Genomic DNA, 288,358 nt, shown 5'->3' on the forward strand with positions numbered 1-288,358 from the left:
CTTTGATAACAAACACTGTGTGGTTGGTGAGATATTGCGGAAAATATGAATACACTTTTCATAAATACGTAACACAACAAAATAAGCACTAATACATACTAACAAAATAAAATTACCTACGATCACCTTTTTTGATTTAAGCTAGAACACCAGTAACTGCACTCTTTTTCAGTCAATTGTTATTCAGCAACCAGCAGAAATTGTCCTCGCGGTGTTAAGCCAAAGTCGCAAATCAATAGACTAGTAAATATCTGAAATTGAAAATTAAAAAAAACTCAGTTCATTCATTTTTCTTGACTGACTTTCGCAAATTCTAATAAAAATTGCCTTCATATGATTGCGCATCGCCGGCAGAAAAGCAAAAATTATGCTTTTACTGTGACTCATACACATTTTTTCTTGGTGTGCGTCATATATACATCGCAATCTACCGGCAAGCCTTTTGGTACAGCCAGTAAACAAATTCGTCAAAATAAATCTACCTCGTGCATAAAATCCGGCTGAACAAAACTGGAATTTAATAAATGACACTTGTGGCGGTAAACTTGGATTAACTTTTAATACCGACCCTGTTATGCCAAATTTTAGCTTAGAGTCGTTTTTATTAACTCGGATGTTGACATTCAACCAGTCGAGTTCAGCCACTCACTTTGAAATGTAGTATTCCTTTCGTAATTCCTATTCCTCAAAAACCGATCAATCGGTAACACAGGAACACAAGAAATAACTTTCGAAATGTCACTTTTAACCACGAGTTAAATTTAACTCGGCAAATGGTTCACAGCCTTATAGCGAATTCGTTTATTATCGGGGTTGGAACCAGTTCCAACCCAGTGCGAAACCGAACTTTTTGTCAGTGCGAACCTCAACCTGAGCTAGGTTTTAAAAACAAACGAGCAAACTGACGTTTGTCAGAAAACAAGCAGACCCAATCCTGATACCCGATCCAGGTTGGAACTGAATAATAAACGAATTCGCTATTAGTATCGCCCGGCATTTCAGGGTTCCATACTTACGCATTACGCATGTCCACACGTCTTACCTCGAGGTCAGTCAGCAATCGAAAGTTGACCATTTAACGCAATGAGTACAGAAACAGGTGAAGCAGATCGTGCAATATTATTGTATTAGTAAACCAAAAAATTAACGTAAACGCAATTTGTGACGTCACAAATTGCTTGTATCGTACAGAGGTTTCACTCACACAACTTAACTGATTGCTTCACCTCGATAATCCAGCTCATTGTAGCAACACAACTTCGTGGCTGTGGCTACACGAAACGAAAATCAATTGGGAGATTGCCGTAAAAGCTCAACGCAGATGTCACCACTGCATGATGATGATAATGTTGACAGACTGCATATAAAATTCGTGAAAATTAGCGTTAAATCATAATTTTCATCAAGCCTGTGTAAAATCCTTCCAATATAACATTCGAATTGAAGAAGAAAACGTTTTTACGATCAGACTGATGTGCATCTTTGACTTTTCCAGATGAAATTTCATAAGATATATTCATTTCATTTCGCGGCTCCATCAATGCTGCATCGTAAATATGATGTAAACAGTAGTAAATTGCTCAATTACTCAAAATAAAGATGATTTGTCATCTTGTTATCACTTTGAAAACCATCTAGCACCATATTATAGTATGGTGCGTGTTGAGTAAATCAAGTTCCGTTGCGTTTTCCGTCGAAAATTGTGAGTACACACAAAAAACAAAAATTATGTTATTAAAAATTATGTGTTTTCAAATTAAAAGTTCTCAAAATTTGGTTACAACAAATAATTTCAAAATGAAATTTAATTTTTTAGCTTGAAAGTGATTCTTTCACTATCAACTCGTAATTTTAAAAGTGCATACTCTTAAAACAGAAAAATCTATGGAAAAATCCATAAGCAAACGTCAGACTGTGCGTGAAACATGGCGGACTTTGTACTATCCTTTCACTCCACCGAAAATTCTCATAAGAAACTGTCTAAATTTGCTGGAAGTGCAAATTTTTCGACGGTGCCGTCAACGCCAATAGGGCATATAGTCTTAACCACTAAGACAAAATTCCTCAAAAAAACATACAGTGCCTGCAACGGTAACCGATTCCGATATCTCCCTTCGGGTGTTCTTTAAGTAAAATTTAGTTTCATTTGGTGACTCCGCACGCAATAGGTAAGATTGAAGGAATTGTGACATGACTGTGAATAATTGATTTTTTTTTTAAGTGCTAACCGTTTTCGACTTTCCGTGTTGATCTTGGTGCAACGGCTGGAAAAGTATCACATGCAGGGATTGGATTTCTTCAACATCTACCGGGTGGAAGAGAGGATGGCGGCCAAAACTAACGATGCTGTTGGCATAACAGTTTCACAGGAAGAAAAAGATCGTACCGGACGATGGGACCAGAATGCGAGTCAAGATGTTAAATTGAATACGGACGGGAGATCTTTGGACAAGGTGAAGCGTTGGGTACATCAATGGCAACGGTTCCACTAAGCTCGTGTGAACAAACGGTATGGAAGCATTGAAATTTTTTTATCAGTTGAAGGGATGTTATGACAGAGCAGCAGAATCTGCAGAACAGAATAAAAAAATATAATAATTTGAAAAATTAATAACGGTTATAAAGTAAATAATGAGAGGACTTTAAAATGAAAATGCTTGTCTTTAAATTAAAATTTATTGTTCTTTTAAATTCAAAATGACACCTGTCATTTCAACTGTACAACAATTTCAAACCAAAAGTTTGCTTTGAAGCAAAATTAATCCGTTTTTAATTTTAACATTGTCATGGTTTTCATTTGACAGTAGTACAATTCAATTCGAAAGTTTCAACTTTTAAAAGTAGTGAGGGAGCAACTTTTGATTTGACAGATAACTGACTTTCGGTTTGAAAGCTAACGACTTTCTACCAAAAAGAACCAACGCAAACTTTTAATTATATCAATGGATTTTTTAATTTTAGCAACGAGTTTTCTTTGTGTGTATCAATATGTTTGCTTAGAAAAGGCCAAAATGAACATTTATTGAATATTGGCGTCCTATACAACCAATTCTCCATTACCACCAGCATGATACAACCACAGACAAACAGACATAACACATTGAATATTTCTCACTGTAAAACATCGTCGCTAAAACATAACCGCCATCTGTTGAGTACACTCTGGTAGTGCCCACCTGAACAGATAGCGGCAGTGTGTAAACGTCAAACGCAAGGGAATTGACTATGCGCGCCACAGGTGGCGGTACTACCTACTGCTATACTTTTAAATTGTCCGTTAAATGCTTGTTCGACGAACAACTTGCAAGTGTTATGTCTGTTTGTCTGTGATACAACCTTTCCTAAGTAAATTCACTTAATTTCCAACTTCATCTTAGTGGAAATCGCACATATTCACCATTTTCCGAAAAATACAGCTGCGTAGGAGGTAACGTCCGAGGTAAAGTCTTGCCACAGACAAGCAGACATAACACTCGCAAGTTCTTCATCGAACAAGCATTTAACGGTCAATTTAAAAGTATCGTAGTTGGTAGTACCGTCACCTGTGGCGCGCATAGTCAATTCCCTTGCGTTTGACGTTTACACACTACCGCCATCTGTTCAGCGTACTACCCACCACAGTGTACTCAACAGATGGCGGTAATGTTTTAGCGACGATGTTTTACAGTGAAAAATATTCAACGTGTTATGTCTGTTTGTCTGTGGTCTTGCTGTGGGTGCAAACTTGTTATGTATTATTTTCCATGAAAACATCTCCGATCCATACCGAAATAATAACAAATAGTTTTCAAACACGTTTTTCTTACACGATTCAAGCAAAAATTTCCACGGGAAATTATTACACAGCAAAAAAAGTTGTTGAATATTACATCGAAACTGCTGCAACCAGGTCAATCCATTGGTTGTGTAATATCACATTGCACGATGTACATCGATTTTGCGAACAAAATTACATCCATTGATGTAATATTGTATCTGCTTTTTGCTATTACATCATTATTTCATACATTAGCTTGAATTACGTTGATCGATATTACATTTTTTTTGCTGTGTAGTTTTTCTTTATGGACCGATTTGCCCCAAAAATCGTCTGTTTTACTTGGAAAATTTGGAAACTATCCTCCTTCTAGTAGTTCTCACTTCAAAATGTAGGAGACGAAAGCTTGGAAATGTTTCACTGCAAGACGCCAATTAACCACTTTATAAGAGCTGTCAAAATGACGCTTACTACCACTCAAACTTTGAAATAAAACATTATTTTGAGATTTTTTCTTCTAGGACCTCGAGAAAAGTAGCCAACATTTGTGCGTTTCATGAAAAAATAGAAATTAGTTGGTCCAGTTTTGTGAAATCGCTGGTAGAAAGTCACGCCAAAACTGCTTGACAAAGTGGTCAATTATTTTATCCATGTGTTTCACTTATACATTTTTGCCAAAACATCAGCCTTAAGGCCCACACTCAATGTGGGCGGAAGCGGAACGGAAACGGAAAGTTTGACAGTTGTCACAAATGACATCAAGATGCCTAACCGATGTCGATTTGGTTCTAACCTGAGGGCATCTTTAGCGGTGGTCTGATCTAGATCCAAATGTATGTCACATTTGAAACAGCTAAAATTAAAAAAAAAATCAAGCCAAAATAGATCAAACTGTGTGCGTACGCACCGGTTGATCTATTTTTAGCCGTTCTATTTCAAACGTCAAAACCCGAGTCAACACCAACTCACACCCTGATTTCGTGGTCAGCCATTTTTTATTCTCGTGCGCTTTCGTACACGGTTTTTATCCGGAAATTACCGTGAAATTTACCTCCGATGGCTGTCTCCGGGATTGATGTGCAAAAAACCTTGAACTGCTTGTTATCCTGCTCCTCATGGTTCCCAGTGAAATAATAATAAAAACCTGTATTTATTGAAAGTTGTCTGGCATGTTGTTGCGTGTTGCCCAAGTCAGAAACTGGACAATTTCTTGGGGGGTACCCGGAACATACCAGAATGTGGCCAATGTGGATCTGGACACTATATTTGACTTAAACTGATCTCGTTTATCAATTTCTGTGAAATTGTATTGTCGAATCACAGGGTTTGGACCATATCAGAAACTACTCACTTCCCTAGGGGTTCCTGAAAGATGCCTGGAAGTAAGAAAGGAGGTCCTGGGCACATTATTTGACTTCCATTGATCTTGGTTTTGAAATCTAATGTGATTTGCTATGTGACGCATGATGGGTTTTGGATTAAATCAGAAACTGGCCATTTCCTTGGAGGTGCCCAGAACATATCCGATTGGGGTCAACATGATTCTGTGCACTATATTGATATTGCTACATTGCTACTACAATTGATATTGCTTTTGAAATTTTATGTGATTTGATGTGTCACATGATGAGTTTTGGACCAAGTCAGAAACTGGCCACTTCCCTGGGAGTTTCCAGAACAAGCCCGGAAAATCCTGCAGAACAGAAGCGTCCGGATGTTTCCCTTGTGATCCTTTCGCAGCTGCGACGACAGGCCGGCAGCAACAGCAGCACCGATAGTGCGATAGAGCTGGAACTACACCAATGTCAACAGCAGTCGATTGTTCCGCCCACGTTTCTTAGAAAATCGAGGAACTAAATCGGTTTGTTTTGCAGAAAAAAACCCAACAACGAAACTAAACATAACAAAATCTCGAGTGCGACAGCTGTCAAACTAGTTTAGAACAGTGCTTGCCTTGATCCAAATTCAGTTCAAAATAGATCGAGAATTATACTGGTTTAAAAAAATTACATTTTGGAACTAATCTAAAACCAAATATAGACCACCAGTGCAAGGGCTCGGTCTGGGTCTGTTCCTAAATTTTAGACCAAACCAACCAATTGTATCGCCGCTAAAGATGCCCTGAGTACTGCGGAGTAAATCAATTTCATTTTGCAAGCCAATGGAAAACTGCTTGAAAATTTGTTCAAGTTTAAAATTGTTTTTTTTTTTTCTTCCTCAGTTGATTCCCGCCAAAAGCTCTGAGCCAGGAGTGCTTGAGCCCCCATGACTCTATCAAAGTTTGTTTACATACATGTTTCGCCAAACTACACAGCAAAAAAAAATGTAATATCGATCAATGTATTTCAAGCTGATGTATGAAATAATGATGTAATAGCCAAAAGCAAATACAATATTACATCAATGGATGTAATTTTGTTTGCAAAATCGATGTACATCGTACAACGTTATATTACACAACCGATGGGTTGACCAGGTTGCAGCAGTTTGGATGTAATTTTCAACAACTTTTTTTTCTGTGTATGTTTTACTGCAATTGAAAACTCAGCTGAGTCATAAAAACTATGCTAGTTTTTATACTTTCATCATTGAGCCTGTTGGTTTTTGTTTTTGAGCTTACAATTAAGAATGTGTTATGAAAAAGTATGAATCATATTTATGAGATTGCAATGCTTGACGAGAGGTAAGAACAGTTACTGCGTTTTTTGCTTCTGAATGTTTGGCTTCCGTTTGACAGTTCTGACTGGCTCCCAAAAACAAGCACATTGAGTGAGTCCGCAGCACCCAGGTTCTAACTAGTTTTCAATCCGACAAGTAGGCTTACTCAGATCAGATTACATTCCATAAGACAAATCACATAGGTTCTATAATAATGCATAAAAGGTATATGTGACCGCTTATACATTTCATTTGACACATGATCTTCATTAACTTTTTGCAAGGCGTCTGATGACTTATAAATTTTATGAATAATCAGCAATAGAAATTTGCCAAAAGGTATAAGGAGATTTCTATCCGTGTAGTGTTGATAATTGAGTAACTTTGTAATAATAATAAAAATAATAGAAGTAATTAATTTCCCATGCAGTGTGTTGTTTCAGGCGCAAGCTAACATCATCTTCTGTCGAACTGTGCTGAGAGCTTAGCGAGAAATTCGTTTATGTTGCCGTGGTAAATCAAAGAAAAAGTCGATGAAGAGAATCACGGAACCAAATTTTATTCATTTAGATCAAAAATATATATTTTCATTATATAAAAATATAAATAGTTCAAAGTAAATTGAAAACACATTTTCAACAAAAATATGTATGTTTGAATTAAATTCAAAAGCATGTTTATTTCAACAATACATAATCTGGGTAAACAATTTTCAGCGTGTCCGTTTTTCCTTGTTGTTTACATTCGGCAAACTCAACCGAAAACGGGCTGCAAGCGGTGAAACCGAAGGTCCGGAAACCCACGCAAGTAATGGAACACTTACTCGACAAAACCGGTGGAACCCCACAATATCACCGTCACTCCATCGTTTCGGTTGCCGATCCCCATATCATCCTCACCCCCAACCGACGTCGAAAGAAAAACAGATAATCCCCCAACACCAAACGTAGAAAGAGACCGGTATGAGGATCAGCATCAGAAACGACAAAACAACGCTAATATTTCAAATTTTCACCGGTTTTACTGAACTGGAACCCCCGGACACCCACTCACATGCCCACTCCCCCAGATCCCAACACATAGACCACCCTTAATCACACCGAAAATAGATGCCCTGTTTGCCGATTTCCATTTATGTGCTATCTATTTTAAATATTTTGTCCCGCATTCAAATGCAAAAATAATTTCAAAATCTTTTTTTTTTTATTTTAAACATGAAAAGCATGTTTAAAATAAACATAAAAAACATGTTGAAAATAAACATATTTATTTTTGATCACATATAGTTGTCGAATCAGCCAAAAATATTCACGTTTATTTTCAACACGGATATTTATAAAATAAAATATAAAATAAAAATATTTTTGTTTTAAACATTATTAACAATGGCTTCAAACATGGAATACGTTTGAAATCAACCTAGCTTATGTTTGTGGCCAGAACAAATTGAGTTTACGTTTAAGTTTACCTCAAATATGTTTGTTTCAACGGTAAATTTTTCTGCGTGATCGATCAACGAGAATAGGCCCTTTTCAAATTTTACGCGATAGTTCTCCAAGCCGGATCTCACATGAGAATCAAACGGATCAAACTCAATGAGTACACAGCAAAAAAAAAAGTAATATCGATCAACGTAATTCAAGCTGATGTATGAAATAATGATGTAATAGCAAAACGCAGATACAATATTACATCAATGGATGTAATTTTGTTCGCAAAATCGATGTATACAGAATCATAAGGGCCAAACTGCGATGATCGATTTTCTAATCGATTTTCTCTTTGATCAATAAATAGGCTGGAGTAACATTTCTCGGTGCGTTTTATGTTGCTTTTGCTTGCTAATACATCTCTTCACTTCACTGTATTATAATAATTTCGTAAAAATTGTTCACTTAACTGTGGTAATGCGAAGAGAAAATCGATGAAGAGAATCGATCATCGCAGTTAGGCCCTTATAATTCTAAACGCTAGAAATGATCCATGCAATCTTCGTTTATCGATTCTTCGACTTTCTTCTTGGTTTACCAGTTTCACCTAAGGCCCTCTAGTTAAAGTATGGACGACTGTCAAAAGTTGTTCCAATCGAACCGTCAAAATGCACTGCTTTGCTCGATTGGAACAACTTTTTTTCAGTTTTGTGGTGACAGTCGTCCACACTTTTACTAGAGTGCTTTAGTTTTACCTAAAGTCGTCTAGTAGAGTGCTTTAAGGTTTTACCACGTCCCACTTCGAGCTCCAGGTCAACGTGGTTCTTCTTTGTGTTAGTAACGAAAACAATGAAAACATTGCTAAGTAGCCTCTAGACGAACATTTCAAAAGGTCCTATCTGATTTTGTAAACAAACCGATGTCAGAACAAATTTTGTAGTAGCGTTATTCGTGAAAGAAAAAATCGATGAAGAAAATCTATCAACACTGACAGGCCATTTTCGCGTGTTCCGCGTGATTTGTTTTCTGAAAGCAACACTGAAATTACACAGTACTCATAAATGTGTATCATGTCATCCAAATTGAAATATTGAAGCGTATAAACAGTCGTCCGAATTAATTTAAAATTAAGCAGAAATTATCTCGTTTTTGTTAAAAGACTACTCAAAAATGTGTACACGGTGCACAACATTGGGTACTTATGATGTTTTTGAATCAAGCACACCCAATTTTCGAGTAAAATTAAAATTCATTTTTGAAAATCTCCATTATTGTTGGAAAAATAAATGAAATTTTACTCAATTTTTAATTGATCTCCATGAACGTGAGCAAATGAAAGACGTCAAAAATTATATTGTTTATATTATAAAATGAAAGTTTTCAAAATCAGTTCTTCATACGTTTCGTTATTTTCCTAGGAAATTGATATTAACATTATTTTGGAGAGGTCAGCCGAAGGAAGAGCTTTGATGCAAATTCTCCAAGAGAACAAAAAACCCAATGACAAAACAATAAAACGAATAACACACCTACTTTGCGGATTTTTGAAGTCTAACTACGGAGTGTAAGTACATCATAATAACAATTCTAGACAAACATTTCAAAAGGTCCTATCTGCATTTATCGATTCTCTTCATCGACTTTCTCTTTCGTTAATGACTCAGCTTTAACCTTTCTCTGTTGTATTTGACGTTTTGGGCGCAAGCTAAGATCTTCCTTTATCAAACCATGTGGTAAAAAGAGCGCAAAACCTGTTTGCATAGCAGTGGTTATCAAAAGAGAAAGTCGATGAAGAGAATCGATCAAAGCAGATAGGACCTTTTGAATTGTTCATCGAGAATTATCATCGCATGGAACATTTCAATCGATTTTTAATTTTCGTTCTAGGCGTGCCTCTACATTTTACAAGAATATTGTTGCAAAGTCATTGGTTCAATCGTATCCCATTTTGGCTTCGTCAGTTTCGGACGTACCACATGTAATTTTTAAGAGTTACTATAATTTTGAAGAGGCAACTAAAACCGTTGAATACTATTTTAGGCATTGTGGTTTTATATTAACGGACGTGGTGATGGAAAACATGCTGGTAAAATTCACTACCATTTGGAGTACCTAGCGAAGCGAGCTGAAGCGCGGGTGTTCCGCAGAAGGTTAACCAAAGTCGACGAAGGGATGCATGTCAATCTTCCAGTTGTTCAAGTGCCAGAAATTGATCTTTTTGCTATGGTAAGTGATTTATTTTATTGATAAGTTTTATCAACGATAAGTTCTAGATAGACCTGGAAGAAGGGCGTAGCTGGCTTTGTAAACTATGACTTCTTTCAAAGATTTCTGGGAATTCATAACACATCCACGGACACCAACACAACCATTGTGTAGGAAAAGTCGTCCCTACCTGATCTGCGTGGCTGAGTTTTGAATTCTCAGAAATTTTCGTGAGAAGCTATTACATATTTACAAAAACATTTACGCCCTTATTTCAGCTAAATTGAGGACTTTGATTAGATAGTAAAATCTAGATTGAGCTAGAAATAGGGTCTAATTCAGAGAAATATATGAAAAGAGGAAAGTTTCCCATCCATTGATGTTGATGGTATGCGTGGGCGATCTTCGGTTGGCGAGAAAAGGACCTGTAAAGGTTTGTTTACAAAAAGCTTGTATTAAAGAACAACATGTGAAAATGGCATACAAGCTTTTTGTAAACAATTCTTCTTATGCCCTATTCTCGTCACCCACATGAAACCCACGCAAACCATCAACATCAACGGGTAGAGAAAATTTTCCCCGAACCGATGATGTTGGTTTACGTGGGCAACCTTCGGTTGGTGAGAAAAAGGCCTACAAAGGTTTGTGTACAAAAAGCTTGTATGCTCCTTTCACTTTCGAACTTGTAGATTTGATTACTGTATTACACTGCTCGAAAATAAAAAATATTAGAATATTAACCATTAAAATTCGGTAATTTTGATTGTTTCAGGTGGAAGAACTTAAATTTATTGTCCCGATTTCCGAAAACAGAAGCAGGATTAACCAGTTATGGACATCTACATTCGAGTATCGGTCACAGTATCGTGAAAATCATGACTTCCACTCTTTTCTCGAAGAATTTCCCGTTAGTTCGGCATTCGAGGGTGAATTAGTAAGTATGACCACTTAATGCACTAAAACGTCAGTATAAATAGTAGCAATATTTGTTATAGGTTGAATATGATTTCAAAAGAATGCGAAACCAAACCGTGGATTTTGCAGAACAATGGAATGTCTGGCAAGCAAAAGTGCTTAAAACCTACCAACACTTGTTCAGGGAAATATCTAACGGTAATGTCGAGGGTAATATTGTACCAATTTTCATAAAATCTTATTTAACATAATTTTGTACTACAGATTTCTTGAGAGCACTAGCTATTATCCGAGCTAAAAACCCTACTCGAGGCTCAAAACGTGTGCGCGACGAAGATTCTGCCAAGGACAACCCATTGAAGGGACTACTCAATTGGATTAAGGTAAATAGCAATAGACAATTAAAAGAAACTGCCTTTCTATTCATCCCGCCTACTTTTTTTCACAATAGACGCACTTTTTCTTTTATGCATCTGTAGACCTGAACAATTCCCCTGATTAAAATAAGTTGGTTTCTCAATTATAATGTTTATTTTTTGTATTTCAGTTGGATGACCCACTACCCATCGACTACAATGTTCCTGTTATAATTGTAAGAGGAAGTCCCATGACCGAGGGAGAATGCTTTATTTCATGGAAAAGTATCAATATACCGCTAGGTGGTAACATCGTCCATGCATTCAGCGTGTTTTGCAAGGCTTTCGACGTATTCGGGACGGCATGTGCACCGAGTGATAAACAGTTTTTTATATTTTTCAGAGCAATTATTTTCTCTGTAGACAATATTTCTACGACTGGTGAAAAATTTGTTAGATCACTCGAAGAGTGAGTAATAATGTGTTGTTGCGCGAATAAATGGAATAAAAACTTGTTTACAGAATTTCCACTAATTTGGTATTATTATTAATGCTATTCTGAATAATCAAATTAATTTAAGTTGAAATTTCGACGATAGTCGGCAAACGCAAAATCATTCCTGGAACGGTTTGCCGAAGGATTGGTAAAAGATTTATTCTTGTTTTAAGGTATTTCGGTAAAATAAAAGCTGAACGCTCGGTATACAAATACCGATGTTCTCGGTAAAATTTGACAGTCGAATAAAACTGATAATTACCAAGCGTTCGGTATTCTATACTTTTACCGAAATTTTTAACGAAATTTCGGCTGTTGGATTCTCGGCAATTTATTTTGCCGGCCTCGGTGAAATAAACTAAGTGTGTACATCGTACAATGTGATATTACACAACTGATGGATTGACCTGGTTGCAGCAGTTTCGATGTAATATTCTACAACTTTTTTTGCTGTGTACAGAAAGAGGTGAAGCAGATCGTGAAATATGGTTGGATTAGTAATCCAAAAAATTAACGTAAACGCAAGTAGTGACGTCACTACTTGCTTGTATCGTACAGGGATTTTACTCACACAACTTAACCGATTACTTTACCTCGGTAATCCAACTCATTGGATCAAACTCACAATATTGACGTTTTGTTTGACAAATACACAGCACACGCTAACTTGAAAATACCCACTGATGAGTAGAAAAAAAGAATCTTTACTCATAAACTCATTAGGGGCTGTCCCGGCTGTCCATTACCTACGTATACAGAGCGCGTTACCAAATTTAGCAGCGCGGGAGAAAGGTTGCTATTTGTAGAAATGTCAAAAAGCTCACTACCGGTACGGACTACGGCGAGTAAATTGATAACCGCGATAGCAGCGGCCGGTGTGGAGAAGAGTGACTAAACTAAAATGAGACCGTTGTGCGCTGTTAAAATTGTCGCGCAAATGACAACGACCGTTACGGTTGCTCTTATGAAAACTTAGAACAGGTATACCTCGATATACATATACATTATTATTACCAATAGATTGGAGATTATCTCATCTGTCCGATGTTGTTATTACTTTTCTTGTTTGAATGATCGTATGCTAGAAATCGGCGGTGGAAGTCAATAGTGACAGTTACGTTATATCGAGGTATACCTGTATAGAGATCTGCTTCGAAATTGGTTTCGAATGCTAATCAGCATGCCAAAATCGACACCACTCACATCTCACTGGTTAGAATAAAAATTTGACAGCTGCATCAGCTGTCGTCGGGAAAAATGTCAAAAACCCATTTTGTTTCCGGCCTCTGCTCGGTCGTTCTCTTTTCACTTGTAATCGTCGTGAAGTGCGGTCGCACAACGCAGCATTATGGCGTGAGTGAATTCAATTTTCTACCTAATTTTAGTGGCTCAAACTAAAGATTTTCTCGGTTAATTACAAGCCCTCAAATGCTATAGCGCTGTGATTTGATAATTTGTGTTAAATTTGCTGGTTTCCGTGAAAGTTTTCGCTATTTTGATTCGCCACATACAGCGATCTAAATTGTGAGGTTATGTTCTAATGTGTTTTTTATTTCGTCTTCCAGTACCAAAGTGTCGAAGGAAATCCTGTACGAATGCGTCAACGAGGTGCTGAAGGGCTCCAAGAAGAAGCACCGTCGCTTCCTGGAGACGGTCGAGTTGCAGATTGGTCTGAAGAATTACGATCCCCAAAAGGACAAGCGTTTCTCGGGCACTGTCAAGTACGTGTTGACCTGATTTTCCCCTTCGCTGTGGAAGGAGATTCGAATTTTGAACCAAGCTGGAAGGCAATTTCCGGCTAGTTCAGACGAATCCGATCCTACAATGGTTGAGGAATCAGGAAGTCTTCCAAAGGGGAGACGGACCTGCACTCAGGGTCTTAAATAAAGTGAGGAGGCATGGTTCCGAATGAACAGTTCGGAACATGCCGAACCCCCTTATTTGCCTTAGATAAACGTAAAAGCTCTCTTCCGTCACCGGTGGTGAGTTAGATTCGAATAGATTACCCTATCCCCCATCTCGCTTACGCTTTGTGTCCAATTAACACGATTTTTAACACCGATTCCTTTTCCTCCACTCAACAGGCTGAAGTACATTCCGCGTCCGAAGATGCAGGTGTGCGTGCTTGGTGACCAGCAGCATTGCGATGAGGCCAAGGCCAACGACATTCCGTTCATGGACGCCGAAGCGCTGAAGAAGCTTAACAAGAACAAGAAGCTGGTCAAAAAGCTAGCCAAGAAGTACGACGCTTTCCTGGCTTCCGAGTCGCTGATCAAGCAGATTCCCCGTCTGTTGGGTCCCGGTTTGAACAAGGCCGGTAAGTTCCCTGGTCTGCTCGCCCACAGCGAATCGATGACGGCCAAGATCGACGAAGTCAAGGCCACCATCAAGTTCCAGATGAAGAAGGTCCTGTGCCTGTCGGTTGCCGTCGGACACGTCAAGATGAACCCCGATGAGCTGGCCCAGAATGTGCATTTGTCGATTAACTTCCTGGTGTCACTGTTGAAGAAGCACTGGCAGAACGTCCGCTCGCTGCACATCAAGTCCTCGATGGGAAACGCCCAGCGTCTGTACTAAGAACCGGAGTCGCTTCGCGGGGGATTCGGGCGTACCAGTTTTTCGGTACCGCCTGTATCTCGCATTTTGTACACGTATGTTACAAACTGGATAACTAGAATTGTAAGGTTCTTTTTGTGATGTGAATACAGCTCGATCATCGCAGAAAGAAATCAAACGTTGCCTGGTGGATTTGCCTATCGAAAGAAAGCCTTTATTTGAAAAAAAAAACATTTTTCCATTTCAATCAGGATGGAAAACCTGTTTCGATTGAAATAGGGATATGCCTAAGTCGCCTAAGTTGTTATACTTCCAAATAGGCTTAAGTCTAATTCTCGAAAAATGATCCTATGCAAAACTTGGGGTTGCCGGCGCCGGTGGTGTAGTGGTAAGCGTGACTGCTTTCTAACACCCCGATGGGTCTGGGTTCAATCCCAGCCCTGGTCGGTGGGATTTTTCTAAGGCATAAAAATCTCTGGTCACGTCTTCCTTCGGAAGGGAAGTAAAGCCGTTTGAATCCATAGAAATTTGCCTCAGAATTTCCTTGATATGCTTCTCAAAATGCCCTAGTATTCCCTTGAAAAATTTCTTCAGAATCTCCTGGAACACTGTTTAGAAATTCTTTGGAAATATGCTCAACATTTCCAGCTTAATCATCCTCTCATACTTTTTCTTCATTCTTTTATTTAACGTCGGTCTCTGTTCCGCAATCTAGTGCCAATCACCGACGGATATCGATTGACGGCAATCGAATGTGCAGGAAGGCAGCTTCCACACCTGCGTAGGATATCGCACCCATTCAAACCACACATGGGCCGGGACCAACGGCTTTACTTCCCTTCCGAAGGAAGACGTGACCAGAGATTTTTATGCCTCAGAAAAATCCCACCGACCTCGACTGGGATTGAACCCAGACCCATTGGGGTGTTAAAAAGCAGTCACGCTTACCACTACACAACCGGCGCCGGCTCCTCATACTTTTTGATATTGCTTAAAAATTCTCATAAAGCCCTTTAGAAGTATTCTTGAAACTATCTTAAAACTCGCTTAATCTTCTACAATGACTTTTTTAGTCTATATTAATAATTAGATTTCATTAGAATTATTATCCATGTTTCGTTGCAGCTCTCTTCAGAATTTCTCTTTGATTAATCGATCGATCAACATTTAAAAGATTTTCAGGCGTAGTTTCAGGATTGTAGTCATATCACCGACAAACCGACATGACTCTTAATTCTGGCTTATGTCCGAAAATCGTAAACGGCCGATTTAAATGTGCAGTGATCCGAACTCAAAACCATAGGATTTTTTGATCTAGATAAACATAATTTGTCCAGAATAGATCAGACACGAACCAATTCATAACTTTTGCATGCGGGTTCATGCTTAGCTAAATATTTCCCGCGAACACGGAGCCAGATGTCAGTAGTGGGCTTTGGTCAGAAATTTTTATTGTTTTTGCTATGGGCTTTCATGTCGGTTTGTCGGAGGTCATATCATCAATGAGTTTGCTTCTTTCACTTTGAATTCCCTTTGAATGGTCCTTTAACTTATTTCCTATTTGCTTTTGAGCTCCCTTGAATACAACTTGTAATCTCCATATAGTAGTTTCTTCAGATCTACCTTAGAAATCACCTGTCGTTCACCTTACAATTTGCTTGAATACTTTCTATTTCCATATTTCTATTCAAATTCCATTGAAAGTCTACTTTTATAATTCCTTTATAATCATCTCTACAATTCTCTTCAAAACTCATTTGGCATTCTTATCATAATTCTCTATCCAAATGCTTCGGAGTGTCCGAATCTTAACGTTTTGGTCCTTATTACCGATGTTGTTTCACGGTGAAGTGATTCCCATTTGATTTACACGGTAAAGGTCCACCCACATTAGATCCGTTTGCGTTGCGTTGACGTAAATTTGACAGTTAGACAATAAGTTTAGCTGTCACTTTGCCGCAACGCGTCCGATCCGGATCTAATGTGCGTGGGCCTTAATCGTTTCACCGTGAGTGACTTCGTTTTCACCGTGAAGTAACACTCGTAAAAAAGGTAAGAAGGTCCGTTGTCCAAGTTCATGAGCCTTGTTTTTTTTTAAATCTGAAATCCTTAAAATACACCATCTTTGAAGTCTGAAATCTCCCAAAGAACAAGAATGGGAAAAACTGGCCTAGTCTCAAATTATTGAAAATTTTCCCGTGTAATTTTCAAAAAACTTTCTTAGTTCGAGAATTCAAATGTTATTCCACGGATCTCATTGTTTTATAACAAACAAACATAACAATCGCAAGTTGTTCATCGAACACGCATTAAACGGTAAATTAAAGTTTCACAGTTGGTAGCGAGGTTGGTAGTACAAGAGAGCCTGAATTTATAAAGAGGCGACATCTTATCCATTTGACAGGTCTTCTGCTCGATTGGAATCCCTAAGAGCAACCGTAACGGTACGCTGCTAAACTTATTTTAGCAGCCCTCATACCATACGAGTAACTAAAATAGCAGTTGGCTTCTCGGTGAGATGCGCGTTACCAAATTAAGCAGCGCGATAGCAGCGCTGCAGAAAGGTTGCTATTCGTAGAAATGTAAAAATGTTCACTACCGGTACGGACTACGGTTAGTAAATTGATAACCGCGATAGTAGCGACCGGTGTAGGGAAGAGTGACTAAACTAAAATGAGAGCGCTGTGCGCTGTTAAAATAGTCGCGCAAATAACAACGACCGTTACGGTTGCTCTAATAAAAATTGTATGGTTAATTTGCTTAACGACGTGTTCTGGGTATCATCCAAACCATTTGTGGAATAGTTCAATGATTTGGGTTATCGTTCGTTTATGGTTATTTTTTATTAGGGATGGCTTTTCCTATGCCCTTGCCAGATAATCGATTGTTCCAATTTTAAATTCAGGCTCTTTAGGTAGCACCATAGAGGTAACTCTAAGACCAGAAAGTCCCGAAGAAACGTGCTCAACTTTGTATCCGCCAGACTATAAAATATATAGTTAATATAGTTCTAAAGTGGACCCTACACGATTGCTTTTATTGACAATAACCGTATTGTCAATAGATTCTTTATTGACGTCAATACATCGGTATTGACAATATTTATGTAATCACATCATCTATATTATTGTCAATAGTTCCCCTTCGCGTCAATATATTTATGCGTGTGGGGTTTGCTTAAGAGCAACCGTACCAATGAGTAAATAAGGCACATTTAACAACCTCTACACGCTATTCTGAATCTACCCAGTGACTGGATAGATGGCATCCATTCTTGTATCCAGTAAGGAGTTGTCAAAATCTGAGTAAACTAATTTTGTTCTGACGAGTAGAATCTACCCAGATTCTGGGTAAATAGTTCTAATCGAAATATTCCTTAAGCTAAAAATGGCGCAGGTATGAAAGGGAGATTGTTGCGCTGCCAGTAAAAGTTAAGATCCTCAAAATTTATAAATCGGATGCTAAACAATGTACAGATATGTGTAACTGTTTCATGGTGAATGCTACCAGCAGCTTAAGTTAGTAAGTACACGGCGAATGAGAACGACTCAAATTTGAGTTTAGTTCACTCATAATCGCCAAAAGTGCAGGAACTCAGCGATGAGTAAATTTGCCTCATGTTTTCCCAGGTTTTTCCAGGGAAAAATTCCCGAATTTGAGAAAAATAAATATTGGATTCACTCAGTCTATTGGTATACTCCGAAACTGAATAAAATTTTCGTCAATTTCCTCATTTTTCGGCAGATTATTTAGGTTTTCCACAGGAAACCATGAGACAAATTTTACTCATCGCTGAGTTCCTGCACTTTTGGCGATTATGAGTGAACTAAACTCAAATTTGAGTCGTTCTCATTCGCCGTGTATATTGTTAGTTTCTGGACTTTGAACATTTTCCTAAAGCTAGGTTATCGAGATATTCTGTGACGCTTTTCTCGATCCAAATAAACGAACTACTTATAAAATCCCCAAAAACGATACCGTTACAAATGCTAACCATTTATTGAGATTCGATTTTAATAGAGATCTATAAATTAGGAACTACAACAAACATTTCAGTGCTAACATTTGAAAACGGCGCAAAAGCCATTTGTAAACAAATGGTTTGTGGGCCCTTTACTCGCTACCCGAAGAACGCCCACGCAAACCAACAGCATCGTCAGGAAGGGGAAAATTTCCCCTACCCGATGTTGCTGTTGTGTCGCGTGGGTGTACTTCAAGTAGTGAGTAAAGGGCCCACAAACCATTTGTTTACAAATGGCTTTTGTGCCGTTTTCAAATGTTAGCACTGATTTGGCATCGAGAAAAGCGTCACAGAATATCTCGACTTAGCTAGGTTTAGGAAAATGTTCAAAGTCCAGAAACTAACAATATACTTACTAACTTAAGCTGCTGGTAGCATTCGCCATGAAACAGTTACACATATCTGTACATTGTTTAGCATCAGATTTATAAATTTTGAGAATCTTAACTTTTACTGGCAGCGCAACAATCTCCCTTTCATACCTGCGCCATTTTTAACTTAAGGGGAGGTTTACTTGGATTTGGCTGAAAAACAGTTGAACTTTGGAATTTTTTTCAGGAGAATGAAAAGACATACGAACTTCCGGTTTCGATAATTATATTTTTCCACTATTCCTGAATACTTGGAAATTTTTTGAAGGTTAAAAAACAAAATGGCGGCTCGCGTGGAGGAGTGTCAGTCAGGTTTTGCTGCAGAACTTCGAGTGCACACCCTCTGGTGGTGAACTGAAATGAAATTTTTTTATTGTTAAAGTTGATAATATTCCCTATGGCTTATACCTAACTAGAACGAAATCCGACAAAAATTGACCAAATTATGGACATTTGAAAATTTAGTGCTTTTTTTACCCCTTTTTTTCTCACTTTGACCTTGCTTAAAAAATAGTAACTAACAATTTTTTTTTCATTTTAGGTATAAGCCATACAAAAAATAGTATCCTTCAAAGCGCAATTTTCCGATTGTAAATCGGATCATTTGTTCAAGCCCTATGCTCTAAGTTGTTATAAAAAATATGGTTTCGAGAAAAACGCGTTTAAAGTTTTTGTTGCGTCCCTCAGCGCGCATGACAAAGGTTCACTCAAAGCGCCATAAATCGCTAAATATGTTTCGGATCGTAAAATCCTTTTGGCCACATATTCTACACACTTGTAGCTTTCATTTTATGCAAAAAAAATCAATTTTTTTGAAAAAATCCAAGTAAACCTCCCCTTAAGGAAAATTTCGATTAGAACTATTTACCCAGAATCTGGGTAGATTCTACTCGTCAGAACAAAATTAGTTTACCCAGATTTTGACAACTCCTTACTGGATACAAGAATGGGTGCCATCTACCCATTCACTGGGTAGATTCAGAATAGCGTGAGTTCATAAAATTAGCAAACGTAAGTGAGTAAGCTGAAGTTAGCGTGTAAAGGGCCACCCACAGCTGAAGTTAGCGTGTAATACCATTGACAGACATACAAAGCAGTACCATTGTACTCCTTTAATCCAGTACCTCAAAACGTACAATTTGAGGTACTAGCTTAAAGAAGTACAACGGTAGTACAACAGTGTACTTTGTATGTCTGTACAAGGTATAAAGGGCCACCCACATTAGATCCGTTTGCGTTGCGTTGACGTAAATTTGACAGTTAGACAATAGATTTAGCTGTCACTTTGCCGCAACGCGTCCGATCCGGATCTAATGTGTACACGTTTATTCTGGTCAACTCAAAATTGAGTCGAATGTACTCATCTCAGCGGCAAGTAGGGCTACTCAAAATTGAGTAGCCTTATGTTGACTCACTTTTGAGTAAACGACGTTCTCACGTATAGACTGAGTCAAATCCACTCGCCGGTATTTTCAGTTGCGGGGAGGGTTTTTGTTTTGATTTTTATTCAAGGAAATGGAAATTGCCTGCTCCGGATTCATTCTACCGGAGCAGAAAATGGTTCAACACCGTTTCCCTAAACAATTCGTACTTACCTGAAGGCATATTTCAGTCGGTTTTAAGTAACATTTTCTATGAGGCTACCTCCGAAATGACTGGCATTTTTTCCAAGTCCAGGATTTTGCTGACTGAGTGGCTTTTACTCAGTTTGACATTTCTCGTTAACTCAATTTTTGACAACTCGATACATCGGACGAAAGTGAGTACGATTGACTCACCTGGTGAGTAAGTAGAAGTTAGCGTGTATGGGTCTATACACATTTCTAGACTAACATTTTAAAGGGACGGAAGAGCCAAAATGTAAACAAACCATATTTTGGCACATATAGAGAGAACAGTTCACAAACTACTCGATAAACACGAAAAAGTAGAAAAAATATCACTTCATATAATTAAAAACGTTTCTTCTTACATGGCGTATTTCCAACTTTCAACTCGATGATGCAACTGGTTGTTACGCCTTGCACCAGAACAACGAATTCAAGAGCAAAGTTTCATTACGTCGAATGTAACAAAGGTAAACAAAGTCGAGCTATCAGTGTCAATCGATTCTCCTGCTATTACACTATATACTGTCCGAATATAGGATCAAATCCCATTTTTAAATTTATTTACCAGTCAAATTGCTTTTTGACGTAATCACCTTCCGATCAAAATAGTTTTCGATGTTACTTAAGTCACCCAATTTCTATGGAGATGCCGTTTGACTTAAGTAACAGCGCTGAGAAACCCGTGAAAAGTGTACGTTCGTCGTATCGCTTTCTCATTATTAAAGTGAATAAATCGAACTGTTTGTTGCTAAGATGATTTCGGTGGTCCTAAAATGATGAATGGGCTGCACGTAAGGAGACGTAATTGATAATTCTCCCGAATATCCTGGTAAATACACTTTGACTTAAGTAACAATAGGGGCCACCAAACGACGTATAATAACTTTTGACTCAAAAACCAGTATTTTTTAGCATGAAAGCTAGCGATTTGCATTTGTATGATTAAAACCCTGCTAAATACATAGCAAAAAAAGTTGTTGAATATTACATCGAAACTGATGCAACCAGGTCAATCCATCGGTTGTGTAATATCACATTGTACGATGTACATCAATTTTGCGAACAAAATTACATGCATTGATGTAATATTGTATCTGCTTTTTGCTATTACATCATTATTTCATACATCAGCTTGAGTTACGTTGATCGATATTACATTTTTTTTTGCTGTGTATGTTAAACATTGCTATCACTATCATGGTGGGTATATAAATGGTGATACAGCTTTGTCACTATATAGGCGAGGAGGTCGCGGGGGGGGGGGGGGGGGGAAATGCGGTTTTAGTGCAAATTGTAAACAAACTCGGTCGCTGTCCCATACAAAATTCCAACATGGCTGAATCACGAATTTGACACATTAGAACACCTATATGTAGCCACCTTGATCACTATGAGATTATATGTGTTTACTTGGAAATAGGAATAACTTTTCGGTCATCAAAACAAAACTTTATTTTTCTCGGATTGGTGCGAATGTTACTTACGACATAATGAAAATTTGCTCTTGAATTATATTGTTTTAATATGCTAAACGTATTGATTCTGTAGTATCTAGTCACGCCCGATTCATTTGAAACGCATCCGATTGATGTTTCACGTGTAAACAACGAACAAAAAGAAGACCAAAAAAATCTCCGGGCGTAATTCCCGAGGTAATTCCACTCTCACAAAATTTGCGAACGAAGAACCAAGGCGGAACAGCAAACAAAAAATCCCGATGGTGTACTTCCACGGCGTATCACCAGTGTTGGCAGTTCAAAGGATGGAAGATCTGGGGGGTAACAACATGTAAGAAATTATCAGGGCGTATGATGTTTTCTTCTCAATTTCACGACAAAGAAACCTTTTTTTGAGTTTTTAGTGATGCATGATGATAGATTACACTATTAACTATATGTCAAGCTTATAAAATCATCCAGAAAATGGAAAGTCGCGAAATAGGATTAATTTTTAGGTCATCAAAATTCGGAAGCGATTTTCTCGATATGGTTATTTTGGAGTTCCGCCCTTTTCAAATGTTAGTCTAGATTTGTGCACAAAACTTGTTAAGTATTTTCAGCACACAGATCGACAAAAGAAGCTTTTATCTAGCATCTAATATTACAAACACTTCAAAAAACGGTTCTGTGCTCAAGTTATTCACGAAAGAGAAAGTTCGAACATCCCTCTCTTGTTGATCGGCCGATTTTCGAGAGAGCGTCTGTCAAATTTGATTCCTTGTCTGGCAGAAATAAGTCTGCTGGATAGCAAGTTTATTTTAAAATTTTCCATCTGTCAAATTTAAGAGAAAATTCACCAACCCTAATAAAAAATAACCATAAATGAACGATAACCCAAATAATAGAACTATACAACAAATGGTTTGGATGATATCCGGAACACGTCGTTAAGCAAAATAACCATAACAATTTTAATAGGGAAATGGAACACAGCCTCAATTTTGAGTTGGTCTGAACGACCGTGTAAGTTTTACTTTTTTGTCCCGTTTTGTCCCCTCGAGCCGCCTTTGTTCGCATTCCTTCCCCTGCCAGTAGGTCTATGACAGTTCCCGTTGACAGCTGCGCAGCTGTCAAAATTTTTCCTTTGTTTTTGTTTGATATGGCGAGATGGTCCGAGTTTTATATGGATGGAAGGAGCAAATTTTTGACGGCTCTGTGGATTCTCGCGAGTATCTGCGACGTTCGCGGGACCTGAAGGCAGTGCATACAGAAGACGGACGGGGTGCGCCGTGTGTGTTATAAGCTATACTGAGAAAGAGAGTGCACAAGCTGATGAAAAATAATAAGTGATTTACTACATTTCCTTGATGGTGGATTCGGTCGACTCCTGGCAGTAGGAAACAAAAAATCAAAATCCCCTGCGTGCGTGCCATTTACTGCTTGACTTGACTTCGGAGACCGTGTTTTCCCGAAAGTAAAAGTGCGACAAGCTGCCGCGGGCCAAGTGAAAAGAGTTTTCGCGATAATAGTTTTCCCCTGCTTGTAACAAAGTGTGTGTGATTCGGGAAAAAGATTTGCGTCTCTTGGCGAAAAACAAAACTGCGTTTTCTTCTGCGGGCCATTTCCCCACCCAGGTTCCAGTAGCTGGTATTTGTGGGGAGTATTCGGAGGGACACTCTGGAGGAGTCCCGTGCAAGACATCCTAAGGGAATCGCCTTCATTTTGGGGAAACCGCGAGCAAGAGGGATGAGTAAGGTTTATTGATTTGCCCTGGCCGTGCAAAGTGCAGAGCAAGAAAAAAGTGTATATTTTGTTTCGCTTCGCCTCGTCGCCACCACCGCCAGCACCACCGTAGAAGGAAAAGAGAATCGTTTTTCCTGAGTTGGGTCGGAAAATCTGGAACAGAAATGTCAACCTGGAGAAAAGCCTGATTCAGATTGATTCGAGACCAAAGGTGCAAATTTCTGCGAGTAGATCGAAACAAACGTAGCTGGCTCGAGTTTTAAGCTTTCGAGCGAGCATTGTCTGTGTAGAGCAGGAAAAGTGAAAATTTTCCCGGAGGAGAAGAAAATTGCATCGAGTGGAAGGAAAGGAAATTGCTGCCTAGAAGAAAATAAAATCCGATGCACGAATAATGTTGAATCATTGAAGATTGCGAAAAATTATTAGTGTTTTTATGTGCAATTGTTGCAATATTTAATGTAATTTAGTGTAAAATAAGCTTAAAGTGTCTCACTAGAAATAAAAGTGTGTTCAGTGTTGCAAAAGTGAAACGTAGAAAAAAGGAAGTGCTGGTTCCACACCCCCGAGAGGAAACCATCGTCTCACCATGGAACTGGTTGGGAACTTTGAGTACAACAGCAAGGACCTGATAGGGCATGGAGCGTTCGCCGTGGTCTTCAAGGGCCGCCACCGGGAGGTAAGTCCCGTTTTACTTCCTACACTGTTTACACCAACAAACGTAGCGCTTCGATTGGGCAAACAAAAACAACGCACAATCGCCATCAGCGCGTTTCGTTTGACCAGCCAGGCCAGCGCAAAGCGATTAGCGAATGATAAATAATGGAACGAGAACGGCTCGGGGGGAAAGACCTTGAGCGGTTGTTGGTCGAGCGAAGAAACCGACACAACCTAATGGCGAAAAAAAAAATGCGATTTTGTACTGTTAGGAGTTGGTAATTGTAGAATCGGTTCGGGGTTCAGGCTTCACGTGTATATCATCATTTGGGCGATCTTGAAATTATTCAAATGAGATTGCCTATTTTTTCGGGTGGGTTTTAGCTGGTTTTAGTGGTGCGTGTTTGCAAGTGACCGAACAACCAACATTGATTATTCCGGGCAGGGAGAGAAGTTGGGAAAATAAAGTTCAACTTCGCAGCGAACAAGTCACGATGATGGTGGTGGTGGCGGCTATTTCGGGATTGATTGGCGATTTATTCGGTAGGAAGTTTGGTGGGGGGAAATTCTGAGCTTTGTGATTATATAACAGACTTCTTAATGATGGGCTGGAAGATTCCTTTCAGTCCACTTAAAAGCCGTTTGATGTAGGGATGGGAAATATTCGAATCTTATAATGTTTTCGCACACCTTCACTTAGTTTTCCACAAACTGGTAATTACAGGCCTTCGAAATCTGTACCATTTTTGCATTCGTGTATTCTATTAGCACGTTCAAACTACAGAGTTATAATTATCGATAAGAAAAATTTCATCAAGATAGGCTTAGAAGCATGATTTAACTGCTCAGTCTGGTCAGTGTTTCCGCAAAGTCGAAACAATTTCGAACCCTGTCCTAGTTTCGGTTGGACGGTTGGGCTACATAACTGCGAATGTCACTTCCTCGAACGCCATTACTCCGAATGGCAACTTCCAAGAATTAGATTCTGTCTTCTTTTGATTGCTGCTAGTTCTTTTCACATTCGGGGTGACGGTGCTCGCGGAAGTGGCATTTGGGGAAACGGCATTCGGGGTAATGGAGCTTGTCCAGGATCTAAAACGTTGGACTGCGGCCACAATACGGAGCTGCTGAACTGTGGAATGCAGTGAATTGCAGTCAATAAATCTCTTCATCCGGAGGAAGATGGAAACACCCACCGGAGCGCCGCTCTCAGATCGTCCTGTCTCGACTAGGAACTGGATACACCAAAGCCTCTCACAACGTGGTCCATTCAGTAAACTGTGCGAGGTGTGTGACACTCGACATGCGGTGGAGCATTTATTCTAGTAACTGCCCCCAGTAGCATGGGGCACGTTCTCTCTACGTGATTGCCCTTCAGAACAGCTGCTCTTTTCGGTTTCCTGCGTACTGCTACCAATGCTACCGACGCCAGAAAAACAGCTACCACACCTGGAGCCTACCTATCGACCCATCAAGGAGTGATCAGAGATTATATGTCTCAGAAAATCCCGACGGCGCCCACTGGGATTTACCCCACGCCCTTTGAAGTGAGAGTGCAGGGTTGCTAAACCAAATTTGATTGACCCTAATACAACGTAAAACTTCTGCACTGTTTTAACACTGGACGAATCTTAATGCATAACACCCGGTAACGACCACGGATATGGTAAAGGACAAACTATGATAACGACCCAAGCTAAACACGATTGTAAACGAATAGACGAAGGCACTCAAACTACGCACACCGACAACAAAGGAGTCCTACGACAAGAAAGAATGAATGAATCGAAATTTTGACGAGGAACTGATCTTGAAACAACCACAGCACCCGACTTAAGAACTACGCGACAATACACGCCCTCCAGAAGGGTCAACTTTGTTGGCAAAATTAAAACTTGCAATGAATTTTATAGATGTTGCCTCGTCCTATATCAGTCCCATATAGCTTTTCGTTAATTTTAAGATAACAACGTTATCCACTATCAATTGATATCTATTTTCATATTACGTGATACAACTGCAGGCTTTGATCATGAAAAATGTGAAAACAACATCAAGTCAGTTTGTCCTATTAAGTTATCGCATATCATCCTGAATGTCATTGTTGTGTTTTTCAGAGCGCCATATTTTCACTATTGTAGCAAAACATGCAAGCTTCATTGTAACTGATTTCGACTTGAAAAATATCAATTAATTTACTATGATTTTTCAAATATTCACATGGGAATTGCTTCAACTGTCATTTTTTCCTTGATTTGTTTTCCGTCAATCTTGTTTTCCGTGCTGAGCACCAATGCTACCGACGGCAGGGAAGCAGCTCCCACACCTGGAGTCTACCTATCCACCCATCAACTCATGAACCGGGGCAACGGCTTTACTTTCCTTCCAAAGGAAGGCGTGATCAGAGATGTTATGCCTCAGAACATCCCGGCAACGCCGACTGGGATTGAACCCAGGCCTGCTGGGATGAGAGGTACACCACGCTTACCACCGGCGTCGCGGACTGTAGTTTTCTGAATGCCTACTTTGTACATATGGGACTGATTTGGGATTACAGAGTGGGCAGTAGAAACATTGGAATAAGAGACCAGCGGAGACACTGTTATGATTCCAATCGAACTGTCAAAAGTGGTTCCAATCTGCAATGTTTACAAATGGTTTACTTCAATTAGGGAGGAGTATTAAAATCGTTTAACAATCACTCATGAACTCGCTCGTCGGTGCATTGGCGAAGTCACTAGCAAGCAGTTACAAATGCAAGTGATGCCAGGATTGCTTTGATGTTTATCTTGTTGCCAAATTCGTGTTTTTTTTTTCTCCGCTGGTCTCTTATTCCAGTGTTTCTAGTGGGCAGTACAGTTTTTGAGAAAAATGGGTTTAAATTATAGTCGCTATATTTATAGTCTGGCGGATACAAAATCCCACAAACTGGCAACTTTGATTTCTTCAATCATAATCTGGAAAATGCTCAAGCTTTTGCAGAACGTTTTACAGGACCATTTTTTGTCGTGTTTGCCGTATTGCGAATATTCTAGATAGAGCTGGAATTAGGGCGTAACAGCCTTTGTAAACAATGACTTCTTTCGTTGATTTCTAGGAATTAAAGGCACGCCTACACAAAACAACATATCCATCGGGTAGGAGAAGTCTTCCTCTATTTGATGGTGATGTCGATTTGCAAGGGAGGGCGATGACTTTCGAGAAATCATCGAGGGAACCCATTGTTAACAAAAGCTGTTACGCCCTAATTCCAGCTCTATCTAGATATATTCTAAAAAATTTCTTTCATCGGATTAGTTGCGCGCCTAGCAGTTACGCGTAGCCCTGTTCAGGTTGTGCGCAGCCAATAAGAAAAGAAAACCAACGTCAAAATATTCATCAGCTGATCGTACTGGTTGTTTATTTTGGAAGCAGCAAAAATAAATTCTCCTAAAGTTTTTCATCTTTTTTTTTGTTTTTTGATTAGCGGTAAGTTTTAGTAAACATACACTGATTTTACATGCACCAGATTCAGCAAGCTGTGTTTAAGCGGCATGCTTCTGCCAACACAAAATATCACGCCCTGTACGGATTCTTTTTTATGGGTTTATACAAACCTCAACTAGCGAAAATTTATGGGAAGACTCCAGTTACCATTGGCAACTGGATCCGGCAGTATCAGGCCAGCGGCCTAATGACTCAAAAGTGTAATATCCTTCATTTTAATAAAAGACTCAACTAGTCCGGTCCCGGTCAACAGTAGCAACAGAAGAGAGCTCATTTATTTCCTCTTCACGGCAAATGAGAACGACTCAAATTTGAGTTTAGTTCACTCATAATCGCCAAAAGTGCAGGAACTCAGCGATGAGTAAATTTGCCTCATGTTTTCCCAGGTTTTTCCAGGAGTTTCCAGGGAAAAATTCCCGAATTTGAGAAAAGTAAAGATTGGATTCACTCAGTCTATTGGTACTACTCCGAGACTGAATAAAATTTTCGTCGATTTCCTCATTTTCCGGCAGATTTTTTAGGTTTTCCACAGGAAACCATGAGACAAATTTTACTCATCGCTGAGTTCCTGCTCTTTTGACGATTATGAGTGAACTAAACTCAAATTTGAGTCGTTCTCATTCGCCGTGTTGGTATCAGCAAACCTCCAGATCCCTGGCAAGACTAGTACCACATCTATGACGCAAATGTCATTCCCATATACTTTGTGTGAAGCCGAAAAATCCTGGTTCTCTGGTTCGATTTTACGTCAACATTTGACAGCTGCTGCAAATATTCGCAAGCAAGCTCTGTTCATGCGTAATGCGCTGTTAGGAAAGTTTGTCGCGAGCGGCGGGAAGTTTTTTTTTCATCTTTGTTGTGCCATAGGTGCTGTGTTCTGTGTTTAACAGGAATTATCATTGCCTAAAAATGAAGTGCATTATAATTGGATGTGATAGCTGCATTACTACACCAGTATTGCAAGGAGGAGTCTCCAGTCATCGGTAAGTGTAAACAATGTAAACAAAGTAAATTCACGAAGTGTTGATTGAATGCTCATCCTAACTTAACATTTGCATGTTTCGGTGGTTTTCCATCCTCCGAAACGGAATTGCAGCAGTGGGTAACGTCAATCAGGATTTTCACAGGCCAAGAAATACAATCGGTGGATAACCAGAGAATATGTGGAAAACATTTTATGTCTGATCAATTTCACGTGATTGGATCAAAACTATGTTTGAAAAAAGGAACAGTACCATCGGTGTTTACAAAAATTCATCCTTGCGAAACGTAAATTGTTACTTAACTAGCTGTAGTTGTAGATATTATAATAATGATAATAATGTAAGGTCATTTACAGCGAACATCTCGAGTTTCTGCTTGACGACCATGATTCAAACCACTATGTTCCAGTTCCTAAGAAGTAAGATTTTTATTTGTTATAGATTTTTGGGATAATGTATGAACGGTGTATGGCAGTAATAATATTACACATATACCAGGGTTTTTCAAGTTTATTCATATGTTTATTGCAAGTGGGTTCATCATATTCTCATGTATTTTTTCCCTCAAGGTCAAGAGTTGTAAGAATAGATAATATCGAGAAACCAAACGTATCGACATTAAAATCACGATCTGAGGCAACAGCGGTGGTCCGCGTTAACCGAATTAAACAAAAATACAAACATAAAGTTCGTATGTTGCAACAAAAGTGCCGGAGACTTCAACACCACTTAACGAGCATGGAGGACATAATTGCGCAGGCTCGTGATAAAAATATGCTGTCACAGACTGCTGCTGATCATCTTAGGGCTGTAAGTATCATATGCAATCTGAGGTTTTCTATTTTTCAATTAATTTTTGTTACTTACGCGTTTTTGTTATTTGAAAAGACATAAGAAAGAAAGTGTTTAATTTCAGTCTACGATAATGAGGAAATTGGGGTAACACTGCAGATATTTGCGTTTCTAGAAAATCAGTTAAAGGAACTTTTGGCGGATTATTACGATTATTCCTACAGTGGATTCATCGGTGCAAATGGGATTAAATGTTTAAAAAAACTTTTGTTCTAGTTTTCAACAATGATAAATTTTCAGATTTCTGCATCTTGTTTCTAATCCTATTGACTAACTTTTGATGAAAAAAGATCTTAGATTCTTAAATTCAATTATATTCGTGTTCCAATACGCCATGTGCCTATGTCATAACTGGAACACTCATTTTCATTTTCAAAACCAACATTTTTATGTTATAGAAAGGATATTTTACTAACATACTTCATAAATCTATTTGGTCTGCAGGCATTCAGTGAGAGTGATTCATTGATCCGTACGCTGCAGACATACCGACAGGGACAGCCTTATAATGAAATGTTGAGGAGCTTCGCCACTACCTTGCATTTTTATTCACCCCGAGCATATCAGTTCGTACGCCAGGCATTCCAAAACCGCTTGCCTCATCCCAGGACAATCATACGTTGGTATAGATCTGTCGATGGGGAACCCGGATTGACCGCAGAGACAATGGCAGCTCTAGAAATTAAGGCAAACGAGTGCAAAGCGACTGGTAAACGGTTGCTCGTAGTGCTAATGATGGATGAAGTGGCAATTCGGAGACACACAGAATGGAATGACATAAAAAAATGTTTTGAAGGAGTAGTTCAGTATTCAGGATTTATACCAGATAACTCAGAAAAGTTGCCCGTGGCGAAAGAAGCCCTTGTTTTCATGGTCACCGGAATATCGGAAAATTGGAAAAATTCCAATTGGATACTTCTTATCCGACTCCCTGGATACGGAACAAAAAGTCTCTCTTATCGAAAACATTTTGATGTATTTGCATAGCATCAGCGTAACCGTGATTTCGTTCACATTTGATGGAACCAGCACGAATTTCAGCACCGCGAACAGGTTGGGTGCATGCCTTAAGAACGGTCCAAATTTGAAAACCTTCTTTCCGCATCCTTCTAGCAATGACCCGGTTTTCATTATGTTAGATCCGTGCCATATGCTAAAGCTTGTTAGAAATACTTTAGCAGCCAAAGCGGTTTTTAACACGAACACAGGGCATATAAAATGGAAATTTATCGAGGAGTTGAATAAAACCCAAAATCTCTGTGGCATAAGATATGCTGGTCGACTGTCGGACAGACATATAAATTTTGCTAACGAGAAAATGCGCGTTGATCTTGCTGCTCAGACGCTCAGTCGAAGCGTTGCTGAAGGCATTCGACAACTGAGTGAGACCTGCGATGAATTTACCGGTTGTGAAGAAACAGTTGATTTTATAACAACTATAAATGATGTGTTCGACATTATGAATAGTAAGCACCATGACAGCGTTGGCTATAAGAAACCCATGTCAGCAGATAACATTGAGCAGTATGCTGCGTTGTTCCGTAAAGCAGAACAACTTTTTAACTCCTTGAAGATTCAGTACAAAAAGTCGGAAGCTATGGTGTGGTCCCCGGTGTTGACATCCATCAACAAAACTGGATTTCTGGGGTTCGTTATTGACATGCGCAGTTTTTTGGAATTGTATGAAAGGTACGTGGTGCAACTAGGAGAACTTGATATGATCTACGGATACAGAGTCAGCCAGGATCACCTTGAAACGTTTTTTTCGGCTATTCGATCTCGAGGAGGGTTCAACAATAACCCTACTGCTGTGCAGTTTAAGGCTGCGTACAAACGACTGCTAGTAAATAATGCAGTACGTTCATCTGCTGCAGGTAATTGCACTGACTTCGATGAAATAAAAATGCTGCATGTTAGCGACAAAGCCCAGTACTATTTAGATGCGATAAATAGTCGAAATCAGGCCAAGGTGTCTGTTCTAATTGAAATGGATCTTCCTGTTAATGAAATATGCAACTCGACAAACTTGGATAACGCTATCTTCTCTTGTGCAATTACGAATTTGGCACATACTGTACATAAGAACTTGATAAAGAAGATCAAATGTGACGAATGCTTGGAGGAATTGACCAAGATGGATGGATCCGCACAGAATGATATTTTTATCATCTGTAAGTCTGCGGAGAAGGCGTTCAAATCGTTGGTTGGAGATTATAATAATTTCAATGTTCCCAAGTATTATTCAAAGTTGGTAAATAATGTCCTTCGGCAAATACTGGATTATCCGAAAGTGTTTCAAAAACTGTCGCAGCATATCCTGGAGCAAGATGCTTTAAGAAATCATCGTAATCTCCTGATAAAACTGACAATTGAACTGTACTTAAAACTTTGTTTGGAAAACTATTCTAAAAGTTTTTCAGGTTTTCGAGCAACGCTGCGCAAAAAGCTCACTAAACTGATTTTGTTTCAGGGTGATTGATTGTTAAGCATTAACTTGGTTTTTAATATGTCAATGTATTCGTTAAAAATTTATGATTGTTATGCAATAAAAACAAAGCTACAAGTTCCAAAATACTGACTTTAAGTTTCTTTTCAATTGTTCTAACCACACATGACTGTTATTTCCATAAAGAAAAGTGGTAAAGGATTTTCATCTAGAAGCTTGCTGTGGTAACCAAAACCCAAAACCATTCCAAGTTCAAAAAATCGTTGGTGGAACAAGTTGCATATCACTGTGTTTCCGTTTCATGTATAACTACCTTTTATTCCCCTCCCGCTTGTAACGTATTTTGCTACATGGTTGGTCCCCCTAAAATGCTACGTCATTTATACATCTTCCCTAAATCGATTTACTCGCATCGGGATCCATCTTTTTGCAAGAAAAATACATCATCAATGTTTTATCTTTCTACTCATCGCGTGCGCAAAATCTTCTCTGTATTTTAGATAGAGTCGCCCCCCCCCCTGGTCACGTCGTTGATAGTGGTGGGGATGGGAAGGATAATAACCAAAACTCAAAACCAGGAATTGGACCTTTTGTCGTTTGGTGTTGAGAATGTTTAGTTACCTTACATAACGCCGGAACAATTTATTTTAATCTGGACTGGAGAGCTTCAAACTTTTCTGGCACAACACTAGTATTGTAAAAAAATAATCAATTTCAATGTATCAATTTATCTTAAAATAATCTTTTTTTTTTTCATTAAAAACTTTTAACGCGATATAACCATGCGGCACACATGAATGTAGCTTAAAAACGTGTTGTCAACACTAACACCACCACCATCGGTGGCGGCTTCAGCGAGTACTAGTCCAAACCTCGTACACGCAAAGTATCTTCTTCTTTGTTTTCTTCTTAGACAATTCTTATCGAAACTTGACAGCTAGCACGCTAAGATCAGATAACCCAAATGTAGGTTTACTTTACCCAAATCAGGCGTAAACTGCACAAACTCAGATATGGGTAAATTTTTTTACCCAAATATAGGTAAATTTAAGTCAAATTTGCATAAAAATAAATCATTTATGGATCATAAGAACCCATATTTGGGTTAAAAAAAATTACCCATATGTGAGTTTGTGCAATTTACGGTCAATCTCGGTAATCTCTTTGTACCGTCTGGGTAAACTGATCTTAGCGTGAGCATTGATGATAAGAGGGGTAGGATTTTCTACACGTTAAATCAAATTCAGTGCAAACTGAGTATATTACAATTCCTTCCCTTTCTAGTAGTTACTAGCATTTACCAATAATTCTATCTAATCAATTTCGAAATGTTGATGTAACAATTTTAAACTTATCCTAAATATTCATTCTCTATTCTTATAAAAATTCTCGATTGTATTGATTAATTATGCTTACGTATTTCTCCTAGTAGTATATAAATTCACCATGCTTTGATTTTTGTTTCTTCCTGTTCGAACGCCTTATTTAATCTAGAGGCTTCGAACTCGTTGATGGAAAACTTTTCGTACCATCTTGTAATGCTCTTGGATGCAACTCACTTCCGGTGGGCGGTGGCTCAACAGGTCCGTTAATACCATAAAACGGCTCTTCATCTTCGGAATCGACAAATTTCCTCTTTTGTGCACGTTCAACTGTCCTTTCTTCGCCATGATAGTATTGTGAACGCCTATCGTCGAATCGGTTCCTCTCTCGCCCTCTTTTTTCACTTTCTCTCTCCGCGTAAACCTTTCTATCTTCCCCGTAATCTTTTCAACCTAATCTTTGCTTCACTGAATTAACACCACCATTTCTATTAATCGCCTGAGAACAATTTGCTGTTACCTCCTTCTTATTCGGTGATCAAAAATTCCGTTCTGGATTTTGTTCAAAAGCACTTCCTGAATTTCGACAAAATCTCAACCAGGGAATAACTCTACCTGGGACTCGACCTAGGAGCCGGATAAGGAAACGTCTCCACTTGCGAAACAATCCAGCTATAGCGTCGCTTCCGACCGGCTATAAGCACAAAAGAAAAGTAAACAATAACGTTTTAAATCAAGCTCACAAAGCTAGCTTTCTTTTACGAACACAAATTCGCAACGACAATTGAATTCTTTCAATTGCTATTCAATTGCAATCAAAATTCACACTAGCTACTCAAATAAAATACCTTCAATCCAGTAGAAATTCGGAATCAACCAATTCCTTTGCCACTGTCCAGAACCAATTTTCCCACTTTGACAGATACTTCCAACTCCAACACTTTTCAGTTAAAGCACACGCGAATCACTTTTTTTTTACCTCGTCGTCCACTGTAATATCGTAGTCTACCTATAGTTTAATGAAGAGAAACGCCACTGGATCATCATGCTATTCCGAAACGAACCAACACTGTTTTTGGACGAAGCGAAAAACAAGTTTCAGATCACTTTTCAGTGTCCAATAAGTACATCCAGATTTTCCAGAATTCTGCATGCCGAGGGTTATACGTGGAAAGTAATTGAACGGAGAGCGATTCAAGTGAAAGAAGCCCAAATATACTTTTTTGCGAATGAATTGTGTTCATTCAATTGGAACCTCCAAAACTTGTTTTTTTTTTGGATGAGGTTTCAATTGATAATCGGGGTATGCTGAGGAATCGTGGATATGCCAAAGTAGGAGAAAATTGATCTTCCGGGGGAATTTAACCGAAAAACACGTGTATCATTACTGTGTTTTCTTGGGTAAACTGGGATATTAGAAACGTTCCAAACTGACGGAACGTTCTCGAGAGCGCGTTTCTCGGATTGCTGTAGAAAATTTGCAAACAGTGGATACTAGACGGTACTACTAGATACTAGACCAGGGCTACAAAATGGTGAGTTGACAACCTGGAAGGAGCGGAATACCTAGCCCTGGTCCTCACAAGTTCCTACTTCACGCCTCCTCGAGTCATATGATAACAAAAGACTACCAGCTGAAACATGGACACAGCTGGTTGGCGTAGCCTGGGCAATGTTGCCAGTCCGGCAATAGCAAAGTGAAGAGGTGCGACGCGAACACTGGCGCGGTAACCATAGTACGGTGATAGAGGAAATGCTTCACCAAACCTGAGCGTCTGCTCACCATGGAGGTGCGGCTCAAAACGGCGTCTGTTCTCCATGTTAGGAGCGGCTGATCACCGTCCTAGTGCCAGCGTGGGACTCTAAACAGAGCTGTGCACGATGGTCCCCCGGCGAGACAGGGGGTTGGGGCAGGCCCAACAAGCCGCCCTGGAAAAAAAAACAAAGTTGCAAATACCGAAGAAAGAAATACGGATCGGAACAATCGGCACAGACCTACGCGACGAAATAAGGACTACGATTGGAAACTCGGAACATGGAACTGCAAATCGCTCGGCTTCCCGGGTTGCGATAGGTTAATCTATGACGAACTTCAACCACGCAACTTCGAAGTCGTAGCACTGCAGGAACTTTGCTGGACGGGACAAAAGGTATGGAAAAGCGGGCATCGAGCGGCTACTTTCTACCAGAGCTGTGGCACCACCAACGAGCTGGGAACCGGCTTTGTAGTGCTGGGTAAGATGCGCCAACGCGTGATTGGTTGGCAGCCGATCAACGCGAGGATGTGCAAGTTGAGGATTAAGGGCCGTTTCTTCAACTACAGCATCATCAACGTGCACTGCCCACACGAAGGGAGACCCGACGACGAGAAAGAAGCGTTCTATGCGCAGCTGGAGCAGGTGTACGACGGCTGTTCGCAACGGGACGTCAAAATCGTCATCGGCGACATGAACGCTCAGGTAGGACGGGAGGCAATGTATAGACCGGCAATCGGGCCAAACAGCCTGCATGCCGTATCGAACGACAACGGCCAACGATGCGTGAACTTTGCAGCCTCCCGGGGTATGGTAGTTCGAAGTACCTTTTTCCCCCGCAAGGATATCCACAAAGCCACCTGGAGATCACCTGACCAACACACAGAAAACCAAATCGATCACGTTCTAATCGACGGGAAATTCTTCTCCGACATTATCAACGTCCGCACGTACCGCAGTGCGAACATAGATTCGGACCACTACCTAGTTGCAGTATGCATGCGCTCAAAACTCTCGACGGTGCATAACACACGTCGAAGTCGAACGCCACGACCCAACATTGAGCAACTACGGGACACCGGAGTTGCCCAGGACTACGCGCAGCAGCTGGAAGTTGCACTACCCACGGAAGAGCAGCTTGGCGCAGCTTCTCTTGAAGATGGCTGGAGGGACATCCGTTCAGCCATAGGTAGTACTGCTGTAGCGGCACTAGGTACTGCAATCCCGGACCGAAGAAATGACTGGTTTGACGGCGAATGCAAACTGTTAGTAGAGGAGAAGAATGCAGCACGGGCGAGAATGCTGCAACACCGCACGAGATTGAATGTGGAGCGATACAGACAAGCGCGGAACAGACAAAACTCGGTTTTCCGAAGGAAGAAGCGTCAGCAGGAAGATCGAGATCGCGAGGCGATGGAAAATCTGTACCGCGTAAACGACACACGGAAGTTCTACGAGAAGCTAAATAGTTCGCGCAAAGGCTACGTGCCGCAAGCCGATATGTGCAAGGACTTGGACGGTAACCTTCTCACGAACGAGTGTGAGGTGATTGAGAGGTGGAAGCAGTACTATGACGAGCACCTCAACGGTGAAGCAGCAGAAAACGAAGGTGGCACGGCAACAGACCTTGGAGCACGCGCAGAAGACGACAGGCTACCGGCCCCTGATCTTCAAGAAGTTGAGGAGGAGATCGGTCGGCTGAAGAACAACAAAGCAACTGGTGTAGATCAACTACCAAGTGAGCTATTGAAATACGGTGGTGAAGCACTGGCTAGAGCGCTGCACTGGGTAATTGCCAAGATTTGGGAGGAGGAGATATTACCGGAGGAGTGGATGGAAGGTGTCGTATGCCCAATCTACAAAAAGGGCGACAAGTTGGATTGCTGCAACTACCGCGCGATCACACTGCTGAGCGCCGCCTACAAGGTACTCTCCCAAATTCTATGCCGCCGTCTGTCACCATATGCAAGAGAGTTCGTGGGGCAATACCAGGCGGGATTCATGGGTGCCCGCGCTACCACGGACCAAATTTTCGCGATTCGGTAGGTTCTGCAGAAATGCCGCGAATACAACGTGCCCACACATCATTTGTTCATCGATTTCAAATCCGCATACGACACAATCGATCGAGATCAGCTATGGCAGATTATGCACGAGTACGGATTTCCGGATAAACTGACGCGATTGGTCAAGGCGACGATGGATCGAGTGACGTGCGTTGTTCGAGTATCGGGGACACTCTCGAGTCTGTTTGAATCTGGAAGGGGGTTACGGCAGGGTGATGGACTTTCGTGTCTGCTGTTCAACATCGCGTTAGAAGGTGTGATCAGAAGAGCTGGGATAGACACGAGTGGCACGATATTCAGGAAGTCCATCCAGCTCCTTGGTTTCGCCGATGACATTGACATTATGGCACGGAACTTTGAGATGATGGCGGAAACGTACATCAGACTGAAGGCTGAAGCTAGACGGATTGGACTTGCCATCAACGCATCAAAGACAAAATATATGAAAGCAAGAGGTTCTAGGGAAGACAATGTTAGCCTCCCACCCCGAGTTCAGATTGACGGTGACGAAATCGAGGTGGTCGATGAGTTCGTGTATTTGGGCTCACTGGTGACCGCCGAAAATGATACCAGCAGAGAAATTCAAAGACGCATTATGGCAGGGAATCGTGCCTACTTTGGACTCCGGAGGACGCTCCGGTCGAATAAAATTCGCCGCCGCACGAAGTTGACTGTCTACAAGACGCTGATTAGACCGGTGGTCCTTTACGGCCACGAGACCTGGACTATGCTCGTGGAGGACCAACGCGCCCTTGGTGTTTTCGAACGGAAGGTGTTGCGTACCATCTACGGTGGAGTGCAGATGGATGACGGAACGTGGAGGAGGCGAATGAACCACGAATTGCACCAGCTGCTGGGAGAACCATCCATCGTCCACATTGCAAAAATTGGGTGTATACGGTGGGCTGGGCACGTCGTAAGAATGCCGCACGACGACCCAGTGAAAATGGTTCTAGAAAGCGACCCAACAGGAACAAGAAGAAGAGGCGCGCAGCGGGCAAGGTGGATCGACCAAGTAGAAGGTGACCTGCGGACCCTTCGCAGACTACGAGGCTGGCGAACTGTGGCCATGGATCGAGTAGAGTGGAGACGACTTCTTCGGACAGCAGAGGACAACAAGGCCTTAGCCTGATTGGTAAGGTAAGGTAAGTAAGGATACTAGACGGTGCACGAATCCATTGCGACCGTCGCATAATCGAATATCTACGATCACTTGGCATTAGCGTCGTATTCCTCCCCCCGAAATAACGTAGAATACCGTTACGTAGTTAATACCGTTTTAATTGATCCAGCACATATACTCACTCGTTAAAAGAAAATTAGCAGTTACGGTTACAGTTAAAAAGAACGAAGGCTTCCTATAGGCGGTCCACGTCCAAGCAATCAGTTACTTGATTGGCCAGTTCCTCTCCGAAGACCTTCTCGCTTGTTTCCATGCTTCCAAAGACATCGAATAGAATGGAATCATTGGTACCTTGCATCGTGCGCAGTGCAGTTAAGCGAAGTTTCATTGCATTAACAAGAACGCAAACCTGGTCCAACTCCTTCCACAACGTATCCAATTCCTCCTTAAATCCAGTATTCACGTTTGAGCGATCCTAATGTCATTTCGCGTACTTGACAAAACTTGCTGACTTGCAGAAGGTACCGTTTTGAAAAGATGGATCAAGTGATGAGGAGGGCCTTGAAGTTTCAATCCATCCCGTTCCAGTGCATCCTTGGTAAAAAGGAACGAAGCCCACACTGCCCAGTTCACGTCTTGAGAGACATAGGATCCCTTGTGCAAGTTTTTCAGCTCTGCAACCAGCACAGACACTGCTTGATTTGAAGCAGCGCCAGCTCTGTCCCTTTCCTCTGGCTGCAAGAGTTGATTCCTGAGGGTGTCGCATCTTTTCCGGCTTTTCGATAAACTGTGATGGCTTATATGTCCTTTTGAAATTTCATTAGTTGGAGCCGTTGTCTCGGCCCAACGTGGTCATCACCAACACCAGCAGCTGCATCAAAGATCACTTCCCTGCTTATGTGGTCTTCGCTAGAGTTCCATAGAAGCTCCATAACTTCTTGCACTGAGTCACAGTTAATGTTTATTCTGCCCACCGATGGACCTTTCTTGTGCCCTTTGAAGTTCCTCTTCAAAATTTGAACGGTGAAATGGAACAGTTCTTTATCTTCCTTTTCCTCATCCTTGGAAACATCGAGAAATTCCCCCTCCTCATCGGCGGTATCGTGGTTCTCATGTTCATCCATATCATAATCGATGGTCAACGAAACAAGCTTCGGTGATCCTGACGGTTCCCCGTCGTCCATCGTAGAAAGCTGAATATTTTGATACGTGATGTTATCGTGCTATAAATCGCAATATGAAAAGTTAATTTAAATACCTGATCAGCAAAACAGCAGAAAAACAGAACAGAACACTTCAAAAGACCAACTAAACACAATTCTTTACGCTTTTCCTCACCCTAAACGAAAACAAGAATCAATATTTACGTTTTTCCGTTGAAAGCGCTGACCCCAATGTCATATAAAACAGGTCCGTCAATGCAAATCAGTCACCTCTTCCATTCTTCCATTGATGTGTGTGTGACAAGTGTGACGTTACACTTGTCGTTGTCATTGCATTGCTGGACCTGTTTCCTATGGCACTAAAGTTGACATTTGCGCACAAGTGAATGACAGATTCCTGAAAAAGAGAAACGACATATTTTCTCGGGAAGTACAATATTATAAGCTAAAGACTGTACTCGAAACAGACAAGTGAGACACATTGATTAGTTTGTAACTTTTTAGCGTGTGGGTAAAACATAATGAAATTTTGACTGAAACTAGCTAAGAGTGTAATGTTTATGCTGGCAGAATTGCATCCCAATGTGTCAAGTGGTTATCGAGATGGCATCGGAGCAAGAGCAGATGGATCGGAAAAACCTGGGAATCCATCATTCGACGATTTACCGGGTGGCGAAGTCACCCAAGAAGACCCAGCGGTGGGCGGGTAGGCTGCGGCAGAAAACCGAAGACAGCTGACGACCCGGTGAAGGTCAGGAAGGTGTTGATCTGTTCAAGCGTCGGCCTAATCTTTTGATCTGCGATGCGGCGAAGAAGGTGGATGTTTCCATCTGGAACGACAAACAAGCTGTACCGGGAGTGGCTGACGAAACCGAGGTGCGTCGTAATAGACGACAAGACTTACATCAAGGCGGCCACAAAGCAGTTGCCGGGGTAGCCGTTCCTGAGGAGGTAAGGAAGAAGAAGGTGGACAAATTCGCCAAAATGCTCTTTGTTTGGTTGGCCATCTGTGGGTGCGGCAAGATGAGCCAGCCTTACGTCACGACGGGTACATCTACCGGGACGAGTGCCTCCAGAACCGCCTCCTACCCTTCCTGCGGTCTCACGGAAGCGAGACGCTGTTTTGACCGGCTTTGGCATACTGCCACTACGTGCGGCCGACTGGTACAGAGAAAACAATGTTGTTTTTGTACCAAGAGACGTCAACCCACCGAACTCGCCGGAACATCGCCCGATTGAGAAGTTTTGGGCCATCATGAAGGCTAGACTTCGTAGAACACCTAAGGTGTTGGAGAATGAGTTAAGGGGGTAAAAGTCGGCACCACCATTGCCCAAAACCTTATGAGTGGTGTCAAGGGCAAGGTGCGGGTATTTGGTTATGGAGCAGCTATCCATAATGTGAAGCAATGAAGCAGAAACCTAACCATAATGTTGTAGTGTATTAACTGAAAGTTTGAAGAAAATCCGACTTAAAATTTTAGCGATCATTTTTGTGTGTCTCACTTTTTTCGAGTACAGTCTTTAGATAAAAGTTTCTTTCATCGATCTGTGCAAGGTTGCTTCCACTCACTTGCTATAAAGAATATTGTTAGGAATCATTAGACGTTATTACGATATTGTGTACTTGTAAGTTAAAAGAAGAGGTTGTAAAGTATGTGTTTGATACATGAAAGCTGTCAATTTCGCTTTCAGAGTATAACAATCAGCGATTTTATGATTCGTGAGCGATCACTCAGAGTGAGCGCTTGCGAGTCGTTAAATCGTTGATTGTGACTATCTCAAGGCACACATGGGCACGCTAATTGACACAGTTTGGCACCCATGGTAGGAACATTCATGATCTTTGAAGTTACTGGCCTCACTGTACTTTCTCTGCGCCTGCTCAGCGTATGTGTCAAATCATTGTTGTAGAATGTTCGCTTAGTTCCCCAAAACCGTGTTGGATTCCCAACTAGAATCCCCAACAGTGCACAGGCATAGGCATTAGCTTGTCCGAAAAGTAATTCATTCCACGCAATACAAACTAAAATCAGGGTAATCGCTAATGATCAAAATCGCATGTATAATTACACTCCACGCAATCAATCCCACATTCCACAAAGCACCGGATATGGTATGAAAAAATGTCATAATTATGTTCGTTTCACTGTAGCTTTCTGAGGCAGATGAGAAATGGCCAAGGAAGGAATAAGGAAGATAAACGGCTCGTCACAACTAGCTACTCTGTCTTATTTCGGATATGCTAGTTTTATCTTAGTTTTGCCGACTGTCGCTCCACGGGCACATGCAACCACTGACGAAGTCAGTTTTCAGCAGAGGAACACTTTCGTCGCATTCTTGGCCTCCTCAAATCGTGTATCCACGTTGTACCGGTTCGATGCCAGTTAGCCTTCTAATCTCCACAGCCGATTTCGATCCTCGAAAGAGTTCCAGCGATTTCAACACTCGCAGCAGCTTTCCCCGGCGGCTGTAAATTCCGAATGTCATCAGATGCGTTTCGATGCTGTCTTTGCTTTGGAACTCCATCACCTTTTCGAGGGGATTCTCCAATCGGGTCAGTTTGTCCAGCCTCTGGAGCATCGCCTTGATTCGGATTCCACTGCTTATTGTGTTCGAACTGCCAAGCATGTTCGGGTTGCCAAGCATGCCATTATTCACAAGCAAACAAAAGTCAGTACGATGACTGGCACTCTCGGAACTGCTGGAACAGCTGCGGCACACGTGAGACACACTGAGAAAAATTTGATACAAAATAAGTGTGTAGAGTGCCAACCCCTTGGACTACCTGAAAGCGAATTTTACTGGTTTTATGTGTCAAACACTTGCCTTTCAACCTCTTGTTGTATCTAACAAGTATCATCATAACATCTAATGATTCCAAAATAGCAAGTTGAGCGGAAGCAAGTCTGGATCTGTGTGCTGAAAATAGATGAGAATGTCTTAACAAGGCAGTGAGGATGCAAAAAAAAGTCTACGAAGAGAATCTGTCAATGTTAGTTAGGACTTTAAGCATTGCTCAGTTTGGAATGTGTTAAAAGAATATCGATCAACTTACACTTTTCAACGTATAGAATGTAAGAATTCCATAAGAACCACTTATGAAATTTAGCCACAAGAAATCGGTATGAATTTCATAGATTTAACATTTTAATTTCATAATAATAACACGGAGCAGACTGGAACCGAACCATGAACGTTGAGATTACGGGGCCCGTGTGTTGACAGAATTTAATGATCATCGTTCTAAGCGTTCGAAGATGTTTGTTATGATGTAGGGAGCTCAGTGGTCTAGTAGCGATCGTTTTTGCCTTTCTGATATCGCACGCACAAAAATCTTTCTAACGTTGGGTTTTTTTAAATAAAAGGCGATGAATACGAACTATTGCTTTATTGGTAATGTAAACAGAACAGAATCAACGGGAAACCAATCAAGGAAAAAAAGGAATCTACACTACATTTTCTGAAGACCGCGATTTTTTTGTATTTTATCCAGAATTTTCAAGAGACATTGGACAGAAAAGCGTAGTATATTTTGCAGGCTTCATAAATGTAGACGCCTCAAAAGGTTGCTGGACCTGACGGAATTCCTCCAGTATTTATGAAATGTCTAGCAATGGAACTCACTGCTCCACTGTTTTGGCTTTTTAATATATCCCAGAAATCCGGAACCTTCCAAAAAATTGGAAATGCTCATTTCTAGTGCCAATCTTTAAATCTGGCCGAAAATCTGACGTACGTAATTATCGTGGAATAGCCATCATCTCTTGCATTCCTAAACTTTGCGAGGCAATTGTCAAAGGAAAATTATTTCTCCAAATCAGAAATAGAATTATTGACATGCAACACGGCTTCGACCTCGTCAAATTTACTTGAATGTATGGACTATTCATTGAACGCAATGGATAATGGAAACCACGTAGAAGCCCTCTACTCAGACTTTAGCAAGGCAGCTGTATTGACATACCAATGCTTCTTTTTGAAGTTCTAAAAACCTGGAATTGATTCAGGACTCCTGAGATGGCTTGAATCATATTTAATTAACCGACAAGCCCCGTAACTTGGGTAGATCACCTTTTCGTGGTACGTTACGTGATGTAAGATCTACCACCGATTCCTAGTCCTGACTACTTCAAACTAGGGGAACAGGATTTTTCAGTAATCCAAGGAACACATCTTAGTCCTTGTTACTTTTTATGCCTTGTTGATAGTGACAAGACTCGGCTTTGTCTACCGAAGATGATCTTGAAAAACGCATATTTAACCACCGGGAAGGTGATTAGAACCTTTTTTGACATTATTCCTAGATTGAAGACTCAGTGCATGCGATGTTTTTGTTTTGATTCGATAAATCTAGTTCATGAAATTACGAGCTACAAGTCAATTAAACATGACTAATTCCAGGGAATACATATTTGTTTTCATGCTTCTTCAAGATTTACATACCTGTCAGGATCGCCAATGTGATATCCTGCTTACTTCTAAGAGGAGCAATCTCCATCGCGTTCTTCTTCTCTTCTTAATACACATACAACTGAACACCAAATCCGCATACGACACAATGGATCGCGATCAGCTATGGCAGATTATGCACTAGTACGGATTTCCGGATAAGCTGACGTGATAGGTCAAGGCGACGATGGATCGAGTGATGTGCATTGTTCGAGTATCAGGGTCCCTTTGAATCTCGAAGGGGATTACGGCAAAGTGATGAAATTTCGTGTCTGCTTTAAAATCGCGCTAGAAGGTGTGATAAAAAGAGCTGGGATAGACACGAGTGGCACGATCTTCAGGAAATTCATCTTTCTTCTTGGCTTCGCCGATGACATCATGGAACGGAACTTTGAAACGATGGCGGAAACGTACATCAGACTGAAGACTGAAGCTAGGTGGATTGGACTTGCCATCAATGCATCGAAGACGAAATACATGAGAGGAAGAGGCTCTAGGGAAGACCATGTTAGCCTCCCAAGTAACAATTCAAGCTGAACAGTAAGAACAAAAGCTGATTATTGGTTGATTTAAGGTGTACAAAGCTGATTAACAGCAAGCTGAATATATAGTTGATTAGTAGTGTATGAAGCTAATTGTATCCTCATAATTCAATCTCAATAAGTTAGCTGATCTAAAAATTGAACAAGCCTTAATTTAGCTTAACACTACTCCACTGCAAATATTTTGATAGCTCGTTGCACTTCCGGCATTTTAGCTCTTCTAAATTCACTGCCTACCTTTCTAATCCCAAGCAATGGCTGAAGTAGATACAAGGTAGATGAGCTTTTTAGGAATAGCTGCTGGTAGAAGTGGGCTGCGACGACGTAGAAAGTATTAACATTTGTATTTCTTGCTATATTGCACTGAATTTTCAAACAGCATTCTAAATATATAACTCAATTATGGCACTTAAATAGCTTCCACATGAACATCGAAATAAATCGGGCACTTGTGTCCACATTGTGTTCACTACACTTGAAAATAAGAGGAATATTATACTGTCGCCAATTGTTGTTTACAATTCTGCATTGCTGTATAATACTCTTCCGGTTGCTGTAATTCAACTTAAATTTGACGTGTTTTAAGTTAATGGTCATACCTTATGCCACACATATGCTTGAGTTGTCCAGTAGGTATGATTGATGCCTGTGAATCAACGACTGCCGGTTCGAATCCCGAAATGCAAAGTTAATTTTTAGACTTATAATAACAATACAAATATGTACATCCATTAAATCAGCACCTTGCTGCAGTCCCTTTAAAATATATAAGATATGAAGCGGTCTTCCATTATTATTTTTTTTGTTCAGCCTGCTAGAACAAGGGTTGGAAAAGACTGTTATTTAATGCCGTAAAAAGCTTATAATTTATATAACTGTTAAGCTTTCGGCTGATTAAAATCACCAGATTTAGATGTTTAAAAGCTGAACAAAGGTTAACGTGGTCTATGTACAACAATTATTCAAACTAAGGCTGAACTAAAATCGATTGAACAACACTTGTTAAGCATCAAATTGTTACTTGGGCTCCCATCTCTAGTTTAGGTTGACGGTGTCGAAATTGAGGTGGTCAAGTTCGTGTGAGTTCGTGTATGTTGGCTCACTGGTGATAGTCAAAAATGATACCGGCAGAGAAATCTAAAGATGCATTACGGCAGGGAATCGTGCCTACATTGCACTCATTGTTTTCGAACGGAAGGTGTTGCGTACCAACTGAGTACGGTGAAGTGTAGATGGATGATGGAACGTGAGAAGGCGAATCTACCAAGAATTGCATCAGCTTCTAGGAGAGTCATCCATCGTTCACACTGCAAAAATTGGGCGACTACGGTGGGCTGGCACGTCGTAAGTGAAAATGGTTCTCGAAAGCAACAGGAAAAAAAGAAGAGGCGCGCAGCGGGCAAGGTGGATCGACCAAGTTGAAGGTGACCTGCGGACCCTTCGAAGACTACAAAGCTGGCGACATGTGGCCATGGATCGAGTAAAGTGGAGACATGAAGGCCTTAGTCTGGTTGGTAAGGCAAGTGTCCCTGTAGCCATGTATAGACGTTCCAGCTATTTGAATCGAAGATGTTATGCCTCAGAACATCCCGGCGGCGCCGACTGGGATTGGACCCAGGCCTGCCGGGGTGAGAGGTAATCACGCCTACCACTACACCACCGGCGTCGCTGAACAAGCTAATGTCTCATTAGTTTTGTTCGTGTATTTCCAGTTCTGATAGCGATTGTAAGAACGAAGATGATGTATAGACCAAGATTCAAAGCGCTAGTTACACTTATCAATATATTCATACAAAAATTAGGGAAATGTTAAAAATATTGATGGCATAAAGTTAAACTGTCATTAATTTTGTCAATCTTGAAATATTGAAGAAATTGAACTTGAATACGATTATTGTGAATATCCAGCCATGTGTAACGTCCGCTTTAGATGCTTAGCGAGGATATGCGAATTGTTCAGTTTATGCACGGGTGCAAGCTATTTCGAAACAACCCAAATTAGAGTAGGATCTACTCATATCCAACAAAATTCAAATATTCAATTTGATTCTACGATGTCGTAATCAAATTTTCGAGCCAGATCGAGCCGAGTTCTATCGGTTGGGAATGTTTTATACAGGTGAGATAGCTTGTGTGGATGGCTATCGGTCACAGACGGCAAGACGTGTGAAAATCGATTCTAATACCAATGTTACGGTAACAAGGAAAAAAATGAGTTAGTTAGTCATTGTAATTCCTAATCTTCTATTCGTTGTTCCCTAGTTTGAAGAGGTTAACCTTTAGGGTTCTGATGCATGGTCATTATCGGTGTCATTCCTTCATTTTGTTGCTAAGGAATCCAAATTTGACTGACAAAGGGGAGTGCCTTTGAAGGGTGTTTCAACACCCCGAAGGGTATAAATAGCGGAACCTTTCAATAAGAGTCGGATCCTTGCGATAAATGCAAGAATGACAACTGTAAAAAAATCGACTACTTCATCATTTCTAAATAGTGATGGAGTAATACGAAATACACTAAACTAAGGACACGAGATATACTACAATAGATCAAATTACTGGTCGCAGTGGTGTTAGGTCCCGAACAGAGGAAAAAAACCGACAGTAAATAATTAAATTCAACGGAAAAAACTCGAGCTCAATTCAAGTCACTTCAGGCGTCCCCTAAGGCTCTCATTTGAGACCTCTTCTTATTATTCTATACGTAAACAACATGTCTTTCATTCTCAAAAAACTAAAAGTTCTAATCTATGTCGACGACATGAAGCTCTTTTTAGAAATAAGAAATGAAGAAGACATCAATATATTCCGGAATGATACATACATATTTTACGTATGGTGTAAAAAGAAGTCTACTAGAATAGAATGTAAAAAAAAATGCATCTTAATATAATTTAGCACGAAAAGAACAACATCAAACATTTCAATAGCTTTAAGATTCAAAATGTAGAAAAAATAGAAAGAGTTAGATTATCTTAGACTTGGAGTCTAACTTTCATAGATCATTACAACACAATTATTCACAGAGCAACTGACATGCTAGGCTTTATAAAGCTCTTTTTCTATAACTTTCAGGACCCACACACAATTAAAACACTATATATTGCCTATGAGAGGTCAATACGGGAATATTGCAGCATTGTATGGTCTCTTTTTTCAATCACGCGCGAAGGAAGATTAGAATCAGTACAAAACTCAATTTCTATTATACGCTCATCTCAATTTCTATTATTCCCTCTTCCATCATATGAAGCTTACTGCATGCTTATACAAACATTAAAAGAGCGTCATGAATATGCATTGGTTTCGTTTGTAAACGATATCGTTTCGCAGAGCATTGCCTCATCAGAACTTTTATAAAAATTAAATTTCTATGCACCTACTCGGCAATTCCGAAATCGAAATTTATGTGCCATAAACAATCATCGCACAAATAATGCAAAATATGGGCTTAATCCGCGTTCGAAAACATAGATGACGTCATTTCCTTTGAATAGCTTCATGTGGCCAGCCTTGCGCGATCATGGGTCGCAGTGGTTTATTTGTAATTACGGGGCTCGGTAGCCTATTGGTGACCGTTTTTGCTTACTGAGCAGAAGATCGTATTACCTGCCCTCGTCAACCCTTCTTGTGATGTTCATGGAAGCACAGAGGACTTCTCGGCTTCCAATAAAGCAAGTATCGCGCCGACAAATGTTCTTCTTCTTCTTCTTCTTCTTCTTCTTCTTCTTTTTCGCATTTCAAGCTTATTGCTTATCTCATATTAGCTTATTGCTTGCTCTCAACTTAGTGTTCTAGATGCACTTCCACAGTTATTAATTGAGAGCTTTCGATGCCTATTCCATTTTTGCATTGGTATAACTGTGTGGCAAGTCCAATCATACTTCTATATGCCCAGGGAAGTCGAAAAATTTTCCAACCCGAAAAATTCCTAGACTGGACCGGGGATCGAACCGAGCCACCTCCAGCATGGTCTTGCATTGTAGCTGCGCCTTTACCGACTGAGCTAAGGGAGGCCCGCCAACAAATGTTGAACTCATTAAAATAATTAATCGTAAGTGGTAAAGGAAAACAACAACCTATCCGAATTTAAGAAGCTTTATAACGTTCCTCTTCTATATCCGTGATTTTATGAATTTGTTTGTGCGAGTAGACTCGGTTCTTTCTACATCAGCTGCGATAAAATGTTATGCCGGTAAACAGCAAATCGATAGCCTTTCCATCATCCTTCCCACTTGGTGCACCTTGGTACCAACCTACCTACGATTGAATCAAAGTCGAAATCATCATCGTCATCCAGGTGACGCTGTTCTGCTTCTGGTGGGGGGAATGTCATTTCCTCGAACCTTCCTGAACCGCCCTCTGGTGGTGTGTTGTGTGTTGAGAGTGGTTTGATTCCGTGCAAAAGCTTATCAGTTTGCAAAATGTGTTTACCCAATTTCGATGCCGTCGTATTCTTGCCTGCAACGTAAACAGGAGAACAGTTACGTGCAAAAGAGAAAAAGAGAGTTTGAAACGTAATAACGTAATGGGGTGCATCAAGGTGAATCATGCATACTGCACACGTTGGTACAGGTTTGCACGGGTTGTGGCTTGGATGGAGCCCTGAATGAGGTGATTTGCCTGTGAATCCTGGCAAAATCTGGGTCAATCCAAGTTGGCTTCCGTTGCAGATTGTTATCGCCAGTAGGTCAGTGTTGTTGTGAGGCTTGTCTGTGTTAAGAGCTTTTGGGTTTAAATATTTGAATGATAAGGTTTGTAATGTAATTTTGTGATACAAAATAATATAGCGCATTTCACGCCAAAGTAGAATAGTCTATAAAAAAATGTCGGTCATACTGGAGAAAATAAAAATTAATAATTTCCAAAGGTGGCACCACTAGTTTGCCAATATGATATTCTTTTGTAAAATGTAGCACTTGGTTACATTCAAGGTGATCAATTTTCAATTTTGCTGGGCTGAGCGAAACAATTTCTGAGGATTTATTTTTTAGAGCAGGTGTCTACTTTGGCGATAAATGCGCAATTCTTCGTTACACACAGCGTATCGTTTTTTTACAAACTTCAGGTAATCATAACACATCCTGACGCAGTAGGTCTCTTTCTTTCATTCGTGTTGTTTTCAGAAATCAAAATCGATCGACTTGCTATTCGAAAACACGGCGTACACGGCGAATGAGAACGACCCGAATTTGAGTTTAGCTTACTCATAAATCACATAAAGTGCATGAACTCAGAGATGAGTAAGGTCTGTATCCACGATAATCCGGACACATCAAAACTTAAGAAAACCGAAGACAACATATCAAGAAGACTGGCAACTTTGCCTGAATCCAAGTGACAGACACAGTAGCGCTGCAATCAACCGAAGGTGGAAGCAACGCATAGAAAAATGAGCAAATACACAAACCTTTCTTCTGAGGATGGAACCTTTGCTATTCAAATCTATATGGAGCATTTACTTTTGAGCGGCAGATGACGCGAGTGTACCTGTCTCATACCGGTTGTATGAGGAAATTGAAAAGTTGCCTGTCTTCTTGATGTGTTGTCTTCGGTAAAACATAAATTTCGCTTTATGTTTCAATCGTAGTTTTCTATTTCAAATTCATGGGATATGATTTAATAATTCAAGAAGTCAAAACATTGTTATTCGGTATTTGCATACAATTTTCGAATTTTGCGCCTAACTCCATTTATTAGATTTGACGTAACTCTGGACAATTTGTCGGTTTTGCGGTTTTTGGTACAATATTCACTTGATTTGCTTCGTACCACTCCATCACAGTTTTAGCATAATGGCATGATGCCAAATCGGGCCAGACCGAAGGGTTTTCTTAGTGGCTTTTGATAAAGGGTAGCAACCGCTTCTGCAGGCACTCTTTCTGGTAAAACTCTTTGTTGATTGTGCCTGTAGTGATGAAAGATTTCATCTTTCGGCCACACGTACAAAATGGTTGCCAAATATGGTATTTTTTTGGGAAATTTCGCTGCCTTCTTCGATCTGAAATACTCAGCTGTAGCATTTTTGGCCATAGTAGAATAGAAAGCCAGCTGCTTGAAATCCTCCAGGACATAAGTTTCGTTAAATAATTGCAGTACAAACGTTCTAGCCTCTTCACAGCAACATGCAGAGCTGTGCACTTCTCCATCTAAATAGCACCGCAGCTGATCTGCGAGTGCACTGAAATAGTAGTAGTAAAATTAACGTTTATTTGCTGGTTTTTTTTTATGTTTCCACATTTGGTTTAACATTTCAATTGGTTAGCCTTTGGCTCTTCATCTTTGTTCTATCCATATGTTCCGTCGAGCGGTTACCAGGCCCTACGTTGTGTTTTAATGTTTTTCCGAATCCACGCACCTTTTAAAAGAAAAACAACCGAATTTTTGATTTCTTCCCTAACTGAGAAACATTTCATGTTCCATGCAACGCTTTTATTTCATGCAACGTGACGATCAAAACTGCGACTAATTGGGTTCTTTAATTTTGAAAAATATATCGGTTTTTATGTATCATCTGAAAGAGCTTTGTTTTCTGAGCACAGCGATATTTTTTTCGAACCCACACACTTTCATCTCGATTTTTAAATCAATATTTAAAACAAAATAATAACATCACTGTTTGACACTAAACTGACAGCTCGCTCCCATACAAAGTGACACCGAGGGGCGCTAATAAGTTGATTTTTGCAAATGTAATCATTCTTATTTAAAATAGTTCCAGTGTACCAAAATTGATGACATTTTGGGTTTGGATTCCATTTCTAATGCAGATTACGAATATGCATTTACCTCAATACCCTTAAAGAACCCAATTGGTTATTCTAATGTGATGATTGCGTTTAGCGCTAATTTTCAGTATTCTCTGTTTAAGGGCTTGTATTCGTTTGAATTTAAAAAAAAAATTGATAACCTACCTACTTGAGCACAGGAACCTACCTAACTACTTAAACTAGGTTGCCAAATCACGAATGATCTGGTGGTTTAATCGTAGACAGGCTACTCTGAACCTTTCCAGCGTGGGCGTCTTTCGCCCCTCGAGTGCTTGAAGACCGGGCAGGTGGTGAATCTCAGAATTACGAGTTCGCGGTGGACTGTTAAGGATCGTTCTGATGATCTTGTTTTGGATCCTCTGAAGCTTTAGGTGGTGGCACTTAGCACAACTCTGCCAGATTGGCATACCATACTCAATAACCGGCAGAATGATCTGCTTGTGGACAGCAAGCTTGTTTTTGAGGGACAGTGGACTTCATGTTTATCAGAGGGTAGAGCGACCTGATCAAGATGTTACACTTGGTGGATGTCTTGTCCACATGGGATCGGAATAGCAATTTGCTATCGAGGGCGCAGACCAAGGTAGACTACTTCTCTCGACCATTCAATGGGACTGCTATCAAGATGGACCTTGACGTTAGTAGGTGGACCAAGCCGAGGTGAATTCGAGTGTGGAAACAGAATGATTGTAGTTTACTCGCCAGAGCACAGATCACTCGACCCTTATAGATGATGGAGGTGTCATATGCGAACATTGACAGGATACCACCACCCGGCAGGGAAGGAACGTCTGACGTGAAAATGTTGAATAGGATAGGCCCAAGCAGGCTATCTTTAGGGACCCCTGCATCAACGTTGAACGTATTAGAGAGGACATTGTTCAAGTAGACCTGGAATGATCTGCCCGACAAGTAGTTTTTGATGATCTTCACGAGGTAGATCGGAAAGTTGTATCTATGCAGCTTGTAAACTAGGCCATCACGTCTTCTCAACATCCAACAATGCCATAGCAGATGTTTTTGAAACGGACTTGTTCCGCCTGATGATGTTAATAACTCTACTAAGTTGGTGGATCGTTGAATGACCTTTCCTAAACCCGAATTGCTCCTTGAGTAAGATGTTATTTTCGTTGGAGCAACCGGCTGAGTATCAACTTTTCGAATAGCTTTGAGATGAAGGACAAGAGGCTGATGGTAATGGTCGGATCTTTTCCAGGTTTGCGTATTGGAATCACTTTGGCTAACTTCCAGCAGGCAGGGAAGTAGCCAAGCTCCAAACATTTGTTGAATATAACGGTAAGATGGTTGAAGAAGTCAATACTCAAGTTTTTCAACTCGAGGTTGACTACACCATCCATACCCGCGGCCTTCATGTTTTTAGTGCTTCTAATAGCTGCTATCACCTCATCAGCCGATATTCTACTATCATCATGCACTACTACGGGGGTGTCAGTGACTCTAGGTATTGCCTCCAGTACGGCAGACTCACCATGGTTTGGCCAAGATTATGTGAAATCACAAAATGTTGGCCAAGAGCATTGGCCTTTTCAACTGGGGTTAATTTTGCCGCCGTCGTGTTAGCTTGATGATGTCTCTTCGGAGGTCTGTGGCCGAGCCGTCCCTAATGTTGGTTTGCTTGGGGTAGTAGACCGCGATGATGGTGAGTGGACCAAGCGATGTGCTCACCTCAACTCCGATGGCTTCGATAGTTTTCAGCTGGAAGCTTGGTAGTAGCCGGCAGCTGATGTGGTGTCTAGCAGCGATGGCCACTCCCTCTCCTCCGGTCATGCCTCGAGCTTAAAGTCGGGAAGGAAGACGTTCAGCTCGGGTTTCAAGTGAGTCTCGATGATGACGGCTATGTCGATGTGCCGTTCGTTGAGAAAGTCAACAAACTCGATGTTTTTGCTCTTCAAGGAGCAAGCATTCCAATTTACGATCTTGATGGCTTCTCGGACCATATTAGTGACAAGGGACGAGGCAGAATGTAGCTGGTCAAATCGAGTCTTTTAGGTGTGCATGATGATGATGACCTAGGCCACGAGCGTCTCAAGTTCCTCCGAGGTAAACGAAGAATTGTCGACAGGCTCACCTGAGACAGCACTAGCGTATGATAAACCAGAGGCGGTGGAGGAACCTGGAATTGGCTGGGCCGCAGCAGCAACGAGACAATGTTGAACTGTCCGACTGTTGGGAACCATTTGTATACTCGCAGGATTAGTTTGTTGGGTGTTGAGCGAAAGCGGGGATAGGTTCGGAACATGTCGATGGGGCTGGAGAGCTGGGTACAGGACTTCCGTGAGTGCAGGAGGCGAACGATGATTACGAAGGCGACCGGGCTGATTGTTGATTGTAACCTTCCAACGGATATTCATGAACTTCACTCGCTTGGGACATCCGCGATTAGAGGCTTGGCGGTTTCGCAGTTGACACACGTTGGCTCGATGTCATCATCTTGCTCACAGGACGCAGTTGAGTGAGTTCCAGCACACTTGCCGCAGTTTGTCTTCATATGGCAGTTTTTGGTGCCATGACCGTAGGAGAGGCAGTTCATACACTGCGTAACATCACGATGTTGGGGTTTGTAATGCGCCCAACTGATGATGACCTGAAACAGGTCCCGGATTTTGGATCTGAGAGCCGCAAGACAGATGGATCCCTTCGTGAAGTGCACTAAGAACAACTGTTCACGGAAGCTGGAGTTGTGGTTGGAACGTCGGTTCATCGCACCATTTGTTTCGTGTTTGCAAGTTCAAGTAAACTTGCCAGAACGCGAGGGTTGCGACACATCCACGGCGCAACGCGACTGTACAAAACGAATCAAAATCGAAACGAGAACTCGAGCGAAAATACGGACTGAACAGCTCAACAGTCGAGCAAAGAGTGATGATGTGTGCGCTGAAATAAAAGAGATATCGACTTATAACCACCAGGGCGTCACAATATCAGCTTTAATCGACCAAATCGATGCGACGAAGAGACTGCTGGCTTTCTTTTTCTGTTAAAGTCGAACAGCTTCGCAGCGTTCTAGAACCTCAGTCGGCGTGCACAAACAAATCAGTGTCAACATTTCAAAGGGGCGTAATTGTATTTGTAAACAATGACTTTAGCCGTCGATTTCTCGTGAATTAAAACTTACTCATGAATATTAAATGACACAAGCAGGTAGATGAATGTTTCCTTTACCAGCTAGCATTGTTAATTTGGAGGGATGGACTTTTATTTGCGAGAAATCGATAACTAAAGCCATTGTTTACAAAAGCAATTACGCCCCTTTGAAATGTTGGCACTGAAATGTTAAATCGCTTGTCTCTCTTTCTCCCGTCGCTCCATTGGTCTTCCTTTCAAGCTTCGGTGAAACGGATGAGCGAAAGAGCGCTCGACTTTGATAGTTTTCTCTTTCATGAAACACATCAACACACACACATCATGACGTATATGACGGAAAATGAAATTACATATTTAAAGCATTTCTCACGTGAAAACACTTGAAGATTACACGTAATATGTTTAATTTATCTTCCATCCACATATTTATCTAAAAAAAATTAACGAAAACGGGACATAACGCATTTTAAACAAATTGAAAGAGCGGTGATTGAGTGTTCGTGAAAGGGGATTGAAAGCCATAATGAGGTTTCGTTTAACTAGAAAATCGACGTTAGTTACGTTGAAAGTGATGAGCAAAGCAACGACGAGAAGTTCCACAGCCAGCCTTTTCTTCTAAGCGTCCTGCTTTTTTATTTTTGTTTCTTGCTGATAGTCTAGCTAGGCGTTATAGAAATGCAGCGTCTCTTTTACTGTCATGGCAAAAATTGAGGTTAGGTTTTGCGTGCAGTGCTCTATAATCAATACCGTGAAACATTTCCGCACTGATATTTTCTTTCGGCGCAGATGATGTCCGGTAATTGAAAGTTAAGATTGTATCACAACATTTACACTAATATTCTAGCCAATTTCCGTGCGCGTATTGGACTGCAACAGCCTTTTAAGAAAACGTCGCAAGTTTTCATGTGTGTTTTGAATCAATAATTACGAAGAAACCATAAAACCTACAAGATTATTACCAAAGACACAAAGTGCATGGGAACTGCATGGAGCATGCTTTGTAGAACAAATAAATAAACAGTAATGACAGTTTGCAACTTAAAAACACCAAAATGTACGCAATTTGACCAGTTTTTTTTTTATACTTTCAACATACTTTTCAATTTTGATGTATCAGAACTAACTTTAATCGAGTTCCTCTCAAAGGAGCTTTGATGTATAAGACTTCAATCTTTCATTAGGTAGGGGAAATAGATGTAATGTCAGCCTAAATGCCCCTAATTTGGGTTCATACATAAATTCAGCAATCGACTAATCTAGATAAAATTGATAAGTAGCAGATTTTTAGCGATGGGCCCAATCTTAGATCTATAGAGCAACATTAGAGCCATTTCCCCAATGTTAATCAGAAAACACATTGAAATTGAAAGCTAACCAAAGTTGACTATGAGTCAAAACATAGAATGTTGAATAACTTACTTAGCAGTCATTTTCAACCCTATGTTTCATGGGTTCATCAAATACCCTGTATATGAAAAAACATGAATGTTCCGGGAACAATAGGGCTCTCAACCATTTTAATTAGCAGCTCGCAAACTCGATTTTATGGGTGCGAATACAGCTTTAACTGCAATATTTATTAGCTTAGGTTAGCATTTAATTCATTTAGTTATAATACTACTTCCAATTATTCGGTTTGAGCGTATGGGATATTAATGCCTAACCGAAATCCTCGTATGTGAAGCAATCTGCGATAAATTTCAGGTTATACATAGTTTCTAATAGTATTTCATATAAACTTACGGCTGGGATCTTCTAACTGTGATAACTATCTGTTATAGTTTAGGGTAAGATAGTTTAAGTACAACTTTAGCTGTAAGAACTGAAAAAACATAGTTTTAAGGCCTAATTTAATGATAATTACAATCACTTTACTTTACTTCTAACTTTCTTTTCACCTCTAGGATTTTCTACAGACAACCTCTCATCGGCCACGTCATTGTCCGTCAACTTTTACGTTTGACGGTTTAAGTCTTGGTAACACCGTTCGCCAGTTGAAGCGGTGATGTCGTTCGGTTGCGGTTACACCGCGAGGCAGTGCTGGCAGCAACAATGAAGATAGAGCCGTCGTATGACTTGTTGAAAATCTTCAATTGTCTCCTGTCATTCTTGTTAAACCGCGTTGAATTTTGTATTAGCGAAGTGGAAAAATGACTTGGAGTGTAAAGATACGATTGTTGCTGTTTTTTTTTTGGATCTTAAACGCGCTTTCGAAACAATTTCTAGGCCCTTATTGTTAAGATCAATCAAGCGCTTTGAAATTACGAGTAGGGAAGAGCGCTACTTCGTCGTAATCGCCCATTTCCGTTCTATCGAGCAGAAATCATCAATAATATCAATGATTTCACCATGCACAAAACAATAATACGTTTGTTCCGATGCTTTAGTTCATTAGCTACGACATAAATCCTATTAGAGCGCATTGTATGCATATTTACGCTCATTGTTCTCAAAACAAAAGAAGCGCTCCTAGCGCATCCCCTTTTTCTCCATTTATCCGTAGGACGAAGAAAATCTAATGGCGTTTCAATGCGTTTGGACGGAATTGAAACGCGTAGGACGAATTTAGAAGCAAGAAGCAGTGTTAGATTTTTAATAATATCTCAACATTGTTTGACTCTTTATCAAATCCAACGGTACCTATGGAAAGGTGGATAAATATAAAAGTTATCTTTGATGAAAACATTCCATGTTTTGTTCAAACGCTTTCCAAAACGCGTGGTAAAGTGCGGGATGTCCTTAGTAGGACGGAGATTAGATCAAAAACCCTGCTGCATATAAATGGTTTGAAAGCTATTTGTCTGACAGAACTCAACGGACTGTTTTTAATGATTCTGTTTCCAGTCCCGTGGGGAATAACCTTGGAGTGCCCCAGGAAAGTGTATTAGGGCCCCTGTTATTTATTATGTATATTAATGGCTTGCGACGTGTCCAACATACGCTAGTCCTTCTGCTGTATTGTCAAAGATAGAAGCAAAATTTATTCAAATGGGTCAAGTCTTGAAAACTAAGCTTTCACGCAGCTCCAGCTTGATACCCAATAAAAAAAATCCTGGGTTTCTTGAAATTCTACTCAAAACTATCAGGCTTCACATGAAATCTAAAATCCCTCAGAACTACTATCTGAAAGATTTTTTTCTCCAGAACTCCCTTGGAATGAGGTCCATAGAAATTATTATAATATTTCACGAGCCCTTAAAGCTGTGCATGGAATTTGACTGCAAATTCATGAAAATGTCTTGAAGTATTATAGCTTTTAAGTCCAGAACTAGCTAAAATTTACAAAGGTGTTTATGAGATACTAATTGAATAAGGCTAAAACATCAAACATTGATTTGGTGTGAAAAAATGAGGCATTCAAATAAGATCCATCTACAGTTTCATGATTAGTGATTTTGATTAACCATTTAAAGCTCTGGCTTGAATTCGCTCAAATCGCTAGCTCGAAATAATCAATTAGTTCGATTAATCGAATAATAATCGCACATATGTACCATGTTTAACTTGTGATCAACCTACTTATAACCTCTTATAACAGCTTACACTCAAAAAAGTCCACACGTCTGATCGAAGTGTTTAAATACTTGATTTTTCATATGCACAATCACATTTATTTTAAGTGTATTTCACCATGGTTCAATGTGTTCTACACGTTGATTTCTAGTGTTTGAAACTTTGAAATATTGATAATCTTCTCTATCAATTTAATTGTATTGCACATTTAATCACACTATTGTTCAAAACAGATGGATTTGAAGTGTTTTGCATTTCAATGCGATGTGAATTACTTGTTCTGCAAGGTAAACATCGAAATCATGAGTTGTGACTTCATCCTTATCAACCAGCCTCATATATGAGAACAACCGTGGCCCAGTGAGATCGAACGGAGACTTCGGCAGCAGCACACCCCAACAGTCCAGGATCAATATTCCCAAATCAGACCCATTAAAAAAGGCATGTCCTCTAGCAGCTTTGTTTATATATTTGTCGATTCAATTTTGGAGTCGGTAAAGTAGAATATTGTACGACACTGAACTATGATGTGCAAAGCTATTGATATCACCATGTGAGGCACATGGACTCCAAGTGACAATTCGAACCAATAGTGTTGAGGCATAGTTCACAGCATAAGTTTCACACATGAAATGGATGTGTATCACAATAAGTGCTTAATTAAGTGTGAGACACATGATGAAGACGTGTGTAATTTTTTGAGTGTACACATCGACCCATATGGGCGAAGCAGCCGATGCACAGAGGAGTAACTGGAACAAAAACCTGGCCAAAATTATATTCACTGGTTTTGAGCAATTTTCTGCTAATATATATTAAAATATTTAATAATAATAGGTTTTTGGACTTCTGTTAACTTTAAATTTTAAAAACCATCTACTTAGAAGTGCATATCTGGCCTTTCATCATCCATACGAATAAAATAAGTAATGGGTTTTGAAAGTAGGATTTTTTTATTCTTCTGCTTAATATAAGGATTATTTAACAAAAAAAAGTAAAGAAATTAGCCAAGAATCATTGCCCTGAAATAAAAAAATAATAAAAATAACGAAAGTTTTAATTGCGATTTCTTACGTTCGATTAGTTAGAATCTTTGTATTGAATATTGAGTAGTTTGCGGTTACCGTGCACAGATTCTGCTTTATTTTCATTCGTTATCGCCAGCTATAGAGATTAGTGACGTTTAACGCACGCACACTAGCGGGAGCAACGCCGTGTAAAGTTGTTTATTATTTTCCTCTGGCTAACCTAAAAAATGTATGAAAGTAGATCGGTCAAAATGAGTTTGACATCGATTTGTTATGTATTTTCCTCGGATATTCACTAACATACTCTCACATATCGCACCAATACAACCGGACATGAAAATCTCTATGACGCTCTGCTAGTTTAGCTTGAACGGACCTATTTGTATGTAAAATCGAATGGGTAAATGTGTGTGTGTGTGTGTGTGTGTATGAGAGAGTATTACAACCAAATGGCACTCGCTAATTTTCAAAATTTACAGTTTCTACATGAAAAGTGAAATACTTTATGGGGTAAACGGTCTGTGATAAACATTGAATTACAAGGCAAAGAAACCTTACTCTAACCTTAAATTATAAAAAATTAACATGGTTTTTCTAACGTTACACTCCTTTAAGCTAGTACATCAATTGAGGTACTAGATTTAAAAACTTAGCAACATTAGTAAAATGATGCTGGCCATGGGTATCAAACCGGGAGTAGTTTACTGAAGTGTAATTTTAATCTAGTACCACAATTGATGTAATAGATTAAAGAAGGACAGAAGTATAACTCGGTAAGTTTGTCATAGGTATCTGCAGAAAACCGTTGTGCTACGGAAGTTTTCTAGAAGTATGACCTTATTTTTTTTTTTTTTATAATTACTTTATTTGTACAGGCTCAATCGAATAAACTTTACAGAGCCGAGTTATTCTTTGCGTTATACATTATTACTGTCTTAAATTTAAAGTTAAAGGAACTGGACCGAGTACTCGCGGTTGTCTCGAGGTTAGTGGAGATTTACAATTTTTTGGATGGGAAAAGGGAAGAAGGAGGTTTGAAATGTGGTTTACGATACAACTATTTAATTAATCCTAAAGCATGAAATTATTTCTATTCACCTTGAAAACAAACATTGAAAAAAAAACCCACACGTACAAAATACAAACTAAACACAAGGTTAATCAAACTTACAATCTAAGGTTAATATCCTTAAAGTAAACATATATGAGTTTCATAAACTCCAGATCGCGTCTAGCCAAAATATCCCGAACTGGAACATTAGGTTGTCTACCTCGAGCCCGAAGGGAATCATAAAAATGTGATCTGACTCCACGATAATCCGCACAAGACCAAAGGATGTGATCAGCGTCCTGGTAACCTTGTCCACATTCACAGAGATTGCTGTCTCCCAACCCCACACGGAACAAGTGAGCGTTTAGACAATAGTGATTGGACATGAGACGAGACATCACGCGTATGAAGTCTCGACTCAAGTCCAACCCTTTGAACCATGCAAACTTCGACACCTTAGGGATAATTGAATGTAGCCATCGTCCCAAGCTCCCTTCACTCCATTGATGTTGCCAGCTAACGAGCGACTGCTGACGATAAATAGAGAAAAATTCACTATAGGCGATTTGTCGATCATAAATGTCGCCTTCCATAGCGCCCACCTTCGCAAGTGAATCCGCCTTCTCATTGCCCAAAATTGAGCAATGCGAAGGGACCCACGCGAAGGTGATGATGAAAGAGCGCACGGATAAAGTACTAAGCAGTTCTCGTATTTTCAAGAGAAAATACGAGAAGTGCTTTACCGGCCTAATGGAACGGATAGCCTCGACAGAACTGAGACTATCCGTAAAAATAAAGTAGTGGTCTGAAAGAAGTGAAGCAATAGTTTCCAAAGTGTAGTGAATTGCTGCCAGTTCAGCCACATACACAGAACAAGGAGCTTCAAGTTTTCGAGAGGCGCTATGAAATTCATTAAATACACCAAAACCAGCGGACTCCTCTATTAGAGATCCATCTGTGAAAAACGTTCTTGCAGAATCAACATGGCCAAACTTTGCAGCGTATAATGACGGAGCAATCATAGAACGATGATGCTCTGGAATTCCGCGGATCTCCTGCGTCATAGATAAATCAAAATTCACTGAATTGCCGAAATCGGAGAATATTACACGATTGGGAATATTTCTTGAAGGGCTGACATCCTGTGTTAAATATAGGTAGTACAAAGTCATAAAACATGTTTGAGGATTTAGCTCCAGAAGCTTCTCAAAATTTTCGATCACCAGTGGGTTCATTACTTCGCAAAGGGTGAGGAGCCTCAGAGATAACTCTGAAAAACGGACGGATAGTGGCAACATGCCCGCCAGCACTTCTAGACTCATCGTATGAGTCGAGTGCATGCATCCTAACGCGATACGAAGACAACGATACTGGATCCGTTCCAGCTTGATGATGTGCGTTTTAGCTGCCGACTGGAAGCAAAAACTACCGTACTCTAAAACCGATAAAATCGTTGTCCGGTACAACGTCAGAAGATCTTGTGGATGGGCTCCCCACCACGTTCCGGTAATTGATCGAAGGAAATTGATCCTTAGTTGGCATTTTCGTCTCAGATACTCAATGTGGGATCTCCAGGTGCATTTGGAATCGAACCAGACCCCAAGATATTTAAAGGACATGGAATGAGTGATCGGTTTACCCAAAAGTTGAAGCTTCGGTTGTGCTGGGCTATGCTTCCTAGAAAAAACGACCAACTCAGTTTTCTCCGTGGAGAATTCGATACCTAGCTGAATAGCCCAAGTAGACAAATTGTCCAAGGTATCCTGTAAGGGTCCTTGCAGGTCAACCTCTTTTGGCCCTGTGATAGACACTACGCCGTCATCTGCAAGTTGTCTCAACGTGCAATTGTCACTAAGACAGACATCAATTTCTCTAACGTAGAAATTGTACAAAAGGGGGCTTAAACATGAGCCTTGGGGGAGACCCATGTAGCTAAATCGAAAAGCTGTAGAGTTTCCATGAGACAGCAAATTGTACAAAAAATTATTCATTAATGGAGACAATCCACAAGCGTGGAGTTTCTCTGAAAGAACTTCAACGGATACTGAATCAAAAGCCCCCTTGATATCCAAGAACACAGAAGCCATTTGCTCTTTCTTAGCAAAAGCTAACTGAATTTCCGAGGAAAGCAACGCGAGACAGTCGTTCGTTCCCTTACCCCTACGGAAACCAAATTGAGTATCTGAAAGAAGGTGGTTCGTCTCAACCCATTTGTCGAGGCGAAAAAGGATCATTTTCTCCATCAATTTCCGAATACACGACAGCATCGCGATGGGCCGATACGAATTGTGATCCGACGCGGGTTTATCAGGCTTTTTAATGGCTATCACCCTTACTCGTCTCCAATCGTCGGGAACAATATTGAGCTCCAAAAACTGATTGTACAAGTTCAACATGCGCCTCTTAGCGACGTCTGGGAGGTTTTTCAGCAAGTTGAACTTGATTCTATCAGATCCCGGGGCAGAATTGCCACACGAAAGGAGAGCGAGTGAAAGTTCGACCATTGAAAAAGGCTGACTGATTTCGTCTACCGAATTCGCGGTTTCGCGAGGAGTCAACTGCGACGGCACGGAATCCGGACACACTTTTCGCGCGAATTTAAGAATCCATTGATCCGAGCATTCCTCGCTTTCGTTGTTAGTAGACCGGTTACGCATTCTTCGCGCCGTACTCCAAAGCGTATTCATAGACGTTTCGCGCGACAATCCGTCTACAAACTGCCGCCAGTAACCCCGTTTTTTGGCCTTGATGAGGCTCTTGAGTTCGCGTTCAAGAGATGTGTATGCGTCGAAATGCTCGCGTGTTCCGCGTTTCCGAAAAAGTTTAAACGCGTCGGACTTTTTACGGTAAACCTCCGTGCATTGTTGATCCCACCAGAGCGATGGTGTTTTCTTACGAATAGACGATCGCGGCACCGGTCGTGTTTGAGCTTGAAGTGCGCTGTCGACGATGAGATTAGAGAGGAAATTATATTCCTCCAACGACGGAAGCTCTTCCACTGACGATACTGTATCGTCTATCGCGGATTGGAACTTAGTCCAATCAATGTTACGGGTTAGATCATACGCGACGTTAACGGATTCTGACGAGTTGAACCCACTGGCAATCGAAATTTTGATCGGCAGATGATCACTACCGTGCGGATCCTGGATTACATGCCAAGTGCAATCCAACGATAGTGAATTAGAGCAAAAGGTGAGGTCTAATCTGCTACCATTCGAGGATGGACCAGCCAAACGTGTTACTTCTCCATTGTTAAGTATTGTCATGTTGAAGTTGTCGCAGAGATCATAAATCAAAGTAGAACGGTTATCATCGTACAGCTCCCCCCAGCCTGTACCGTGGGAGTTAAAATCTCCCATGATCAACCATGGAGCGGGAAGTACCGCACATATGTCGAAAAGTTGTTTGCGATTAACAGAGACTCTAGGAGCAATATATACAGAAGCAATACAAAGGCTCTTACCTTTAATGGTAGCCTGACATGCGACAACTTCAATACCGGGGAATTCGGGAAGATTCATTTTATAGAAGGAATGGCACTTTTTGATCCCCAAAAGTACCCCTCCTCCACGTGAATCCTCACGATCCAATCGAATAATGTTAAAATCATAAAAAGGGAGATCAATTTCTGAAGAGAGCCATGTTTCACAGAGGGCAAATGCATCGCAATTATTGTTATGGACTAAATACTTGAACGAATCTAATTTCGGAATAAGACTTCGACAATTCCACTGTAGAACAGTGATCAAATCCCCGACCTCGTTTGGAAAATTATCCATCGAAGGAGATGATAGCTGCAAGAAGGGGCCATTTTGAAGTCAATTGCTTCAAGAAGGATTTCACAGTCGGAAGCAATGTGAGGACAATGCTTTTCAGAGGATCAGAAATGTTGAGGTATTTGAGAATACCGTCCAAAATGTCATCAAATGAGAACAGCCCAGATGAAGAAGGGGTTTCTGTTCTTAAAATTGGGGCATCAGGGGTTTTGGATGTCCCCGGAAGAGGTGGAAAATCCTGGGTATAATCAGTTCTGCGGAATCCAGGAGGAGTAGAAGTCTCCTTTTTTCCACCACTCCTTGATTTGGGCAAGCTGATTTGGAGTTCTTGATCTGCAACTTTCCGCGAACGGATGCGTTTTCGTTTCCGGGCAGAACCTTCCGGAAAACTGAAAGAAACTCCCTCCTCAGCCAAGTCAGAGCCAGACTCGTCATCTGACAAAAGAGCGAAGGGATTTGTCTCGTTGGTCGATGGCTTGGCTGTCTTAAGCATTTCTGCAAAAGACCGCCTGGAACGTTCCTTAAGGGAGCGTTTCATTTTGTCCCCGAGCTGTTTGTACGCCGGGCACGACGAGAGAGCATGAGGAGGAGTTCCATTGCAGTACACGCATTTTGGTGCAGTAGCTGCGCAAGCGCCATCCTCATGCTTCTCCCCGCATGTGGAGCAGCGTGCCTTGTTGCCGCAGTGGGAGGCCGTATGTCCCAACCGCTTACAATTCTGGCAGTTCATGACCCGAGGTACAAACAACCGCACAGGAAGACGAAGTTTTCCCAGCTCGATGTATTGAGGAAGGGCAGATCCAGAAAAGGTCACCCGAAACGAGTCTGTGGGGGTAAAACTCTTTTTACCCTCGCTGAGCGATACTGACTTCATTCTATGAACGGCCAGTATCTTTACCGGAGGAAGCAAGGGGTTCTTGAATCGGCCAACCGCTTGCTTCTCCAGTATCTCGGGGTTCAGGCTCGCCTCAGTGACCACGCCTTCGATCTCCACATCAGAGGCTGGAATGTACACCCTATATTCCAGTGTGAAAAACTGGGAAACAGCAATTTCATTGGCCTGTTTCAGGTTAGCGACGGTCACACGAAGTTTGTTGTGCCTAACCTTCGTTATTTCGGTCACGGCAGAGAATCGCTTTGTCAGATCATCAGATATCTGAACAACATTCAAGGGTTTGTTTTTGGGCTGAAAATAGACAACCCATGGGCCAGTCGAGTCATTCGGGTAGGCCCGCAATCTGGAGCTTTTCTCAGCCTGCCCATTGTCAGACTGAGACGACGAACCATGGATGACATCATCATTTTTCTGAGATGAATGGTCATCCATGTCGTCTTCTGACAAAACATCCATTTTGTTCAACTAGTGGGAGCGCAAAACGCTCTCCCACTGAACGCACAGACGCAATACACAGAAAACACTACAAACACAGAAATACAAAATGAAAAATTAACTAATGGAGGAGGAAAAGAAACAAAAAAAAAACAAAAACTTATCTGATAATTCTATACTACTACCACCGAGCGTTATATGTGTAGGCGTTTACGCAGATGGCTGGAAGAGACGCGCTGCGTGGATGACCTTCGTTGTGGTGCACTTGATCGAGGCTCGGTACTCAGCGCACACAGGCGCACGATGATTGATGAACGATGTAGATGTAGAAACGGGTGCTCACACTCGATGATGATGATACGTGCGCGGGTATGCGTAAGCGCGTATGCGTGACCACGCAACGATGATGCCCAAATTGGTTCGCGAATTTCCAATAGCACGGATTACTCTTTCCGAAAATGACACTTTCTACTAAAAAAAACTCACTTTTCGATCAATTTACCGGGAACTATGCCAGGATTCACTTAGTGAGAAAAAAACTGATAATTTATATCAAGCGAATACCGAGAAAACTTCCAAAACAACGGAGCGCAAAACAAGTCGACCGTACTTCTTGCTAGGACGCAGTGAGATGAAGTATGACCTTATAAAGGGATAAAATTTTGCCACGAAATGATGCAAAACATGCCATTTTCAAATGGCTCGCAATCGCCAATCCGGACGACTCCGGACGAGATTCTAATGCCAATGTGTTCATAATAGCGTGAACTTTCATTCGTCCATAGATTATATGATCTGATCGCGCAAGATTCTACAACTTTTTCAAGTCTGAAACAGCACAAAAAAGCATATAAAATACATTTTTTTCATATTGTTGAAAAAATAAGACATTATTTAAATTTAAAGGTTTTTATCTCATAACTTGTTAGAAAATATCCCAAAGTACCCATTTTATTATAACACTTAACTCTTGTTCAAATTGTTTATATCTGGTAGGCGTAATTATTACATGGTTACTTTTTGGAAAACAAGAAGCTTCGAATTTCTTCAGTTTTTGAACACGTCTCAAAATTTGTAAACAAAATGTAACATTTTTATTCCGTTGCCACTTTATGCTGCATATATTGAAATATATAAAAAAAATATAGAAGCATGAAAAATCAAGAAAATCTTGTTTTCTTATTTTGGCCAGGTTTTTGTTCCAGTTACTCCTCTGTGCGATGGCTGAAAGCCTTGTAAATAAAGAAACCCATGTTGGTTCTGCTGTACTCAGGCAATCGTCCATTTTTCATATTTATTGAGTAAACATTTCGGTAAATTTTCAGCAAATAAAATAAAGGAAACCTTAAATTCGCTCCAATAACCTTTTAACTGTATTTTTTTTATAAATAGCGGGGTGCTTTGCAGTCACAGCACCATTCCAAGACCGGATCCCTGACCGTTGTTCAACCTTTGACATTTTCCAAACGATTTGCTCTCGAGGTGGAAAAGCACTGCAAAGAAGAAAAAAAATAATATGTTTTCCACGACAACTTTAGCATGCAAGGCAGGCAGGAACTGGGGAAATGAACTATAACCGTCCGGAAGTGAACGCCGCGCTAGTGTGTCACAAAAAATAATAACAAATGACATTCGCGTCCCATGGGTATCGATTTTTTTTTCTTTCCACCGCTCGTCTTCTTTAGCAGAAAGAAAGAAGGACATTTTCCTTGATCAAAAGAAGAGTAACACGAACTCCGTATTATACGGAAATACAAAGCCGTTTTGAATGAACAGAACCTGCTACGAGTGTGAGTTTATTATATACTCATCCTTTTCCTCCCGTTTTTTTTTCTCTTTTCCAGAAACTTTTCCCCGTTGCGATTAAAAGTATCACGAAGAAAAGCCTCGCCAAATCTCAGAGTCTGCTCGGCAAGGAAATCAAGATTCTGCGAGAGCTGAGTGCGCTGCATCACGAAAACGTCGTCACACTGCTGGCCTGCACCGAGAAGGACCACAACGTTTACCTGGTGATGGAGGTGAGTAGTGCCACTTCCATATTCGTACACAAGTGCTCATATATATGAAGGGGAGAGACAGAGGTTTTTGTCCTATTGCTGACTCCCCGTGTGCTCTATCGTTGATGGTGTTGTTGTTGTTGTTGCTGAGATGAACGAGATTATAAATGACGGGATGCCAGGAAAAGTGGGCAGTCAGCTTCCCTGCCAGCCTCTCTCCGTTGGCTGGCATTCGGTGCTTTACTTTCATCAGCATCATCCGCCAGGATTATTATGTTCAACTGACAGACAGGCGGCATTTCTGCATGCCAAGAATGGAAAGTGAAATAATAAGGGGGAATCAAATAGTCCGCCGGAAGGTAATTTTTCTGATCGTTTTGTCTGGGTCCCAGTCCTACACGGAGAACCAAAACTACCCAACGGGTGAGTTCTTTAAACTTACTTTTAAGTTGATGCCTCTCACTTGCTCTCTTGTTGTTGTCAAAAATGAAAAGAGCGAAACCACCCAACATTGAGTTTTATTCACCCAACTCGACAGTTCCGTGCGCCAAGTTAAAATTGAGTACATCGTGTAAAACTCAATTTTGAGTAGTTTGAACTTGACGTTGAGTGAAAACAACTTAAAAGTAAGCAATCCTGTTTACATGCGAGTGAATGACAACTCAATGTTGAGTAGGCGCTAGAACTCTAAATTGAGTTGACGCTCTGAACTGCCAACCTGGGTGAAAAGAACTCAAAATTAGGTACTTTTTTTCTTTCCGTGTACTAAGTGCTCCCAGTTTACTGACGCCATTGAAAATGTGTAACCCATCCCACTTCTCTTTCAACAAACTTTAAGGTGAAAGGTGATAGAATTCACAAATGGTCGCTATTTTGGTTATTTTGCCTTGCCATGTCGAGATTTTGATGTCACGAATCTCAGAAAATATAAAGATTACGTGAGCGATGCACTGCAGCATACATGTGATTACAATTCCCTGCACGAAACCTTTATAGTTTCTGAGATTTGTGCCATCAAAATTCGAAGTGGCAAGGCAAAATAACCATAATAGCGTCTATTTGTGTTACAGGGTGCCTGTTATCTGGAAAAACCTAGAATCTTCAAGGAATTGTATTTTTCTTGAAAAACCTGGAATTCTTAGGTAATTTTTATATTCCTTTATTCAGCACAGGTTTAGGAATAGAATATATTGAAGTATGCCAGAAAACCGTCTAAGGAATTTTAAAATATTTTATTACACAACCAACTTTTTCTTCCTCGTTAGTTAAGGTACTTTTACTATTTGAAAATAATGATTCTTAATGGGATTTATCTTCAGTAACAACACAAATTCTTATGCTTGAATTTTGTTTTTAAAGGTTCTGGGACATGGATAATTTCTTCTAATCTAATCTAACACCAACACAGCCAGTTCTTGAAAGCATCCTGGAAAATGATATATATACCTACATCATTTTTCTTGTCTATTTGATATATGTTTCACATCGAAGATGCGTCACACATATCAAAACGGCCAGGCCTACTGTGCAGCATTTAAGGAGCAAGATGATTCAGAAAACATCGGGCCTGTTTAAATCGAAATCCAATAAATGGACGAAACGTGGACATCTCGTACCGTACGTTCCGCTTTTGGTACTTATGTATATGATTGGTTGGTCGTTGGAAGCATCAAAGATAGAAAGGTTAAGTGATGCTCCATTTTCTTCTGACGGTTGGGGCATGAGCACTAACTCTTGTCCTAACCTTTTATGACTTATAACTATAGCGCTATTCCTCGTTTCTGAAAAGAGAAGAGGGAAAGGAATAGGACAAGGACAAAGGGAAAAGGATTTTGTAAAATCTATGAACGTAAACAATATTTTGATTTGAAATATACAATATGGGTCATTCCATTCGGTCAAGTGACCGCCAAAAACTGAAGAATTGCATCGACCCTCTCCGATTTGAACCAAACTTGGTGGAACGACTTATTTTAGGCCAATAATAAAAAATCCAACGTTTTGTACCCGAGTCGATGGGTCCCCCGGTTCTGGAGACTGCCCCCACTTTTTTCCGATCTTCAAGAAACACAATTTTTCTTTTGAACATATCTCTGGACCAAATTATGCTACAGACAGGATTGGGCACTCATTTTAAAGGATTTTTAACGTAGAATAAAATGGCGTTCTCAGAATTTTTATGCAGTTTTGTGAACTTGCCCCCTCTTTTTTCTAATTTTGATAGCACCAAAATGTTTGACATTTTTACATACCACCAAAAACAACTTTTTTCGTTTGGGAGATATGGATGTTTAATGTTTTTTAAAAGTTCCATTACTGTACAACCCTTCAATATGAAACGTTGGACAATCCTGAAAGTTGATAGAAACGATGAAACCTGTAAGTTAGATGAGGATCTAATCCTTCTTTCATTTTATACAATCAAATGCTCAGATAATATTAAACCAGATTTGTTTCGACAGTGTTGCCAGCGTTGTAAACTTAAATTTAGATTGATAATTTTTCTTATTTCCAACACTTTATTTTTTTGCGTTCGGAAATGTATTTCGTATTACATGGTATTTTAGGCAGATCCATTCGTTATGTGTTTCTTTATTTACTGATTATTTTAAATAAGCTTTTGAAATATTCAAAAACTAAATTTTATTCTAAGTTAAAGCATCCGTGTTTCTATCCTACTTATTGCTATCATTTATTGAACAAATATCATCTAATACATTGAGTAGCATGAGTAATTACTTCTTCCGTTTTGCCTTAGATTTGGGTAGTGAATTTGAACGCTTTTTTGAAATTACTTTGAAACATGAACCCGTTTCTGAACAAGAAATCGTTTTCATAAGAACAGTATCTTCGCCGGTAGGGGTGGCACAATGCATTCCTCGAATTCCAGGAATGGGTCGTGCTAGAGCAAATCGGGCTTCTAAATCCTGCTTATTCGTATTGCATTGCTCCGATGTCACAAATTGTACATTCAAATTGCAATTTGACAGTGCCCATTCGTATAACTCTTTTGGCGTTTGTATCGTTGTACCCTGTAGACTGGCTCCCGTTGCCAATCTTTTCAAGGTACCTCCTAAACCGTCAATAGGGCCTTTGCCGTGTGCCGTGGCAAAGTAATGCCACTCAGCCGGAACTCCGAAGTAGTTCTCGATGGTAGAGCAAGTTGATGACGTTGAATCGGTTTTTATATTGCGAACCAGCACCATCAGAAAAGTATATAATTTTAGTCAAATGTGAGAGCCGATATTTCAGGAATGCCATAAACTGCCTCTGGAAACCGTGGAAGATAGCTGTGGAATGCTCAAAAACGTCGGAGATAATGATACAGTTTAATGGAACAACCTTTTCTTGCTCTAAGAAATAGGTGGCGAATGGATGGACGGTGGCTTGCAGGTTATTATAGTGAACCCCTTGTACGCTGTCTTGGAACACAAACGAATAATTTTCGGAAAAGTCCGCAAAAACAAGAACTTCTCCTTCCTGCAGATTGTCCCTAGTATTTTTATAGAAGTCTGCCTGTTTTGCAGCAATATAATCGTGTTTTCAAACCTCTGGGATAGCTTCAAGAAATGTATCAATGAAAGCTTCTGCATCACTGACTTTCGTTTCCAAACTGCACCGATCTTGCTGAGTCCATTGCTTGCACGTTATTTCCTCGATAGAGTTATCGTCCAAATATGACCAAATCGTTTTTCTAATCGAATCCAAATCGCCACAAACTGTATTGGCACACTTATTCAAAATGCATGGCTTCGATGGTGGATCATAGAGGTTCTGCTTCAGTACGTCTCTGTACGAAGAGAATGCTTTCGTACCTTCTACTTGCCCCTGAATTTCGTTGAACTTAGCACTCAAAAATTTGAGTTTAAAATTTTCCTGAACCACGCATACGCAAACTGTGTGTGTTCCTGCAGCTCCAGCCAGCACACACTCAGGTGACCGTAGCTCAGCAAATTTTGAAAACCCAATGTCGATTTTGGGAAACTTCTCTTTAAAGAAAGAGAAAGTTTCCCTGAGATTTGCCAGCACCAACCGCTTTTGCTTCAGAACACGATCGTTTCCTTCTCGAACACTCTTGAATTCCTTCTTTCCGGCTAACTGTTTGCTTACATCAGCTTCACGGTAAAATGATAAAACCGTATGCACGACGTCTTCTGAAATAGGGTGACCTTTTCTTGGATTAGGTGAACAGAGAACACCTTTCTGTTCAACGCACTTCTTCATATTTCGAACTAATCTTTCGGAACACTCGAACTCGCCTGTAGATCACCAAAGGCAATCAATCAGTTCTAAACTCTGTTCTAAATTAATTAAGATTACTCTGAATTTTGCGCACAGTCCAGGATTTGGGCAAAACTGACAAGACTTGGATTTTATCGCTATCTTTCGTACAAATCCGAAACTTTTCTTTCAGCTGCTTGATTATCTCCTCTCCATCTGCCTCATATTGTCCAGTCTGTGATTTTTTTTCTTCCATAAAGCAATCTTCGCCGAGAGCTGCGGCAAATGCAGTTTCCAACGCTTTTGAAGCATTGGAGTACTTTCCTGTGGGATATTTCATCGATCGGTTCACCTTATGTCTACGAATCGGTGATTGACCAAGCGACTCCAGCGTGGTGTTCAAACTTGAAAATGTCAATTCATTTCTAGCGGGATCTTCGACATCACCTTCAACCTCTGTGTTAAATAAGTAACAGCGTGAAAAACAAAGTATACAATTTAAGACCCACAACCCCCCAAATGGAATTTTTCTTACCCGGTATGTCTACATCCTCCTACGCATCGGCTGGACAAGTAATCCCAGCTCCATCTGCCAAAAAATAGTCTTTTGTAATTTAATGTAATTTTTTGCACAGGAAACGTATTATTTCACTACCATTCGCAAACTTACCATTTTCAGCATGAGGTCCCTTATACGATTCCTCTTGCAAAGCCTTTTCCCTTACTGCCTTATCGCATTGAACGCAGATTTTGCGACCCTCAAGCACATCCTTTACGTGATGATTAAAATCGTCGTGAAATTGTTTGGAAATTGTTTTCAAATTTCTTCGGCGAATATTTGAATGCACTTTTAACGGGTTACAGCATTGCTTCTGCTTAGCTGCATAAAACCGTCCGAACTGATTCGTGTGGCTTTCACACACAGTTTTCAAACTGAGAACACCGGATCGAAGTTTGAAAAGATTCCATTCCCGAGATAAGAACTGACGGGAGGACTAATGCTGTTTTGCGATAGTACATTTTCTTTTTAAGTACAATCCAATCGAACACGCCATTTTTAACCAGATAGTAACGACTGCAAGTGAACCACAATTCCAACTGACACTTCTCAGACACTATCCGTAAACTGGGACGGGACACGACAATCGAGAATATTGTTGTTATTGATATTTTTTATGCATACCTCATTGCAAATTTTTCATGAAGATTGACGGTGTCGTTTCGTGTTGCCAAGATTGCAGAAAGTTATTTAAATTGTTATGAATATTTATGTTTTGGATCAACAAATTAATATATGTAGCCGAAACCAGTTCTTATTTGATTGTAACAATTCCACTAAATTTTAAAACACAAAATGCAATGTTAACTAATAATTTTTTAAATATTAAAACCAGATAACAACTTTACAGCAACCAATATCCGGGATCAACATCAATACATTTAACACTTCGTTGATTTCGGCATCACTGGTAATCATATTGGTGTGTTCCCTTTTATTCACTGGCTGCTACGGTTGCTACTGCCTGATCGACCAATCAGCAACTGGCTCCAGTTTGACAGCAAATTGGCTCCAAATCACCACCTGAGTCCCGTCCCAGTCCGTAAATACAGTTTCTTTTTAGTATCAAGTAGGCATTGACAAACTTGTTGATATTTGAAAATTAAAGCGGTCGCTCATGCACATTTGTAAAAAGTGATACTATACTGTGCTATTTTCTAGATGGCAACACTGTCGAAAAAAATCTGGTTTAATATTATCTGAGCATTTGATTGTATAAAATGAAAGAAGGATTAGATCCTCATCTAACTTACAGGTTTCATCGTTTCTATCAACTTTCAGGATTGTCCAACGTTTCATATTGAAGGGTTGTATAGTAATGGAACTTTTAAAAAAACATTAAAGATCCATATCTCCCAAACGAAAAAAGTTGTTTTTGGTGGTTAGGTGATTCTTATGTAAAAATGTCTGCCGAACATTTTGGTGCTATTAAAATTAGAAAAAAAAGTGGGAGCATCTTGAGATATTTGCATTTTAAGTTTTAAATTGCAAAAATCGACAAGTTGACAACACTGCATAAAAATTCTGAGTACGCCATACCACGTTAAAAATCCTTTAAAATGAATGCCGAATCCTGTCTGTAGCATAATTTGGTCCAGAGATATGTTCAAAAGAAAAATGGTGTTTCTTGAAGATCGGAAAATAGTGGGGGCAGTCTCCAGAACCCGGGGTGGGTGAGTCGATGGGTACAAAACGTTGGATTTTTTTTTGTTGGCATAAAATAAGTCGTTCCACCAAGTTTGGTTCAAATCGGAGAGGGTCGATGCAACTGACTCGGTCACTTGAGATGGAATGACCCATATAGAAATGCAGAACTATACTACCCGTGGTCACTACCCAAGTCTTGTCACTATTATCAAGTCATAAAAAGTAACAAGGACTAAAATGTGGTCTTTCGATTACTGAAAAATCCTGATTCCCTAGTTTGAAGTTGTCACGACTAGGGTTCGGTGGTAGATCTTATACCAGTAACGCACCACAAAAAGGTGATCTCCCAACGTTACTGGTTTGAAAAGATAAAAATTTACAAAATGGAACGAACTCACCAAGTTTAGCCAATTGAACCTGAAGACTGCCTGACATGTGTTGATATAGAAGTCCAAATTGTAGGCGAAGCTTGACAAAGATCAACATGAACAAGTCCGATTTATAGTAGTTGCGCGGAATGTCTTCCTTCGATTTGAGATAAACAAATGTTCGGATGTATGTAGTCGATTTTTGATGTGCATTGGCAAGCCTTTTCGTGGCCAATAGTCAGGTTCAACGCTGCGACTCAACGAATGATGGAACTAATAATGGGACGTCTTGTGGAGGTTCTACTTGGCTTCGGAACAGCTTCACAGCGGCAAATAATACGGACCTAGAATGAGGAACTAGACATTGTCTCCTGGGCCTGGTTATGGTCAGATCAGCAACCGATTATAGATATGAAAAAAATTCCACGGAAAAAAACAAACGTCAGGTTCGAACACTCTGGAACATGGATAATATCTTCTGATTTTAAACTAGGACTATTTTTTGGACCTAATGAAATCAAACTTAGAGAAGTATCAAGAATCTGGAACTATTTATTCAAGACTGCAGACATATAATAAGTTTCAAGTACCCAGATTCAAAAAATAAAATAAAGGGCCTTGCAAAACCTACCTAAGGATTCCTTTTAAATTAGTTCTGATGAACTCCAGAATCCAGGTGCAACCTAAAGGAATTTTAAGGTAGTTCCGAGTAGAAGTTCAAGGGAATCCTGAGTAGATTGATTGCAACATAAAATAAAGTGACTTTATAACAAAACAAAATATGTTAAGTGATTACCGTGTAGCTTCGTCTCGAAGAGATAAAAATAGGTCATCCAAAATATCTAGAAAAGGGGTAAAAAACAAGCATGCAAACCCAAACGAAAAGTATGGGTACATGTGGTTTCTATAGGTTTTGTCAGGTATTATGATACAAAAACGATCAGTTTTGTAAATTGAAAAAAATGTCAATGTTTTGTAATGTAATGTAATTTTTTTTTGAATTATGGAATCATTAGATGTTATGGTATGTTTTCCATGAAAATTACAAGACCAAATTGGAAAGTATGTTTTTTTGACCCATAAAACTTGTCATTTTCGCTTTCAGAGAGTCACAATCTGAAAATATTGACGGAAGTATTAACGAAACTTCTGTCGTGTGAGAAACACTATTCCAGAACTTTAAAATAAAATTGACAGTCTCTCCCGTCCATCCATCCGCGTTACGAGAAGTTGCAACAAAAGCGAACGACTAAAAATAAAACCACTTCCCATCGGCCGAAGAACATACTCAACTCGACTGACCGAAGCACGTTTTCTTCCCACACGAGCTCTGTTGAAAGTGAACTAAAGCAAACTCAAATAAACCTACCTTCCTACTACTGCTCAAGCTGTCTGATCGAAGGATTTGCTTGCTAACACTTTGTGACTTACCGTCGTCGCTCGGATCATTCATTCCAACAAAGCGAGAATCGAAACAAAAAACAACTAGGGTTCGTGCACCAATTTTGGTCATACCCCAGAAAAAAAAACGATTAAATCCAAATCTTCGTACGTTTTGTGGGCGATGTGTACCGGATGTATAATATTTGAATCAACCATCTTAAGATCTCAAACATGTGAAAAACGTGAAATATCATCAAAACATGGCCAAAATAGGTGCGTGTCCCCTATACAAAAAAAAACCTAAACCACAATAAAAACACACGATACCGCAGCATCGAAGTAGCGAAACTTGTTTAGCTTCACCGCTTAGCATCAATATCATTCACGTTACTCGCTGTTACGGCGGCATTGTGTCACCCCTACACCTGATGAATTGCCAGTAGTGGTGGTGGTAGAGCGACAGTGACAGACGCGTAATGAATATGATATATAATTTTCCCAAGTTCAAACGTGCCTTCCGCAAGGAACTTCGATATGACGACAACGACGACGACGAGCTTCCTTTAATCCGCATGTACAACATTACTGAATGACGTGCAAATCTTGCGGTACCTGCAATTGAACTTGCTTGGTAAGGACTGTATCGAAAATAAGTTGTAAACATATTATTTTTTTCACTTGGAGATGCTTAATGTCTAATATCACCGGCCCAAAAATAAAAAAATATTTTCGGTACGTTTTTATTTTTCTAAAAATATTGGGAAAAATTATCAAAAATCCAAGAAAATCAGTTCCTTCCTTAGATTTTTGTCAAAAATTACATGCAAAATTTTTTTTCTATCCCATCATGAAAAAAAATTGGACTCTCAGAAAAACCGAAAAGTTGATGTTTTGCGGTTTTTTGAGTCCAACTTTATGCCATAATGACTTATAAAACATGTTTTTGCACGTGAATTATCTTTAAAAAATATATAATGGATATCTTAATGTGGTATGATACCAGATTTCGGTATGCTTGTGGTATAAAACCTTTTTTTGGTATTATTCAGTTATCGAAATATTTTGTAAAATATCAAATTAATACCAAAATAACAAAATATGATCTTTCAGTTTTTAGACAATAACACCTAAAAGAGTTATTGAATTGGTATTAGAAGCAGGGTTGGAAAAGTTCGCGATATTTCACGAAGTTCACCAAGGGAAAAGTTCGTGAGTCATAGTGATTTTTCGCGAACTTTTCCATCACTGATTAGAAGACCTTCAAAATAACAAACTTTGGTATTCCAGTGCTGGTAGCGAGTCACTTTTTAGTGACCTGGTCACTTTTTTCAAGCCAGTCACTAAAAACTCTCTTTTTTAAGGCCAAGTCACTAAAGTCACTTTTTCTTGTAATAAGCCACTATTTCAAACTTTTTTAAACGTGAATTTATCTCTTGATTGATCATTCTTCTGGAAAGGTCTATATTTTGTTCTATTTTTTGAACAATTCGACCTTGTTTTTTTTTTACGTTTAATCATTCTTCTCTATCTACAAGGTGTCCACTCATTTGGCTAAATAAAGTTCCCTGAGTTTTTCAGGTTTATCCATAACGTTGGCGGATCTAGGTTTATAATAATAATGCTATTTATGAAATGTGTTAACAATATGTTTTTAACGCAAGCGTTTTTAAGACATGACAATCAGTTTAAAAGAAAAACACTTACTTCATTTTAGTAAGTCTAAGATCACAACATTTTTAATGTCTTGACGTTTCGTACTATCAAAAATGTGGAAACTTTAATGAAGTTCTATTGATCTCAGAAAAACTAGATCTAGAGATCTTTGGGGAAATCCAGAAATCTTAAGGGGAAGTCCCCGAAACTTTAGCCCAGACTATTGAATTGGATTAAAAATCGATAACCGTGAGTTTGGACAAATTCTGTCAAATTCCATGAGGTGCTGAAATAAAATCGAGAACCCTTAAGATGTTCCGAGAGATTCAGTATAGACCCTTAAGAAAATTTATGAAAACTTCAGAAATATTTCAAGAACTTCACAGAAATCCAGAGAATTCCAGGGAAGTTTAAAGGTGTTTACGAGAATTCAATTTATTTTAAAACAGAACTGAGATCTTCATTAGATTTGAGAGTTTTAGGGAAGCTCTGAGAACATGAAGACAGATCAGAGAATTAAAGGGCAGTTCAAAATATGTCAAGGAAATTGCAGAATCCGGAATTTTCGTAAACTTCGGTTTGTTCAGAGAAAATTTCTGGAACGCAATAAAAATTATATGAAAATCCGGAAAATGTGAGAGTATTTCAAGGGGGTTATAGGGTTACGGTATGTAATGTGGGTCTAGTCCTTTCATTCGGCCTATCACGCAAATAAATAATTAATTAAGGAATATTACACAAAAAATAAGGAAAATATTGATCACTGATGATTGATAAATGTGTACCACACACAAATCAATTTATATCACAACATTTCAATACATTTTCAGCTCTCGTAAGTAATAAAACTGGTTGAGAATATCACTCTGTTCGGAGTTTTTAGCCGCCATGACTTCTAAGGTTAAGATGGGAAGGTTGCACTGACGATCATCAAATGGCCTGATTATGGCATTTATTGAATGGAATTACCTGATAATACACACTAGACGTAAAACTCACAGTTACTGTTTGAATATTTTATGTTTATTTTAATTGTTTAACAACGTTTTCACAAGTAAATCATGGACCCAACTTTAGGGACACATTTCTTTTCTATGTTCCTAACTTTGGCCCATGAAGTTCATTTGACAGCATATAGCAATAAGAGTAACGTCAACAATGTGGTTTGCATTTGGATGATAAGGAACGAACAGGAAGGGAGATTTTTTCTGCCAAATCTGTATAATGAACATCACAATGTTTTGATTTAGATATTCTGCGGTCGAAAGACGATAAGCGAAATTTTTAATTTTTAATTTTTAACTTGAGTGATTTAATGTAGTTTTCGTAAAATTTTCTCTAAGAAATGTTTTGAGGAATGAAGAGTATTAAGTTAACAGTGATAGTGATAAAAAAAAATACATAAGAAAACGTTACCAAGAGCGTTTTTTTTGAGAATCAAACAGGATAGGACGAAGTTGCATCCATAAATAGACCCAATTTGGGGACAATAGACCGATATTACATACATTTCCCTGGTGAGTTTTTGTCTTAAAAAAAGTAAGTTTTTCAACTTTTTGCGGTTCCTGATAGCAAACGACATGATAAGCATATCTAAGCATACCATTTAGCAGTAGAATATCGTTTGCAGGTAAATTAATTGATGAGTTATGATTAAAAACGTAATCTATGGCTGCATATTAGACCGAGGTTAGGGACGTATACCCTATCATGGGAATTTGAAGATCTATAGAAAATTCGAAAGTTTAGCTAAGTTAATTAGATATCATCAACGAAGTTCCATTAATTAAAAAAAAAACGAGAACTTCTAGCAAGCACCGATATTTTCAAGAAATTCCAGAAAACTTCTAAGAAATTTAGTTATTTTTGATTGTTTCATTATATTCAGTGAAATTCTGTGTACTTCGAAGACGATTAGATAACATGAGGAAAATCCCATTAACTTAAGGAAATTTGCAGCGACTTACAAGGAGTTCCTTGGAATTATAGGATATTCCAAGAATGCTATGATTGATCCGAAAACTTTAGAAGCTTCAGGGAATTATAAATATATATCAGAAAATTTACCGGAACATTTGATCAATTTAGAGAAATTAAGGTAAGCATAGAAAACTTCTTACAGGGAAAATAAGTGATTCAAGGCAAAGTTTCGTGAGCGTTTATAAACTTTATAAAACTTAAGGAAAATTGTATAACTTAAAGGCAATTTAATCAATTACAGTAAAATGGTGGGTTCTTTAAAAAAAAATACTAAGGCAGGTCACTCTAGAGAATTTTAAGGAAATTGAGAAATATTTTGGGCAGTTTTAAAAACATTAGGAAACTCTAGACTATTGAAGAAGTTATGAATTAGTTTCGATGATTTGAACTTCACACAAATCTTGAGAACTTCAGTGAAAATCATAGAACTATATTTTATTAATTCGCTGCGGAGCGGAAGCCTAAAGAAGTTCCTGAAATTTCAGAATAACTTCAAAAATTACACAGAAGTACAGAGATCTTCAGAAACATTTCGAGAACTTCATAAAAGTCTATGGAACCTAAGGGAAGATCCGAGAACTTCAGGAACTTTTATGAACATTTCGGGAGCATCTCAAATAAGTTTGATAAAGCTCCAAAAACAAAGGGAATTTCAGGGGAGTTCAGTTCAATTACTTTCACTAAATTAGCGGGAAATTTCAAGAAGTTCCCAGATTTTCAGAGAACTTTAGAGATGTTAAGAAAATTATTGAGTTTTTAACATAAGCCCAAAAGTTCATGCAAGCTGAAACATTTTTAGAACAGTTCAATTGCATTCATGGTAATACAACAAGGTTCATAAGAACTGTAAACACTTCAGAGAAGTTTCGAGAACTGCGAAAAAGATATTGATCTCGCTAATAAAGCTCTAAACAAAAAAAAAACTTCAAGAAAGAACAGATATCCTCACAGCAGAGATATTCCAGAGCAAGTAAATTACATACATTTTAAAAAAGTTTCTAGAAATTCAGTGAATTGTTAACACTTTAGAGAAGATTCATGATCGTTTGGAAAATTGTGGAAACTTTAGGAAGTCCGAAAAAGTTTAGAGAAGTTAAAAGAAATTATGAGATGTATTGCTAGCTTAAGGTTATTTTCTCAAACTACAAAAGAACTTCCAGGCAGTTTAATTAAATTCAGGAACTCCCGTGGAATGAGGTCGTTAGAAATTATAATAAAATCCCATGAGCCTTAAACACTGTGCAAGGGATTTGACTCCAGATTCTTGAAAATTTCTTGAAGTATTATAACTTTTCAGGTCAGAATTTATAAATTTGTGTATTTGTTTCTGAAGATTAATCCATTCTGGATCTATAAAGTTCAATATGTGAATGAAAATAACTAGGAATATTAAATGTTTTTGTTTAAAATGCATTCTTAGTAAGAAAATTATTAAATTTCATAGGAAAGAGCGCCAAGGTTGCAAATACTCATTTCAGCTAAAATAATGTTTTTCGGAATAATAAAATCAAAAGATGGTATGATGGCATGTTTTACTTGTAACTTATAAGAAGAGGTTACAAAGTATGCGTTTGAAACATAAAACCTGTAAATTTTGCTTTCTATGAGTCACAATCAGCGATTTTCTTATCGCTGAGTGAGTGAGTGAGTGAGTGAGTGAGTTTGTGAAAAATCGCTGATTGTGACTCTCATGAAGTGAAATAAACAGGTTTAATATGTCACACACATTCTTTGCAACCTATTCTTGTATCCTACCAATTCAAAATTTGATCATGGCATCTAATTATTTCATAATTTAGAAAAACATTGTTTAAGCTGAAATGAGTATTTGCAACCTTGAAGAGCGCTACTTCGTCGTAATCGCCTATTTCCGTTCTATCGATCAGAAAAGATCAATAATATCAATGATTTCACCATGCACAAAATAATAATAGGTTTGTTCTGATGCGTTAGTTCATTAGCTACAACATAAATCCTATTAGAGCGCATTGTATGAATATTTACGCTCATTGTTCTCAAAACAAAAGAAGCGCTCCTAGCGAATCTCCTTTTTCTACGTTTGTCCGTAGGACGAAGAAAATCTAATGGCGTTTCAATGCGTTAGGACGGAATTGAAACTCGTAGAACGAATTAAGAATCAAGAAGCAGTATTAGATTTTAAACAATATCTCAACAATTTGTGACTCTTTATCAAATCCAACGGTACGTATGGAAAGGTGAATAAATTTAGAAGTCATCTTTGACAGAAATAACCCATTTTTTGTTCAAACTCGTTCAGGAAAGAGAGGTTAAGCGCGGGTTGTGCTTAGTAGGACGGAAATTAGATCAAAAGCCCTAAGTAATGATAAGATTCCCTGAGCATTCCCGGTTTTTTAGTTTTTTTTCAGGCAGTAGACACTTGAAGGTTTAGTCATAAACTTTCTATTGAATCTTTTGCTTTAAAGGTTCCTATCGTACATATTTAAGTGTTTTTGAGATTCTAATTGAATAAGTCTAAAACATCAAACATTCATTTGGTATGCCAATCAGAACGACTAATTTTCTTCCCTTAGGTAACTTTTTAGTCACTTTTTTACAACTATAAGTCATTATTTGGTCACTTATTTCTTCAATATGATCACTAAAATCACTATTTGTGACAGCATTCATCGCTACCAGCCCTGGTTTTCTGGCATCAAAAAAGCCTGTTAAGTTATCCGTTTGTTACTGTAATAAATAAATTATTTAGTAGTTCGTTATTCGTAGAACATTTATGAAATATTATTTTTGGTATTTTACCTCTTATGTCAGTCTCACTAATACCATATTTAGGTTGCCAGTTATGCTATTTTCATACCTGAATTTGGTATTCATAAGTTATTTTTTCCTGCTCGGGTCAGGCTCATCCATATCAAGAAGTATCGAGATATTCGTTCCTGCTCGAGATTAAGTTGATTTATTTAAACAACTTACTAATAGCTTGATGAAATGTAATAGCAAAATATGATATTAATTTGCTATGATTTTTGATATTCTTTAGATATGGCAACAACTGACTTGGCTATAAATCGGTTATTTTCTAATAGATGTTTAAATATTATTTGTGATTTACCTCTTATATCAATCAATCTAAAAGCTAATGGTTTATATTCTGTTCTCCAATTTTAATAGTTAAACTAGCTATTGATTTGATATTCTCGTCTACTCGGGTTCAGTGTGTCATTCTTGCTGGAAAATGGGAAAATATAGAAATTTAAATTTTCGCCGTGAACGACCCAATTCAACTACAACAATTTGCAACTACAATCTATACTAAATGGTTATTGTAAAGAGCATTTTCAAAACGATATTAAGATCTCTAAAATAGTCAAGTATATGCTGGAATAAAATACACGAAAATACACTGTCTGAAATCTCATAAGAGGAACTGCATTGAAGATGATACCAGTCCCTCATAGAACATTTTTTTTTGATTGTTTTTCTTTGTTAACTTTTAAAGAACGACATGACATAAGTACCTAATCGATGAACTTTTTTTGACGTAGGATTACGTCTTTCGGCAACATATTGGGGGTGCAATTTAAAAAAAAACCAAAATCGACTGCGCTACGAAAAGTGGTCAGATTTTGACCACTAATAACTCTGTCAATAGCGGATGGATTTTAATTCTTAACAAGCCAATCGATTGGAGATTTTTCTACGAAGCTGCTAAAATGAATACTTTATCAATTTTCAATAGGTCACTATTCCCTCTCCTTGGCTAGTTTTTGACCTGGACGTTGGTGGGCGTGCCTAATCTTATGCTGAATAGTGGAGCGTTGGAGACGGTTGGCTTAGGTCCGGTATCCTTGGCTCATGCCGTGACAGAATAGCGTCATGAGCATGCCATGAGGATTACTGAGCTTCCCCTCTCTGATGAACCATTGTATGAGAGAACCAAAGTTCTAGCCTGAAGTGATAGTATCACACTTGTTACTCCTTTGTTTGAAAGCCGCGTTGTAGTACGCTTACGTATAGGCACTGACGTTGGGTGCGATACTGGCGGGTTTTTCCGCAAATCACTCTGATTTTATTTATCTTTACGCAGGTGGATTTATTTGGGCTTGCAAGGGAATTATACTATTGAAATATTTCAGAAAGTGCCCAACAGTGCTCCTTCTATTTGCGTGACAAGCTTTCATTGTTGTTTTCATTGAAGCATTACTCAGGGAACAATGTTAAACACCATTTTTGTACGTGGTATTGTAACTAATCTTATATGTGCTTCATTTTGATTTGGGATAAGTGTTTGAACTATGGCTCGGGATTTCCACTGTGGCGTGCTTCTATTGTGACATATCCTTACGTAATTTTGTGGGACGACATAGTGGAAACGTGTGAGTGTAGTTGGAGCATATACCCTGTATAATTTAAGAATCAGCTAGGAAACTAATTTCAAAGTGAAGCATTTTAGTTACTTGAAGGTGTCACCAGGGTCGATCTAAGATATAATAAATATAGATCAAAGTCAAAATTACTTGAAACACGTTAAATTTTAGATTACATGGCAGTTTAGGTACTTAATAAAGCATGAGTTATGATTGATTAGGTAAATTAGAGATTTCAATTATGTGTGTGATGATTTATTAGCTAGAGAATGATCTTAGGAGAGAGTAGGTAGATGGTTCCGTTAGAGTACGGCAGTATGAAAATTGAATAGTACTCCGCCGTAACTATCTTCACCGTACTCTAACGGAACTATCTACCTACTCTCTTCTAAGATCATTGTCTAGCTAATAAATTATCACACTAAAGCTTCATGTTAGATAGCATTTCCAACCAACTCTGAAAATCGCATACTTCGCGTATGAAGTAACATAAAAACACTTTGAATGCAAAAAGAGGTTTCCCTAACAAAGTCGCCAAATATTGATACCAAGCACGTAATCCTACTTCAAATCTACGGTCGAGTCTTGGATACAACCTCCTACATTTCATTACAAAAAAAAAATGTTTTTTTTTTTACGGATTTAGATGGAAAAACAATGTTTACAATTTATTTCCGAGACAGCCCTTAGTCGATGCAGAGCACGCGTCCTTGAGAGTAGCACACCAGCAGTCTACTAACGCGTCACCATGCGTGCGCGTGGCTGAGAACGATTTACAACAGCTTGGTTTGCTGTTAGTATCGATTATACAAGGAAGTTTAGGCCAGCTGCTGTCGTTATAGACGGCTGTTGAATTATTCAAAGGATGTGAAGTTACTATGCTTAGACTTGTGTATAGACGATCTACCTGTTCGCCGGTTATTTAATTTTTGCTGCTCAAACGAGGAGGGCTATAATTAAAAGTAAATTGAAACAAGTCCGGTGTTTGAGCTAGAATAGCTGCTAGTTTGAACGGAAAGTGTAAGTAAGAAAGGCACGGAAATGTTGCACGATTAATTCCTGTACTATCTTCGGTGGATCTAGGTAGGAATTTAGACATTGATGCTTTGTGATAAGTGATTTAGTTCATTGTAGAAATCACTATTTCTGCGCGATAATAGAGTAATTATGCCAGTTTTTGGCCCTAGTGGTCCTCTAATTGGCCCTATCTTCCCTGCCCTTTTGTTTAGTTATTGTTAGGGCGCTTTCTGCCCACTTAAAAAGGTGCGTTTCATATTTCATCACATGTAGTTCCAAAGAGCCTGAACAAAATGTGGCGCTTGCGAAGATCACTCTATGATTCTATATGACGGAACGTTGATACTAATGATATAAAACGCAAGTAAATTCTTCCAGAAATTAGTAAGGATTGTTAATTTAAATATTGAAAAATGTGTTAATTGTTAGTGAACAAATGTAATGTGAAATTGTCAACTCCCTGTTGTTAACATCTAGTGGAAAAAGAGCTCTTCTCCACACTTATTGGTGTATCCTTCTGTCGGACGGCTCGTTTTTTGACCAATTGTATGATTATGTGGCTGGAAGGAGATTCTCTACCATCCTTATAACTTATTTCTAAACCTCGACTAATTTTGTTCTCAGTTGATATCATGAAAGAATATGAAATGATGCAAGGTTAGTTCAAAACTTCAAATATTATCCACATGGTGAGAAAAAAACACTGCCAATCATATTTCAGTTATCAGCGTAAGGCTTTAATACCAAATCAATAAAATAATTTGGAATTTTGTTTAAAAAATTAACATGGATCACAGGATTTGTTATCAAGTTGTTTTCAATGATAACTAAATCAGTTATTCTTGTGATATCCCAGAAGTATTATTTTGTTATAATTTTTGTTATGTTGGCTATTTATTCAACCACAAAGATAACATGTTTAGTTATCAAATCTTGATAACCGGGTATCAGAACTTGTTATCAATTTGGTATAATCCTTTGCTCGGGCCAACTTTCAAATTAATACTCTTTTAATTTACTCGATATCTATCCATTGCAAGCAGAGATGCCATTCTCCCCAGTGTAAGCAGGGTGGTGAGTTGAAAAGACACCTCGCACTATGACAAAAGCAAACTCACCCGAGAGATCTTTATTTTGTTTTCAGTTTCTATCGCTTCTCCCACTTCGCAAACAAATACAGTTTCTGACCTCGCACCTCCACCAGTCCGACACACCGGAGCGTTTGAGTGATCACTAGGGAGCACCGTAGAGAGTTCGTTTGCTTCACCGGGGAGAGTCACCCCGGTGAAGACTTTGGTTGTTAGTTTGTTGCTAAGTGGAAGAGGAGACAACTGACTTCTTACTCTTTTATCTCTATTTCTATCTCTATCTCCATCTTACGCATTTCAAATCGGCCAATCACGAGCTAGTTCGTGTTTGACAGAAAAGTGATTCATTTTCGCCCCCGTATTGTCTTCTCTTCCTCTAAGGTTTATTGCATACAAAGATTTTTTAAAAGTTACTATACACATTTTGGAAATGATTCCACTGCGTCCTAGCAAGAAGCACGGTCGACTTAGTTCGCGCTCCGCTATTTTGGAAGTTTTCTCACTATTCGCTTGATTTAAATTGTCAGTTTTTTCTCGCTTAGAGTTCCCAGCTAAATAATTAACTAAAAGTGAGTTTTTTTCTGAGAAGAAAGTGTGTTTTCGGCATCATCGGAAGGAAAATTGTTTTTACGATTGCCAATTCGCCAACCATTTTGCGCACCATCGGTGCGTGGTAACGCATACCTACACGCGGATCATCGTCATCGAGTGTCAGCATCTGCCTCCGCATTTACACCGCTCATCTATCATCGTGTGTTCAGCTGAGTGCCGACCCTCACATAAGCACACACCATCGAAGACCGCCCGCACACGCTGATCGAAGATCATCCACGCTGCGCGTCGCTCCGCTGCTGCCGTTTAAACGCTCGGTGGTAGTAGTATAGGATTATCAGATAAGTTTTTGTTCTTGTTTCTCTCTTTCGCCCACAGTTAAATTTTAAGTTTGTGTTCTGTGTTTGTAGTTTTTTTTTTTGTGTATTGTGTCCGAGTGATTATCGTTTCAGTGGTAGAGCGTTTTTCGCTCCCACTAGTACGGCAAAATGGACATTTTGTCGCAAGACGAAATGGACGTTTTGTCGGAAGATGACACCACTTTGCCACGCGATGGCAAGAAGGGTCGAAAACGTACGTCATCTCAGAAGAAAGATGATGTCATCCCTGGTTCATCGTCTCAGTCTGGCAAAGGACAGGCTCAGATAAACCCCCGATCGCGAGCCTATCCAGATGACTCGACTGGCCCATGGGTTGTCTACTTTCAGCCCAGAAACAAACCTTTGAATGTAATGCAAATTACTAATGATCTGACGAAGCGATACTCGGCCGTGACTGAAATCACGAAGGTAAGGCACAATAAACTTCGTGTCTCCGTCTCTAACCTGAAGCAGGCTAACGAGATTGCTGCCTCCCAGCTCTTCACGCTCGAGTACAGAGTTTACATCCCAGCTCGTGATGTGGAGATCGAAGGTGTGGTCACCGAAGCGAGTCTGACCCCCGAGATCTTGGAGAAGCAGGCGGTTGGCCGTTTCAAGAACCGTTTGCTTCCCCCGGTGAAGATACTGGATGTCCAAAAACTGGGCTCAGTATCTGTCAGCGAGGGTAAAAAGAGTTTTACCCCCACAGACTCGTTCCGTGTGACCTTTTCTGGTTCAGCCCTTCCTCACTACATCGAGCTGGGAAAACTTCGACTACCTGTGCGTTTGTTCGTTCCCCGGGTCATGAACTGCCAAAACTGTAAGCAGTTGGGACATACGGCCTCCCACTGTGGCAGCAAGGCACGCTGTTCCAAATGCGGAGAGAAGCATGGGGATGACACCTGTGCAGCTACCGCACCAAAATGCGTGTACTGTAAGGGAACTCCTCATGGTATCTCGTCATGCCCGGTGTACAAACAACGCGGGGAGAAATTACAACGCTCACTTAAGGAACGTTCCCGGCAGTCTTTTGCAGAAATGCTTAAGACGGCCACGCCATCGACCATCGACAAAAATCCCTTTTCTCTTTTGTCAGATGACGAGACTGACTCTGACTTGGCTGAGGAGGGAACTTCTTTCTGTCTTTCAGCACGGAAACGAAAACGCATCCGTTCGCGGAAAGTTGAGAATGAAGAACCCCAAATCAGCTTGCCCAAATCAAGGAGTGGTGGAAAAAAGGAAGTTTCTACTCCTCCTGGATTCAGAAGAACTGACTATACCCAGGATTTTCCACCTCTCCCGGGGACATCCAAAACCCCTGATGTCCCATTTTTAGGAACAGAAGCCCCTTCTTCATCTGGGTTGTTCTCATTTGATAAAATTGTGGACGATATTCTCAAGTACCTGAATATTTCTGATCCTCTCAAAAGCATTGTTCTGGCAATGCTTCCTACTGTGAAGACCCTCTTGAAGCAATTGACATTGAAGTGGCCCCTCATTGCAGCAATCATTTCCTTCGATGGATAATTTTCCAAACGAGGTCGGGGATTTGATCACTATTCTACAGTGGAATTGTCGAAGTCTTATTCCTTAATTAGACTCTTTTAAGTTTTTAGTTCACAATAATGATTGTGATGCATTTGCTCTTTGTGAAACTTGGCTCTCTTCAGATATAGATCTTCCTTTTTATGATTTTAACATTATTCGACTGGATCGTGAGGATTCGCGTGGAGGAGGGGTACTTTTGGGGATCAAAAAGTGCCATTCTTTCTATAGAGTGAATCTTCCACAATTTACAGGTATTGAAGTTGTTGCATGTCAGGCTATTATTAAAGGTAAGAGCCTTTGTATTGCTTCTGTTTATATTCCTCCTAGAGCCGTTGTTAATCGAAAACAACTTTCAGATATATGTTCAGTACTTCCTGCTCCACGGTTGATTATGGGAGATTTTAATTCCCACGGTACAGGCTGGGGGGAACTGTATGATGACAACCGTTCTACTTTTATATATGACCTCTGTGATAACTTCAATATGACAATTCTTAACAATGGAGAAGTAACACGTTTGGCTGGACCATCTTCGAATGGAAGTAAATTAGACCTCACACTTTGCTCTAACTCATTATCGTTGGATTGCACGTGGAATGTGATCCAGGATCCCCACGGTAGTGATCACTTGCCGATCAAAATTTCGATTGCCAGTGGGTTCAATCCGTCGGAATCCGTTAACGTCGCGTACGACCTCACCCGTAATATCGATTGGACAACGTTCAAGACCGCGATAGAGGAAGCCGTGTCGTCGGTAGAAGGGCTTCCACCGTTGGAGGAATATAACTTCCTCTCCAATCTGATCTTGGACAGCGCGCTTCGAGCTCAAACTCGGCCGGTTCCTGGAACGTCTTTGCGTAGGAAACCTCCTTCCCCTTGGTGGGACCACCAATGCACTGAGGTTTATCGTAAAAAGTCCGACGCGTTTAAGCTTTTCCGGAAACGTGGAACACCCGTGTATTTCGAAGCGTACTCGGCTCTTGAACGCGAACTCAAGAGCCTCATCAAAGCCAAGAAACGCGGATACTGGTGGCAATTCGTGGACGGATTGTCGCGCGAAACGTCGATGAATACGCTTTGGAACGCGGCGCGAAGGATGCGTAACCGGTCTTCGAACAACGAGAGCGAGGAGTACTCAGATCGTTGGATTCTCAAGTTTGCGCGAAAAGTATGTCCTGATTCCGTGCCGGCACAGATGATTCCTCGCGAAACGACGAATTCTGTAGACGAGATCAGCCAGCCTTTTTCAATGCTGGAGCTCTCACTCGCGCTCCTTTCGTGTGGCAATTCGGCTCCGGGGGCTGATAGAATCAAGTTCAACTTGTTGAAGAACCTCCCAGACGTCGCTAAGAGGCGCATGTTGAACTTGTTTTGTCAGTTCCTAGAGCTCAATATTGTTCCGGATGATTGGAGGCAAGTGAGAGTTATAGCCATTAAAAAGCCTGGAAACCCCGCTTCAGATCATAACTCGTATCGTCCAATCGCGATGTTATCGTGCATTCGAAAATTGTTGGAGAAAATGATCCTTTTTCGCTTGGACAAATGGGTTGAGACGAACCACCTACTCTCAGATACTCAATTTGGATTCCGTAGGGGCAAGGGAACGAACGACTGTCTCGCGTTGCTTTCCACAGAAATTCAGTTGGCTTTTGCTAAAAAAGAGCAAATGGCTTCTGTATTCTTGGATATCAAGGGGGCTTTTGATTCAGTATCCGTTGAAGTCCTTTCAGACAAACTCCACGCTTGTGGCCTTTCTCCATTAATAAATAACTTTTTGTACAATTTGCTGTCAGAGAAACATATGAGCTTTTCTCATGGAAACTCTACAGCTTCTCGATTTAGTTACATGGGTCTCCCCCAGGGCTCATGTTTAAGCCCCCTTTTGTATAATTTCTACGTCAGAGAAATTGACAATTGTCTAAGTGACAACTGCACGTTGAGACAACTTGCAGATGACGGCGTAGTGTCTATGACAGGGCCCAAAGGGGTCGACCTGCAAGGACCCTTACAGGATACCTTAGACAATTTGTCTACTTGGGCTATTCAGCTAGGTATCGAATTCTCCACGGAGAAAACTGAGTTGGTCGTTTTTTCTAGGAAGCATAGCCCAGCACAACCAAAGCTTCAACTTTTGGGTAAACCGATCACTCATTCTATGTCCTTCAAATATCTTGGGGTCTGGTTCGATTCAAAATGCACCTGGAGATCCCACATTGAGTATCTGAGACGAAAATGCCAACAAAGGATCAATTTTCTCCGAACAATTACCGGAACGTGGTGGGGAGCCCATCCGCAAGATCTTCTAACGTTGTACCGGACAACGATTTTATCGGTTTTAGAATACGGTAGTTTTTGTTTCCAGCCGGCGGCTAAAACTCACATCATCAAACTGGAACGTATCCAGTATCGTTGTCTTCGTATCGCGTTAGGATGCATGCACTCGACTCATACGATGAGTCTAGAAGTGTTGGCGGGCATGTTGCCACTATCGGATCGGTTCTCGGAATTGTCCCTCAGGCTCCTCACCCGTTGCGAAGTTATGAACCCACTGGTAATCGAAAACTTTGAAAAGCTTCTTGAGCTGAACCCTCAAACTCGTTTTATGTCATTGTACTACGTGTACATAACACAGGATGTCAGCCCTTCACAGCATAATCCCCATCGTGTATGCTTCTCCGACTTCGGCAATTCAGTTAGTTTTGATTTATCAATGACGCAAGAGATTCGCGGAATCCCAGAGCATCATCGTTCCATGATTGCTCCGTCAATTTTCGCTGCAAAGTTTGGCCAAGTTGATTCCGCAAGATCGTTCTTCACAGATGGATCACTAATAGAGGCGTCCGCTGGTTTTGGTATTTATAACGAATTTCATAGCGCCTCTCGAATGCTTCATGCACCTTGTTCCGTATATGTTGCGGAGCTGGCGGCAATACATTATACGCTAGAAACGATCGCCTCACTTGCACCAGATCATTATTTTATTTTTACGGATAGTCTCAGTTCTGTCGAGGCTATTCGCTCTATGAGGCCGGTAAAGCACTCCTCGTATTTTCTCATGAAAATACGAGAGCTTCTAAGTGCTTTATCTTTAAGATCTTTTGTCATCACCTTTGCATGGGTCCCATCTCATTGCTCGATTCCGGGCAATGAGATGGCTGACTCACTTGCTAAGGTGGGCGCTATGGAAGGCGATATTTACGATCGACAAATCGCCTACAATGAATTTTTCTTCATTTATCGTCAACAGTCACTCGTCAGCTGGCAGAATAAGTGGAGTGAAGGGAGTTTGGGACGATGGCTATATTCGATCATCCCTAAGGTGTCGAAGAGTTCTTGGTTCAAGGGGTTGGATGTGGGTCGAGACTTCATTCGTATGATGTCTCGGCTCATGTCCAATCACTATTCGTTAAACGCTCACTTGTTCCGTGTTGGGCTGAAGGACAGCAATCTCTGTGAATGTGGACAAGGTTACCAGGACGCAGATCACATTATTTGGTCTTGTGCTGAGCATCGCGGAGTCAGATCTGAACTGTACGATTCCCTTCGGGCTCGAGGTAGACAACCTAATGTTCCAGTTCGGGATATTTTGGCTAGAAGCGATCTGGAGTTTATGAAACTCATATATGTTTACTTTAAGAATATTAACATTAGATTGTAAGTTTTATTAACCTTGTGTTTAGTTTGTATTTTGTACGTGTGGGTTTTTTTTTATGTTTGTTTTCAAGATGAATAGAAATTAGTTCATGTTTCAGGATTAATTAAACATTTGTATCGTAAACCACATTTCAAACCTCCCTCTCCCTTTTCCCATCCAAAAAAATTGTAAATCATCACTAACCTCGAGACAACCGCGAGTATCCGGTCCAGCTCCTTTAACTTTAAATATAAGAAATCAATAATGTATAACAAAAATGATAACTCGGCTCTGTAAAGTTTATTCGATTGAGCCTGTAAAAATAAAGTAATTATTAAAAAAAAAAAAAAAAACATTTTGGAAATGCGAATACTGGAAGTGCATCAGCGCACCATTATTGAAATTTGCTTCAGTTTAGTCGACAGACAGACATGGGACAGAGATCGATTAGGATCACAGCGGGAGTTTCACTAGGCTCCATCCTTGGTCCAACGCTCTGGACCGGGATGTACAACGGCGTGCTAACGCTGAATCTGCCCAAAGGAGTTGAGATCGTTGGCTTTGCGGGCGACATTGTCTTGACGGTAACAGGCGAGACGCTGGAAGAGGTGGAAGTGCTGGCAACCGAGGCGATCGACATGATTGGTAATTGGATGTAAGGAGCGAAGCTGCAGAAAGTCCATCATAAAACGGAAGTTCTATTGGACAGTAACTGTAAAGCGGTACAGCGGGAAGATATCACCGTCGGGGGCATGTCATAACCTCAAAGTGGAAGACATCGAGTACTACAGGCGGAGGAAAGCCGGAAGAGTACGGAAAGTTGTGAGAGCGGAGTCGTTGGTTAAGTGGCAACAGGAGTGGAACACGGCAGAGAACGGTAGATGGACACGTAGACTAATAAAGAGATGAACCAGCCTCTGTCTGAAAGTCTCTCTATAAAACCTAACCACGTAGACTAATACAGATTTTTTTCCGACGTGGGTGAACAGAAATCACGGAGACGTCAAATTCCACCTAACGCAGTTCTTGTCTGGCCGCGGCTGCTTCAGGAAGTATCTGCATCGGTTCGGACACGCAGTGTCACCCCTCTGTTCGGAGTGTGGCAACGTGGATGAAACGTCGGAGCATGTGGTCTTCGATTGTCCAAGGTTCGAGGCAGTTTTGTGAAGGGAGATGCCCGTCCTAACGTGGAGAATGTCGTCGATGAAATGTGTCGAGAGGAAGGCACTTGGAATGCCGTCAGCAGCTGCAGCGAAAATGGAGAGAGGAGCAGAGATCTAGCCACACCAGAACACCCGATGAATATTGACGAGATGCCGCTTCAAGTTGAATACCGGGACCACTTTTAATGTTTTTTTTTTCATTTGCCCTGCAAAGCACAACTTTCACAACCACCTTTTCGGTACCGTCCTCAAACCGCACTAAACTCAGCAACACAGAGGCTTTCGGTAAAATGGCATTGGGCTATATTTTCAATAGTAATTTTTTTTTTCGCCCCTCCCTAGCTCAAAATCTGGCTATGCCCTTGTCTTTGTATACGTTTTCAGCAATTTTATTGATGTTTTCACTCACTCACGTCAAGCTCTGCCGGAATCTTTGGAGAAACAAAAACGCATTTGCGCTGCCATCTTTCTCACGGAAGTGAGTGTATAAACAGACAAAAAGTGAACTGTCAACATTCTCACTCTCTCGTGCTGTGAGAGACAAGCAGAGATTCACCCCAGAGAATGATATCTCTTGCACCCGGGTGATTCTCCCCAGATAATTTTCAACTCTGATTGCAAGCAATATTTTAATAATTGTTTATGTTTTGAGAGTTGTTGCACCGGTAGATTGAGGTTAATATAACGCCACGGATAATAACTAAAAATTGTTCAAAGTTTATAACTAAATTAGTAATGTGATAACAACTGTAAACAAAATGATTTATGGAATAACAAGACTTGTTCTCTAGATGGTATGACCAGCTCATATAGAAGCTGCATTCGGCCCTGTTCATAGATTTTTTTTAAAGATTTTGTTGATCTTCGATGAAGTTCTTCAAACTTTCGTGGTTTTCTTTGAACTTCTATGAAGTCCATAGAACGTCTCTGTTTTCCTGATATTTCTTAAATTTCAAAGTAAGGTTAGACGGGGCTAGATCGCCAACCGGGGCCAGATGGCCATTCTTTATGCAGGGTGTCGACTACCCGAAAAACCAGGAAAATCAAGGAATATCAAGAAATTTCATTCAAATTAGTTCGGCTGAAAGTCTCCTTGATAAAGATAACTAACTAACTAACTCATTCAAATTCAGGGAAATATTTCTTTATAACAGAAACTTATTAATAATTATGACTGACCTCGCTAGTTTCAAACAACTTAATTACTCGGTGTAGTTTGATGATGGGTTGAAATTGTAAATAGAGTTGCCTTGTGTGCTTATCAGAAATATGGATCATTGCATAATTAGTGCATTGCAATAACTCAGGATTTACTTGGAATTCTATTCAGAACTACCTTGGTATTCAGCTTTCACATAGAATCTCGAGTTCCTCAGGACTACCTTGAAAGCAGATTGCACTTGATGTTTTCGTCACAGTTATTCCCAAAACTCCTTTGGAATGAGTTCCTTGGATCGTTCAATTTCATAAACCTTAACAATTATGCAAGGTCCTTAATCTTGATGTTTTTTTTCAAATTTGCGATCTTGGACAATACCTAGGGTATGTAGGGTTTTGTAAATTTCTTCAAGCTTAATTATTTTTACTATCCATATTCCGATCCTAAAAAATCAAGCCACTGATTTTTAAAAATTTATTTTGGTACCGTAAAACGGGGTATCTTTGATAATGCGGGTAACTTTGATAGTATAATATAAAGATTAAATTTACTCACTGCGCAAATTTTCCGTTGATATCGTATATAGTTTTCATATAGTATGTGTTAGATATTTTACAAACATATTAAAAACAATTTTCGTGTTTTTCGCCTTTTTGAAAAGCACTCAAGCCATCACTTATGAAATGTATTTTCGATACAGCCATCACAAATTCAATGTTGTATTCTTATTTTTTATGAAGTTTTCTGATTATATACTCATTCAAAGTTTCATATTTAAAGAACTAAATTGTTCATTTTTTTCTACATTCATCGAGCATTATTAAAGTAACCCCAAATCAAAATACTGAAGTTCGGTCACAAACCTAAACCAATAGTGCAAATGATCTAATTTCCGTTAAACCTATTACTTACTAATTAACTCTTGGATCACCAGTACTTGTTTTAAAAATATAAAATTGGAAAAAAACATTCTTTGTTGTAAAAAATATTTAGAATATACTTTAAAAAACCATCAATGTTACCCCGTTTTACGGTACTGGAAATAAATCCGCTCAGGATCTATTAAGTTCAATGAGGGAAAGAAAATATCGAGAAAAATTAAATGTTTCCATAATAAAATGTATTATATACTTTAAAAAATCCTTAGGAAGAGACTTTGAAAATTTGCTGCGAGTTCCAGGTTTTTCCTGGAGAAATAAAATTCCCTGTGGATTCCCGATTTTCTAGATTTTTTCAGGTAGTAAACACCCTGAATTTCTATACAGTGCTTTCCCGATGTTGTCAGCCTGAAGATTTCGCTAAACTTTTTGGTTTTTAAGCATGAATTCGCAAGTATTTCGCGAAATACTTGATGACACTTAATTGTTTGGTTGCAACAATAACAGAGGTAACTCAAATAATCCTCAATTATTGCGACACTGCACAGCTGTATCGAGTCCCTCCCGATAAAGATAACTAAAGCTGGAATGGCTGCAGTACAAGTTATGGGCAGATACCCCATTCAAGAAGAAGGTTTCGTGATCGCCAATATTAACGGAGCTTTCATATGCAGTTGCTACGCACCCGATGGATGATGGAGACGAAGACCGGTAGTCATCGGAGGAGACTTCAATGCTTAGGCAGTAGAGTGGAGAAACAGATGTATCAACGCAAGAGGGCACATTCTGCTGGAAGCTCTGGCGAAGCTGGAAATTAGGCTGTTCAATAAAGGCACCACCAGCACTTTTCGCAGATATAGCCGGGAATCCATTATCGACGTCACTTTATGCGGACTGCAGTCCGTCGCTGGTGAAAAACATGAATTGGAGAGTGTGTGAAGGATATACCCATAGTAACCTTCAGGCAATCCGATATGGTATCGGCAAACGGAATCCTGTGGCAGTACAGAGGACGAAAACTTGTGACCTGAAGTGGAAGACGAGTTGACAGAATCGTTAGCGAGAGCATGTGACACGACCATTCCGAAGAAACTGGAGCTAAATAACAGACGGCCTCCAGCTTACTGCTGCAGCGAGGCAATTAGCACCCTCCGCGCTAGTTGTCTCAGAGCCAAAATACGTGTTCAGAGAGCAAGAACAGAAGCAGACAGAGAGGAACGTAGAAGAATGTCCCGAGCACATAAATGAGAGATAAACCAGTCATGTCGTGATGACGAAGATCAGATGTCAAGTCATGCCCGCTGAAATGTGCTTAGAGAACCTGAAAGTCATCGTGGAAGGACTTTTCTTGAAGCACGATCTAACGACCTGGCCACCTACATTGTACGTAGACGGAGAGGGAGATAACGACGAACTCGTAGCAGTGCCTGCTGGATACACTCGGAAAACTCTTGGTGAGGATCACGAAATGCACGGAGAGTGAGCAAGGATAGTCAGAGAGGCAGTTCGGATTTCGAAAAGGAAGAGCAAAAGTGAATGCAATTCGGACAGTTGTCGAGAGAGTCGAGAAGGCGTCGAAACAGAAGTGGAGAGGAGATCGATATTACGCCGTGATAAAGATCGACGTTAAGAATGCGCTCAACAGCTCCAGCTGGGAGGCCGACGCTACTTCCAGAACCGGGCTCTGATCTACGAGTCAAATAGGGACAGAGATCAATTAGGATCACAGTGGAAATTCCGCAAGGGTCTATCCTTCCATCCAACGCTCTGGAACGTGATTTAAAACGGCGGTCTAACGCTGAAGCTACCAAAACTAGTTGAGATCGTTGGCTTTGCGAACGACGTCGTCTTACGGTAACAGGCAAGATGCTGGAATAGATGGAAATGTTGGCGACCGAGGCTGCAGATAGCCCACAACAAAAGCGAGGTGGTATTGATCAGTAATTTTAAAGCGCTGCAGCGGTTGGAAATTACCGTTGGGGAGCACGCAATAAACTAGAAGTGCGTGTTGAAATGCCTGAGAGTGATGGTCGACGACAGTTTGGCTTCAATAGCCACGTTGAATACGCCTACGAGAATGCAGCGAAGGTCATCAACGCGGTAGCCAGAATCATACCGAACATCTCGGGACCAAGCAGTAGCAAGAGACGGCTTCGGGCTAGTATATTTACGTTGATACTGAGATATGGAGGTTCAGCCTTTGTTGCAGCGCTGAAAACCAAGTGGAATTTAAGGAAACCGAACAGTACGAACCGGCTCAACAAACCGTACGCAAACTTTTCGATACGTTTGGTTTACCCTTTGTTGTAAGAATAGAAAACAGATATCAGTTATTCCATTAATAGTGGATAAATAATTGATGGTTAAAATATTGAAAAAGAAAATTTCCCGATTTTGTCAACTTCCCGTTTTGTCAGCTTAAAATTTCAGATGGGGCTGACAAAAACGGGAAAGTACTGTAGTAGTTTTATCTTCTTTTTCCTGACATGAGACGGAATAATTGTTGGTTCTGGAGGCGAACCAGCCTAAGGCTGAAAGCCTCATAAATAAAGCTAAATAATAATAATAATAATTGTTGGCCAAAATACTTATAAGGCAAGTCGTGCCATAGCATAATTCTTCATGTAGGAGGGACTTACAATGCTAATCTAAAAGCATAATTAGAGGTACCGTCAGTGTTTGGTACTGAAATCTGTAATCTGTGATAGGGAAATCACTTTTTCACCAAGAAAAATGCACGAGAAGTTAACCAAACAGCTTAACGTAGTGTACAGAACCCCACCATTTTTGTTTCAATTGATACAAACGATACTCCCTTAGCTCAATCAGGTAATGGTGCAGATACGAAGCAAGTCCATGTTGGAGGCGGCTGGGTTCGATTCCCGTCCGGTCTATTCATTTATCGGGTTTGAAATATTTTTAGACTGCCTTGGGCATAGGATGGTACAAGCATAGAAAGCTCTCAGCGAAAATGTGGAAGTGCCTCAAAGAACACAAAGTTGAGAGCAGGTAAGAAGCTATTATGCTATAAGCAATAAGCTTGATATGTCATGTAGTAGTCGTACACATGGTATTTTTAAGCAATAGCTTTTTATTTGACGCGGATTAGTATTTGATGGGGTTGTTAGGGGGTGACATCCAAACCATTCGCCCTTGGTGTCATCGTGTCACGCTACGTACCAAACGCCATTTTCGCCACCTGCTGAGTACGGTGCTGATCAGGCGTAAATTAGCAATAAATGAACGTTGAAATATTTCTGATAAATCCTGATGAAGTCTTAGTGGAATACCTGTCTAATGAGAGAGTGAAGGATTAGTAATTTCCATTTAATTCCACTACCTTATTTGCTTATATACGCGTATCTGTCAAGGATAAGCAAATAAGGTAGTCGAATTAAACGGAAATTACTAATCCTTCTCTCTCTCATTATATTTCTGATATATTTTTAAACGAGTCCTTCAACTACTCTGCAGACTTCAGTATCAGTAACAAGAATCAAAACTGGTTTCAGCAACAACAAAATCCTTCATCTTCCTCTCACGATTGATCCACACGATTTCCGAATCGCGCAAATCATAGAACCATGCGGTAAGCTAAAATTTAAACAAAGCCAGAAGTCACTTGAAAATTTCACGCCGCCCGTTGTTTACCAAACTACCTCGCTCACAGCCATTTGTTTTTGTTTACATTATTAGCCACTCGGACTGAGACTTAACGTTCGTCGTCTGGCTCCGCGATTTGAACCTATACAAACCATAAGGAAAGTGAGACTCACTTTTAGCACTAGACAGGCAGGCTACACACTTAGAAAAATTCATGTAAATTTAGGTGCTCTGAGAGACATAAATTTGAGTCATAACAGACGTGAAATATAGCTTAATAAAACGTACTTTTCGTCGAGCAACGAACTTTTCAGTCTCGAAGCACTTAAGCACTTTTATGTCAAAGATAGATTCCGTCACGTGTAAAATTAGTTATTTCTAAGTGTGTAGGGTAGGGTGTCGCTTTTGTTTACCAAACACATGGAGCGCGTGCGAGGAAAAAGTCAGCCGTCATCGCGATCTTCACGTGGAATATGAAGCGGGCGGCTGCGCCATAACGTGATCGATCGGTGCGCGATTTCTCCGTCTGGGCAGGGTGTCCATGAGATCGGTCACTTATCCCCATTAGCAGATGGTTTGTGTTTGCTGAAACCGGATTCATTTGTTGTTGATTTCTAGCGTTGCTAGTTAGAGAACGTCGTCGTTCGGAAAATCATTATCGGTTGATAATTATATTAGGAAGAGGGTTCTGACCTTGACATCGTTAAATCGGCAGATTTTGAACTCAACGCCTGATGGGTATGCAATCAAAGGTCTTCGAAGCAATATTGATTGCAAACTGCAAGCCTAACTACTTGCATGCAAGTTTTTAAATCTCGCTAATCATTCAGTGAAATGAAACAACCTTTCCCGCACAATCTACTTCAATGGCTAGTATTTATTTGTTGCCTTAAATCAGTTTCCATAAAGTGGTAAAATTGACAGTTGCCTACTAATTATTACTTACTACCGTGATGAAGCTGACTCGATGCACCTTTTTAGCACGCCAAAGAGAACTTGCAAGTGTTACAAAATGTGTAATCTAACTTCGAACCGACTGGAGAACACTTCCGTTGTCCATTGGTGCATTGACTACCTTAAAGGCTACGGTTTCTAGGTAAATTGCCTACATGGGATGGTCTACTGCTTCTGTGTATCAATATTTGATCTAACGCGTATACAAAAGGTGTGTTTATCGGTTTCAATACAATAGCGTTCTGTGTAGAACGAAGTGCTATATTAAAGGTAAAATTTTTGGTTCTCTTTACTCACAATCGTAATTAGCTTACACACAAAAGAGTTATTTCCACGTGCTACCTCACCCTCTATCTCTTATCAGAATTGCTACGAAATCGTTTTTATCTTCTTCGAAAAAAAGGAATGTTCCACCTACCCTAGAGCCGTGTGAGTGTGGATGTCTACTTAACCTAGTTACAATCTAAAGAACTTCTCATTCATTCATTCGTCACCGCAACCTTCAACTATCAGGCGATGTGTCACACCGATTCACACCTCACGTTACTCGTCCGCTACTACAAACTATATTTACAAAAAAAAGCACTCGCTTTCTGTCGTGTGGTGTACTTGTTCCCTCAGATATTTTTTTCCCCACACAAAGAGGGGTTGGGGATTACTTTTTACCTGTCCGCAATTATTCACGTACGACTGTCGCAATTCCCGGCTGAAATTACGCCATCGTTGTTGCTCTATGGTTTCGACTGTCCCGTACTAAATGCGTTTTCTATTTCTTTGTATGTTTGTGTGTGTGTATATTTGTATTTGTTTTATGCACGAAAAATATTGTTGGTCCGCGTGCAGAGAGTATTTGCTTGGCAAATCTCTACGAATATTCATACCGCATTGTGCTGAGTAAGGTTTCAGCCTTGGGTGTCATAAGCACCGGACAAGGGACACACTCGTCGTCGTAATCTAATACTTTTTAAGTAATATCACACACGGAGCGGTTGATGGAATTCAAAGACTCCAAACTAGACTTTGTTCAGCGGTACCTCCTCGGCCGGTCGCACCTGATCCGTCGGGGCCGGTCTTCGCTTGGAGCCGCACAGTTTGTTCTTGATGCCCGTTTGCCGGCATATGATACCGATCAGCAGGACCAGGAGCGCGACTCCGATGATTCCCATCAGCAGTTGTTTCATGGTATCGGAACTGATGGAAGCTAGCAGGGATTGGTTGTCCTGTTCCGGAGTGGTTTCCTTCTTGACGTCATCTTTGGAGCTGGGATCGTCCGCAGAGTGAGTGATGGAAGCTGACGATGGACCGCTGGCTGTCGGAGCAGCGTTTGTCGTCGTGGTGGTGATGTCGCTTGTGCTGGTTGATTTTCTTACTGGCAGTATGGATTTCGGAGGAGGAGCAGGTGTGCTCTTGGATTGTTCCTGATCCGAATCGATTTCATTCTCCTTTTGGATCACTTTCTTTGCCGGTTTGGTCGGTTTGCTCTGTATGCTGTCGTCAGAGTCTGAAAGAATTGACACGAGAAAATGAAATTCCTGGAAGGATCTAAATCAAGCTTGAAAGAAGTTTCTCACCTTCGGTGGGTTCCCTTTTCGGTTCGGGAGTGATCGGAGGATGCGTGATGATGCTTTCCTCATAGGAAGTTTCCGACGCTAGGTAGAAGCAGCTGATGTTGTGGGTTGTGATGTCCACAACGTCGATAGATTTCACCACATCGCATAGTTCCCGCACGGCGTCCTCCGAAAGCGGTGGCAAGTTTAACCGTTGTAGATTTTCCAACGGTTCGAACACGTCGGTACTGATATCCTGAATTGAAAAAAAAATAACATATTTCAAATCGACGCGTTAATGTCACTTGTTGTACTAGTCTTTTCGGACTCTAATGGCTAAGGTATCTTACAAATGTGCAAAACTGCTTAACTGAACGTTACATAGCGCGTGGAAGCGCTGAAAATGTGATGCACGACCACAAAATTTCAACTCACCTCATCGAACTCATTCCCGGCCAAATTCAGCCACTTGAGTCCACCCATCCCGGTAAATGCATCCCGTGTCAACTCGGTCAGGTTACACCGTGCCAGTTCCAGTTCCTCCAAATCTTCCTGCTCCAAGAATGGCCCCTCGTCCGAAATCACCAACGGATTCTCACTGAGCACCAACCTCCTCAGCGATTGTGCTTCCACAAAGGTGTCCGTCGCCAGATGACTCAGCTGATTACCCGCCAACCCCAGTACGTCCAAATGTGCCATGTTCATGAAAACCTCCTTGTCAATCTCCTCGATCACGTTCCGATCCAACAGGATCTCTCGTACGTCGGTACAATTCTGGAACGCTTCCACCGGAATGCGTTTTATGTTGTTCCCGCTCAAATCCAACCGGATCACATTCTTCGGCAAATCCGTTGGAATCTCTAGCAGTGACCGCTGGGAACAGTTGAGGAACTTCGTTCCATCTTCACAGGAGCAATCCCGTGGACAGGGGTAGTCCTCGCGAACTGGAAAACCGATAGAAAAAAAAAACCCTATAATGCATCGTATCATTAATAACCTCTCTGGGAAGCCACCTACCATCATCTTCGTCGCTCCAGAGCGGTGCTGCCGTTGTCCGACCAGTCGTAGTGATGGTGCTAGTCGTAGTTGTCGCAGGACTCCGGGTACTTGCCGGCATCGATTTGTCACTGTCAAGCGAACCCTGGTCGCCATCGTCGTAGTTGTCGTCATACTCTTCGTCGTACTCGTCGTCGTAGTGGTAATCGCTGTCATCGTCACTACTGGCGGCCAAGGCAGCCGGTAAACAGATGCTATAACAAATACGGGTCGGTGGTTGGGGGTGGTAAATAGAAAATTGATTAATTCATGTCTGACACGCCGAGCTGATGGTTCCTTTCGGGTTCAGTTGAGATTTTGGAAGTGAGACTGCCCTGCGCTGCTAGTTGGATGAATGGATGGGTGTGCGTTGATGGAAACAGTAATTACCGAATACAGTCGCGCTAGGGGACGGAACTTTGAACCTTCGTCGAACAAAAATGATAAGTTCAATTTGATTGGTGCCAATAACGCCGTGCACCGGTTGACGTCAGATTCGATTGTTACTTGGAAATGCAAGCCTGTAATCAATTCTACTCGTGCTTGATAGATTGTATGTTACGTATCGTACGATACTGAACAAGGAATTTCACTTCCAGTTTCAAGTCATCTTTTTGATAAGATCCTTCGATTGTCAGTTACAACATCGAGGCCGTTCCGTTTCTCAAAGTGCCATTCCGCCTGTTCTAATACTTAAGGCACTTAGAAGGCACCCCAAACTGAATACCTAAGCACATTTCGACCAGTTCGACGGTAAAATTGCACTCCATGACCTCAAAATTGGTATAACTCGGCTGATATGTTCCCACTGGCTTCATTATTCAAACCGTTTTGCCTATTTACTCGATGGGTTCAAAGATGAAACCGCTTTCGTCAGCACCTAATTTATATCCCCTTCATCAATTCCCCCTCGAGCTGTAATCGCCCTGTTTATTTTTATCGTCGATTTCGACGACGCTACACGGGACCGATATTGCGGTTTGGCTCTTTATTTATTATCGTGGCCCGTGATTATGTGACGTGACGTCACGTGTTTACTCCTTGGACGTTGTTTGCTCGATCCGCCATGTAAATAAAGCGACTCCTAGAGATTCAAGGTTCGCCGTGCGAATCGCACAATACCCGCCACGGTGCGTATGACCGACCAATCAAAGAAGAAGCGGTAAATCTCCACAATTGAATTACGTTCCCGTGGCTGGCTACCTTAACCGTCGTCGTCGTGGATCGTGACAGGCTCGCGACAACTCGAGCGCGGCTTGTTTTGAATTTGAATTTGTATGCTTTGATTGAACGGGCCACACCAGCACCGACCGGCTTGGGAAAGTTTGGCCCCAACGCGCGCGGTCGGCGCTCTTCCAAGTAGCTGGTTCTATTTTTTCGAATAATTGAATTAAGTAGCTGCCGGAGCGTGTTTGTGTGTTCTTTATGTATGTACCTAAGCTGGCCTTTATGCGTTGATTTCTTTTTTTTCCCAAGTAAAACGAATAACGACTAGGTCAGCGGTGTTATCAGTACGCTGCGAGGTAGCTGAGGATTGTTTTGTTGTTTCTATATTGATGTAACAAGCGTAGTAGAAATTCCCACCGAACGATTCGGGAAGCAATATTGGTGCTTGAAGGTTCTTTAATTTGCGGAACCTACGTAGCCAGCTCCAAAGGGGATTAAACTTTGTCAGAATCTTCGGAAATACAGTGAAATCTCTACAACTCGATATTGAAGGGACCATCGAGTTATAGAACAAGGTCTTTCAAAGGTTAACACATTTTATAACGTTTCAAACTTGAATTGACATTTCACCAATTTTATCAAAACATCAAATCAGTGTAGCTCGGCGTGCTCCATCACATGCTGTTAAATTGTGGTCAATATTTTGATCCAACAACAAGTTCGTGCTAGATTACCAACCTATCCATTGGCCAAATCAACTAAATCGATGATTTACCGTAAATTGACCAAATCTCGGATTGATCGGACAGCCCGTCATTGGAACAGAACTATATTTTTCTAGAAAGCGAAGATGGCATGTCAAGAAGACTAGCTACTCTGTCGTCTCCATTTGACCATCAACTGATGAAGATCCAAATTTAGATTCAAAGATGTGCTCATTTCGCTATGCACATAGTCTTTATAAAATGTTAAGAAGCCTAATTTTGAATAAAATCAAATCAATGATTGTACATATGTCGATACGATTATATTTGCTATGACGAATGATCAGTATTCTTTGATGCATTGCTCACGAGGCATACGCTAAAATGCTGTCAATTAGCACTTTGGTTTAGGTGTCCATTTTTTTACATCGGTATCCCAATTCCTGATACGGGCGAACAGTTCGCAACAAGCCATAATAGCATGACAATTCAAAAATTATTTTAATAATTAGGTCAAATTACCAGTTTCCTAATTATTGAATAAATGTATCCATAGCCAAAAAGTAATTGGGCGCTTAAGTAATTTGACAAATATCAAATCGAGTACCTACACTAACTTTTCTGAAAGTGAATTCGCCTAAAAATCCATTGAGCTATGTGTTAGCCTTCTATTTTTCGGTTGTCTATAACAATATCGAGGCCGTGGTGTTAATTAAAGCACCATTCTGCTGGTTTTAATACTTCTAGTACCTAAAAGAAGCCCCAAACTGAATACCTAATCGAATTTTGGACCATTTGGACGCTAAAATTTCACTCCCTGACCTCCGAGTTTGTATACCTCGACTTCATAGTTCAAACCGCTTCGCCTATTAACTCGATGGGTTCTACGATGATTGTTAAGCTGGCTGGTTGCACTCTCAGAAATAAGAGTTAGTTTTCTGATCGTGCAGTTCTTCTGTTTTCTTTAAGGTTGTTTACGGAAAATGGCATAAACTTGATTTATGATGGTCCGTACAATCTGTAATGCATCTCAGTGATTATTCCAAAGAAAGATATCATACGAATAGGACATATGTTCTAGCACAAATACCAGTCTGCATCTCATGTACACTTTCGTCAATCACATACGGTCAATCCATTTGACAGTTTTATCCCCACTGTTCAACCGTTGTTTCACCAGATCTCACTTAAATCAGTATTCCTTTATTTAACGTCGGTCTCTGTTCCGCAATCTAGTGCCAATCACCGATGGACATCAATTGCCATCCATTGACGGCAATCGAATGTGCAGGAAGGCAGCTTCCACACCTGCGTAGGATATCGCACCCATTCAAACACACATGGGCCGGGACCAACGGCTTTACTTCCCTTCCGAAGGAAGACGTAACCCGAGATTTGTATGCTTCAGACAAATTCCACCGACCTCGGCTGGGATTGAACCTAGACCCATTGGGGTGAGAAAGCAGTCAGTGCTGTTTTGCTAGCCATGTTTCTCCTCTTGGGTAAAAATCGTGTTAATTTTGGCTTCAGTTTTCGCTTAAGTTTGAAGATTTTTAATACATAATTGCTAACGAAAGACGACGAACAGATGACTACTGTATGAATTCCGGTGTTACTCTTTCCGAAGGAAAGGTGTTTTCAAACTATTTTAGCAAATTTAGGCTGTTTCTGAGCTGATTCACAGTTTTAAGGTTATTGTAGGTTGACCAGTGAACCCTAAAATCGGGAAAACCGAGAAAAACAAATCTACGTCATCTATTCTTCAGAAAAAAAAATTAGGTTTTGGACCTTTGAAAAATTTTAAGACTAGATTTTTTTTCGAAGAAATTTTGAGAATATTTTAGGATTAATTTCAGGGATAACACCAAGGTATTTCAGAGAAGATTAAAGGGAGTTTTGGAAATATAGATATTTTAGACTTTAACTACAAGTCACTTGTGTGAATACAATTTTTAAGTAGCTCAGTAAAAAATTCGATTGTGCAGAAGATTCCAGAATCCGTAAAAAATACCAAGGGAAAAAAAATTGAGACTACAATCCCATAGGAATTCTGGGCTTAACTTTGATGGGCTTCCGAAGATAGTTCCAAGGGCATCGAATTTGTAAGTAAATTTCTATGCAAAATTTCAGAAGAATTTAGAGGAGAACTCCAAGATAATTCGGATCAAAATTCCAAGACAATTCTGAAGTTAATTGCTTGATAATTCGAAGTGGGGTTTAAGTAGAATTATGAAAGGAAGCTTCGATGATGAGTTTCATGCTCATGCTCAATGCTCAAAGCATTTCTAGAGTGTTATAAATACATATTTTAGGGACTTCCAGAAAGATTTTCAAACTTATTTTAAAAGAATTCTGAAATAAACTCTATGAAGAGAAATGATCAAAAGGAAATGCTTGAGAATTATATAAGAAAATCCTGTAAACAGTTTTGAGGAAATTGTCAAAGCAGTTAAAAAAATGAAGAATTCGTACGCAGAATCAAATTCGACCCAAGAAAATGCTGCTGTCTTAGTAATGACCCATTAACTTAACTTAGTAATGACTATGAACTGTCTGGTCATAATGTTACTGTAGCGTGTTCTAACGTTATTTTGATCTTACAATATCTTATGAAATTTCCCAAAGTGGGTTACAATCAGCTATACTTTTAGATCCGCTTGTCCAATTCAGTCAGGCTATTGTTATGTCGTACAAAGGCCTTAGTCATCGAGTATTTGTCTCATATCTGCAATTTTACAACTACGAGGTCCTGTATCCAATGGGTCACTGCTATCGTCATACCCATAGTCAGTTGTCTTTCGTGGAACTCATTTCGACAAACCTAAGTTGTCTATCAAACATGCTGTTTCACCAGGTACACCACACATTTGCTTTCTGAATCATGCACCCTTATCAGCTGTTTACTCCAATCGTCAAAGTCTGATTCAAGTCCATTCACAAACCACACAGATTTCGAAACACCTTTCGGGTCAGTTTCTATCGCTCTTTTCAAACAACCGAAAACATCGCGATCACCTGCAAAGGCCCAGAAAAAAAAACATTCAACAGCTCCTCCATCCGCCCTGGTTTCTCGCTCGCAAGTACCTCTTCGAACCGGGTGGGTTTTTGCTCTTTAGCCGATGCTTGTTTATTATAACATACCATTTTTTTTACACACAATCTGGCATCCAAATGGCCGGTCGCGGTAGGACTTCATGAACGTCCCAATGCCCGGAGTTGAAAGTCAGTGAAATTGAATTGCAAACAGACGCTAGTCGCGCTGCCGCCGGCTGCGTCCGCCACCAGCAGCACCACCTTCTGAGCCCAGCAAAACCGAAAGTATATTTTTATAGCATTACACATCGTTTTCTCGACTTCTTGTAACTTCGTCGGCACGTACGTAGACGTATGTGTAGTGCAAAACTAGCCGCACTGGTATCCAAACCAATCCAGATGGGCTCTTTTTGCTTGGGCAGACGTCTACTAATCCGATCCAAAGGAAAGGAAAGGCCGGTACGCATATGTGCTCTCTCTCCCGCCGCGGTGCAGATCTTTAATTAGAGTCAGACAGAATCTGCACTCTTTTCCCCATTACCGGCGAACACAAACCAATCATAAATGTCAATGACTGTTGTACTTTGGGATTACCTACATATCTAGTCCAAATGGGGAGGTCGACGATCTTTGATGACATTTTAGTGGTACTAATTTGGAGGAACTTTCTCTGAGCAGTGCTTAATTATCGCACCAGACTTGTATTGTGTGTGGACTACCTTTTCAAAATCCTTCAAAACTTCCGCCAGCTCTATGCTACGTGCTACTACTACAACTACGGTCAAGGTCGTTCGACCCGGTTAGCCGCGCTGTCCGCACGCTATTCATTAGTAGTATCGCCCCCCCCCCCCCCTCCCCTTGATATCGGAACTCTCAATTGCGTAACTGAACAATCCAGTTCAATACCGGTAGCTCTGGTGTCCATCAACGCACAAGCCAGTCACGTGTCGTAATTGATGACCCGTAGCCGTGAAACACCCCGGACCATTATTCATTATCAGTATGCGCCAGCAAACGAATCTTTGTACCGTTGAGTTCATTAACACCACCACCTCGTTCCGCATTCATGCTGCTTATCCTCATCCAATAATCGAGCTGGCAGGCTCACTTCCAAATCCGATTAGTGACTTCCAGATTCTCACCTCAGTGCCAGTATCAACGCTAATCCACATGCCACTAATCTAGGCTTCATTGTAACTCCCAACTTTGCTTAATTTCACTCTCAACTGATATCTTCCCGAATCCCTTTCACTTTTCTTCTCTTCTTCCAACACGGACAGCAACCAACCGGGTCAGAGTTTTGTCCGCTTATCACACTCCCCCGAGTTTGGAATCAATAATAATTGATTTATACCCAACACACTTCTTATCATGCACTTTCAGAACAATTCCCTCGTAGTACACACACACCACCCGCTTTCGATCAACCGCCGTCGTTCAGCGTGTCGTCGCCGTAAGCTCCGCTCTGCTGCACTACTGGCTCTACACTGAGGCCGTTTTCCTCGGCTACACGCGACGATAGGCCTCCTCAGCCGTGGCAGCTCTCGCTACTACTGCTGCTCACTCTCGCTCTCAAGCACGGCGACGTCGCTTTTGTCCGTCGATTTTCCACAGTGTCGTCGTCGTTGCTCTTTGGTGGTGTGCAACTCATTGCACTCCTATACAACTGCTTCCCTTTTTCCCAACCACGAAAAATAGTCAAATGGCACTTTTATAGCTTTAAAGGTTTTTCCGCCCTCAAATGCTTCTTCTGGAAAGAAAACCAATTCAGTGGTGTCCTATTAGCACCACACCGCCGCCACTGGGTGGGTACCTATATTTTTGTTCATTAACGATTATTATTATTATACGAGCGGCAGGGCGATTCCAATCCGATCATAAATTATTTTGCTGGTTTGACTTGGCAGCCGCAGAGAACTGTTTTTCTTTTCTCTAGGTCTTTGGTCGTTTTGGGTTGAAGTCATGCGATTCAATTTCGGGAAACTCGTGCAGTCGTTCTCATCTCAAGTGCAACACACCGGTCGCTGCGATTGTGGTGTACACTGATGCGGTCTGAAATGATAGCAAAATGTGCAAGTGAATTAGCCGTTTGGATTTGTTAGGGTAGTAATGGGAATTTTCGCCGACACCTATTCTCAGCATGCGGTTGATTGTTTTTGTCACGTATTTTCCTATTCATATGGGTGTATCCTATTATCAGGGTGTATACTACCTGGATAAAACTGGAGAACCTGGATTCATTAAGGAATTTGAATTTTCCCGGAGAAACCTGGAATTCCTCGTAATTCACTCATTGATAATTTTGGAGTGGATTCATAATCATTATCAAGATAAATCCTGAAACTTGAATTGATTTTTTGGGAGTTCTGAGCCACGCAAAATAAATTTCTCGTACATCCATTGTAATGTTGGATTAATTACTTCTATGCATATGTTTCATACAACAAGTGTAATGGCAGTTCTGCAGCGTACAAGCAAGTCTTTCCAGAATGCATATTTTTGTTTAAAAAATTCACGAGATTATTTTCTAGACGCATTGCATTTGGGGAAGCAAGCTTTGTTCGAAAAAAAAAATAGCTAACATAAAAATTGCAGAATTATTTAAAAAACCTGACGGCGACCACGTTACAGAATCTGTTCGTGTCGCGAAACATGGCAAATTCTGCATACTTTTCATGCAAATCTATAATAGAATGTTACATTTCCCGGATGGGTGTAATTTATACAGATTTTAAACTTTGAAAACTTTTTGAAAACGTTCTTCTTCTTCTTCTTATTCTTCGCATTTCAAGCTTATTGCATATTGCATATAGCTTATTGCGTGCTCTCAACTTAGTGTTCTAGATGCACTTCCACAGTTATTAATTGAGAGCTTTCGATGCTTGTACCATTTTTGCATTGGTATAATTGTGTGGCAAGTCCAATCATACTCCTATGCCCAGGGAAGTCGAGAAATTTTCCAATCCGAAAAATTCCTAGACCGGACCGGGAATCGAACCCAGCCACCTCCAGCATGGTCATGCTTTGTAGCTGCGCCTTTACCGACTGAGCTAAGGGAAAACGTTGGCTTAATCAAATCAGGCTTGGTTAAATTTTCAATAATCAGGAACGTAATTAAATATGTAAGACGTCGGTCATTGAATATGTTTCCAGAATCCAGATAAAAATAAGGGTCTTGTGAAACTTTTGAAGCTTATGTGCTTTACTGAATGAATTTGATGTGAATTTCCAAGGAACTTGTGAAAACTCTAAGGTACTCGTATGTAGGAAATTCTAGCACGAATTCCAGGGCTGGTAGAAGGTCACTTTTTAGTTACTAGCCCAAGTAACAATATTAAATTTACTATCTTCTTGAAGAAAGCTTAAAGTTCAATCAATTAAAACCAGGTTTAAAGCTTAACTATCTCATATACCGTAATAAAACCTTCCAACCTAAGTGTTGTATTATAAATTCATTTTGGCCCACCCTACAAGATGTTGTCAAAACTTATATTAAAACTTTCTTAAAACTGTATAGTAATTAACGTGTATTTTTATGGTTCTCAAGACAACTTCAAAGCAGGCATAAGAGTACATGAAGAATATATAGATTTATTCGATGCTTCTTTTTTCTACAGCATAATCTTTCGAAATTTTATTGTAAAACCAAACCCCTTGGAGTATTTCAAAGAATTCCTTTCTTATTATTTGCAATTTTTTGCAATAAATTTTGTTGGAGCTCTGTGATGAATCTTTCGCACTAGGGTTGAATTTACCGCCAGAATTTTGTGTCTTATTGAATTCTCATCATAATTCTCACATAATTCATCACATTCTTCTTAACATTCATCTGAAATTTTCCTCACGATCCTCATACAAATCTCCTCAGAATCACATAAGAATTTTCCTTACAGTTTTTTTTTCACAACTCCCTTTGAAATCTTTAAAAATTACCTAATAATTTAATTTAAAACTTGCATTCTACTCGACAGAAATCCCTCCAAATTTATCTAACAATCTCCAAGGACTTCATGTCAGAATAATTCTGGAATTCTGCTCAGAACTTATCCTTTAAAAATGTTGTGGCAATCCTCCTCAATATTTGTTTGAAATCAACACTTTGCATACTTTTAAATTTTATTAAAAATCCCAGGGTTTGTCCGCAAGATTCTATCAATTGTTCTATAATTTCTCATAACCCTTAAAATGCTTCGAAGTCTCAGAGCCTTGACAATTATGACTCCACGACTCATAAGTATGATTTTTTTTTTTGCAAATTTGATTATATGATTTTAATTATGTTTTCTCCAAATCTTGCCTCACGAAGATTGTTATTAATAACAAATTTTGAATAAAAGTTCTATTGATAGACTCTACAAAAATTCAAAGCCCCAGAATCTTGGGAATCTTCTTAAATCATTTTTTTTTAATCCTTTCAGTAAATAACCTTTTAATAATGTTTTTCAAGTATTGGTCTATTGGACGTGAGTATTAAATTTCATGAACCATGTTTAGTTTCATGTTGAGCGAGTTCCAACTTCAGTACATTTTACATATTTTTTCGTATTTAACTTTGTACATCATCACAAGTAATGAAAGGTTAATATTTATGTTACAACAACGGAGTGAAGACACATTTTCTTTATCCGATATCCCTATCAATCCTCTAATTCTCATTTGTATCAAGTTTATTTTTTAGAAATTGATTTTTCAAAGTATCCCGAATGATCAATGATTTGTTTTGAATACATTAAGTGACATTCATAGAGTTGAATTTATACTTTCAGGTTTAAAAAATACTGTCTGTAATTTTGCTTTTATTTTTCCCGCAAATTACAGTTGGTCACGTTTTTAAAAATGCGTACAGTTTAATTTTTGTTGAATATTAACAAACGGGAAATTTTAAGATTTGAGCCGGGAAAACCGAGAATTTATGAAAATTCACTGGCCACCCTGATAAGTGCAAAGTGAGGAAATACTGCAAAAAAGGGTTATCTTCCATTTAATTCCACTTAAATAATGTTGGTATCCATGACAGATACGTATTTCGACTACAATGTGCAGTATTCATCAGTGTCATTCCCACTAAATACTTATCAAAAACCTAACCCCCTTAAGTACTCATCCCCTAGGTAAAAATGTCAAGATCACAGGTATAAAAATAAAACTACAATGTGTAGAATCGGAACCTACCTAACTAATAATAACCAAAGGTTTTAGTAAAGTAAAGGAGCAAAATCTATTCAAATCTAATGAAAGAAATGAAATTGGGTTGTTAGCGGAATGCTTAAATAAAGCAGGAAAAAAGGCAACCTAATTTCATTACTTCATTATGATGGCTACCAAGCCTTTGGGATTCTTTCCTTAGAGATATGAATAGATTTTTCTCCTTTACTTCACTAAAGCCTTTGGTTATTATTAGTTAGGTAGGTTCCGATTTTAAGAAAAAAATGAATGGATTCCTTACATCAATTGTTTCATTTTAAAGTATCATGAAACATGTTTATGACAACTTTTTACATGCATAGCACATCCTTGCTATGAAGCTTCATGAATTCGAGGGACATATTCTCAATTACTATATTAATCACTACCTAACGTAACATTTGAAGGGCCTATAATCTTTCGACTGAAGTGTAATGAAGAATATCCGTCAAACACTTCCGAAAACATTTTTTGATACAAAACAGTGTCAAAATCTAGAGAAAATTCATGACCTCCTCTGGGTAGCAAACTTGAATTAATCAACTCTTTATTTATCAGAACAACACTATCAGAATGAACCAGGGGAAACTCATAAGTTTTCACAGGCGCAACGGCGCAACAATCGGTAATTGAGAGATTTACAACTAACAAGAGAGTAAAAGCGAGCTTTTGCGCTCTCTTTCTCCATTAGTCTCTTTGCCTGCAATCAGATATCCAAGTGCACAGCGAGAAATGCACACTTTGGGCACCCATACATCACAAATGTTCTTCTAATTTAAACTCACACATTCAAACTGGTCTGCAAGTATGATAACATCCAAAGCGTACCAGACTGCTGTTTCCGTGTTGCTCCCGTTTGACGCGTGACTGCTGAAAGTTTCAATTACAACTAGTGGTGCAAACCGCCATGTATTGTGGAAAATTTCAGGTATGTTTCAAGAGGTGATTGAAGGTCTGCTTGGCTTACATCAGGCATTGTCCATTCACAAACTTGCCACCCGCCACCCAAAAAAGCTCTCTTTTAGGTGCACTATTTAATGAGTTTTGTCATGGTATTGTTACCGATATGCTTAGAAATCAATGCATTAGGGATTAGGCAGACCATCCGAACCTTTTTGAAGCAAACCAAGGTCGAAGATTTAATTGAGCCACACTATAAAATAGTTATTCATGGTCACTTGTAATCTGGAGTAAAGTAGTTCAGCTATAATGTGACCAAAAAATCTATAAAAAAATCTACACGCATTTTTTTAATTATTCACACCTGTGTCGTGCACAGGTTGCACATGTGGACGCGACGCCACTGTCCCATTTGCTTCGCACACATTTTTTCAACTTATCTTCGAGAAAGCAATGCGCACAAAAAGGCGGTGGGAAAAATCACACTCCGTGCGGTGCAGAAAGCGAATCAATTATAAAAGACAACTGATGTCTTCTTTGTCGTCTTTGCTTACCACGATAGCATGCGTAGGAGGAGATGAAGAAGTAGAGAACCAAGAGAACTTTGACTTTCTACAGGGTTTCTCATTTACAAACCTACACTTAGTGCGCTCGTTGTGCCGATGCGATGGCTGCACTTTGTGCGTTTTCGCTATTTCTGGGTGAGTGTGTGTGTCTTTCTTCTCTTCTCCGCTGCTACGCACTTACGCAGTGAGAAAGGCTAGCAAACTTCGTGTTTGACTGTTTTAAACATTGTGGATTCCAGAAAAGCAGCTCACTGCAATCAACGAAAGTTTGAAACCATATGTTTCCGATCAATAAATGTCACTGTTGGTCATTTTTTTATTGTTTTATGGTCATTATTTGGTCACTTTTTTTTGTTATTATAGTCACTAAAATCACTACTATTATATCGCATACCCACTAGCAGCCCTGGAATTCAATAAAAAATCTGAGGTTGATTCCATAGGAATTCTTAGGAATACGGTGTTTTGAGGTAAAGTTTAAAGCAATAGCTAGGAGAATTTCAAGGCTATTCGTGTAATCATTTTCAAAGAAGAGTTCATAGGGAATTCTGAGGAATTTATAAAAAAAATCTTAGCATGGACATTTCAGGAAAATAATTAGTGAATACTGAAGATAGTTTATTTCTGGAGAGTTCTTTGAAGTGTTCGTAGGTAATACCGTAGAGGTAACTCTAAGACTAGTAGATCCCGAAGAAACGTGCTCAACTTTTTGGCTCAGCTCTGATACTATCTTCGGCCCCAAGCTAATCGATGCACCCCTCGAAACATAGGAAAATCCACGAGCCCCTCATTTTATCTGTCAAACTTTCAAAACGAATCAAAACAAACATTGTGTAGTACTAGAATTTTGACTAGAATGGGGTACGTTAATCGATTTGCTTGGGACCAATAGGCTAGTCAAGTAGTGAGCTAATTTAAAATCGTTAATTTCCACCGGTTGGTAATACAGCGAACCCTATTAAGAATTTTATGAGATATGCAGAGTGAATCAAAGGGCATTCTATAGAAAATATGTTGTGCATTAAGGATCAAATTGTAAGGGAATGCCAGAGAGTTCAATGACGCACTCTGAGGAAATGTTGAGATGATTCTAAAGAAATTCTTGAAAAAAATCTAAAGATATCCTATGAAGAGTTCCAAGGGTACACTGAAAATATTTTTTCGTTAATTGTCTCACGCTCGTTTCGTATAAATGGGTTTCGTAGATAGAACCATTTTTTCCTTAATTAAGGGAAACATTCGTATTGCACGTCATTAGTTATAATGCCAATATTGCGCAAAGTTCGCACAATATAAGAACCGTCTTTCGTACGAATGTATACACTGCTAACGCAAATTATTCGGCATTCGTGAACAATACGAAATCATTCGTACATACTAGCTATTGTACGCGCGATATTCGTAAACATTACGAATGCACTCGTTGTTGTTAGAATTGGATTCGTTTGTGGCACGAAGGCACAAGTAATCAAAATATTAGTGGCTAGTGAGTAGGATCGTCTAATTGATGGTTGATATCAGAAATCCCTCGACTCGAGGATTATCTCCAAAACTAGTGGTTCGCTGTCCTAGATGGGGTAAGTAATTTATAAACGTATAGTATTCATCTGTGATCTATTATTATCTTTCTATCATATTGAACAGCATGACGATCGTTTCTCAAACGAAAAGGCGGCAGACTTCCATCGGAAGATGACTGGTAAACTTAATGGTGATCAAGTGCTACCTGATCAACAACCTGGACTTCCTCCATTCTATGCACTATCGAATACTTCATTCCCCCATCGAGGATCGAGATTCTGGACCCTGCTACCGGTCGGGAAGGCCCTCACATACTTTCTGTTGGAGCAGTTTCAAGTGTGTCAACCGAAGCGGGTTTCGATCATCGGTGACATGCTGCCACAGGAAGAGCTTTTTTACAGCTTCGGGAATGGTTCTATAGTAAAACTAAATGTTTTATGTGAGTTAGTGTAAAAAAATTAATAAAGTTTTTATTTTGCCTACTAAAAACAAAATTCTATTTTTGAACGCAATTTAACCCTACGTAACCCTACGTACTGTTATTCGTACATTGTACGCATGTTGTGTTGTGTGTATATGGATGTTTCGTACTATTTTCAATCAATAGGTTTTTAGACACGAATAATTCGTATTAATTTCATGGAACATTCGTAGTGAGTGTGGAAACGTTTCGTAAAATACAAGAATGTTACGAGCTATATAATTTTGCGAATTTTAACGAATCTAGCTTCTTATATGGTACAAATTTATTTCGTTGCAGAAAACAACGAATGGTTTCGTGGGGTAAACGAACGCATACATAGTATAAACGAAATTTTATTTTCAGTGTAACAAGATGATGCCAACATAGATTTTTTTTTGAGGACACAAGAAACGTTAAACTATAAGATTTAAAAAAAAATCAAAATTAAGGTACTTGTTTTTTTTTTTTTTAATTTGATATAATGCCTGGAAAATTTCTCTAGGAATCTGATAGATTAAAATAAATCTTCAATTAAGACCATGAAAAGCATTCCAGATTAAAAACTCACAGAAGTGTTTGACTCCTGGAACTAGACTTCTCTTCGTTTGAAATATTAGCAATTCATTACACGTGTTTGTTATTAACATAAAATGTTGCCATAGCAAATGAATTACACATGGAAATAATACATGAATGAATCTTTTGTTGCAAATGGATACCACTGAAATTAGCAGTGTTTCTGTTAAAAAATAAAGCATTTAAAATGTAGAAAATTAATTAATTTTAATTCAAATTATGATTATTCGTAATTTCTTTCTTCTCTCTATAAATAAAAATGAAACAGTGTTCGTATGTCACGCTATAACTCGGGAACGGATGGACGGATTTGCAAGATTCTTTTTTGTTTTTGTTGGGCCCCGACGGTTATATAAAAAACGTCGTTTGCCGTGTAAGCTAGTACTATATATAAAAAGGTTTCGATAAATGTCTGGTAATTTTCCGTTAAAGTCCTGGAAAATCATGGAAAACTCAGGTATTTTTATTCAAAATATGAGCAGACACCCTGGTTGTGCTTTTAAGGGCAGTACATTTTGAAATCAGTCTACTACAAAAAATGTACAATGTTTTAAATTTAATTTGTACGTGATTTTCAATACACCACAGCGCCGTTAGTGGTTGCAGCCGTAAACTATTGACAGCTTTTGTTATGATTGCGCTTCGATGAGTAACTTGTGAAATTTTCATCGTGTTAAGATCATGGCCATGGCAGTTGATATCTGAAACTAGATCTTGCACAAGTACGTACCAGGAGAATTCCAGTCAGTGATCTGGTTCGAAGATAGTCAGTGAAGTAATATTAAAAAAAAAACAACATTATCCATGTAACAGAAAGACACACCCATCCTGAATAAAACACCCTTTTTCAAACAGAATCTCCCACACACTATCATCATTGATAACAGTTCTAATAATTGTCTCTTTTCTTTTTCTTTCAGGTTTGTATTGCACATCTTTGATTGAACGATAGAGCCTTATCAAACGCGATGAAGTAATTTCGTATGGCAAGCAATTAACTAGAAAGCTGGGTCGTTTGATGTACGATAGAGCTGTCACCTTCCATCTCCAGGGCTAAAAATATTTGCACATTCGACATACAGAAAATGCAGATAAGTTTCTTCCATAAAAACTCTGCCGGTACAGATGGCGATGGATTGTACTCACACACACACAGCAAGCAATTAACTAGAAAGCTGATTAAGACTGAACATAAACCTGATTAGAAGTGCATATAGCCAATTTTCCAATTTACAATAAGTTTGACGATAGCAGCGCTGGTGATGTAGTGGTAAGCGTGATTGCCTATCACCCCAAAAGGCCTGGGCTCAGTCCCAGTCGGCGCCGCCGGGATTTTCTGATTTTGATCACGCCTTCCTTCGGAAGGGAAGTAAAGCCGTTGGTCCCCGGTCCACGAGATGATGGGTCGATAGGTAAGGTCCAGGTGGAAGAGCTGCCTCCCTGGCGTCGGTAGCATTTGGTACAAAGTGCGGAAAACAAGATGAACGGAAAACAAATCAAGGAAAAAAAAATAGTTTGACGTGCCATTCTAAAACAAACCATCAGACGGGAATTTTAACTCTTTCCTTCCCAGAAGGATTTTCGTTGTTTTGAGATGCAAAAATGTAAATAATCGAATGGCATACTTTAAAAAATCAAAATTGTTGGTGTAAATACAAATATTTTCCAAATATGCCTATATGGACCATGCTATAATTACGATTGGCATCAAAATCATTTTTTTTATAGTTAAGCATGTGAAAAATCAAAATCTTGGTAGGTTTGCTTTACACGGCACATAGGGGTAAGAGGGGCATAGTGAACAGGTGGGGCATAGTGAGCATTCCGCACTTTGGCTCTGGATCTCCAGCTGCATCATTATGATATTGATCCTACCACCAACCAATTTGTTCCGAACGGCCGGAAGTCCAAGCCGGTGCACGGGATGCTCACTATGCCCCACCTGTTCACTATGCCCCTCTTACCCCTATCCCCCATGTAAAAAAAGACCTGAGTGTGTATGCATAAATAAAATTCTGAAATCCATGCAACTATGTTTATGTGTTACTTGGTGTGGAACTGGTCAACAAGGCATTCTCCGATGCCTCGACTGAATGTTAAAACCTTCGTGGAGTCCCATAATATCATGTTTTGTTTATTAGGTTCTCCAAAATGTTTGGAGTTCAGAACTTGATGTACTACAGACTGAACAAGGTACTCTAAGCTGTCCCAACTAATCTTGTGAACCCGGTTAGCACAAAGTGCAGGCATTAATTCTTTAATTCATCTTGGAACCATTCATCTCATGTAATTTTTTAGTTCGTTGATTGTGTCCGGTCTTGGGTACTTTCTTGATACTGGAGCTACTTCAATTGAAAAACTGTAGCAAAAGAACTCACACTTCTTCCAAATAAAAATCTAGAAAATAGCTCTTCGTGTTATTAACCCTCCTTTACTCGCGCCAACTTTTGTAACACGAGTAGTCGCGCGTTGTACTTTGTACAACAGTGTGAGTTTTCCATTGCCATTTTGCAGCCGAGCTACCAATCGATATAGAATCAACGGGTATTTCTTAAAAAAAACTTGTTTTTAACTAAACAAGTTAAACTTTTATCACAGTTAGCGCCCAAAAAATGCGGATAATAGAGAAAATGTGAATGGAAACCGTGTAAACGGTGGGATTTGACTTAATTGGTTACAACATGGAAAATCTTGAGATCATGACCAGCTGGAATGTTACTGTATTCGGCAAAGTTGTTCTAGAGATCATAACCTTTTTGCTGGTGGAGAGTAGTTCAGAATTTTCTCACTACGTAGCGCTAGAATACATGTGAAATTATCGCATGTGATATATTTATCTCGCGATCATGACCAGATAGAAAGTTACTGTCATCGACAAAGTTTTTGATGAGTTAAAAGCCTATTTCTTGGTGCACAATAGTTCAAAATTTTCTCAATACGCGGCGCTAGTATACACGTGAAATTATCATATAAAATATCTCGAGATCCTGACCAGATAGAAAGTTACTGTCTTCGGCAAAGTTGTTCAGAAGGTCAAGGTCTTTTCGTTGGTGGAGTAGTTCAGAAAATTACCACTACGTGGCTCTAGTATATACGTGCAATTTTCGCATATACAATAGCTCGAGATCCTGAGCAGATAGAAAGTTACTGTCTTCGGCAAAGTTTTTCAGGGGGTCAAGTATTTTTGGCTGGTGGAGAGTAGAATTTTCTTACTAAGCGGCGCTAGTATACACGTGAAATTCTCATATAAAGTATCTCGAGATCCTGACCAGATAGAAAGTTACTGTCTTAGGCAAAGCTGTTCAGGAGAGCATAGCCTTTTTGCTGGTTAACAGTAGTTCAAAAACTTCTCACTAGGTAGTGCTCGTATACATGTTAAGTTTCCGCATGTGCTACATCACTAGATCCTGACCAGATAGAGAGAAAATGTTGTTCAGGAAGTCAAGATCTTTTCGTTGGTGGACAGTTGTTCAGAATTTTCTCACTACTTGGTGCTTGTATACACATGCAATTTTCGCATATACAATAGCTCGAGATCCTGAGCAGATAAAAAGTTACTGTTTTCGGCAAACTTGTTCAGGGGGTCAAGACTTTTTGACTGGTGGACAGCAGCCCAGAATTTTTTCACCACGTGGCACTAGTAAACGTGCAAGATTCTCGCGTATGCTAAACTCGAGATTCTGAACAGGTAGAAATTTACTATCTTCGAAAAAGTTGTTCATGAGATCAATGCCTATTGCTTGGAGCACAATAGTTCAGAATTTTCACACTACGTGGCGTTAGTATACACGCAAAATTCTCGCTTGTAAAATATCTCGAAATTCTTATCAGATAGATTCCGCTAGTGGACAGTAGTTCAAAATTTTCTCACTACGTAGCGCTAGAATACACGTGAAATTCTCGCATGTGGCTTGTTTCGAGATCCTGACCAGATAGAAAGTTACTGTCTTCGACAAAGTTGTTTAGGAGGTCAAAGCCTTTTTGGCTGGTAAACAGTAGAATTTTCTCACCACGTGGCGTTAGTATACATGTACACTTCTCGCATATGCTATATCTCGAGATCCTGATGAAAGTTACTGTCTACGACAAAGTTGTTCAGGAGGTCAAGGTATTTTGGCTGGTGAACAGTAGTTCAGAATTTTCCGAACAAATCAAGGAAAAAGAAGAAGACATTTTAAATATCTGTGAAATCACCAATCTTTATAATTTGGTATGAATTTCCGTATCTGTCACCTACGATTCTCAACTCCACCCTAATCATCCAAGCGCCCACATACACCCCACCTTGCACCGAACCTCCTTTCGCGCTAGGTCCTGTTCAGAAAACCAAACCAACAGCCCAGCTTTTTCGGTGGAGAGATGATTCGCATGCATGACAGTATATGCCTACACTGACTGCTGCGACTTTCCCCTGACCTGACACACCGTACACGACTGTCCTCCTCCCAAATACGCTGGGTGTGTTGTCTACTGTCATACATATAGCATCGTTCTGTGTTGTGTTGTGTAGCATATTAGTTGGTTGGTAATTAAATTATTTAGAAAAACCACCACCGACCGCACCAACAAACGGGGCCAGTTCACTGTCTCATATGGCGAAATTGGAGATGTTCTACCACGTCGCGTCGCATCGTCGTCGGTCGTCGCCCGTATGAACCGTATGAACGCAAAACACCGTTCTAAGACTTTTTCGCGAACAACTGTTAGTTGTTCGCATGCAGGGAGCGGGAGATTATGATTTTTTGTATGCTCCGTCCCGACCACGACAAATATGCTGCAGTTTGCGAAGCATGCAGAACTCGGTTTTAGGGATACAGGACAGGATGAAGTTAGCGATATTCGGCTTAGTTGCAACAGCGTCAGCAGCGGTATGAGGGCTTCCTGGAAATGATTGCCTCCGCCCTGACTTTATTTCGGCTCTTAATTTCGTGTCGTCCGACCGTCGGACGGAAAGTTGTTGGAGATGATGGAAAGTTGGTTTAATTGAGTTATGAGATTGTCTTTGTTAATTGTTTCTGGTTGCTGCTTGAAGCAGTCGAGTAGTAGTGCTGGTTCGAGTGGTGCAATCCCGCTTGCAGCACATGTTCATTGGTTGATTTGCACCAGATGGTTCGTTCCGTGGATCCATGAAGGCAATAAAAACAATGAAAACAAAACTAAGATAGGATTCCTGAAAGTACGCCGGCCAGAGCGAGGAGGATCGTAAATTTGTATTGGACCTGCAAACCGGTTTTCCATACATGCATTGTATGCAGCTATGTAGTACAGGATCCCAGTTTGTTCGGGCTGCGGTGATGTTTTGACGGCCACGTCTGGAAACGACCGCATGTTGCTTTTTATTTTCTTATCCAAAGAGCACATTTCGATGATGATAATGACAACAGGTTCATCGTACCGCAAGGAAGCAGCAGTGAGCCCACGGTTCGGTGTATCATTGTGTTGTTCTGTTCCCTTGAGTCTAAAAATTACCCTGCCAACTGGCAAGGACCAAATCCACCGAAAGCGCTGCTACATTTAGGTCGATCAAATCCATATCCGTGGAGCACGCAACGGCAACAACGGTTGAGAGCAGGGGAAAGCGTTTCGTTTATGCTGTCCATCAATGTTGCCGGATTTGTTATTATTGTTGTTCATGAAAAAGGAAACGAATTGAATCCGGCAACGATGCGATTGAATTTCGGTCCGAAAATAAAGCATTTTTAACTCTGCCGCTGTAGGGATGTCTTTCGACGCCAGAGCGAAACGTACAAATTGTTCGTTCGGCAATCGGGCCATCCCCGAAAGTGATACCGATTTCAGGACGTGGGAAACCGGTAATCACAGCAACGGTGAAACCTTGACACAGATAGGCGATCATCACCGCATTCGTTGATGAGTTTTCCCCAGCATGTGCTCCTTGTTCTTCCTCCGAGTCCAAAGGCAAATGAATAATCAAAACTCATTGACAAGATTTCTTCCTCGTGACCACGCGATGTCTGACCGTCGTCGTCGGATGGATGGATCGGAAAGCAGTTTGTTTCTCTGATTGCCGGTGTCATTGTCTGGTGGCTCGCTTCGGTTTGGACTTGCAAAGTTGTTTAGTTTCATAAATGACATGGCCGCTTGATTGGGCTTAATTGATGGGTAAAGGGCAGGATGATGAGGGAGGGTACGGTACGTACGAAAGGGACAAACCGACAAGTGCACTGATTTGTGCGGCTTCAGTGTCCGATTTAGTTGGAGCAATTAAGGAATGGTTTAGCATATCGCAAGTGCCTAACCGAGTCGAGAGAGAATGAAATATTTCATGTTTCTGTTTCGATTAATACGTCCAGTTGTCAATCATGTTGGCTGCTGAGGATATGAATTGCAAGGACAGGAGATCGTGAGTGATGTACCAAGGTTGCTTTTTTCGTTGTGAGGTTGTCTGTAGTTAGTTTAAAAACAAATATATAGTATTTATTTCAAGAGTTTATTAAAAAAAAAATTACAAACACGAATGTGCCTGGAAATTCTGAAAAACCCAGAACAAGTTAGTTTTTATTTAATTTTCGTCAGGAAAAATCGACACAAAAGGCATAGCTAATGGTGGTGCCTGATCGCTCCAGATATTTTTGGTGATTCTAATACCGACAATTTAAATTATATTAATCTTCTAAAAAAAAATTCAAACCCAATCTCGGAAAAGCAATTGTTTGTTCAAGATCCTCCGAATTTGTTTGAGGCTGTCTCAAAAACCAGTTAAAAGTATTTCCCCGGTTTCCGATTTTCTTTAGAGCTTCTTCAGACATATACCGGAAGTTTCTTTTGACGTCTTCTAAAAGTGTCTTCTGAGTATTTCCGGAAGTTTTTTTTTAAGCTTTTACCAGGAAGGCTCTTCCGCCCAACTAACAATTTTAGCAGTAGATTAGCTTATACATGCAAAAAATAGTTGTATAAGCCAATGTTTGGCTGTATAAGCGGTTCTGCAGCCAAACTTGTTAGTTGGGCTATTTCAACCGCAAGATTCCGCTGTCGTCTTCTGGTGGTTTGTTGCGAAGGGCTTCTGGTTTTCTCCGGAATCTTCTTCCGACATGATCTGTGATTTTTCTGTCTAGAATTTCTCCGGATGATTCTTACGAAGCTGCTTATCACTTGCCCCAAGCGTCCTGCTGATTTGACCCGAAAGTGTCTGTCTCTGAAAGTTTCTTCCGAATAGCTCCGAAAGCACTTTGTTGAATGTTTATTCCCCAACAAATGTTGTCAGTTTCCCCAGAAAATTCGTAAACACGCAACACTATGTATGTTACTCATACAAAATCGAGAAGTTGTGTACACAGTCTATACTAATAGACTGAGTAAAATAACCGGGAATTTTAAAATAAGCCGGTAATTTGATGGGAAAACCAAGAAAAATCATTAAACCTTAACTAATTCCTACAAAAATAAAAGTTGAATAACAGTTTGAGCTCAATCAACCAAACATATGTTTCTTCAGCTCAAAAATGTTTTATTCAGTTCTTAATTATCTTGAACCTTTGAAATTATTTCACCTTTCGCAAAACTCTCCTCAGAAATCCGTGGGAATTCTCCTCAGAATACCTTGGAATTCTGTGCTGAATTTTCGTTAAACTTTCTTTAGAATATAATTTATATTTTTCAGCATTTTTCACGATTCCTTTGGCATTTTTCTCGGATCTTGCTTAAAGTTGTCTTGTGAATCTTTCTCAGTATTCCTTTGAAACTATTATCAGAAAACCATTTAAATTCTCTTTAAACTTCTTTTTAAATACTCCTTAAAATTAACGTGCTATTCTTCTCACGATCCGCATACAATTCTCTTCAAAATCACCGAGGAATTATCCTTGAAGTTCTTCAAACAACTCTCTTGTAATTCTTCTAAGAGTTGGTCAGGACTTAATACAAGAATTTATTTAGGATTCTTATCAGAGCTCCGTTGAATTTTCTCGGAATTATCCCTAAAACTCACTTGCTATCTTCATCACGATCCCCATAAAGTTCTCCTCAGAATCCCCGAGGAAGTTCTTTGCACAACTCTTATGGAATTGTTCTATGAATTACCGAGAAATTCAGTTCTTCTTGGAAACTGTTTGGAATTCATCTAAGAATTCCTTAGGACTTTATCTCAGAATTAAATTGGAATCCTGGTCTGAACTCCCTTAGAATTCTTACCAGAATTGTGCAGTAATTCATTAAGGCTTTTCTTTTGAATTGACATTTTAATTCCTATTGAATTATTCTTATAAAAATTACTCAGGGGATCTTACGTATTCCCGTCATCTTCTCAGCGTCACACACGCATATGACGTGTTTGTTTATTTACATTTATCTGCTGCTTTCTTCTCCATCCATTCCAGTCGATAGAATTGGTCAAAACTGTTTGAAAGCGTTTTACACCGCTCCTAACTGCCCAAGTGAGTGTGACTATTGTCGGCAGCCTATTTTTCTTCGGCATCGGCAACCTCGAAATCAGCCGTATTTTGTAGTGCGTATATTTCATTTAAAGAAAAATCTGGCATAACAGGATTACTCACTCGTAAAAATGCAACCAGATTGAAGCTGAAAGACTAAGGAATCGTTCTGATATATTCAGCGAATCGTTTTAATGGGAAAATACAGTGAAATTAATTATGCTATGCTGAACGCCATGAAGCTGAACAAAGTCGAATTTAGGAAAGCGAAAGATTGTAGTAAACAAATTGTTTTGGAGACCATGAGCTTGAACAAAAGTTAATTTATTTAATTCAATTTATTTAATTTGTTTTTCTTCATCGGACTTAACGTGTCTAAATGAAGCCTGTTGGGGAAAAGCCTAGAAAAGGCGTGAAACCCATATCTTTTCGAAATACATGAATCACAATAATAAAATACAATTACAACGAACATTAATCAAGTCTATAGCATTAAAAAAAATATCCTCCTATGGCATAGAGTTTTCCGTGAATCAGGTAGAAGTCCTCGTCATGCAGTCGAACCGGAAACAAAAAATAAACAGGTAGCACAATCCTTCACGTGTACATTAAATAGACAGCTACTCATCTTCTCAGGAGTCTGCATTGAATACGGTGACGAAAGGCTTCCGCTGCACAGTTAAAGTCGAAAAACTCGTAAAACTCGTTGAAACGCCCATACATGAACCGTATTGGGTCATGCAAGCTGTAGTTCACCGCACGAGGTCCAAGATGCAGGAAACTTCTCGACCGAAGAACTCGTTCGGGTGCGTAGATTTCGAATTCAGCCAAGATTCCTGGAGAGTCGATATCACCAATAAGTACTTTCGCTGCGAATACGGCCTGACTAATCGTTCGCCTATGTTCTAGTGTTTCAAGACCCAGAAGTTGACAACGATCTTCGTACGGCGGAAGGTTCACAGGGTCATCCCAAGGAAGGTGACGAAAGGCATACCGAACAAATTTCCTTAGAACAGATTCAATCCTCGCTATCCAAACTGCTTGATACGGGCACCATACTACCGAGCTGAATTCCAAGATCGATCGCACTAGAGAGCAGTATAGAGCTTTTAGACAGGCAGGATCGCGAAACTCGTCAGCGATCTTGAAAATGAACCCGAGTTGCCTGTTAGCTTTCGCAACGATGTCCGAGTAATGAAGCTTGAATGTTAAGGCGCAGTCCAGCGTGATTCCTAGGTCACGAACATTGTCCACACGTTGCAGAAGTTGGTGATTTATCGTATAGTTGAATGCCACTGGTTTCAGCTTGCAATGACATGAGATAATATTACATTTTTGTACATTCAACGTGAGATAGTTTCTTGAGCACCACTGTTCGAAAGTATCGATTAGGTGCTGAAGCCGCAAGCAATCGGCGAAGCTACGAACAATCACATAGATCTTCACATCATCCACGTAGAACGAACGGCAACCAGTTGGGAGGATCATTCACAAAAATCGAGAATAGCAATGGTCCCAAGTTGCTACCTTGAGGAACACCGGAGCTGTTTGTAAAATAGTCCGATTGCTCTGATCCGATTCTAACACAAAGTTCCCGATTGGTCAGATAGGACTTGAACCAACGAGTTAAACCCGAGGATACACCGAGTTTTTCAAGTTTAGCTAGCAGTATGGAGTGGTCAACCCGGTTAAATGCAGCCTTAAGAGCTGTATATACAACGCCCACCTGCGCTCCAGCTTCCATACTCCGAAGACATAAGGAAATGAACGGAGCTAGATTTGTTGAAACTGATCTCTTGGGATAAAAACCGTGTTGGTCAGGAGAAATGTAATTTCTGCAGCTAGAGAATAATGCGTCGTTGATGATGATTTCGAAAACTTTAGAGCAGGCACTGAGTGATGTGATCCCTCGGTAATTTTCGACGTTTCTCTTGTCTCCTTTCTTGTAGATCGGGAACATGAATGACGATTTCTAACGCGTACGGAACTCCCCCTGCTGTAATGAAATATTAAACAGCTTCGAAAGCGGTGTTGTAAGCTTTGAACAGCATCACTTCAGGATGCATGAGAGGATCCCGTCAGGGCCAGCAGCATTAGAAAATTTCAGCTGCTTGATGGCGGATTCGACGAAGTCTACTGTAATCGAAAAATTGAAAGCATCACTGGGAGTATCCCTCATCGCTTCAGCAACTTGGGACAACGAAGCCGTAGTGTCATTGAAAATGCTTTTGAAATGTTCTGCCAGAAGATTACATTTCTCAAGGGAATTGCTGGCGATTCTATCACCCAGGTGAATTTCGATTGGTAGCCCCTCCTCTTTTCGTTTGGTATTCACGAATGACCAGAACTGCTTTGTATTAAGCCATAAATTAGCCTGCACACGCCTTGTGTAGCTCTTGTAAAGAATGCGGTTATATGTGCGATATTCGTTGCTCGCTGTTGAAAATAATCGTTTGGTGAATAGTTTACGAGTACGACAGTATTTACGGAGGGCCTTCGATCTCAGACGCTTCATTCTCCGTAGTCGAGCATTCGACCATGCGGGTTTGGGAGAGGGTCTCCTCAATGGGACAGAATCAGTTATTGCCCGGCCAACGACCTCAGCGAAGTAGTTGACGGCTTCATCAATAGATGAACACGGGTCAAGGAACTGCCAATCTGTCTGGGCAAGCGAGTGACTCAGCGCGACGAAATCTGCTCTACGAAAGTCATGTACATCAACAGGGGGTTATCGTAGCGAACAGGAACAGATAGGTTGATGGAAACTTCCAACGCAGGATGATTGGTGTCGATGCCAATCAAAGGCTCTGGGGCTTCTATGATAGAACATTCCAGTCCTGCAGCTTCGTTCGCCAGAACGAGATCAAGCAACCGAGAGTTGCTATTCAGTATCGAGTTGATTTGCGTTAAGCCATGCAGGTTGAAACCATCAAGGAGAGCACAGCAGGATGCAGGCATGGTCGAGCGAAGAACATCAATGCTAGGAAGATCGTTTTCAGGAACGTTCCATAAGAGCCCAGACTGATTGTAGTCACCAAATACCAGAGCTATGTCGTTTTGTTCTAGTCGAGAATACACGGTACCAATCGAATTGATGTGGTTTGCAATGCTGCTCGAATCAGATTTCCGGTCTGGAGGTAGATACATAGCGCCAATACTTATTGATCTACGAAGCGTCTGAGATCTGAGCTTGAAACAAAATTGGGATCTGTCTTGAACCTGAATGTACTTACAGGATAAACATATAATTCAAAGGGTAGTCCGAAGAGAACTCCTATGGAATTCATGAAAGCATTCTTAGGGAATTCCATGGAGATAAGAACGTCATTATGAAAAGAATTCTAAAGGCTTTGTTAGGAAAGGTTTAGGTAAATTCTTTGGATAATTTAAAGTTAGTTATCAAATTGTAATTCTGAAAAAAATTCCAAAGGGATTGTGATGAAATGTCCAATGAATCTATGAGAAGAACTCAAAGAGCATTCCCAAAAATATCCAAAACTTCATAATTCCAAGTAAATTCTGACAAGAGTTTCAAAGCAATGCTGACAACTTTTTTTTAAAGAAATCTGTTATAAATTTCAAGTGAATTGTGACAAGAATTCGAAAGGAATCTGAATTTGAAGTTGATTCGATTCCAATGGAGTTCTAGGAATTTAATATTTTCGATATCGTCAAAGTGAGGTTAATTAGCTGTAGTTTTAAGATGAATTTCATGGATCTGTGGATGGTGTCTAGGATTGGGCGATCTTCAGAGAAAGATCGATCTTATATTTGGCTCTAGAATCGATCCACTGATTAAATCTGTGTTTTGATTCTCGAGAAATTTGTGTTTAAAGCCATTGTTTACGTTTGGTTGTTCCGCCTATTTCAATTGTTGGTCTAGAATTATCGTTATTTCTAAATAAATTGTTCTAGCCCTATTTGATTTAAACCTACCTGATAAATATCCAAGTGATTGTTCAATTCCGATATGCGATTCAAGATAAAAGTCATATTTCTCGCTTCCATCACCCGCCCTACGACCCTGACGCGCTGCTGATTGATCGATTTCCGATCGAGTACCGACAAACGACGTCAATGCGGGACTGCAAACAACGTGATTCACCCGTCGAACGCCGTCGCCATACTCTAGGCAGTCATGTAGGTGCCTACAGCAGGCAGATTAATTGTTGGGAGATTTCAACACGCACGCGACCTTTTATAGCCCCTCTGTGATGCGATATATGGATTGGAAATTCCTCATTGACTACCCAGCAGCACCTTTCCACGTAGATTCCAAGGTTCATTTCTCAACGACAAAAGCAAACCCGAACCCCGCCGGTGTAGCTTATCTGATACAACAACAGATCTGAGCCGCATTTGTCCACTTCGGGCTACTGCTGATAAGAGAGGGCGTACAGAATTCCCATCTAGCCCATCCATCATTGACTAGCACGTAACGTTCACTTTTCCTAGCCTGCTCTCATTTGGCCATGATGGCACACATTTTCTTCTATACTAGCAGGTTGGATTGCACATAAGCTGCGTGCGATGCCTGTTGCATAAAACCGGTTCTAAGAGCACATTCTTCCTCCCTGAAGTAACGTCAATTTCTTCCGGGTGAAGGAAATCATTCGATAAAAACCACCAGAAATCATACGACTCACGCACCATTGAACTTCGCTAACGGCCAGCTACACTGCCTACTTCTCGAGGCAAATCGGAAGATAATTACGAAAAATCACACCACCACCTCTCCGTTGTGGCAAAATTTACGGGAATAGATACCTGTCTGCTGTTGCCGGTGATGACCCCACGAGGGAGAGCGAGAGCAATTTTATACTCGTAAAACAAACACGGAGGAAGAGGCACAACGTGATACCGATGATGTCCACGTTTAACATACTACTGACGTAGCGGTTTGTTGTTGGTGTTGTGGGCCTCTATCGCGAGGTTTGAGGCCAAAACAGCAACTCTCACAGTCTCTCACGATTCTCTTACTACTGGCAATACAAAAAATACCTACAAATCGAACAACTGCCACATAGGGTTAAGATCACATTTCCGTCATACTAAGCACAACCCGCACTTTAACTCTCTTTTTCGAACAGGTTTGAACAAAAAATTTCAAAGATGACTTCTAAATTTATTTACCTTTCCATACGAACGATTTCTTGGATTTGATAAAGAATCACTTATTGTTGAGATATTGTTAGGAATTGATTCCAATTCCGTCATACTTCATATTTCATTGGATTCACTTCGGCATTCGGATGAAGGCAGAAAAAATGGATTCGCTAGGCGCGCATCTTTTGTTTTTCAGTATCTGCTTTTGTAAACAATTTTTTACAATAGCAGATACGTCCCTTTGAAAAAGTAATCGAGAATGGATGTAAAAAGTAATATCAAGTGTTCTCATAGATTTTGTGTTGAAGTTTTTGGGCTAAACTATCGTACCAAACGTACGGTTTATTCGTTCACATCGAAATCATTGATAAATGTGATGCTTCTGCTCGATATGACGGAAACACGCACTTTTGCAGAAGTAGTTCACTCCACCCTGCAACACCACCGTCTCATTGTATAGTGATCGAACTCGAAACAACTCACCGGGGATCACAAATACACGTGCTTGCTTTGATGTGTGCAAGAGAAATTCGAAAACAACAGTTTGAATTTTTTCTCCGTCCGTTTCAGCATAGACCGAATGGACTGTAAGACTCACAAGTCGCGTTTGAAGTTACATCTCTCGTACAGGTAGGGTAAAGTGGGGTAATATGACCAACAGTGCTTATTGACGTGTTTTCCTAAACAATCTTTGAAGATTTTCACTCACAATCGCTAGAAGAGCTGTTGAACTATTAATAATATCACCCCGTAGCGCGTATTACCCTACTTTACCCTACAGAAATGCATCGCACGATGATGCTACTATAAAATCGCTTGAATGCAGTTCAAGTAGGTTAGTTAGTTAGTTCATTCGGTGTGCACCGTGCGCACGCTGGATCTGCGAAGATAATAGCTTTTTCTACGAGTTAAACACTAGGTGAATCAATTTCATGCCACTTCCTTCCTGCGATGGAGCACTATGTACGTTACGTTGTTAAAGACTCTAGCGGGTGCTTCCAACCAGGTAGCATGTTAATTGTTAGTACCTACCGTGTGATAATTTTGTATTCGCGATGAGGGACTACTTTACTTTATTTACTTACGTATTAACCCCTGGATAAATAGGAGTCACATAAATAACTGTACCGTGATTAAGGGTAAAGTTCATTTGTGTTCATTTTTATCAATGCATGGAAAATCACCTGCTACGAGAGCTAGATACTGTTCAGGTTAGATCACACCACTCGACGTATAGTAAAAATTCCTAGAATTTTTAGTAAAAATGTTATGCAATATCTGAACATGTTTAATTTTGAAATTTCAAAAAATTTATATGGAAAATGGCTGGCCTGGGGATCTAAAATTGGTGGCCTATGGATCTAAGATTGGGAACATCGCTAAAAATTTGCTATTTATAAATTTTATGTAGATGAACGCGTCATTGGGACGGTACTAATGGACATCTTTGGTCGCTATTGAAAATTTAGTCGATTGCTGAATTTATGTATGAGCCCAAATTAGGGGCATTTAGGCCGACATTACATCCATTTCCCCTATGTTAAGAATCGAGAAAAAAGTTGAAAATTAAAATGATTTCTCTCTTTTCTCTTCGATTTATCTTTTTTTCATAGTATTTTTGGTTGAGTTTACATGCAGGATTTCCCTCAATAATCTTATAATTCTGTCCATTATTCCTTAGATTTTAAAAATTTGCTCCCTAAAAGTCTCGGAATGCAGAGCAGAAATCTTGAGGAATTTCCTCCAAAAAACTCTTGAAATTCACTTCAGATTTACATACACATTCTTAATAACTCACGCAATAATTTACTTTAGAGTGTTCACTCGGTTGTCGACAAAAGCAGACCATTCTCGATGTGTGCCACGCGATCGACTGTTTTCTCGGCAGCAACCATTGTGTGGTCCTCCTCATTGTTCTTCATGAGCAGTTCTTTCAGTCGATGCGTCGTCGACTTTGGAAAGCAACCGCTTAGTGATGAGTATGTGAGTGCTGACCACGTTTTGCGTCCATTGCTGCAATGGAAGCGCTCTGACCCCTATTGGCGTAACTGCCATACAATGAAACCACTGGAAGCGGCTCCAGTCGAGGAGGCTTTTTGGATAACGGAAGATAAAGTGTTTATTGTGTTGTACCTTTTGACTATAGTTTTAAGATGTATTGTATAGTGACTAAGAATCCTCGGCTCTGTAAAGTTAATTCGTTTGAGCCTTATCAAATATATTAATAAACAACAATTTACTTTAGTTTCTCCATAATTGTCTTTTTTTTTCAAGGGATTTAAACTGTTTGTGCAGTCATTCATCGCTGGTTATTTCCTTTAAAATTGCTATTAATAGTTCAGAAAAGTATTCTCCACCAGTTCCTTGGATTTCACCTCTGAAATTTCTTGAAATTCTTCTGAAAATCCCCTTGAGAAGATCTCTTAGAATTATCTTGAAACTGTCCTTTGAGTTCCCACGCAGATTTCAATAGAATCTTCTTGAACCCTACTCAGAAAACGTTGTTAAGAAATACGCTCAAAATTTCCTGCCAAACATCCCGGAGACTCCTTAAAAATCCTTCAAAATTTTTATGAATTCTCTGAGGAATCCTCCCTTTCCGCTATCGGTCTACTGCAGCCATTGCTAAGAAAGCCGCTGTCCTCGCTGCTAAGACATCTGGGAACTAAAAAGTCTTTCTCCTCAACGAGAATAGATAAGTGGATTAAGAGTGGATTCCAAGCCGGAGATAACTCTGTAGCTTTGAGAATTTCTGTTGCAGAGCTTCTCGAGTCGGTTTATCCGGGGCACGTTCATCGCTTTACGGACGGATCGCGGTCGCGGGCTGGAGTTGGACTCGGAGTGGCAGAACCGAACAATGCAACGAGTCAAAGTCTACCGGAGGAGTGTTCCGTCTTTTCCGCTGTAGCCGCAGCTATTCTAGACGCAGCCATCACTCCGGCAGATCAACCGATCCTTGTGTTAACTGACTCACACAGTGTCATCCATGCGCTGGAAGCCGAAGCCCCAAGCCACCCTGGATACAAGCCATTATACGGTACGCCCCACCTTCAACCGTCTTTACGTGGATCCCCGGACACTGCGGTGTTCCGGGAAGCGAGGCTGCGGACAGACTGGCGGGATCTGGTGCATCCCGTTCCCGCTACACTAGGAACGTACTCCTCCTACACGTCAGGCGTTGGATTGTGAATACTATTATGGAAGCCTGGCAGCAGGAATGGTTCCAGTCGCGGACCACTTTCCTGAGGAAGATCACCGTACAGGAGCGCTGGACAGCCAAAAGTACAAGGACCAGCGGATCATCTCAAGACTCCGGACCGGCTATGCGAGGATTTCCTGTAATTTTGGTTGGACTCTTTTCCGCAAGGTTTGTTTAATTTTCAGCATCCCCGCCTCGGTGGAACACGTGCCGTGTGTCTGCCCGGAGTTCCAGAAGCTACGCGAACAACATGGACTCCCAGAAAACGTCAGTAATCTGCTTGGTTACGACCCCTCAACGTTGGCTGCGCTGATCGCCTTTCTGAAGGACGTGTATAATCAAATCTAGCCCCGCCCGTCGGTCGTGTTTTCCTCACCTTTTAATTTTTTCAGCCGGCGGGGTTTCTCCGCCGGACGGGGCACTGTCTCCTACGGTGGAGCTCTACCTTGTTCGCGCACCCAGTCCTCACCACAGCCCCGATGTAATCCTCACTTTACATTAAGTTTTTAAAATGTTATCTGTCTCATTCGTTGGGTAATCAAAGCCAGCTATACGTCACGTTAATGACAAATTGAAACCTATTTTTTTAGGCAGGATCTAGCCTGACCATCTGCTATATAACGTGATAAACTGCCTATCTTCAAACTAGCTTAAAATTTTGCAAAGAATTTTTTAAACTTGCAGGTCTTCTCGGAATTTCATTTTGACTAATTGATTGATCGGCATCATTAAGCGCAGTTTCAGGATTGTAGTCATATTATCATTAATTTGGCCATATGGTTAACTCTCTTTCATTCCTCCACAGAATTCTATTAGAATCCTCCCTGAAATTCCTTCTGCTTTTCTTTACAGCTCCATGGAATTCTACTCACAATCCCCATAGTAGTCTCTTCAGAACTAGCTTTGGATTCACCTTTAGTTTTCCTTAAAATTTTCCTGAAATACTTCTCAAAATGACCGGAAATTTCTATTGGTTATCCTCCCCAGAATTTCTTTAGAATCATCCCTAGAATTCTGCAACAATTCAGTGTCCTAAAATTTTGTTAAAGTTCAAGACCCTTGATTTGATTAAATCTGATCCCTTTTTAAAATGTGGGGGCGATCCCGGCGTAGTGGTGAGAATCCATACCTCTCACACCAAAGTCACGAGTTCAAATCTCACCCCCAGACAAGTCTCGAATGACCCAAGAGCGGTAAAGTGACTTTAATAATTAAAAAAAAACTTTTTAAAACGCCGCATTAAGGTCAGAAATCTTGCTAAGTTGCATAATGCATAAATCTGGCCAGCTTTAAAATCATCATCATAATAGATCAAATTATTTTCTAAAATAATTTATATGCTCAATCTATCAATTAGTGTAGTGGTAAGCGTGATTACCTCTCACCCCAGCAGGCCTGGGTTCAATCCCAGTCGGCATCGCCGGGATGTTCTGAGGCATAACATCTCTGATCACGCCTTCCTTCGGATGGGAAGTAAAGCCGTTGGTCCCCGGTTCATGAGTTGATGGGTCGATAGGTAGGGTCCAGGTGTGGGAGCTGCCTTCCTGGCACGTCGGTAGCATTGGTGCTCAGCACGGAAAACAAGATCGACGGAAAAAACAAACCAAAGGAAAAAAAAAAAAAAAAATCTATCAATTAGGCCTAGCGTCCTTCGAAAAATTTACATGTAACATAGATGAATTTCAAAATTCTGAATCTTTTAAAAAAAATTAAGATTTCTTTAAACTTTGAATAATTTTCTAAATTATGTAACACAAACCGATATTTTTTTAGATCTTGAAACCTAAAATTTTTTTAAAAATCTTCTATTTTTGAATTTAAAATAAAATGCCATAGCTTTTTTCCAGTCACATCAATTGCTTAAGTTAATTATGCCGGTATTTCGTTTCTTATCATAGTAAGCTGTCTATATGAAATCGGGAAAATATGCTGGGCACCCGGGGACAACAGATTTGTCGTAGGACTACGAATTGTAGCTTTGATGTCACAGCAAAAGTATGGTAAATATTAAATTGATTTCTTAACTCGTTATCAGTGAAAAGGTTCAATAGGTTGAAATTCGGTAGCAGTTTGAGAGTTCTGTTTTTGAGGTGCTCTGTCGGTGTCCATGTAGCCAATCCTGGACGATGTGTCTTGAATACAAGCTCTTACCAAAGTGACGAGTTATTAACGAAAGAGAGAGTTGATGAAGAGATTCGATCAATGTAGATCGGTCTATTTGAAAGGTAACGCGAGAAGTGTCCAGAAAAAAACAAAATTTATTGTGGTTCTGAAAAAGACCGTTATGTCGTGATGGTTGAGTAATGCTGAGCTATTAAGCTGTTCAACACAGATAAGGCTGGCGAGCATTATGTTATTTGAAACAGTGACGCATTTGGCATCGATGGCCCACAGTGGCTTACGACGGGCAACTGAAATCCGATCAGTAGGGGTGCAACTTCTTCCTCCTTTTTCGGCGAATGGACCGCTCAGTGGCTGCAGCTCGCGCTTGCGAGCAGTCTTCCGTCGTGTACTGGAGAACGCGCCGAAACCACTGCGGTGGCTGCTGATGATGACCACCACTCAGCACACGCGGTGATTGAATAAACACCGTTCGGTGAGACCGGAGTGAATTCGATTTTTAAATCTGTGTAAGGGAAAGCGCTTATCGCAGTCAATCGGTGATAATTTTCATTATTATAGCAACAGTTGCACATTCGTGCAATTTTCAATAGTGACGTTTTGAAAATTGATAAAGTGTTCATTTTAGCAGATTCGTAGATGACATTCCAATCGATTGGCTTGTTTAGAATTAATATCCATCCGCTATTGACAGAGTTATATGTGGTCAAACCCTAACCACTTTTCGTAACGCGGTTGACTTTGGTTTTTTTTTAATTGCACCCCCAATATGTTGCCGAAAGACGTAATCCTACGTCAAAAAATTAAATTGGTTTGCAGAAACTAGATTTTAGGAATCTTTTAATAATTTATGCAGAAATCTGTGTAAATAAATGTGTACAAAAGCATCAACATTTAACGGGGCTCACTGCAGTGATAGTCCAATAAATAGCGTAAACTTAAAATCTGTTGAAAAACTTATCAGATTTTAAAATTTTGTTGGAATTTAAATTGTGCAAAATCCTTTTTGTAAGTTAAATCGGTTTAAATTTATAATCATGAAAAATTTACGGAAATTCATGTTAATTTCCAATAAAAAAAAAATTTTTTTTTAAACAATTGTTGACTTCAAACATGATTTGTAAAACCACGACATGTTTGAGCTAATTACCAGGAAAACCCGGAAAATCTGAAATATTAAAATTGAAATTCAGTTGCTACCGTGTTTTTATTTCGTATAAGATCGTTTTCCCAGTCAACCAACGACAATTTTCGAGTAAGGTTGTTGAAGCTGTAGTGCCTTAAATCCAAATTCGTGACATTTGACTACGATTCAACTTGATAAAATATGTGTTAGCTATGTGCATTTTCATTGATTTTTCAGCAAAAAAAAATCAATAATTTTCAAAATACCTACTTCAAAAGATTCTTTCAGAAGTTTTTTTTAAAGCTGCCAAACATACTAAATTTAAATGTGACTAAAACTCATCATTTCCTGTTATGTTTCTCAAACATTCTCAGAAACTTATTGAAATGTAAATCGTTCGACATAGCATTGTCTGAATTTACTTCTATCACAATCGACCACATAGAAACTTGACACGACATCAAAAAGCTGATTCCTATGCAGATTCCCTGGAAGTTCCGTAGTGCATGTAAAATCATTTCACTAATTGAAGCATGTCGTCATAATGCATCAAAAAATTCCCCTCTTTAACGAGTGTATAGCTAAAAAAAAGGAAAACAAGGATAACCCTCGCGACCGAGTTCAAATATCCCTCGAACATTGTTTTGTTGTCATGCTTTACTACCGGATAACTCAGGACCACTCCACTGAATATCATTGTAAAGATATGGGCACAAATCGCAATAAAACTGACTGCGATGTACCGTTGTAATAGAGCAGCACAATACAGCAGCATATTTTGTTATGGCACTCCTTGTTGATTACGTCATTTTTGTCATGTGATAAAGTGGCACTCTCCCTACGATGTCACTTTTAGGAAAATGCACTCCAAATATTTGCTCCAAATTACTGTGGCGACGAATTGGATTAATTAAATTCATCAACATTTGATGATCCAATTCACCCTACCGGGATAATAATAGGATTATGAACCTAACATAACGATCATAACTATAATTGAGTTTAAGTTCTTCGGTGTCATCTCAAACAATAACATAAAAACAAATTCACCCTACCATCCGCCGACGACGGACGACAATAATAAATATCGAATTCACTATAGAAAAAAAAAATGCCACCAATAATTCATTGATCCATTCGGAAGACTGGTTTCCTTTTATTGTGATTTAAAGAAGCGTAAAGGAACAAACAAATCTTACACCAAAGCAGTCCTCGCGTCGAACAGAGTCAGCACCAAGGAGACGAGGGCGAGGAAACGAATCACATCGTGCTTCCTGCAAAATGTATGCCCAGCAGCAATCTGGGGAATCGTGTGACAATATCGTAAAAGAGCAGAATAACATTTCTAGCGCAAGGACTCGACACTTCTTCCAAGCTGCCACCATAAAATTCGGTCGTTTCTATAGTGAGTGCTCAATCCTTGCAATCCCCACCACCCTTTGGTTGGTCCCTAGAGAGAAAAAATATACAGTTACTTGGCTCATCCCTTCCCCCTCAAATTGCTGTTTGCAAACTACGGCTCTAAGGGTAATCGCGAAATCACATCTAGTTTTGATATTGAACTCTTTCGAATAGGGTATAGGGTTTGTGCGATTGTGTCTGGTCGAACCTAAATCCATGCTGTGGGAAGGTTTGAATCAATGCCAAAAAATGTCCTCCCAGCCCCGACGACCGGATAAACGTGACGTCTGCATGCAGGATGATATCGGGCAAAATCGAAATCGAAATTGATTCTGCAATCTGCAATCTCTTCCACCTCTGAATCGGGTTTTGAATTTTCCTGAATCAAGCCAACCTTATAAATGTTGAATAAATTTGTTCGACAAATTTATCCCGTCGCAGTGGCGTCGCGTCGAGGTGATGCAGATGATTTGTCGGTACTACGTAGTCATTCCTTTTTCACCAGCACCTTTAAAGTGGCTATGATGAATAATTGAACGCAGCAGAATTCGTCTGAATCGGCGTAATGGTGATGTATTCAACGGGAATGCAAATCATATAATCTATATTGAAGTTTGAGCTTCGTTCCACACTTAACGATTTAACAAGAAATCCGATATTTCGACATCAAGACTTCCGATCGACGATTTGGAAATATCCATGAATGAGTTTTGGTGGGTGTTGGTCGTGCCAAAATCCCAACAATTATTTTTGGACATCGTAGCGAAGATCATCAAATAATTCTAGTCCCAGAACATAGTTTTTTTTTAACCTTGACATCACACAAGTGTTTCAATAATAATATGTGTTACAGAATCAAAGAGCGCTACACCTACTACGCTACTGGGCCGAGGTTTGGAAATCATAAATAGATTGAACGTGGCATTTATTTAAAAAAAAACTAATGCTTTAAAACGCAAACGTTATAGACGGTTATCGATTAACAACTCTGATTTACATTTTTTTTTACTTGTTAAACTTGGAAACCTTCTCAAGATTTAACATTGCAAATTTGGAGAAATTTCCAAGATGCTGGAATGTTCATAAATTCAAATTTTGGTGTATAGAAAATAAAAGATCCCAGCTTTAAATAAAAACAATAATGATTCTGACACTGATAAATTTTTAAGCAAATTTTGAGAAGGATAGCAAAGAAGTTTTAATGAAATTTAAAAAAGAATTCAATAGATAGCATTTCCAGGTCAAATAGCGAAATCAATTAATTTAAGACTCGACCTTCTCCGATTTCCATGAAACAATGCATAATTGTTTGTTATGGTCAATCATTCTCATTTTTGCTAAAATTCAAATCATAACTAGAAAACGTCACTTTCAATCATAATGAATTGTAGGAAAAAATAATTCGTTTCAGGAAAAATATACACGGTAGAAAATGTCAAGTAAAATTTGTAAAAACTCAAAAACAGTGTTCAAAACATAAATAACTTAAAATGACCCTCTTCAATGTTGTTTTTCAATATTTCTCATTGAAAAGCGTATGAAACAAGCTACCTTTCGTGAAAATTTCAATTTGGTTACTTAAAAATTAACAAAAAATCCATAAACAACAACTTATGGACAAGTTTTTAAACTTTTTATTAAAAAAATCTTTTTTTGTGAAATTTTGCACAGAAAACGATTTTAAATGTCTAGAAAAAGGCTTTCTGTTCAAAATTTTTTAGCTCTTCTGGGCTTTTTTGTAGCTTTTGAACTGTAGCAGCTAAGCAATCGTTCTATTGATTTGTGCACGATGAAATCATTGATACTATTGTTCTGTTCAATTCGATAGAACGAAAATAGGCGATTACGACGAACAAGAACCCCGTCCTATATAATTTCAAGTTTATTATGAAAAACATTCCAAGAAAATTGTAACATTGACATTGAGACAATATGTTTTAATTTACCTAGAAAACTGTGAGGAGAATTCCAAGAATTCGAACAGTGGCACAACATTATTCTGAGGAGCTGATTTCCAGCGAATTCCGAAGAGAAGATTTCCAACGAATCCTTAGAAGAATTTGTTTGTATTTGTTTGAGCAGGAAGTGCAAAGAAGAATTCAAAGATAATAATTTACCCATCGTCAAACTTAATTATATTTATCTATAGTAATTCTCTATGTCAGCAACTTTTTAACCTTGTAAAGCGTTGTCCTCAACTACGCAGACAGCTTTGGGAGATAAAATAAACCATCCACAACTCTTACCAAATTTGCATAAATTGTCTACGTGGTTTATAAACAGGCGTGTGACGAAATAAAAAAAAATATTTCGGCATAATTAATATCAAATTAACAGTTCCGGCCCAAATACAAAATAAAAAAAAAATAAAAATTTGAATTGACCTGCTTCGATTTGCTTAAAACGTTGCACATGGGCACACATTTTTGCAAAAGTTCGGCCATTTTAGATATTGTATTTTCTTTTCAAAATGGCGTCTTTGGCATTTTTCAATCAATTGTGACATAAAAACTTCTCTTCATATCTTAATGACTTCTTAAACAAAGTTGTTGAGTAAATTAGAGAAGTATTTCTGGGAAAATATACACGGTAATTTTGTTTAGTAATTTTTAGAACAAATTCAAAAAAAGTTTAAAGAACTCAAATATTTCAGAAATTACTGTCAACTCTCACAACGCGCTATTCTACACACTAAAATTATTTCACAGATTTATGTGGAATTTTTACGAAATTCCGACAGCCGAACTTAAATAGTTCGGTGATCTTTCCCTTTTTTCATGTAATTTTTCACAGTAAAAAATTACAGGAAAACAGTGAAAAATATCCGAACTGTTTACCGAACGTTTAAGTACTGAGATTCCAGTATAATTTCACAGAAATCTGTGAAATAATCTTAGTGTGCTTAACTAGATATTTTCTATAACTCGCAGTCGCAGTTCTGCAGTCTCTTCATTTTCCCATGTATCGTACTCTCCATAAGTCGATATTTCTTCAAGTCGACGCCTCCTTTGGTCGATGATCTATGTAGTGTTATTTTGATTCTTTAACTCAATATGTCAAAGGTAGAGCTTCTGAATTATGTGATATTGATGTTAAAATCAAAGGAACTTTTAAAACATGGTAACATTGAATACGGCGGACCCGTTGACCACATCAGAAAATGTTCCTGGTGCTTCGGGGAAATGGTCCGTATCTTTAATTTATACCAGGAACTATCATGAGATGGGGGAAATGGATGTAATGTCGGCCTAAATGCCCTTAATTTGGTTCCATAAATAAATTCAGCAATAGACTAAATTTTCAATAGCGACCAAAAATATCCATTAGTACCGTCCCAATGACGCATTCATCTAGATAAAATTGATAATTTCCCCCATTTCCCCTATATCAAACAGGTTATATTGAATGCTCAGGGTGGATGGTAAAGTAGGCCGAATGGTGACCAGACCGAATTCCGGAAAATTATTTCTAAACACTTGCGAAGAAAATTTGCTGGTTTAAAAAGAGAGTAACCAGAAAATTATAGAAGCATAAATAAGCCAACTCCATATTGGACTCATATCGCCAACAACTATTCCGTCTCATATCAGGAAGAAGAAGAAGACGAAGAAGAAGAAGATAACTTATATAAAAATTCAGCGTGTCTACTACCTGAAAAAAATCCTGGAAAACCGGGAATCCTTAGGGAATTTAGTCAGTCCTCAGGAAATTTACAAAGGATTTTTTAAAGAATATTAAATATTTTATTATGCAGACATTTAATTTTACTTTTTTTTTCTTTGACTAATTAAACTTCGATCCTGAGTGGATTTATATTCAGAAGCAAAAAAAAGCGGTAGCTTAAATTGTTTTTGGTTTAATTTTTGTTTTCAAATTCTGGACTCAAAAATAATTATGTTTGTCCAAGAACCTTGTGACCTTGTTTGTCCAATAATTATGTGAAATGTCCAAGAACCTTGAACGAAGACATTCGTTATGTCGGACATCGAGTATTTGCGAAACATCAATATTAAGGACCTTGCGTAATTTTCAAGGCTCATGAAATTTAATGATAATTTCTAAGGAATTCTTTCCAAGGGAGTTCTGGGAGGAACCGTGAGTAAAATATCAAGTGCAATCTGGTTTCAAGGTAGTCCTGTGGAACACCAGATTCTATGTGAAAACTGAATACCAAGATTGTACTGAGTAGAGTAAGTAAACCCTGAATAGGAATCGAAAGAAATTTTAATTTAAATTCATATGAATTGCTGAAGTTAATTCCAAAGGAATTCTGAAGAAGACAATGAAATTCAAAGAAGAATTCCAAAAGAATTATGATGATAAGTTCAACAAGTTTCAGGGATGAAAATATTCCATAGCATACTTCCATGGGAATTTTCGGGGAATACTTCGGGAGTATACTAAAAGGAGGATTACATTTAAATTTGAAAATTATTCTCGGAGAGCTTCGAAGGAACTCGAAAAAGAATTCCGGGAGAATTCTGCAGCCAAATAATGAGAAACTTATGGGATCTGTTACTTCATTGAATTCTTAGGAAACTTTCAAAGTGAGTCAACTTCCAAGTAACCAGGGAAGCAGTAAAAGAGCATTCTGAAATGAATTCACTGAAAATTTTAAAAATAATTTCAAAGGATTTCTTTTTTTTTTTTTTCTTTGGTTTGTTTTTTCCGTCGATCTTGTTTTCCGTGCTGAGCACCAATGCTACCGACGTGCCAGGAAGGCAGCTCCCACACCTGGACCCTACCTATCGACCCATCAACTCATGAACCGGGGACCAACGGCTTTACTTCCCATCCGAAGGAAGGCGTGATCAGAGATGTTATGCCTCAGAACATCCCGGCGGCGCCGACTGGTATTGAACCCAGGCCTGCTGGGGTGAGAGGCAATCACGTTTACCACTACACCACTCAAAGGATTTCTTACTGAGGAGTATTTTAAGTGATTCCGGGGAAAATTACATGGGAATTTGATTCCGAGGATGATTCGAGCGAAATTTCAACGATCATTTCAAGAGGATTGCAAGCAGTGTTTGGGGAATTTAAAAATCTCACCAATGCCCAAGATCACGCTTGATTTTCGTAGCCAAAAAAATCAACAAGCAAACCACTTGCTGTTGATTTTGCAAGCTCTGATATCGTAGCTCGGAATATCAAGCTAACAAAACTCACCAGCTCTAAATCTCTGCAAACTGTGGTGAGATTGAGTTTCATGATTTTTGCTTTACACCCGAACGCAACCGAAACTTCCATAACGGTTAACAGCAGTCGCTTCGTGTCTACCATCGGTGAACAGTAAAAAAAGATAGCAAACTATACTTTCTCTTTCTAAGAAAACGATGTGCCAAGTCAACTCTCAGCTTGAATTTTGCACGTTGTGAATAGTCTTGCAATATCAAAGGAGCTTGTAAAATCAATATCAAGCATGATATTTTGTTCCAATGTCACACGTGGTATTGAGCGCGTATGAGAGCGGCAAAATATCATTTGATTGATGATTTTCCCAACACTGATTGCAAGCATGTTCCGTGTTCAATTTCTGGAGAATGCAAAGTGATTGCTGCATGAATTATTAGTTATTTGGAGAGCAATACATATTTAATGCAACGAGTGTTTTGCAGATGATTTTCAATTTATTATGGAGCAAATTATAATAAAATACCAGAAAGAGATCTAAGATGAACTTTGAGATTATTCCGAGATGATTCAACAAAATTTGCCTGAAATACTGAAGAAATCCTGTTAAGATACCCAATTGTATCAGGAAGATTCCAAAACAGATTTTTTTTTCGATATTTTTTTTTTTAAATCTTAGACTTACCAAAATTAAGTAAATGTTAAACTTAAACTTTTAATGGTTTTGATTGTAAAGCTGGTCTACTAAAACTGATGGTCATGTCTTCAAAACGTTTGCGGCAGTCAACTTGTTGTTTTACCAAAAATAACATATTTAACGACTTTGAAAATCAGCTTTCTTAGGAATTTTCCGTAAAAGTTCTGGAAAAAACCTGGAAAACTGAGGGATTTTTTTTACAAATGAGTAGTAGACAACCTTAAATTCTTAGCCAAAGTTAACTATTATTCAGTCAAATAGATTGGTGTGAGAAAAGAATGATCAGCTTTTAAAAGAAGGAAAACAATGTAATTTAATATTTTGTTCATGTTGCCAAAAATCACAAAACCAGTAAAACTCAGAACAACTGCTGATGTTTGAAAGAAGAAAAAATACTTGAATACATTTGTCGCCAAACTTGAATCTTTCAAATTTCAGGGGACGTATGAAATTTCTTTTATTCTGAAAAAAAAAACAAAAATTGCAGCCTGAAATCTCTTGAAAAGTTTTGCAGGTCCGAATAGTCTGAACAAATATCTAAGTTTTTAAAATCTTAAAACATAACTGTGTTTCACACTAAACTCGTCAACATTTATTTAAGTCTGGGCTAATTGCATGACATTCGACATAATTACTTTCGGCCTAATGGCCGGATACCCTCTGGGTGATTGTGCCAGATCCAAAAATGACGAAACGTTTTGATATCTTTATAAATTTAGGTACCTGGTTAGGTAAATTTTGACATGGCAGTGGATACCTGCTGATTTTTAGTACCTATTGATTAGTATATAACTCGTAGATAAAAGATGGATTCTTCAGTGGTGTTGAGTACTTGGCACTGATGAAGTCTGCAAGTAGTAGACGAAATACGCGTATCTGTCAAAAGATAAGCAATTATAACGGAATTTAAAGGAAATAAACCAACCCACTCAATGCTCTTCATAAAGGGATTCCATTAAGAGGTTCGACAAATTTAAAGGAACTTTATAAAATTTAATCGTGCATATTGGCTCAATATTATAAATTAACTGCTCAGAACTTCCTGGGACCATTTTTCCAAAATGGTTCCTTGAACCATTTTTCCAAAATGGTTCCTTGAACCATTTTTCCAAAATGGTTCCTTGAACCATTTTTCCAAAATGGTTCCTTGAACCATTTTTCCATAATTATTTCTTGAACCATTTTTCGAATTCATATGAGTAACTAAGGCAAGGGGTGAGTCACCCACCTCATTGTGCCGATATTAGATTCGGCACAGCTTGGGCACATCCATCGGCACAATCTCGTAGGCATTGGATTGTTGTAAATAAAATGGGAGCACTGCTGAACAACTGTCATTGAAGTTGTTCACAACTCAGACCAGCAGTTCACTTATAGATCTAAATACGAAATGTAGGTTACAGTTAATCATACACCATTAGTACCCTTAATTCAAATAATGCTGCAACTCACACAAAACAAACTACAGAAGTCTATTCACCATCCTCTATAGTCGATCTCCAACAATGTTCCCCATCGGTTCCAACTATTTCCGGCCGCTGATAGACCGTTGCTTTTCACATCACGAAAGGCTAGTTTTCTGGTCTGCCTTTGAGGGCATTATAAAACCCTAAAACACAGGACTTTTATTCTCCTATGAACACAAAACACCAAAATTTCGCACACCCGCCACTTCCCGCGTCATCCTCATTCCGAATTCAAACCAAAACATTGAAGGTGTCAGAAATACCGGGTTGCCAAAGTGGGTATTTTACAAATAATCGCAGCTGTTGCTTTATGACCGGCACAATCGGCATACCTGCGGCACACTGACAAAAAAGATGACCCAAGATTGGTGTGCGGAGTGACCTAACTCTTGAACTAAGGCCATATATTCCAGTAAATAGAGCATTTAAGTATGATTCTTAAAATCATAGACGATAAAAACAATATTTTAGTTATTTTATAAGTCGATAATTCTATAACTCGATTGGCCCTTTAATATCAAGTTATGGAGAGTTGACTATATATCTTCAATTTTTTATAAGCTAATGAAAAATACAAACTTTTGGACACTTAAAATTTGAGGATTCCAAAAGAATTGTAAAGAGCACTCCAAAGGTACACACTTAGAAATACCTAATTTTACACGTGACGGAATCCATCTTTGACAAAAAGAATGACACGTAAACAAACATTTCATGTACAATTAAGTGCTCCGAGATTGAAAAGTTCGGTACTCGACTAAAAGAACGTTCGATTGAGCTGTATTTCGCGTCTATTATGACTCAATTTTATGTCAAAATTGATGCTCGTATATGTCAGTCTCAGAGCACCTAAATTTACATGAATTTTTCTAAGTGTGTATATCTAGGAGAATTCCAAGGTTAATTTTAAGAGAGCATGAAAGAAATTAAATTAAGTTTACACACTTAGAAAAATTCATGTAAATTTAGGTGCTCTGCGACTGACATACAGGGTGCGTGACGAATTTTTGCAGTAAATGGCATATTTGAGAAAAAATACACCAGTTAGTTATTCTAGCAATGAATTTTGTGCGATTTATTTTCTTTCGCAACATATGGAAGTTGTAAGTAAATTTATTCAAAAAAAATTGCCTTCCCTTTCGACGACTGTAGTTAGACGCTTCCGGAAACTGCAGTATGCACGTTTTAAAATGTTTCGATCCATAGATGTCATCACTGCCTTGATTTTAGCTTTTAGCGACTTAAGTGTGGTGTGAGGGGTTCTATTGGTATCCCGTTGGACGACGCCCTATACAAAATAATCCAACGGATTGATATCGGGACTGCTTGGGGGCTAAATTTCTTCCTCCCAAATTTACGAAATATTTTCCGTAAGCCATTTCTGTGCTTTATTAGCAGTATGAGCAGGTGCTCCGTCTTATCACTTTCCCAAGCCTTTTTTAATATTATACACTGTTCTTTCAGACACATTTACCGACCGAATTATTTCTTTCATGCATACTCCGGCGCGCAACAAAGCGACAACGGCTGACAGATTGCTTTCTTGTTTCGACATCTTTACGTTTACTCAACATTGTTTGTTTAAATCTTACACCTAACAGTGTAAGCTATCCAGTGCTGCCAAATATATCTAAATCATGATGCACAAGCATGAGAAATTGCTATTTGAAATTTACTGCAAAAATTCGTCACGCACCCTGTATACGAGCGTCAATTTTGACTTAAAATTGAGTCATAATAGACGCGAAATTCAGCTCAATCAAACGTACTTTCGAACTTTCCAGTCTCGGAGCACTTAATTTTACATGACATGTTTGTTTACGTCTCATCTTTTATGTCAAAGACGGATTCCGTCACGTGTAAAATTAGGTATTGCTAAGTGTGTATGAATGCAATTCCTAGGCGAATTTCAAAGAAACTCAAAGTGAAATTCCATAAGAATTTTGAAGAACGTTTTAATGAATTCCTAAGCAGAATTCATTTTATAATTCCATTTAAATTTTTGGGGAACACAAAGAAAATGTTCTGGATAATTCTGAGGAGAATTTAAAGGAAATTCTGGGAGAACAATTAGAATTCGAGTCAAATTACAGAGAGAATTTTAAAAGCTATCTGTAGAGAACTTCTTGATTCTTTTGAAGGATACTAGAGAAAGTCCCAATTCCCAGATGAATTATTAGAAATCGGGAAAATCTCGGAGAAATCCTGTGAAAGGTTTTAAGATAATCAAGACGTAAAAAAATTTAAGATTCCAAAAACAGATTTGGAAAAAATAGAGTTCTAAGAATTCCGATATTTTTTTGAATTCTCAAGTATAGAGAAGAGACACCAAAACGATTTAACGCAAATGCACACTCTTAAGTGATTCCATACTTTTCGTCGTCCTTATAACGTGCGCAATGCGCTGTATAATAATAACTTCTTTTTTCAGTAATCTAATAGATTTGTCCTCAATAAAGTTATTCTGCATAGTATTCCCAATCTATTTACGAAATTTGAGCAATATTTGAATTTTTGGCAAATTAATAGATTTGTTTCGTTTCACATACATTTTCCCGTACAAAATTTAAAATTCTCCTGCAATTCCAGATCATAACCAAATTCGTTCGAATTTGACACCGTTGTTCGGGAACTCAATATACATCGAAAGAGCAGTGGGAAATAGGACGTTGTGATCCACCAAACAAACTTGACCCACCCTAGTGTCTACCTACAATATACTATATATACTACAATATACTATATATACTACAATATACACTGGAGTCGCTTTTTACGCGGTTTTTTTTTTACACGGTTTTTTTTTGGAATTTACGCGGTTTTTTTTTTACGCGGATTCCGGAATTTACGCGGTTTTTTTTTTACGTGGATTTTGGTTTTTTTTTTACGCGGATTTCTGAATTGACGCGGTATATCGCTTTTTACGCAGTTTTTTTTTTAACACGGTCTTTTTTTACGCGGTTTTTTTTACGCGGATTTCGGAATTTACGCGGTTTTTTTTTACGCGGATTCCGGAGTTTACGCGGTTTTTTTTTTACGCGGGACGTATCACCCGCGTAAAAAGCGACTCCAGTGTACTATATATACTACAATATACTGCACCATAGCAGTGTACCAGTGATGCCATTCTCTGCCAAAATGTTGTTTCCCACGAAGAAGGCTACTTTGACTCTTCAGACAATATAGCCGAAACTCTCGTAGATCGACGAAGTATTTGTTGAAAAATCATCCTTTCTTAAACGCAAATTCTGTAAAATAAACAACATAGACATGAAAGGGTTGAGATATTTCAGGAAAGAATTTAAGAAATTAGAATAGGACATTTCTATTCAAAACCAGAGTCAGCAAGTCAGCAGCTAAGACTTTACCTCTACAAAAATCTAGCTAATATCCAGAATCAGCCAAAATTCGAACAGAATTTACACACAGAACCAATTTTCACCCTCGGCATATGACCGATCATATATCGGGATAATAAAACCATTAGGTTCAGTCGCACGTCACATTTGGTTTGGAGTGGCGGTTGTCACAATCATTAATCACCCGACTGCATCGCATTGAAACAAAAACCTTACGAAAATTGTGGTCCCTCGATGATAAACCGGCACCCGAAACCTATACCCACATCGAATAGTGCATCCAATCCGGTATATGCGTCAGAAACTTCACTACTCTCGGATTTGCGGGAAAGCAAATAAAAACAAAAAATCTCACAACAAACAACGGCACTGAGCTGAACGGATACGAACGCATGCATGCGTGGTCCCGACCGTCGTCGTCGATAATGGTGGGAGGGTGACGGACCTGTCCATAGACAGTAGGTAGGTGACAGATGTTTATTTAATTAGAACATGTTGGATGCATCGTCAAAGTTATGATACCTTTATGACCATTCGAGTGAGCTGTCCCTTTTCGACTTTCACCGCTGCAGCAGTTATTCTCTTTGTTCTGCTCTTCGCGTACTCCTCCAATTCAGTCGTCTGTTTTGAATTCTTTCCAGGAGGGACATACCCACCTCGGCTCGGATGGAAGTGTTTATGTTGAGCAAATAATAATCCAAAGATTCTCCTCTCGTATGGTTCTTTGTGCTCGGGACAAACTGCACCCGTCGTCGTCATCCAAATATAACAGCGAAGGGATAGTTGAATAGCAGGAGAAATTTGGTACAAAGTGCGTACACATAATGAATTGAGAGCAGGAAGAATTAAGAGCACTTAATACCTTTCGGGACGTTTGAAACTTTTACGAGACATTTAGGGGCTATAAAGTCTTTGGCCGTGAAACTATTTGTATTCGGAAAGTTGGAAACAATTTCTCCCCTAGTTGAATTTTTTTCATATCCACTGGTCTAGATGCAGAGTTAAATGCTCGACCAAAATCATCATCATCATTGTGATGAAATTATGTCCCATTGTTGGTGGTGATGCCGAACTGTAACATTAATTGAAAATTATGTAAATCGGTGCCGGTGTGGAAGTGCAGAACCGGAACGCAGTTTGTAACCACGGCAATGATTTTCGCGGTTCAGTGCATTTCTGTGCACAAGGGGTAAATACCTACTGTCGGTCGGCTGCTGATGGGTGTAACCTTTATGTATATCGGAAACGATTCTCTGTGTCAACACAATAAACACGTATGCCACTGGATTGACAGCCATGGTCAACATAGGCGTTGTCCTGATTTTCTTGTGTCACTTGAAGAAAGCCACATAAGAGAACCGTATATTCCAATGCAAACTTCCAATTATAGCACACATCACAAACTCCTTGTCACATGAGCCCTCGATCCACATGTACGTTGAAGGCTAGCCTAGGAGGTAAGCACACACAATTACCAATTTTCACGAAGCTACATATTCCGGTGTACGAACCAAAAATAGCAATCAATTGGTTGGAAATCGGACGCAAAAAAAATAGCTACAAATTGGGTTTGTTTTACGAAAGGACGAAACATTCATACCACCCTCCACCCCCCCACACAAAGACATAAAATGCATGCCTTGGTCCAGCGTTCAATGGATCCCTTGAGACTGTACTTATGGCTCGTTATGGCGTGTAAATGGGGCAGTTTGGAAGGGGGAAGGTTAGAACGAGCTAGGTCAGCTAGATTTTTCTTTACATATTTGAAGTGCCTATGAGTAGAACTACGAGAAAAAGGAGGTAAAGTTTTCTTGGATATTTGGGTTGAAATTGCCTGTACATATTTAATGTTGTAGAAAAAATTTCCCAAAAAAAAAATAAGTCAACGCTTTTCAGTTTTTGCTTTTGTGATAAATTTAATTCGTGAGTACCATTCTTCAAGTAAGGAATTATCAACTTTTCCTAAGTACGAGATACCAAAAATTTTGAATCCTACAAAATGTCAACCTTCAGAAACTTGATTTTCTGTGAACTTCATTATCCTAATAGTTTGAGAAATCCAAATTCCGGCAATTTTAATAATTTTGCTCTATTGAGAATCTGGAAAACTTTTCATTTCACAGAATCTAGACAAACTTTCCATGTCTGGTAGATTGATTTTTTCACGGTCAAATTTCAGATCTCACACACATCCCTGGTACACTGTTTAGAAATGGCTAGTCCCATAATCTTGAACAGTTTCTCAAATACCATAGGATCTTGAAATTTGTTTTCAATCAAAGTCTCAGGATCTCGAAACATTTTCTTAATCCTGAATCATGAATCTCTATGTACAGGAGTGCTCATCGAACCTAGAAATATCCGGGAATTTCAAAAGTAACCGTAACCCCAAGAAATACCCGGAAACTTGATGGGAGAACCGTGAAAAATCAATACACTCCTCATACGGTGTCTTAAATTATAGGTTATATATGTGTTTCTTTTTTATCGATGTAAAAATTATTCAAATGAATGTTTATTTTTTTTCTACACCAACTTATTTTAAACTACCGTAAAACGGGGTAGCTTTGAAGTATATTTTAAATATTTTTTACAACAATAAATGTTTTTCAAATTTTTATTTTTTAAAACAAGCACTGGGGATCCTAGAGTCAATTCGTTGGTAACATGTTTACCAGAAATTATTGCATTTGCACTTTTTTTTATTGTCTTATGACCGAACGTCAAATTTTTGTTTTGGGGTTACTTTGATAATACTCGATGAAAGTAGAAAACCACGCGAGAATCGCAAACAATTTTGATCAATATATAAGAAACTTTGAATGAGTATATAATCAGAAACATCATAAGCAATATTGAATGTGTCATGACTATATCGGAAATACATTTAATAAGTGATTGTTTGAGTGCCTTTTCAATCAGACAAAAAACCAGAAAAAATTGTTTTGGATGTATTTGGAAAATATGTAAAACATACTGCAAAAAAAAACTCTATACTCTAACTCCAAGGTACTACCCTAGGCTACAAAATGGAACCAATATTTCCAATTCGGAAATAGTGTAGAGTGTAAATTTAATCATTATATTCTACTATCAAAGCTACCCGCATTATCAAAGATACCCCGTTTTACGGTATATGAAAATTCAACTTAAGAATTCGCTATGCAGATTTCAACTTTAGCAACTTATTTGATACTTTTCCAATTGGTTTAATATCAACTAATTTAATAACAAAAAAAATTGTTTAATTAAAAATTAGATTAATTTCCGGTTACTCTAATGCCATGTTCAAACTAGGGATTGTAACGATTTTCAAGCTGTTTACAAGATTTAAGAGCATTGTTCCTGTATCACGAAATCCATTTATAACACATTATACCACTTCCCGAGCAGGAACGAATATCTCAATACCTTAAATAGGTATGGATTAACCTGACATAAGAATTAAAATACCAAAGAATAATATAAAAAAACTGCATACGAAATATTTTGTAAATAACAAAAATTGATATTTGGATACCAAAAGAATACCTGTGCGGTATTGTTTTGGCATTGTATTTGCATAATTTAGTATTTTAATGGAATTTTGGGAAAATTTCGACCGCGTTACGAAAAGTGGACTCTGTTAATAGCGGATGAATTTTATTTCTAAACAAGCCAATCGATTGGAAATTTTTCTACAAATCAGATAAGATGAACACTTTATCAATTGTCAATAGGGCACTATTGAAAATTACACAAACGTCCAACTGTTACTTAAAATTATCTCCGATTGCCTCCAAAAACCGCTTTATCTAACCCAGATTTCAAATCCGAATTCCATCCGGTCTCGCCGAGCGATGCTTATTCAATCACCGTGTGTGGTGGTGTCCGATCGGTCGTCATCAGCAGCAGCAGCAGCAGCAACAGTGCTCTTGGCGCGTGGCGTTGAACATTGTTCTCGAGTACACAACGAAAGGCTTCCTGCAAGCAGCGATCTGCAGTCCACATGAGCGTCCATTCTCCGAAGAAGGAGGAAGAAGCCGCACCGCTACTGATCGGATTCAGTAGCTCTTCATGAGTCGAGGCCATTTATGCCAAGTGCGTCACAGCCGTTCCAAACAATATACAGCTCGCCAGTCGCATCTGTTTATTTTTTCTTCTTTTTTTTTAATTAGAAATTTTTATAATTATTTTTAATTCACTTATCTTGCCATCTTGATGACGGGTCTGCTTCATCTCCTCCTTTGCTGAATCATCTGCGTATCGTCCTCGTCTTATTGTATCTTCTTCACTTCTTCTGATATTTGGTTGTATCTTGTATTTTTCTACATTCACTCTTTGATCAATTTTCTTCTTTCTCCCTTGCATATTTCTGTTTATCTTCTTTATTTCTTCGGAGACGAGCCAGCCAACGGCTGAAAGTCTCCTTAATAAAAATATAAAAAAAAAAAAAAATCTTTATTTCTTCATCATCTTTCTTGATCCTTCTTTAATTCCATTGCCTTGTTTTTCTCTTCAACGTCTTCACGATTTCTCCAATTTTCCTCCGATGTCGTTTTCGTTATTTCGCTATTTCCGCTTTATCTTCTTGATCTTCTTCGTCTTCTTCCGCTTCATTTGCCATTCCGCCTGCATCTGATGCTTCGGTTCTTCAAAATTTTTCTCTTCATCTTCTTCTTACTTCTGCACAATTCACGTTGTTGCTCCTGATTCTTCGATCCACTATCCACTTTGTGTTCTCCATTACTTGACCGTATCAAATTCCTCCAGCTTAGTTCACCTTCTTTAATCTTCATCCTGTTACATGTTTTCATGGAAGAATTTCCTTGCTTGCTCCGTTAACTGCTTGACCTTCTACGAATATGTTAAAATTAAGAGTTCATAAATTTTCAAAAGGTCGCTATTGAAAATTGCACGAATGTGAAACTGTTGCTATGATAATTAAAATTATCAAAAAAATGCCTGCCAAAAGCGCTTTCCCTAACACAGATTTCAAAATCGAATTCCATCCGGTCTCGCCGAACGCTGTTTATTCAATCACCGCGTGTGGTGAGTTGTGATGACCGGTCGTTATCAGTAGCAGCAGCAGCAGTGCTTTCGGCGCGTGGCGTTGTATATTTGTCTCCAGTACACAACGAAAGGCTCCCTGCAAGCTGCTATGCTATCAAGACTACCCACAAGAGCCTTCGATTCACCGAAGAAGGAGTAATAATCCGCACCGCAACTGATCGGATTCAGTTGCTCGTCGTGAGCCGCTGTGGGCCATCTATGCCAAGCGCGTCACCCTCGTTCCAAGCAACATACAGCTCGCCAGCCTCATCCGTGTTGAAAACCCTAATAGTTCAGCATTACTCAACCATCACGACCAAACGGTTCTTTTCAGGACCACCATAAATTTTTGTTACTCAAGAGTTAATTTTAATAGAACGTTTGCTCACCTTGCTGCCAGCCACATCATCCCCGAAGCTCTTTGATAATGTACCCGGCAACCAAACGTTTGTGGTCAAATGCGTAACAGCATTGAAGTGGTTCATCAAAATTCTCGTAATGACCGAATACCACATGATCTTATCAATTAACCAGAACCACTTCGAATTAAGGTAAGGACTAAATCTCGAATTGATCACGAATATCTCGCAGTTGAAAAATTTTAGCAAGAAATTCTTTCGATAAATTTTCGCTTTTTTATTATTATCTATTGAAAACCAGGCGTTTCCATGATGGGAAAAAGCGGTTTCCCTAACACAGTCGCCAAATATTGATACCGAGCACGTAGTGTTACGTCAAATCACAAGTTGTCTTGGATACAAGCTCTTACTTTTTTATGTATTTTTTTTTGTATTTTACCTCTTCCTTCAAGCTAATCCATACCAATTTAAGGTATCGAGATATTCGTTCCTGCTCGGGATTTTACCCCTTATTGACATATACTAAATTTTACTGCTCAAAATCAAATGTTATTATCTGGAACAGAATAAGGTATGTCTAAGCTATTTTCTCCTGCTCGGGTTTAGACTCCACGTGGCATCAATGTAAAATAATGTTCATAATAAATTATCGCGCGATTCTCTTGTGACTCTACTTGTTATGACTTTGAAATTATATTCGGAATTATCTTTGGAATTCATTTAAAACTCTCCTGAGCATTTCCTTGGGATCTTTCATAAAATTCCTTCGCAATTTTTATGAGATCTAAATTCCTCTGAAATTCTTTTCAGAGTTTTGCTTGGGGTTAGGTTACTTTATTAACTTTCAGCCATTGATGAGTTTTGCTTGAACTCAAATTTCTCCTTAGAAATTCTTAGGAATCAGCTTCAGAATTCCCTTGAAATTCTCTTCTGAATTTTCTTTAAACTTTCCCTCAGAATTTCTTTAAAGTTCTCCTATTTTCTATTAGAGGCGGAGCTTAGAAAGTATTTTTTGTGCTGAATATGCAAACAGAAGGGATTTAGGATGTGCATCGAAATGCATATATAGAGATGCCAGACATGTTCTGCAGTGTCAGGTACTCTATTGTGCAGTCTGTGAAAGGAATTTCTCGGTTTGTTTTACTACACTGTGAATCTGTGAACAACTAATAGAAAACAGATTATGCGTAATTTCCGATAGATGTCATCGCAAACAACAGCAGTGACATCTGATGGAAAATGAATGCATACATAATATTATTTTTTCAGAATTCCCTCATTATTATATTGGAATGTAAGCCTGAACGCTCTTAGAATATTTCAATTTATTTTTTAGAAATCCTCCTCAGCATTTCTGGAATTAACACTTAAAACAAAAATTCCATAGGTATTCTCGTCAGAACTCTTGAGCTTGAGCTTGAGCTTAGATGACTGTACATTTCAGTAGTTGCTACTCCGTGATTGAGCTATGTATTCTCTATGTACACGTTTAGAATATTCAATACTTTATATGGACAATAACGGCGCCGGCCACGTTCTTACGGTCATCGGGGAAGGGAAGGATTGTTAGTTTGACAACCGAATACACTTCTGCATCTCCACGGTTGTCACAGGAGGGACGTTTTTTTAATAGGGAGGATAAATTAGATATGGAATCACGCGATATTCTAAAGCCTGACAATAAAATTATGCAATCCTACGAGCTCAATTGTGTAAGGGGCTTGAGATTAAACCCATAATTTTCTGCCCAGTAAGCAAAAATGGCTACCATTAGGCCACCGAGCCCACTTTTATCACATAAGACTAAAACGACAAAAAAAGACACACACACATACATACAGAGATACACACATACATATATACAACCCGCAGGAGTGCCTACCGGCACATGGGGATCGACGCCAGTAAGATACCACGCTACAGGGCTGACAGTTGTGCTATTCTGCTCGCTGAGTAAAGAAGGGTTACACCTTCTTGAAATGGCGAGTAGGCTAATAGTGTGGCTGCCCCCGTCCCGATAAAACCTTGGTAGGCCTCCGGATACGTTCAAAACTCATCACCAATTGATGGTTGGTGAGTAGTAGGCTCAAATGTAACATTTCTGACTTAGGCCGATCTGGCTCTGAACACGGCCCCTATGAAGGACCGTGTCAACATAACCGTGGGATCACGATAACCGTGCATAGATAACCATGGGATCACGATAGGTGACTACATACACTGAGTGGAGATAGCGGTCCGGAGGCGGGACCCATCAAAATGAAGAAAATCGGAGGAAAAAAATAAAAATTAAGAAAATGAAAAAAAAAACATAAAAAATATGAAGGACGACGGCAAGAAGCGAACATGTTCGCAAGGAGCGGGATATTGCAGAGATCACCAGTGTTGAACCTGGGGGCCTCTGCGAGTTACAACAGCAGCAGTAAGTCGCAAGGTGAGCAGCAAGGACCCCAAGGTTTCCAAGGAGAGCAGCCAGGCGTTGGGCTAAGCCAGATATTCAGCAGTAACAAATCTCAAGAACTGCAGCTTGGGAGAACCAAAATGACGGAGGTCAGGACAACGTACACAAAGAGATCAAGCAACTTGTGACCGCGGTATCAAATCCAGCATAAGAGTGGCAGATCGAGAATTCCAAGAGTGGAGAAAAAGAGTGGGGCCCTACGGTAAGAGCCTTTATATCAGAAGTCAGTCGTCGAGTGCAGGGATCTGGACGAGATCACAACGGAGGACGTGAATCCCTCTCGATAATGATAGTTGGGTGGCGGATAGAGCAGGAATGGCGGCCATACAAGTCATGGGCAGGTATCCCATTCAACAAGTTGTGGCGGGCTCATACGAAGGTTTCGTGATCGCCATTGTATGTAGTTGCTACGCACCCCCGAGGTGGACAATTGAGCAATTCCACCAGATGCTAGATGGTCTCACCGGAGAGCTCATTGGACGAAGACCAGATGTACCAACGCAAGAGGGTATAGCCTGCTGGAAGCTCTGGCAAGGTTGAACGTCAGTCTGGCCAAATTAGGAACCGTCAGCACCTTCCACAAAGATGGTAGGGAATCCATTATCGACGTCACTTTCTGCAGTACGCCGCTAGTGGCAAGTATGAACTGGAGAGTGTGCGAAGAGTACACTCATAGTGACCATCAGGCGATCCGGTACAGTATCGGCGAACGGACGCCGGTGGAAATGCGGAGGATGAAAGTAAGCGAGCAGAAGTGGAAGACGCAGGCATTCAATAAGAATCCCTTCATCGAAGCTCTAAGGGTAGACAGCAGCGTCCCGGGCCTAAGCGCGAACGAGTTGACCGAATCATTAGCAAGGGCATGTGACACAACCATTTAATTTTAGTCTAAACAATTACTTATCTCTAGTGCGAATATTCGTCAAATGGTAGACTAGCTCAAAATGTCAAAAATGTTATAAGATTTCTGAATCAGAAGGTTAGGTCTAGCGGTAGTTTCTTATATTTAACTTTTTTTATTTTAAATTTCACATCAAAGTCATCTTCGAAAGATTGTTTAAGCTTTTAAAGACACTTTTTTGCAAATAAAATATTGCATCTCTTTTAACAACACATTACCGTGGCGAACCGAAATCCGTACACCTAAGAAATGAATCAAAATCCGTACATGTCATACAAAACGCCTACTTTTTGTATTAGGTGTACGGATTTCGATGCTGTACGGATTTCGGTCCCCCACGGTATTTACAATTATATTTAAAAAAATAACAAAGCCAAATTAATTTTAAACGAGTTTAAAAAGTAATGTATCTTTATTTGTGAGCACTTTCAAATAGTAAATTGAAAATTGGTGAATATTTGCCCCATGCTTAGTAAATATCAATTTGAAAAAGGTGTATTTTATAAATACAATCGTTGATATCTCATGATCTTTAAGAGATATCAATTCGCTTTATTAGGAAAAAAAAGTATATTTTATCCAAGTTTAAAAGGTTTTTGAAGACGATTTTCATGAGAAATTTTAAACAAATTATTTATAGCTAAAAAATAACATTTTTTAGGTACACATTAATCCACTTCTGAAATATTACTCTAAAATGAGAATGTAAAGAGATAGATTTTTTTTAACCAGGACACTAACAATCTAAGACACCATCAATCTAAATATAACAGCAAAAGCTCTAGGACTACTTTTCCTGCTAAATTACCATACTGGACCATTGTGTGTTGTCGCAATCAGCTTGAACTGTCAAGAATTATTGTGTGGCCCCTAAGATCTAATAAACAGAGGTCTTCAACGGCAAACGCTGGAGATGTTTAAAGCCAGTTTAGAGAACTTTGAGGCACAATCAAAAATGAGTGATATCCGCTACTCTTTGTGATTTAATTTTATTAAAAGGAAATTGATTTTTGCTTTTGGACTGTTAGATTTTCAAGACAGTGAGTGATGCTGGTTGCATCTTCCCGTGAGCGATCGAATATGTTATGTTTGCCATTTTTTGTTTAGTAATTCATCGTATAGAAAAACAAATTAAATAGTGCGGTTCTTTAGCATTTACCGCATTTTTTTGCGTCTCTTGTATTAGCGCCTTATAACTTATCTGTTTATCTGATATAGAATATTGGTATTTCTCAGATTATCCACAACTATCAGGTGCCTCTCAAAAACAGTTACAAATTTGAAGATCATGAATCGTATTAATATAATGTCATATCAAATTACTTTTGTCTTCAGCCCATTTAACCTTCTCAACTTAAGTTTCTTTTAAACTAATTAAAATTTCCCTTTCTCTCTCCCTTTTTTGTTACAGTACTGCAACGGCGGTGATTTAGCGGATTATCTGGCCGTGAAAGGAACACTCAGCGAGGACACGATACGACTGTTTTTATGTCAATTAGGTAATTGAAATTGTAGTCCACATTTTTTTCTCATCCCCGTTAGTTTCTCTTGCTCTAAGCGTGCACCACGAAGCTACGCAGACTAGATGGATTCACGGGAGAGAAAAATACACCTTAAGTTATTTAACACTTGTGAAACTATATAGCTCGAAATGATGTAACTAAATCTGGCAATGATTGTGCTCTTAAACTTGAAACGGTACTTTTCGATTCCCATGATCTGTAATTAATGCGAACAAAAAAAAATGATCGCATAAAGTGCAGTCACGTTTGTGATAAAATAGCTCCTTAAACTCCCATAAACACCATCCTTTTCCCCTGTGCGCGGTGAGAATCCTCCTAACCGAAACCTATTGCAACCAAGCATCTTAGACGACTACATAGGCACCGGTAGAAGTTTGCACCATAATCGTAACTCTTTCGTCGTTTCTCTCCACCGCAGCAAGTGCAATGAAGGCATTATATGCAGTCGGCGTCGTCCATCGGGATCTCAAACCACAGAACATTCTACTGTCCCACGGTTGTGGGAAACATCTTCCAGCACCCGCAAAAATCACACTCAAAATAGGTTTGTGTGCAGTTTGCTTTTTGATTTTAGTTTTTTTTTTATCGCGGACCATAAATTTAAACTTTCCACCCTTCGTTACAGCCGACTTTGGTTTCGCCCGGTTTCTTCAGGACGGAAATATGGCGGCAACCCTTTGCGGGTCCCCTATGTATATGGTAAGCTAGATGTCCGTTCTTTCCAGAAGAGATTTTCATTTGGAATTGTCCCACTCCCAACAGGCACCAGAAGTGATTATGTCACTGCAGTATGACGCAAAGGCGGACCTTTGGTCACTTGGGACCATCGTTTTCCAGTGCCTAACCGGAAAGGCACCATTCCAGGCCCAAACACCACAGGAGCTGAAGATGTTCTACGAGAAGAATGCCAATCTAGCTCCAAAGTATGTCGATTCTCAAACCATTTCATTCTCAACGGAATTTGAATTAACTCGTCATTTGCTTTCGCAGGATCCCCCCTGGTACGTCGAAAGAGCTAACTGACCTGCTGATGGGACTGCTGCGACGGAACGCCAAAGAACGAATGACCTTCGATATGTTCTTCATCCATGCCTTCCTGCAGCGACAGACGACACCGCAGAATAGCGGTAGGTGTCATTCGAATTTTCCAATCGAAGCAAACTGATGGACCATATTTTTACAGAAATTCCACAATCCTCAGCCGGACCACATACCACAGCGGGTAAAGTCACTAGTCCTCATCAGAAAACGGCCATGTCACCGCTGCAACAGCAGCAGCAGCAGCACCTGCAGCAACAGCTACTGTCACGACAGCAGCAGCAAATACAGCAACAACAACAGCAACAACAGCAGCAGCAACAACTACTACTACAGAAACAGCAGCAGCAGCAGCAGGAACAGCAGAAGCAACAGACGCTGGAAAACAATAATGGTAAGCGCGATTTTTTTTTCGGTTTTCGTTCTGGTACATTCCTATTGGGCCAGTTGCACTGAATATTTATGAAAATTATTCATAGCTTCAAGAGTGGAATAAATTGCTCTCAAGGGTTGCAAAACTTGGGTCTAACATTTTGCGAAGGAGAGTTGGAATTCACTCTTTCGTAATCGACAAATTTCTTATCCGGCGAAGTGTCGGATTTCTTGTAAACGTTTATTTTTATTTGGAAAATATCGCGCATCTAGTTTTTGGAATTGATATTACATCCATGGAATGAGATGGTCCTATGGTTTAACCTTTCAAGCCACAATTATTTCTTTGGTTTATTTTAAGGAACTTTTAACCCTTTTTATACGTTTCTGAAAACTTTCAGCGAAATAAAAAAAATACGAAAATTATTGGATTTGCAAATTTATCTGGAATTGCTCATCTGCATCCGTACTGCTACCACTGTGTTCTTCGTCCTGCTGTTGATGGTTTTCTACGTCTTATTTTTGACCTTCCTTCGTTTGTTCGTTTTCTTGCATCCATGCTTTCCGCTTGGGACAGGGATTCATCCGGTGCCCCTCCATATTGTATAAGAAGCACATATTTTTGTTCCCGTCATAAAATATGTTTCCTTCCCGATTGTCGAAATAAGGCGATGAGGTGATCTCCTTTTGCACGTCCATATACCAGGGTGTCGAAAAATTGGAAAATCAGGGAATCTTAGGTAATTTTCCAAAGAAAATTCGCTGAATTTACAGGTAATAAATGGAATTCCCTGTGATTTCCTGATTTTCCTAATTGAATTCAAGGAAATATTAGTCAATCCTTATTCATAACTGTATAACTATAATGAGATGAACACTCATGTAGGATAATTAAACAATAATCTTATTAGAAGGCTTAGACTTGAACTATTTAAATCCAGGGAAAAGTTTTTGGGCTAGATATATTTTTTAAAGATCCAAGACGTGGACCATATCTTCAAGATTCTGGGACTTATTTCAGTTTAGATAGATTTTTATTAAAATCCAAGGCTTAAACAAGTAGGTTCTGGATCACTCAAATGATTCAGAATCTTGCCTTGGATTCGACAAATTCCATATATATTAATATTTTTAATATTCCAAACCAGAAAGTTTTGTAAGGTTTCGTACTCATGGTTTTTTTTTTATTTTGTGTTGTTTAAGATACATACATACATTTATTTGTACAGCATCACATTTAAGATAAGACATAATCAACAATACTCGGTTTGCGGCTGCCGCTCTCCATCCTCGATCATGCCCAATGCTCGCTAGATCACGCTCTACCTGGTTCGCCCATCGTGCTCTCTGTGCTCCTCGCCTTCTTGTGCCAACCGGATCAATAACGAACACCAACTTTGCAGCATGCCCTGCCCACCGCATCCTTCTGGCTTTGGTCACCTTCTGAATGCTGGGTTCGCCGTAGAGTGCAGCGAGCGCGTGGTTCATTCTTCGCCGCCACTCACCGTTCTCCTGCACACCGCCGAAGATCGTCCTTAGCACACGTCGCTCGAAAACTCCGAGTCCTTGCAGGTCCTCCTCGAGCATATAGCATGTCTCGTGTCCATAGAGGACCACCGGTCTTATTAGCGTTCTGTACATGGTACATTTGGTGCGGGGGTGAATCTTTTTTTGACCGTAGTTTCTTCTGGAGCCCGTAGTAGGTACGACTCACATTGTTGTTAGCCGTCAGTAAGGATCCAAGGTAAACGAATTCCTCCACTACCTCGAAAGTATCCCCGTCTATCGTGACATTACTTCCTAGACGAATCCTGTCATGTTCGGTTCCGCCTACTAGCATGTACTTTGTTTTTGACGAACTCACCACCAGTCCGACCTTTGCTGCTTCGTGTTTCAGGCGGGTGTATAGTTCTGCCACCGTTCCAAATGTTCTTGCGATAATGTCCATGTCGTCCGCAAAGCACACAAATTGACCGGATTTCGTGAAAATCGTACCCCGGCTGTTGAGCCCGGCTCGTCGCATTACACCTTCTAGAGCGATGTTGAAAAGTAGGCATGAGAGTCCGTCACCTTGTTGCAGTCCCCGGCGAGATTCGAATGAACGGGATAGTTCACCCGAAACCCTTACGCAGTTTTGCACACCGTCCATCAGTCTGATCAGCTTCCCAGGAAAGCCGTTCTCGTCCATGATTTTCCATAGCTCTGTGCGGACGATACTGTCGTATGACGCCTTAAAGTCGATGAACAAATGATGCGTTGGGACCTGGTATTCACGGTGAAGATCTGGTCCGTTGTCGATCGGCCGTCGATTAAGCCGGCTTGATAACTTCCCACGAACTCGGTCATTTTAGGTGATAGACGACGGAAGATGATCTGGGATAGCACTTTGTAGGCGGCATTCAAAATGGTGATCGCTCTGAAGTTCTCACATTCCAAATGGTCGCCTTTCTTGTAAATAGGGCAGATTACCCCCTCCTTCCACTCCTCCGGTAGCTGTTCTGTTTCCCAGATCCTGACTATCATCCGGTGCAGGCAGGTGGCCAACTTTTCTGTGCCCATCTTGATGAGTTCGGCTGCGATACCATCCTCACCAGCTGCTTTGTTGTTTTTGAGCTGCTGAATGGCATCCTTAACTTCCCTCAGCGTGGGAGTTGGATCAGTTCCGTCCTCTGCTGCACTGACGTAGTCGTTTCCTCCATTGCACTGGTCTCCTGTGCCTACGTTCTCCTCGCCATTCAGGTGCACATCAGGTGCTGCTTCCACCTTTCAATCACCTCACGTCCCGTCCTTATCCTTGCACATTTCGGCTCGCGGCACGAAGCCGTTACGGGATGCGTTGAGCTTCTGGTAGAACTTCCGTGTTTCTTGGGAACGGCACAGCAGTTCCATTTCCTCGCACTCCGCTTCTTCCAGGCGGCGTTTTTTCTCCCGAAATATGCGGGTCTGCTGTTTCCGCTTCTGTTTATACCGTTCCACGTTCTGTCGGGTTCCATGCTGCAGCATTACCGCCCGCACTGCGTTCTTCACCACCAAAATCGCTCTGCACTCCTCGTCGAATCATTCATTCCGTCGACTTCTTTCCACGTACCCGATGGTGCTCTCGGCTGCGTCGGTGATGGCTGCTTTTACTGTACTACAGCAGTCCTCTAGAGGGGGCACATCGAGCTCGCCCTCCTCTGGCAACGCTGCCTCGAGATTCTGCGCGTATGCTAAGGCGACATCTGGTTGCTTCAGTCGCTCTAGGTTGTACCGTGGCGGGCGTCGGTACCGTACATTGTTGATGACGGAAAGTTTTGGGCGCAGTTTGACCATCACCAGGTAGTGGTCAGAGTCGATGTTAGCGCCACGATAGGTCCTGACGTCGATAATGTCGGAGAAGTGCCGTCCATCAATCAGAACGTGGTCGATTTGCGATTCTGTCTGCTGTGGTGATCTCCAGGTGTAACGATAGGGGAGGCTGTGTTGGAAGAAGGTGCTACGTATGGCCATGTTCTTGGAGGCGGCGAAATCGATTAGTCATAGGCCGTTCCCGTTCGTCAGCTGGTGGGCGCTGAACTTTCCATCGTCGGTCTAAATTCCTCCTGGCCTACCTGAGCGTTTAGGTCTCCTATGAAGATCTTGACGTCGTGGCTTGGGCAGCGATCGTACTCGCGGTCGAGCTGCGCGTAAAATGCGTCCTTGTTATCATCAGTGCTTCCGGAGTGAGGGCTGTGCACGTTGATTATGCTAAAGTTGAAGAATCGGCCCTTGATCCTCAACCTGCACATTCTTCCGTCGATCGGCCACCAAACGATCACGCGCTTCTGCATTTCGCCCATCACGATGAAAGCTGTGCCCAGCTCTGGTAGATGGTATGATTACCTCTAAACGTTCGCACCATGGATCCTGTCCAACACACCTTCTGCAGTGGTACGATGCCGAATCCGCGGTCCTTCAGTAGATTGGCGAGTATTCGGATGCTCCCGATGAAATTGAGAGATCGACAGTTCCACGTGCCGAGTTTCCAATCGCAAGTCCTATTTCGTCGCTGGGGTCGTTGCCGTTGGTCTCGGTTCGTATTCCTCTGTTGCTGATTTTCCGTTGCAATGCTTTTTTTACGGCTGGCTCGCAGAGCCTGACACCAACCCCCTAACTTTCCGGAGGACCAGGGTGCACAGTTGTGCTTAGAGTCCTTCACTGGCACTCGGACGTAGATCAGCCGCCCCATAACATGGGGAACAGACGCTGTTGTGAGCCGCTCCTCCTGGAGAACAGACGCTCAGGCTTGTCGAAGCAACCCCCCCCCCCCCCTTCCCTGTCAGCCTATGACCAAAGTTCCCACCGGAGTTGGTTACCCGATCTTCCCTAAGGTTGCTCACAGTTCCCGGCCGGTACCACGGGGAGGTAGGGATAGGAGTTGCTGGGAAGATGCTAGTGATCTCAATGGGATCTGTATTGCGCATTACCCAGCATTTACCGACCAGCATGTTGTTTAAGATCCCAAACTTAAAACAAAAACCAAGGATGTGGGTCATTTGAAATTTATCAAATCTCGGATCTTGGAAATGAATTCCAGACAAACTTTCAAATCACTCAATCTAGATTGAAAAAAAATACAAATTCAAGAGCTTTGAAATATTCAAAAAATCACAAATATTCAAAAGATTACAAAATGCACGAATATTGAAATCTAATCAGTTTTCGGAGGATTGGCACCGTCTTCAACCAGAGGACAACATACAACACCCAGTAGACCAATATGGAAAATTTCGGGTTACGAAAAGTTCCACCTGCTGGAGCGGGAATCGAACCCTCACTTCTTCTTATCCTTCTTCTTCTTCGCATTTCAAGCTTATTGCTTACAGCATAATAGCTTATTACGTGCTCTCAACGTAGTGTTCTAGATGCACTTTCACAGTTATTAATTGAGAACTTTCGATGCCTGTACCATTTTTGCATTAGTATAATTGTGTGGCAAGTACAATCATACTTAATTTAAAGGGAAGTCCAGGAGTTTTCTAATCCGAATAATTCCTAGACCGGACCGGGAATCGAACCCAGCCAACTCCATCAAGGTCTTGCTTTGTGTGTATTCGTGGCACTCACAATACGCCTGAGCGACGGGTGACGCCGCTAACCGCACGCACGCTAATTCGCCGTATGAGATCTGTTATTGGTTGTAATATTTATTCCCCATATCAAATATTAAATTTTAATGAATATTACGAACAACGCTCCGTGAAGCAACCTTCCAGCTAATCTTTAAAACTTAATTTAGAAAATTTGATTGGGTTTCTATACGGTAGGTGTTCTAGTGGAGTTTCTATAGCTGCAGTATGACACTCTTACTCGAATTATGGTGGATTTTCATATGTATTCAATTAAAAGTTTTATATGAATCAAAATTGGGATCTTCCACAACTTTAAAACATTGTGCCTAGCAATGGTTGACAAGCTTAAAAATTTACTATATAATTAAACCATAAAGTAATAATTTTCCAGTATAGTTATACATAGTACCACAACTGTAGATTCGCCTATTCAACTTTAATCAGTGAGCTTAATTTGTTCTAGGATTTCCTTTAATTCTATCCCTCCCGCCTGGAATTTGTCAGAAAAACACCGAATTGAAAATCAGGGAATATCATTTATTTTTCTTCATTGAGTCGACACCCTGATATATACCCCGCGTGCACCTCGTAAAGCATTCAACATTAGGCTCCTCAGATTTGAACTTAAAGAAAAACGCTTTCTCCTGAAAAAAAATCCTGTTACTTGTTTCCATTTCAGCAGCATTCGCATCCAGCATCTTGACAAAGTTGGCAAGGTCGGTTTGGCACTTTCATTTTTGAAGTCAAAACAAACTTGGGTGTTTTTTATTTCTATTCCAGACAACAATATTCTTAAGATGCTGGGTCATTAGGCGGAACTGTTTTTAGGTCGAATGGCCATTAGGATAAATTTCCGAAAATTATTTCTTAACACCTGTGAAGAACATTTCGTCGGGCTCATGCAATACTGTGGCAACTCTAAATAAAAATCATCAAAAATTTCACTTTGTGTTTGAATGTTCATGTAGATGGTATGTATGGATTGAAATGTTTTGTCAATGCGCCGCTAGAGAAATCTACAGCCTTTGAAAATAAGGTGTAATACGGTGGCATTATTTGGTTTTTGTATGCTTTTAACCGATAAAACGACAAGTGATACATTTTTAGTTGTCCTTTATTTTTAAATCGTCGGTCTCTGTTCCGCAATCTAGTGCCAATTAACGACGGACATCGATTGCCAATTAACGACGGACATCGATTGCCTCAGAAAAATCCAACCGACCTCGGCTGGTATTGAACCCAGACCCATTGGGGATACATTTTTAGTTGTGACAGTATTGCATGAAACCGACGATTTGCTGATCTGGCTATTCAATATTAGCGTTAGCGTTAGCGTTAGCGTTGTTATGATATACTTCGTAGATTGGATACTAGCGACACTCACGTCTCTTCTGAAATTCTCAGTTAGACTACTTTCAGGAATAATGCTGAGGAGTAAACATTGCACTTTGACTATATGTTTTTAGTTTTACTTCTACGTGAAGTCAACGATTTACATAGTTGAAGATGCTAATTTCAAATAACAGACTGTAGTGGTAATTTTTATACGATAGATGGAGTAGATGAAAGCATAGAGTTGATAGTTCCGTTAGAGTACGGCAGTGTGAAGATTGTATATAGATATTAGAATAGCGAACTAGGACAACTTTTAAGGAAGGTACAAATCGGTTTTTTCATCTCTCTTTACCAAACTCCCCCTTTGGAGAGGGATGGTGAGGGGTGTCACCCCTCTTGGCATCGTACAATACTTAGTTGAGCATGCAGAACATCAAGATCTAAACTTCAGGATAATTTGGATAGCGCGAAATACTTTGCGATTGCAACTATATATCTCACATGATATTATGGAGCTCTACAAAGCTTTACGGGTTTGAAAATAGAGTAGGACAACGTACAATACCTCGTTGAGTCGGTAGATCATCAAGATCAAGCTCTACGGTTTTGTATACTGAATCAAGACATTGGTCAATAGTTTGTTGAGTCTGTAGAGGTAAATTTCGAGACGCCTACTTGAAAACAATGTCATTTTGAAATGGCCGAATTTCAGCATAAATGTGAATGTTTGCCCATAACAAACAATTATGCAAAGCTTCATGAAAACTGGAGAAGGTCAAGTCAAAAATTCACATTTTCTTTTGCTATTTGACCTGGAACTGCTCTTTATCGAAATGTTAACTCCAGGATAATTTAGAGAATCATAGAATTTTTTTTTATATCTTTATTAAGGAGACTTTCAGCCGTTGGCTGGCTCGTCTCCGAATCATAGAAAATTAGATTACACAACTATGCATCGCATAATGTTATGAAGCTCCATTAAAGTAAAAAAGATTCTTTCGGTACATCATACAATACATCGTTGAGTCTGTAGAACTTCAAGATATTAACTCCAGAACTATTTATGGACTAAAAAACTTATGGCAATACATTTATGTGTCACATAGAATGTTATTGCGTTTCATTAAGATCAAGGGGTTCGGGAAATCGATCGAGACATCGTACATAGCTTTGTTGACCCAGTAGAACTTCATGATCTCAACTCCAGGATGATTTGATGATGATGATGATGATGATAGTGGTTTACCACCCATTTTAGCACGGAAACTAAGTCCAATAGCAGTGGGCTCTCTTCTCTGTTTGTCTTGATCAAGCTTAATAACCTCTGATTGTCCTCAACCTGTCGCTGTATGAAGGGCCAAAAACGGATTGGGTGGATCGATAGGCAAAGTCGCCTATACGCATCCACGGGGCAGTAAAGAATCCCCTTCCAGCAACATGATCCCACAATTGGTCAAAAGACGAGCCCCCAAACAGGAAGATGCCCCATTGAGTGGGGGAGAAGAGCCCGCTCTTTATCCACGAAATGTTATCAACAGGGAGTTGGCATTCCCACTCTCCCCGTCCAAACCGCTTCAATCGGGTGCCCGCTTCCCTTTTGTATATGTATTTAAATGTTTATGCTATGTAAATGTTCTATATATAATGAATCATCACTTATGCGAGTCGATTGTTATGTCAATAATACTTACATTTCGATGAAGATGATGCTACCCATTTTACCTTTTATGTGATACTTATCATCACAGAAGCCAACCTTGACTTGTAGACCAGGTCCATTAACAATACACTCCTTCCCGGAAGGGGCTCATGGTACCACCCATCCTGTATAGTCATGTTCTTCTTCTTCAGATTCGCTCACCACCCGGAATGAACGCTCGGTGCGGTTAGTAACAAGGTTGCAAATACTCATTTCAGATAAAAAAAAAATTGCTTTCTATGAGGCACAATCAGCGATTTGCTGATCGCTGAGTGAGTGAGTGAGTGAGTGAGTGTGTGAAAATTCGCTGATTGTGACTCTCATGAAGTGAAATAAACAGGTTTAATATGTCAAACACATTCTTTGCAACCTCTTCTTGTAACTTACCAATTCAAAATATGATCATAGCATCTATTTATTTCATAGTTAAAAAAAAAAAACATTTACTGAAATGAGTATTTGTAACCTTGGTTAGTAATATCAATTAGTTTAACATACAAACGAAAAAGAGATACATCCAGGATTAGTTTTTTAAAGTAATAGTTTCATCTGAATACCCAACTAATCATATCGTATCTCAGGGACAATGACTCACTCTGAACCTACATTTAAAGTTAGTTTGTGATTATATGGTTACTTTGGTACTCACATGAAAAGTTGTGCAAGTTCAACAACGCCAAACTATGGAAAGCTCAATGCTTATCCCATTTACTCGTTGAATCAGCGAACACCAACATGATTATCTGCTAGGAAACACCAAAGAATATATAGAGATAAAGCTCAAAAGTACAGCTTTAACTGATAGTACTTTATAAACATCAAGCTGTCCCTTATTGGACCTTGCCATCCCACGGCACCTGCACGGTAATGTGGGCCATCAGAATGGTTCATCGGTTGCTATGTGAAGTACTTCTCATACTGAAGTGAAACATTTCCCAATGTTTCAATTTTATCCTAATGTAAACTTAATATTAACACCCTATGCCCGTCCACACCCGACACCCATCCCCCTCACAAAATCAAATAAAAAGGTTTCTGTATTCTGTTCGAGAATATGGGTATACAGCTTCACTATCGCAACTACGGGTTATCATCGAAAGTATTTGAATTTTACTCAGGCACTTTTGAGCAAACTGCAATCACCCTCTCATACTAGAAATGTGCCACAACCAACCTGGCACAACGATGCCCTATACGCTCTCTGATCAAAGCGCAGGGCTCTCAACTCCAGGAGGATTTGGAGTACCTTTAATACTGCGTTTCTCATGCTTCGAACTGTTCCCTTGTATTGACACATTATTTATACTTGAGGTTTTGGAGATCTAGGTCATGAACGTGTTCATGTAATTTCTATTCCTCATTTTTCTGTATAGTAGACGTAATGTAGCTCAATTTTGCCGAAGAAATCACTTCATTATCTCGGTACGGTGAATTTCGACAGCTGATTTCGTGTAGGGGTCATATACTGCCAAATCGCATATCAGTCCATCTTTGCTGGGTTGCCTTTTCATATGGGACAGTTATGCGATTATGGGTAGTATATGACCCGTAACGTGGATAGATCACCTTTTCGTGGTACATGACAGGATTTAAGATCTAACTCCGATTACTAGTCCTGATTACTTCAAACTAGTCCTCGGGTTGCCTAAATCGAGAATGATCTTGAAACAAGGAAAAATGAGTTAGTTAGTCTTCATCTATGTGATTCCTAATCTTCTATTCGTTGTTCTCTAGTTTGAAGTAGTTAAGACTAGGGTTCTGATTCAAGGTCATTTTTCGGGGTCATTACTTAATTTTGTTGCTAAGTAATCCAATTTTAACTGACAAAGGTTCGCGCTTTTGGAGGGTGCACTCTTCGAACAACTTTATCAAAAACAAATAGGGGACTGAATGTAATGTCGGCCTAAATGCCCCTAACTTAGGCCCATACTTAAATTCAGCAATCGACTAAAATTTAAATAGCTACCAAAAATATCCATTAGTACCTTCCCAATGACGCGTTCATCTAGATAAAATTGATAAATAGCTGATTTTTAGCGATGGGCCCAATCTTAGATCCATAGGCTGACATTGGAGCCATTTCTCTACTTCATCATTTATCAATAGTGATGTTATAATACACGATATGCACTAAACTAAGGACACGGGATTTACTACAATAGATCAAATTACTGGTCGCAGTGGTTTTATGACCCGAACAGAGGAAAAAATGAGTATGACCGAATCCGTTAAATATCATGGAGACGCATGGTCGGTTTTAGTCCAGAACGAATCGTTTCTTTTCGCGATAATGACTGTTTACTATAGAGTTCAGGTCCTCCAAGTACTGCTGAGATGCTGTAGAACGTCTTAGTTCAAAATCTTGACTGCATCTGCCAACTTGCGGGAGTACCTTCTGTACGCTGTGGTGCAACAATCGGTCCATGTCACGGAACTGCGCCACTACTTCATCCATGTGGTAGACGAAATCGTCTAATAGCAGCTGACCAGTGTGAGGTTCCTCTGGAAAGATACGTAACTGTTCTGGTGCCTTCACTGGCGCTGCGGAGCCGAGTCCCTAATCCGTGGTTGAAGCACTGAATGTTACCAAGCTTTGTCTGTCGAGACATCGCTTGCTCTGTCCCAAGTAACAAGCTTGGTTTTATTAAAGTTCGGACCTGATCAATTTCTGCTTGCGATAAGAATTGCACAATAATTATTGCTCTCTGAATTGCGAATGCAGATACGCTTTTCGATGTTTATTTGTTTATTGATTTACGTTTATAGTGATTTGGGACAAATATATACTAATATACTTTCTGTTGCAAAGGGCTTATCAAATGTCGTATTCATGGGAAATACTAACCTAATTACCCCTACAAAAATTGAAACGACCAAAAAAAACTCGACCGTGCATTTTTTTTTTCCACACCACAAATCCGATCTGCATATGCAAGCAATAATTACGGCAACCGATTACGCTGTCATCCCATTCTCCTGCACTTGCGCATCTCACTTGATATTGCTCATTGATGTTTAACGCCGGTTCCTTTCCCGTTGTTGTCACGAATGCATTTCACTTTTCTTTCTTGCTAGTTGGTAAGTACCGCCAGTCAGCCAGTACGTACATTTATTTTCCCAACGGCGGACGGCGGGCGTGAAGTGCAAATTTGGCAAACGATCAACGATCTTTTTCGTTCATTTTAAATTCGTCTCCACTTGCAGAGAGAACCATTTTCCTGAGACGCAGTTGTTGTGTTTCCGAATTTTCAGAAACGTCGCAAAAAGGTTGCGTTCGCTATTTTCTCGGTAAATTGAGAATTAAAGTGAGAGTGGAATCTTCGAATTAATATGGAGGATTAATCCAGGTCGAACGGGTTCTAATGGCGAAGTCTGTTTGCTTCATTTCCAGTGCCACTTGAGATCGACGACAGTGTTGCCACGATCGGTAGCGCTAACAACACACCCAACAGCAGTCAGGATAATTCGGATGACTTTGTGCTAGTACCAAACAATCTACCGGTAGATCCATGCAGTGGAAATTATGATAAGAGGTTTGTCTTTCGGAAGAAAATCCCGGAATTGTGTAGATTTCTAATGTACTTCTAATGAATTTCAGTAAACCAACTAGAGTGCCTCAAACAGCTACAAACGCTCAGGCGAGTCCACCGAGACCCAGCACGCTGCCGATCTCGGAGCCGAAGCCCGTCCCGACGGCAGCTAGAAAGATTTCTCGACAGCAAAGTCAGACGCCACCAAAGGTAAGCTGGTCCTGAACATGCTCTTATAGTTTCGATTTGACCAACAAACTTCAAACTCAACCCCACAGAACATCCCCAATGCAATACCTCGATCTCAGCCGATCAGCATGAAGCGATCCGAGCATCGAAACAGTAATTGTGATATTAGCTCAATATCGCCGCCGGCAGTGCAATTCGCAATCGGTACTCCTCCCACAGGCAGCCGCCGACGATCAACGTCGGGTGGATCTCTGTCGGAAACGCCTCCTCCGCCGTCCTGCTGGACGGTGAGTCCAGCGTCACATCATTCACCTCTGCGTCGCTCCGGCACCAGTTCGCCAGTATTATCAAATGCCCTATCGAAGCTTCCAGCCCTAGGTAGCCCAACGCTGATGACCAACGACAACAACAATACTCATCCGTTGGGAACCAGGGCTTTCACTCTACCGGAAATGGGGGCAACCGCTGGACTGCAGAGTTACTTACATGATAATAATCTGGACGATCATCCGATCAACTTCCATGCACCGGAACTGCCAGCTGAAACGCTGATGGACGTAAGTTCGATCTTCAACCCCTCAGTATACCACCGATATGCCAACCGATCCAATTTTTCTTTTGCAGCGCGAACACAATGAAACCCTAGCGAAGCTAAACTTCGTCATCGCCCTAACGGACTGCATCCTAGAGGTGGCGGATTCCCGTTGTGCACCACTGTCGGCACTAATGTCAGCCGATGCTCAACCGATTGCACCGCACGCGCCAGAGCACTGCAAACGAGCCGAACGACTGGTTCTGCTGGTACGGGCTCTCAATCTTCTCTCGTCCGGTATGCATCTGGCGTCGTCCCAACTACAGAGTGGACACCTGAAGCCATCGGACACGGTGAAGAATGGTGGGTTGTTCAATGAATTGAAACGTGCGAAGTGATGCTGATATTAACTAATGAATTAATTTTAGTACTTTCGATGATGCACACGCGATACCGGTCGACTCTGTGCGAATCGAAGAAGCTGAACGGAACGGGACTGCTGCAACGGGCCGGGGCTAGCAATATTACCGCTGATAAGATTCTGTACGACCATGCGATACAAATGGTAAGTCCGTAGATAAGCATTTGCTGAAATAAGTGCCTTAAATCGGTGTCCTTTTATGAATTATTAACAAAAAACATAAGGGTAAGAGTGACTTGAGATGGTGCGGACCATGATCGTACCATAATTGGAACCATTCCTGAAATAATAACTCAACATATTCGCATTACTTTTAAAGGATCAACCGCAGTCTTAAGATCTATTTGGTCGTAACTCTTTTAAGCATTCCCCTATAATAATCTTGGGATTATCTCTGGTATTGCATTCAAATTTTATGCATAACTCACTCGAAATTCTCTGCAGACCGGAATTCTATGCAGAAATCCCTTGAAGTAAACTCTATAAAGGGAATGTTAATAGCTCTCAGAAGAAATTGAATAATTTTCTCCCGAAATTCTCTTTAAATTCCCTCACTTGAACTTCTGCTCTCAGAATTCCCCTGAAATCAGCCTCTGAATTTTCTTGGATTTAAGCGGGACCCACAAAGCTGTGTCACCGTCAGCGTCAGGGTCAAATTTGAATATGATCAAAATTGACGGACTGACGCAGCGTCGATTTGAAGTCACCAAGTAGAGATGTTGGTGGAAAAGCAACTTGACAAGCGTTACACCATTCATTTGACGGACGAACCCCTTCGTCAACGCTTACGGTGACGCAGTATTGTGGGTCCCCACTTTATTTTCGGAATCACAGAGAATTTTTCCTCACAGAATTCGCATGAATAAATTCTTTTCTTTACTAATCTCACTATGATTACACCGCAGAATTCACTTCCAGCTTTCCACAGAACTGCTTCGGAAATTAGAAATCCATATTTTGTGATTTGTATTCTGATCAAAATTATATTGGAACTATCGTTTTCCTCAGAATTCGATTCTCGAAGAATCATTATCGGAATTCCTTAAATACCGTATGCGTGATAATGTTTGCACCATTGAGCAATGTCAAAATTAAAAAAATCTCAAAAATTTCGTTTTCGAGTTTTTTTTTATTTATTCAAGGGGGATGTTTCTCAGAGTCTTGAACTATGTTAATCATCGATCGAGTCACTTGCTGTAATTACGGCCTCCACACGCTTCCGGAATGCACGGCAGGTTCCAATAATGTAGTCTGGATCCATTTCTCTCCAGGTACGGGTCAATGTTTGTCTGAGGCTTGCTGTACTCGGGTGGTGTTTAGAACAGGCCTTGGCCTTCATGACGAGCCATGTTGAGTAATCCAGCGGATTAAGATCGAGGCTGGATAGCGGCCACATATTCTTCACCCAGAACGGAAGATATTCCTGCAACCACCTCTGAGTGCGGTTCGAGGTGTGGCACGGAGCCTCATCTTGTTCAAATACATCATTTGGCTTCGGACCGTACTGTTCTTTGATCCACGCAAGAACATGCTTACTTAAAATCCCGATGTAGACCTCCGTGTTGACCTTGTCGCCTACTGGAATGAAGACCGGGTCCATTTTTTTGCCATCGGAAGCCACCAATCCAAACACCATAACACTAGCAGGATGCTTGGTCAGATACACATTCTTGTGCTCGTAGGCCACGTCGTTTACCGGAAGAGAACTAATATACCGGTCGGCAAGGTTGCAAAGACTCATTTCAGCTAAAATAATGTTTTTCGGAATAATAAAACCAAAAGATGGTATGATCGCATGTTTTACTTGTAACTTACAAGAAGAGGTTACAAAGTATGCGTTAGAAACATAAAACCTGTAAATTTTGCTTTCTATGAGTCACAATCAGCGATTTGCTGATCGCTGAGTGAGTGAGTGAGTGAGTGAGTGAGTTTGTGAAAAATCGCTGATTGTGACTCTCATGAAGTGAAATAAACAGGTTTAATATGTCAAACACATTCTTTGCAACCTCTTCTTGTATCCTACCAATTCAAAATTTGATCATGGCATCTAATTATTTCATAATTTAGAAAAACATTGTTTTAGCTGAAATGAGTCTTTGCAACCTTGCCGGTCGGTTTTTGAATTTGATACGGGATCGACGGTAACCATGCTCTCGTCGGTGAACAGGATTACTGGATTTTTTTCTTAAGGAAGTTCAAGATTTTCTTGCATCGGTCGACTCGTAACTCCCGGATGTGGTTGGTAATCATGTGAGTTTTTTTTCCGTGCCCTCGACTTCGTCCCGCAATCTTCCTTTACGATCTTCCGTGCCGTAAAGTCACTGATTCCGTATTCCTTTTGATAGCAGCGATAACCCTCGGAACCCGAACTGACCTCGGACGACCTGTGGTCACCTTCGCGGATAGTTGTCCTTTCTTTTCTCGGTCTAAAACCCTTTTGTCGGTCCACCGGGACACTCCCACGGCGATTGAAATGTCTTTTTGCGACATTTGCGCGTGGGACAAATCACGAATACGCTGCCATTTCGTCATGGTGCAACTGTCAAACTAAGTAAATCAATTTCTTTTATAAACAGCCTACTACCGTATGAGCTATAGGTTACGTGCATGCAAAGAAAACCAAGGCATTGTATGCACAGGTGAAACGTAAACCTTATTTGTACGATGGTGCAAACATTATCACGCATACGGTAGATTAAAAATGTTCCAAAGCTCTTATCTGTCAAAAAACATAACAACATATGGGTCATTCCAGCTCAAGTGGGTACACCTCCTGTAGTCGATGTCACCGATGTGAGCCAAACTTGGCCAAAACGCATATTTTGGCATTCTAAGCAAACGCCTTTTTTGATTTTGCCCTAGATCCCTCTCGGTTGGAATCCTGGATTTTCGATATTTTTAAAAATTTCAACTTTCAGAAGAAATTACTCCACAACCAAATAAGCTATTCGTGATCTTAGAACGTCTATTTAAAGGTTTTTTTTTTATGTAGATTTTTATAGGTGTAACCACATTTTGTTTTTGTTATAGTAACTACAGTAAACGGGCTGGTTACCGGTAGGTATCCAAAATGTCAAAAAATTGCCTATTTTCACCATGGGCAAAATTTTTTATTTCTAAATATTTTGGGCTCAAATTTTCACCACACTTTGGAAAACTCTTCTATTAGATGTGTTTCCAAGGGCAAATTATTTGAACAAATAGTTTTTAAGATATGACCAGATGAGTGAGTGGTATTTTTTAGCTTTTCTGGTGGAAAATCAATGCTATTTGATATTTTTTTTTTCTTGAATTCCTTCACGCCGGTAGAACAATAATTTTTTATATTATTTTTCACATGTTCTGGGCAGGATTCTCATTACATGAAATCATAACTAGCTCATTTATTTGCTTCTGTCCATAGTTTAATTGTGGTCCTAAAAGTGAAAAATACGTTGTGCTTTAGAAGGATGATGAAATCAGATGTATTAGCAGGTACATATCTTAAATTTCAGTTGGGGATGTCAGCTGTTACTTGAATGATACCCAGAAGGATCTAGGCACTTTAAAGTAAAATCAAAAAAGACGTTTGGTCAGAATGCCAAAATAAGCGTTTTGGTCAAGTATGGCTCAAATCGGTGACATCGACCACAACTTTTAAAAATTCTGTACCCACTTGAGCTGGAATGACCCATATTTGAACGAAGAAAACATTCAAGAATTTTCAGTTGGATTAGACAAGGTTCATATTGGATTTACTGCTTCTCTCTAATAAAGTCAAAAACAAAATTTGGCTGTTTTAATTCTTTGTTACACTATTCGATTCTATCTTTTTTCCTTCGACATTTTGTCCTTTGCATTTTTGTTCATTTCAACAATTGTTTTCCTTTTGTCCCTTTGAACTTTTTTTTACTCAACCTTTTGGCCATTTGTCCCCCTAACTTTCATTCGACCTTTAATCCTAAAACACAGTACACCATTTTAAAACAAGTAAGAGGTTGTGTCCAAGACACGACCGTAGATTTTACGTAGGATTACGAAAGGTAGTTTTGCTGTCACAGAAAAAGTATCGTATATATTAAATTGATTTCTTAACTCGGTATCAGTGAAAAAGTTCGATAGGCTGAATTTCGGAAGCAATTTGAGAGTTCTGTTTGTGAGGTGCTCTGTCGTTGTCCATGAGTACAAGTAAGTCATGGACGATATGCCTTGGATACAAGCTCTTACTCTTTAACTAGTTTAGAACAATGCTGTGGAAATTTATCCTCAACGTTCTTGGAGATGATAGGCTAGATTTTTTTTTCGGCATAATTCTCTGAATAGGAGGGGCTTAAAATTTGCATCAAAAGGCATATTTAAAGATAGGTACCGCCTGGCATGCTCAGTGCTCGGTATCAATATTCGGCGACTGTGTTAGGGAAATCTCTTTTCCCATCACGGAAACGCCTCGTTTTATTATAAAAAAAATTACACATTTTCATGCGCAAAACTCACGGCTTATTCAATAGATAATAAAAAAGCGAAAAATGATTGGAGGAAACCTTACCGTAATTTGAAGTGTTTCTGGCTAATTGACGTGGTCATGTGGTATTGGGTCATTGCGAGAATTTATTTGTACCACTTCAATACTTGACGCATTTGACCACAAACGTTTTGTTGCTGGGTACATTATCAAAGCTAGCTAGCTGCTTGCGGGGAGCCTTTCGTTGTGTACTGGAGAACACCATCACTCACCAAACGTGGTGATTGAATGGAACTCAATTTTGAAATCTGTGTTAGAGAAAGCTCTTTTCGCAGGAAATCGGTGATAATTTAATCATCATAGCAACAGTTGCACAGTCGTGCAATTTTCAATGGACATTTTGAAAAGTGATAAATTCTTAATTTTAACAAATTCGTAGACATATTTCCTATCGAAAATTAAAAGTCATCATCTCTGGTTCAAAATCAGACCACTCTCGCGACCGACTTTGGTTTTTGAAATTGAACCCCCAATGTTGCCTTAAAAATACATGGTAGGGAAAATGGCTCTAATATTGGCCTATGGATCTAAGATTGGGCCCATCGCTAAAAATCTGCTGTTTTTCAATTTTATCTAGATGAACGCGTCATTGGGACGGTACTAATGGATATTGTTGGTCGCTATTGAAAATTTAGTCGATTACTGAATTTATGTATGGGTTCAAATTAGGGGCATTTAGGCTGACATTACGTACGGGAGTCAAAACAAACCCGGCAGAACTGTCAAAATTCGCGGGTGAGGAAAAGGGGCGGTGAAATTTAGGTTATGTTTCGTGCAAATCTAATGCTGCGTTGTAGAATACTCTGCGAAAAAATGTGGAATTTTTAAATGGAAATTTAGTTACCACCCCAAAGTTAACTTCATAAATTTAATAGGCTTAATGAATACGAATTATTGAAATCTAATGGGTAATCATCGGAGGTTAGAGTTAGTTTCAACTCCGAAGGTGTTGTAAGTCAATTTCAACGGCCTTCTGTGTTAACATCAGTGGTCCTTAACCGAGTGGTCGAGTGGCGTACTCCTTAGCAAAGAATCATCAAAAATTGTACCCCCTGATTTTCAATATCGATTCTATAATAACAGGGCTACCCCAAAATCACGTTATATCAAGGAATACCTGTATTTCCATACCTTTTGTATATTAGTTTGAGTTTTGTCTTGTTTACATTGATATCGTCAGTCTTTTTGGATTATTGAATTGCATGAGCATGAGCATGATTGACCGCCCACGGTTGCTACTGTGTTATTGCCAGACCAGCTGTAATTACACAGCGAACCAATAGACGATGCTTGGGACTAGCAATCATCCTCAATGTGTAAAAACGGCTGATCTCAAACTAGGTCAGGTCAAGAAAGGAAGGGGTAGGAATGTGTTGACATGACACTCGCTTTGATGGAAGCCGAGAACACTTGTGCACTTCCACGAGGAATCACTGGTATATTGGGTAATAGGGTTGGGTTTGCAGCAGGGTTCGTTTTGGTAAACGATAAGCTGAATTGATGTCCTAACGATCATATAACACGAAGGATCTTGGGATTGAACCCACGGTCTTCTGCTCAGTAAGCAAAAACCGTTTGCCACTAGGCAGACGAGCTCCTTTTTAATCATCGAGTTGCTGTTATTACCATGTAGTTAAGTCAACAAATAAAACGATTGACGAATCTTGAATGTGGATGGACTTGAGATTAGACTCATGATGTTCTGCTCAGTAAGCAAAAACGGTTGCTCTAAGGCCACCGAGCCCCTCATATCACATTATACCGTTACTCAAGTTGTTATAACTCAGGGCTGGAGGCAGGTCACTTTTTAGTGACTTGGTCACTATTTTGAAGCCAGTCACTAAAAAGTCACTTTTTACACCAAAAAGTCACTAAAGTCACTATTTCCCTAAAAATAGTCACTAAAGTCACTTTTTCACTAAATGTTTAAATTGAGTACTTGGCACTAAGAAAGTCTACAGTAGTTTTAACAAAATATACATATCTGTTAAAAAATTGAAAATTTTAACCAGGGTGACAAGTGAACCGCAAAACGTTAGAACACCAGGAAAACTATTGGGAAATGCGTTCAATTTCGATTTAAAAGAGAATTTTAAAGGATTCTAGGGATGACACCAAGATATATCAAAGAAGAATACCAAAGTACAGACTACGAAAGTCTCATGTAAAATTAAGTGTGCTGAGAACCGATTTCTTCATCTCCGCTTAAATTTTAAGCCAGGTTTACCTATATAGTTAAACTTGGCTTAACACATACGAGCGTCGCTTTTGATTATTGTTTAAATTATTAGAGACGCAAAATTCAGCTTCGAAACAATTTCGGAAATAATTTTAATATAATTGAGAGTGCGTTTTAACGAGAGTTCTGAGAAGAATTCTATGATGATTGGATGAGGATTCTAGGTCCAATTCTAATAATAATCCAACATTAGTTCTGAAATTTTGCTTAAGAGGCTCTGATGAAAATTCCATGAAAATCCCGTGAACTCCAAAGATGGTCTCTGCGGATAGTTGAAAAAGAATTCTGGGGTGATTTCTGACGATACTTCCAAGAGAATTCTAAAGAGTTCGAAATAAATTTTGAAAAGAATTCCAATGGACTCGAATTTTGAGGGTTCAATCTCAAAGGAATTCTGAAAAGAGTTTCAAAGTTTGTGATGGATTTTTGTTTTGAGAATTCTGCGGAAATACTATGGGGATTCTAAGGAGAATACAAATTGAATTGCCAATTGAATGCAAGGGAGAAGTCCAAGATTAAACTAAGCAGAAATTTATGAAACTTCTGAGGTTAATTGCATGGAAATTCTAAGGATGGATTTATGGAAGGAGTCTTCAGGGAGTTTCTAAAAGAATCAATAAAAAATCGAGAATAATCTACTTCTACTAATCATGTGTTATTACTTCATGCGTGAATTTAACGATTTACATAGTCGGAGATGCTTAACGTCAAATATCAGACTTGAATAGTACGGCAGTGTGAAAATTGTTTATACACAGTAGAAAGCGAGCAAAGGACAATTTTGAGGAAGGTACTAATCGGATAGTTGTTTACAATGTGAAGGAAATAAGTGTGAAACAATCAGTAGAACTGTTTCCGCACATCAGAGGTCCCTTTTGCCAGTGGTGGCAGGGGAAACACCCCTCACCATCCCTCATTAACGAATGAGCTTGGTAAAGGAGATGCTCTACCCTATTCGTACCTTCCTCAAAATTATCCTTTGTTCGCTTTTTACTTTCTATATACAAATTTCACACTGCCGTACGGAACTATCAACTCTTTACTTTCATCTCCTCATCTAACGTAGAAAATGTCCACTTTAGTTCTGATATTTGATGTTAAGCGTTTCCAACTACGAAAATAATCTATTTCCAAGAATTTTGTTGATTGTTCTGCAAAGAATTTCAAGAATGCAATATTATGTTTGTAAAAGTTTATTTGCCTCTAAGTTTAAGAGAAGGGGAATTGTTCTAATAAAGTTCTTGAGATCATTCCGAAAACATATTCTGTGAAAAGTTCATAGCAAATTATTAAAGTTATCTACCTAGATATATCAACTATTTAAAGATTTCGAACGCAGAATCAAATTCAAGATCATAAAAAATGGGAATTACTATTTGCTAGTCATCATGTATAACGTAAGCAAAAGTAAATTATTCAAATTTCTTCAAATGCTCTTCACAGTAGATTCCGTTGTGAGATTCGATTAAACTAGAGGAATTTATGAAATTTGATTTTAAGTTCCATTACATAAAAAGTTTATTTCAATATCAAACCGTTTCCATATAAATGGTTACTTATTAAGTATTTAGAAGTCACTATTTGGTCACTATTACCGTAATTTTAGTCACTAAAGTCACTACTATTATATCGTATCAGCACTACCAGCCCTGAACTATTAAAACCCGGCGGCACCAACGACAACGAAAAGTTTTACAAAATACACGATAAACAAGCGATCTTACCATACATTTTTAATATGAAAGGTCCTTGACCACGTTTTTCTGCTCAGTAAGCAAGCCACTACAACCTTTCAAATCCTAAAACTAAAAGCTACGAAAGAGTACTTAGGCCTTCGTTAAGTTCCACTTTCACGCGACATTCAATGTTTCGATTTGATCTTTACGCATTGTTCAGGCAATCATAACAAGCTATGACCGACGTGACGATTGTTTAAGCCCTGGTTAAACAAGCTATTACGTTCTCGAATTTTACTAGGTATGTAATGAACAACAGAAATACGCGATAATTCATATAGTTTCAGCGGTTGATTATTAGTTTTAAATATACTAACGGTACTGCCTACGGCGGCTACGACGGCAATTACGACAGCGACTACGACGGCAAATACGCCGGCGCCTACGACGACAACAACAGCGAATTTATGACATACCATTTGTCTAGGATATAACACCTTTACCTGGCACCTCCACGTGAGCTTCATGTCTGCTATCTGTCACTGTTTGCAAAAATATCTAATAGCAATTACCTTTGTTGTAATACTTCCTGCATTGCCATGGTCATCTGGGAGGAGGTTCACGTCTAGTGCTTTCCCCAGGAACCGTTCACGGCCACCAGCTACCGACCGTCCAGTCTTGGGTGTATCCAGCGAGGCATCCTTCAGCTTGCTCACAATCTCCGACAATGGCGAGAGACCAGCGGACGAGCACTTTTGCAAGCCGTAAACTCGCTGATTCACGGCAACGTCGGCCACCAAAATTCGAGGCGGACACATTATCAGCACTTTCCCCGGCTAATTTACCAACCGGACCGTGTTCAAACTCGCACACGGTGACGAGACTCTCGATAGAACTACACACCAAAAGCGTGACATCCGAACACGGTGAACTGGCCTCCCGGTAGGCAATGGAAATCACAGGCACACTTACACACCGCTGGTTACAAAAAACACACCCGTGCAAAGAAACGGATCCAATAAACGTCACTCTCGCGAAAGCAAACCCAAACCGGCCTCCCGGTAGGCAATGAAAATCACAAGCACCTCAGTCTTTTTGGATTATTGAAATTTCGCATTATTAAAGCTGTCAAATATAACTATTATGCTATATTTTCTCCAAAATAGTTAAGAGGTTTAACTTATCGGGAAGCTTATAAAAGTGTTGGTGATTCCTCGAATATTAAACATATCAATTAAATCATTAGACTGATGCAAAATATGGCTTCAAATCGGGTCCTGATTAGCCTCCCAAAATTTCAACTCTTTTGGTAAGAAACTGACTTGAACTTGATACAAACCGTTTGTAATTTATATGGAATCACTATGGGTTAACCAATCTAGCCTTCTAGCTTTTTTACATTTGCACTTCTAAAAAGTTTTAAAGCTTTTCTTATGGGAAATTTTCTCAGCTACTACTTCGCAGTACATCGTTTTCCAGTCAATCGTCAATTTAAAAAGTTATTAATTGCTTAAGAGATTGATAATCTTATGACAGCTGTTTTGTGGGCAAAACAACACCCTCTAATTTGGTAGTCATTCCAAGTAATGACTACCAAATAAGGGAGAGAGATCCGTTCTATAGCCATCACTTAGTTCCAAAGTGATCTATAATACTTATTGAAGATGTTAAATATTGAGAATAAACATTGTTGATCAACCTTACCAAATTCGTTTCGGAAGCTAAATAATCAATAAGTAAAGAACTTATCAGCAATACTCCCTGCACCACAACCAAATTCCAATGAAAACATGAAATACTTTCGACAGACATTGGAACTTTTCCGTTTTATGGAATATTTTTTGGCGAACACTTGATGTGTCTTGCGTACACCCTTAAGGGTACACCTTTTCCCGATCTACTTAGGCTAAACTTGATAGCTTACAAAATACACAGGCCGGTATGGGTCAATTTCAGAAGCTCTTTGGTGAACATCTAGGCGTACAGGTCCAGGTCCCATGGGACCCATGGGTCAACTCTGAATGGTATACAGGTTTAATGTCTTTAAGACCTTGTAGGTCGGTGGCCTTAAATATATTTTAGGCCAAGGGCAGTAGACATGTGAGCGTGTTTAAGGGATACATATTAAGATCTTTCTAGGCTGTCGATGGGCGTATAACTGTTCTATGTTCTTTCCTTATAACAGGGGACAGTTATGCGTCTATCGGTGAACTACATGTTGAATAGAAAAAATAGATCCTTTGCAGCAATATTCCTTGAACAAATTGATGACTTAATTTAAAAACGCGTGGAAAATTTATGCCCGTATGAAAATGTGTTTAGATACTCAAGCAATTCTTCACGATATCTCGAGATGAACTAGCCATTGTGGTAAAAAATCTAGCAAACAAAGAAAAAAAGTTGATATTTTGATGCCAAAAAAAGGAAACAAATTATGTTTATAGTTGCAAATGAATATGGTAAGTTGATTGAATGGTCAGTTTGTATCTTCTCTAACTGTAAGTCCTTAAAGTACCAGAGGATACTGTTTATAAGATTCAATTACTTGTTTTTTTTTTTAAACTAAGTACCCAATTGAATAGATAACGAAGAACAATTGTTTCATAATACACCGTATGCTCTTCTTTCCTTCCCCTTCAGTGCCAATCGGCCGCCCTGGACGAGCTGTTCGGTAACCCGGAGGATTGCTTCACCCGGTACCAGTCGGCACAGATTCTGCTTCACTCGCTGGCGCAGAAGTGCAGTCACCCCCAGGACAAGATGCTCCTATCGAAATGTAAGTTTGCATTCCATCATCATACACCTCGTACTGTAATTCGAGGAACGCAATGTTTGTACCTGATTACTGATAATCAACTGGTTCTCTCCATCTTCTCGCAGACAAAGACGCCGTCGAGAAGCGGCTGTACATCCTCCAGCAGCAGGGTTACATCTACGCGACCGATGAGCTGTCCTGAACCAGCGCCCTGCAGACGCTCAGGAGACGGCTGTCGAAAATCTTCTGACTAGATACTTCTGGGACTGCTGCTATTGCTCCTGCGTGGGCGGTCTGAATCATCGTTATCATCTATGTAAGCAGAATAAGAAAGATAAGAAGAATGGAACGCATGCCACGCGTTCGCGGGTGACGAATGAACTGCGGTTGCTGAACGGGATGAATGAGTGCGGAATAAGGCGTGATCGTGAGCTCGAATGTTTGAATGGAAAATGAATACCGAACTCGAAGAGAAGCCCATCTACAACTCCCACTCGGTATCGGTGAGATTTATGTTTTTTTTCTATAGGCTTATTTATTCGTATATTTTATTTTTGCAATCATCATTGGAAGAAAGTTTTCGGAAGCGCTGTCGCTTTTCTTTTCCCAGCGAACGGCTGTAAATACAATCAAGGTAGCTTTTTTGAAGAGTAGGATCAGCAAAATTAAAATTTACTAAAGTTTTGGCCATTCTAGATGAAGCCGTAAAGTAGTTGAACGATTGTTAAATGCAATTCTATGGAACGCTTTCGTATGTTGTTATGTCGATGAATTATGAAAACCTATCTGAAGCAAATTATATGCATAGCTTTTGTAAATATACGCAACAGTTGTACTCACGAAAATGTACATAGGTTGCACCAAAATCAAGGCGAAAGGCTTCTGTATGATTCGCTGCATCTGATGTGTGCATGCTTGTTTATCAGCTAATAACATCGCATTCATATCTAGAGCGCAGTAACGTGCTTGTTTTTCGGTGGTATCAGAAGTTTATTTTCAAGCCGTCATCGAAATTTACTTGACACGCTTCCTAGCTTCGCCAATGATGACGACGAGTTTGCTAAATTTACAACAATATTGCAATTCTTAACTGGGTGAAGATTTCCTTCAACCGATCAACGCTTTGACGTAAATACCGTGGTAAATACTCCAACTTGATAGGGTTGAAGATTTCACTCGTCTGAAACGACTCGTCAGCCAGAGAGGTCTTTTTATACGTACAACAATCGAGATGTGTGGGAATACAGTTGAGCAACTGCACCTGCTCAAATACGATCCACATAACGGAGGCGTTTCAGTTGTTCCCAATTTCAAAGACGCAACACGAAAAAAGTTCAAATATTGATAATATAAAGAACATCATTCTATTTTCGGTATAAATCCTTTGTGAATTTATGGAGCAAAAGCCTAGATGAAATGTATTCAATAGTATCAATATTTGGATCAATCAAAAGAAGCATCTCGAACCAGACATGTCTCAATTTTACGCTGTGGCTAGGTTCCTATTTCGTTCCAAGCAGTTTTAGTTCCACTGATCCATCACGTGAGTGTGATATAGGGAGAAAGGCATAACCATACCAATATGATAAAGTAAAACGTAGTACCTAAGTACAAAAAAATAACTAACAAACAAACTCCCCCAAGAAATAACGAACTAGCAAATCTGAATAAACCTAACCCTTTAACTGAGCTGGGTGTTTGTCTACGATGTTACATCTCCGGGAGTGACCTTTGTAATACTCTCGTTAGATAGCAGTAAGATCAAGGACACCACAGCTGGATTCTATGAAGGACGCAAGCAAAAAAGGCTCCGGATAGCATAACGCGTAAGCTATCCGATACACAGTTCTGAGTTGAAGTCTTCTTAAAAGGCAAAAACACATACATACACATAATGTTAGAGGTAAACTACCATCGGGTCAGTGACAATGAACATACATACTATCTTAAATAAAGGGGAGATAAGCTACTCAGAAATCGCCACAACTGTTTGATTAAATAAAAACAAGGCGTAGATTTCTAACCATGAAATACAGCAAAAGCTAGTGGATAATGAGAAGAACAAGTAAATAATGGAAAAGATAACCCAATATTATTATGAACAAATCAGAAAAGAAAACAAACAAACTCAAACCATATGTTAGCGGAAAAATCTATAAAAGAAAAAAAAAAGAACTACAAACAGAAAAAAATCTTCGTAAAACATTAATAAAAAAAGGTAATAAAAGTAACGAAATGTAACGGCCGGAAGTTATGCTTGATCCGAAATGTCCAAACTTGCTGTTCCAGACTTGTTTATATATTCTGAGTTTTTATCAGCACTCGCACGGATTATACCTTTATCGGAAATCAACCCACAACAGATAAAATGGTAAAAATAAATTAACCATTACGAGTATCAGCTCCAAAGTAATCTATGTCAAGGATGCACGTGCCACATTGGTTACCAACGTGTATGGTGTAAGATCTACCAAATGGTCTTTATTGCAGAAGAAAGCAACCTTACTAGCCACAGCTATTGTCCTCCCGTTATTGTTTCCAATTTGGAATTCAATGACTATGCTCTGCAGCTCGGAGATTATAACCAGCCTTTGCTCCGGTGGAGTAATTCGTACGATGGATCTTTCCAGGTTGAGCCTCAATCGGTTCTATCGACTGCTAGTTCAACGCAGATCAATGGTGTATCGCTCGCTTTCTAGACCTTGTTCTGTCTAACGAAGCTGCAACTCTGGCATGCACCGTTTCGGAAGCCATAGAACGTCTCATCTCTCTTGATGCAGACCACCCTGATTTAGACGTCCTGATGAACCTCCCAGCGCCAATCGTCTTTGAGGATTGTTCCGAAAATAATCGTACACTGGATTTTCGTCGAGCCGACTGTGTTGCGATTAGTGCTGCTATTTCCGGTATCGACTGGCGACCATTAGAATTAGCTGGATGTGTTGACGATGCCGTTGAATATTCCAATCAAATGATTTGGGATATCATGGCTGAATTTGTACCTTTTGCCCGCCTCGCACCAAAGCCACCGTGGTCTAACGACCACTTGCGTCGAATGAAACGGTATAGGGCCAAATCGCTACGAAGATACTACTGCCAAAATCGTTCGCATATTACGAAGCAGGAGTTCAACCGCACAAGTAACGACTATGGGAAATACAACAGACTCCTGTATCGACGATATGTACGCAATCATCTCTTCGCAGAAATCCAAAGCGTTTCTGGTCGTTTGTAAACTCTAAAAAGAACGAAGTCGGTTTGCCATTGTTCATCTCGGAGAGCAAACCGCTAAATCTGGACCGGAGAAATGTCGCCTTTTTGCTCAACATTTTATGAGTTCGTGCAATGAATCTTCGGCCTCACCAAATCAAGATCTCGATTGCTATAAGCGATGCTCCAACAGATGCATTTGAGCTCCGTCCATTTCACATCAGTGAACATACCGTCAATCTAACTCTTCAAAGGATGAAACTCTCGTTTGCTGCCGGGCCAGGTGGCATTCCTGCGTCCGTTCTGAAGCTGTGTTCGGAGTCGTTGCTCACTCCCTTGGTGATGTTATTAAATCTGTCACTACAGGAGCGTAAATTTCCTGAGGCGTTGAAATTTTCGTATATGTTCCCCGTCCACAAGAAAGGCGAAAAAAGGAATGTCCAGAATTACAGAGGCATCACATCACTATGTTGCTGCTCCAAAGTATTCGAGATCAGCATCAATAAGGCGCTCTTCAGCTCTTTTAAAATCTACATCTCCATGGCTCAGCATGGATTCCACCCAAAACGGTCAGTTACAACCGATTTGACCGAATTCGTGCCGCTCTGCGTTCGTACCATGGACGCGGACAAATCAACGTTGTTTACGCTGATCTCAAGGCTGCATTTGTCCGAGTAGACCTCAACATTCTTTTGAGCAAGCTTGAGAAACTCGGAGTGTCTGGATCCTTCGTCTCGTGGTTCAAATCTTACCGTTCGCTTTGCGTTAAGATTGAAGCTTCTCGTTCTGAAGTGTTCACTAACGTTTCCGACTTTCCCCAAGGAAGTAATCTGGGACCTCTTTCTGTTTTCGCTTTTCATCAACGAGCTTTCGCGTCTACTGCCACCTGGATGCCGGTTAATCTACGCTGACGATGTCAAAATGTATGTGGTTATCAATTGCATCGCAGATTGTAAGGAGTTGCAGTTGACTGTGGATCGTAACTTCTTGACGCTCAGCATCAACAAGTGCAATGTGATATAATTTCACCGCCAACAAAACCCGATAATATTTGATTATTCCATTTCCGGGCAAACGTTAGAGAGGATTAGCCAGGTCAAAGATTTGAGAGTAACACTCGACTGTGAATTGACCTTCAAACCGCACTACAATGACATCCTGACTAAAGCTAACGGCAGCATGGCTTTATGTTCAAAATATCCTAAGACTTTCGCAATCTGCTTTGCCTGCGGGCGCTGTATTGTTCGTTAGTACGTTCAATCTTAGAGTATAGTGCTGTCGTCTGGTGCCCTTTACCAAGCATGCTGGATAGCCAGATTTGAGAGTGTACAGAGAAAGTTTGTTCGCTACGCGCTTCGTCATCTGCCCTGGCGTGACATGGCTAACTTGCCGTCTTACGTGGATCGCTGTCGTCTGCTTGGAATTGACACCTTGGATCAAAGAAGACGGAACGCGCAAGCTGTGTTTGTTACTCAAATCATTACCAGCAAACCAGATTGATTCCGGGCCTTATTACGGGTGTCACTACACGGTGATAAGCAAGTGATCCTCAGAATAAGAGCCGTGATTACCGTACAAATCAAATAGGAATCACTTCACCGTGACGACAAGTGACAAGTTTCCACCGTGAAGTGACATCCGTGATAAGCCCCGCCCCCGAATTACTTCGGTAGCTTTTCTTTTACGCACCTGAGAGAGTGATTAGACAGCGTAATTTTGTACATCTCGTAGCTAGTAATCGGCGATATGAGTTGAATGTGCCGTCGCTAATGCGTTTAATGACGTCTATGCATTGTTTAACTTTAATGTGCCGTTATCTGTTTTTATTGGAAGGCTGTCCTGAATTGGCACGTGTCCTGTTTTTGTTTTAATTATACTTCTTTAATTCATTAAGACAACCATATTTCAGATGAATCATTGAAACAATAAATTAATAATTAAATAAATATCTATTAAAAATAAATTTCGTGTCAGGGGGCGACCCCGGCGTAGTGGTTAACATCCATACCTCTCACGCCAAAGTCACGAGTTCAAATCTCACCTTCGGACAAGTCACGAATGACCCAAGAGTGTTAAAGTGACTACAATAAAAAAAAGGTTAAGATTGTGTCATATTTGGCCTGCCTAACTTTGTGTTTCATTGCCATCATAGCACGACAAGTTACGTTTTCATAATAATGTTGAAAACGTTATCCGATTTCATAATTCTATCGATCCACAGTGTTTCAAAAACTAGCCCATTCAGCAGTACGGGCAATTTTGGATATCTCTATGGGGCTGTACCCAAACCACGTTGACACTTGACGTTCCGACTATAGCTGATATTTGCGCCGAGCACTTTGCCTAAAGTAAAAAGATAAGTTCTCGAAATTCCAATGATGCTATCATACTTCGGTATTTAGAAAATTTAAGACAGTCAAACATAATCAATGAAGGTTGCCATAATGGTTTGGGATTTCAATATACATACAGTATTCTTTTTTTTTAATTAATTCATCTGAACTAACCAAATCGATAAGATAAGAAACTCCGAAATTATTTTAGTTTGGAATCTAACTTTCATTAGTACACCGGCAGTCAGTGTTGGGAAAATATCAAATAATCCGATCTCACCAACGCCCAAGATCACGCTTGATTTTCGTAGACAAAAATCAACAAGCCAACAACTGCGGTTGATTTTGCAAGCTGTGATATCGCAGCTCCGAATATCAAGCTAACAAAACTCACCAGCTACAAATCTCAACAAACTGTGGTGAGATCTCGGGTGATATTGAGTTTCATGATTTTTGCTTTACACCCAAACGCAACCGAAGCTTCCATAACGGCTGGCAGCAGTTACTTCGTGTCTGCCATCGGTGAAGAGTAAAAAGAGATAGCAAACTATACTTTCTCTTTCTAAAAAAACGTCATGGATAGCAAATGAATTAAGTGGAATTAAATGGAAGATAACCTTTTTTGCTGTTTTATTTGAGCATTCCGCTAACAATCCAATTTCATTACTTCATTATGATGGCTACCAAGCCTAGGGATTTTCCTTATTGGAGAGTTGTATAGAGTTTACTTAAATCTTTGGTTTTTATTAGTTAGGTAGGTTCCGATTCAACACATTGTAGTTTCATTTTTATACCTGTGATCTTGACTCTTTTTTACCTAGGGATGAGTCTTAAGGGGGTTAGATGTTGATAAGTTCTTTAGTGGGAATGACACTGATGAAGACTGCACATTGTAGTCTAAATACGTATTTGTCATGGATACCATATTAATTAAGTGGAATTAAATGGAAGATAACCTTTTTTGCTGTTTTATTTGAGCATTGCTAACAACCCAATTTCATTACTTCATCAATTGATTGCTGATTTTGCCAACACTACCGGCGGTATTGGCAGAAAAAATGATGTTTGAAATTTAATTCAAAACATCGATCTTTTAATAGCTGTAACTATTTTCGCTCACTATGCGACTTGACTACCATTCGTCTCCATCGATTTATAGTGACTGTAACATGGTATAGTATAAGAGAGGAGCGGATTCAAAACAAACTGCCTTGGCAACCTATGCCTAGGTGGTTTCTAGCAACACTGCCAATGCAATCAAGATAGGCGCTGCTAGATTGGCTCTGGCTTTGACAGTTCGTTTGGCTCAAAACCAGCCAGTCCGCTCCTCTCTTATACTAGACCTTCTCTAGTCACGACGCATGGTAGTCTAGTCGCATAGGAGTATTGAGCGAAACCCCAAAAGTTGATAATTTCAAACAAATATAACTCAAAAACGAAAAAAAAACCCATCGCTGATTCTGTGATATAATGTGTAAAAAACCTAAATTTTCAAGGAAAAATATTTAAAAAATATTTAAATCATGAAAACCATTTAAAACAAACACAATCAATGTTTTTCAATACAAAATCTCAATATCATTCTTAGTTCTAAAAACTATTAATTATTTTTCATTTGATATTTTGATTTTTTTTTTAAATCTGCCCAGTCTAATCTAATCTAATCTGATCTAACACCAACACAGCCAGTTCTTGAAAGCATCCTGGAAAATGATATATATACCTACATCATTTTTCTTGTCTATTTGATATATGTTTCACATCGAAGATGCGTCACACATATCAAAACGGCCAGGCCTGCGGTGCAGCATTTAAGGGACAAGATGATTCAGAAAACAGATTGAAAGCAAGTTTTCCATTCAACTGACATCACAATCCGTACGAAATTGTCTTCATAAGAAAGGTCTTAAGGGCAGAGTAGCTCTTAAAAAGCCATGGTTGTCCGCAAAAAATATCAAAAAAGATTGAAGTGGGCCCAGGACCACATTTCATGGACCAGTGATGACTGGAATAAGGTGATCTGCCCTTAAGACCTTTCTTATAAAGATGATTTCGTACGGATTGTGATGTCAGTTGAATGGAAAATTCGCTCCCCGGTCCAGCAACGCCTTCTTCACGATAGCTCTGTCAATTCGGCCAGTTGTCTTTGAAGGACGCCCCGATCGCTTAGCTGGTGAGATAGAACCACGCTTTTTGTACATCTGCACAATTCTAGCGACCGTATCTTTGTGAAGCTGGACAATATCGGCAATATCACTGTAGCTTTTGCCAATTTTGTGATGATCAATAATCAAATTTCGGATACTGATCGAAATTTGTGCTTTTTTGGGCATTTTGCAACAAATATTTTAAATAATTTTGAACACGAATCTGAAATTTTTAGCACGAAAACTTTAAGAGCACTAAATGACAGCTGGACACACTGTTTACATTCGAGAACGCACTAAAACTCTGTAAAATACACTTAAATCGTAGTATCCGTTTGGAGGTGGATAAACTTTTTTTGCGTAATTTTTTACCTTATTTTATAATTTATCACTGGAAATCTCAAGAAAAGATATAAACGCCTTATTTTTAATGGCAATGTGATAAATAAACATAAATTGATGAATCATGGAATTGGAATGGAATCATAAAATTAAACTGATTTTCACCAGAAAAACAAAAAAAAATTGTAAATTGGTAGGGGCTGGATAAACTTTTTTTTTTGCATACTGTAAATTGTACCCGTTTAATTTTAGCAGCAAGTCTGAAAATTTAGTGTTGCCAAAATCGGACGGTCTTATTTTGAAATTCAATTTATGATTCTGTTGACTTCGGACCACTGCGAGGCATCGCTATGACATAGACGTTACTAATAATAAATATTTTATTAAAAGTTGTAATCACAAGGAGCAAAAACACACTATTCTCAAATTCTGTTCAATGTTGGCACGTTGCCAAAATTAAAACCCGTGCCAAAAGCGAACGGTTTTGTGATTTTGTTGCTAAAATCTAACCGTGCCTAAATCAAACGACTACTGTACAAATATTTAAATTAAATAAATGGTAAGCTCTCACCAGATTCTGCAGTTGTTTGTGACCATTCAACACTGTTGACCATCATAATCACAAGTGTTAATAAGTAGGAACGAACTCACCAAATGAATCCATGAGTAATGTCAACAGAATGAAATTACATGGCGCTACTGGTACTTTCATAATCCACCTTTCTCGCTTGAATCAGGATGATATCCACCTGGTACTATTCAACGAATTAACATGTTGCCTCTTCTTGAATACATCCCGATTCCTAGTAATTCCTTTTCTACAGGGAGAATTTCCTGTAGTCCTGTATCTGTTATCTTTTTGTAATTTTCACATTTTGATCATCCAGAGCAGGTTCAGCTAATATGAAATATCACTGAAAGAGTGCCCAGGATCAGCCCTTGTGGTTCGCTTCTCCGTGACGTCGTTCCTGATTTTTAAAATCTGCCCAGTGGTTAAAAAGTTATAAATTGTTGAAAAAAGTCATTTTTGACAAAAAAAAAACGATTTTTGAACCACCCTAACATGGAAATGGTCACCCTAATGATAACATAAAAAATACGGGTCTTATATTTTGCGATAAGGAACAAAACTACAATTTTTTACGAAATTCTGAGAACCACAATATCGTTTTGCTATGGAATGGCTGTATTAGAGTATTTTGAAAATTAGTGTCTCATGTAAAATTTACTCTAGTGGATATGTACCATTTTGCCCCGTAACGTGGGTAGATCACCTTTTCGTGGTACGTTACGGGATGTAAGATCTACCACCGATAGTCCTGACTACTTCAAACTAGGGGAACAATATTTTTCAGTAATCAAAGGAACACTTGTCCTTGTTACTTTTTATGCCTTGTTGATAGTGACAAGCCTCGGCTTTGACCACCGAGGACAATCTTCTTCTTTCCTTTATTTAATGTCGGTCTCTGTTCCACAATCTAGTGCCAATCACCGACGGACATCGATTGCCATCCATTGATGACAATCGAATGTGCAGGAAGGCAGCTTCCACACCTGCGTAGGATATCGCACCCATTCACAACACACATGGGCCGGGACCAACGGCTTTACTTCCCTTCCGAAGGAAGACATGACCAGAGATTTTTATGCCTCAGAAAAATCCCACCGACCTCGGGTGGGATTGAACCCAGACCCATTGGAGTGTTAGAAAGCAGTCACGCTTACCACTACACCACCGGCGCCGGCTTGAGGACAATCTTGAAACAAGGAAAAAATGAGTTAGTTAGTCTGCATCTATGTGATTGCTAATCTTCTATTCGTTGTTCTTTAGTTTGAGGTGGTTAATACTAGGGTTCTGAATGCATGGTGTCATTGCTTAATTTTGTTGGTAAGGAATCCAATGTTGACTGACAAAATGGCGCGTCTTTGGAGGGTGCTCTAAATAATAGCGGGGCCCGACAATAAGAAACATCAAAGGTAAGAATGTCAACTGTATCAAGACCTTACGCCTTCACCCACCACTATTTCTCGGTTGTCCTTCAACCCATTGCGTTGATTTTTTGTATGTGATTAATGGCAACCATAAACTACCCAACCAACACACTTCCGTATCGAAAAGTTGCGGTAACTTGATTGTGACCGGAATAAGTCGCATAGGAGTTGCTACAACCGTTTTGTGACAGCCTTGTGTGCTGCTAGGGTAGTTGAAGAACAGCCGAGAAATAGCGATGGGGGCCACCTCGGTTAACAAAATGAAAGCAAATCGATATAAAAGTGTGCAGTTCCTATCATAATGAAAACTCATTTTGATTTCAAATGTTGCGACATAAGTCTGATATCATATTGTGCTTTCATTATGCAGTCAAGACTTTTTAAATGAAAGCAACTTAACTTGAAGTTCTGCTGTTTACGTCTTGTTTAAAATTTAATTGAAATTCATCTGTCATTGAACTTATGATTATTGTTTATTTGATTTGTTTGACACATTTTAGGTCATTCGTGACTTGCCCGGGGTGAGATTGGAGCCCAAGTCTTTCAGCTTGAGAAACATGAACTGTAACCATTTACTCCAGGCCCGTATTCAGTTAAACATTATGAATTCAAAATCAGTAATCAAATTGATTTCATTGAAAGCAGGATTAGTTTTCCGCTTGCTTCAACAGTGTAAAATTTTGCTCTCATTTTTGCTGTGTTAACCGTTAATTCAACCAAAATGAGATCAACTGGAGTATTCAAAATAAGTTACATCATAACAGCAAATTTTGATTTCAATTTGATCTTCAGCTTTGCTCGGGCAATTCAACACTTAAATTCGCACTGTTCTACGTTTCGCTAGAAGGTGGCACGCAACTTGCAGGGCACTATCTTCAATAAATCCAGTCAGTTAATTTGCTGCGACTGACAACGTAGACATTGTCGGAAGAGCGTCTGATACGGCGCCCATCCCTTCTGGCTGGCAGCTCGGGCCATTCTAACTGCCCACCATCGACTGATGCGCAAATTTATAGATGAGTGTTTTTCTTCTAATCTCTAACACCGTTATTTGCCAGCAGCGAAAAAAAACTGATTAGCTATGCTTCCGTTCAGCGTGTGTCCTCCTCCGTTATCATTAGCGTTCCCCGCCTTATCTGCCAGTGGCGAGTTATTTAAATCGGATCGAATATTTTGCTTGTGTACCCCACAAGCATCGCTCGAAAGAAAGGACGACTCAAAAATGTGCAACGAGTTATGTAAATACGGTATTCCATCGGATGTTTTCATGCATTTTAGAATGGTATAGGCATGAGTTATTAGACGTGCCACAGCTTAGTAATGACTCAGCGATTATTCGACATAATTTATTCCAGAGTATATAATAAACATGATTCATAAAAGTTTATTGTTGTTTTTTTCACTAAGAATAGGAACTTTTCTTTCCTAGGGAGCCAAAATTTTGGATGGCAGTTTTATGGTGGAATTTAAATTATGATTCTTATCTTTTTATGATCATAATTAACGTCTACATTTGCGTTGTGTTAAAATTTATGATTTAGGTAATTCACTATTAGCTGATCAATGTATATGATTTGTTTACTCAAATAATTAATTAGCATATTTAGCTATTTACAATCATCTCTACCATTTTACATTCCAGGTACCTGACCCTATTCTTGCGGTTGTCTATAAAAGAGTCCCGTGAACGTAATTCAATTTCCAGTAATCGCGATGCCACCCAATCAAGCGGATCGATCTTCAAATACAAAATTCATTCGTGATCGTGCTGTCAGTAATCCTTCGGATAATTTTCTATTGGAATCACAATCGTTCGATTGTACCGCCAGTTTTTGTTTACCCGCCGAATACAGGTATTTATAAACTACAATACACCTCCTTGTTGATTTGATGTGGAACGAGGTTTTTCCTAGATAGAGCACAATTTGTTCAAACATGGCTCCGACGATGACTCAATGGTCGGTCGGCTGCAGAAGGGTTCTTTTTTTTATCTTTGTCGAAAAATGTCGCAATGATTCTCGCTCTCACACGTGAATGCGATCGCTAGTGAAACAACGAGTCTTATGTTTCTTTGCATGTGTCATCGAAGAGGTCGTAACGGAATATTTGTGTTCAACAAAGCCAAGGTATACACTGATTTAAGAGTGCAGTACGCGAACCTCAACCGATTCATTGTGCAAAGTAGTTTAGCGAAAACAAAACTACTGGAATTTATGCTGATTTCGAATGTAAATGAGGTAACATGCATTTTTGATCGATTACTGTTATAACACGTTAACTTAGTTAAAATTGGAGAATAATAAAAATATTTCCTTTACCTTTCGTAGCTTTTGCACCTTTAGTTGTGGTAGAATCGCGCCTTCGTCCCAAATCTAGAGCGCATTTGGCGCAGTTAATATTTGTGGATACACGTTACCTATGAATGGAGGAAAATTTATCATTAAAATGATAAGTTCAACTGTAAAACGAACATTTTCTCCGCAAAATAGAGAAGAATCCAGCATGTGCGACCACTTGACGACCAACGACGAATGCTGAGCGAATATGTTTCCCGCGCGTTGCAAATGTAACCATGTGAGTATGTTCTGTTTTTATTCAATGACGAAACGTTAAAATAACCGTGCCAACTTCCAACGAACGCCACGATGATTGTTTACGTTCAAAATAACTTATCGCCAGTTCAGATCAGAAGATCATCGCTGATACCCTGTCAATGAGATTACGTGGTATATGGGAGGGTGATGAATTTCTAACTACTTGCTTATCACTGCGGTTCTGTTTTAACTTCAATGAAGTTTTATTTCAATTGATTTGTTTTACATTTCTCAAACCAACAGGGCCTATTAGCTTATGTAAGCAAAACTTATAATGCTTTTTGGCATTACAGGTTTGGCCCTTTTCAATTGTTGGTAAAACATGTTCTTAAGTTTTCATGAACTTACCTTACCTTACCAATCAGACTAAGGTCTTGATGTCCTCTACTGTCCGAAGCAGTCGTCTCTCGTCTCCACTCTATTCGATCCATGGCCACACGTCGCCAGTCTCTTAGTCAGCGAAGGCGCCTTCTACTTTGTTGATCCACCTTGTCCGCTGCGCGCCTCTTCTTCTTGTTCTTCTTCTGTCTTCTTCTTTCGAGAACCATTTTCACTAGTTCGCCGTGCGGCATTCTTACGACGTGTCCACCCACGTACTTGCAAATGGTGACAGACGGCGGTATAGAATTTGCGAGAGTAACTTGTGCAGGGTGCGTGACGAATTTTTGCAGTAAATGGCATATTTGAGAAAAAATACACCAGTTAGTTATTCTAGCAATGAATTTTGTGCGATTTATTTTCTTTCGCAACATATGGAAGTTGTAAGTAAATTTATTCAAAAAAATTGCCTTCCCTTTCGACGACTGTAGTTAGACGCTTCCGGAAACTGCAGTATGCACGTTTTAAAATGTTTCGATCCATAGATGTCATCACTGCCTTGATTTTAGCTTTTAGCGACTTAAGTGTGGTGTGAGGGGTTCTATTGGTATCCCGTTGGACGACGCCCTATACAAAATAATCCAACGGATTGATATCGGGACTGTTTGGGGGCCAAATTTCTTCCTCCCAAATTTACGAAATATTTTCCGTAAGCCATTTCTGTGCTTTATTAGCAGTATGAGCAGGTGCTCCGTCTTATCACTTTCCCAAGCCTTTTTTAATATTATACACTGTTCTTTCAGACACATTTACCGACCGAATTATTTCTTTCATGCATACTCCGGCGCGCAACAAAGCGACAACGGCTGACAGATTGCTCTCTTGTTTCGACATCTTTACGTTTACTCAACATTGTTTGTTTAAATCTTACACCTAACAGTATAAGCTATCCAGTGCTGCCAAATATATCTTAATCATGATGCACAAGCATGAGAAATTACTATTTGAAATTTACTGCAAAAATTCGTCACGCACCCTGTAGGTGGCGCTCAGCAGTGTGATCGCGCGATAGTTACAGCAATCCAACTTGTCGCTTTTTTTGTATATTGGGCATACACGGTAAGAAAAAAAATACCCAGCGTCCAGTTTACTTTTACCTACTTTTTACTAGATTGTCTCCTTTTCTCCTTCTAATGTTGTCAGAAAACGGATACCCAGTGGCCAGTTCCTGACTAGCGCCAAACCCAACATGCGATGCATAAAATTAAGTTACGTTATATCGAGGTATAACTGTATATGAAAGGTTAGATCCCTCCTGATTTCTCTCAAAGTTCACCGATCCTAATATAAGTGCGCTTCACCAATTTCAAAGTCTTCAACTCATTCCTACAAAACCGCTTCTTGTCATGTTTGCCCTACTTATTGCTGGATAATAGCTTCTTTAATCGATCTGTTTATTGAAAATAGCTGGCAGTGCGCAAAACAGTCAAGTTCAATGAGTCATTTTCATATGAATATGAACAGCTATCCGCCTCATCGTTCATTGCCTCGTGAGAGTCTGAATGATTGGGAAGCAAACGAGTCACTGACAGCAGAGCACTCACTCAGTAGCTCAGTCAGGATGCCACATTTTTTTGATTTTCAATCTGTATTTTCATCGCAAAAAATCTTTTTAATCTGTATCTGACTGACAAAAATCTGTAAACAAATCTGTAAAATTTCTTTATTGTGGTCTTAGTGCAGCTTTAGGTAAATCTCCATTGAGTTAATTCATAGTTCAGAAGGACTTTGTTCATAGTTTAGAATCTTGAAAAATAACTAATGGTTGCTTTCTAAGCAATTTGTCTATTTGAAAAATTCCCAAATCCTACAAAATTTTTGTTAAGTGATTTGTAAAGGGTGTCCACGATGAAATTGCCACACACAAAATTGATTCGCAAAATTCGAGTTTTCATCCGATTGCCATCAAATTTTCAGGGATTGAGAAATAACTATTAAACTTCATTTTACCATTTTACTCGTATTTTATTTACAGTCCATACGCAAATGCCACCTTGGCCTGAACCCCGGCCATAAGATTCTGCACAACCTGTGAATCAACCGTTTTTTGCATGTAAACCCAGCACGTCCTTGGAGCACGTCCTTGGAGTAGTGGCATGTCCTTGGAGTAGTGGCATGAGGCCAAATCCGGCCAGAAGATTGTTGGGACGTTGTGGGCCTTCAGGAGAGGAAGCAGCCGCTTCTGGAGGCACTCTTTTATGTACACCTGTCCGTTCATCGTGTCCTGGGTCACGAAAGGTGCACTCCGCTTCCTGCATGTGCAGATGGCTTGCCAAACCAGGAATTTCTTCGCAAATTTGGACATCTTCTGAGTGCGGACATGCTCCGGAACGCTGAACTTATCCTTGGCCGTGAAAAACAGGTTGCCGGGGATCTGTTTGAAGTCGGCCTTCACATATGTTTCGTCGTCCATGATGCAGCATTCAACTTTCGTCAGCATGTTGAGGTACAACTTCCTGGCACGGGTTTTGGCGGACTTATTCTGCTTCTCGTCGCGATTAGGGGCCTTTTTTACCTTGAACGTTCGAAGCCCAGCCTTAGTTTTGGCCTTCTGGACAAAACTTCGGCTTAGGTGCAGCTTCTTAGCCACATCCCTAACGGAGGCGTTCGGATTTCGGTTGAAGGCCCCAACTACGCGGTTGTGATTTTTGGTGTTGTACGGAATACTTTTTCCTTCACTTCTGGGCTTCCGATCGGTGGTCAACCGTTCCTCGAACCGCTTAATCACTCGCGACACCGTGGAATTCGCGATTCCCAACGTTTTAGCGATGGAACGATGCGAGAGATCCTTGTTCTCGTGATGAATGCGCAAGATTTTATCACGCACGAGCTGTTCTTTCGACTCCATTTCCGCGAGTTTTGATCACAGGACTTTAAAACTTGCAGGATGTAAATAATGCACTATGAACTAAATCCACCCAAATTTTTTATTAAATTCTACCCAACGGTTAAAAAGTTAGAGCAATTTCATAGTGTGGCAATTTCATCGTGGACACCCTTTATCTTTTCTATAGATTGAAAATATAGAACATAAAGTTCCAGTTGCGAGAGGCGAATCTGTTTCCGGCTGAAAATTTTCTTAATGAAGTAACGATCACAATTTCTAGAATTTTATTTTGTGTGTGTCTGTAATTACGAAAAGCTTTATCGGAATATTTGTTTTTTTTTTAACTCCGCAATTTTTCAATGAGTTTTAACACAAAACTTTTATTGAAAGTTTTGTCGAATTGTATGCAATATTTCAAAGGGTGTTCAACTCTGCACACATTAATTCGTGCCGAGTTATTAGTTGTGTCAAAAACTGTGCCAAGCGCTCTGCCGAACGTACCTATCAAGGACAATTAAAGTTCGCTTATCAAGGTGTTTGGCAACCCTGAAAGTTATGACTTTTGTACTTTTGTTTACATTCTCAATTCCTCTGATGGATCATGGTAGACATTCACCTCCATTCTCATTAGATCGTTAGCGGGTCGGGAGGTGGAAGAGGACCTGCAAACCATCAAACCAAGCATAGTTCAATCCCACGCTTGGAGCAACATCGTCGAACCAGTTTTAAATCATCTGATCGACTCAGAAGTGCGTGTCTTCAAAGATATAACCCAAGTCTATCATACCGTTGATTATGATGCCTTCCCCTGAAGAACTGTCATACGTTGAAAATAGGATTGTCAGCCACCGCAGGATTCAGCGGAAGCGCTTTGTCAGGCGCCTTAGATCTGTATAGAACTCGAGAAGATTCCGCCCAATCCAGTCAGCTCCACACAGATGACAAAGGTGGGCGAACTTTTCCAATAGTGAATATGAAGATTCATCAAACTATAGATGCCCGATGCTCATCGTTCCACAATTAAATCCGATCTTCGCAGGATGCATGGTACTATTATTTTCATACGAATAACAGCATAGTGTAGGTGTTCTGCCATCCTTGTTGTATAGTTGGGATCCATTTGCTTGATATTGATAAAATTGTTGGTGTGGCCGTTCGAATTTATCATCAAAGGCAACCATCGGGCATTTTTCACAATGATTTCATCCTCAATCGAAAACGAATCGTCTCTAGAGGAAACCCGTTTCAACCGTCTTGACTGCCGTATCGACAAGACGTTCTGGACCGGCCATGGTATACATAGATGAACTCGACTGAAGTGAGGGCCCGATAGAAGCTGTTCTAGATGAAAACACGATCCGCTGTGATTTTTGCCGTGATTCGGAAGAGTCGGACTTAGTTTTGCTAGGTTTGAAGAGATTCGCGATTCAGACAATTCTTACAGATTTTTTCGAATGATCCCCAATACCAGTGTCGTTTACAACTTCTTGATTGAATCCTTGTATCACCAGTTTTATGTATGACATTCTCTCACTAGTTTCGTTTGTGAGTAAACAAAGTATTTACCCGAGTAGTAAACCTTAGAAACGATTGGCAAAATGTCAACTCTCAACAGTGGTGCCGTTTAATATTATATTGTTTGTGTCTTCCTTGTCAAAGTGTGCCTTAATGTGCCGAACAATGTGTCATGCTGTGTTTCGACACAGTGTGCAAATTTGATTGCTCCTTGCAATATTCTTTATTTCTGAAATTTTGTTTATTCAAATATCAATATACCCAGTTGACTCTTCGACAAATAGAAAGGGAAACCACTATTTCTTCCAACGAGAAATCAGAGCATCTGAACATCAGAAGTCCATTCAAAAGATTCCAAGTTCATTCGAAGCAAAAAAAATGATAATTTATTGAATGAAAAAGACGATTTGGGTTTGTTTTTCAGATTGAAGTCAAGCTGTTCAAAAGAAAGAAAACATTATTGTTTGGAATTAAAAATATAAAAATTAGTATAACATATTTTTCCCTTATTTGAAAAATCTGAAAAATCTGTATATTTTTGAAAAATCTGTAATATGTATATACAGATATCAAAATATTGACAAAAATCTGTATTATTACAGATAAATCTGTATATGTGGCATCACTGGTTAATTCTTCCGTGATGGTAACCATTACTTGTTTTGAATAAGTGAGCGTACATTTTCTATGGAAAAATGCCTCAATGCATGTAGTGTGAGTGAAGGCAAGCGGTGTGAGTCGCCCCTTCGTGAGTGGTTGAATGTTTTTCTTTGCGCTTTCATTACCTCGTCCTTAAACCGTTTGGTCTGGATAAAGCAATGAATTGTAAAGAGCCTGAATTTATAAAGAGGTGACATCTTATCCATTTGACAGGTCTTCTGCTCGATTGGAATGACTTTTCCTATGACTTTGACAGACAATCGATTGTTCGAATTTTGACATGTTGTCTCTTTATAAATTCAGCCTCTTTAATGAATTGAATAGAGCAGTGCCTTCTCACTCAGCCCTAGGCGAGTAAGAAAGGTGACACAGTCGGAAGGAGTGTTAGTTTGTTTACTAAAATAAACCACCCATTTTGTTATGGCAAGTTTTGCTATAAGAAATGCGCCTCGTGTTTATTAGCGACATTCACATCAAAGATTGATTAATTGCGTAGGAAATCATTTTGGCACAGCATTTGTGACCAGCATACACCTTCCGGTCGTATGAAACAGGTCAAAAACTGTCCAAATCCGCAGATAAAAAATTTTGTTTTGAATTTCTGTATAGCAAAATAGTGAACTTTTCGTCAACATTAACGGCAAAGAACTCACCAACACTGGGAGACCGTAAGTTTCTGCCCACCTGTCATTTCCCATCTCGCACTCAGCCTAACCAGTCAATAATTTTACACTCTGCTGGAAATATATTTACATGGCCATGGGATACAAAGAGAAAATAGACAAAGAGAATCGGTCAATATTACTTAGGACCTAATCCATTTAAATAGTGAAAATCATTCGAATTCTTTCCGAAAGTTTTCTACACGACTGATGAGGGTAGAATTGAGTCGAATTTGACACAGAATTGCAAAATAAGGGTTACTCAGTGAATGAATAAAATTTTACTCGTTGTGTACTGGAGAACATCACCACTCACCACGCGGTAATTGAATAAACAATGTTTGGTGCGACCGGATGGAATTCAACATTGAAATCTGTGTTAGGGAAATCGCTTTTCGCAGGCAATCGATGATAATTTTAATTGTTATGGCAACAGTTGCACATTCGTGCAGTTTTCTTTAGTGTCATTTTGAAGAATGATAAAGTCTTTAATTTAACAGACGCGTAGAAATATTTCTTATCGAATGGTGATAAAATTAATGAAATTGGCTCAGGGGCAGCTGAGCTATTAACGTTCAAAATCTTTCATAATTTTGTTACATGTTCCATTTTCTGTTTTCACAAAGTGTACTCCCATATAGAAAACACAGACGTAGTCCTACGTCAAAAAAAGAAATGGTTAAAGGCGTATAAGAGCTACCTTCATGTTAGATAAAAATCATTCGAATTTTATGCTTGTGAAATTCATGTGTGTCGTTCATAAGTCGAGGTTTATGAAATTCTTAAGTTTATCTGCCTCAGTTAACACCATTGTATCAATTTAGGTCCAAAATTTATCTTTCGAGCTAGTGTTAGTGAGTCAGTTATGACATATGCACCAGTTATGGACACACGCAATGGTATAAGTTTTTTGGCCATACCAATTTAATCACATGGCTCATGCCAAAGTGAAGCAACATTTTAAGTACAGTGCCTATGCGTTTTTTGGCAACACGACCTCATCAGCCATTACTTCCTCCAGATTTTGTGCAAGTGATTTCAGGACAAATTTTCAGGAAATACTAAGAATCTTCAATCCCTAGTTTAAGGTCTAGTACAATCATGAATTGAATGGATATTATAGAAAGCAAGAAAGTCAAAAATAACGTGTTGGCAAAAACAGGGAAGCGCTGTAGTGCCATAATTGATACATGTATGCAATTACATACCGTGTAGGACCTAAAGATGATTTGAAATCCGTACACTACATATTTGCGATAAAAGGATGGCTCTCATGGCGAACACAAGAACTATCGACATGATGATGGTTTCACGGTAACATATGGTGGATAATTTTTTAAATGCTTGTATTTTATCTACTAAGCATTTTAATCAATTTGGTTTTCACTACGGGGTAAAAAAGTTGAAATCAAAAATGGATAGATGAAAATCTAAAAAAAAAAATGTATGCGACTATTGAAGATGTTTACCCCGTAGTGACAACCAAATTTAACTAAAATGCTAAGTAAAAAAAAATTAAGTGTTTAAAAAATTCTCTCCAATACACAGCAAAAAATAAATTTTTAAATTACATCCAAGAGGATGCACTTCAGTCATGTCGCAAATCTCATGTAATTTTTATGGTCATACAAATAAACAAATGCAGTAAAAGCAACGTAATGTCAGTCCATGCACTGTATTAATGATAATTTTGTCCTTTTTGGCAAGTAATATTACACCATATTTATGACACGATTGAAGTGCATCCACATTGATGTGATATTAAAATTAATTTTTTGCTGTGTACCTCACTTTGAAGGAAATTTGAAACCATAGTTTGATAGTTTTTGCTTTCGCCACTAGGGCTAGCTTTTAATCTCCAATAAAACGTCATCTCTTTGTATAAGGTGTACGGATTTTGAATAATTTTTCAGGTGTATGGATTTCGGTCCCGCAAGGTATAGCTGTCGGACTTAGTTTCCAAGCTACAATGCATCACACCGTGCACACTATTTTTAAACTACCCAAATTTGAGTAGGATTCACTTATATCGGTCAAAAGTAAAGCTACTAAAAAATGAGTAAAGTAGCAGCGAGTTTTCGGGAAATTCCATTTGGACCTGGAAAATCAAGGAATCTCATGGAATTTTGTAAGCATTCAGGGAAATATTTCTGAATATTCTCTGACAATTTATTAAAAGATGTGAATAATCTCGCTAATCTCATACCATTTATTTGTTCGGCGTTTGTAAATTAATCAAATCTTAAATAGAGTTGAGAGCCTGTGGTTGCTCAAATGAATGATTTTAATTGCTTGCTGTGGTAATTTTGCAAGACGATCAAAAAAATGGCATTTTGATTACCTTGGGTCAGACCAGAGGTTGTTAATTGATAACCGTCAATAACATCTGCTTGAACGACCCGTCGAATTTCACATTCCAGACATTAACGTTATCAATTAACAACCCTACACACTTAGAAAAAATCATGTAAATTTAGGTGCTCTGAGACTGACATATACGAGCGTCAAATTTGACATTAAATTGTGTCATAAAATACGCGAAATTCAGCTCAATCAAACGGACTTTTCGTCGAGTAACGAACTTTTGAGTCTCGGAGCACTTAATTTTACATTACGTGTTTGTTTACGTCTCTTCCTTTATGTCAAAGATGGATTCCGTCACGTGTAAAATTAGGTATGTCTAAGTGTGTACCCAAGACGATCAACAATCACTAAACTACTCACTTAGAAATTTTTCACTGATATCTGTAAATAATTACAGGAAAACTGTAAAATTGTTTACCGAACGTTCAGCTGTTGAGATTTCGGTAAAATTTTACAGAAATCTGTAAAATAAGCTTAGTGTGTACCAGGTGCCAGGGTTATCAAAACGCACATTTTATTATTTACGCTGATATGGTTGATTGTAGAAGTTTGATGGCTTCATAAATGTTTCTTGGTATGAAAAAACTCCTTCTTATGGTATAGGCAATTTAGCGATTAATTCCCATAGCAGTGAGATGGATTTTTTTTTGTAAATGACGTGCTAAAGGGTGTCCACAATGAAATTGCCACACTATGAAATTGCTCTAACTTTTTAACCGTTGGGTAGAATTTAATGAAAATTTGGGTGGATTTAGTTCATAGTGCATTATTTACATCCTGCAAGTTTTAAAGTCCTGTGATCAAAACTCGCGGAAATGGAGTCGAAAGAACAGCTCGTGCGTGATAAAATCTTGCGCATTCATCACGAGAACAAGGATCTCTCGCATCGTTCCATCGCTAAAACGTTGGGATTCGCGAATTCCACGGTTAACCACCGATCGGAAGCCCAGAAGTGAAGGAAAAAGTATTCCGTACAACACAAAAAATCACAACCGCGTAGTTGGGGCCTTCAACCGAAATCCGAACGCCTCCGTTAGGGATGTGGCTAAAAAGCTGCACCTAAGCCGAAGTTTTGTCCAGAAAGCCAAAACTAAGGCTGGGCTTCGAACGTTCAAGGTACAAAAGGCCCCTAATCGCGACGAGAAGCAGAACAAGTCCGCCAAAACCCGTGCCAGGAAGTTGTACCTCAACATGCTGACGAAAGTTGAATGCTGCATCATGGACGACGAAACATATGTGAAGGCCGACTTCAAACAGATCCCCGGCAACCTGTTTTTCACGGTCAAGGATAAGTTCAGCGTTCCGGAGCATGTCCGCACTCAGAAGATGTCCAAATTTGCGAAGAAATTCCTGGTTTGGCAAGCCATCTGCACGTGTGGGAAGCAGAGTGCACCTTTCGTGACCCAGGACACGATGAACGGACAGGTGTACATAAAAGAGTGCCTCCAGAAGCGGCTGCATCCTCTCCTGAAGGCCCACAACGTCCCAACAATCTTCTGGCCGGATTTGGCCTCATGCCACTACTCCAAGGACGTGCTGAAGTGGTATGCGGACAATTACCACAATTTCACAATTTCACAATTTCGACAATTTCGTGCCGAAAATGTTCAACCCTCCCAACACTCCGGAGCTCCGCCCCATCGAGAAGTACTGGGCTATTATGAAGCAGCACCTTCTTAAACGACCTAAGGTAGTGAAGACAGTCGAGGAACTGAAGAAAGTATGGGTTTACATGCAAAAAACGGTTGATTCACAGGTTGTGCAGAATCTTATGGCCGGGGTTAAGGCCAAGGTGCGGGCATTTGCGTATGGACTGTAAATAAAATACGAGTAAAATGGTAAAATTAAGTTTAATAGTTATTTCTCAATCCCTGAAAATTTGATGGCAATCGGATGAAAACTCGAATTTTGCGAATCAATTTTGTGTGTGGCAATTTCATCGTGGACACCCTTTAGAGGCTTGTAGCGTTAAGCAAAATTATAGAGGGCATTAATATAACAACACTGCTCAAGATCATAACTTTCTAGCTCAGTTTTAGTTTTTGTAAACCGCCATTATCGATCATGGAACTTTGGTTGGACTGCACACTATAAAATAATTAAAATTACATGTGACATAATCTGTTACAAAAGAAAAAAAATGAACATTTTATTGTACATGTAATTTTACAGCTTTTAGTATGTAAATGCTTCAAACATGTACATTTACCATGTGCAAAATGTAAATTTCCATGTTAAATTATGTAGGATTACATGTTTTCTCCTGTTAATTTACATATTGTCAAAAAGTTTGCATCTAAACGATGAAATTGCACAACACTTTTTTGCTGCGTGTTCCGCTTTCTATAATTCTGTTGATCCTCTTGGCATCACATTTGAAGAAAAAAATTGTTATATCAGTTGGAACATTTTTTGAAACATTCTGAATAGACATATTTTTTTAAATGTTAAAAAGATTGAAAAGATGTTTATTGATTTATCGTTTAAGTTTTGGACTTTATTGGAATAACCTGTATGAAGTTAGATTTATTTTAGTAAAACGCTCGATTTTCAACTTTTTATCTAGTGGACGAATTTTAGTAAAATGATCTTTGATACGATTAAAAATGAGCAAAATTTCAAGAATTTGTGTTCATTTTATTTCAAGAAAATAAAGTTTTTCTAGAAAAAGGCGTTTTCCTTAAATTGCTCTAACTTTTTGTAAACTCTACCAAATTTGCCCAATACTGAGCCAATAATTGATAAATGTATACTGAGTCAGCTGCAAGAAATCAGAGACGTATCTTTTTAGCTTGTGCTTTGAGAGCCGTTTTACTAAAATTTAAGTACTGCTTTACGTTTAATTTTGAGATATACTGTAAATCTTGATATGTGACCTCTTTTTTATTTATATCGATGGTTATCTCAGTATCTTCAAATAGTTTAGTAGACTTTGCATGTTCTATATTTCGATTTCTCCATATCTCGATGGTCCCTTCAATATCGAGATATGGAGAAATGACTGTAACATGTTATAACTCTGTAGCTGAACATAGAATAACATATCCTCAATAAGAGCGTAAGACTCATCTGGAATGAGATTTCCAGTTTTGTGAAAGCAATAGATGCGGTTACTTTTGAGATGGAAGCAATTTACAGAATTGTGGAGGTGAAGTATTTTTCATAAATTATGAATAAAGCATGCATCACTGCATTGTGGGATGTGTATCATGATTTACGGGTAAGCTTGCTATCTGTTCTTATGTGAAAGCTACAACTTAGCTGAAAACATGTCACGCTCTAAATGGGTAGGGGAGGGCTGTAAGATTTTGTGACAAGCAATGCATTGGGTATAGGAAAAACGTGATGCTAGGGGGTAAATCTTAGTTAATGCATGGCCCCCAATTGGTTTTATCATGATTTGGCCTTTGTTAATGCTTTAAAACCTCGATAAAATATGGAATGCTTCTTGGGCTACGTTTAGATGTTATATAGCCAAATAACAGTTATTGGAATGAGAAGAATGTTCTATCAAGCATAACTAATTTAAAATGGTCCAAGGCGAGAAAAGCCGTTCGCTGAAAATCTTGTAAATAAAGAGAAAACAAATAAAAAAGGTGAGCAAGCGAACATCTGGAAGCAGTGCAGTGACATGTTCGAAATATTTTATCACAAATTCAGATTCAGTGATTGAACCACTACCTGCGTTCAGGAACAATCAACGTCTGCATAGATTCAGTACTACTGCTATTAGCAGTGATGCCACATATACAGTTTAATTTGTTATCATACAGATTTTTCTCAATATTTGGATACAGATATGTACAGATTACTTTTTTTTCTCCAAAATATATAGATTTTTCAAATAGGTGGAAAATATTTTTCATAAATTATCGTTTCTTCCTTTTGAGCAGCTTGAATTCACTCGTCTAAAGGGCGAACACGAAATTATTGCGACACATTCAACAGGGCATAACTTTTTTACCATTGGGTAAAAATCAACCAAATTTTGCACACTTTCTCATTGATGTGTATTGTGTACATGCTGTCAAACTCGAAGTCGTGTTTTTCGATTCAACGAAAATGGAGGTGAACCAACGCGAGTTGAGAGAACAAATTCTTTCCAAACACCTGGAATTTCCTGACCTGTCGCACCGGCAGTTGGGAAAAATGTTGAACATTCACCATTCAACCGTCTCCAGAGTGTTGAAGCGGTTCCAGGAGCGGTTGACGTTGGACCACGGCAAAGGAGCTGGAAGAAAACCGGGACCGGAGAACAAAAAGACGGAGGGAAAGGTGAAGCGGATGATTAAAGCAAATCCCAACGTCTCAAGCCGTGATTTGGCTAAAAAGATCGGCATGTCGCAGAGCTACGTCCAGAATGCAAAGAAGAGAGCTGGACTGCATACATACAAGGTACTGAACTTCCCAAACCGCGATGAGCGGCAACAATCGACGGCTAAAACTCGGGCACGGAAGCTCTACGAGAAGATGCTGACAAAATATGGCTGCTGTGTGATGGACGACGAAACGTATATAAAAGCCGATTTTAAGCAAATTCCGGGGTTGGAGTTTTTCACCGGCAAGAGCAAGTTCGATGTGGACGACAAATTTAAGAAGAAGAAAATGTCAAATTTCGCCTCCAAATATCTCATTTGGCAGGCCATCTGCTCTTGCGGACTGAGGAGTGAGCCTTTCGTGACAAAGGGCACAGTAAATGGCGAGATCTACAAATCTGAGTGCCTCGAGAAGCGCCTTTTGCCGTTCTTGCAGCAGCACGACGAAGCTCCGCTATTTTGGCCAGATTTGGCATCATGCCACTATTCTAAAAGTGTCCTGAAGTGGTATGAGGCCAATTCTGTCCATTTTGTTCCAAAGGACATGAATCCGCCAAACTGTCCGGAGCTGCGCCCGGTGGAGCAGTACTGGGCAATAATGAAGCGGGAACTTCGGAAGAGCAAGAAGACAGTCAAAGACGAGAAGGACATGTTAAGAAAATGGAAAAAAAAACTGAGAAACTGGTACCGGATGACACTGTAAAGACTTTGATCGAGGGCATCAAGCAAAAATGCGTTCAATTTTACACTCAAGGCTCCATCGATTAACTTTTCTTTTGATTTTTGAAGTAAATATATTTATAAAACTACCCTAAAATTTTGATTTGATTCTAAACATTATAAGAAAATTGGCATGACATTTTCGGTGACGCAATAATTTCGTGTTCGCCCTTTAGCAGCAAACCCAAACCCCATTGTTCACTAAATAAAATAATATTATTTTATCTTCGATAATTTTGAAAGAATTTCTGATGTTCAGATGTTCTGATTTCTGAATTGTCTTTCGAAGTAACATTAGTTTCGTTTTCTGATTGTTTAGTTAACCATTAACCAATTAAATTTTTGGTTTTGTCGAATCGGTGAACAAGCCATTTTAGCAACCCGCAAACTGATTGATTACAGTTGGCGATTCGAAGTGCTAGCTGAATATTTTGACATTCCTAAACATCCAAATCAAAGTTTTGTGTTGTGACAAAACGCTATACCATTGTCAAAACAGAGAGTACAAATTGAGAAATACAGATGGAACTTTCCCAAAGTGTGTTACAGGTATTTACTGACATCAAATACTGAGTACATTTGCATTTACATCGAGCAAAAACAAGCGAATTCAATATCTGTTTGATCTGCCAAACGCTTAAATAAAGTTAAAATCTTGTTCGATTAGAAGAATTTGAGAAAATGAAAGATCAAACATAGAGAGTTAATGAAGAATCACGAGTTTGAATAAAAACAAATAACCAGATAAAGATTGTTTCTTTTTTAAAGAAATCTCCAGCCGGAAGTAGGTTTGTCTCTCGGTACTGGGACTTGATTTTTTATAATTTCAGACTTGTACAAAATATAGAAATCACTAAGAAAATTAAGGTTCTAGGATTTCGAAATCTTTTGAATAGATAAACTATTTAGAAGGCAAACTTCACTTTTCAAGATTTTAAACTTTGAATAAACTATTTATGAACTTTGAAAGCACTCAAGGGAGATTTTCGTAGATCCGCGCTAAGATCATATAATACAGAATTTATATAGATTTTTGTCAGCCAGAAACAGATTAAAAAAAAAATCGGTGAAGATACAGATTTAAATTAGAAAAAATGTGGCACCACTGGCTGGTAGGTTGCACGTGAATCATCCAGCCAATTTATAACATCCACCAATCTTTTACAGCGCATTTCGAGGACATAATCAAGGTATGAATCAACTCAAAGAAAACTTTCTGGCCCACTCAATATCTGGTTGGACCAAAACAACATGACTAACTACGCATGATTCCCACAACCACAAGACAGCAGATTAAATCCACTCAAACAAAAATAATTAACATTTTGGAAATCCCAATCTAGACAGGAATTAACTCAGCTAGTAACAATGTGGTTTCTTCGTTTGCACACATTTTCAGATTACACCCCTAATCGGACTCAATAGTTTGCTGCTTCCCGGTAGCTGCCTCCAACTGGAAAGACAGCCAGATCACAACTGACTGAAGAAGACGAACTAACCCGCTCTCTTATTAACTCCGGGCTGGCTGCTGCTGATGTGCAGTGCGTTATCAGTGACGGCTCGGGACGGATGAAAAATATATTTATTGTTGTATCGCTGACGACGTCGTAAACTCTTTCGTGGTCCTCCCCTTCCGACCGGCTGCGTCGACGCAGTAGTGTGGAGGGCAGTTGCGAGCCCAGCTCATATTCCGCAAGACGCAAGTAAGCAAAACGCGCGCGGGTTATCAGACTCCACACAAGACAAGCACATTTCTAAACAATCAACCAGCCAACTGGTGACTTTGGTTTGCTGCAGTGGAAAGCTAATGTGTCCTGGAATTGTAGTGTTTTTTTTTTTGCAACCAAAGTCTCATCTCGCACGAGTCGAGAGCCGTTACAATCTGATCCAAATTCCCAGCCAGATCGGACGCGTAGTGAGTGATCGGGTGACGGTGGAGTTTAATGAAGTTGTGAACGGTTTTTTTTTTGCGTGAGTGAAACGCTTTGCGATCAAGAAGCCCCTCAAGACATCTTATCACGTCAAGTTGAGCGAAGAACGAGTCTTAGAATCAATATTTGCTTTGTATTATCAGCGGAGAAGCGGAACACCCTAGGAACGTATATACAACGCAGTGTGCATGTTCAATTTCGTTCTAAATGCGAAGAAGAAGGCTTGAAAAAATGTGCCAACCTAAAAACCACAGTGGACGTCGATCCAGAGATACGCCATGAAAAGCACGTGTGGTGGATAATCGATCCCCGGTTTATATCGCGAGTGTGAACAGTTCAAACATTGCATCACTGCACACTGCTTTACCAGTCAGTGCTGCTCTACACTGTAGATAGGGCTAGAAAAGCGCGCAGCAGAGTGTTCCGGTGATAAGCGGCAGTCGTTTCGGTATCTGGATTTCCTTTGGTGCCCAACCCCTTTCGAGTAAACAAAACTACAGGGTAAGTCGCATGCTTACTGTTCACAACACATAATGACTAAAATTGTAACACTTTGAGTCACTTTATCATTTCTAAGAAAGGAGTGACCAATTCCAGGTGATGTGAAACGCAAATTTTCGATCCGTGATGACTCTTTCCGCTTAAAACTTATAATAAAGTGCATAGTATGGCAATATTATGGTGTATCAATGGAAAGTAAACAAGATTTGCTTTGTTTTCCAATCAATAGTTATAACAAGCAGTCCTTTTTTCGACTTCAACTCTGTTTTAAAGAACTTTTGTATTAGTCGAACATTTTCTAAAGATTGAACACGAAAAAATCCGGACATGAAAATCTTGTTGGGGTTTAACAATGCGTTTTATTTTTCACAGTGCAATGTAACAGCTATACATTAGTAGGTCTTATGCTTATTGTAAGGCCATTGTTTCAGTCTTCCTTCTAACCATAGGCCATTGCTCGAACTTTTCTTCTTACACGGCCCATCATCTTTTGCATAAGCCCTGTTCCCACTTGTTTGGCTGCCAAACTCCATTTCCGCTTGATATTCTTCAGGTCAATTGCAGTTCCACCCTTTTTCTTCAGAATGTGCTTCACAATTGACCAGTATTCCTCAATTGGTCTTAGTTCCGGAGTAGTGCCAAACGAGGAACATTTTGGGGAATTTCAACTTCTTTTTGATTTTACATTCCTCTGGGGCACTCTTCCGGTCAACCGTGGTATAACTGGTCGATAACTGCCAGGAGCGGATAGACTGGGATTTTCGTTTCGAGCGTGCAGGATCGAAACGCGATTTCCTTGCTGCGGTGAAGCCATGATATAAACAAATGAACTTATCCCGACAACCAATGCCTACTATGATTCTATACACTCCTGAACGAATCCACATATGATGAGATCTGACGCTTTTTACTAATATAAATTTTAACAAAGGGTTAATATAATGTAAAGTGGTAGGTGAATTCTCATCTGAAACTGGCCACTTCTGGTACCTGAACATGGCTGGATATAGCCAGTGTGATCCTGGGCTCTTTGAATGACTATCATTGAACTGTTTTTTTTTTTTAATTTTCATGTCATTTGATCTGTCACATTGTGGGTTTTATTCGTTTCGGGTCGAATTTAGTCTCATAATCCATATAAACCGGAACATGTTTAGGTCACATCTCCTGAACCAGTTGATCGGTTCCAAAACTATTCAAAAGCATTCTATGGGACCATAAAACCTTTCATTTGTTGCGCCCAATTCCGATCAGTGGTTGTCGATAAACACGACTTAGTCACTTAAATCCGTATTTTGACGTAGGACTACGTCTATGATTTTTATATGGGGATACACTTTGTGAAAACCGAAAATGGAACATGTAACAAAATTATGAAAGACTTTGAACATTAATAGCTCAGCCGCCCCTGGACCGATTTCAATAACTTTATCACCAATCGATCATAAATATGTCTATGCAATGCAATGCTTCTGAATGATGATTCTAAACAAGAAACTATTATAAATTTTCTTCCTATTACTTGCATCAATATTGACTCTGAAAAAGTGGAAATGTCAAGCATTGTCCAATGTACAAATAAAAAGTGATACTTTTATCACTGTTTTCATGAAATAAACGTTCTTCCCAAACTCAGTCTTCATAATCAAGTACCACTTGGTTGCACATCATTCTGCTTTAACCTGAAAAGATATGGTGAGCAGGCAGCAGAAGCAGCAATAGCAGCAGTACGAAGGTGGTGGCTGGTTAGGTACAGGCATGGAAAATCATTTGCATTCATTTCGTGCATTCATTTGTCCCTAACTTTTTTCATCAACAGAATTCCACAAAATGATGTATGGAGTTTTTGTAGTTTTTCTCATACGAACGCTGTGAGACAGGTACAATCGCGACATCTGTCGCTCAAAGGTAAATGCTTCGAACGAATTTGATAGCAAAGATTACATCCTCAGACGAAGGGTTTGTGTATTTGCTCATTTTTCTATGCGTTGCTTCCACCTTCACTCAAGCGCAGCGCTACTGTATCTGTCGCTTGAATTTTGGCAAAGTTGCCAGTCTTCTTGATTTGTTGTCTTCAATTATGGGCAAAAGTTGTATTTAATAACAAAACCTACAAAAGCTCTATACATCATTTTGCTGAATGCTGTTGATGAGAAAATTTAAGGACAATGAATGTAAATGAATGCACGAAATGAATGCAAATGATTTTCCATGCCTGTACCTAACCAGCCACCACCTTCCTACTGCTGCTATTGCTGCTTCTGCTGCCTGCTCACCATATCTTTTCAGGTTAAAGCAGAATGATGTGCAACCAAGTGGTACTCGATTATGAAGACTGAGTTTGGGAAGAACGTTTATTTCATGAAAATAGTGATAAAATTGAATGTAAATGAATGTATCGTAATGTCAAACGTATCTCCGGTCTGATTTACGAGGTGTGCTCAAGGTGTTCTTGGAAAATGAGATCCGTGATGCTGTCACCTACACTGAACACGCCAAGCGTAAACGGCCATGGATGTCAGCTACGCTGTGAACCGACAGAGACGCACTCTGTACGGTTTCGGAGGTTAAATCATTACCAACTTTGGCAACAAAACGGCCCTTTTCAGGGCCAACAAGCTTATTACAGTAAAGAGTTGAAACAGAAGTTATCTGGGCCTGTTTGTCCATATTCAAAACCACACGCCTCCAACAACCACACAAAATGCTCTCCAGAGTTGTAATCTTGTAACCAAACTTGGAAGCAGGAGTGCAAGTGATTTTAATCGATTCTCTTAATCAAATTTGGTACGCCTACATTTCAAAAACGGAAAGAGTTAAGATAATAGATGATCGATCAATTAAAAGAACTCAATGCTCTTGACTTTTGTTCCGTCCACTAACCGTCCTACGCAGTTGCCGAGTTTAATAGTTGCCGAGAAACACGACTTCGTTCCTAAAATACCTATTATCCGGAACTTGTTCTGGCTATATCTCCGGATTCACATCACATTGACGGTTGTTGCGTCCAATTCGGTTAAGTGGATGTCGAGAAGCGTGGCTTAGTTCCCAAAATCCGTGTTTTTCGGATCTTGTTCTGTTCATATCTCCGGAACCAGTTGACCGATTCAAAAAAAAAAATCATAAGCGCTCTATAGGGTTATGAAACTTTTCATTTTGTGGCTGTTGTTCAGTGTTTGCTGAGTAACACGTCGCACAAAATTGTGTAACACACATGCACACTACGAAAGTGACAATTTTGGTTTTATGAGGGTTCTGTAGACCATGATTTGGACTTGTAGAATGCTATGAAACCTCTATAAAGCTTGCAATGTTACTTGATTTAAAAAAAACGAATTTCTGATAGACCACCCTCCAGTTCGATTCATAACCCCAAAATATCAGCCAGTGCAAAAAAGGTAAAGATTGATGAAGGTTTGGAGGTCACGCAAATGATTTGAAATTTGTATGGGAATTACTATGAAAGATTTAAAAAAAACCTGTAGAAGCAAAGTTAGAGCAGCACACATAAGAGGTACAAGGTGATTAACAAATACCATAACCGAACTGTATCCCGGATGGGTAAACTATCCCACAAATGGTTTGGATGATACCTCGAAAACGTCGTTAAGCTCTCTTTTATGGTTATTTTTATTAGGGAAAGAAACTCGGTGTATTCTGAATAAATCAAAAAAGTTCACATTTATTGCTGAAGAGGTCCGTTAGACAAAAACCGATCGTTTCCAAGTTCCGTTCTAGGATCTACAAACGCAGACTCCCTGACTGTTACAGTACCCTCCACGGTATCTCCAGCTGATGGCCATGCAGTGGCTAGCGCAAAGGCTATTGCCCCATCCGAGACCGCTCAGCAAGTCGCATGTGATGCGCTTCCTGCGTTGAAATTCCAACGGAATCTGCTTCAGCTGCGGCGCATGCTCGAAGTCTACGGGAGAAAATTTTCAACTTGTTGTCAATTTGTTGTAGGATTGCTTAAGTGCTTTGGATCATTACCTGAATCCTGATTCGCTGCCTGTACGTCCTGAGTAGCAACGCTGGCTTGTGGCATTGCAGATCCAACCGAAAGCGCCACCGCGAAGCAAACAAGGGCAATGCACAGTGACGTTATTGGTTTCATTGTGGAAGGCTTTTGATGAATATCGAAAAACGCTAATTGCGGTGGTACTTGCGGTTAAAGAATAACTGTGAGTGCCAGTAAACTTATCTGCCTTTTATAGTGCTCGTTGTTCAAGTTTATTTACATTAAATTTTCTTCCGATCGAAGAAATTAATTTACTTGCACCAATATTGACTCTGATGGCTACTTGAAAAGAACATGAAACCTTGAGTAGTTTTCATCTTCTTCTTCTTTGGCTTTATAACGGCCCTACTGGGACTTTACGTCGGCCCTCAACTTAGTGTTCTTTGAGCACTTCCACAGCAGTTAGTTGAGAGTTTTCTAAGCCTGTACCTTTTTTGCATTATTGTGTGGCAAGTACAATCATACTCTATGCCCAGGGAAGTCGAGAAATTTTTCAACATGAAAAATTGCTAGACCTAGAATCGGACCCAGCCGCCTCCAGCATGGTTTTGCTTTATAGCTGCGTCTTTACCGACTGAGCTAAGGAAGCCCCCAAGTAGTTTTCATGAAATGATCGAATAAACAAGAGGCTGACACAAAGTCATGAATGATGTATTTTAGCTGCTATCTCTACAATGTAGGTTTTCATTAACGTTGTAATGCTCGTACAGAAGAAGCCCATAAGCAAATGCACAATGAGATTCAACCATCAATTTTCGCTCCCTCAGTTTTAATAAACAACAACCCTAGGTTTTTGGACAAAAGATCAAAGGACAAAAGGTCTACAGACAAAAGGATAACACTGCTCATAAAAGCATATCAATCCCGTCTGGAAAAACAGCAAGGTGAGAAAATCGAGGTTATAAATTTATTTCTCCACGTACTCTTGTGGATGAGACAACCCCAACCAACCTTGGTATTTTTCACGATATTTTCTGAACAAAATAGGCAACCTCATTTCTGACGAAAATCCATACCCTTTTGTGAGCAGAACAGCTGGCAAAATTTAAAGGGTCAAGAGGTCGAATGGATAAACGGGTTAAATGGACAATAGGTCAAATTGATGAATGGTCGAATGGACGAAAGGTTAAACGGACAATAGGTCTAAATAGACCAGAGCTCGTTTTTACAAAAAGTCAAATTTAATTAAAAGGAAGAAGGTTGAAATGAACAAAACTTCTAAAAGTAAAATCACTTTAAGTGAATCAAAAAAATTAAAAATATTAAAAGGTCGGAAGTTATTTCTCAACCTTGAAGATGACGCCTTCTTTAAAACATGAGCAGTCCTTTGCCAGATGAAAGCTACTGAGCACTCCAATTTAAAGTGCTCGAAAGTTCTTACTTTCGTTGTTTTTCCCCGATCAACCTTTTGTCCCCCTTCTCATCATTTAACCTTTTGTTCCGTTTTCAATCATTCGACCTTTTGTACCTCCTTGTCATTCTACGTTTTGTCAATCGTTTTTTTTTTTTTTTTTTTTTTCCTTTGGTTTGTTTTTTCCGTCGATCTTGTTTTCCGTGCTGAGCACCAATGCTACCGACGTGCCAGGAAGGCAGCTCCCACACCTGGACCCTACCTATCGACCCATCAACTCATGAACTGGGGACCAACGGGTATGTCAATCGTTTTGTCATTCAATCTTTTTTCCCTCTTCACATAATTCGACATTCTCCTCTATTCGACCTTTTGTCATACAATCGACCTACCACTAGGTAAGCTTTCGGATGCATGACAGGATGAGGTGTTGACTGAACAATGTCTGTACAAATTCGGAATAAATTTTCAATTTTTTGAATTTTTCACTGTTTTTTAAACGTTTACCGAACAGTTCAGTAGTTCACAAATGTCCAAACAGCGGAGGACTGGATTAGTGTATAAGAACTCACTAGGCAACCATTTTCGAAGAAAATTTTAATAAGTCTATGAATACACTCGCTAGTACAGTCGTAGACAGCACGGCGAATAAGAACAACTCAAATTTGAGTTAAGTTTACTCATAATCACAGAAAAGGCAGGAACTCAACGATGAGTAAATTTGTCTGTAGAAAACCTAGAAAATCTGCTGCAAAAAGAGGTAAATTGTCGAAAATTTCATTGAGTCTAGAATTAGTACCAAGAGACTGAGTGAATCCAATCTTTACTTTTCTCATATTCGAGATTTTTTCCCTGGACAATCCTGGAAAACCATGGAAAAACATTAGGTAAATTTGCGCATTGCTGAGTTCCTGCACTTTCTGTGATTTATGAGCAAACTAAACTCAAATTTGGGTCGTTCTCATTCGCCGTGTGGAAAATCGATGAAAATTCTACTAATCTACTGAGTAGCCTCACTTTTTTGCAATTTTGAGTCATATTCGAGTCAGTTACTGAGTTACTCACATAGACTGATGAAAATTGTCTTCGATAATAGTTGCTTGGTGAGCTCTTATAACGCATGCATTAAAAAAATGGACTAATTTCGGATGGCGATGAAAAAAAAACTACAAAAGGTAATTCAATGGAACAAATTTTCCTTAAATCCAACGTTTATCAAGTCTTCTACAAAAATGCTTCGACGCCCTGCCAAACGGCCTTACGGCATTTGGCAGGAATCTTAGCCCTGGCCGATGAAAAAACGGATGTCGGTATGTTCTTCAGCTCTTTCGTGGCCTTGGAGATCAGCTGCTCCTTCGGTTTTGGCCACGAAATTATTGGAATAGATCCTCCGGACACAACAATATCCATTTTGTCCAAGTACTTCTTCACCGTTTAGTCGGTTGCTCCGATCTTCCGGCCCAAGGTGCGGAACGCTGAGGCCACCTTACCCTCGGTTTTCCTCTTCAGCTTCTGCTGCACTTTACGGTCGCGCAGCACCGTCTGGCGGCCGGAACCAGGCTTCCGTTCGACGCTCTCGCCTTTCTCCAGAAGAGAAAGGATGTTGTACCGTATGCGTGATAATGTTTGCACCATCGTACAAATAAGGTTCCCGTTTCACCGGTGCATACAATGCCTTGGTTTTCTTTGCATGCACGTAACCCATACCGTAGTAGGCTGTGTTTAAAAGAAAATGATTTACTAAGTTTGACAGTTGCACCATGACGAAGTGTCAGCGTATTGGTGATTTGTCCCACGTGCAAATGTCGCAAAAAGGCATTTCAATCGTCGTGGGAGTGTCCCGGTGGACCGTCAAAAGGGTTTTAGACCGAGAAAAGAAAGGAAAACTATCCGCGAAGGTGGCCACAGGTCGTACGAGGTCAGCTCAGGTTCCGAGAGTTATCGCTGCGATCAAAAGGAAGATTCGGGTGAATCCAGTGCGTTCAATAAGAAAAATGGCAACGGAACACGGGATCAGTGACTTTACGGCACGGAAGATCGTAAAGGAAGATTGCGGGGCGAAGCCGAGAGCACGGAAACAAACTCACATGATTACCAACCGCATCCGGGAGCTACGAGTCGTTCACCGTCGAGAGCATGTTTACCGTCAATCCCGTATCAAATTCCAGAACCGACCGATATATTAGTTCTCTTCCGGTAAAAGACGTGGCCAACGAGCACAAGAACGTGTATCTGACCAAGCATCCTGCTAGCGTTATGGTGTTTGGATTGGTGGCTTCCGATGGCAAAAAATGGACCCAGTGTTCATTCCAGAAGGCGACAAGGTCAACACGGAGGTCTACATCGGGATTTTAAGTAAGTATGTTCTTCCGTGGATCAAAGAGCAGTACGGTCCGAAGCCAAATGTTGTATTTCAACAAGATAGGGCTCCGTGCCACACCTCGACCGCACTCAGAAGTGGTTGCAGGAACATCTTCCGTTTTGGGCGAAGGATATGTGGCCTGTTCTAAACGCCACCCGAGTACAGCAAGCCTCAGACAAACATTGACCTGTACCCGGAGACAAATGGATCCAGACTACATTATTAGAACCTGCCGTGCATTCCGGAAGCGTGTGGAGGCCGTAATTCCAGCAAGTGGAAATTCGATTGATGTTTAACATAGTTTAGGCATGGACCCAAAGGTCAGGACCAATACCGTGGAAGGAATTTATCGAAAAATCATGGTTCTCGGTAATAGAATGGAAGTGCACGCAGTAGTAGGTTTTTTAGATTTGTGGGTAGTTATATGTTTGAGTGCATGGGGAATGCTGTCAACAATGCTGTCGGTTTGTTTACCAACAATAGCTGACGTTTTGTTTTAACCTAACTTTTTTCCTAACCTGAACTTCAGAGCTAGGATTAATGTCATTGTTGATGTTGATCAAAATGGAATCAGTTTTATCACTTAATTGTTGGGGGTCCAACTAGAAATCATGCAAGACGGACCCAGGTACGATCCTTGTGTAGCGAGGACCGAATGGACCAGATCCCGCCAGTCAGACGATTGTCCGCGGGAAGATTGTTCAAAGGAGGATTGTCCGCATGAGGATTGTTTGAAGGAGAATTGTCTGCTACCGACGAGTCAAGGAGTACGTGGAGGAAGAAGATTATCCGGAACTCTGAAGCTCTTTATATGTTCCAGGGGGAACGAAACATTCGGATGCATCCTGTCTCCCCATCAAATTTATCCATAAAATTCTGCTTATATATCGGAACAGCAGTCAGAACGTTTTTCCTCCAGACATCCTTATTCGATTTTTTTTCTATTTTTCAGTATATCCTGAATATCCCTGTTGATCCTTCTGTCTATTCCGAAAATTCTTTCAATTCCGCTCGCATGCCGTCACGGTGTTGCCATATCTTTTTTGAAGCAACATGCATCAGGATGAGTGCCGTTCCCCAACGTTTTCCTTGAACGTCATTGATTGTCTCTGAAGATCTTTCCTGGAACTATCTTCCTGCGGACAATCGTCCAGTGGACAATCTTCCTCTGATCAATCTTCCTGCGGACCAGTGTTGGAAAAGTTCGCGATATTTCACGAAGTTCACCAAGGGAAAAGTTCGCGAGTCATAGGGAACTTTGATGAACTTTTCCATCACTGCTGCGGACAATTCTCTTCCTCCAAATAATCTTCGTGCGGACAATCCTCTTTCGAACAATCCTTCTGCGGACAACCCTCTTTCGAACAATCTTCCTGTGGACAATCCTCCTACGGACAATCCTCTTCCGAACTATCTTCCTGCGGACAATCGTCCTGTGGACAATCTTCTTCTGAACAATCTTCCAGCGGACAATCCTCCTCCAAACAATCTTCTTGTCGACAATCTTCCTGCGGACAATTCTCCTGCGGACAATCCTTCTTCGAACAATCCTCCCGCGGACAATCCTCTTCCTCCGGATAATCTTTCTCCTCGACTCGTCGGTAGCGGACAATATTCCTGCGGACAATCCTGCTGATAATCCTCCTTCGAACAATCCTCCTCCGAACAATCTTCCTGCGGACAATTCTCCTTCGTACAATCTTCTCCCGAACAATCTTCTTGCGGACAATCCTCCTCCGAACAATCCTTCGAACAACCTTCTCCCGAGCAAACTTCCTGTGGACAATCCTCCTTTGAACAATCTTCCTGCGGACAATCCTTATTCGAACAATCTTCCTGGGTACAATCGTTCTTCGAACAATCCTCCTGCGGACAATCCTCCTTGGGACAATCCAAATATATGATGTTCAAGGGCCCTGGACCTAATGAACTATTAGATAAGATAATTAACTATTTTAACTAGTTCCGCTTTTTTTTTTTGTTAGCATCCATGCCTCTCACGCCAAAGTCACGAGTTCAAATCTCAAAATGGCGAAACAAAAAGAAACGTGCTAAGGGATATGCGGGTACCGCCCTTTTTTTTTGCTGGCGCTTTTGCTGGCAGTTGCGCTGTCTGTGTCACTTTTGACACCTGTTCTGGTACAAATTGCTGTCTTTTGCTCTAGTACCGGGTGCACCAGGTACACTAAAAAAAACAGCTAGGTGAACCAAAAAAAAAATCGCGTGAAGTTTAAGACTCTGAGAAACATTCCCCCTTTGAATAAATAAAAAAACTCGAAAACGAAATTTTTGAGAATTTTTTTTAATTTTGACTTTGCTCAATGGTGCAAACATTATCATGCATACGGTAAATGCCGGATCGGCTATAGAGATTAGTGACGTTTAACGCACGCACACTAATGGGGGTCTATCGCCGTGTAAAGTTGTTCATTATATCCTCGGGTTAACCTCAAAGTTGCTTGACTGATAACGCTGTCAATTGTTTTTTTCTTTACGCAACAGGGTTCCTATGACCACCAGGAGGCAGGGTAATTGCATGTAAAATTGCTCAAATCAGTCCATTTTTTAATGCATACTTTAAGCATACTTATAACCTGCGTTTTTGCGAATTTGCGTAAACAGAACTTTAAAAATGAATTGGATTCAACGGCCATCTGCGTCAACAAGAAATATAGAATGTGCCTACAAGTATGCAGCACGCTTAACTCATTTTCATCCATTACTCATAGGTACGCCTTTGGAGCGGCTTACCGTAAAGCGAACATGCGTTAGTCTTGAAGTCGGTACAATTTAAAACGGGATTTTGAACAGCTGAAAAAGTTCGTAAAATTTAGCAATTACTGTTACCTGTAAACCTCGACAAATTTTATTTTTTTTTTATCTAGTTCGTTTATTTGTAAGGCTCAATCGCGTTAGCTTTACGGAGCCGATAATTCATTGTTCTTTGTTTGTAACAAAATTCACTTAATTCTATGTCTAGTAGGAGTTGGGCCGATTACTCGCGGCTTACTCGAGGTTAGAGGGGTACATTGTCGAAGGATAGGAAAAGGGGAGGAGCTTGGGTAGGGTTTCGTTGTCTCATCAGAGTGATGTCGCCAGTATGAACGGTAGTGTGGTTCTAGATTCGTCTGGAGTTCGACCGGCTATGGTGACCAGTGGGCGACGATGAGAGTCATCGAGACGGGGGACAAGACAAACAAAAACTAATAAAGAGAGACAAAAGACAAACGAATTAAATTCTTATACTAGACATTTGCAGAAACACATAAATCGACTGCATATAGCAGAGATCGCGGGTACCCAACACGTCTCTGATAGGAATATAGGGTTGTCTTCCTTGGGCCTCGAGGGTATTCAAAAGTCGCTCTCTGGCGGCGTCATTATCCGTACATTGCCAAACTACGTGATCGATGTCGTCGTAACCGTTTCCACACCGACATATGTTGCTGTCCACGAGGTTTATTCTATTGAGATGCGCATCTAGCGAGTAGTGGTTGGACATAAGTCTACTCATCACGCGAATGAAGTCACGACTTAAGCCCAAGCCTTTAAACCACGCTCTCGAAGAAACATTAGGAATAATTGAATGTAACCACCGTCCAAGATTTCCATTGTCCCAATCGGTTTGCCAACTCGAAAGGGTACTCTGACGCACTAAATGGTAAAATTCATCGTGTGAAATTTGCCTGTCATAAAATTCGCCTTCCTGCGCGCCCACCTTTGCGAGAGAGTCCGCCTTCTCATTGCCTGGGATTGAGCAATGTGAGGGGACCCATACAAAGGTAATCATATATGATCTTTCGACCAGCACACTCATCTGCTCCCTTACCTTTGAAAGGAAATAAGATGAGTGCCTACTTGGTTTCATCGACCGAATAGCCTCAATAGAACTGAGACTATCCGAGAAGATGAAGTAATGGTCTGCGGGCATGTTGGAAATCATCCCCAAAGCGAAGTTGATTGCTGCCAGCTCAGCAACATAAACGGAACAAGGTTCCTGAAGTTTGCGGAAGGCGCTAGAGTTTTCATTGAAGACACCGAAGCCAGTGGATCCACTGAGACGAGACCCGTCTGTAAAATATCTGTTCACGCAATTGACGTGTTGGTACTTTTCAGTAAAAATACGTGGGATAATAATAGTTCGAAGTTGATCTGGAATCCCGTGAATCACTTGTTTCATGGATAGATCATATTCAATTGAGGAACTGCGATTGGTGAAGTGAGCACGGTCTGGAGTATAACAAGGAAGACACATATCCGAGGATATGTAGTGGTGGTAGATTCTCATAAATCGAGATTGTGTGTTCAGCTCAAAAATTTCTTCAAAATTTGCAATTATAAGTGTGTTCGTCACTCCGCATTTGATTAGTATTCTGAGAGAGAGCTCCCAGAAACGGTTCTGGAGGGGTTTTACTCCTGCCAGAACCTCGAGACTCATGTTATGCGTTGAATGCATACAGCCAAGAGCAATACGCAGACAACGATATTGAATTCGTTCCAATTTTATAAGGTGGCATTTTCTTGCCGAGAGAAAGCAGAAAGAGCCGTACTCTAGAACAGAGAGAATTGTTGTTTTATAAAGCGTTATGAGGTCTCCCGGATGAGCACCCCACCATGTGCCGCAAATTGAACGGAGAAAGTTGATCCTCTGCTGACATTTTTGCTTCAAATACGTAATATGGGTATTCCAAGTGCACTTTGAATCAAACCAGACCCCAAGGTACTTGAAAGACAATGATTGAGTAATGTTTCTGCCCAAAAGATTAAGTTGCATTTGGGCTGGGTACCGCTTTCGAGTAAACACTACCAGTTCAGTTTTCTGCGGCGAGAATTCGATCCCTAGATTCATAGCCCAAGAAGACAAGTTATCTAAGGAATTTTGCAATGGTCCTTGCAAGTCCACGGCATGTGGACCTCTTACGGAAACCACACCGTCATCTGCAAGTTGTCTTAGCGTACATTGTTCTGCCAAACAGTTGTCGATATCTTTGACATAAAAGTTATAAAGAAGAGGGCTGAGACATGAGCCTTGGGGCAGGCCCATGTAACTAATTCTGGAAGTTGTCAGTTTTCCAAGAGAAAAGTTCATTTGCTTTTCTGACAACAAATTGTACAAGAAATTATTTAAAATTCCAGAAAGTCCACATCTGTGCAGATTGTCTGACAGAATTTCAATGGAAACTGAATCAAAAGCCCCCTTAATGTCCAAGAATACTGAAGCCAATTGCTCCTTGTGCGCAAAGGCCAGTTGAATATCTGAGGAAAGCAGCGCTAGACAATCGTTTGTTCCTTTGCTCTTGCGGAACCCAAACTGTGTATTTGATAGCAAGTTATTTGATTCGACCCAGCGATCGAGTCTCCGAAGGATCATTTTCTCCAACAATTTCCTAATGCACGAAAGCATCGCAATCGGACGGTATGAGTTATGGTCAGACGCTGGTTTGCCAGGTTTTCGAATGGCTATTACTTTGACCTGTCTCCATTCAGGCGGTATAATGTTGTTTTCTAGTAAGGAATTGAATAAGTCTAGCAAGCGTCTTTTAGCGATATCTGGGAGATTTTTCAGAAGATTGAATTTAATCATATCGCTTCCCGGTGAGGAGTTGTTCGATGAAAGAAGAGCCATAGAGAATTCCAGCATTGTGAATGGTCTATCCAGAGAGCTGCCGCTCGGAGACGCTTCTCGAAGAATGTGTTGTGCTGGAGCTGAGTCCGGACAGACCTTTTTAGCGAAATCGAATATCCATCGGTTGGAGTATTCTTCACTCTCATTAGAAGATGAGCGGTTACGCATGTTCCGAGCCACCCTCCACAAGGTGTTCATTGAGGTTTCTCGTGAGAGTCCCTCGACGAAATTGCGCCAATAACCGCGTTTCTTTTCTTTGACTAATTGTTTCAGCTTTGTCTCAAGCTTTGAATATTCCTCGAAATATGTGGAAGTTTTGTGTCTACGAAAAGCTTTGAAAGCATCAGATTTTTCTACATACAATTTTGTGCATTCTTCGTCCCATCCAGGTGTGGCTGGTCTCCTTTTGAAGGGCGCACTTGGAACTTTTCTTTTTTGTGCTTCCAGTGAACTTTTGTATATCAAATCGGCGAGGAATCGATATTCTTCCAATGGTGGAAGCGTATCTATTGATTCGACACCGATTGTCACCGCCGTTGCATATTTATGCCAATCTATGTTCCTTGTAAGATCAAATGGAACTCGAGATGGTTCTGCAGAGTGAGGGGCACACTTAATTGAAATGATGATTGGCAAATGATCGCTACCATGGGGATCATTGATAACCTTCCACAGACAATCCAGTGATAGCGATCTTGAACACAAAGATAAGTCGAGTCGACTTTCTCGAGCCGGAGGTTTTGCTATACGTGTCGCTTCACCAGTGTTCAAAATAGTCAAGTTGAAATCGTCGCATAAATCGTAAAAAATAGCCGCTCTATTGTCATCATATAGATCGCCCCACCCAGTACCATGGGAGTTCATATCACCCAGAAATAATACTGGGGATGGAAGAATCGAAACTAGATTCCAGAGTTGACTACGGCTAACGGAGGTTCTTGGTGGAACGTATACTGAAGCTATGCAAAGATCTTTGTTCTTCACATTTATTTGGCAAGCAACGATTTCGACGCCGGATAGAGCAGGAAGGGAAATTTTGTAGAAAGGGTAGCACTTTTTGATCCCTAAAAGTACTCCTCCATAAGAATCGTCTCTATCCAGGCGTATAATGTTAAAATCGTGGAAGTTGAGTTCTTTATCGGAAGAAAGCCATGTTTCACAGAGAGCAAATATATCACAATCAGAATTGTGAAGTAAAAATTTGAACGAGTCTAGCTTAGGCACTAGACTACGGCAGTTCCACTGTAGCACAGTGATCATATCTTCAACCTCGTTCGACGAATTATCCATCGAAAGATATGATTGATGCAAGGAGGGGCCATGAAACAGTCAATTGCTTAAGATATAATTCTAGTGTTGGAAGCAAGGCAGAAACTAAGCTTCTAAGAGGGTCTTGTATGTTGAACATATTTAATATGAATTCCACAATGTCCGAAAAAGCTAGCAAACCTCGTTCGGACTTGGATTTCTTTTGAGAAGTTTGAGGAGCAGCTTTTTTGTTTTTCTTATCTTTGTTGGGTAATGGCGGAAAATCCTTACTGCAGCCAGGAAGTGGAGCAGTAGGAGCCTTCGATTTAATTTTTTCATCCCCATTACCCTGGGAATTTTGCAATCCTCTGGGAGTGACTTTAGTTTTCTTACGGCGCACTTTCGGGGAGGAGCATTTTCGTTTTGAGGATCCGTTCGTTTTCAAAGGTGCGTGTACCACCGTAGAGTCACCCTCATCGGATGAGTCAGAGTCCGATTCTTCAGCTGACAAAATCGAAAATTGATTTTCATCTTGGACGGCTGATGCAGCCTTCACCATTTGTGCATATGACTGCTTGGAGCGTCCAGAGATTGAACGCTGCACTTTATCGGAGTGCTGCTTGTACATCGGGCACTCCTGCAAGGGGTGAGGATTCTCGCCACAATAAGCGCATTTTACTGATTCTTTGTGGCAAGAATCCTCTTTGTGGTTTTCACCACATTTGCCACAACGAGTTTTGTTGCCGCAATGGCTGGCCGAGTGTCCCAGCCTTTTGCAGTTGGTACAATTATATACCCTCTGTACAAACAACCGCACCGGAAAAAAAGCACCATCAACTTTAACAAAGTTTGGGAGAACTGAACCAGCGAAAGTCACCCGAAACGAGTCTGAATGCTGATAAACTTTTATGCCATCTTGCAAAGATACTGAATGCAGTTGCCTGACATCCAGTATCTGTACCTGATCTCCGATTTTCGAGTTTTTGAAGCAACCCGATGCTCGTTTTAAGTCCGCGACACTCAGACTCGCGTCGGAGACCACACCTTCTATCTCCACATCTCGAGAAGGGATGTAGATGTTGTACTCAACACTAAACAGCTCATGTTCAGCAATTTTATTTGCCACATCATAAGTCGGTGCTTCTACACGCAGTTTATTGAATCTCTCTTTATGTACCAAGATTCCCGGATACTTACGCAGCAAGTCTCTTGAAATGTCGAGAGTTTTCAAAGGTTTATTTTTAGGCCGAAAAAAGACAACCCATGGTCCTTTTGAAGACGGTTGATAGTATCTAGTTCGCGCAACGTAGGTATCTGAAGACGCCATAAGTGTTGCGCAAACGCGGTGCACAACCGCTTAAAAAGGAAAAAAAAAATACTTCAAAAAACCTTCACCAATTAATCTACTTAACTACTAGTTGTTAATATTTTGTTGCCCAGTGTATGAACAACCAAGCAAAACAAAAACAAAATTACCAAAAAAAAAAAAAAAAAAACTTTTTACTAGTTGCAAGAAGTTGCACCACTATAGCCCTCACAACCCTATCAGGGGAGAGGGCAAAGCCACGCGCAAAATTCAATAACAAAAGCGCGGCAATGGGCTAGAGAAAACTATTGTATAGTAGGTATACTTAACACCGGCCGGTGCCGGCTGTGTGAGCTGGTGCAGCCACTCCGTTTGCTGCTTTGTTGTTGTTGCTTGCTGCTTTGGAGTGGTGATGAGACGATGACGGTGAGATGATAGTCCACCTATAGCGTCGCTAAAGGTGGCTACTTCCTCTGCTGACTGCGGTTGCCTTGGGCACTGAACTTCGTCCACGGTAGGTAAAACGCGCGATATAAAAAAACCACTATGGTGGGGAAAAAAAACTCCACCGGCTACGAAACCAATACCCGCAACGGAGACACGAACAAACTACGTCCGGCTACTTCAAGCTATCGGCGAGGAATGACAAATTTTATTTATTATCATTTAATGGGGTTAACTGAACAAAGTCTGTGCAAGTCCGGACGTTTTTTTTATTTTCTATTTTTTTTCACAGATTTTTAAACTTTTACCGAACTTTTTCCGTACACACTTATTTTGTTTTACCTAGATTTCAACACCCGAGTAGTTCTAAAATTCTTTTGGCTGAGATTCAGTAAAACAATTGTGGGGGCTCAGCTAACAAATTGGATTTTTGCTGAGATCTCAACTGTCAAACAGATTGTTGGAGATTTTACCGAGCTAGATTGAGTGTGAAGAGTATGTAAATAGTGGTATATATATGTAACCATGTTTGAGCATTGTTCAGCATCAAATGTTTAAGTCAGCTGTTCTAAATGTCAATGTTTTCCTGCATTATGAATTTTTGCAATTTTGGTTCTTTCGAAGAGAAAAATATCATTATATTTAATCTTCATATTAAAGATTATTTTTTGCTATTATGTAACTGTAACTGCCTAGCACGATTAAAAAAAAACCATGAAATTAATGTCTCTCCATCATTCAGTTTCAGCGATGTAGGTCCATAACATTTCGGAAAAAAAATTAAAGTGTTGTATGCACTACGCAGTATGACGTAGAACCACGCAAAATTGATGTATGACTATTATACTTTATGTTAAATTTTTCAAGTATTTTAATGTTTCGGTTATGGTTCACTTTTTTTTCCTTGATTTATTTTCCGTGCTTAGCACCAATGCTACTGACGCCAGGAAGGCAGCTCCCTCACCTGGACCCTACCTATCGACCCATCAACTCATGAACCGGTTTGGCACCAGCGTTACCAGTATTCCAGATTTATCTGAATCTTCCAGATGTTCAGTCATCTTGCCAGATACACAGACAGACCACGTATATTTCCAGATTTTCCCAGATTTGTTTAAACAAATTGCTTTAAAATATCACTGCAATTGATTTACCCTCTAATAATAAAAAAAAGTTAAACTTGTTACATTAATTATTAAAGGCCATCAACGTTAGAAATTATTGCAACATCGTACATGGAATTGTTACAACATGTTTGCATGTTAATGGGTCGCAGAATCATGAAAGTTGAGACAATCCCTAAAGATTATTTGCTGAAAAAAAACCCTTCTTTTTTTTTAAATATCGGGCCTGGATTTTTTTTATTTTGAATTTTGGCTATTATTTTACAATCCTGGATTAGAAAACCAAAATTTCAAAATGGAGGAATTTTCATAATATTGCAATTTAGAGAAATCGAAAACTGTTCAGCTGTTGAGCTTTGGAAAATTAGCAAGGCTTTTGAATCTAGACAACTACCAGGACTTTGAAGTATGTTTTTGAGATTTTTGATTTAAGAATTTAAAAGGCATTTTTATAACTCTTAGCATTTTTTGAAGTACCTGTGAATATTGAGTTAGCAGGCTGAACTACTTTAGAATTCTGAATTGCCCTAGAATTTCATAATTTTAAGGTAATTCTGAAAATAGTTGACAGTATAGTGTAAAGTGAATTCCTTGTGAAATCATAGGAGGGTTTCAAGTTTATTCTAAGTAGAGCTCCATAACTCTGATGACATATGCTTGGCGATTTTGCGAAGAAATTAAATATAATTCGGAAGAGAAATCATAGAAAATTCTTAATATGATACTTAAGGAACGTTGATGGGAAATTCAAGGAATTGCTGGGAGCATGTATAATGAAATCTGGGAGGAATACAATGAGCATGCTGATGCAAATCTTGAGAATAATTCCAATGGAATTCTGTCAAAAGTTTCTAGGGAGATTAATTTTAATTAAATTTTAAGAAAGAGTGTGACGGTCATTCTTAAGAGTGATTTTTTTAACAATATTCTTAGAGAATGTCATCGAGAAAATGGAGACAAAATAATGCGAATTGTTGGGAATTATCACCAGTTTGAGGGAATTATAGAATTGTAGAATGATATCTAAGAAATTACAAGAGAAATCCTAGAATGCTTCTGAAAAAGTTTGATCACGATTTAGGGGAATTTTAGGGGAATCCAGAAAAGAAGTATGATGGAATTCTAGAACGATTCAAAGGAAACTCTGAAAAAAATATGATAGGTGGTCACGCCATGATCTACCTTAATCCGCTGACTTGCTCCTGTTTGCTGCAGGACCACGTGCCGCGCCGTCCGAAGCGGTAATGAGCAAAAGCACGACAGTAGCGCTGTTTTATATCTTTTTCAGGTTCAAGCAGAACGATGTACAACCAAATGGTACTCGATTATGACGGCTGGGTTAAGGAAAATCGTTTTTTTTTTTCATGAAAACAGAGCTAAAATAATCATTTGTACTTTTTTCAAATGTTTTTTTTTTGTGTGAAAAATTGAACAAACAATATTCATTTCAGCAGATTCGTGATGTAATATCCTATCGATTGGCGTATTTGGACTTTATTTTCATCTATAAATGACAAAGTTACAAGCGTTCAAAACCTAACACTATTTCACCACACATATTTTTTGATTTGCACCCCAGTATAGTCGACAAAGACGTAGTTCTACGTCAAAATAACAATGTTCTAGCAGGGGTAAAAGATACATCATAATCTCTTTGAATAAGCTCCAACTAGGACCAACTTACTGACCTTGATAGGTTGATCGTTTGTTATGGATTTGTTCGGCGTTACTTACTTACTTACTTAGAACTTACTTTTGGGTACTTTTTTTTCTAACCGTGTGGTTGGTTGGAGCTCACTACCATTAATCTCTCATAATCAACACAATAAACTTCATATTCTGAAAACAAACACCCCTTTCTCATTTGCGACACACGCAAATTCTCTGGTTGTTGCAGTATCCTCCTTTGAATCCCCGTACGAGACATTGCACGGTACAAAAACCGGTAGTTCCATTGATAATATTACACGCCAATCGAACTTGTGGGTTGCCTTCCTGCAGCTGATTGTCAATCTCGTTGATCTTCTCTGTAAATAATTTTTACCATTAAATACGCAATAAATAGTTGATGATTTATGCCAGCCAAGAGTATACATACCAAAGCTTTCAACAAATTCACGGACATCTCCAACCTTAGCGTCACCTTGCGGATAGGCACTTCCCAATGAAACTATCGCTTCCAGACACACTAGAGTCATGTAAATCACTGTGATAGTTGACTTCATATTTAGACTGTTCATTGACAATTTCGAGTAACTTTCTCCGGTGATGCACTTTTCACAACTGATTAAAGTCAGTACAAACTGGCAACTCTTAAATACTTAAATAACAGCCATTCAATCAATCATCAGAGTGAAACAGCGGGCAACGAAAAATCACCGCAAGTATCAAATTGTAACAGTACACGTTTGGACATTGTTTTTATATTGATACCTACATTTATCTTTCGTGTCGATATTGATCGATTGTGATACAAATACCTCACGTTTCGTGGTGGAGTACCGCACAACAAAAGTATTGACAATTCAAAACAGATGTTAACAGTTAATACGCAATTTACGCAATTCTACGGGGAATCCCATTGGAGAAAGTTCGTTCCGATCAAGTTCGACATACTAGCACATCAACATGTTCAATTATTTTATTAAGAAAATATCATACAAATTTACATAATAGGAACATTTAACGGAACTTATCCTCGATCTAGATGAACATTTCAAAAGGGCTTTAATAACCACGGCTATGCAAACACGTTTCTCACTATTTTCGCCACATAGTTTGATAAAAGCAGCTAATGTCTAGTGCACGAAACGTCAAACACAATCGATTATGGTTTTACAGCTGAGTTATGAAGATAATCGATCCATGCAGATAGGACATTTTGAAATGTTCATCTGGAAATAATCTTCCGCCAACTCGAACAAATTTAATTTCGGCAAACGCAAACCTTCTTCGAGTTGCAATAACCCCCACGATTGCGGCGCGCAATGCAGTGGGCGGCACAGGCACTATCCCCAACACCGAATCCACTCAGCAGATCGCAGGTGGCACGCTTCAAGCGGTAGTTCTCCACCGCCGCCTGGTAGGATTCCTCCGGAAGTTCGTCAACTAAAATAGAAATAAATTACAAATTAAAAATCTCTCGAACAAAAAATTATCTTCTGCAAATAACTTACGCAGAGAATTAGCGTACGAACGGACATCATCGGCCAAGTCCAGTTCATGCGGGAACGCACTGCCGGAAGAGATGACTGCCGTAAGGCATAGAGCGACGAAGCAAACGACACTGATGGGATGCATTTTGACGACGAGAGGAGAGAGCTGATTGATCGTGGTCTACGAGCTTGAAGTGCGAACTGATGCAGCAGTTAGCGACGATCGGTTAATTTATATGGTTGCGATTGCACTACTGTTCTGTTAGCGGAGCCTCCTAGGTAAATCACCGAGGAAAATGCTCGTCACGTCTTTATGCTGAGCTGGGCGGCGGTGAACCACCGTCACTCGGGCAGATCCTTATTTGCGTGAGGGGATTTACTTTTCATTAGCGAGTCTGTGGATGCGTTCGATTCTGCAAGTGAAAATTTGTCTGGCATTTTCTGGTAGAATATTTATATAATTATCAAGGAATCAAAATCATATCAGAGAATCATGTCATCAATTAGCTTATTTTTAAAATGTAAATTCCATTCGTTGAATGCGTTTCTATTTGTTTGTTTGTTAACATTCTTTCAAGAGGCCTCCAAAGGAATATGAAAATATGATAGACTTTGTTTATTTTATTTTTTATTTTTTTCCAGGCTCATTTACCGTAGCTTTGCGGAGCCGATATTCATCGTTTGAGTTACAAAATTATTTAAAACTAATGTTAGTAAAGCGATGGCCGATTACTCGCGGCTATCTCAAACAAATGGATGGCGGGGTAAGGATTGAGAATACAAGGTTTTTTCGAGAAATGTGCTCTTGATCTCGAACTAAGCGACATACTGATGAAAAAGACAAACATGGGGGGTACACCGATGGGCAGCTAACAACTTGGGAGAACACAAGATGACAGTAACTACTAAATCCTTAGATCGATCCGTTTTAAAAGCACCCAAATTAAATTTAAATAGTCGAGATCTCGGCTCGCCAAGATGTCAAAGGCTGTTTTCCTGGGGCCCTGGGGAATGCGGATAACTCGGATCTAGCAACACAATGGAGGGTGCATGACCAAAGCACGTGGTCGATATCGTGATAGCCACTACCACAAGCGCACAAATTGCTGCCTGCGAGCCCCATTCGGAAGAAATGCGAGTCTAACGAGTAGTGATTGGACATGAGACTCATGTCCAATCCTTTGAACCACGGCTTGTTCGATACCTGTGGGAGAATAGAATGTAACCATCTTCCCAGATCACTCTCATTCCATTTTTGTTCCCAGTTGGTGAGGACTTGCTGACGGGTAATTGAGGAAAATTTCGCAAAGGCGATTTATCGATCAAAAATATCGCCTTAGCTAGCGAGTCCGCTTTCTCATTACTCGGAATTGAGCAATGAGAGGGGACCCACACTAAGGTAATTGTATAGGAGCAGTTAGATAAAGTACTCAATTTAGCTCGGATTTCGGTCAGGAAATACGAGGAGTGCTTTATCGTCCTCATTGATCGAATAGCCTCCAACGAGCTAAGGCTATCTGTAAAAATAAAATAGCGATCAGATGGTAGTGAGGCAATTTGCTCTACTGCGTAGAATATGGCTGCTAGTTCCGCAACGTATACGGAACAGGGTTTTTGCAGTTGATATGAGGCGCTATGAAATTCGTTGAATACTCCAAATCCAGTGGAAGCGTTTATAGTTGAACCATCTGTGAACATACCCTTATTGTTACTGACATGGTGGTACTTGTTTGCAAATATTAATGAAGCAACCATCGACCGATGGTGATCTGGTATTCCACGGATTTCTTGCAACATGGTAAGATCAAAATTTACAGAGGAACTGTAAAAGTTTTGGAGACAAACACGAGTGGAATTGAATGAAGAAGGACCAATCTCCAGCGTCATGTACTCGTAAGAGAGACTCATGAATCTTGTTTGAGGATTTCTGTCGAGCAGCTTCTCAAAGTTTTCTATTACCAATGGGTTCATTACTTCGCAACGGATAAGAAACCGGAAGGACAGTTCCGCGAAACGATCTGTCAGTGGGAGAACACCCGCGAGTACTTCGAGGCTCATCGTATGCGTCGAGTGTATACAGCCAAGGGCGATTCGGAGGCAACGGTAGTGAACCCGTTGCAGCTTCAGGATGCGTGCTTTGCGTACTCTAGAACCGGGTGTGCTCCCCACCAAGTTCCGGTAATTGTACGAAGAAAATTGATTCTTTGTTGGCATTTTTGTTTCACATACGCAATATGTTTCCCCCACGTGCTTTTGGAAACGAACCAGACACCTAAATACTTGAAAGATATACTTTGAGTGATTGTTCTACCCTGTTGTGACGGAATTTGAGGAAACCTCCTGCAGCGATCTCGGCTACTATTAACGCCTTTCTTCGAGTTTGCAAAGGTTCTGTCTTTCTTCCCATCTCCAATATGCAAATTGTATCCCCTTTGTATACCCGCTGTTTCCCAGTACTATGAGATATATAAGGCAGATAATTGAAATATAGATACAGTTGAATTTGATAACCTAAACAAGTCTCGTGTACTTTATCCATCCGACCCGAAATCAGTAGTTCTCCCGGTGCTTTTTTCTTGGACCTCACAGAATCATATGGTCCTTCGAGCCGGATTTCGCAAAAATTCACGTCGTGAACCGCGCAGTGTCGATGAGCTTGTGTCGCGTGTGTTGCGGTTCTGCGGTTCTTGAGGATGTCCCAACAGAAGACATAGAAATACAATTACCAATCGAGCTCAACGATACCCGCACCATCAAGGCCCTCGGCATCCACTGGCAGCCTTGAAGCGACGTGCTCCAGTTCTCAAACGCTACGAACAAGATCTTTCAGCCCACAAAGCGGACTATGCTTTCGCAAATCGCCAGCATCTTTGATCCAATTGGATTACTGGCTACGATCGTCATTAAAGCGAAGATTGTTTTGCAGCAGTTGTGGGAGCTGAAGGTGGACTGGGATGAAACACCCCCGGTGAGTTAGTTCAAAATTGGTTGATATTGGTGCAAAGCCTTTCCGATCTCAACTCATTACAGGTACCCCGTCGAGTGATCGGCATGCGAAACGCATCTCGCATCTATCTGCACGGCTACAGTGATGCATCCGAGCGAGCCATGGGTGCGTGCGTCTACATTAGGGCTGCTGACGAATACGGCAACACATCATCGCATTTGCTTTGTGCGAAATCCAAGACAGCACCTATCGGGAATGGACGAACAACGTTGCCCCGCTTGGAGCTGTGTGCGGCGGTGATTCTAGCTCGATTGATGGCGAACGTAATGACGGCAGTCTCATTGCCCTTCCACGAAATAAGGGCTCATTCGGATTCCACGGTAGCATTGGCATGGATCTACGGTGGTGCTTCGAGGTGGAAAACGTGGCAGAGATCACAACTCTCCTCCCTGCAATCAACTGGCAGCACATCACAAACCGGCCGATTTAATTTCACGTGGTGCTCTGCCAGAACAAATAATCAACAATCCTCTCTGGTGGCATGGTCCAAGCTGGAGTGGGACAACCAACACTCAGGAAACTCTACCCATCTCAACACTCGATGTCACCCAGTAGCGGCAACGATCGGCTGCAGTGGCGTATCTAGCTGTTTATGAAAACCTCTTTCTCGATGGTATGCTAACAAGGTACTATCCGAATCTTCAACTTCTTCTGCGCATCACGGCGCGTATGCTGCGCTTTCGTTACTGGCAGCTGTGCGACGACTTTTTTGGATTGTTCGTGGAACGAGTGCTGCCCGGACGATTTGCCGAGCTTGCGTCGAATGTGTTCGTGTGAGACCAGTACCACTACGTCAGCTGATGGGTCAGCTACCTGCAGATCGCCTGGAACCGAATCCGTCTTTCTCCATCACCGGCATTGACTATGCTGGACCAATCAACATCATCAATCGACGAATGCGTGGCGCTGTACCTAGCAAGGGGTACATCGCACTGTTTATTTGTTTTTCGACCCGAGCCGTGCATATTGAAGCAGTGTCCGATCTCAGCAATTCTGCATTCATTGCTGCTTTCACCCGCTTTAGTAGCCGATATGGATTGCCGAGCAAAATCTACTCCGACAACGCTACTAACCTTCGGGGAGCAGCAAGAAAATACCGTGAACTATACCAACAAATCAACGCAACCGAACTGGACGGCAAAGTAGCAGACTTCTTCTCCGACAAGGGTATTGAGTGGATGTTCATTCCTGCTCGATCACCACACCACGCTGGACTTTGGGAGGCAGGCGTGAAGGTGGTGAAAGCATTCTTAGGCAAACTTGGGGGTGATGCTCGTTTCACGTTTGAGGAATTGAGTACTGTTCTCGTACAAGTGGCGGCCTGCATGAACTCACGGCCGATTTCTCCACTCTCCGATGATCCCAACGACCCTCAACCTCTCACGCCGGCACATTTTCTCATCGATCGACCACTAAATGCTGTTCCCGAGATCAACCAGTTGGAACGCCGTATCGGATCGCTGAACAGGTGGGAGTACGTTCAACGAGTCGCGCAACAGTTTCGAGCTCGGTGGCAGACCGAATATGTTTTATCTCTTCAACGTATGACAAAGTGGCACCGAATGTTCCGGTTGGAGGCTTTGTGTTGTTGGTCGCTGACAACGAGAAGCCAAAGCAGTGGCCGATGGGCTGCATCGTCGACACTTTCCCTGGATCCGATGGCTACGTTAGGGTGGTGGCTATTAGAACCCCAAATGGTATCGTGCGGCGTGATGTTCGACGAATCCGGCGGATTCCTTTGGAAGACGACGAGTACGTGCCAGGACGGAATGGAGCTTAAAATTTCTTGGCTTTATTTTTTCTGTCTCTCTTCCCTTCTCCAATATGCAAATTGTATCCCCTTTGTATACCCGCTAATTGTTTCCCACTACTATGAGATATATAAGGCAGATAATTGAAATATAGATACAGTTGAATTTAAACAAGTCTCGTGTACTTTAGCCATCCGACCCGAAATCAGTAGTTCTCCTGGTGCTTTTTTCTTGGACCTCACAGAATCATACCCTTTAGTAGAAGCTGTAGCTGTGCAGGATGATGCTTCCTAGAAAAAAAAAACAACCAACTCAGTTTTCTCCGGAGAGAATTCGATACCCAGGTTCATAAGCCCAAGTAGACAAATTGTCTAAGGTATCTTGCAGGTCCGGTGCATTTGGCCCGGTGACGGAAACAACGCCATCATCTGCAAGCTGCCTTAGCGAGCAATTTTCATCAAGACAACCATTAATGTCTTTTACATAAAAATTATAAAGAAGGGGTTTTAAACATGAGGCCTGGGGGAAGTCCATGTAACTAATTGGTGAAGTTGTCGAGTTTTCATAAGAGAAGCTCATATATTTCTCAGACAACAAGTTGCCCAAATAGTTGTTGGTGATAGCCCACTATCGTGGAGTTTATCCGAAAGATCGTCGATACAAACAGAATCAAAAGCCCCCTTAATGTCCAAGAAAACTGAACCCCTTTGCTGTTTTTGCGCAAATGCCAGTTGGATTTCAGTTGAAAGCAATGCAAGACAGTCGCTCGTTCCTTTGCCTCTCCGAAATCCAAATTGCGTATCTGAAAGTAAACCATTCGACTCGACCCATTTGTCTAGACGAAAAAGAATCATTTTCTCCAACAATTTCCGTATACAGGACAGCATCGCGATGGGACGGTACGAGTTATAATCCGACGCGGGTTTACCGGGTTTTCGAATGGCGATAACTCTTACTTGCCTCCAAGCATCCGGAACAATGTTGTGCTCCAGAAATTGATTGAATAAGTTTGACAAGCGTCTCTTCGCGACGTCTGGGAGATTTTTGAGCTAGTTGAACTTGATTCTATCCATTCCTGGAGGTAAGTTGTTACATGAGAGGAGAGCAAGTAAGAATTCCACTTTCGAAAACGGAGAACCTATTATCCGACGATTGACTTTGTTTATATTTTATTAAATTTAGCTTGTCAATTTAGCAGTTTACCGACTTGACCTATCTTGGTGTTCAAGATCGCTATCATTGGATTGTCTGTGGAAGGTTATCAATCATCCCCATGGTAGCGATCATTTGCCAATCATCATTTCAATTAAGTGTGCCCCTCACTCTGCAGAACCATCTCGTGTTCCATTTGATCTTACAAGGAACATAGATTGGCAGAAATATGCAACGGCGGTGACAATCGGTGCCGAATCAATAGATACGCTTCCACCATTGGAAGAATATCGATTCCTCGCCGATTTGATATACAAAAGCTCAAGAAGCACAAAAAAGAAAAGTTCCAAGTGCGCCCTTCAAAAGGAGACCAGCCACACCTGGATGGGACGAAGAATGCACAAAATTGTATGTAGAAAAATCTGATGCTTTCAAAGCTTTTCGTAGACACAAAACCTCCACATACTTAGAGGAATATTCAAAGCTTGAGACAAAGCTGAAACAATTATTCAAAGCAAAAAAAACGCGGTTATTGGCGCAGTTTCGTCGAGGGACTCTCACGAGAAAACTCAATGAACACCTTGTGGAGAGTGGCTCGCAACATGCGTAACCGCTCATCTTCTAATGAGAGTGAAGAATACTCCAACCGATGGATATTTGATTTCGCTAAAAAGGTCTGTCCGGACTCAGCTCCAGTACAACACATTCTTCGAGAAGCGTCTCCGAGCGGCAGCTCTCTGGATAGACCAATCACAATGCTGGAATTCTCTATGATTAAATTCAATCTTCTGAAAAACCAACCAAATATCGCTAAAAGAAGCTTGCTAGACTTATTCAACTCCTTACTAGAAAACAACATTATATGCTGAATGGAGACAGGTCAAAATAATAGCCATTCGAAAACCTGGCAAACCAGCGTCTGACCATAACTCATACCGTCCGATTGCGATGCTTTCGTGCATTAGGAAATTGTTGGAGAAAATGATCCTTGGGAGACTCGATCAGTGGGTCGAAACAAATAACTTGCTATCAAATACACAATTTGGGTTCCGCAAGAGCAAAGGAACAAACGATTGTCTAGCGCTGCTTTCCACAGATATTCAACTGGCCTTTGCACACAAGGAGCAATTGGCCTCAGTATTCTTGGACATTAAGGGGGCTTTTGATTCAGTTTCCATTGAAATTCTGTCAGACAATCTGCACAGATGTGGACTTTCTGGAATTTTAAATAATTTCTTGTACAATTTGTTGTCAGAAAAGCAAATGAACTTTTCCCTTGGACAACTGACAACTTCCAGAATTAGCTACATGGGCCTGCCCCAAGGCTCATGTCTCAGCCCTCTTCTTTTTAACTTGTGTGTCAACGATATAGACAACTATTTGGCAGAACAATGTACGCTAAGACAACTTGCAGATGACGGTGTGGTTTCCGTAAGAGGTCCACATGCCGTGGACTTGCAAGGACCATTGCAAAGTTCCTTAGATAACTTGTCTTCTTGGGCTAGGAATCTAGGCATCGAATTCTCGCCGCAGAAAACTGAACTGGTAGTGTTTACCCGAAAGCGGTACCCAGCCCAAATGCATCTTAAACTTTTGGGCAGAAACATTACTCAATCATTGTCTTTCAAGTACCTTGGGGTCTGGTTTGATTCAAAGTGCACTTGGAATACCCATATTACGTATTTGAAGCAAAAATGTCAACAGAGGATCAACTTTCTCCGTTCAATTTGCGGCACATGGTGGGGTTCTCATCCGAGAGACCTCATAACGCTTTATAAAACAACTATTCTCTCTGTTCTAGAGTACGGCTCTTTCTGCTTTCTCTCGGCAAGAAAAAGTCACCTAATAAAATTGGAACGAATTCAATATCGTTGTCTGCGTATTGCTCTCGGCTGTATGCACTCAACGCATAACATGAGTCTCGAGGTTCTGGCAGGAGTAAAACCCCTCCAGAACCGTTTCTGGGAGCTCTCTCTCAGAATACTAATCAAATGCGGAGTGACGAACACACTTATAATTGCTAATTTTGAAGAAATTCTTGGGCTGAACACACAATCTCGATTTATGAGAATCTACCACCACTACACAGCAAAAAATAAATTTTAATATTACATCCAAGAGGATGCACTTCAATCATGTCGAAAATCTCATGTAATTTTTATGGCCACACAAATAAACAAATGCAGTAAAAGCAACGTAATGTCAGTTTATGCATTGTATTAATGATAATTTTGCCTATTTTGGCAAGTAATATTACACCATATTTTCGACACGATTGAAGTGCATCCACTTTGATGTGATATTAAAATTATTTTTTTGTTGTGTACATATCGTCAGATATGTGTCTTCCTTGTTACACTCCAGACCGTGCTCACTTCACCAATCGCAGTTCCTCAATTGAATATGATCTGACCATGAAACAAGCAACTTAAGGGATTCCCGATCAACTTCGACCTATTATTATCCCGCGTATTTTTACTGAAAAGTACCAACACGTCAATTGCGTGAACAGATATTTTACAGACGGGTCTCGTCTCAGTGGATCCACTGGCTTCGGTGTCTTCAATGAAAACTCTAGCGCCTTCCGCAAACTCCAGGAACCTTGTTCCGTTTTTGTTGTGATTTCCAACATGTCCGCAGACCATTACTTCTTCTTCTCGGATAGTCTCAATTCGATCCAGGCTATTGGGTCGATGAAACAAGGTAGGCACTCATCTTATTTCCTTTCAAAGGTAAGGGACCAGATGAGTGTACTGGCCGAAAGATCATATATGATTACCTTTGTATGGGTCCCCTCACATTGCTCAATCCTAGGCAATGAGAAGGCGGACTCTCTCGCAAAGGTGGGCGCGCAAGAAGGCGAATTTTATGACAGGCAAATTTCACATGATGAATTTTACCATTTAGTGCGTCAGAGTACCCTTTCGAGTTGGCAAACCGATTATGACAATGGAAATCTTGGACGGTGGTTACATTCAATTATTCCTAATGTTTCTTAGAGAGCGTGGTTTAAAGGCTTGGACTTGAGTCGTGACTTCATTCGCGTGATGAGTAGACTTATGTCCAAACACTACTCGCTAGATGCTCATCTCAATAGAATAAACCTCGTGGACAGCAACATCTGTCGGTGTGGAAACGGTTACGATAACATCGATCACGCAGTTTGGCAATGTACGGATAATTACGCCGCCAGAGAGCGACTTTTGAATACCCTTGAGGCCCAAGGAAGACAACCCTATGTTCCTATCAGAGACGTGTTGGGAACTCGCGATATCTGCTATATGCAGTCGGTTTATGTGTTTCTTCAAATGTCTAGTATAAGAATTTAATTCCTTTGTCTTTTGTCTCTCTTTAATAGTTTTTGTTTGTCTTGTCCCCCCGTCTCGATGAGTCTCATCGTCGCCCACTGGTCACCATAACCGGTCGAACTCCAGACGAAACTAGAGCCGCACTACAATTAGACTGATGCAAAATTTGAAAATTTCGCTCCACAGTGCTCAAACGGTTTCAAATCAGGTCCAGATTAGCCTCCCAAAATTTAAACTCATTTGGTAAGAAACTGGCTTGACACAAACTATTCAAAGTTTATATGGAAATTACTATGGGAAAACCAAACTTTTTGTTCATTGTCTTATATCCATTTTCCATATTGCTTTTTCGAAAATTTCTATAACTATTCTTACGGGAAATTTTCTAAGCTACAACTTTGCGCAATATCGTTTTTCAGCCAAATGTCAAATTAAATTGTTATTAATTGTTTAAGAGATTGATAATCTTATGGCATGATCAAGCAGCTTTTCTATGGGCAACACTGTATTCTGCAGTGTGACATAGTGGCCATTATATTTGTGCTCTATTCTTCGCACCAGAAACACCAATGTTGCCTGCTGAACAGTTGAATGAGCATTATCATAAGACATCAGTAACTTGAATCATTAATAACTTTTGTTTCTTACATTTGATTGAAAAGTAGTTTTCAACAAAGTTGTAGCTGAGAAAATTTGCTACAATCACTGCTATCATTTTTAAAAGCATAGTGATGTGGTGAATTGTTAGATAGATATGAACAAAAACATAAGTTTTCCCATAGTAATTCCCATATAAACTTGAAATGGTTTGTGCCAAGTCATGTTCTTACTAAAGTAGTTCAAATTTTGGGAGGCTAAGTAGAACCCAATTTGGAACAGTGGAGCGAAAATTTCAAATTTTGCATCAGTCTAACTACCATTCATACTGGCGACAACGCTCTGATGAGACAACGAAACCTTACCCCCAAGCTCCTCCCCTGATTGTGAATTTAAGTGAATTTTGTTACAAACAAAGAACAATGAGTTATCGGCTCCGTAAAGCTAACGCGATTGAGCCTACCAAATAAACGAACACTTTTGTGCCTGTAGATTTGAAGAAATACTTCAAATCTCCTCGTACATTGTACGAGTTAGGTAAAGAAGTGTGCGTTTGACTAGTACTGTCGCATTAATGGCTCTTCGCTCATTTTCAACTACTATTCAATTTTCATACTGCTGTATTCTAGCGGAACTATCTACCCTCTTCAGACCATTCTCTAGCTAATAAATTATCTCACTAAAAGCTTCATGTTAGATAGCATTTCCAACCAACTCTGAAATATAATCGGTTAAATGTGTTTTAGCCGGCTGTGTCGACACAACTGTGGTGCTTTTGCATTCGCAATATTTACAAAAATAGTACCCAAAACGCCGCTGTCATGTAAATCCCCAAACGATTAAAAAAGGATCACTCCAGACGGTGATCCACCGCACGCCACAGCCGAAGCAACAACAAACATCTGCTGAACCAGATCTATTGTATGCAAATGAGCTGGCACTTTCTTTCCGGTGATTTACCCAGCAGCGCGGTAGCGTACTCATCGCGATTGGTTTTTATATAAATTCGTCGATTGCTGTCGAAAATGGCATCAGTCATCTTCTCAAGCTCGTTATACGATCAGTTATCCTTTTTCTCCGTTTTCAAAAGACTACCACAGTATAACCATGCAGTCTCTCAGCGTAATTTGTAGCGTCGCCATTTGTATCGTAGCTCTCGCCACCACCGGTGGCCAAGCGTATCCTCAAGGATCGCAACTGGCCGACGAGCAGGTTCGCTCGTATGCCAATACTCTATGTAAGTTTGTAACGATTGCAAGAAATACCGCTATTCTATGTCAAAATTGTCATTTCCAGTTGATGAACTTCCGGAAGAGTCCTACCAAGCTGCCGGGGCAAACCTCCGACTGAAACGTGCCACCTGTGATCTGCTGAGCGGATTCGGTGTTCAGGACAGTGCCTGTGCCGCTCACTGTATTGCCCGTGGCAACCGTGGAGGCTACTGCAGCTCGAAGAAGGTTTGCATTTGCAGAAAGTAAACGCTCTTTTCCGGATTTTCGTGACCATTGTTTTGGATTCCTTCTCAATAATTTGTTCCTACTAAAATTAGATATAAAGTCAACTCTCCACAACCCGATATTGAGTCATAGAACCATAGTAAAAATTAATTTCATGGTTACTGTGATGGTGATTTCCTGTTGGAATGCTGCTCTATAACTCGATTGTCCCTTCAATATCTAGTGGTAGAGAGTTCACTTTAGTACTTTCATTAATAAATGAAGTTTTATACGAAAAACAGTCGTTTTAATTAATTAAGAATTTTCGATTGTAACATTGCAATACAAAGAGTGTTTGGAACGGAAACGACGAGGCTATCAGTAGGCAAGCCATTGCACTGCAATAAAACCAGAACATTGCCATCGCTGCGACACTGATAAGATCAAATGGATAATACTCCGCGGTGATTTTTCTTCGCTTTCTTCGAAGGAACTTTTTTTTAGTATAAAAGTAGCTACTTCCAATTTAGCAGACACCAGTTCCACCAACCACTTTCTTCCGAAAACAGTACAGTTTCTAAACGAACTACAAACTCTTACCACAATGCAGTCCACTACCGTTGTTTGTCTTGCTTTGCTCTGTCTAGCTGCTTGCATTTCAACTGGAAGTGCTCTGTCACAGGACGATAGTGCCCCAATTGGTGATGCGTTCGGCTTGAATATGGGTAAGTTTCGACTTGTGCTGCAGAAATTAGTAGCTAAAAATCAATATCGGATGTTTTTTTCAGAAGACCACGATGCCTTGGATCTTCCAAAGGACAAGCTTCCCCAAACACGTGGACGCTGTACAAACATTGGCCGATGCGTTCACGACCGTCTCTGCGATGCTAATTGCCAAAACTGGGGATACAAAGATGGATCGTGCAGTGGAAACTCTTGCATATGCTGCTCTTAGTTAGTGAAATTTCAGCACAGAGTTAATCTCGATATTGAAAGCTGGCAATTATATGCTTCTTAAACAAATTTGGTGAATTCAATAAAATGTCTCCCGATAAATCTTAAACAGTTTCGTTTTCATTTTTTTTATATGACACCACTGCGACCAGTAATTTGATCTATTGTAGTATATCCCGTGTCCTTAGTTTAGTGCATGTCGTATTTCCCCATCAATATTGAAAAATGATGAAGTATTCGGTTTTCATACAGTTGTCATTCTTGTCTTCATCGCAAGGAATCGATTCTAATTGAAAGGTCCCGCTATTTATACCCTTCGGATTGTTGAAACACCCTCCAAAGGCGCGCCCCTTTGTCAGTCAAAACTGGATTCCTTAGCAACAAAAACAAACAATCACACCGATAATGACCATGCCCTCAGAACCCTAGTCTTAATCGCTTCAAACTAGGGAACAACGAATAGAATATTAGGAATCACATAGATGTTTTCCTCGGTGGACAAAGCCGAGTCTTGTCACTATCAACAAGGCATACAAAGTAACAAGGACTAAGATGTGTTCCTTGGATTACTGAAAAATCCTGTTCCCCTATTTTGATGTAGTCAGGACTAGGAATCGGTGGTAGATCTTACATCCCGTAACGTACCACGAAAAGGTGATCTACTCACGTTACGATGCAAGTTCGTTTTCATTAGAATCAAATCAGTAGAAATTAAATGCATTGCACAGTGGGAAAGGAATGTAATCTAGTGGGACAAAATGAATATCATTGAAACAAAGGATTTCCGTTATGTGGTGTTTTCGACGAAGTTCCTCATTACAATGAGAATTCCTTTTTAACTGATAGATAGATGTATTGCTCATATAGGGTTAAGTTTTGCAGGAGCTTAGTTTACTTAAAAATGCTCTAAAAGCAAATTTTTTTAGCAAAATTGCACATGGAAATGTGAAAGGATTAAAAAGGAGGACATTTTGTGGCAAATAGAGGACTTACAAAAAATACTGAAAAAGTAAAACATGGTCATGTGATAAATGTAAATAATGACGTTAAACGGCGATTTCGACCATCTACACCACGTGCCACGTCCTCTATCATAGCGATGTTCAACCTGTTTTGTTTCATTTCCGTTTCGAAAATTGCTCACCACCATTCCCTCTCCAACATACTACACATTTGAAAAATTTCATGTAAATTTAAATCTTTTTAGATGTACTCAAAAGAAGCGGCTTAATCGACCTAAATTTACGTATTTTCTTAAATTTACTCGAACCACAAACTGAAGACATATTTTTACATGTCGTGACGTAAATTTCTGCCACTGGTGCTCATTTTTACTGATTTTGATAATTTTTCAAAATCTGCAATTTTAAATCTTTTAGACATAATTTAGTGTGGATTCTCAAGCTGTTTGATGTTGCGAATGGTTTGGTTTTCCGGCAATTCAACGGGCAAAAAATAGGCTCTCCTGTGGATATGTGGTGCATTGCATGCTTAGTGATTGATTTAAAATCGTTTGTTTTGACACTACAGGATATTATCGGACACTCGTATAAAATTTCACTTTGCCATCCAATATGGCGCTGCCTCAAGTGCTGCCGATATGCCACAAACGACTTAAATATCACTTCACATCCGAACGCATACTTAAAGACTTGTGAATTCCTATGCAGCCAGATATGTTGTTTTATAAAATGTGGAATTCGCGCAGTCCAAACCCCATATATTGCACCGGACACTCATAAAACTGCGGAGTGCGTTGCCGATGACGATCGAAGCTTTACTTACTGCTTTCAGGTGCGTTGTCACCGAGGTTTGGCATCATGTAATTTTACATCTATTCGGACATAAAAATCTGTCACGAATTTACTTTTCAGTTTTCGGTCATGTAATTTTAGGTTTTTTGACACCTAATTTTAAAAGCATGACATATTTTTCAGAAGTTGATGTGATATTCAGTCATAAGACGCTATTTCACATCTAGATGTGTTTATTATTAAATGTCGATACTTATTTTCTTGAAGTGCGTCTATGTGCACATAAAATTAAGTCGTTTATCGAATTACATGACAAGAAAATTAGATCATACGTCAATTCAAGCTCGTGTAATTTTCAGTTTTGAACTCGTGACTTTGGCGTGAGAGGTATGGATGCTAACCACTACGCCGAGGCCACCCCCTACCGCCAATGATTGTTTTTGAATGTGATTTGTTATAGTCGTTCATCTAACCACACAATCACGAAATCCACTGGATGGAATTTAGGGAACTCGTAGACTAGCTGAAGCAAAAGTACAGAAAACGTATTTTGAATATTCATTTTATTTTAGAACCATTTTTATTTTTGTATCAAATGCCGAAAAGGTTTTTTTTTAATTTACAACCGTCTAAGGATAATTCAGTAAATCACCCAACAACCCTATTTACGGCAGACACAAACTCTCTTTGCGTTACAGTATCCTCCTCTGGATCCACGAGCCAGACAATGAAGAGCACAGAATGTGGTCGTTCCATTGATGACGTCACAGCTTATACGAAGTTGCGGACCAACTTCTTCATCCGGAAGCTCGACGGATGCCTGTCCATCTACTTCTGCTTCTTCTTCAATATTCACTGGAAGTTTTTGTTTTCATAGTTGATTCAAAATAGAACGAATTTTGTGATGTAACTATACTTACTCATATTCTCAGCTTCAACGTACTCGATGGCTACATCGTCAGACAAGGCTCCAATATCTTGCGGGAAGGCACTTCCAATTGAGACGATCACACCAAGGCAAATCAGAGCTAAGCAAACGACTTTGGTTGTGGGCTGCATTTTGCTTCAGTTTGGTTTTTTGTTTGTTGCTGATTGATTTCCTTAGAAAATGTATCTAGTAGAACTGATACTCATCACTGAGACTGCAGGGATGTTATATACTAAGAGGGAGCTTTTGTTTGTAGACAGAGCGTTTAATCACTTTGGTATCGTATCGCTTGTGAACTTCCGCACGTACTCTTATCAGTAGCAGGGCCATGCTCTGGGGACCTTGTGCAGTGAAATTTAAATTGGCAGATTTCTTTGTTAATTATGATTATTTCATATCAGAGTTAAGACTAACCTAGCCATTAGGGTGCCAACGAAACGTTTGGGGGAAAATTGACCAATTCGATTCAAATCGACTATATAAAAAATGTCCATTGCCTCGAAAAAAAACCTTATGCAAAATTTGGTCTCAATCGGACATGATTTATGGTGGCGGAAAATCGTCAAAGTTTGAACTTTTTTCATATAAAAAATTTCCTAATTATGGAACCGAATTTTTGTTTATATCGACTTCCGAAGCTTGGTGAATTTTTGGAAACCGATTTTTTTTATGCCAAATTACTTGAACATGTATGAAACGTCGAAATCAAACTTCGTGAAAATTTGCAAATTGAAAAAAAAAATTGATTAAAATCGACTTAAAATGCGTGAAACGTCGAGAATTCCGAAATTGACCAATAACACAACAAAATTCGAGTTAACACTAGGCTACAAACCAACAGTATCGAGAGTAGCAACGAAATTTTTGAATCGAAAATAATTAAAACGTTGCGCCCAATAGGCCGACTATGATTGTTTCGGATTAACGAGGGGAGCTGTATTCAACTATATGGCCCGCTTTGAATATAAAAAAAAAAACATTTATTTTAACGATAATGACAAAAATCTATCTTATATTTTATGCTCCAGACCTCATATTGTCAAAGCCCGATAATTTACTGAGAAAAAGAGTCGTTTAGCCTCATCATAGTAGACTCAATCCATTACTTCATCTTCTCGGATATTATCAGTTCGATTGAGACTATTTGGTCGATGAAACAATGTAGGCACTCATCTTATTTCCTAAGGGAGCAGATGAGTTTGCTGGTCGAAAGATCATATATTTGTATGGGTCCCTCACATTGCTCAATCCCAGGCAATGAGAAAGCAGACTCTCTTGCAAAGATGGGCGCTCAATAAGGCGAGATGAGGCATTGGTACCCAATACTAACCTAGATTTACTGCTGTTTAAAAAGTTATTTAAAAAATTACGGATTTTGGCTCCGCAAAGTGTCACACACGACTGAGCCTGGTAAATAAACGAACTAGTTAAAAAAATAGTGGACTAAATGAACCAATAGAAAAAAAATTTTAATAGTAAGAGATTAATTGTTACGAACTGAATTAAGAAATTGTTTAAGAAATCTTGAACTTGATTACATATGAGACTTACTTAAGGGTCCTGTGCACCACCAGCGGTGCAAAGGGCCAACGTGAATGACTTCCATCCTGGGCGGCTGCTCGCTTTTGCCTTGACCTGGGCCCAGGTCAGATTTCTATCGACTTGCTTAATTTCCTTATTGAGGCTCCGCCGCCATGAGCCCCTGGGTCTGCCTCTGCTGCGATGTCCTGGATTCCAATCCAGCGCTTGCTTGCAGATTTCGTTTCCGCCCCGTCGAAGTGTGTGGCCGACCCACCTCCACTTTCGCTCTCGAATTTCTGTTGCTATCGGCTTCTGATGACATCGACGATGGAGCTTGGCATTCGAGATGCAGTTGTGAGGCCATCAGGCACGAATTATATACCGCAGGCATCGGTTGATGAAGACCTGCAGCTTTTGAGTGTTCTCCGCTGATACACACCACGTCTCGCTGGCGTATAACAACACAGATTTCACGTTCGAGTTGAAAATTCGGATTTTGGTGCGTTGACTTATCTGGTTGGATCTCCATACGTTTCGTAAACTCGCAAAGGCAGCCCTAGCCTTCTTGATTCGTGCACCTATGTCGCTCTTGGTCCCGCCGTCCGACGCTATTTGGCTGCCAAGATATTGGAAACTTTCGACCTTCTCCACTGGTTGCCCCGCTACCGTGAAGTTGGAAGGGTTGCCCGTGTTGATATCCAACGATTTGGTCTTGTTGACGTTGATGGTGAGACCCGCCGCAGAGGAGCGTTCGGCTAGGTCATTGAGCTTACTCTGCATATCAGAGCGCCGTTGTGCTAGTAGAGCAACATCATCAGCCAAATCGAAGTCGTTGAGATGCTCCTTGGTGATAGGCTGCCAAAGCAGCCCACGGTTCGGTACACGGTCAATTGCACCTATCATGATCTCGTCGATTACGATGAGAAACAGTAGCGGTGATAGTATACATCCTTGTCTCACACCAGCGACTACCCGGATAGGGTCGGACAAGGCTCCGTTATGCAGAACTCTGCACGTGAAAGCCTCATACTGCGCTTCGATGAGGTTGACGATTTTATCCGGGACTCCCTTGCGTCTCAGGGCGCCCCAAAGATTCTCGTGATTGAGACGGTCGAAAGCTTTTTCGTAGTCAATGAATACCAAATAAAGGGACTCTTGGAATTCATTGACTTGCTCCAGGATGATGCGGAGCGTGACAATATGGTCCACACAAGATCTTCCGGCACGGAATCCTGCCTGCTGCCGTCGGAGAGTCGCGTCGATCTTCTCCTGTATCCGATTCAGGATAACTTTGCACAGAACTTTGAGAACAATATACAGTAACATGATGCCTCGCCACTTGTCGCACACAGTCAGATCCCCCTTCTTTGGGACCAGTCGGCCGGAAAAGTCGCGGTGTCCCAGATATTGATGCGAGTGATGCGCCGCACCCTAACCGGATCATGCCGAGATGTTGATGGCTGGTTGGCCGTCGAAACTTGAAGAAGTTGTTCGAAGTGCTCAAACCAGCGTTTCAGCTGGTCAGTGGGGTCGGTAAGCAATTGTCCAGTCGTGTCCTATTACATATGAGAGCTAGGAAAAAATCTTGGAGACCTCGAAACAGAAAATATGTTAACTTTATCTACTCTGTAATAAAATAAATATCAAGAGCCAAAGATTTTGTTTTTTTAAATTTATGACAAATAAAAATCTTCGTGATCCTAGATTTATAAAAAAACACAAAATTAGAATTTGTTTCATCAATCTGAGACTGCAAAATCACTCAAAATAAAGGATTTTGAAAAATTCATCAGTACTGCACAATCTCGACATTTTTCCCAACTGCCGGTGCGACAGGTCAGGAAATTCCAGGTGTTTGGAAAGAATTTGTTCTCTCAACTCGCGTTGGTTCACCTCCATTTTCGTTGAATCGAAAAACACGACTTCGAGTTTGACAGCATGTACACAATACACATCAATGAGAAAGTGTGCAAAATTTGGTTGATTTTTACCCAATGGTAAAAAAGTTATGCCCTGTTGAATGTGTCGCAATAATTTTGTGTTCGCCCTTTACTGCACAATCTCGACAATCACGGTGATATTGACTATTCTGCTTTGATCACTCGTTTGAGCTAACTGTCACAGTCAAGGCAAACCATGTCAATTGTTAATGACGATGTTGTCAGTGACGAACATGTGTAAATTTTTTAATTAACTAAATTTTGTAATGAAATTAAATGACTTAAGCAGCACAATTACATGGAGCCAGTTAAATCCTAGCAAGTCTTTTTTTGGCCAGAGTTTATTTTTACAGGAAACACTAGATTTCGACGTTTCACGCATTTTTAAGTCATTTGGTATCAATTTTTTTTCGATTTCCAAAATTTCAAGAAGTTAGTTTTTGACAACAAATGTTTCGGATGAACACTTGATTTCGAGTTCAATGCATGTTCAAGTAATTTGGCATAAATAAAAATCGGTTTCCAAAAATTCACCAAGCTTCGGAAGTTGATTTAAACAAAAATTCGGTACCGAAATTAGGAAATTTTTTAGATGAAAAAAAGTTCAAACTTTGACGATTTTCCGACACCATAAATCATGTCCGATTGAGACCACAAAACCAAAAACTCCCTCTTTGCATAAGGTTTTTTTCGAAGCAATGAGCATTTTGTATATGGTCGGTGTGAAAAATTCGATGGTCAATTATCCCCCATACATTTCATTGGCACCCTAATGGCTAGGTTAGCAAATCTGCCAATTTAAATTTCACTGCACAAGGTCCCCAGAGCATGGCCCTCCTACTGATAAGAGTACGTGCGGAAGTTCACAAGCGATACGATACCAAAGTGATTAAACGCTCTGTTTACAAACAAAAGCTCCCTCTTAGTATATAATATCCCTACGGTCTCAGTGATGGGTATCAGTTCTACTAGATACATTTTCTAAGGAAATCAATCAGCAACAAACAACAAACCAAACTGAAGCAAAATGCAGCCCACAACCAAAGTCGTTTGCTTGGCTCTGATTTGCCTTGGTGCGATCGTCTCAATTGGAAGTGCCTTCCCGCAAGATGTTGGAGCATTGTCTGACGATGTAGCCATCGAGTACGTTGAAGCTGAGAATATGAGTAAGTATAGTTACATCACTAAATTCGTTCTATTTTGAATCAACTATGAAAACAAAAACTTCCAGTGAATATTGAAGAAGAAGCAGAAGTAGATGGACAGGCATCCGTCGAGCTTCCGGATGAAGAAGTTGGTCCGCAACTTCGTATAAGCTGTGACGTCATCAATGGAACGACCACATTCTGTGCTCTTCATTGTCTGGCTCGTGGATCCAGAGGAGGATACTGTAACGCAAAGAGAGTTTGTGTCTGCCGTAAATAGGGTTGTTGGGTGATTTATTGAATTATCTTAAAACGGTTGTAAATTAAAAAAAAAAACGTTTTCGGCATTTGATACAAAAATAAACATGATTCTAAAATAAAATGAATATTCAAAATACGTTTTCTGTACTTTTACTGCAGCTAGTCTACGAGTTCCCTAAATTCCATCCAGTGGACTTCGTGATCGTGTGGTTAGATGAACGACTATAACAAATCATATTCAAAAACAATAATTGGCGGTTATATTGACTAGCTATTCCAGCATTCCAGCATTTCAGTATACAAGCATTTTTGTTGGAATTTAAATTAAAAAGAAGGGTCAGTTGTCACCATAGCTGGATTTTGGTTACTTGGTTGGCCCATTTCAGCAAGAGCAAATTTTGTGAATTCTATGTCTAACCGCCCGGATCTATGCACCAGCAATCTGGCTAAGAAACAAAATAAATAACTCATCGGGGTGACATCGTGCGAGTTTACGAAATGTTTGGAGATCTAACCTGATAAGTCCACGTTTACGATTCAAACGTGAAATGTGTTGTAATACGCTAGCGAGACGTGATTTGTATAAGCGGAGAACACTCAAAAGCTGCAGGTCTTCATCAACCAATGCATTGGTAATGATTATGATTGAAGAAAAATTCTAGTTCTGTGTCTTTTTTTACAAATCTAAGATCACGAAAAATTTTATTTGTCACAAATCAAAAACCATAGGCTCTTGAGATTTATTTTACTTCAGAATAGATAGTGTTAACATATTTTCTTATTTCTCCTAGATCGCATTTGTAATCAAGTTTAAGATTTCTTAAACAATTTCTTAATTCAGTTCGTAATAATTGATCTCTCACCATTCACAATTTGGTCTTGTGATCCATTATTTATGTCCACTTTGATGAGGCCAAATGACTCTATTTCTCAGTAAATTATAGGGCTTTGAAAATATGAGGTCTGGAGCATAAAAAACATTGCTTATTTGATTACCCTTAATTGTGGGGTGACTGTACAACGCATATAATGGATCAAAATCTTCATCAATCTTCTTTCTATCTACGCGCGCATCTCATGGCAGCAAATCAAAATTTTCCTTGCGGCTAGAGTCGTCTTGCTTGGACTTGGTCCTTGGTAATATTGTGGGATTAACCTTGCTAGTGCTGCTGTCATTGGCATCATGTTTTTTGTGTGGATCTGGATTTTATGCAAATGAAAACAAAACAGTGTACTACACTAGACATCGAAGATGGCATGCGGGAGCTATTAGAACGTTAACTTTTAATTAAAAAATTTAATAAGGGTTTTCACATAGCGCATCGTAAACGTATAAACCTTTAAAAATGCGTAAAATTGATTACAATTCAAGGGACTCTACTATTCTTACGACAGTGTATGTAATTATGCATTGTAACGCGTGTTAGTCTAATTGGTCTTGTATTTCACTATCTAACTAGTATGTTGGAGAGGGAATGGTGGTGAGCAATTTCCGAAATGGAAATGACACAAAACAGGTTGAACATCGTCACTAATCTCCATTGACAGTACTGGAAAGTTTCTATTGTAACTAGAGTTTCCATACATGTACATGTTTTCCTTTTTCAGCATTTTTGTAAGTCCTCTATTTGCCACAAAATGTCCTCCTTTTTAATCCTTTCACATATTCATGTGCAATTTTCATAAAAAATTGCTTTTAGAGCATTTTTAAGTAAACTAAGCTCCTGCAAAACTTAACCCTATATGAGCAATACATCTAACTATCAGTTTAAAAGGAATTCTTATTGTAATGAGGAACTTCGTCGAAAACACCATATAACGGAAATCCTTCGTTTCAATGATATTCATTTTGTCCCACTAGATAACATTCCTTTCCCACTGTGCAATGCATTTAATTTCTACTGATTTGATTCTAATGAAAACGAACTTGCCCCGTAACGTGGGTAGATCACCTTTTCGTGGTACGTTACGGGATGAAAGATATACCACCGATTCCTAGTCCTGACTACTTCAAAATAGGGGAACAGGATTTTTCAGTAATCCAAGGAACACATCTTAGTCCTTGTTAGTTTTTTATGCCTTGTTGATAGTGACAAGACTCGGCTTTGTCCACCGAGGAAAACATGAGTTGGTATTCATCTATGTGATTCCTAATATTCTATTCGTTGTTCCCTAGTTTGAAGCGCTTAAGACTAGGGTTCTGATGCATGGTCATTATCGGTGTCATTGTTTGTTTTTGTTGCTAAGGAATCCAGTTTTGACTGACAAAGGGGGGCGCCTTTGGAGGGTGTTTCAACACTCTGAAGGGTATAAATAGCGGGACCTTTCAATTAGAATCGATTCCTTGCGATGAAGGCAAGAATGACAACTGTATAAAAACCGAATACTTCATCATTTTTCAATATTGATGGAGTAATACGACATGCACTAAACTAAGGACACGGGATATACTACAATAGATCAAATTACTGGTCGCAGTGGTGTAATATAAAAAAATGAAAACGAAACTGTTTAAGATTTATCGGGAGACATTTTATTGAATTCACCAAATTTGTTTAAGAAGCATATAATTGTCAGCTTTCAATATCGAGATTAACTCTGTGTGAAACTCCACTAACTAAGAGCAGCATATGCAAGAGTTTCCACTGCACGATCCATCTTTGTATCCTCAGTTTTGGCAATTAGCATCGCAGAGACGGTCGTGAACGCATCGGCCAATGTTTGTACAGCGTCCACGTGTTTGGGGAAGCTTGTCCTTTGGAAGATCCAAGGCATCGTGGTCTTCTGAAAAAAAAACATCCGATATTGATTTTTAGCTACTAATTTCTGCTGCACAAATCGAAACTTACCCTTATTCAAACCGAACGCATCATCAATTGGGGCACTATCGTCCTGTGGAAGAGCACTTCCAGTTGAAATGCAAGCAGCTAGACAGAGCAAAGCCAGGCAAACAGCGGTAGTGGGCTGCATTGTGGTAAGAGTTAGTAATTCGTTTAGAAACTGTACTGTTTTCTGAAGAAAGTGGCTGATGGGACTGATGTCTGCTAGATTGGAATTAGCTATTTTTATACTAAAAAACGTTCCTTCGAAGAAAGCGAAGAAAAATCACCGCGGAGTATTATCCATTTGATCTTATCGGTGTCGCAGCGATGGCAATGTTCTGGTTTTATTGCAGTGCAATGGCTTGCCTACTGATAGCCTCGTCGTTTTCGTTCCAATTGCTCTTTGTATTGCAATGTTACAATCGAACATTGTAAAGACTGTTTTCCATATAAAATTAATTAATTTATTAATACAGTGAATTCCCAAGTAACAATTAAGAATTTATGAGGGTTCCGTAGACCTTGATTTAGACTTGTGGAATGCTTTAAAACCTCTATAAAACTTGTAATGTTACTTGGGTTCCCTACAAATCGATATTGGAAGGGACCATCAACAGGACAAAAAATAATCAAACGCCAATTTGTCGAAACTTTTGTAACGTGTGTATATTTTAAGCATCATAATTCTAGAATAAAAGTGAGCAGGGTGTCGACTACCTGAAAAAAAAACCTGGAAAGTCATTGAATGTCAGGGAATTCTATTTATGATCTGGAAAGTCAGGAAATGTCAGGGAATTTTAGTGTAGTAGGGAAACAATTATGTTGATCACATTGCAAAAAATCATGTGTGGGACACATAAAAATTATCTTTGAAATTGTATCAGTGCATGACGTCAAAGTTTTTGGGAAGATCCCGGGCATCAGATCTACTCGCTGCGTTTATGGACGCCCTTACCGGTATCTCTTCGAACAAGCTGCTGCAAGTATCCATGGATGGGCCCAATGTGAATTGAAGCTAGAGGTACAAAAAGGTGGCGAGAAGCTGATAGATCTGGGAAGCTGTGGGTTGTATATTTTGCATAATGCATTCAAGGATAGTGTTCGTAGTATCAGTTGGGATGTTGTCAAATATTTGCGTGGTATCTACAATATCTTCGAAGATGTACCAGTAAGACGACCGTTTATCACGATGTATTCTGGATCTACCATATTCCCGTTAAAGTATTGCGGTCACCAATGGTTAGAAAATAGTGCTGCTGCAATCAAAATTACTCCGCAAATACGAAAATTTATTCAAGGCGTGCAGAAAGACAAAATCGAACCAACGTCAGCTTCCTACAAAAATGTTAAAAACTGTTTGAATGTCTCGCTGCTGATGGCTAATAGTACGTTAAGACTACAGATTTATAACATGTTATAGCACTATCTTGATGGTGGTTTCTGTGTTGCAATTATTTGACAACCGTTATAACATGTTATAACTGAACGTGGTATTAAGCTAGCTTTCTTCAAATCAGTTGCTGTCGAAGTTGAGCCATTTCAATGCGAATTTCAGACGGACACAAATTCGTGTAAATTTAGGTGCTCTGAGAGTGACATATACGAGCTTAAATTTTGACATAAATTTGAGTCATAACAGACGCGAAATATAGCTTAATCAAACGTAATTTTCGTCGAGCAATGAACTTTTCAGTCTCGCAGCACTTAACATTACATGGCATGTTTGTTTACGCCTCATCTTTTATGTCAAAGATGTATTCCATCACGTGTAAAATTAGCACATTTGATCAATATGATCGCAAAAAGGAACAATTGGACGTTTTTTGGCACAGGTTATTGGTCGGCGTATTCAGAACTATTGTTGGTTGTGATACAACGCCAATACAGAGAGAGGTTTTTCGGTAAATGCAGAATATCTTTTTGAAAACATGAGGGAAGAGTCAAGGCCCAAGCGCAATGACAGCGAAACGGCAGTGGTAGCGGCAAAGCCCGATCTTAGTAGCCTATTTGTCGGATTGAAAACTAGTTAGAATCAAATCAACTGCGGTAAGGCATCTTGATGTCATTTGTGACAATTGTCAAGCTTGCCGTTTCCGTTCCGCTTCCGTCCACATTGTGTCAGTCGTAGCGCGACGTCAGATCTCATGCAGGCGGGTTGTAAAACTTACAAATTTTGAATGAACTTATCCAGCGAGTTTGAAAAATCGCATCCGCTTTCCATGTAGACAAGGATCGTCGTATGAAAGAAGCTCTCGATTCCGAGAGCTCAAGATGCTCAAAAAGAAGCCGAGAGTTTGCACTGAGAGAATAAAATTTTAATGATAATTAAACTTAAATTATTTTGCCATGTATGCGGTTGTCATATGGAGTTCCAGAGAGTACGAAACTGACTAATGCATGAGCAGTTCGTTTGCCAAAGCAAGAATAATCACTGTTCTGCTATTTTACAATAATTTATATGTTAAGAGAAAGGATCGTCTACGGGTTGATTTCTATTTGTCTGTGAAATTATGAACACAAATTGAGAGCTTGGCGACATTGATTAAATATTCCTATTATTACTTAGTAATGAATAGTGAGCCTAGTTGTGAGCAGTAGTTATTCATTATTATACTATAGTATGTATTTATAGCTATAGGCCTATTCACATCCTTCGTAGGTAGTCGGTCATATGTTCTGTAAAAATTGTATTAGTATCAAGTTCTGTTGTACGTGCCATGAGTATGCTATTCTTGATATTTTCGAAAGCTTACCCTGCTGCTCATTTTAAACTAACCTTAATTTACACTACGGTATAATAAAGCACATCACGTTGTAGCTTCTTAGGTTAAAATAACGAAGTTTTGATGACTGGAATTTTTCTGAAAACCGACTAGAAAAACAGAGAAAGTCAGGGAATTCTATTTTCGACTTTGAGTCGACACCCTGGTGAGTTAGTACGTTGTTTTGTAAGAAATCGTATCTTCATCCCGATAAAATGAAACGGATGAAAGATTTCCTCGATCATTTTACTCATCTCACCGACCGATTGGTACTGGATTTTCATCAGCAGTTTGGTAGAGGCATAGAGGTAGCTCTAAGACCAGAAGGTCCCGAAAAAACGTGCTCAACTTTTTGGCTCAGCTCTGGTACTCTCTTCGGTCCTCGAAACATTGGAAAATCCACGAATCCCTTATTTCATCTGTCAACTGTAAAAAAAAACAGTTTTTTTTTATTCGAAAGTACATGGAACTGTGATAAAAGATATAATTTAAGGATGTGACATAAACATGAACCCGGCCGTAAATGTGTAAATCTGTGAAACTGATCCCAGAGCTTCGCAGATCTGGAACTGTGATATAAGAAAGAATTTTGGGCCGTCCTCTGGAAGATCCTGAAAATCCGTAAAAGTTGCAAATCTATTAAACTGATCCTAGATCAGCAGTTTTTTTTTTTTCAAAAATATTAGGAGCTGTGATATAAGAATGCATTTGGGGCTGTGACATAAACATGGCCCGGATGGCTTTGGCATCTGCCAATCAACGATCTTGTTTATACGAAATTCATCCACATTTGTGAACACAAAGTGTTCAGCATCAGCTAGATCGAAGTCGGCTGCGCTTGAAGACTGACGTGGGAATTTTTGCTGCGTGTTTTTCTTCCGCTGAATTATAAATTTTTAATTTAATGCTGTAATGCTTGTAAAGTTTCGTGAAGCTTTTAAACCAATGTTGAAACGTGCATAACAGAAACGCGAGTGAATTGTGTGCAAGATGAGTGAGATTCAAAGCTCTTGCCGGTAGCATTAGCAGGTGGCTTGTGGGGCACGAATCAGAGGGTTGCCGATATGAATGTTTCGTTCTATTCTGCTAAGTTTCCCGAAATTGACGAGTGCACGGATGGATTTGAGTTCACTCACTCGACAAAAAGTGACACAACAGCGGGGCCCTGTTTACTAAAAATGAACACATATGTGTTCATTTTTAGTAAACAGGGCCCCGCTGTTGTGTCACTTTTTGTCGAGTGAGTGAACTCAAATCCATCCATGCACTCGTCAATGTGCAGCCACTGGGGATCGTCAAAAGCCTGGAGTATGGGGATTTGAAAAGTTCATCAATTCAACATGACGGAAGAAGCAAACAAAGATATGTTTAGTTCATTTGATGTTCACCCAAGCAACCATAGGCACGTTATTTCGCTTTTTTGTTTATGTCATGACCCCAAATAATTTCTTATGTCACGTTCCACGTGTTTTCGAAAAAAAAAATGGATGTTTTATGGAGTTTTATGGATGGACCACTTTTACGAATGTTCTGGATCTTCCGGTCTTATGGTCAACCGGGTTCGTGTTTATGTCATGACCCCAAATTCTTTCTTACAACTCAGTTTCAAGTATTTTCGAAAAAAAAACCGGAGCTCTAGGATCTAGGATTTCATAGATTGACCACTTTTACGGACGTTCCGGATCTCCTGGAGAACCGCTCAGTTGTCTCCAGGATTCATATGTAGGAACCATGATTGTATTCTGGCTAATTAGCAAAACCCATATACACACCTTTTAAAAAACGTGAAACGACACTTTTCACTTTCAAAAAAAGTAGGCAACTCTATTTTCAATCTTTTAACGATCAAAATAATCTACAGACCCTAGGAATTCTAGAGATACCACCATTTTTGAAATTCATCAAGAAATGGCTAAGTTATGTCATTGCAAACTTGCCGTTACACGCTTTTCGGAGGCTACATAGTCGGAGTAAAGTTTTTTACCCACCGTATTCGGAGTGTTAAGGCGCTTCAAACCATCCACCAAGTAGACTTTTCCATAATTAACCGATAGCTACCTGTTGGACATTATCCTTGGTAACATGTCATCGGACATAGGAATACGTTGACATCTGCTACACTTCGCTGCAGTAATAGATTCATTCAACTTTCATTATCGATTCATTTGAAAATGGAATCACTTATTTGAGAAACCGCATAAGTCCATTGTGATAAAAATGCGAACCGCGACGGTTTCTCGCATCCAACTATTCTGCTATTAAAGGAATGGTGCATTAAGTACTAAAAGGTCGGTTTGGATAAAAATGTGACTTGTGTGGTTTCTCAAATAAATGATTCAACTGGAAATTCACCCTATCTAACCTGACAGGGCCAAAGACCCGTGAGACCGTTCCTACCGTTCATTAGAAAGAAAGCATCGTCGTCAGTGAGACTGAACGTTTCATTCTTTATCAGCAACAGTTGGCTGAATCACCCTTCTCGGCGTCTCAACAGGCAATTGTTAACGAACCACGCCCCCGCTCGTCAACAGGTGAATTATCGAATCTAATCACTAAAGCAACAATCGACGATCGGTTCGTTTTCCCCCTTCTCCCGTAGCCCCGTCGCGCATGCATTACGATTTCGGTTGACAAACTCGTGCAATTAGTGCGTTTTGTAATAAAAGCGTTGACCCGAATCGAAACAGATACTAAAAAATGTTTTATTCTGGAAACTAGTCGTTTATTTGTTCTTCAAACTCAAAAAGGAAAGCAGCTACACTTTCTATCGTTGCTACACTTACCACGCATAGCAAACGATTCACAGTGGAAAACGCACGGTTGGATAAGGATCTTGCTGAATCTGGGAGCACACAGCGCTCGTTTGTTTCGCAGATGGGATTGTGACAGATCCAAGTTCTGTTCCGGGTGAAGAACCACTTGAAAAAGTAAATAATTAGTTTGATGTAAATTTGCATTCCTTACCATGGGCACTCACGTTCTTTGTTCTCACTCGCAATTAACTTTTCTTCTGGTTGCGGTGGTCTTCCTTGCGACAGAGCAAAAATGGCCGACAAAAGAAGCAACCACATGGCGACTGATTTCAATGATTGCATTGTTGATTTGTCTACTCGAAAGCGAATGCTGGAACTATTGGACACTCGTTCTCTTTTATATCACTGGACTTCAGAGAGCAAACATATCGATCTATAATACTATCACTATCGGGCAATAAGGAGACTTAGGGCAAACGAATGAGATTCACATGTCAAGGTAACTAAACAAGCCTTTCTTATCTATCCTTAAACTTACTTTCTTTCCAGTTTGATTAAATTACCAGTTGCAATCGAATTGATCAGATAATCAGACGACCTTTACCCCATCATTCCTTTCTTCCTAGGGGAATCCCACATACACAGACGGACTTCTGAAGAAAGAATCCAGAGGTGTTTTGTTTTCTAACCTCATTGAGCAAACTGCCTTGTGGGGTTCCCAAACAGTTTCGAACTGTTGTTCGAAAGGGATCACCGCCTTCAACTAAAGCCCTATAGTAAAAGGACGGAGGACTGTCACCACAAAATTTAAAAAAAAAAACAAAGTTGTTCCAATCGAGCAAAGCAGAACAACTTTTGACACACGTCCATACTTTTACTTAGAGGACTTTACCTTCAACGTGAGGCGAATTATGATTTCACTTGTCTTTGTCAACATTGACGTAACGTAAGGCCGCTATTCAGCGCTCACTGCATACATATTATCATTATTTACATGCAATTACAACAAATACAGTATAATACCCTGGGCTTTGGCAAAACCTTGAGGTAGTTTAATTAGGCTACCAGGTCCCAGGGCTGATCTGGATCTTTACCACATTGGAAAGATGCACACTAGTGTTGCCAGATCAGTGTTGATGCTTACCAAAAGTGCATTTGAACCCGCTTATAAAAGCATATTAACAGATTAATCATCATCGTACATTGTCTATTGCTCTGTACTAATAATAAATGATTAAGCACAGCATTTGATATTTTAGTAGGAATGCTGGATTTAGTCACAGTAGAAATCAGCTACGCTTTTTTTTCAATAAATCCTTTAAGTAGGTATTTCAAGAATGTCGGGTGAGACAAATCTAATTGTATTTAATCTTATTTTTGTGTAGTAGGATATTCAATTGAACCGCTCCGGGATATTATGATGCTGTATGATCTTCCAAGCATTTTTCCTAAATTTTGGGATACAAGGGTTCAAAAATTATGAAATCATAAAACAAGATTTACGGGTATTGCAAAACATGGTCCTCTGTACGTTTACTTTCCAACTTTTACTAATACTACTGTTACTCCGATTATCCCCTACTTGAAACACTATTCCTCCCTATCCGGCATCTTATAGTACGTTCAGACTACAGAGTTATAACATGTTATAGCGCTATCTTGATGGTGCTTTCTGTGTTGCAATTATTTGACAACCGTTATAACATGTTATAACTCTCCAGTCTGGCCAGCGTTTTATAGTTGGTTCAGACTACAGAGTTATAACATGTTATAGCGCTATCTTGATGGTGGTTTCTGTGTTGCAATTATTTGACAACCGTTATAACATGTTATAACTGCTCAGTCTGGCCAGCGCTTTAAGCAGGATTCAATTGATCCCTGTGATTATTATTCTGTGGTACCAAATGTTTACCTCTACCCTTGTGCTGTATGGACAGTCATGTTTTACTGGAGACCTGGCGTTATGACCCCCTTCTGTGCTTAAAAAAGAAAATGAAAATGAAAATTACAACAAATACAGTATAATTACAATTAATACCATTATTGATCGTCATTTGATATAATGTGCAAGTTAAGAAAAAAAAATTATAAAAATAACCTTCTACGGATCTACGGCATTAGATTTGTTTTGACAGAAATTAGCTTGAACTTGCGTTGGAGTTATCCTCAAATTACATTTCTATGAACCTTGGAGTGGAAGTTCTGTGGATTTACTCTGAAACTAATTTGAAGTTCGAAGTCTGTCTTGCGACAGATTAGTAAGACGAAAGCAAATGTGTATTCGGCTGGTGATCTCTTTTGGTAGCCCTGCAGATAGCATCTATTTACCAATGTCGGGATTTTGTAAAGTTTTGGGTTTTTTCGACTTATGGATCTCCCACAGGGGGCCTCAGATAGTCTGTAGTCAGTAAAGGCACGGTATCACCAAACTGGAGGCGTCCCGATCCGGTAGAGGAAATATTTCGGGATGGACATTTTCTCGACTTCCCGGACATAGAGTATCATTGTGCTTGCCACCAGTGTCTGTTTTTTATCATTTACCATCCCACGCAAGAAGTAGTGCTTCAACCCAGTGTGGTTAACGAATGCACGCTTGTTGATATTCACCAATGCTTGATTATCCAACCCAAAAATCGGTCCTAAAAAGCAAAATAATCAAATTAATTTTGGGCAAAATGGTTATTTTGCAAGGGGTAATCAACTCTGCACACTGTACCGAAACACATCGTAGCACACTGGTCGGCACGTTAGGGCACACGATGACAAGTATGACACAGAATCTATATATATAAAAATGAATTTCTGTCTGTCTATCTGTCTGTCTGACCCTTAAAGACTTGGAAACTACTGAACCGATCTGCGTGAAAATTTGTGCAGGGAAAGGTTCTTATGATGGTTCGAGACCCCTCCCCCCTCTGTAAGGGTGGGTGGTGGGGGACTCCCATACATATGAAACAGAAATTTCTTCATAACTCATAATTCAGAACTAATCAAGTAAATTGAACCAAATTTGGCATGTGGAGGTCATAGTGGGGCAGCCCCTTAGATAAGAGTGGTGAGGGGGGGCGGGCTACGCACAATATAGCAAGCTTTTTTTTTAATTGGCGCATAAACTCAAGTTAATATTGAATCCCGAGCAAGGCCGGGAACACTCAACTAGTATAATATAAAACAGCATCACTGCTTTGTGTTGACATTTTGCCAAGCGTTACTAAGGTTTACTACTTTGTTTACTTCAAAATAAGGGGGAAGTTTTCTTTTTCAGTTTAATCTTTTTTTGTCGATTTTCCAGCGAGGTTGTCTCAAATCATAATAAAAGATCGCACAACTGACGAGACTCTCCGAGCCCTGATGATGAACCTCTATAGAAAGTCTACAGGGTATTTGACGGATGTCCATAGTTTCGAAAGGATCTATGTTTTCGGGGAAACCCAAACAAATTAGTCAGAGCCCCATGCCGCGTAGAATAGGCCTGCTTACCCCCAGATACCCATAGGATCCGAACCGAATGCAAATTGTACAGGTAAAGAGAATTGAAGAATCCAGTTCAAATCGCAGCCATTCTGTAGATGCATCTGCAACCACAGCAGTTACCTTCGAAGAACCGCTCGGTACAATTGATGGTCTACCAATCAGCTAATTCTATGGACTGAACCATCTCGGAGTTTCGATTGACTGTGGAGGATGGTGGAGTTCGTGGATCCCGTATTAGCAACATTAAGAAGGATTCTACTTGCAGCTTTTAAAGGTAAACACACCGGCATTTGTTAACAGATTTTCACTCAATTGTTGAAATTAGGTTTCATTTAAAGTAATTGATAGGGAAGGATCATAGTTTGCTAGAGACATGCAAAGAGTAGTTAAATCTTAACTTTTGAATCAACACCATTGAATATTTAAACTCAAAGTACGAGATATGTAGCAAGCATTTCTCACTTCATTTTGGGAACGCAAAAACAAATACAGCTGATTACTAGAACTTAAAGCTACTTTTTTACGTATCTATAATAAGCTTAAACCTTATTCTATAGACTGCTTCAAAAAGAACTATGTTTCGTCTACTGCAAAGTTATTAGCAAATGAGCAGCTCGCGACGAAAAATGTGATCGGAACCGCCAGCTGTTTCAGGGCTATAAATATGCAATTCCGGCTTGACGAAGGATGAAAAATATGAATGAATAACTACCAGATTGAAAGCGGATCAAACATTGGCAACCGGTATCAAGATCCTGCACCAGCAGTAGGATGCTGTTGGATATTAGTCGATGGAAGATGTGGATGAATGGATTAAAAGTACGATGTTGAGTGCGATGAGAAATACGAAGAGAAGCAACACTATTAAATTTTAAATTCGTTAAGGAACTTCACAGCGGTTTGGGCCTCCTGTTTATTTAGTAGGATATTCAAAAGTTCAAAGTTATGGAAATTTGCAGTCGTTTGACTATCTCACCAAAAATTGTATAGCTCAGTTAGACGAACTCAGTACCCAAACAGCGACTGCTGACATTAGGAAGCTACTGAAGGTCTATTGCTGCTTCTACTATTGCCAGTGGAAATATTAGGTAGAATCCTTCCTGATTACCCTAGTAGCATGATGATAATGTAGAGGCACATCTTACACTTGCCGGTTGAGTACTTATGACACAGGATTCGGTGAACGTCTGCCAGAATGACACCCGGTACAGAACTTTCTTCTCATCAGGCTTGCTTAAACTCCTCAAACTCACTGGAGGTTTTAAAACACTTTTGTCTTGCGAGTTTAGACCTCGAGTGAGTGGCGGCAGGAATATGGAAGAAGTAAACAAAAACTCCTCGAGAGAGAGGGAGAGTGAACTTCAGTGAGAGGATGATTTGACGTGAGATGCGCTTTTCGATACTCCGGCTGACTTTTTTGTTCGACGCAAGAAGTTCAGAGTTCACCCAGCCAAGAGTGAGAGTAAAGGCCGGCGCACAATGCATACGTTTTCGGGTTTTTTGACAGATAATGCACCACAGACAAACAGACATAACGCATTGAATATTTATCATTGTAAAACATCGTCGCTAAAACATTACCGCCATCTGTTGAGTACACTGTGGTGGGTAGTAAGCTGAACAGATGGCGGTAGTATGTAAACGTCAAACGCAAGGGAATTGACTACACGTGCCACAGGTGGCGGTACTACCAACTACGATACTTTTAAATTGACCGTTAAATGCTTGTTCGATGAACAACTTGCGAGTGTTATGTCTGTTTGTCTGTGGGCTAACTGTCAAAAAACCTGAAAACGTATCTATTGTGCGCCGGCCTTAAGAGCATGTGATAGAAAATATGAACATGAATAGGAGCAAACCTCAATCTCATTTTATCCCCCTTCGCTAACAAGCTCTGAAGCTCAGTGGAATGATTTTGTAGTAGGGAAATTGCTACGCTCGGCTCATTTCAAACTCGCGAATGAGGCTCCATCAAGCCTGCTTTTCATGGATGGACAACTTCTACCATCAGTTACCATTATCCTTCTCGTGGAGCGGCGCACTAGTAAAAATCCACACATAACTAATAGAAAATTTCTATAAAATATTAAGCATACTATTCATTTGACCACACATAATTAGATATCATGGAACAAAACACATACATATTATCGTCCGGACTTCAAACCCATCAAAGATCTTCCGGTTAGGAAGGCAAAGAACAAATCAAGCAGACATATTATCTTCGTCGACTTTCTCTTTGCATTCTCATGGCCATGTTAACACCGAAAAACCGACATGACACTTAATTCTGACTTATGCCCGAAAATCGTAAACGGCCGATTTAAATGTGCAGTGATCCGAACTGTCAAAACCATAGGATTTTTTTATTTAGATAAAAATAATTCGTCCAGAATAGATCAGACACGAACCAATTTATAACTTTTGCATGCGGGTTCATGGCTTCGCTAAATATTTCCCACGAACACGCACTCAGATGTTAGTAGTGTGCTTTGGTCAGAAATATTATTGTTTTTTGTATGGTCATTAATTTCGGTTTGTCGGTGATGTTAAGACCAAGTACATGATCATCATTAGACGTGATCAATTTCACAAGACCGCTACCAATCACTCGATATCATCAGCGCTGTTCATAAAACAGATGGAGACGAACAACAAATTCTACACCTGGGCCGCTATGGACTTATCCAACAAGAAACCGAAGAACACACTTATGTATTGATGTTCTACTTTTAAAGAGACTGCCGTCGACGGCCGCAGCAAATAACGGTGGTGTATCGCAGAGACGGGACCGTATCACGATCATCCGGATGGCACAGCAGAAGCACCAAAAGAGGATGGATGGATGTTCACCGTCAGTAGCACGGCACAGTAGTAATTCAGAGCTCGGTTCGCAGTTTCATCCAGTGGCAGTTTGCCAAGCCATGGGATTGCAGGATTTGCCGGATTTTGAGTATTTGGTCAGGCAGATCGAGTTTTTCCACCGTATCAAGCCGGACAAGCATTCGCCCTTGGTAAGTGGAGGGCAGCTAGGCAGCAGTAGGTTCCGTTCACGTTCACAGTTGATGAGGGTTGAACGAAGGTTATTGGCGTTGACGGCGACTCTGTAGCCTTTTACTCCTATGAGAAAATCCATAAGGAAACATCAGACTGTGCGTGAAACATGGCAGACTTTGTACAATCCTTTCACTCCACCGAAAATTCCCATAAGACACTGTCTATATTTGCTGGAAGAGAAAATTTTTCGTCGGTGCCGTCAGCGCCAATTAAGCAGAGATGATGCAGGATAATCAAATCAATCAATTTAATGTCGTTTTCGGTTATTTCTAGTGCGAAACTAGTTCCGCCCTAGATCCGCCCTAACAGCTGTCAAAACGTTTCTTTATTCGAGTGGGTTGGATCCAGATCCGCCCTGGGTCTGACTCAAACTTGAAGAGGTTCGCTCTGTCGATTTTTTGAGATCCAACCTGGGTTCACCAATACACACAAACGCTAGCTGTCAAAATCAAATGTTGTTTACATTATTCACCATTCGCGAATGTAATCGAATGTTAAACGGATTGATAATCAGCATAGAAAAATTGAGGTAAGTGTTGTGATAAGATTGTTTAATTGTATTTAATTCGTACGTTTTCGTTACAGAACATGGAATTTATTGAAATGTTATTATCATCATCGTCAAGTTCGTCTGATGATGACTCCGACACCGAGATCTTGTTCAGTAATCTTGATTCCTCAGATGGCCCACAAAGGAAAAAAATAAGGATCTACAATTTCGTTGAAGATTTTGTGGATAACTACAGCGATGAGCAGGTAATTACCTTCATATTATATGTGTAAAATTAGTTTGGTTTTAATAGGAGGCCTTCGGGGTTCCGGAAGTTTTCACGACAGACAAGGCAACAGTGGCCTCATCATTATTGTGCACCAGCTACCACATAGTGGTCATGTATTTATTACCGGTTTTTATTGGAATTGCTGTCTCAGGCCGAGTGACATTATTAATTACCATCGGCAATCGAAAGAAATTACAATCACCCCAGTATTATGGGCCAGCTAGACAATATTATGGGTCAGTCATTTCTGCGTGTTAATCAAATGGAAGTGGCCCATAATACTGGGGTGACTGTAATATTATCCCGGATTCAAATAGGCCACCCAAAACCAACCATAAATTGAACCAATATAATGTGCAAGTAAGCTTTACACTGAGATTTCTTAAATTTATTGTGCCTTATTTGTACCTGCTGCAAGTTTAAACTGACGATTAACATGTTGGAAGAGGCGTATGTCTCATCACGTCAATCTGTACAACAATTAATAATAAGACGGAATTAATAAATACCGGAACATTATATTTTTGCATTGCATCGATATTTTTCCTGATTTTCCAGAATAAACTCTGCTGCGATTTTAAATTTCCTATTTATTCCCCATTTGTGACTAATAATTGGCCTTCGTCTTTTTTCTACATGCAATAGTCATCCTCAATAGTCATAGTTCTCTTGGAAGTAAATCTGGCGGAAATCTTCGACTTCCAAGGTAAATCCGTTCGTTTTGACGATTGCGAGGAAAATTCCAGGTTCAATTCTAATGAGTATCCCAAATAAGTTCAGACAATTCATAGTGATTTCTGAAGGAGAAGGAGGAGGAGAGGAGGAGGGATTCTGAGGAAAGCTTCAAGGAATTCTGAGGATAAATCCAAGGCATTCTGAAGAGGAGGGAAATATTGGAAGTTTCCAAGGGCAATCGCAGAGGAGAATTCCAAGATAGTACTGTGCAGAATTTCAAAGCATATCTGAAATGAATTGCATGCGAAGTTTAAGTAGAATTATGAAAGGAAACTTCTGTGAATTTTTTTGGCTATTCTAAAAAATTCGAAAATTTTGTCGACTGTTATTAAGAAAATTTCAAAGGAATACCATTGAAAATTTTAAGATTATTTTAGTTTTAGTGGTATTCTAAAAAGAACTCTTAGAAGGGGAATGATTCTAATGAACTTGAGAACATTCCGAAGATATTCTGTAAAGTGTTCCGAGCGATTTATCAAGGTAACAAGCAAAAAAAAATTAGCATAGACAAATTTTGAAGATTGGGCTGAAATGGTCTGAAGTCATCAAAAAAGGAATTCTTGTTTAGATTCACGCATATAGACTCATTAAAGTACACATGGTAGAAAAATGTTCCGGAAATCCTTGGGGTACTAAAGCAGGGTGCCTACTACATAAAAACTAGGAATCCTCACGGAATTTCATTTTTCCTGGAAAACCTGGAATATTCAGGGAATTTTCAAAATTACAATCGAATACAACATATCAAAATGTAGGCAGCTTGTCCTAACCCGATTATCTATTTTTCCATGTATTTTCACCTCAACGCAATCGAATTGAAATCATTGACGTTATATGAAAACGGAGCAGCAACTTCCCTCAAAGTTGTTCCCTTCTAGTCCCCTCATCTTGGGGTTCTGTAATTTTCTCTATAACATTCTAACAACAGAAAACGCTAGTATTTGTTCAGCAATTCTCTTCAAATTCTTAATAATTATTAGAATCCGCTTTAATTTCTCTCCATAATTATCTTGCAAACATTCTCTTGCAAATTTGTTGACAAGCCTCTTGGTATACATAAAAGAACTACGTGTGAATATTTCTCAGAATTGCCTTGGGATACTTCTAGGAATTCCTTTAAAGCAGGGCTGCTAGCGAGTCACTTTTTAGTGACTTTGTAACTTTTTTCAAGCCAGTCACTAAAGTCGATGAAAAACTTAATTGAAGGATTTATTATTGAAACATTAAAATTTTGATTAAACTGAAATAATTTAAAATTGTTGAATATCAAAAAAATAGATATTGATAAAATGGAGCATAGTAAAAAAAAAAGTAAATCATAATAATTCATTACTCATAATAGCTATAAGTATTTAACCTGAATGAGTAATTAAAGAAAATGCTATTAATTTACGTAATGAAGTTTGATTTAATCCTCCTATGGCTCCAACAATTATTGATAAAATAAAAGAAGTTAAGATCAAATTATAAATTACATTTTATGAAATCAACAATAAAGGAAATTATTTTTTGTCAAGTTATTTAAATTAAACTATAAATTGAACTTAAGCCTTCTATTACTCATGGGAATTTGAAATGGAAAAGAGCACCTCCTCTTTTTAGTAATAGTTGATTAAATTAATAAATCATTAAAATTATTATTAACTATTCAATTTTTATTACAAATAATATTATTAAAATAATTGCAAATAATAAAATAGATGAAGCAAAAGCTTGAGTTAAGAAATATTTTAATCTACTTTCTGAGGTTATTAAAATTTTTTACCTTCATTTATTAGGGCAATAAATGAAAGTAAATTAACTTCTTATCCTATTTATGCTTCAAGAATTCAAGAATTTTAGGAAATTGCAATTAAAGAACCTGAAATTAATATACTAAGAAAATTATTTTTAATTTTATTTTAATTTTAAATAAAAAGAAAAGAATTTTAACCTACATAACTACAGTATGAACTCAATAACTTAATAAGCTAATCTTTTTATATTTTGGTGTAAGATGCACAAAAGTTTCTGAAGCTTTTGGAAATAGTTTAATTCTATTAAATATAATAATAAAAAAAGCATTAAACCTTTATGATTAACCCTATCAAGGTAATCCTATTTTTCAGGCAATTCCCTTTGTTTTTATCTGAATGAAAAAATATCTTTTAATCTAAATCAATCTTATTAAAAGAATATAATTTACTTAAAAAAATATAGATACATAAAAGTTTGTTTTATCAATGAATATATTTTTTAATTAATAAATATATATTTATATTTAATTAAAAATCAACATATTTAATATAAAAATTAAACTTTATTATTTAACTTACCTATATAAATAAATGAATACATAGATATTATATATATAATATAAATGATTTACAATATAATGTACATTACATCAATTTCCCCTATATATTTATTTATAAAATATTAATCTTTATATAAAATAAATTTATATTTATGTAAAAAATAAAGCTGCAAATTTCAAAACTTACGACTGGATGCCTCCCTTCAGATAGCAGCTTAAGTGCGGGTACAAATCGATAGAACTGTTTCATTACAGCGGAGGTATATGAGCAAATCGGTCCTCGTCTATTTTTGTGGTGGTAGTGGGGCCAATAACTCCTCACCATCCCTCTTCGACGGAAGAGCTTGGCAAAAATAGATGACGACCGATTCGTACCTTCCTCAATGTTCCTTGCTCGCTTTTTACTTTCTATATATAATTTTCATACTGCTGTACTCTAACGGAACTATCAATTCTATACTTTCATCTCCTCATCTATCGTATAAAAATGACCACTTTAGTCTGTTATTTGAAATTAGCATCTCAACTTTATAATAATAATACGTAATATAATAATTTATAGAAGAATAAAAAATTTTACTGGGGTGTTATTAAAATTTAAATAATTTTTTTTTTTTACTGATATTAATAAAGTTAGAAAGAAATAATAAATTAATAATAAAGTAATTGAATTAGTGAGAAAATGATATGTTTTATTTTATTCAATAAAATTTTCTGGTATAAAAAATTAGAAAAAAATACTTCATTCCTTCTTCTTCTTCTTCGCATTTCAAGCTTATTGCTTATCGCATATTAGCTTATTGCGTGCTCTCAACTTAGCGTCCTAGATGCACTTTCACAGTTATTAATTGAGAGCTTTCGATGCCAGTACCATTTTTGCATTAGTATAATTGTGTGGCAAGTACAATCATACTCTATGCCCAGGGAAGTCGAGAAATTTTCCAACCTGAAAAATTCCTAGACCGGACCGGGAATCGAACCCAGCCACCTCCAGCATGGTCTTGCTTTGTAACTGCGCCTTTACCGACTGAGCTAAGGGAGGCCCTTCATTCCACTATTATTAATAAAATGTTCAATGATTGATTAATCTATAAAAAATGAAAAAAAAAAATATATATAAAAGTTATAGCTTTTAAGATTGCTATAAAAGTTAATTTAAAAGATATTGACAATATTTCATTTGATGAAAGAGATTTAACATAAATACAAAAAAAACTAGTATTCCTCCTATAAAATTTAAAATACAGACTATGTTCCAGTCTATGTAGATCCAGAAAAACATATCACCTGAATTCCAGGACGATTTGGAGAACCTTAACCATCCGGTGTACTTGACTATAGGTCATGCCTTATCCACATAGACACTATGCATCTGTTTGGACATATCTCAATACTACAGACATTGTCCCAGTATTGGTTGATCTATCAGAACATCGGGTGTACTTGAAAATGTATCGTAATTGATATTTATTTATTTTTTACTACGTGCTGTCCTTTCGGTTATTACTCCAAAGTTTTTAATGATTTGATCAATGATTATTACTCCAGGATAGTTTGAATGCCTAGTACATCCCAAAACAATTTTTTTTGCATGTTATTTACTTTTTTGAATCAAATTGTGATGAAAACAGTCGAAAAATCAGTGAACCGTATTCAATACGAGCAGAACAAAAATTCGTCCCGAAAGGACGATTTTCACCACCAGCCTTACTTAAACGTTGAAAATGAATTTATGAAAAAAAAGGTTGGTCCTGAACACGTTCTTAAAACTTTTGCTGAAGGCAACCGAAAAATGAAACTCGTTATATGTAAATGTAAAGTTTATTGAAGCCGGAAGCCTCAAAATAGCAACCTGAATATAGGATCATTTTTATAACACGTTTGAAATCGTTTAAATCAATAAACATAATGCAAATAGTTCAAATACATAGGATAAGGTAACCCCCCTCGTCATAGTACCGATGGTTTATGTCTTGGCAGCTAGAGTCATGACCCCCCCTCCCCCCATTATCTTCGATAACTGATAACTACCAAGCTTTATCATTCCAGACATAGGATTGATCCAGACACAGTATATTTTTTATGTCTAACGGTATTTTTTACATTGCAGTTTCGCCAACAATTCAGATTGAAAAGATGCACTGCGGAATTTATCATTGATAAATACAAGTCATCTACGTTCGGCCACGTCAACGAAGGTAAAGGCAGGAAAGGAATTACTCCCAAAAACCAAATATTAGCTTTTCTGTGGTAAGGATTCTTTAATGATACTTTCTTTGAACACATTTTCTAAAACACAATAATATATTACAGGTTCAGCGCAAATAAAAACTCGTATAGAGAAGTATGCACTTTGTTTGACATGGCAGAGTCAACGTTTTGCAACCATCTGAATTCAATATTAGATTTCTTCTATGACATCTCCAAACATATAATAAAATTTCCAGAAACCGAAGATGGAAAAGAACGAGTTGCAGCGAATTTTAAGAAGGTGGGTACTGTAATCAATCTATAATGCTGAATTCCAATTTGCCAGGTCCTCCAAATTTGATCCATACAGTATAGAACTTTGGATTAATCAAGCTATTGTGCTAAATCTAGTAAATGGTTCATAATATACTGCCAAGTAAATGAAACCTTGCACAATGGTCCAGAATGCGGATATAGGTGGAAGAATAAGGTTTTAGCCTAACCCTCATTTTTATGAATCCTAAAATGGTTCTTATTATAAATGAAATAAAAAATTTAGCTTTTTTGTTTGACGAATTAAAGGTATACATTTTTCGGCAAAGTTGTAGCTGAGCTAATTTAAAGCAACTTTGTAAAAAATATGTGTTCAAGTGTCTTTTAATAACTTTTAGATATTTTCAAGACGAACATTTTTGTAGCAGAGAGCTTGTTGACATCTTTCGCCGATCAAGAGTTATTGACGTTTTTCTAATAAAAATATTCCCTTTTCAAATGTTAATATCTCTGGTTGAGACAGTAAAAAAAGTTGTTTTACTTATATAGTTAATTTGAGTCTTAGAATCTAAATCTAAAAGTTATTTGTAGACACATTTGTGGAGAAATTTTAAATAATAAAAATAGAGCAAAACATTGTTTTTTTAGTAACACCCTAACGCAAATTAGAAAAATTGCTCAAATCGGTCAATTCAAGATATACCAAAAAGTACTTTTATACAAAGTTGCTTGAAGTTAGCTCAGCTACAACTTTGCCAAAGAATGTATATCTTTATTTCGTCAAACAAAAACGTTAAATTTTTGATTTCAATGATAATAAGAACCACCCTAGAATTTAGAGTCATAAAAATAAGGGCTATAAAGAACAGCTTTGTAGAAGACACTTTTTGTCACAGTTTCAATTTCAGGCTGAAAATATATCCTTCCACCTAAATTTACATTCTAGACCACTGTGCACTGGTTGTAGCCTTGTTCTTTCTGCAAATGAAAGTCTGCAATGATTGTTCCCAGTAGTTTTTAGCTGTAATAGTAGGGTAAGGTAGATTGCTCATTTACTTGATTCAGATACATTTGTAAAAGAAGTATATCCACCTTGATTTTTGAACACTTCTAATTGAAGCAGTCATAAGTGTCCAAAACACTTTTTTTAAATGTATAATTCGGCAATTTGGATCAGCGACTGTATATATATTTTAATATTTTAAATTTTGATACGTACTAAATTCTTTTTTTACAGATTTCCAAATTCGACAACGTTCTTGGATGTATAGACGGATCATATGTATCAATCCGTAAACCAGCCAAAAAAATCAAATCTACCTATGTAAACAGACACGACATGCTATCCATAACTCTTCAAGGTGTCTGTGATGCAAACAAGTCATTTATGGATATCTGCGTTGGATCTCCAAGCAAAATTCACGACTCACGAATTTTTACGTTATCACCACTCAGCGACGATTTACCGCAAATTTGCCACCAAAAATTTCATTTGCTTGGAGATGCCGCCTATCCTCTACGTGAGTACCTGCTAACACCATACAGAAATGATGGGAGGATGAACCAAAAAAAGCGAAAATATAATCTGAAACATGCTCAGACAAGAGTATTGATTGAAAATGCTTTCGGATTGTTGAAAACGCGATTTAGGCAGTTGATGCGGTTGGATTTTTTCTTTGTGGAGAGAATGTGCAAATTTGTAACTGCATGCTGCGTTCTGCACAACATATGTATCAGTTTCAATGACAATATTGAAGTTGATGCGGAGACAACTCAACATGAAAACAATCATGCTAGAGATGTTACTGACGTTGCACCTAATAATCCAGATATCCGCAATGCAGCCCTCAGAAGACTTGGAGAAATTAAGAGGAATAATATTGCAGATAGTTTCCAATAAAAATTTTATACTCTAGAAACTCACAATAAATAAAAATAAAAATAAAAATAAAAATGTATCCACTTATTATGAAACCTAACCCTATTTTATCACTGGAAACGATGGAATGTCTCAAAAATAGTTTTCAAAACAGAGTATAAATTACATGAAAAACATAAAAAAAAATTAAAACATTTGAGAAAATTCTTGTTTTACTACTTTACTACAGTTTACTTCAAATTCACGTAATTTTCAAAAGATTTTAAACTTTTAAGGACAAATTCACTTCACATTCAAGTGCTTCCAAACTTTTCAGTTCGAAGTCACTTAATTTCCAAGCGATTATAAAAGGTTTATAAATGATTCACTTTATATTCAAACTACTCCAAACTTTTCAGGCTTGGTTCAAGCGATTACTAACTTTTCAGCACAATTTCATTTCATCCCCAAGTGATTACATAATTTTTTGGACTAATTCAATTCATATTCAAGTGATTATAAGCTTTTCAGATCTGATTCACTTCATATTCAAGCGATCCCAAAATTTTCAATTCTACTTTACTCCATTATGAAGTTGGAGACTACAATAATCCACTAAAGCAACAAACGGCTCTAACGTACGACCACTATTGAAGCGTTTACCTTATCTCAAAGTGAAAGATAATCTCCCTTATTACTTTATTAGTTTTTTTAAACATGTTTATTCAGAACAGGTTACAAGTTAAAATGAAATTAATGCTCAGCGAGTGGCCAAGTTGTTAGCGATGATTGCAAAAATGTCAGTAAGTTTCTCAAGCTTTTCCATTTTCTCAGCATGTCGTTTCTGCTTTTCCTCCGCGCGAGTTTGGCGGTTTTCGCACTCCATGAGGTATGCTTCCAAAAACTTTGCCTGAACATTACGGCGACTTTCCGGTGGCAGAGGGGACGAAGGATGATCTGGATTGTCGGTGGTTTGCTCGGAGCTTGTTGAAGCGGAGGATGTTGAAGGCTGGTGTTCTTCACTGGTGTTCTCATGGACAACCAATCTGCGTTTAGCAGCTGTGCTGGGGTGTGGTGAAGAGCAAGTGGGAACTGGAGCTTTGCGTTTGATGGTTGTTGGGGTCATTAGCACTTCTGGCTCAATCGAGTCATCAAGCGCAGCGATTTGCGCCATCTCATCATCAAATGCTGTCCGCATGATGGTGCTCCCGGACGTCTTATTATTTTTGGCTGCAATTTTCGTCCGCTTCAGGACATTTTTCCATCGATTCTCCACCTGTGATGGAGTGAACTCGACACCCAGCGCCTCTTCAATCTCCTGGCTAATTTTGGACCACAGTTGTTTTTTATTTTTGAATTTGTTTAATGGTCCAACCTTGTCCATGTACTTCTTGTACTTAGCGAGCATGAACTTCGTTTGTTCATCTGTCCAGGACACCACCGTTCTTGGAGTTGCAACTGGTTGATTTGATTCACATGCCGGAGATGACGATGACCCCGCCTGGCTCATTTGATTTTCGTCAGGTTCAGTCACTGGATTATGCACCGCTTGCAGACCATAATAATTGGAAACATCAGTGTAGTTTACTCCGACGATACTACCATCTGACAAAAAAAATGCAAGTTATTAATTCTAGGATAAATCCTTTGAAATACGGGGAAAGGCTTGTATTACTTTAAAAAAACCGGATAAATTTTGTTTGGAAAAGACAAGATTGCAGAAAACCCCCGAATAGTAAGGTGTTCATCTAAGGCCCGATGCACAAGTGCGGCAAATCATGCAGCGGGTTCCGCTGCAATTTAGGAATACTCGTATTCAAATGCAAATATTTGCCGCACGTGTGCATCGGGCCTAACGCAATTTGAAAATATCACGCAGCCGTACACATCGGGGATTTCCTATGCTTGCTTCAGTGTTTTTCCATTAGAACGATATGAAACAAATATTTACCTGCAATGTTTCTGAGAGATATAAGTCCATCTTGCTGTAGCACATTCCCTTCCTCATTCAGGACAAGCTGATAGTTGGACAAATCGATTTCCGCTTCTATCATTTTACAATTTTAAAATACTGAACTTCTGAAGCACTGCACAAAAATGGGCTGCTAGGATTTCGTCGATTTCTTTACTCTGACTTTGACAGTTCGAACGATTGCACTAACACCATCATACTGACTCGACCTCAGATCCTACTCGGATCGATTTTCATTCGTTTATTGAGAGTCAAAGTTGACTCTGACCCAGGTTAAAAACCGAAAACGACATAAGTGTCTCCGAGTTTCGCTGAGCTATTCAGTTCTGTAAACATGTTTTTTTTATTGTTGTTTTGATTGACAGCAGCAGGCTTCGCATGAGGTGCACCTTCATATGTTGCTGTGATGCAAAAAGTGAGAAAGCAAATGACAGTGATTTTTCTCACTGAGCAATGTGAGTTACTCGAGGTGCATCAAAAGCAACTCAGGAATTGCTCATGATTAGGAGCTGTCTTGCCCCTAAGGCACAGCTTTCAGCACAGATAAAATACTCGGCACAGATTGAGATGTGCAGAGTTGAGTACTTGTTATTTTGAATATTGTCGACCCCATTTTACATTTGATCCTTAAAATCATCCCCACCAAGATGAAGCCGAATATTAATATTGACAGCAACAGAGGCGATTATCAACATCCAGTCATGAAGGAAATTAAATTATGACTTCGATACTCAGAGGTTGCCTTGATCGAGAGAATGTTGTTATGTCAAAATTCATGCAGTTGGTCTATCTGTAAAGGTTGTCTTCATTGTCAGCTAAGTTGAGTGTAGAAGAAATGATTTTTGATTATGCATAGTTCATCATGCATAAGAGATACAGATTTGAGCTACTGACAAAAATTGTAGTTAATATCAAAACCTACAAAAGTTTCATACATCATTTTACCAAACTCTGTTGATGAACAAAGTTAGAGGTAAATGAATGCACGAAATGAATGTAAATGATTTGCCAGGTGGCATAAAATAGCAATTAAAGCTGGCTTTTTTTTTCAGTGCAGACGTTAGAAACTTCAGAAATCTGAATGTACGAAATTTATATTTTACTACCACTGAAAAAGTGCTATCTGTTGTAATATAACCCATTCATTGGATCATATCCTATTGGCAAAATTCGTCCTAGCATTCGAAGTGCAAAGTACACTATTAATCGGGTTTTAGATAACCGCCAAAACATATGACCACGTGACTCTTGAGGCCAACTCACGTCAGATCTAATTGCCAATAATTCCACCAGTGCACAGCTAATGCCAGTCGGTAAAATGCAAATATTCACCACCATAATTATACCGCTCCCGATTGCTAACAATCAATTAAGCTGGGAAAGCCACGTCACACGTTTTGCCGTCTTTTCTTTTTCCCTCGGCCGGAGCGCATGCAACCGTTCCAGAGCAAACCAGAAGAATATAAAACCATATTAAATATTTAAAGGCACACACTAAAGAAAGTCGCCTGTCTTCACCACCCCCTAGCTGGGAAAAACAAAAGTTATATCTACTCGACATATTGGAAGTGGGGAAATCGGACAGAAAAACTTAGAAAACAAAGTTGGGCATAGTATCACAGAAAAAGGATTGTAAGTAAAGGGGCAGGATTGACAACCTGTTGCTGACGGACGTTCGCGGAGGTAGTCGAACATTTTAAGAAGGGGAGGAGCAATCAACAACGAAGAAACATAAGAGTCTTGAAATACTTGCACTTGGTAAATTATTAAGAAGTTTTAATGATTTTTTCATAATGTTCAAGGAATTGTTAAAGGTAAAACATTTTAATATAAAATGGAAACACTTCCGAAAAACGTGCTGAAACTGTGCTCCTAAAATTTAGAAATCGTAGCCATCTATTGCCGAGGCATCCTGTCAAAATTTCATGACAGTCGGATGAATAGAAGCCAAGTTACTGCGCCTCAACTTACAGTCTGTTTACAGTGTGTCTCAGAATAGGTGTCACCTTTTTTCACTCTTGGTTTATTTCAACTGGGTAATTTTTACAGTGAAATTGATTATACCCATTTTGAGTGTATCCTTTTGACAGTCTATCGCTGAAGATAAATAAGCGACTCCGTTGTTTATATTTATCAGCCAACATGGAAGCCATACGCGAGCAAGTTGTGAAATTACATTTGAAAATTTTTAGACCTTGCCAGATATTCAATAACTTAAAGCAGTTCGGAGTGAGTAAGCGGTTTATATTTCGTACCTTGAAACGGTTCAAGGATACTGGGAATGTCCATATTCAACATAAAGGAGGTGCCAAACGAACTGCCAGAACGAAGGAAAAGATCAAATGTGTGAGGGAGCGAATAAGACGTAATCCGGCCGTATCTGGCCGTAAACTGAGTAAACAATTTCAAATGTCCCCTGCTTCGATGAACAGGCTCCTCAGACATGATCTGGAATGCAAGCCGTATAAGAAACAACGAGTGCACGGATTGACGGAGCGTCAAAAGCAAGCCAGGGTCCAAAGAAGCAGAAATCTCTTGGTTCGGCACGGTGACTGCGAGATTTTATTTTCGGATGAAAGACTCTTCCTCCTGCAGGACAGTCATAACCAACAAAATGATCGTGTTTATGGTAAAACTCTTGCCGATATTCCAAGAGATAAACTAGCTGTAGAGCGCTATCAGAATGTATCGAAAATCATGGTATGGGGCGCCGTTTCACGAAAAGGAAAACTTCCTCTTCTTTTCATAGAACCTAACGTAAAAATCAACACTGAATATTACATTGAGCAGGTTTTGAAGAACCATCTGCATCCTCATGCTTCAACGCTGTATGGGAATGCTCCATATTGTTTCCAGCAAGACTCAGCTCCAGCTCACAAGGCAAAGAAGACACAAGCATGGTGCGCGGAAAATTTGCCCGATTTCATCACAAGCGAAGAATGGCCTGCATCTTCACCGGATTTCAACCCACTTGACTTCTTTGTTTGGGGTTATATGCTTCAGCAAATAGGCCCTACGAAGTGACTTACTTTAGATCGATTCAAGAAACGTTTGGTTGATATTTGGGACCAAATTCCTCAGGAAATCGTGCGTGCCAGCTGCGATGGGTTTACAAAGCGTTTGCGCAAAGTTATCAAGGAAAAGGGCGAGAGATTTGAATTGAATTAATATGATTTGTTTTTTTGGTTTGGCTTTGTTATTGGCTATGGTTTGGTTGATTTGTTTTGCTGTAATCCAATTTTGTTTTAGTGACACCTATTGTGAGACACCCTGTACAGTGTCGGTACAAAAATGTCGATCGAACAATGAGCCAATTTTGTTTTAAACTTGGCAAAAACTTTACCGAAACGTTTCAAATGGTGAAATAAGTTTATGATGATGATTGTTTATCCCGTAGCAGAGTCCACGAGTGGTATACGCGCTTCAAGAATGGTCGTGAAGACTTAAACGATGACGAACATGTTGGCCAGCAGAAATTTGTAATTACCGAGGAAGTCATCAAAACTGTGCGTGATTTCATCAAATCGTCAAAATCATCAGTGAGATTTATGGAAATGGAATTAAGTATCGCCAAATCAACAATTTACACACTTTAACAGAGACCCTGAGTTCGGTAAAAAAAAATTACCGTCTTAGATCGGTAATGCTAAAAATTACAGATGTTTCGGTATTTTCCCGCTTTATTGCTGAAAACTGTAAATGAAATGACCGAATTTCGGTAATTTCATTTTAATTTAACGAATCCGGCAGGTCTGTGAATCAGCTTCATCAAGTAAGTCACTCTGCCATCTTGTGTTAAACACATCAAAAACACACTTCGACACACTGAAACACCCTTCAACCACCATGAGAACTAAGTTTTCAATCTTATCTGGCAGCACTGCCTAGAGCCTGATGCTCTTTTTTGCTTTTGTTGATTTTTTTCTGAAGGAGACATTTCCCACCATTAATCGGTAGAATTCCACCGAGGATTCCACAGAAAACTGATCGGGACACGGAAGTAACACCATAGAGGTAACTCTAAGACTAGTAGGTCCCGAAGAAACGTGCTCAACTTTTTGGCTCAGCTCTGGTACTCTCTTCGGTCCCAAGCTTATCGATTCACCCCTCGAAACATAGGAAAAACCAATAACCCCTCATTTTATCTGTCAAACTTTCATAGCGAATCAAAACAAACATTGCGTAGTACTATAATTTCGACTACAATGGGATACGTTAACCGTTTGCTTGGGACCAATAGGCTAGTCAAGTAGTGAGCCAATTTAAAATCGTTAGTTTCGTATTGATTGTTGGTAACACTCACTCCCACAATTGGGACATTGAAAAAACAGATAATTTAGCCTGTAGAACAAGCTAGAATATCTGCAACTGTGTATGAATGAAGGAGCGGATAATAATTATCACGTCAATTATTGACTGATAGCTGAGGAGAGATATTTCTATCTAATTTGAGTCATTCCATATACACAATATCAAATCAGAGAGATCCATCCTACTAGCTGCGGCGTACAAAAAGTTCGTATTCTTTGCGAAATTTAGATCCAGAGATTGCTTAGAAAGGGGCATGCTCGGCTGGGTTATCAGGGCTTGATTGGACGTTTTGGATGGATTTGAGAGGGCTTTACTGGTTTGAGCCAGGATCTCAAACATGAGAATGTGACGGCTGAGGGTACTTTTTGAAATCGGAGTCGGACATATACAGCACACTCTTTTAGATAGGTGATGCGGATGACGATGAGGGATGAGAATTTGAAATCCTGTAAGTTGTTTACGTTGACGTGTGCTTTTTACATTATTAAATTGGTAAATTTTTGGCGAGAGCAAAAAAAAGAATACTGTTTGTAAACAAATGTGAATCTAATGGTTGCTAGTAATCATTAATTTTCGCTCAACGTTTTGACAGCTAGGTCGACATGCAGAAACACACAAGAAACACAATCAACACAGGCACAAGGTGACAGAGTGACTTACCCCCTGAGCTTGAGCTTGATTGACCGCCCACGGTTGCTACTCTGTTATTGCCAGATCAGCTGTAATTACACAGAGAACCAATAGACGATGCTTGGGACTAGCAATCATCCTCAATGTGTAAAAACTGGTGATCTTAAATTAGGCAATACCAGCGCTGGCCGCGCCCGAACACAGGTCAAGAAAGGAATGGGAAGGATTGTGTTGACATGACACTCGCTTTGATGGAAGCCGAGAACACCTCTGCACTTCCACGAGGAATCACTGGGATGTTGGATAAGAGGGTTAGGTTTGCAGCAGGGTTCGTTTTGGTAAACGATAAGCTGAATCGATGTCCTAACGATCATATAAGACGAAGGAGCTTGGGACTAAACCCACGGTCTTCTGCTCAGTAAGCAAAAACGTTTGCCACTAGGCAGACGAGCACCTTTTTAATCACCGAGTTGCTGTTATTACCATGTAGTCATATTAACAAATAAAACGATTGACGAATCTTGAATGTGGATGGGCCTGAGATTAGACTCATGATGTTCTGCTCAGTAAGCAAAAACGGTTACTCTAAGGTCACCGAGCCCCTCATATCACATAATACCGTTGCTCAAATTTGTGTATCCATTCAAACCCGGAACCAACGACAACAACGAGTTTCGCAAAATACACGATACACAAGCGATTTTACCATAAATCTCTTTGATATGTAAGGACCTGGGACCGCGTTTTTCTGCTCAGTAAGCAGGCCACTGTAACCGACGATCTTTCAAGTCTGAAAACTAAAAACTACGAAAAAGTACTTAGGCCTTCATTAAGTTCCACTTTCACGCGACGTTCAATGTTTCAATTTGCTCTTTACGTATTATTCAGGCTATAAATGGGCCCTTTTCAAAAGTTACACGAGAAATACGCACAATCGTCGCCTACCTCGCCTAGTCATATAAATCACCACAGCTCATTATCTTCAGCGTTATCGGTTTTTGTTTCTGGATCTTTAGTTGCCTCTGTGATATACTTACTTGCGGCATACTATTTTGGGAGTGTATATGAGCGTGTACCATGTACGGTAGCTCATCTCTCATCGTGATGGTGGAACATAGTAGACAAATTAGAGAGAAAACAAGGAGGTATTAGTATTAGTTATATGTAAACAAACAAAACAAAAGAAGAGAAGAGGAAAGAAGAGCAGAAAAATAAAAAAGGGGATAAAGTAGATAACAAAGAAAAGGAACGTAGGCAGATTATTAGAAAAGGCATTATCCGAGACCTCAATCAAATGTCACTCCCGCCAAGATCTCAGCGAAACCCTCCCCGCCGAGACCCGCACAGCCGAGCTCGGTAGAAAAAACTAAGTGTATAGATAGATTAGTAGGAAAATAAATAAAACTACTTTATGACTCAAAGTGCAATGAATGAGCGTTAGTTTCGGGATCATTTCAGTGTTAGAGTTATGTTAGTTTTGATCAGCCCTGCCGACCCCTCCAACATTAGTTGCAGGCAGTGGTTGTTAGATAATGCGGCACTGTAACTACTACTATTTTAGAGGTATGATTCGTCAAGTTTATACAACTCAATGTTTCAATTGAGGCAAACTATCTATCTTACAATTACAAAAGCAACCTAAACTTACAATTATATGCAATTTCAAAATGAAACTTGACAAATCATCGTCAATCCCCTTATTCCAGGGCAGGGCCTGACGATTGGAATCTAATTTTGATCAGTGAACGGGCACCATATCGTACATTTTCTCACCATGAACCTATCATTTCCGGCCTATCTGAACTATTTAATAAATGGAAGCCATAACATGGGTTACGCTCCCCCTAAGCGGGCCCTCCGCATCCTGTCTCTGTCTTATCTCAAATACAAAATGCCAATGGTATGAATGTATCTATACATAACTTGGAAATGACGTACAATCAAATAAACCCGTAACCCACTCACTTGGTCAGGCTTCACAATCATCCAGTGGACAGTGCGCTCTACACTCCAAGTTCCCTTTTCTTTAAATAATCTAGGTCCTATTTAGGATTATATCTGAAAAATCCAAATCTGGCCAACGCCCACCCTAAACCTAAACCTGTTCTAATCCACCTGACATGACTAACGAATGGAAGACTTTGACTACCCAGCCATGCAATAGTCTCATTCCGTGCCTTATGGCAACTTGATGATTCTATTGCGCTCATCTTCTGGCACCACCCAGGGGAGACTTGGTCCTGTACCCAATGCTTAACTTATCTCCATTCCACTCAGCTACTCGCAATTTCTTGTGATATAGTGGGCGGAATATTATTATATGAGACAATTCAATGCAGACGTCTTTCCAAATTTGGCAGATCGACAGGTAATCGGTGATTTTCCACGATAGTTGCTATTCAACAACTCGACAACGTCCCATCGTCAACGCATGCTATGAGAATTTCCCATTGCAGACGCCAACGAAATGACGTCATCGAGCTATCGATCAACTACCCTGGTTATCGCCTGGTACCTTATAGCACGATGCTAGGAGGCGAACCGGAAGAATCGATGAGCTACCTCCCCCGGTGGCAGAGTGACTTACCCCCTGGTCGCTAAACTAAAGAGGCTGAATTTACACATTATATATACATTCAGGCTCTTTATCGGAAACCAATTGAGCTGTCAAATAGCGAAATCAATCGAGCATATCACGACCAACAACAGAAAAGAGAAGAAAAAATAAACTTCAGAAACCCTTTTCTCGCGACTCAAAGCTCGCCTACGCAAACTAACACCAACATCGGCTTGGAGAAAGTTTCCCCTATCCCGTGATGCTGTTAATTTGCGTTGGGTTGGCGAAGATAGAAATATCAAAGTTTTGTTTATATAAATTGATAGTACCTTTTCAATTGTTGGTCTACAAAATATTGAATTGGTTCCGCTTTTTGGTAGATCGAAATTGTATCCGCCAGACTACAGAACGATACTACGAGCAAGAGAAAATGCTCTCAAAATACACACTTAAATTTTTTCGCCGAGATTCCAACAGCCGAGCAGTTCTGCAATTTATTTTGCTAAGATTCAGTTAAACAATCGCCGAGACTCTGCTAACAAATAACATTTTGCTGAGATATCAGCTAACAAACAGACATTCTGCAGAGATTCAATTGCATCAGCAAAAGTAAATGCCGAGGTAATCGGCTGTTGGAGATTTTACCGAGCTAGATTAAGTGTGTAGAACATCACACTTCTGTTGCATTTATATTGTAGTTCACAAATGTAGCACCTTTGGTTGCATGTAAATCACATATAAGTTTGGTGTCACTACATTATGAACTGAATATTCTTAAATAAAACAGTTTCCTGCACGATATCTCCGAGTAACGTTTGAATCCAAATGAGTAATAAAAATGTTACATGACGTGAAAGAACAGTATCACGATCCCAAAAGCAACCTGTTTTCAAATGGCAACCAAACCCCTTCCCCAAGCCATCTGCCTCTGCCGGTCCGACCACCCGCAGTAGCCACCACTGGAAGGAGGTGGTTGTTTTACATGTCATTACAACTATCCCCCATCCTTTTTTTTTCTACGCCCAATCCTCGGAACAAACGCTTCTGTAAATAGGGGGGTTTTCCTCGCCACCGTCATCCAAACAGAGCCTACTAGTCACGACGAAACTGACGTGGTGCTCTGCGAGAGGCGGCTCGGTCTGGTCATCCAACTAGCCCGGGCTGGCCTGGCTACAGTGCAGTACACCGTCAGTTATCAACGCATGCTTGGATTGGGAAGAAGTGGCGGATGTGGAAGTTGCTTCAGAACGCGAAAAAAAAAAGAAGTATCTATAACTCCTTGACTAAACCACAGTCAAGCGGGATTTGGCGCGCGCGTGAGTGCTGAAATCGTATTGTGGCCAGAAATTATCAGCAAAACATTATCTTACAATTGTGGCAGCGGTTCGGTGCTGGTCAGTCATAGAACGGAGGTCGCGTGCTGTGGTTGATTTTTTTTTAAATATCCATTGCTAGTTGTTAACCGAAACTACACTGCGGTCGGTTTCCTGACATTCCCTATGGCTTGGACTGTATATCAGCGGCATGCTGTTGTTATTATTGTTGCAAAGCAATGAATCAAACAAGTGAATATGTGCTGAAGCCACACTTTTTTTCTGGTGAAACGCGACTGTAAACAAACGGAGGGCGATGATGATTAATGTTTCCCGATAATCTAAACAGTCATGGTTGTGAATTCTAGCTATCGCAATTTTTGTCATCGATACCAACAACAGGAAGCCAAAGAAGGTGAGAGTTTGTTGTAATTGATGAGTGGTGATTATTATAAAAAAAAATTATGAGCATGAGACAACTGTTGGAAAGGACGAATCATTGTTATTCAGCAAATTGTAGAACTTAAACGTTCGATTTTGTACGTAATCGTGTGTGATCGATTTGTAGATTTTTTTTTTTCAATATTTACTGGATTTTAGACCTTTGTCTGTGCAAACAAAAATGACCTCACATTTGAAATGCCATATCTCAGGGGATGTTTCAATGGGTTTTGAAGTTTCAAATGTTTTGAATAGCTAATTTAGTGGACTTAAGGGGAAGCTCACCGGCCCAAAAATAAAAAAAATATTTTCGGTACGTTTTTATTTTTCTAAAAATATTGGGAAAAATTATCAAAAATCCAAGAAAATCAGTTTCTTCCTTAGATTTTTGTCAATAATTACATGCAAAAAAAATTTCTATCCCATCATGAAAAAAAATTGGACTCTCAGAAAAACCGAAAAGTTGATGTTTTGTGGTTTTTTGAGTCCAACTTTATGCCATAATGACTTATAAAACATGTTTTTGCACGTGAATTTTCTTTACAAAATTAGAGAAAATGTGATTTTTTTAGATTTTTGATACTTTTTTTCAATATTTTTTAGAAAAATCAAAACGTAATTATTTTTTTCGAAGCGGTGAACTTCCCCTTAAAGTTAAACATACTTTGGAAAAACATTTATTTGGTTGGATCACACGAGGGAAGGGGTCATTGAAAAAAATGTACACATAAAATTGGATAGAAATGTTTATACTAGGGGAATTTACGTATTCTCGGCAACCTAAGCAGCGACCTCCTTTCTATAGCCTTTTTCTTTATAGAACGCACACATATGCAGTATTGGTTTGTTTACAATCTTTTGCTGCCAGCTGCTCTAATAATTTCAGTCGAAAGAATTGTCAAAAACTGTTTTGAAACGCTTTTACAAAGCTCCAATTTTCTCTAGTGAGAGCGAGTATTGTCGGCAACCAGTTTTTCTTCGGCAACCGTTCCATTTGAACTGCATGTAAATCTGCTGTTCTATTATCGGCAACTCGAAATCAGCTACAATTTGTAGTGCGTGTGTTTCATTTCAAGAAAACCCTGCTAGATTGCTTTTTCTCAGTGGTAAAGATATAGTCAAATTGAAGCTGAAAGCATAAAGAATCGTTTGCATGCATTCAGCGAAGTGTTTTCGTAAGAAAATCCAGTGAAAATAGTGTTTCAATTTGGGTTGCCGAAAATAGTCTGTCATGCCGAAGCCGTCATTTCCCCTATATAAGATCCTCACTATGTAGGATGTTATTTTCTTCAACAAAGATGTCCAGGAATACAAGGTCCATTCGAAATATTTAGATCATTCAAGTTGTACTATCTTAGATCTAGAGATCATGCTCATATGGATGGTTCCTGTTTTCGGAAAACTTGTTCAGAAGGAATCACAGTTAAAATTATGTTGTAATTACATCAATTTTTTAAAATTTACACGACTTGTTGAAATTCAAGCATGTAAAATTATAGCTTACTGAATTTTAAATAAGCTACGTCAGACAACCTTATCCATGATGTTTACATCCAAATTTAATCCTTTAAATTTGTCGAACCTCTTAACGGAATCTCTTTATGAAGAGCTTTGAGTGGGTTGGTTTATTTCCTTTAAATTCCGTTATAATTGCTTATTTTTTGACAGATACGCGTATTTCGTCTTCTACTTGCAGACTTCATCAGTTCCAAGTGGTGTTGCTCTTCATCCAAATTTAATTTTACACGATGCTGCTTTAAGGTGATACTCTAAGGAAGCCTTAGCGTGAAACTTTTAAGGCACAAATGTCAACAAATTTGAGATTACTAC

At 39.6% G+C, this 288,358-nt stretch overlaps 8 protein-coding genes, 2 long non-coding RNA genes and 2 pseudogenes across 10 annotated transcripts; 6 read left to right on the forward strand and 6 right to left on the reverse strand.

The window, feature by feature from the left end:
• The first annotated feature begins 5,383 nt into the window (after positions 1-5,383).
• LOC135714257 (uncharacterized) lies at positions 5,384-11,805 on the forward strand. Its single transcript, XM_065237589.1, has 8 exons — positions 5,384-5,578; positions 9,264-9,409; positions 9,733-9,823; positions 9,886-10,071; positions 10,823-10,984; positions 11,046-11,163; positions 11,230-11,348; positions 11,513-11,805. The coding sequence occupies exons 1-8, from the start codon at positions 5,384-5,386 to the stop codon at positions 11,792-11,794; spliced, it is 1,299 nt and encodes a 432-aa protein (XP_065093661.1). The 3' UTR covers positions 11,795-11,805.
• Positions 11,806-13,084: 1,279 nt separating this feature from the next.
• RpL10Ab (ribosomal protein L10Ab) lies at positions 13,085-14,555 on the forward strand. Its single transcript, XM_065237595.1, has 3 exons — positions 13,085-13,170; positions 13,383-13,538; positions 13,902-14,555. The coding sequence occupies exons 1-3, from the start codon at positions 13,166-13,168 to the stop codon at positions 14,392-14,394; spliced, it is 654 nt and encodes a 217-aa protein (XP_065093667.1). The 5' UTR covers positions 13,085-13,165; the 3' UTR covers positions 14,395-14,555.
• An 8,506-nt stretch (positions 14,556-23,061) lies between these two features.
• Atg1 (serine/threonine-protein kinase unc-51-like protein Atg1) lies at positions 23,062-185,577 on the forward strand. Its single transcript, XM_065237596.1, has 15 exons — positions 23,062-24,233; positions 66,815-66,988; positions 157,937-158,024; positions 158,467-158,592; positions 158,674-158,747; positions 158,811-158,971; positions 159,039-159,175; positions 159,232-159,480; positions 170,974-171,115; positions 171,181-171,322; positions 171,391-171,858; positions 171,926-172,196; positions 172,262-172,398; positions 183,311-183,446; positions 183,551-185,577. Exons 1-15 carry the CDS (start codon positions 24,144-24,146, stop codon positions 183,625-183,627), a joined length of 2,472 nt encoding a protein of 823 aa, XP_065093668.1. The 5' UTR covers positions 23,062-24,143; the 3' UTR covers positions 183,628-185,577.
• On the reverse strand, positions 38,479-39,427 carry LOC135714266 (uncharacterized; annotated as a pseudogene).
• On the reverse strand, positions 98,829-108,242 carry LOC135714268 (leucine-rich repeat and transmembrane domain-containing protein 2). Its single transcript, XM_065237597.1, has 5 exons — positions 107,708-108,242; positions 101,644-101,876; positions 101,062-101,570; positions 100,651-100,882; positions 98,829-100,580 (listed from the first exon to the last, which is right to left on the reverse strand). Exons 1-5 carry the CDS (start codon positions 107,755-107,757, stop codon positions 100,093-100,095), a joined length of 1,512 nt encoding a protein of 503 aa, XP_065093669.1. The 5' UTR covers positions 107,758-108,242; the 3' UTR covers positions 98,829-100,092.
• A 9,587-nt stretch (positions 185,578-195,164) lies between the features above and the next one.
• LOC135714274 (uncharacterized) lies at positions 195,165-213,320 on the forward strand. The gene is made up of 4 exons (XR_010518812.1): positions 195,165-195,302; positions 195,539-195,686; positions 195,777-196,023; positions 210,885-213,320. It is a non-coding gene; the product is annotated as an uncharacterized LOC135714274 (long non-coding RNA).
• A 2,331-nt stretch (positions 213,321-215,651) lies between these two features.
• Positions 215,652-216,031, reverse strand: LOC135714258 (defensin-B-like). Its single transcript, XM_065237590.1, has 2 exons — positions 215,908-216,031; positions 215,652-215,839 (listed from the first exon to the last, which is right to left on the reverse strand). The coding sequence occupies exons 1-2, from the start codon at positions 216,029-216,031 to the stop codon at positions 215,652-215,654; spliced, it is 312 nt and encodes a 103-aa protein (XP_065093662.1).
• A 15,991-nt stretch (positions 216,032-232,022) lies between these two features.
• LOC135714272 (defensin-C-like) lies at positions 232,023-232,777 on the reverse strand. Its single transcript, XM_065237604.1, has 2 exons — positions 232,573-232,777; positions 232,023-232,504 (listed from the first exon to the last, which is right to left on the reverse strand). Exons 1-2 carry the CDS (start codon positions 232,694-232,696, stop codon positions 232,323-232,325), a joined length of 306 nt encoding a protein of 101 aa, XP_065093676.1. The 5' UTR covers positions 232,697-232,777; the 3' UTR covers positions 232,023-232,322.
• A 10,673-nt stretch (positions 232,778-243,450) lies between these two features.
• On the forward strand, positions 243,451-243,889 carry LOC135714261 (defensin-A-like). The gene is made up of 2 exons (XM_065237592.1): positions 243,451-243,603; positions 243,663-243,889. Exons 1-2 carry the CDS (start codon positions 243,474-243,476, stop codon positions 243,842-243,844), a joined length of 312 nt encoding a protein of 103 aa, XP_065093664.1. The 5' UTR covers positions 243,451-243,473; the 3' UTR covers positions 243,845-243,889.
• Positions 243,890-260,618: 16,729 nt separating this feature from the next.
• Positions 260,619-261,434, reverse strand: LOC135714259 (uncharacterized). Its single transcript, XR_010518810.1, has 2 exons — positions 260,867-261,434; positions 260,619-260,807 (listed from the first exon to the last, which is right to left on the reverse strand). It is a non-coding gene; the product is annotated as an uncharacterized LOC135714259 (long non-coding RNA).
• A 6,327-nt stretch (positions 261,435-267,761) lies between these two features.
• On the forward strand, positions 267,762-275,387 carry LOC135714270 (putative nuclease HARBI1). Its single transcript, XM_065237601.1, has 4 exons — positions 267,762-267,929; positions 273,094-273,233; positions 273,297-273,474; positions 274,684-275,387. Exons 1-4 carry the CDS (start codon positions 267,762-267,764, stop codon positions 275,344-275,346), a joined length of 1,149 nt encoding a protein of 382 aa, XP_065093673.1. The 3' UTR covers positions 275,347-275,387.
• On the reverse strand, positions 269,826-270,579 carry LOC135714251 (NADH-ubiquinone oxidoreductase chain 2-like; annotated as a pseudogene).
• Positions 275,388-288,358: the final 12,971 nt, after the last annotated feature.

Source organism: Ochlerotatus camptorhynchus, unplaced genomic scaffold (assembly GCF_037179485.1).
Source record: "Ochlerotatus camptorhynchus isolate MF236.1 unplaced genomic scaffold, CSIRO-AGI_Acam_v1.1 ptg000633l, whole genome shotgun sequence".
Lineage (NCBI taxonomy): Eukaryota > Metazoa > Arthropoda > Insecta > Diptera > Culicidae > Ochlerotatus > Ochlerotatus camptorhynchus.

Bases quoted from the DNA above. Each gene is read 5' to 3' on its own strand.
- LOC135714257 (XM_065237589.1), top strand. From the start codon at position 5,384: ATGAGTTTTGGACCAAGTCAGAAACTGGCCACTTCCCTGGGAGTTTCC. The intron at 5,579-9,263 runs GTTCCGCCCACG...TTATTTTCCTAG, and splicing joins AATGTCAACAGCAGTCGATT to GAAATTGATATTAACATTAT. The intron at 11,164-11,229 runs GTAATGTCGAGG...TTTGTACTACAG, and splicing joins GTTCAGGGAAATATCTAACG to ATTTCTTGAGAGCACTAGCT.
- RpL10Ab (XM_065237595.1), top strand. The intron at 13,539-13,901 runs GTACGTGTTGAC...TCCACTCAACAG, and splicing joins CGTTTCTCGGGCACTGTCAA to GCTGAAGTACATTCCGCGTC.
- Atg1 (XM_065237596.1), top strand. From the start codon at position 24,144: ATGGAACTGGTTGGGAACTTTGAGTACAACAGCAAGGACCTGATAGGG. The intron at 158,748-158,810 runs GTAAGCTAGATG...CACTCCCAACAG, and splicing joins GCGGGTCCCCTATGTATATG to GCACCAGAAGTGATTATGTC. The intron at 159,481-170,973 runs GTAAGCGCGATT...CTTCATTTCCAG, and splicing joins GACGCTGGAAAACAATAATG to TGCCACTTGAGATCGACGAC.
- LOC135714268 (XM_065237597.1), bottom strand. From the start codon at position 107,757: ATGAAGCCTAGATTAGTGGCATGTGGATTAGCGTTGATACTGGCACTG. The intron at 101,571-101,643 runs GTAGGTGGCTTC...TCGGTTTTCCAG, and splicing joins CTGGAGCGACGAAGATGATG to TTCGCGAGGACTACCCCTGT. The intron at 100,883-101,061 runs GTGAGTTGAAAT...TTTTCAATTCAG, and splicing joins CCGGGAATGAGTTCGATGAG to GATATCAGTACCGACGTGTT.
- LOC135714258 (XM_065237590.1), bottom strand. From the start codon at position 216,031: ATGAAACCAATAACGTCACTGTGCATTGCCCTTGTTTGCTTCGCGGTG. The intron at 215,840-215,907 runs GTAATGATCCAA...TTTCTCCCGTAG, and splicing joins GGCAGCGAATCAGGATTCAG to ACTTCGAGCATGCGCCGCAG.
- LOC135714272 (XM_065237604.1), bottom strand. From the start codon at position 232,696: ATGCATCCCATCAGTGTCGTTTGCTTCGTCGCTCTATGCCTTACGGCA. The intron at 232,505-232,572 runs GTAAGTTATTTG...TTTCTATTTTAG, and splicing joins TTCGTACGCTAATTCTCTGC to TTGACGAACTTCCGGAGGAA.
- LOC135714261 (XM_065237592.1), top strand. From the start codon at position 243,474: ATGCAGTCTCTCAGCGTAATTTGTAGCGTCGCCATTTGTATCGTAGCT. The intron at 243,604-243,662 runs GTAAGTTTGTAA...TGTCATTTCCAG, and splicing joins CTCGTATGCCAATACTCTAT to TTGATGAACTTCCGGAAGAG.
- LOC135714270 (XM_065237601.1), top strand. From the start codon at position 267,762: ATGGAATTTATTGAAATGTTATTATCATCATCGTCAAGTTCGTCTGAT. The intron at 273,234-273,296 runs GTAAGGATTCTT...AATATATTACAG, and splicing joins CAAATATTAGCTTTTCTGTG to GTTCAGCGCAAATAAAAACT. The intron at 273,475-274,683 runs GTGGGTACTGTA...CTTTTTTTACAG, and splicing joins TTGCAGCGAATTTTAAGAAG to ATTTCCAAATTCGACAACGT.